The sequence below is a fragment of the Epinephelus lanceolatus genome, chromosome 12 (assembly GCF_041903045.1).
Source record: "Epinephelus lanceolatus isolate andai-2023 chromosome 12, ASM4190304v1, whole genome shotgun sequence".
NCBI lineage: Eukaryota > Metazoa > Chordata > Actinopteri > Perciformes > Serranidae > Epinephelus > Epinephelus lanceolatus.
This window is the reverse complement of record NC_135745.1, coordinates 41,650,968-41,937,827: the sequence shown is the minus strand read 5'-3', so window position 1 is coordinate 41,937,827 and position 286,860 is coordinate 41,650,968. Positions and strand designations below refer to the sequence as shown.

At 42.1% G+C, this 286,860-nt stretch overlaps 29 protein-coding genes and 2 pseudogenes across 33 annotated transcripts in view; all 31 read left to right on the top strand.

Annotated features, from left to right (window-relative positions):
- cavin4a (caveolae associated protein 4a) overlaps positions 1-577 on the top strand; it is a 23,611-nt gene extending 23,034 nt beyond the window's left edge. Inside the window, exon 2 of the mRNA XM_033650750.2 lies at positions 1-577. This exon is cut by the window's left edge and continues 2,483 nt beyond it. The gene's annotated coding sequence lies outside the window, so the exon portion shown is untranslated.
- Positions 578-20,691: 20,114 nt separating this feature from the next.
- On the top strand, positions 20,692-33,082 carry ift57 (intraflagellar transport 57 homolog (Chlamydomonas)). The gene is made up of 11 exons (XM_033649513.2): positions 20,692-21,240; positions 22,918-23,092; positions 24,109-24,227; positions 24,558-24,648; positions 26,663-26,731; positions 26,849-26,971; positions 29,664-29,735; positions 30,577-30,708; positions 30,880-30,942; positions 31,614-31,680; positions 31,774-33,082. The coding sequence occupies exons 1-11, from the start codon at positions 21,086-21,088 to the stop codon at positions 31,953-31,955; spliced, it is 1,248 nt and encodes a 415-aa protein (XP_033505404.1). The 5' UTR covers positions 20,692-21,085; the 3' UTR covers positions 31,956-33,082.
- Positions 33,083-38,978: 5,896 nt separating this feature from the next.
- LOC144465130 (tripartite motif-containing protein 16-like protein) lies at positions 38,979-64,571 on the top strand. Its single transcript, XM_078173449.1, has 2 exons — positions 38,979-39,184; positions 62,650-64,571. The coding sequence occupies exon 2, from the start codon at positions 62,655-62,657 to the stop codon at positions 64,098-64,100; it is 1,446 nt and encodes a 481-aa protein (XP_078029575.1). The 5' UTR covers positions 38,979-39,184; positions 62,650-62,654; the 3' UTR covers positions 64,101-64,571.
- On the top strand, positions 39,181-42,958 carry LOC117272099 (tripartite motif-containing protein 16-like). Its single transcript, XM_033650851.2, has one exon. It carries the CDS (start codon positions 39,190-39,192, stop codon positions 40,852-40,854), a length of 1,665 nt encoding a protein of 554 aa, XP_033506742.2. The 5' UTR covers positions 39,181-39,189; the 3' UTR covers positions 40,855-42,958.
- Positions 64,572-66,007: 1,436 nt separating the features above from the next.
- On the top strand, positions 66,008-68,257 carry LOC144465019 (tripartite motif-containing protein 16-like). The gene has a single exon (XM_078172841.1). The coding sequence runs from the start codon at positions 66,814-66,816 to the stop codon at positions 68,245-68,247; it is 1,434 nt and encodes a 477-aa protein (XP_078028967.1). The 5' UTR covers positions 66,008-66,813; the 3' UTR covers positions 68,248-68,257.
- A 6,153-nt stretch (positions 68,258-74,410) lies between these two features.
- On the top strand, positions 74,411-76,108 carry LOC144465018 (tripartite motif-containing protein 16-like). Its single transcript, XM_078172840.1, has one exon. The coding sequence runs from the start codon at positions 74,435-74,437 to the stop codon at positions 76,106-76,108; it is 1,674 nt and encodes a 557-aa protein (XP_078028966.1). The 5' UTR covers positions 74,411-74,434.
- Positions 76,109-82,230: 6,122 nt separating this feature from the next.
- LOC144465017 (tripartite motif-containing protein 16-like) lies at positions 82,231-85,674 on the top strand. 2 transcript variants are annotated; one of them, XM_078172838.1, is made up of 2 exons: positions 82,231-83,899; positions 85,513-85,674. In XM_078172838.1, exons 1-2 carry the CDS (start codon positions 82,255-82,257, stop codon positions 85,572-85,574), a joined length of 1,707 nt encoding a protein of 568 aa, XP_078028964.1. In that variant the 5' UTR covers positions 82,231-82,254; the 3' UTR covers positions 85,575-85,674. The 2 variants fall into 2 exon arrangements, with proteins under 2 accessions (XP_078028964.1, XP_078028965.1); XM_078172839.1 differs by lacking the exon at positions 85,513-85,674 and having other exon boundaries at positions 82,231-84,034.
- A 4,429-nt stretch (positions 85,675-90,103) lies between these two features.
- On the top strand, positions 90,104-91,903 carry LOC144465129 (tripartite motif-containing protein 16-like). Its single transcript, XM_078173448.1, has one exon. The coding sequence runs from the start codon at positions 90,128-90,130 to the stop codon at positions 91,793-91,795; it is 1,668 nt and encodes a 555-aa protein (XP_078029574.1). The 5' UTR covers positions 90,104-90,127; the 3' UTR covers positions 91,796-91,903.
- Positions 91,904-97,901: 5,998 nt separating this feature from the next.
- On the top strand, positions 97,902-102,346 carry LOC144465126 (tripartite motif-containing protein 16-like; annotated as a pseudogene). Its single transcript, XR_013492471.1, has 2 exons — positions 97,902-98,464; positions 100,747-102,346. The product of XR_013492471.1 is annotated as a tripartite motif-containing protein 16-like (transcript).
- Positions 102,347-104,174: 1,828 nt separating this feature from the next.
- Positions 104,175-106,508, top strand: LOC144465125 (tripartite motif-containing protein 16-like protein). The gene has a single exon (XM_078173445.1). It carries the CDS (start codon positions 104,592-104,594, stop codon positions 106,020-106,022), a length of 1,431 nt encoding a protein of 476 aa, XP_078029571.1. The 5' UTR covers positions 104,175-104,591; the 3' UTR covers positions 106,023-106,508.
- Positions 106,509-107,801: 1,293 nt separating this feature from the next.
- On the top strand, positions 107,802-110,673 carry LOC144465016 (tripartite motif-containing protein 16-like). Its single transcript, XM_078172837.1, has one exon. It carries the CDS (start codon positions 108,751-108,753, stop codon positions 110,188-110,190), a length of 1,440 nt encoding a protein of 479 aa, XP_078028963.1. The 5' UTR covers positions 107,802-108,750; the 3' UTR covers positions 110,191-110,673.
- Positions 110,674-115,891: 5,218 nt separating this feature from the next.
- LOC144465124 (tripartite motif-containing protein 16-like) lies at positions 115,892-118,426 on the top strand. Its single transcript, XM_078173444.1, has one exon. The coding sequence runs from the start codon at positions 116,282-116,284 to the stop codon at positions 117,944-117,946; it is 1,665 nt and encodes a 554-aa protein (XP_078029570.1). The 5' UTR covers positions 115,892-116,281; the 3' UTR covers positions 117,947-118,426.
- Positions 118,427-124,071: 5,645 nt separating this feature from the next.
- On the top strand, positions 124,072-126,025 carry LOC144465122 (tripartite motif-containing protein 16-like). Its single transcript, XM_078173442.1, has one exon. It carries the CDS (start codon positions 124,098-124,100, stop codon positions 125,757-125,759), a length of 1,662 nt encoding a protein of 553 aa, XP_078029568.1. The 5' UTR covers positions 124,072-124,097; the 3' UTR covers positions 125,760-126,025.
- Positions 126,026-128,202: 2,177 nt separating this feature from the next.
- On the top strand, positions 128,203-130,380 carry LOC144465123 (tripartite motif-containing protein 16-like protein). The gene has a single exon (XM_078173443.1). It carries the CDS (start codon positions 128,464-128,466, stop codon positions 129,907-129,909), a length of 1,446 nt encoding a protein of 481 aa, XP_078029569.1. The 5' UTR covers positions 128,203-128,463; the 3' UTR covers positions 129,910-130,380.
- A 1,901-nt stretch (positions 130,381-132,281) lies between these two features.
- LOC144465014 (tripartite motif-containing protein 16-like) lies at positions 132,282-134,548 on the top strand. The gene has a single exon (XM_078172836.1). The coding sequence runs from the start codon at positions 132,623-132,625 to the stop codon at positions 134,060-134,062; it is 1,440 nt and encodes a 479-aa protein (XP_078028962.1). The 5' UTR covers positions 132,282-132,622; the 3' UTR covers positions 134,063-134,548.
- A 5,595-nt stretch (positions 134,549-140,143) lies between these two features.
- On the top strand, positions 140,144-151,881 carry LOC144465135 (E3 ubiquitin/ISG15 ligase TRIM25-like). The gene is made up of 2 exons (XM_078173501.1): positions 140,144-141,054; positions 150,161-151,881. The coding sequence occupies exons 1-2, from the start codon at positions 140,227-140,229 to the stop codon at positions 151,616-151,618; spliced, it is 2,286 nt and encodes a 761-aa protein (XP_078029627.1). The 5' UTR covers positions 140,144-140,226; the 3' UTR covers positions 151,619-151,881.
- Positions 151,882-158,337: 6,456 nt separating this feature from the next.
- LOC144465119 (tripartite motif-containing protein 16-like) lies at positions 158,338-160,573 on the top strand. Its single transcript, XM_078173439.1, has one exon. The coding sequence runs from the start codon at positions 158,426-158,428 to the stop codon at positions 160,085-160,087; it is 1,662 nt and encodes a 553-aa protein (XP_078029565.1). The 5' UTR covers positions 158,338-158,425; the 3' UTR covers positions 160,088-160,573.
- Positions 160,574-166,213: 5,640 nt separating this feature from the next.
- LOC144465120 (tripartite motif-containing protein 16-like) lies at positions 166,214-169,657 on the top strand. Its single transcript, XM_078173440.1, has 2 exons — positions 166,214-167,882; positions 169,496-169,657. Exons 1-2 carry the CDS (start codon positions 166,238-166,240, stop codon positions 169,555-169,557), a joined length of 1,707 nt encoding a protein of 568 aa, XP_078029566.1. The 5' UTR covers positions 166,214-166,237; the 3' UTR covers positions 169,558-169,657.
- A 4,452-nt stretch (positions 169,658-174,109) lies between these two features.
- LOC144465121 (tripartite motif-containing protein 16-like) lies at positions 174,110-176,035 on the top strand. Its single transcript, XM_078173441.1, has one exon. The coding sequence runs from the start codon at positions 174,110-174,112 to the stop codon at positions 175,790-175,792; it is 1,683 nt and encodes a 560-aa protein (XP_078029567.1). The 3' UTR covers positions 175,793-176,035.
- Positions 176,036-181,470: 5,435 nt separating this feature from the next.
- Positions 181,471-184,020, top strand: LOC144465128 (tripartite motif-containing protein 16-like). Its single transcript, XM_078173447.1, has one exon. The coding sequence runs from the start codon at positions 181,871-181,873 to the stop codon at positions 183,533-183,535; it is 1,665 nt and encodes a 554-aa protein (XP_078029573.1). The 5' UTR covers positions 181,471-181,870; the 3' UTR covers positions 183,536-184,020.
- A 5,664-nt stretch (positions 184,021-189,684) lies between these two features.
- Positions 189,685-191,548, top strand: LOC144465127 (tripartite motif-containing protein 16-like). Its single transcript, XM_078173446.1, has one exon. The coding sequence runs from the start codon at positions 189,685-189,687 to the stop codon at positions 191,341-191,343; it is 1,659 nt and encodes a 552-aa protein (XP_078029572.1). The 3' UTR covers positions 191,344-191,548.
- Positions 191,549-197,455: 5,907 nt separating this feature from the next.
- LOC144465118 (tripartite motif-containing protein 16-like) lies at positions 197,456-199,414 on the top strand. Its single transcript, XM_078173438.1, has one exon. It carries the CDS (start codon positions 197,484-197,486, stop codon positions 199,164-199,166), a length of 1,683 nt encoding a protein of 560 aa, XP_078029564.1. The 5' UTR covers positions 197,456-197,483; the 3' UTR covers positions 199,167-199,414.
- A 5,867-nt stretch (positions 199,415-205,281) lies between these two features.
- Positions 205,282-207,235, top strand: LOC144465117 (tripartite motif-containing protein 16-like). Its single transcript, XM_078173437.1, has one exon. The coding sequence runs from the start codon at positions 205,310-205,312 to the stop codon at positions 206,990-206,992; it is 1,683 nt and encodes a 560-aa protein (XP_078029563.1). The 5' UTR covers positions 205,282-205,309; the 3' UTR covers positions 206,993-207,235.
- A 5,900-nt stretch (positions 207,236-213,135) lies between these two features.
- LOC144465115 (tripartite motif-containing protein 16-like) lies at positions 213,136-214,927 on the top strand. Its single transcript, XM_078173436.1, has one exon. The coding sequence runs from the start codon at positions 213,136-213,138 to the stop codon at positions 214,792-214,794; it is 1,659 nt and encodes a 552-aa protein (XP_078029562.1). The 3' UTR covers positions 214,795-214,927.
- A 1,636-nt stretch (positions 214,928-216,563) lies between these two features.
- LOC144465116 (tripartite motif-containing protein 16-like protein) lies at positions 216,564-219,433 on the top strand (annotated as a pseudogene). The gene has a single exon (XR_013492470.1). The product of XR_013492470.1 is annotated as a tripartite motif-containing protein 16-like protein (transcript).
- A 6,029-nt stretch (positions 219,434-225,462) lies between these two features.
- On the top strand, positions 225,463-227,900 carry LOC144465114 (tripartite motif-containing protein 16-like). The gene has a single exon (XM_078173435.1). The coding sequence runs from the start codon at positions 225,753-225,755 to the stop codon at positions 227,259-227,261; it is 1,509 nt and encodes a 502-aa protein (XP_078029561.1). The 5' UTR covers positions 225,463-225,752; the 3' UTR covers positions 227,262-227,900.
- A 6,039-nt stretch (positions 227,901-233,939) lies between these two features.
- Positions 233,940-236,366, top strand: LOC144465113 (tripartite motif-containing protein 16-like). Its single transcript, XM_078173434.1, has one exon. The coding sequence runs from the start codon at positions 234,219-234,221 to the stop codon at positions 235,875-235,877; it is 1,659 nt and encodes a 552-aa protein (XP_078029560.1). The 5' UTR covers positions 233,940-234,218; the 3' UTR covers positions 235,878-236,366.
- Positions 236,367-242,597: 6,231 nt separating this feature from the next.
- LOC144465112 (tripartite motif-containing protein 16-like) lies at positions 242,598-244,827 on the top strand. Its single transcript, XM_078173433.1, has one exon. The coding sequence runs from the start codon at positions 242,680-242,682 to the stop codon at positions 244,336-244,338; it is 1,659 nt and encodes a 552-aa protein (XP_078029559.1). The 5' UTR covers positions 242,598-242,679; the 3' UTR covers positions 244,339-244,827.
- A 6,023-nt stretch (positions 244,828-250,850) lies between these two features.
- On the top strand, positions 250,851-253,293 carry LOC144465111 (tripartite motif-containing protein 16-like). The gene has a single exon (XM_078173432.1). The coding sequence runs from the start codon at positions 251,146-251,148 to the stop codon at positions 252,805-252,807; it is 1,662 nt and encodes a 553-aa protein (XP_078029558.1). The 5' UTR covers positions 250,851-251,145; the 3' UTR covers positions 252,808-253,293.
- A 6,024-nt stretch (positions 253,294-259,317) lies between these two features.
- On the top strand, positions 259,318-261,759 carry LOC144465110 (tripartite motif-containing protein 16-like). Its single transcript, XM_078173431.1, has one exon. The coding sequence runs from the start codon at positions 259,615-259,617 to the stop codon at positions 261,271-261,273; it is 1,659 nt and encodes a 552-aa protein (XP_078029557.1). The 5' UTR covers positions 259,318-259,614; the 3' UTR covers positions 261,274-261,759.
- A 2,261-nt stretch (positions 261,760-264,020) lies between these two features.
- tmem71 (transmembrane protein 71) lies at positions 264,021-279,029 on the top strand. 2 transcript variants are annotated; one of them, XM_033649907.2, is made up of 11 exons: positions 264,021-264,217; positions 268,967-269,066; positions 269,826-269,887; positions 270,598-270,643; positions 270,765-270,974; positions 275,483-275,754; positions 275,944-276,135; positions 276,551-276,617; positions 276,980-277,041; positions 278,120-278,169; positions 278,259-279,029. In XM_033649907.2, the coding sequence occupies exons 3-11, from the start codon at positions 269,857-269,859 to the stop codon at positions 278,280-278,282; spliced, it is 954 nt and encodes a 317-aa protein (XP_033505798.1). In that variant the 5' UTR covers positions 264,021-264,217; positions 268,967-269,066; positions 269,826-269,856; the 3' UTR covers positions 278,283-279,029. The 2 variants fall into 2 exon arrangements, with proteins under 2 accessions (XP_033505798.1, XP_078029556.1); XM_078173430.1 differs by having other exon boundaries at positions 264,171-264,218; positions 268,974-269,066.
- Positions 279,030-286,860: the final 7,831 nt, after the last annotated feature.

The following is a 286,860-nucleotide window of genomic DNA, read 5'->3' as shown; positions in this document are numbered from 1 at the left end:
CTGAATTTTGGCATATGAACGTTTAAATTTTATTTGTCCAGTTTTGCTGCTTGATATCGATATTTTCTTTTGAGTGCAGTGAGCGCACTGGCTGTCTTCTCCTGGAGTGATTAATGAGGTCACATCTGTCATCAGGATGATTTCAGGATGTTCAGTCACTCCTCGTATTTTCTGTAGAAGCTTAGCTTATATAATGCTGCTATATATTAGTACAGTGTCTTATTCTGAAAAATACACTTCCTGTATAGCTTTAAACTTCTGCTTCATTTCACAACCTGCTGTATTTATGTTCCTGGTGAGTGAAACTGTGTTGATGTGATGTGATTGATTTGGTTTGAACATTTTGAATAAGGTTTCATCTCTTGCATATATTATCCTTTTTTCATTTTTTGATTACAGCTCAGTTTCCATATTGTGTTTTGTTGTCATTTTTACAGTCACCTCAGTCCAGTGTTAATGCTTTCCAATGAAGAACAGCTGATTGAGGACTTGTGTTGTTGTTTTGGCCTGTACTGTATAAGCAGCACCAGACATGAATCATTTTGTTTTTGTATAAATAAAGTTCTCATGAAACCTGTATGCTGGATTAACAAAAAACAGAAACAACATTACTGGAGTTGTTGGCGTCATTATTATGATTATTATATTTATTTTATTAGTCATTAGTATTAGTGTAATATTTAGTGGTGAGCATTACAGGTTTCAACCTGCTGAAACTTTACCAGGAGCCGAATTATCCAATGACATCTCCTCCTCTCCAAAACAAACAGACCAGGTGATTTAAACCGGTAAAAACACTAAATACAGCAGTTCCACGTTACAAATCAGTGTTTTTCCAACACTATCTGGCACGACGCAGACGCACCTTTTTTCTGATCCAGACGGTCAGGAGGTTTTTAGCAGGAGCCAAATTATCAGCAGAGGTCTCTTCCTCTCCAAAACAAAACAAAAACATTGTTGTAAAATGCGTACTTAATGTTTTATGTTCATATGAAATAGAATTAAGTGTTTAATTAGTGTGTTAAATTCCTGTCAGACGAGGGTCATGTGACACATTTATCTTGTGCCTGGTGAACTCAAAAATTTTATGTTACTGTGCGTGCTGTTTCCAAAACAAACATTAAGTTGAGTAAACAAATTGGGGTTTACAGTGTACCTTCCAAGGTCTCTTTTATTCTGTTTGCACTAGCACCCCCCATAGAATTGCACTGTAGCAGCACTTAACCTAATAACAAAGCGTATACCTACGTTTAGGCTGAATCCAAATGTTCAGACTTCACCACACTTGAAGACTCGTAAAACTTTGTGGGCACATACCCGGGAACTCTGGGAGTGCTGAGTGCTGTCCAAATCCACAATTCAACCAGTCCACAAGAGGCCTCAAGCGGACTTTCTGCAGACTTCCAGAGGGTCCACTTGGGTGCAGACTTTATTGATATAATAACCCACAATTCACTGCAATACGGACGTGACGTTGTAGGTTTTTTAACTGCCAAAAAAACCCCAAAAACTTCTGAATGTGTAAAATAGTTATTGATAGTTAAGCCTATTAAAATCCTACTTAAATTGTGAAGGCCAGAAATAATATTCAACCACATCATAATGCAGAGATATGTAGAAGCAGAGGGACTGAAAATGCATTTTATTATTGCAGCCTATCAGGCTGTGCAGTGAAATAGGCTGAAAAATTGGCCGTAAAGCAACAAAAGAAGGTTTCTAACGTCAGTAACACCCAGTTTATTGAGTTATAGTCCTTAGTTACAATTGTTTCTGCTTTTGAACGCGTCTTACATAGAGCTATATTAATACATTTTTGTTGAGTGACAAAAAAAGGCTCTACATGGGATTTATATCTTGATATCCACAGGAACAGATGCGTTCAGCACTGTTCATCAGCTTATATGACATGTATGAATATGACAGCAGTGATAGTTAAACATTTTCATGGCAACAAGCAAAACAGTCTCAAGGGCTGTATATCAGCTGCTTGCAGTCTCTGGCCTCACAGACTTTACGTGATGACAGTAACTAGTTTGAACAAACACCCAAAACTGACCCAACATTTTTGTTACGACTTGTTGTTTGTGTTTTATGTTATTTGTTCTTTACACAGCTAACAGGTCTTTCAAAATGGCGGTTGCCAGTGCTGCATTTGCTTCAACCAGCCAATGTCCACTCAAGACATCTGGACCGATCACTATGCATACGTCACCCATGATTCCTCTTGTGCTGAGAGAGCACCTGCTCTAAAATAAGAGCTTAAAAAGTCCCTCAAATGGCGTTGTTCCTCACTCTTGTAGTAAGGTTGTTGTCAGGTGTTTGCCTTCTCGCTTCCCTCAGGCCCAACACACATTTCTGAGGAACTTTCCACCTGTCGTTCACGACCTGTCCACTAGACGTCCTCTGACTTTCCCTCCAAGCCCAGTCACCTGACTTCTACATCCACCTGCTCACCTGTTCATATTCCCACATCATCCTCACCTGTTGACACACCTGCCTGTCATTCTGTCATCAGCCCCTCAGTGTATATAACCAGCTCACCTGCCCTTTCTTTCCTGTCTGCCTAAAATCTGCCTCACTCCTTTGGATGTGTTTGCTCTGTTGGACTTCCCTCTCGAACCTGACTGTAAGTTCTTTCATTTCTTTCTTTCATTGTCTCATACACACAGCTAACAGACCAAAAAATCACAGCAAAAAATACATGAATAATCAGTTTATAAAAAATCAGAATTGGACAACTAAATAAAATGAAAATTCACACTTAAAGTGAGTGTTGCTGAAAATATTCGTAGTCAGATTCCCACTCATTATGGGTATGAAATCAACAAAAACAGACAATGTATCCTGTTGAAATTGTACTTTATCTTTCTCTATTAGTTGACTATAGGACAATAGGACTCAGCGGGCACCGTCAGACCCTGCAGGAGTCATTTACATAACCGTAATTATAATTATCATTTCCATCCGGTCTGACCCTTTGATCATTGCTTATCTTTCCACAGATGTCTGGTTTTATCACCAACATCTCAAACTGGTGTCTCACAGCCGCGACAGAGGCTCAGATCATCTCTCCCCTCTGTCACTATCTCCCACTGATCTCATTCGTCTGTGGCTCAAATTAAATCACTAACTTGATGTCGGCTCGAGCAAAACACGATCACTCAACTGAGTCAGCAGGGTCCCGCAGATTCACTTCTCCGCCGGCGCCGGCATCTAAATGAAATGCCAATCATTCCGCTTCACTCCCCCTGGAGGGAATTTACAGTTGGAGTTGTCTTGTGTGTGGCCGGAGATCTCAGCAGCAGTTTGTCAAGTGTGAATTTATTGGCCCTAAAACAAACACCGGGGCCCTTATTTCCTCACAGAGTCCAATCAAACCGACCAGCTGCAACACGAACCCTGTAAAGACGATGTGGTCTGACTGGAGACGTACAATAATAATTATCTGTAATCTGAGCATCTGAGAGAGGTGTCGGTTTAACCAGAGCTTGATTCCGAAAGGACGTCTACAAAATTTAATTAATGAAATGAACACAGGAAATACATGGTCTGATTAAATGTGCTAGAACTGTTTATGTGTTTATCTCAAACATATGTCTCACCAACAGACTATGCCACCATGCAATCCTACTGTGAACAGAAAGTAAGAGAAAAATAAGAGAAATATGGACGCTCAGATGGCTGGAAGACGCCGGTCCATTCCCACTTCCAGCTCGTTAAATACCGCTGCTTTGTCAGTGATCTTGGCGTCAGACACTGACACACAGAGGCACCCTTTGCAGTGGTATGATAAATGAATAGCAAAGAGCAACAGAGGCTGTACAGGGACGGTGAGAGAGGAGGTGGACGGGTCAAACAAACTCCGGACTTTCACCCAGGAACCTACTTTTCATTTCTTGTGTGAAACCAAAAGTCAGTAGTTATTTTACAAAAAAACATAGTGTGCTAGGATGTGTAGCATGCTGCACTAGTGACGAATATGATGTGAGTGAGCAAGAATGAGAGCATGAAGTAGAAGTATGTAAATATGAAATAGAAAGGAAAATGTATGTTAAAATAAACATGTAATGGGCATTACGCTACAGTGTTTAACACGACTGCTGATGATATAAAAATATTAAAAACAGAATAAATATTGTCACTGTGCTGAGGCTGTAAGTGGGAAATTTAACTACAATTAGTGTTGCACGGTATACTGGTACTAAAATAGTACCGCGGTACTAGAGTATTCCAAACGGTACTATACTGCATTTGGAAAATACCGGTACTTTGAAATTGATTCAATTCATTAATTTAGTTAATTTATGTTACTCATTTATGCACACAAACGCCTTTCTTGTTCCTATTGGAGCACAGATTGCACAAGTGGTGTGTATGACAACACCTGTATCAACATTCGCAGCTGGCGCACGTGAAAAAAGGCAAGAGAAAGTCTGCCTCGCAAAGGGAGACAACACAAGACAACACCAACTTGGTGAAACATTTGAGCAACCAAACTGTGACGTCCGTACCGAGGTACTGACAGAACCATGATTTTTTTGGTACCGTTACACCCCTACTATTTATTGTTCTAAAGGTTTGAATCCAAAAGGACTTTTCCTTAGGAAAAAGTACCGAAGAGTATCAAAGTATCGAAATTCATATTGGTATTGGTACCGAAACAAAGATTTTGGTATTGTGACAACACTAACTACAATATATACATCAATACAATAAACAAAAATAAAATAAAAGTAAAATATACAGGTATGTGCGTGATAAAGTCGTATACTGAAAAATATTGCACAGCTGAATAATTGCACCCAGTATACACTCATGAATTATAAATTCAGAAGGTGAATAAAGTCCAAACGCCAGTCTACTGACTCAGTATAATAAAAAGTGCACCATGATAGTGTTGGTTATTGGCCGGAAACTAATTAGGCAAAATCAGCTTTATAAATTTTAGTCAAATTAATTTAAAAGTTCAGAAGTTTTTGTGTCAAGTCAATGTAAAGTTTTTATGTCATTTTGACAATCTGGAGCAGTTGCGTGGCTTTTCATTAAAATGTTGTGTCATGGATGGATTGGGGTTTTGATGCATTATTATTTTTTTACTCAGTCTGGTAGTCCCTAGAGGAAATATAAAAAAGGCTGGATCAGTCTGTGTCCCTATTGTTCAAAGTGACAGCTGTGACAGAACGAGTCATGGAAGACGAAAAAAAAATAAAATAAACATAGTCTTTCTGTCGGGACGTTGTGAGGCATCGGTTGTTATCCACTATGACACACTACACAGAATGAAACAATCAATTATCGCTCACAACACTTAGCCGACACCGTAGGACGCACAGGTGGAATCAGTCGGGCTGATGTCGTGTCATCTGAACCCAGCATGAGATAATTAAAACACGACGACTCTTAGCATTGGGTGATTATAAACTAATGAAGTCATAGGTATTTCTGCCGTTAGATGGCCTTAAATCTCTCACACTGGACCTTTAAATCATGCAATATGTGACCAACCTGATCAGTATTAAATCTTCATTATATAACTGGTGCTCTAACTGAATTGAGATTCAATATCTCTCCCTGCTGATCAGTAATAATCTACTGGGGATCCTCTGTTCAGTTTTTGTCATTACTTCTGCTTTCATTTAGTTTCCGTACTCTCTTCGTGCACCTTCTGTGAGACACATTGTGCTGAGCAGGGCTCTGGATTCAGACACATGATTACTGAGTGAACTGAGGCCAGTTTAACACCTAACATGGACTGTGCAGTGTCAGTGTGCACAGAGGGAGCAGCAGGGGTTCCTCACTGTGTTGAATGTGATTATGACTCTGGATGTTTCTGATCGGCCTCTCCACAGGTCGTCAGCTGCTGCGGCTAATTTCAGCGCTGCTGCTTTTTATAATCCTGACAAACTTAGAAAGATGACACCGCCACCGTCTGCACCTCCCGCCATAAATATCGGCCATTGCCCGTGGGCACCTGTGCTTCACTGTTACCGGGTTGTCACGGCAACCGTACCCATCAAAGCCTCAGAGAAGTGGAGCAAAATGACATTAATTAATTTCCCCTCGTTCAGGCAGATCTGTGATTCTGAGCCACACGATAACTGTGAGGCTCTGCAGCGTCTCTCCTCCTGCAGAGCAGCACTGATGGCAGAAACCATCATTTTGATTTACTTCAGAGAGAGAGGGGCAGAGAGAAAGAGATAGAGAGGCCACTCTGGAGTGATTGCATTCAGCTCCATCTGTTTGTTATGCATTAGCTGAGCACAATTGAGCTCTTCAAGCAATCTGTTGAAGAGAAACGGCCTCGGGTGATTCCAGTGCAGAGAAGGGAAAGAGAAGCGCCGTCTGCTGATCCACGGCTCCATTAAGACATTTTCATCCTCTCCCTCAGAGTGTGAACACTTCTTCTTTTTCTTCTGTGCCAGAAACACTTGAATAACCTGCATATGTTTCCCAAGGAGTCTCTGTTTTGCTGAGATTGACTTGTCAAATCTCTTCTTTCAGCGGTGTAACATGCATTAACACTCATAGGTTTACATTTGCATTTTGTTGCGCAGAGTAGGAGTGCGTTTGCTGCACTGGATTCAGAACTCTGGGTTCTTTTGTGTTTTACTTGATCTGTCACCTGCAAAGTCCCAGTTACAATCCAGGATGTGTCTTCTTTGAAATTACCTGTGTTAAGCCAAGACTGTGGCTTGTAGAGGTCTAGTGCTGTTTCTTATTTGTCCACTGTGACAGCTACAAGACCACAGAAGAAGAGTTTGAAAAACAAACTGCATGTCAGCAACATCAACATGGGAAAAATAAAACCTGTTCCATAAATTACATTTACAGTGGGCACCCCTGGTCAAAATTTCTTTTACTGTGAATAGTTGAAGCTAAAGATGAAAGATGCTTTTCAACATTTTTAAGCAAGATAAGTGTATTATTTTTGTTTTGTAAAATTTTAGAGTGAAATTGTTTTTAAGGAGCAATGTGCAAAAGTTTGGACACCCCAAGACATCTGAGCTCTCAGACAACTTTTACCAGGGTCTCAGACCTTAATGAGCTTGTCAGGGCTCTGGCTTGTCACAAAGCTTTATAAATATTCTGACTCCTGATACTTTGTCCCAACAATCAGCAGCCATGGGCTCCTCCAAACAGCTGCCTGGCACTCTGAAAACTACAACTGAACAAAAATATGAACGCAGCACTTTTGTTTTTGCTCCCATTTTTCATGAGCTGAACTCAAAGTTCTAGAACATTTTCTATACACACAAAAGACCATTTCCCTCAAATATCGTTCACAAATCTATCTAAATCTGTGTTAGTGAGCACTTCTCCTTTGCCGAGATAATCCATCCCACCTCACAGGTGTGGTATATCAAGATGCTCATGTTGCAGCATGAGCCAAATGCCAATGTACATTCAATTCACAGGCAACAGCTCTGGTGGACATTCCTGCAGTCAGCATGCCAATTGCACGCTCCCTCAAAACTTGCGACATCTGTGGCATTGTGCTGTGTGATAAAACTGAACATTTCAGAGTGGCCTTTTATTGTGGCCAGCCTAAGGCACACCTGTGCAATAATCATGCTGTCTAATCAGCATCTTGATATGCCACACCTGTGAGGTGGGATGGATTATCTCAGCAAAGGAGAAGTGCTCACTAACACAGATTTAGACAGATTTGTGAACAATATTTGAGAGAAATGGTCTTTTGTGTGTATAGAAAATGTTTTAGATCTTTGAGTTCGGCTCATGAAAAATGGGAGCAAGAACAAAAGTGTTGCGTTTATATTTTTGTTCAGTGTACAATAACTGATGCCCACAAAGCAGGAGAAGACTATTAGAATACAGCAAAGTGTTTTCAGGGAGCTGTTTCCTCAGTTCCTAAGTTATTGAGAAATGGCCGTTAACAGGAACTGTGGCGGTCAAGTTGAAAACTTTCTGAGAGAGATGTTCGGAGGATTGTGAGACAGGCAAATCAAAACCCTGGTTTTAGTGCAAAAGACCTGCAGGAGATGAAAACCTTTCCTGTGTCCTCACCCATCTGACTGTATATAATGAATTATTTTAGCAGAATAACACCACTCACAATGTGTTAAAACTGGATGAACAAGTTCTTTTTAGTCAAACAAACTCACTTGACAATCAACACAGGCAGCTGAAGTGAAGGAACTAGCATGTTAGCTAGTTAGCACACTGTCTTACGGCCTCTCCGAAATCCACCACAGTAATTAAATTTTTTAATGCATTCACGGCAAATTCCAGACTGAGACAGAGGGGAGGAGTTCAAAATTCAGGTACACTCAAGGACCGGGCTCATTTATACAAATAAGTAATAACAGAAATAAAAATAAATAAATGCCTCCATTCCACTCACATTCTACACAATTGTATATACACTTCATACAATGATTCCCGACATATGCAGTGCTCATGCATGTTATTGCACATGAAAACAGTTATTGCATTTAAGAAAAAAGAAGTTGTATGTGTTCTAGTGAGGTTGCTTCAGTTCAGAGCTCAGTACGGTGATGGCTTTGGGGTAGAGACTGTTGACTCTTGACTGAGACTATGAATCGTGTGTGTTTTGATTGACCTGTGGTGTTTTTTGGAGGGCAACAGTTCAAACAGGTGATGGACAGGATGGAATGAGTCATTTAGGGTGTTACATGTTTTCTGCAGGCACCAGGGGGTGAAGATGTCGTCCAGGGCAGGTAGCTGTTGGTGTATGATGTTCTGCAGAGACTTTTTATCTGCTGCAGTACCACACAAGGATGCTGTATGTGAGGACACTCCCAATGGAGCAGCAGCAGAACAACACCAGAAGCTGTTGTGACAGGTTTACCTTCCTGAGCGCCCTCAGGAACTATAGCCACTTTTGTGCCTTCTTGACTAGCGCCGTGGTGTTTGTTGTCCATGAGAGGTCGCCTGAAATGTGTGTGCCGAGGAATTTAAAGTTGGTCACCCTCTCCACCCAGCTTTTCAGGCTCTGAACCAAGTTATTTTTGGTCAAAATGCTCTGAACAGGTAAAAATTAGGTGCAGGAACTGAAACAGCACCCATTCCATGTTGGTGGAAAAGGGGCGGAGTTCAGTGTTGATGCTAACTCATACTGTAGCCAATCACTGGGTGTGCCTGTTTTTGTGTTTTGCTTGAAGCCAAATGTCTCATGCAGACAATAAAGAATCAACTGACCTAAACTCAGATTATCAAATGATGTCAGAATTCTGCTGACGTCACATCTGTCATCCTACATACTGTATCTGTAAATACTGATAAGGCATCACATGTTCAAGTTATTAATCTCTGTAACATACCATGCTCTTTCTGGATTTGTCCCAGCCTGATTGGAGGGCTTTAATGTCTTTGTTTCAGCTTCTCCAACAGGAGGAAGAAATAAATGAACAGATGAACCATTAAAACCACAGAGTGACGATAAACACAGCGTTTACTGCTGTTTGTTCACTGAGGGGTTTTTTTGGCCTCGACACAGAGGCAGCAGGTGGACATGTTTAATTTGTCTGCATCCTCCATATTTGAGAAATTATAAAGCTTTTATCATAGTTAATTTTGTCTTGTTATTGTCACAGTATGATGGCAGAGTGGAAGCTGTTTTTGTCTGTGAGATTTTTTTAGAATAAGGCAACAGTTTATCCAGATGATCTAAACCACTTTATTTTGAGATAAAACTGAAAGTGAACACATCTTAAATGTTGCTGACACTGCACTGACATGCTCCTCGGATGGTGGCATTTCCCGACTTGGGAAGCCGTTCTTTGACTTTGGTTTATTCCTGAACTTATAATGTTTTTTTTATTTTTTATTTAACTTTTAATTAACCAGGGAAGTCATTAAGAACAATTTCGTATTTACAATGGTGGCTTGGCAAAAGGCACAACCTCTTGAGGGAAGGGGGATGAAGGGCTTAAAAGGAATATCAGAAGTTAAGAAAAAAAACAAAAAAAAAAACAGTTAAAACAACAACAACACAAACATTTACAACATACTCACCACTGATATAAAATCACAACATATTAAAGATGGGCAACATATGACAACAAATATTAACAGCTGACAAACAGGGGTGAGGGCATCTAGTGTGTCAGGAAACAGTTCCATGTGTCAGTAAAAATGTCCATAATAGAGTTCTTAAAAGCTGACTTGGGGATAAATTTGTCCATTTTCAGTGTTTTTTGGAGATTGTTCCAGTCTCTGGCTGCGGCAGATTGGAAGGATGACGGACCAAGTCCAGTATTTGTTTTGGGTACTTTCAACAGAACATGGTGAGCAGAACGGGTGTTGTAAACAGCAGTTGTAGTTTGCAGCAACTAACACAGGTAGGGGGGGGGTGACAGACCAAGAAGAGTTTTGTAGATAAACATTAACCAGTGAATAGTATGGCGGGTGTGTAAGGATGGCCAGTTGACAGAGGAATATAGAGTGCAGTGGTGTGTTTTGAAAGGGGCGTTTGTAGCAAAACGGATCACAGAGTGATAGAGAACATCAAGTTTCTGAAGTGTACCCTTGCATGCCGACCGGCAGATAACATCACCGTAGTCGAACATGGGCAGGATTGTCGTTTGTATAAGAGTAAGTCTGGCAGAGAAAGTAAAGGTGGAGCACATTCTGTACAAGAAGCTGATTTTGGATTTAACCTTTGACTGTAGGACAGAGTGCTGTCAAACCAGATACCCAGGTATTTGTATTCAGTGACCTGCTCCAGGATAGCCCCATCGAGGGTTATGATATCTCGGCCTGAGAGGGGCACAGAACCTTTTATACCAAACCACATGACCTTGGTCTTAGTGGTGTTTAGTAGAAGGTTTAGGATGGAGAAAGCTTGTTGGACCCTGAAAAAACTGTCCTGAAGTGAAGTGAGTACTGCATCTGGAGAGGGACCAACAGCATAAAGGACTGTATCATCAGCATAAAGGTGAATAGAAGAGTTCTTAACAGAAAAAGCAATATCATTTATATATATAGAAAATGATGTGGGGGCTAAGATCGAGCCTTGGGGTACACCCTTAGTGACAGGGAGGGGTTGAGAAAGAAACTGTTCTGATTTAACACGTTGCTCCCTGTCAGTGAGGTAGTTTGAAAACCATGCCAGTGAGTGACCAGAGACCCCAATGCTTCCCAGCCTGCCAGCAAGAATAGAATGATCTACAGTGTCAAAAGCTTCAGCAAGATCAATGAATATTGCAACACAATATTGTTTGGAATCTAGGGCAAAATTGATATCATTGAGTACTTTAAGAGTAGTGGTAACACAGCCAAACCCGCATTGGAAACCAGACTGAACACCAGATAAAATATTGTTAGCATCCAAATAATTAGTGAGTTGCTTATTTACAAGTTTTTCCAACACTTTTGATAAGCAAGGCAGTATTGAGATGGGCCTACAGCAGTTGGGATCAGCCTGGTCTCCTCCCTTAAAAAGGGGGCGCACTACAGCTGCTTTCCATGCAAACAGTGTGGCAACAACATAGATGCTACAGAGAAGATGTGTTGCGTTTTGTTGGGAGATTTATATTGCGGGGTGATTTTGTCTCAGACTTGTTGCTGCACCAGTGCATCCTCTAAAACTGCTAAAATATTGGGGGGGGGGGGTTGGTCTCAACCCAATACCATGTTACAAATTACATGTGAACAAAGCACTGACATGAAATATTCAAATTCATTGAAAGTTTATTACCATCAACCGAACATTTACTTTTGTTCGCCGTGTTCCTGTAAATATGACGTAAACTCGGCTACTCGTGCACCAGAATTTTACATTGACTATCTAGGATACTGTTCCAACGTGATATTCCCAGTCAGGAAGTAATATTCTAGATTATTCTGACACCAATATCATCTTGATCAGGAATCTACTACAGAAGGAACAGAGGAACCTAAAGTTGAAACAGGAAGTGAGTCTGTAAACTGTGGTAGATGTTTATAACGCACAGTTTGGCTTGTGATCTCTACATACAAACGTTAGCGTGTTCATTTTGATCTTACAAGGCTGTTTTAAAACATATCAGTGTGGATGTGGCCTCAGATTTTGTACTTGCTTTTTATGCTGTGTTGTCGGCAGAATCAATTAGTGTTTAAAACAACCTTTCGTTAGTTCTCAAGACAGCAAGATATATCTTGCCAAGCTTGGCAGCTCTTGGCTTCCATACGAAGCATCATACTGGGTTGTGTCCTCAAAAGTGTGCAAATGGGGTTGTTGTTGGACCGACACACTGAACTGCTTCCCTGCTCACACACATCAGCTCCAGACCTGTGGAAATGTTGTCAATGCAGATTGTGTGTGAATGGAGCTCTCAGTGTGTGGGATCTAATCGCTTCGCCTGTCAGTCGGTTTTGGGGAACATAATGACTCATCAAGCTGTGAAAAAGAGAGTGTTTTCTTTCCAAAATGACAAATCCAGCATTTGAAAGAACTGACACCTTCTGTTAGGGAAATGAGCGCTGACACGACGGTGGAGGAAGTGGAATACTAATGAAGCTGAGAGCCAATCTCACATCTGTGCTCACACAACAGTAACGGTTAGCAACATCGACGCCTGCTTCTTTAAAGGAGCAGATCCTTGACCTTTACTGACCTCGAGCAGCCCGCAGTCGGAACTGCAAAAACTTTTTTTTTTTTGCTACAAGAGTGCAGAGAAACTTTACAACAAGCTGACAGACACATCAGCTGCGTTTCATTAGTTTCGGGGGCGTCCCTGCGCCATCATAAGCCTCGCTCCATCTGTCTGAAAAAGTGGACTTGGTGAGATCGACCGGAGGGCTGAGGGAGCAAGTGAACAATGATGGTCACTCCAGAGCCGTATATCACCCACAATGCATTGCAGTAATGCATTTGATGCAAGAAAATCAGTGGTCAGGTGGCAGTGATGTATGCAAAACTCAGGTTGCACCAGCGATAGAGAAGATGAAAAAACTGGAAAATAAATTAAATGAATAAAAATATGATGGAATAAATTCACTTTCCAACATGCTTTTTAGTTTCAGTTTTTCTAGGTCTGTATAGATAGCCTTATATGTATAGATTCATTCATCTATTAGTGGATAGTCTCTTAATAGAATCTCATTTATATCTTGATATTCTTATGAAAAATGTCATAGAACTAATTTCAGTTAATATTCACTTTAATAGCTGCTCTGTTCAGCTGGTCTGATGTTTTTATTCCCAACATAACTATCTGTAAACACATGGGAAAATGCTGGCCTGCAAGATACAATAAACCTGCAGCAATAATAATTATGACAATCATCATACAGATCACAAGCAGAAATATCTAAATGAGAAACTGATGCAGCTAATTAACAAGTGCCTGTCGATGTATTGCAGTTGTGTAATGTATATTTACAGAATGGTCTGGGTGAATATTCAATTCTGACTGGCTGTAGGGTGTCTATTAACTGAAACTGTCTGTTCACTGCTCTAAATGAATGTGCCAGCTACATGATAGTTTCAGTATCTGTAATCTGTTTACAATTAATTTACAATACTGAGAGTAACATCAGTCCGTCAGGGCCTCGTCCTCTGAACAACACAGGATGGAGACTGTAACACACTCAGCAGGGACTACACGACTACCAGGGCCGGCTTAGGCGATATAGGCGGTCGCCTAGGGCGCCACATTGTCTGGTGGGTGCTGGGAAAAAAACGAAAAAAATAAATAAAAAAAAATAAAAATTCGCCAGTGGGCACCCATCCTATTTTTTTCCGGAGGTAACAAACGAACAAATACAGAAAAAAAGATAGAAAGAGAGAAAGCAAGCAAGCAAGAAAGAAAGAAATACACTTTGCACCCCTGTTCCTCAAAATTTTTCATTTGCCCTGCCCCTGCACCTGTACTGTGCGCACTGAGAGTGGGGTCTGTGTCAAAATCTGGTCAAGATAGGCAGATATTTACATTTTACCTGCATTTCATAATAATGAAAAGGTCCAAACCTTCAGGTGTGGGAAGAGGAGGAAAAGAAAGTCCGATACAGAGGTATGTCATCTGTCTTATGTTGTCTTTAAAATGCCGCTCTGTGTGTAACGTCGTTAGATGTTTCATTTGTTGCAGCTAACTAGCTAAGTAGCAATAAAGCTAATGCTACATAATAATGCTACGATAGCTGTTGGACTCAGATAACGTTACAGATTGAAGGATATGAGACTGAATGGCAAGCCAATAGCTAGCTATCTGGATAACTGCTCCTTCTTGTGCTGAAATTTAATTTCACTGACAAATATCAGTGATAATGGCTAACACTAACCTATCCACAAAAACAGATTTCTGCACTGGCTTGCACCAGAGATGTTTGTAGTAATTTGTAGTATTGTAGTAAGCTCGATTGATATTGAAATATAAGTAAATTAGGTCTACACTGGATTACTGGGTTGCAAATTGGCTAATAGCCTATTAGCAATTAGACTAAATAAAAAATGCTGTTTTACCTCTATTAGTGAGTTCTGTGACATTTTATGATTTACACGTACCCCAGCAGCACTTTTTGTCTTGAAACCATTGTGGTCTCAATCTCAATCTCGCCTAGGGCACCAAAATGGCTAGGGCCGGCCCTGACGACTACGCCCCCCTGAATTTAGACAGTCATTTCACATCCTGGCGGCTGTGTCAGGCCGACAGTAAAAATACACATGGCATATCATGGTCAGACTTGGTCGGGCTCCACCTCAGTATTTTATGTGATGACCTTCAACTCACGCTCACAGGTCAGTTTGGTTCAGCAGAACACAGCTCATAGGCATATTCAGTTAACATTAATGGCTGTATTGTATGTTATATTTGTCAGATAGACCGCATGAGGTCTGAGTGAAGTGTCAATCATTTGTGTTGCGCTGCATGTGTATTTTATATAGACAGCAGTAGCTTCCATTTGTGGCATATTTGCACGCTGCAATCCTTAGTTATGATCCATTTATTCCTGGGGTGAGGGGGACGACTCCCTGCTAGATTTGGGACCCCTAATGTTGACTCCATGAATATGGCCAGTGTTGGGCTCATTACTCTAAAAATGTAATATATTACTTATATTAGTCTTATCAAAAGTAAATAAATCACTTTACTGATTACTCCCTGCCAACAGTAATTCATTACACTACTCGTTATATTACTTTTCTGTTACACACCATAAAACTGCTAACTGCGTATCCCCCCAAAATTCAGATGTGTGTCTCTGTGTGAATGTCAGGGTCATCACAGTTAAGTGTAGCTAAGGCTGGACAGCTTCTGTTTACCTGGAGGTCTTCTGTTGCCTTTCCCGAAAGATTTGCCCGAAAGCTGGAGAGTCACTGATGGAGCAACATTTCATCCACCACATATCCAACCACAAGCTTCATTACTTCTCTGTGTCTGCAGCTGTCCACGATTTTGGTTGTGTAGCCAGTGCAGCACCACAGCAGACCTCTGCAGCCGAGGAGGGCTCACCTTTGGTGGGGTGTATTTCCTGGAGCTCGACGCTGTTGTGTTGTCGGTCGTAGCAGCCGAGGTGTTTCAGAGCAAAGGTTTGAGGACGTGTTTTTCACAGGGGAAAGATTTTTAGTCCGACTACCTGCAGCAACAGAGTTCTTGTCATCTTTCTTCCAGACAGAATCAAAGTAATGGGAATATTTCCAGCTGCCAAGGTAAGAGTTTCCAACTAGCCTGCTGCTTTATGACGTGCGTGTGAAGCACGACGATTACTAAAATGAGTCAGCTGATGTGACTGTTGTATTTCAAGCCAGTAGTGATGTGATAATAAAAGTGACGTTGTAACGAGTTGTTTGTAATAAAATTATCACTGAAATTTCATTAGTAATTTGTTACACTACCCGTTATTGGAAAAAGTAATATTATTATTGTAACACGTTACTGCCCAACACTGGCCGTGCTTTACACTCTATAGTGCACCTTTTAATTTAGGTAGCTTATAGTGAACACAACATATACCTGAGAAATAAAAGAAATTTTTGTTATTTATTGTCAAACACATGTTGATAGGTTGAAATACCTCACAAGGCCACATACTGTATATCTCCTCATTACCCTGAAAACCATATCAACCCCCACGTGGTCATTTAATGCTGCAGAACAGTAAAAACGTCACCTACCACGTCTTTTAGAAAATATCCAGTGAAATAATGACTCTCAGATAGCAGTTATTTTTGAGCAAAAAGGCATAAATAGCCTTTCTGAATGACGCCCAGCGGGCTGATAAGCTTCCTGCCGGCCCTCAGGCGAGGCCTCCCGGCAGCCGGCACTCATTACCACCTTGCTCAGGTTAAGCCATGGATCCACCTCTGCCTCTCCTCCCAATTACCTCTCCATCCAACACTGGCAAGCCAAGGAAAGGAGGCCAGGCCACAGGCTGACACACTGTCTGGCTGCAGCAAGCCTGTAATCACACCGGAGCAGAGAAGAAGCCCAAGTTTCCTTTCTCCAAAGGTTGTGTAAAGACTCGCTCAGGTCTGGGTTTGATTTGTGGGCGTCTGGAGGAGGATTCATTAACAGCTGCTGCCTGCAGCGAACACTCACAGGCAGCAGGATGGTTGACAACTTGGTGATAGTTTTGTATTAACAATGAATCAAATGGCTCTGTGTGAAGTGAAAGGAGTGAGCCAATATGTAAATTTCACTGTACAATTATCTGGGCCAGATTCTCTTGATAACGGCAGGGAAAACATGGAAATCTTCCAACATTCATTTATCATTTTTAAACATTTGTCTTCATTTATGTATCTCTGTTTTGTTCATTTCTTTTTTCTTTAGCTGGAGCCGCTTTCTAACAAACCATCTGCACAGTACTTGTGTCGAGCCTACTGTTCGTGGAAATGAATGAACTGCCATCACTGCAGTCACGTCTCACTGTTAAATCCATGTAACAACATGTGATGCATGTAAAGGATTGAACTTGTTGAACGTGTTGAAATCATAGCGCAGTGATTAAAATGCATTTGAAATGAAGGTTATTATATAATAAAAGCACAATTTAGTCTGATTTTAGTTGACAACTAGACGTCTTTTCTCCTGCAAACCACATTTACTGGGCCGAGCTGTGATCAGCTGCTCCAACAATAAACTTCATGTCTATTAGATTCATTTAAAACCAAACTCTTAAAATGTTTTTGCATGTTTTTTGCTTTTTGACCATATTAATTATTTATTATTAATCCAAACAATAAAGCAAGACAAAAAAAGATTAGTCTGTAAATTTCTGTTTTTTTTTTTTTTTTTTGTGCAGATTACAGTGCCTTGCAAAAGTATTCATCCCCCCTGACGATTTTACCTATTTGTGTAATTTAAATGTTTTTTATTTAGATTTTTTTTTTGTAATGGATCTACACAAAATTAAAAAAAAAATTTGAAAAAAAAAGGAAATTAAAAAAACCTGAAAAGTGGTTTGTGCATATGTATTCACCCCATTTCCTATGAAGCCCCTCAATAAGTCCTGGTGCTACCAATTACCTTCAAAAGTCACATGATTAGTTAAATAAATGGCCACAGGCTCAAGAACGCTTTGAGGGAATTTCTTTAAATTTGGCACAAACCTTCACTTGGACTCAAGGATGAACAGATTTTATTATGATGGTCAAAGGTCAAAGGTCGAGGTCACTGTGTCCTCACAAAACATGTTTTTGTCCATAACTCAAGACTTAATGTGCTACTTATGACAGAATGTCACACAAATGTTTAATATGATAAAATGATGAAGTGATGACAGTTTATATCCAAAAGGTCAAAGGTCAGCATCACTGTGACATCATAATGTTCTTCAAATACCCTTCTCCATTCAACGTCATGACTCAGAGACATAAGGGTAGACATTTGGTCAGATACTGAAATGGTGACACTGATCTTGAAACTGTGCTGATTGTATAGATCTTCTGTGCGGGGTCATCCCTATGTTTCCCGGGTTCTATGTTCCCCACTTAACCCTGCAAAAAAGCTTCTTTGTTCCCCGCTTACACAAAAAGGGTTCTATGTTTCCCGCGTGGTTGAGCAGGGAACATAGAACCTTTTTTGCAGGGTTAAGTGGGGAACATAGAACCCTGGAAACATAGATACGCTCCCTTCTGTGCTGCTCTCATTAGCCCCTTTTACACTGCCAGATTTTCGGCGAATGTTGGGCCGTTTTACCGGCAAGCTGCGAGCGTTTAGACACACAGAGCCGGATTGGCGAGTTGATCTGAGGTGCCCAATTTTCCGCCTCGTAGGGTAGACATATTGGCGGAACCTTTTTAGTTTAAACAGACCGAGGCGCCCTTCCGCAACAGGAGGGGCTTTTGAAGACTTGAGGAATTGCGCGCCCTCCTTGTCCTCGCAAACTAAGAGGCCATTAACCATCAGATGACGGGGACGTTGAAGGACGGGCTGACTTATGAGAGAATCACCAAAGGACTGACCAGCCGCGGCTTCCCTCCCACGTCACTGTTTACGTCACACACTGAGCTACACGTTTTGTTACTTGCTCACGCCCCCCATTGCCCCGAAAAAGGAACATTCTGTATAAACAAAAGTAGGCAGGCGGCATTTTGCTGCACTCCCCGATTTTGTTTTTATACTGCCAATGCTGAAAAATGACTGATTGGGCGTTCCTGCTAATTTGCACAACTCCTGTTTAAAAAGGGCTACTGCAAATAACAGTTTCACTTTCATTTTTGTGCAAACAAGCAAAGAACTTCAACATAAGAGGTCCAAAGCTTACTGCTGTGTTGGATTTGTTGTTTGTTGTTGGAAGGTGTATTTTTTTTGCTCTTTTGAGTCCCAGTCTTTGTGCTAAACTAGGTTAAACATGTCCTGTACTTGTCTCTGTACTGGACACACAGCATCTGAAACATCTGACTCTGGTGAAGATGGTGAACAGACATATTCCCCCAAATGTTCTGTAATATGTTTGAATCACTCCCACACCTCCATGTTGTGTTTGTACGATTACATTTCTCAGCTGAGTCAGTGGTGAGTCGAAGCTGTCTGTGGATGCAGCTCGCTGAGCGTCATCAGCGATGCAGCAGGCAGTCAGCAGGTCTGTCAATCAAACACAGTCACCGGGGAGCTCCACCTGTGTGCTCACAGACAGGCAGGGAGCAGCATGCAGATTAAACAAACACCCCTCCCTCCACTGCCTGCTGCACCACGGGGGGAAGGGGGGTGGAGATATGAATTATTCACACATACACTGTGTGTGTGCGCGCAGGTGGAGGCTGTGTGTATCATGCTTCACTAGATAAAGTAACAAGGTTGTGTTGAGGTTGAATATATATTATGTATGGAAGAGATGAGAGAGTGACAAAGATATATGAGCATTTATCAGCAGTAAAACGGAGAACTTATCTCGGTGTGATCAGCTCTCACTTATCTGGAGCACCAAATGAAGCACAAAACACCACCCTTTATTCATTATCAGAGAGCACCCAGAGTCTTTATCCATGTCGTGGTAATGATGTCATTTAAAGAAGCTTTACTGCGGGTGATATCCTGCTTATTTCTGTAAAAGAACATAAATTAAACTCTAAAAGTAAAAGTAGTAATCATGCAGCACCATGGGCACCTTTCTTCTTGTCGTTTTTTTGTTTTGCATCATTTGGAAATTGAGACAGGCGCAGTAACTGGTTGACTCAGGTGATAAATCTTGACCACTTTGTACACAGTCAGTTTATAACAGTTATTATGTTTCTGTTTGTAAAATCTCAGATTATTAACCTTAACATACTGCAACCAACTGTTAGATACATACAGGCTGGTGAAATAAATATTTCACTTGTAAAGCCTGTAAAGAAGCACAAAAATGAAAATACTGAGGGACTGTTCATTATTAAAAGAGGGGAAGGGGGTGGTGCAAAACAGCACAGGGAGGGACGTATGTTTTTATTTTGGTTTAGAGGAGGGGCATACAACTTTAAATGGTTGTGTTTTATTTTATTTATTTATTTATTTTTATTTTATTTTGAATACCTCTAAAACCTGCCAGTGGGATTTAAGGTATGTTTTCTTTTTCTTTCTTTTCCAAAATGACACAGTTTATCATACCAAGAAGCTGTGAAAATAAGAAATTATCACTAGGTTTCCAAATCTGCGACAGTCCATGAAAATATCATATGCGATGAACACTTTCGTTGGAAACAAACAAAACATAACCGAGTCAAATCCGAAGCTCAAAAATCACTTAAAGATATGTCTTATTTAGAATTTTGCCAAAAAATAAACCTTGGAGGAAGGGTCATGCTGCAGCATTTTCCCCAGTCACTCAGGGCATGCAATGCTCTAATAAACAAAGAACAGTCCCTAAGATAACAATACTCAGGTGCCAAAATAATACTGTAGTCTTTCCTCATTGCATTTATGTCTATTGACAAATATATGATTAATTACTTTATTTTCCCACTTTGGTCTGCTTTTTGCCTCTGGCGTGTGACACATAATAAAAATGATGATAATAACTTTATTTATATAGCACAGTCCATACAGCAAGTGCAACTCAAAGTGCTTTACATAATAATATGAGAAAGTACAGATAAAGGACAGTATTAAAATATAACATAAAAAATACCGATTTGCCAGTGATTAATGAACATCTTCCTTGAATGAGTGATTTTTCAACAGCCATAAATTAATACAGAAATAAATTTCACCTTTGATCGCCTCCTTTTTGAAAATGGAATATCGTCGGTGTTCCTTTAATTTGAAAGCCTTGACAGCAAAGCTACAGCCGGAACGCTTTTATTCTGAAGGTCACAGCGGAAACCATTGACGCTGGTGTTGAAAAACAAAAGCTAACAGAGCTAACAGCTAGTGGCGTCAGACGATTTTAGTGCTGCAGACTTCTCCGTTGTCGCTTTTTAAGTTTCTGACCTGTAGATATCCTTTTAACCGGTACAAACTTTGACTTTGATATATGACGACTCTGAATTAATATCGTAAACATGATTTCGCTAGCAGCTAACGTTAGCTACTTAGCCAGCTAGCGTTAGCTGTCGGTTGCCTGACAACAGAGAGGAAGCCAAACAAACCCAGCTCACTGCTAGCAGGCTAGCACAGGCTAGCTGGCTGAAGTGAGTCAAAAGAATTTGATTATTTAAACGTTTAGTGATATGACTGGTGGCGGGTAAAAAGGACAGATAATGGCGGATGACGGTAGACGAGGAGATGAAGATGACCGCGGTCCCGGAGCAGTTCATCAGGTGTTTGTGGTGATGGAGTGTTTGCTGGAAAAGTTGAAGGTGTTGAATTATGAGGAGGAAGTTCTGGCCAAACACAACATGAAAAATCTGTCCAGGTGAGACATAACTTCACAGTAACACGTAGAAGTCACTGTCTAGCTAAAGCTTTATAGTCTCACAGGTGTCTAAGTGATGTTTGTTTAGTAACGTGTGCTCCAGATTCCTCCAGATGTTACTGTTTGATTACAGTTATTTATTTCACCAGAGTATCACCTGCACTTGTCACCTAATGAGTTACACACTGTCCCAGTTACAAGTGTGGTTTCGTCACTGATGAGATTTACCATGAGTAGTAGTGAAACAAAGCCCACTTTTTAAATTAATTAGGGTGCACGATATTGGATTTTTGGCCAATATCCGATGTGCCGATATATAGCAACTTATTTGGCTGATAATCACTACCGATATCGATTTATTAATTTGTTATTTTAGTGATCATCAAGTCTCTTCTGTAGTGGAATTAACAACATATTCTACATGCATACTCTTATGACAGCCCACCAGCAGATGGAGACATGATATAAAATGCTTTTTATGTAAAATTCATTCATTTTGCAAATTAAGAAAAAGCATGTTGGCCGATTCTGATTTCTATTGAAGCCGATATTGGCCGATACTGATGATGTGCTGATATTATCATGCATCCCTAAACATATCTATAATACTCTACACTGTTTATATTTTCTGTTACTGTGTATATTTGTATTTCCACTTTATTGGTCTTTTGTATATATATATATATATATATAATATTGCACTCTTCCTACTTTGCACTGCAACTGCAGCACAACAGCTTCCCTTGGGATAAAAAAGCTCTATACCCTTATCTTATCTAAGTTTGAACGCTCCTTAATAAAATGTCCCACAAGTTTTGTGCTGTAAAATGATCTTAAAATAATAGTTTTTAATTATTTTACTTACTAAAGTAATGAATGCTGAAGTTGAAATTTAAAAAATATAATAATTAAACACACAGGGAAAATAGTGTGCAAATATACAGAATGTACACGACATGTAAACAGACCCAAAATGATTTTCTGAATCTCACATTTCATTTTCATACTTTGTTATTAATCGGTATTGGTTATTGGCCATATAAGTTGTTATTTATTGGCATATCGCTGAAGCCATATAGCCAAAAAATCCATAGTGCATCCGTAATACGTATACAACAGATATGGACAGATTTGAAGACCCATAAAGTTCTATATGTTTTACTTTTTAAAAAAAAATTTTTTTTTTTGACAAATTATGAAAATGAAATGTGAGATTCAGAAAATCATTTTGGGTCTGTTTACATGTCGTGTACATACTGTGTATTTACACATCATGTTCCCTGTGTGTTTAATTATCATAATTTATTTTATTTCAACTTTATTATTTGTTACTTTAAATTTAAAGATCTAAATTTAAGATAATTTTACATCACAAACCTTGAGGGACATTTTAAGGAGCATTCAAACTTTAAAGATAAGGGTATAAAGCTTTGTTTATCCCAAGGGAAGCTGTTGTGCAGCATTTGCAGGGGGGTGAGGGGTGGATATATCGATATCGGTCAAATGAGTTGTTACATATCGGCATATCAAATATTGGCAAAAAAATCCAATATCATGCATCCCTATTGGAAATATATTTAGGAACCTTAGGGCCTTGTAAACAAGCAGAAATAAAAAAAGACCACTTACTGCAGAAATTCACTTCCCCATCTGTCTTCTCTGTTTTCCCCTCATCAGACATTACTTTGTCTCCAGTCCGTATCTGGCGTTCAACTCGGGCGAGCAGTTCTACATGTTCACCATCATCGCAGCGTGGCTCATCAACGAGGCAGGGAGGCCGTTCACCGAGCCTCAGGAGTACGACGAACCCAACGCCACTGTGTCCAACATCCTGGCAGAGCTCAGGGCTTTTGTAAGCAATGCTCAACCCTCAGATCTGTGTGTTGTGAATAGGGTTGCAACTGTATGAGATTTTCACAGTACGATAACTGTCTCAGAGAATATCGCAGTATCATGGTATTTAAGTATTTATCTTATCATCAGTCAGAATGATCCTTAAAACGGAAGGGTTATTGTTGGTTGAACAAACGTTACATTACTATATTTGAAACTTGAAACCGTTTTATTAATTGAAGTATGTGTATAAAGCCTCCCTTTTGAAAATAACTAAATTAAAGGGGAGATTCTCCGTCTAGTTGCTTTTTATTTTTTCAGTATTGTAGATAAGCAAATGTACACAGTATGATAACCATCAACTTATATATCATGGTATATCTTGCAACCGGTATATTGCTGCAACCCTAGTTGTGACGCAAAGTGGCTGTAGTTAAAGCGCCGTCGCTACACAGAGTCAAAGCTCTGAAGTGTGCAGTTAAAGTTTTTGAGGTGCTGGATTCAGATTTGGAGGCTGTTCAAATGTTGCATTTTCCTTTCAGTTACCAGTCAACCAAAATGTGTTGTGATAGGGTGAGCAGCTTTCATTTTGTACCAGATTTCATTCTGACTGGCGTGAAAGTGCCTTCAAAAGTCTTCATACGCAGACAACCAGTAAATTTAGTGATCATATATTCCAGAAATCAAATATCAACACAGACACTCTTTCTAACAGCTTCCACTCGCTTTTCACTTTTCCCTTGTGTAATTGAGTGTCTGCTTCTTGGAGCTCAGAATAAAAAGGTCTGAAAAAGTTCAGAAGTCTCACATTTATCCTTGATAAAACGTGCAGACGCTCGGTAACTTGACAGACGAGTAGTGAATAAAACAGATGAATGAAATATGTAACAATGAATAAAATATTTCAAAGTGCTTTTGATCCTGACCTCAAACTCAGTCGACTCAGACTCCTCATTGTTAGCTGCTGTTACACAGTAAGAACTCAGAAGTTTGAGAGTGCTGGGGACTTACTTGACTCGTGACTGTGTCTGTCAGGGTGTTAAGGTGGATTTCCCGCCCTCCAAACTGAAATCTGGTTCCGGCGAATACGTTTGCTTTGTGTTGGACCGACTGGCTGAGGAGGCTCTGAGGAGGAGGGGGTTCTCCTTCAAAAGGTACTCAAATATTTCTCCTCTGCTCACCTCTCTAAAACAACTCAAATCTCTTCTGTCTTACTCTTTAACTCTCATTTGTTTCCATTTCCTTGTACTTCCGTTGCTTGTTACTTTTCTTCACCTGCTGGATTCCTTCTCAAAGTCTTCACAATTCTGATTTGCACATTTTCAGGTCACATTGTGATATTTAGCTTTAAATATAAGGGCACAGGGTCATGCAGTGTATCTGTGTCAATTATACTGAACGTGAACACACTATTAGCTTTTTTAATCAAGGAGAAGCTGATCATGCTCAGGCTTTTGACTTCCTGTTCTTTTCCTTCCCTCCAGACCAAACTACCCAACAGAAACCACAGAAGAAGAGTCTGTGATAGAGGACGATGCAGAGCTTACACTCAGCAAAGTAGAAGAGGAGATGATCGTAGGTGCCCCAGCTTAATTTAACTGTAAACACAGAACTCCTCATCTTAAGTGTTTGTTACTTCCAAATGTTTACCTCTTCAAAGGTGATGTGTGTGAGATTTAGGGGAATTTAATGGCATTTACTGGCATCTAGTGGTGAGGATTGCAGACTGCAACCAGCTGAAACTTCTCCTGGTTAGAATTCCTTCGGTGTTCATTGTTCAGGAGGTTTGTCTGTTGTGGGCTACTGCAGCAACATGGCAGTGAACATGGTGGTATCCAAAAAGTAAGATCTGCTCCCCGTGTAGATATAAACTGCACATTCTAAGGCGACAAAAACACAGTGATTATTATTTTCAGGTGATTATACACTAAAGAAAATATACTGATGGTATTATATTATCATATGCCCCTGAATCATACAGACATTGGATTTTTAAATCCATACTGATTTACTTGCTCTATCATTTCTCTCAATAGGAACAACTGTAGGAAAAAAACATGCTTCACCCTGTCTGTGACTGTTAAAATACTTTCTAACAGGTACAAGCTCTAAAAGAAAGCAAATAGATCAATGAAAGAAGGGACCACTAATTATGTGTACAGCTATTGAATTATATGCCCGTCTCATGCGAGAGTATAGGTGAGTTAACAAACAGTGTCACAGAATCTGGCAGGTCACACATCTCGATGTAACGCCTGTTCAGATTAAGGTCACATTAGAAAAAACACAGTCTTTGATTAAGGGAATTGCTGCATCAAAGCAAACATCACAATAAAACATGTGCAAACACCAGCCTGAGATAAAACAACCAAGCCAATTAGTCACAAGTCACTCACTCTGTTAAATAATTCAAACAGTCAAAGGCATACGTCTCAACGCATACACACCTCAGCATGTACATTACAAGCAAACACACAATAGGTGACAGAATCTGCAGTTATCTGTGAGCTGCCCGACCCTTCCGTCTGTCCTCCAGGAGTTACTCATTAATCAGTTTAACTGTCAGAGGGCCAAATGAATGTTTATAATGACTGTGCTTACACAAGGGAACTCCGCACCTCCTTCAGAATTCATTAGCACATACTTAAAAGTTCAGCACATTAAAAGGGTCAGATAAAATTGGGGCTGACCCCTGAAAGTCAAACATTCAAAATCATCAGTCATTAATTTTTATTAAAGTTTCAGTGTGTAGGATTTAGGGGAATATATTAGCCAGAATTGAAAATAATATAATAAATATGTTTTCTGTTGTGTATAATGAACTTTAGATAACAGTTGTCGTGTTTTCGTTACCTTAGAATGAGCCATTTATATCTACATAGGGAGCGAGTCTCCGTTTATGGTTTATCTACAGTCGCCCAAAACAGACAAACCAAACCCTGGTGGCAAATAGGACCATTCACGTTTGAAGGTCGGCTACTGCTGCTAGAAACAATGAGCAGCACCGGAGTTACACTGGTTTGTAACGTGTAACTGCTTTATTCAATGTCTGTAGCAGTTTAAATCACCTGGAGTCTCATCTACAAACATTGCATATGCACACAACGAGGCTTGAATGTGGTGTACGTCACTTCACATGCAAAGGTTGTGATCTATAAAAACAGACATGATGAGAGAAACTTTGACCCATGCTTACAGACATTTTGGAGACAGGATATTGGCGACGCAGATGGAGAGGTGGAAGCCTGATTGTAGACATTGTCTAATATTTTTTGGTGCACGCCATTTTTGGTTTTTGCCAGCATGTACATTTCTAGTATGGATCTTACACACTCTTTTATAAATGAGACCATGCTCTTTTCACTGTTTTACAAAAAAAAAATTAAAAACAAAAAAAAATGTTTAAAATGAACCAAAAGATTCATTTAAATCCAGTACATATAAACCTGATTAAGTATTCACTTCCTGTTTTCAACACTTGACAATCAGACACTACCACAGTCTTTAAAGCTTGTTGGGGCCTTGCTATGAAAGCTGTTGAGTGAAGTTATTATGTGTTGTGTGTGTGTGTGTGTGTGTGTGATCTCAGGAGGAGCCTGATGATGAGGAGGAGAACGTGATGGACCTGGAGGCTCTGAAGTTACGAACCACTCACACAGTGAGTTAACCTGGAAATGTGTTACTCTGTGAGACTCTCAAGTGACTTTTTGGTGTGTGCATTTGAATTATGTCACATTTTGTGATGAAACACGTTGTGTTGTTTGTTCTCTGACAGGAAGCTGAACCGTCCTCCAAACCAGATGAGATTCTGGAGTCGACGGTTGATGTCGCAGAGTGGAACCTGGAGGTGGAGAGAGTCCTGCCACAACTCAAAGTCACCATCAGGACAGACAACAAGGTACACATTCACCTGAGCACCACCTTTTTCTCAAAGATGATTCTGTTCAGTGCATCACTCTGAGCCTGATGCAGGATCAGTGTAAGTCGGTTTTGTAGTTTTTGGCTAGATGCCGACGTGTGTACAGCTTTCCCTTGTTTTCCATGTCTTCCAAATATAGAGCTGGCTAAAAAGCAGAGGTTAAAAAGTGTTCAGAAACACCCACTGACGAGCAGCAGCTATGGTTCAGTTTGGTTTTATTCTAATGTATCTAATCAAGACGTTTCTCTTTTCCTCTCTCTGACTGTGCCAGTTGTGTGTGTCAGTGTGAGATGAGGGAGGAAGTAAAGAGATGAGATCCAGCCATTGTGTTGCCTGATGAGCAGTCAGTCATAAATACCGAGATCAATACTGCCAAACTTTGCTAAATGTGAGCTTCATCAGTGATTTTTGAAGGGCCTCTGCATTGCTGGAAAATCAGGATGTTGTGATTCAAATCACACCAACTATTTACAGTGTTGAGTCTGCATTACTTTGCTGACACACAGTTGTGTTAAGGCCCAGGTACACCAGACTGGCTTCAGAGAACTAGTGGCAACGAAGCCCCCTGTTGCATTACCTGACGTTGCCATGTCTCAGCCAAAAAGTTGCACATGAACACACCGCAAAGACTCCAGCCAGCAGCCAACCAGCATGTTGATTCTGCACCTGGGTGAGAGGAAATAACTCCACACCAGCAGATGGCAGTAGTCTTTATTCATCAGGCAAAAAGGGAAACTGGAAGACCGTCTTGACGTGACTAAGCCCGTTAGCACATTAAAAACACAATCCAAAAAGAAACAGAGTGTATGTACTGTGCATCAGTGAACTATAACGCAACCCATCATGAAACATTTCTGCCGAAGAGCCCAGTGGCCGAAAAAAAATAATCTGACCTTTTGAAACATGTTTGTTTTGATCTAATTTCCTCTTACATTTAGCTGTTTGTTTACTTTCCTCACTTCGTTTTTCGGAGTGATTTCATTCACCAACTTCATCATGCTGAATCAGCCAAAAAAAATGAGCCAACAGGGACTGAGAGGCAACAGTGCGGGACACACCGCACTGACAAGGGCAACAGATACTCACTGACACCCCAACATTGACAGACAGCCATTAGTACACTGTAAGAAGTTAGAGTGTGTGTGTTTTATTGTGCCTACGTGTTGATGATAGCTATGGTCAGAGGCGTTATGATTTTGGGTTGTCTCTACGTACGTACGCCCATCCCATTCTTGCAAATGTGAGGGAATTTCAAATTTGGCACAAATGTTCACTCAACAATGAACTGATTAGAGTTTAGTGGTCAAAGGTCACTGTGACTGTCACAAAACAAACAAATTCTTACACTGATTATGACAATATTTTACACAAATGTCTAATAACGATATAATATAACTATGGAGTGATAACACTTTATATCCAAAATGTCAAAGGTCATCTTCGCCGTGACATCATGATGTTCTGCAAGAACACTTTTCTGTCCATTACTTGACATCATATATTAGGAACAGAGGAGGAAGCATTTGGTCAGATACTGAGGCCTAGTCCACACGGACCCGTGTACTTCTGAAACCGTGTATTATTCTATGCGATTTGGCTGTTTGGCCACACGCATCTGCACTTTTGGGCCCCCGAAACCACGTTTCTTTGAAACCGGAGTCCAGGGTGAAGTTTCTGGAAGACTCCAGTGCCAGCGGTTGCGTGTAGATAGGATAACCGCAGTATTTTATTACCTGTCTCCATTGTTTGATGTCAGAGCGACGGTAAATAGATAGTGAAATGGCAGACCAAACAAACTTGCTGGTGCTAACTTTATTTGTGAGCGTGCTATCTGCTCTCTTTGGCATATCCAGCTGCTCGACCTAACGTCCAACGAAGGAGGCTGCCCCTGTTGCTAGCTACCCCAACTACACTACCACGAAAGCAGCGACGGGCCTGCCAACGGAGGTCCGACCCAGCTGGTTGCTATCATATTTTTTTTATCACACCACTCGTGTGGACAAACTTTTTTTGAAACCGGAGCTCGAAAACCTTCGGTTTCAGAAGTACACAGGTCTGTGTGGATTAGGCCTGAATGTTGAGACTGTGTTGATTGTACAGGTCGTCTATGCTGCTGTGGGGAGGATGTGTGTGAAGCATCCATGTTTCCACAGACATTAATATAAACTGGAAGTGCAATTGACTGTGAGGCAGTAATTCTAGGTCATTAATACTTTTTATTCACTGAGAAGGAAACTGAGACTGAGATAAAAAGCAGCAGGCAGGTATCTCTGTCCAGACTTTACTCTTTAACTTGAACTTTCTTCATTTGTTTTCCCCCCATGTTCCGTCTCTCCCTCCACGTGTGCCAGCTGGCCATTAACATTTATTATAGTTCCTTAAAAATTTGTGGGAAAGTTCTGAAGTTTTGTTCATGAAAATGTGTGGAAGCACTGTGTATTACTGCAGATGATGATTATTATTACAGTAATACTGATAGATATTATGTGGGTAGTAAAATGAAATAATGTGGTGGATATTAACATCACGAAGCTCAGTGTGAAATATGCAGTTTGAAGGATTGAAAGGAAAACCTTTGTAGGCAAACTGAGACAGCTGCTGGAGTTTCCCAGCATGCTCTCTGTTGTGTCGCTGCTGTCTGAGTTGTTTTTGTCTGTGTGCCCGTCTGCAGGACTGGAGGATCCACGTGGACCAGATGCATCAACACAGAGACGGGATCAAGTCCTCACTCAAAGAGACCAAGGTGCGTTCACTGACCTGGTTCAGTAATAACAGCAGTGATGACTGTTGAGCTGAGGTGTGTGTGTGTGTGTGTGTGTGTGTGAGTTTGGCTCCACCTGCTGTTTGCTGCACACTTTATAATATTTACCCTCTCACAATGCTGTGTGACACCCTTTTGCTACATACACAGGTGATACAGCGAGATACTGCAGTGCTACTTCTATTAAAACACCATCAATACACCGCAGCAGGTATTCATGTTTTCATCGCACACATGTTTAGAATGAACTCCTTACATTAACTTCCTGTGAGGAATGTTATTGAGCTGCATTGTTTTGGCTAGAAAGATCCAAATGATCCAGAATGACAGAGGCACTGTTGTGTCTCGAGTCTGTTTTTAAACGTACGACTCTGATGTAACAATATAAGCTGTGAGAGGTGATGGAAATAAATCACACAGGTGAGACAGTGAATGTGCTCAGTCGACTTGTTTGTCTTCACCCTGATCTTTTGGGGGAAAACAAACAGCTGATGTAACAACACCACACCTGTCAGCCTCCACCTGATACCATGAAGCTACCATCATTAGATGTTTAGCTTTCGCTTCATTTGCTCACTTTGAGAATATTTGAGATCCTCTGCGGCTGAAGTGTTTCTAATATCAGCTCTGCATCATGTTACACTGAGCCTCCTGTTAACCACCTGACACCCACAGAAGAAAAATATTTCTTCAGTCAGAAACTTAACTGATTAACACGTTTAACTCCTGAAAGTGAAAACGACAGCAGGATTGTCCTTAAAAGACACTGAAAACATCCTCCATAATATCCTCTCCTGTGCTGCGTCCTCTCATGTCCCCGCAGAGCTACCTGGACAAACTGCAGGAGGACATAGGTAAGACTCTTGAGAAGGTGAGCAGCAGAGAGAAATACATCAACAACCAGCTGGAGCATCTGATCCAGGAGTACCGCAGCGCTCAGGCCAAACTCAGCGAGGTAAACACCGGAACTGTTTGGCAACTTAATACTTAATAAAGTCTTTGGATTAAGAGGTTTTAAGACCGGCTGTGTGACCTCTTGCACATGCGGTCACACTGTGGAAATATAAAGAATTTGATGTTTGGGGAAGAAACAGAAACGTGGTGACGAAGCTGTGTTCTCCACCAGGCAAAGGAGCGCTACCAGCAGGCCAGTGGAGGAGTGACTGAGAGGACCAGAGTCCTGGCAGAGGTCAGTGAACACATCACACATTTTCACATCACTCCACAGTCCTCAAAGAGTTTGAACAGACGACACTGCAGCAGCCAATAAACCTCTCTGTCTTTGGGTTTCCTGTTATTTTCCACCTTCTCACCTGTTCCCAGCGGACAGGGAAACTTCCTGAAGTACAATTTAAAGTACAAGTACCTTGAATCAAATATACCACCGCTGAGCTTGTGTGCATTAAATTTAATGGTACAATCTGTGATGGATGCAAACAACAGGAAAACAAGATGACAAACACACAACATATTATTATTATTATTCAGTGATACATATGAATGTAGTTTATAGTAAGTTATATGTAGTCAGTAACAAAAAGACGTGTTGGGGCCTTAAATCTGCATTCAGAGTGAAATAAAGTGTCTTTGAGTAATAATGAACGATGATGAGAGAAATAAAGAAGCAGAAAGGTCCTGAGTAGAGAAATGAAGAAATAAAAACACCTATTAGAACATGTAAATGGATAAAAATAAATGCTGTTAAAGAATCAGAGTTATGAGCAGGAAAAAGGATTCATTTCAAACCATCACAACTGACTGGATTTCATCCTTTTCTCAGGTATTCCAGTAAAACTGAGCTCCAGTGAATTCTTACTGTCAGGTAGTTTGTGAGCTTTTCTGTGTGTGTCTGTGTTTCAGATCAGTGAGGAGCTGGAGAAGGTGAAGCAGGAGATGGAGGAGAAAGGCAGCAGCATGTCTGATGGAGGTGATACTGTGACTGAATCTCTGTCTCTGAGTCGAGTTCGTGAATGAAGTGTCTGTATTTGGTGCTGACCGTCTGTCTGTGTTCGTCCTTCAGCTCCGGTGGTGAAGATCAAGCAGAGTTTGACCAAGTTGAAGCAGGAGATCGTTCAGATGGACGTGAGGATCGGCGTCGTGGAGCACACGCTGCTGCAGGCCAAACTCAAAGAGAAGTCCAACATGACGCGCGACATGCACGCCACCAACATCCCCGAGCCTGCCGCCGGGCCCTTCTCTTAGGTTCACCTCCATGCTGGGCCCTTGTCTTACATTCACCTCCACGATGGGGCTCCTCTCTTAGGTTCACCTCCACGATGGGCCCTTCTCTTACATTCACCTCCAGGATGGGCCCCTCTCTTAGGTTCACCTCCACGATGGGCCCTTCTCTTAGGTTCACCTCCATGCTGGGCCCTTCTCTTACATTCACCTCCACGATGGGCCCCTCTCTTACATTCACCTCCACGATGGGCCCTTCTCTTACATTCACCTCCAGGATGGGCCCCTCTCTTCGGTTCATCTCCACGTTGGGCCCTTCTCTTAGGTTCACCTCCACGATGGGCCCTTCTCTTAGGTTCACATCCACGATGGGCCCTTCTCTTAGGTTCACCTCCATGCTGGGCCTTCTCTTAGGTTCACCTCCATGCTGGGCCCTTCTCTTACATTCACCTCCACAATGGGCCCTTCTCTTAGGTTCACCTCCACCATGGACCCTTTCTGAGGCTCACCTCCACATCTGACCCTTCACTGAGGTTCATTTACATGCTTAGGCCCTTCTCTTAGGTTCACCTCCATGCTGGGCCCTTCTCTTACATTCACCTCCACAATGGGCCCTTCTTTGGTTCACCTCTACGATGGCCCCTTCTGTTAGGTTCACCTCCACGCCGGGCCCTTGCTGAGGCTCACCTCCACATCTGGCCCTTCACTGAGGTTCATCTCCATGCTGGGCCCTTCTCTTAGGTTCACCTCCACCATGGGCCCTTTCTGAGGCTCACCTCCACATCTGGCCCTTCACTGAGGTTCATTTACATGTGGGGCCCCTCACTGAGGGTCACCTCCACACTGGGCACCTGAGCTAAGACAAAACACAACACCTGTATTTCTTGAACTTGAACTGTCTCGTGATGTCGGACCCTTAAAACTTACTAAAGTTTTATTTCAAAACAGAGAAGATGAACTTTCTTAATACTTCAAAAACATTTTTAGAATCAAGTCATAAACCATTTGGACTTGAATGAACAGGTAATTTATTTGGCTCCTTGTCCTGAATGTCACTTATTTATATTTGAGCTTCAGTTTCTGTAATAATAGTATTTGGTATCGTTTTCATGCGTACATGAACATAAAATAAATTTTGATGCAGACAATAATTTGTGTCTTCAGAAGTCATTAAAGTTAAATTTATTGTTTGAATATTTGTTGGTCTTGAGCAAAATGTCCACTAGGTGTCACCAGCAGACAAAGTACATCTCAATGTATGTATTCAGATTTACTCAGGTACGTCCTGTTATTACTTTATGTTGTAATTTTTCACTTATTTATGCACCACCCAGCCAGCACACTGTGTGACCCAAGTCAGGCACACCTAAGATGTCCCACACTAACAGGTGCCTGCTGGATCTGGCCCACCTCCTGACATGCTCATGGTGGATCCTCCAGCGAAGCCTTCTGCATCCTCAGAGGAACTTCTCCCTTCACTGAAGTGTGTGAGGACTTCCTGCAGTCTGTGACAATAATGCCTGATGTGACTGCAGAGTCTCATTCAGCTCTCCGTGTTGGAAACATTTGAGGAGCAGCAGAGATGAACCTGGAGCAGATCGTGGAGGACTTCATGGTGCACGAGACTCACAGGATGATGTTCAGACAGGTGTGGACAACACACACACTGATTTATGTAACTGTATAGAGAGGGACATCAACCACTGTACCGCATGAAACGTAGTAGTGTGTGTGTGTGTGTGTGTGTGGAGTTTTTATTGTTTATACATCTCTCCTATTGCCTTGTGATGTTTACTCCATCTGCTGATTCTATAAGTGTCACACTGTTAAATTTGAACTCAGAACTAGCCCAGCTAGTGACTGCTGTGAATAGGGCAGCTGACAACAAGGGAGAGACCATGTGACCGCTTGGAAAGACAGCTGACAGGAGGGAAAAGACCCCAAAGGTGCTGGCATGGGCTAGCAACCCATGGTAGCAGTGGTGAGGCCTAGCAGCCTTACTACAACCAAAATTAGCTACAGCCAACATAGGGAAAATACCCCAAGAGTCAGCGAGAGCAGGGGTGGAAGATGACTCACAGGTGGATTACACGGTAACAGACATCGAAACTGACACGACTTCGCATTGGATCTGTGACTCAGTGAAGGATAGGGGCACGGACCTATCCACCAGGGCTAGAATTAGCAGCACTCAGGGCAAGGCGAGCGCATCTGTAGAGGATAAAAGTAGCACTGTTGAGAACAAGATGCTTCAGGTTTGTCCTTGTGGCTGGCAGAAAGTAACATCAGTAAAAGGCCTCAGAACTCATCAGGGAAAGAAGAAGTGTGTGGCAAAGAAAGGGCAAAGTAGTCGCATTGATCAGTACTTCCTAAGAAGTCAGTCGAGTCAGTCGGATGAAGTCGAGCGGCAGGTAGAAAACTACAGTTCGCAGGATATCAGTAACGCTGCCACTGAGGAGGAGGAGGAGGAGGAGGAGGAGGGGGTAGTAAGAGAGGATGCAGGTGACAATGAGGCCAGTGTGCCAGTCAGAGAGAGAACCATGGAGCAAAAGGCTAGAGTTAGATGGCCTAGGGCAAATGACAGTAAAGAATGGGAGATAGTTAATAGAGATTTGTCAGTAATCTTAAGTAGGCTTAGAGGAAATGCAATAGAAAGGTTAGAAAAGATGGGAGATATAATTTACTCATATGGTGTAGAGAGGTTTGGGTTGCATGAGAGAAAGAGGAGTCAGAGGGTACAGTCAGGTAAATCTAGGCGGCAAAGACAAATAGAGAAGTTAGTCAAGGAAAGGAGACAGTTAAGAAAGCAGTGGAGAAAGGCTACAGAAGAAGAAAGGGAGGGAATTAAGGTGTTGCAAGAGGAGTTGAGAAGCAGGCTAGCAGTTCTTAGAAGGGCAGAGCATCTCAGGAAAAAGAGGAGGAAGAAGGAACATGTAAGGACAGGTTTTTTCAGGGACCCTTTTAAGTTTGTTAAAGTAAATACATGTTCAGATTTAGAGATGAATAGGATAGTAGGTTTCCCACCCGATATTCCTCCATTAGAAGGGATAGAGCATGAGATGGATGTCAGGCCACCTAAGTGGAAGGAAGTTCAGGAGGTGGTCAGGTGTGCAAAGGCTTCTTCGGCCCCAGGGCCTAATGGAGTCCCCTACCGGGTTTATAAAGGTGCGCCTGATACCCTTAAATTTTTATGGAAACAGCTAAGAAAAGTTTGGGCGAAGCAAATTATACCAAGAGCATGGCGTAGGGCAGGGGGTGTCCTCATTCCTAAGGAGAAGGAGTCTGTGGACCTTAGCCAGTTCCGGATGATTTCTCTCTTGAATGTAGAGGGGAAGATTTTCTTTAGTGTAGTTGCGCAGAGATTAGCTAGCTACTTAGAAAGGAATAGCTTAATAGATACCATGGTGCAGAAGGCAGGAATACCAGGTTTTTCAGGGTGTTTAGAGCATACTAGCATGATCTGGCACCAGATTCAGTCAGCAAAGATTAACAAAAGGGACCTGCATGTAATATTTTTAGATCTTGCAAATGCATTTGGTTCAGTACCCCACAGCCTCATTTGGAGTGCGTTTGACTACTTCAGAGTGCCACAGGTAGTTGTCACCTTAGTGAAAGCATATTTTCAGGATATTAGGTTGTGTCTAAGTACAGCAGGCTTCACAACAGGTTGGCAGAGGCTAGAAATAGGCATCATGGCAGGGTGTACAATTTCTCCATTAGCATTTACTATGGCGATGGAGGTAATCATCAGGGCTTCTAAGTGGGTGGTAGGTGGAGAGAGACGGCAGAATGGGTTGCATTTTCCACCAGTTAGGGCTTACATGGATGAAATGACACTGGTGACCACAACAATGCCATGTACAAAGAGGCTACTAGAGAAGGTAAATAAGAACCTCAAGTGGGCCAGCATGAAAATCAAGCCTAATAAATCTAGAAGCATCTCGATACGTAGAGGGAAGTTAAGTGATAGGAAGTTTGTCATAGATGATGAGGAAATCCCAACAATTAGGGAAAAGCCAGTAGAGAGCTTAGGTAGGTGGTACAATGTGGAGTTGAATGATGAGGAACAGGTGGTGAAATTTAGGAAAGATGTGGCAGAAGGATTGGATAGAATAGATAAATCCGAACTTCCAGGAAAGTTGAAGTTGTGGTGTTTGCAATTTGGGCTATATCCTAGGTTAATGTGGCCATTGTCAATTTATGAAATTCCAATATCCGTAGTGGTGAGACCTGAAAGGTCGGTTAGCTCCTATATTAGGAAGTGGGTGGGTGCTCCTAGGTGCCTAAGTAGTGTTGCATTGTATGGAAAAGGGATACTTCAGCTGCCAGTATCTAGTTTAACAGAGGAATTTAAATGTACCAAGGTCAGGACAGAGCTGTTGTTATCTGGGAGTAAGGACGTGGTAGTTAGGAGTGTAGTTCCAAATCCAACCAAGGGGAGGAAGTGGAACCCAAGATCGGCAGTTCAGGAGGCAGAGGCAGCTCTTAGGCATGCAGAGATTGTAGGTTATGTTCAGTTTGGCCGGGGAGGCCTGGGGCTTGGCTCAGGCAAACCGGTATGGAATAAAGCAGGTCTCAAAGATAAAAGAAAGCTGGTCGTGGAACAGATACGTAGACAGGAAGAGATGCTAAGGGGTGCAAAGGTAGTGGTCCAGGCTAAACAGGAACAGTGGTTGAATTGGGAAAGTGTAGAGAAGAGGAAGCTTAGTTGGAGGGACCTGTGGAGTATGGAGGAGAATCGTATTAGATTCCTGGTAGGGGCTACATACGATGTGTTACCAACCCCCCAGAACCTAAAACTGTGGGTAAATGAGGACCCATCATGCCCATTGTGTTCATGTACCGCAACCTTAAAGCATATTTTGTCAGGCTGTAAAGTTAGCTTGTCACAAGGCCGATATACATGGTGACATAACCAGGTGTTGAAATGTTTAGCTGCAGGATTCGAAGGGAAACGAAGACAGGTGAATTCAGAAGGATAGGAGTTTAGTAATTCAGTTTGTCCGTGAGGGAGAGAAACACAGAAGAGATAAGTTAGTGAGGAGGCAAGGGTGTGGCCGCCTAGAAGGTGCTTGTGATTGGGAAATGCAAGTAGATTTAGGGGGAAAGCTCGTTGTTCCCCAGGAAATAGTTTGTACCAGGCAGAGGCTTGACTTAGTGTTGTGGTCAGTGAGTCAACGGATAGTTTATTTCATTGAGCTGACAGTTCCTTGGGAAGACTCAGTGGAAGAAGCCTATGAAAGAAAAAAGCTTAGATATGCAGATTTAGGAGCAGAAGCTGAGCAGCGAGGATGGAAGACTAGGATTTGTCCAGTGGAAGTGGGGTGTAGGGGATTCATAGCAAGATCAGCTGTCTCGCTCCTGGGGGAACTCGGAGTGCGGGGACAGAATTTGAGGAAGACAGTGAGGGAAATGTCAGATGAAGCAGCAAGAACCAGCCACTTTATCTATTACAGAAGAAATAATGTCAGTTGGGGGCCAGCAGGGGGAACTACTAAACAGGGCACATAACTCCTTGAGATCAGGTGGAGAGATCCACTTCCTCTCAGGAGGAAATCCAGGAAGAGGAAGTTTTTAAGTGTGGGAGTGGCCTATTTGAATCCATTTTGTTTGAGACCATGCTGCAAGGTGAGTGTGCTTGCTGATCCTGTGAGTTTATTTATCTCCTTTAACTTTAGCTTATATTGTAGTTATGCTATGTAGCGTGTGAAATAGAGTATGGTGAATGTGCTAGGAAAGGTAGCATCAGCCCTGTTTCTACCTGGAGCTCGCATGTAAGGAGCCTGGGTTTGGTTGAAGGTGGCAGTGCTGTTTGGGCTGAGAAAGCCATGTGTAAGTAAGGTAAAGGAGGTTGCTGGGTTGGTGCAGGGAGCAGTGAGACCTGGCATTAGGGGAGTGTCTCTGGGACGCCAGAGATCACTGTCTAGCCTCCTGGAGGTGTCGTGGGACCAACTAGACGAAACACTGGTGAAAGGAGGTTCCCACCCGATGACCCCAAAGACATGCTAGTTATTACTGCTCATTGGTTTGTATAGTTAAGCCTTGCCATATTAGCTTATCATAGGGCTTAGGTTTTTCACTGAGTGTTGATCCTTTCTCTAGAGCACAAACTTCTTGTGTTTATTTGAACACATGTGGCCGAATAATTCTTGTTGCGCCTGCTCTGATGTCCACAAACCTTTTATTTATTGTCCATAATTTTTGATGAAGTGTCTGAGTTTTGTCTCTTTTCTGGTTCGTTATTGTGACGCTGCACTGAGGAAAATGGTGCCGTGTGTTTATGAGGAGCATCTGGTGTGTTGCTGATTAAAGAAGCTCCTGGTTTCACCTACATTTATTAAACACACTCTCCTCACACCACTGCTGCAGAGAACACCTCCTTTATTTCAACTAATAAACACCACACAGTGTTTTTATTTCAAGGTGATCATTTAATATGAACAACTGTCTCTACAAAGCTTTGATAGTTTTAAGCTAATCATGAAAATAAAAAGTTTGACTGTGATATCTTTAAATCAGCTGTGGAAAACTAAAAATATTGTCAAAGGCAAAAACCAAACAAATATGAATTCATATTAATCAACAACTGAAGTGCTGAATCAGCTGATCTGGTTCATTCGTCTCCTTCTGGATTCACACTTGCAACAAATAACTTGTTTGATATTTGTTCAAACCATCTGAAGCTTGAAATGTTGCTTTGGTTCAGGATGATATTCTGAAACTGAAATGTTTTGTCACAAATGCTTCAAAGTAGATCATTAAATATGTGACAAGATTATTAAACAGCTACTGAAGTGTTTTATGACAGTTTACTTTGGTAACTTCCTGTTGTCAGTCAACTGTGTTTAACCAGCAGAAGAAAATGTGACAGAATTTGAGGAGGAGTCAGAGAAATATGGAGCCATCACCAAAACCTGAGGAGCCAAGAAGTGTTTTACAACTAAAAACATTTCAAACAGGGAGCAGGTTTTAGACGAGCAGACAAAGTTCAAACTCAAACTGCTCCTCTTCCTGGAATGACTCAGAGCTTGTTGAGCCCTCCCTCCTCTTCCTGCTCTCACACACACAGCCAGCTGCACTGTCCACACATTTCCTTGTTCCCTCCCCTTCAGATCTACAGTGTGTATCCAACACTGTGGTGACGTGAGAGAGCTGACAGACTCCATTCACTGCAGGAACACATGATGTTTAGATCAGAGCTCAAACTAGTTTCACTTCTCAGAGAGTGAAACTCACACAGTCACTGCCACGAGGTGAAATGGCGCAGAAAGGAGTTGAGCTGGACCAAGAAACCTTCTCTTGTTCCATCTGTCTGGATCTACTGAAGGATCCGGGGACTCTTCACTGTGGACACAGCTACTGCATCAACTGTATTCAAAGCTTCTGGGATGGAGAGGATGAGAAGAGAATCTACAGCTGCCCTCAGTGTAGGCAGAGGTTCACACCGAGGCCTGTCCTGATGAAAAACACCATGTTAGCAGATTTGGTGGAGGAACTGAAGAAGACTGGACTCCAAGCTGCTCCTGCTGATCACTGCTATGCTGGAGCTGAAGATGTGGCCTGTGATGTCTGCACTGGGAGGAAACTGAAAGCCTTCAAGTCCTGTCTGCAGTGTGTGGCCTCTTACTGTGAGAAACACCTCCAGCCTCATCGTGACTCGGCTACATTCAAGAAACACAAGCTGGCGGAGCCCTCCAAGAAGCTGCAGGAGAACATCTGCTCTCGTCATGATGAGGTGATGAAGATGTTCTGCCGCACTGATCAGCAGTGTATCTGTTATCTCTGCTCTGTGGATGAACATAAAGGCCACGACACAGTGTCAGCTGCAGCAGAAAGGACTGAGAGGCAGAGAGAGCTGGAGGGGAGTCGACAAAACATCCAGCAGAGAATCCAGGACACAGAGAAAGACGTGAAGCTGCTCCAACAGGAGGTGGAGGCTATCAGTCGCTCTGCTGATAAAGCAGTGGAGCACAGTGAGAAGATCTTCACTGAGCTGATCCGTCTCATGGAGAAAAGACGCTCTGATGTGAAGCAGCAGCTCAGATGGCAGCAGGAAACTGAAGTGAGTCGAGTCAAAGAGCTTCAGGAGAAGCTGGAGCAGGAGATCACTGAGCTGAAGAGGAAAGACGCTGAGCTGAAGAAGCTCTCACACACAGAGGATCACAAGCAGTTTCTACACAACTACCCCTCACTGTCAGCACTCAGTGAAGCCACACACTCATCCAGCATCAACATCCGTCCGCGCCGCTACTTTGAGGACGTGACAGCGGCTGTGTCAGGAGTCAGAGATAAACTACAGGACGCTCTGAGGGACACATGGACAAACGCCTCACTGACAGGGACTGAAGTGGATGTTTTACTGCCACAACCAGAGCCCAAGACCAGAGCTGAGTTCTTCAGATATTCACGTCACATCACACTGGATCCAAACACAGCATTCATAGCGCTGTTATTATCTGAGGGGAACAGGAAAGTGACAGTAATGAGACAACAACAGTCTTATTCTGATCACCCAGACAGATTCACTGGATGTTGTCAGGTCCTGAGTAGAGAGAGTCTGACTGGACGTTGTTACTGGGAGGTGGAGTGGAGAGGGGGAGTTTATGTAGCAGTCGCATACAAGAATATCAGACGAGCAGGATGGGAAGAATGTTTATTTGGATGCAATGAGAAATCTTGGATGTTAAGATGTGACAATAACAGTTATAAGTTTTATCACAACAAAGTCCACACTCCTGTCTCAGGTCCTCGGTCCTCCAGAGTAGGAGTGTACCTGGATCACAGTGCAGGTATTCTGTCCTTCTACAGCGTCTCTGAAACCATGACTCTCCTCCACAGAGTCCAGACCACATTCACTCAGCCTCTCTATGTTGGACTTCGGCTTTGTCTTGATTCCACAGCTGAGTTGTGTCAAGTCAAATAGTCTGAAGTCATTTAAGGGTTAAACTCTGTGTTTGGTCTCCATGTTTGTTGCTGACAGCTGATTGTTGTGGCGTTTCTTCACTGCACACAGATCAGGGGGGTATTCCATCAACGTAGCTAAGAATATCCAGACTAAGGTGTAATCTTGAAGTTTGACTAAACGCCAACTCCCAATCTAGCTCCAACTCGTTCCATCAAGTGAAATCAGCTGGCTCCAATTGAGGCTAATTCAAGCCTCACCTGTTAAGCCGCAACTCATGCACACGCCCAGGGAAAATAAAAAGCCCAAATTAGTTGAGTGCCGCAAATGTTACAAAATGTCAAAAAGCAAAGGAAAGTAGAGAGCGGAGGCTTTTTCTATGGCGGAGCAAACGCTCCTTGTGGAAGTGTATGAGGACTATAAGGACATAACTAAAAAAAAGGCAACACTGCAGCGATTAATAAAGCAAGGGAGGTGGCGTGGCAGAATATTGCTGACAGGCTTAATGCGCAAGTGACAAAGAAAATTCAGCATTTCAGCATAATATCATGTTCTATAAATCTTGCATCAAAGGGACAAAATATATGTCGATAAGAACACCTATTAAATCTAACAATTCAAGTCTGCCTAATGAAATTCACCACATGTGTAGATTAATATTAGTGATATCACATTTATCTACTGATTCCTATGTACATTTCAGATGATGCATTTAGTCAAACAATTTTATGTGAATCATCACATTCATCACATAATTGATTGTAGATTATGACATTTCAGAAATGATCAGTTTATAGGAAATAATCACATGGCATTTATCTATTGATTGTAGAAAATTCCATTTAGCAAATCCATCAGTTCAGTGGAGATGAGGAAAACTATGAAGTGAATGCAGGTGATAGTGAATACATCATCTATTTCTCATCATGTGGGAGTCACCTGTGAGCTCTATCCCTTATTATATCAGAATAAGGAAAATCCCCTTAAATGTATGGCATGTGCTATAGGATGAGGAGCAGACAAACCACAATGGTGTGTGTCCCATTTTAATGTGGTTGCTTTGTGTCATGGTTAATTCATAAATATAAAAGATAACCATATGTTAATGTGAACAAATCAAGCCCTATACATGATGTATGGTGATGCTAGAAATAATCAAAATGAATAGAAAATACACCTTTTTACCTCTCTGCAAACAGTTGCCTTACTTAGCCTCTCAGCATCACCAACACTATACAGGAATGTACCGCTAGCAATGAACCTCAGTGCAGTACAGACTGACTGCACAGTGGTCAGAGACTGGCTGCAGTGTGTGACCTTTATAATGTGTGGTTCCAGCAAACTGCATAGATACACCATGCTCTGCCTGCTGAACTGGTACCTCTCCCACAGATTGGAGTCTGTCTGTATCAGTGGGCTGGTCCTGTCCTGGAAGACCCTTGGGGCTGGTGGTGGTTGGAAGGCCCTCTGCACAATGTGGGCCTCCTCATCAACAGGATCCTCGATGAAGGGGCATGCCATTATTTCCTAATTTACTCTCTCTTGCTCTGTCTCTGTGTCTCTCTGGGTGTGTCCCTCTCCTTCTCTGGCTGTTGTCAGTTGACCTTAATTGGCTGTGAATTTGCTAGCCAATTGGAAACAGAGTGTGGTGGGGATGGAGGGCAATCACATATTCATGTACAATCTTTTTTTTTAATGCCTCAGTTTCATTTTATTATAGTTTTGTTTTTATGAAATTGATTTTGGCTTCACTGTTGTGTTTTTTTAAATTATCTTATTACATTTTAATTTGTTTTTTAATATTTTTTTTATTAATTATGTTATATATTTTATAATCTTCATATTATTTTGTCATTACATGACAGTTGTGAGTGTGTAAAGCACTGGCAGAACTGTCTTTTAGGTGTCTGTTCTTGTCTACTGAACATTTTTTGATCATAGATGGAGCTAATCCTCACCTTAATCCTGCTACAGACCAGGATTGCCCGGCAGCATAAGTTACCATGGTTACTAGGCTGGGATTCAGGTTAACCACCTTGATGGAACGGAGTTGTGGCTCAGTTTGATGGAACGGAAACCGGAGTTTAGCTCGATGTATCAGGCTTAGCCAGAACCATGGTTTCCATGGTTACTGATGTGAGGCTAATCTTAGCCACTTTGATGGAACAGAACTCTGGCTCACATTAACCAGACTTGGCCATTTCAGCCTGGATTTGCCTTTAGCATGGTTGATGGAATATCCCCCAGCTGTCAGTCAAACATTGTGGGCGGGACTTTGACATCTTCTCCTGAATTGTTGTGTAAATGTTTGAGTGTGTGTAGGTGGCGTTTCTTCCTGTGTGTGTCACCTCCTTTATCCTCCACACTTTGTTGTCTTTGTGTTCATCTGTAAAGAAATCTATAATCACATTTATTTGTTTGGCAGACCAAATGTTGTTGTTGTTATGAGGTTTTATAGAAGTGTAATGATCCTGATCATAATCAATAAGGACATCATTCATTATTGTCTTGTACACAGCTGAGATTCTTGTGTGGATGAAGTGAATCTGAACATGAAATCACTGAACAAGAGTCATTTAATAGTGTTTGCTTTCTGTTTTTGTGTCCATGAACATCAAATAAATTTGGATGCAGATCATAATTTGTGTCGTCACAAGTCATTCAAGTGAAATTTGTTATTTAAATCTTTGTTTTGATCAGATGTGGCCAGCACAAACATGATTTGTTCCTGAGCTTGATGAGGTCTCATTTTAATTTTTAAAACTTTGATTTTAAACATGTATAAATGTTGATATGACAGAATCAATCTGTGAGAAATGTTCTCAGCAGACAGCACCTAACAGAGACACTAGGAAACCAAACACTACCACAGTGACAGTGAGTGACTCAGCTTTTATAACACGTGAAATATTTGAACTCCAACAACAAATGTAAAAATGAGCAGCTTATATCAGGTCCAGTCATAAAATCATGACATGAAAATATGATTCTTTACATTTGGTTCCAAGTGTTTCCATGTTCTTTAATCAGAATTCAACAAGTCAGAGACATTTGAACGTTTAGCCTCAAATCTCACATTCCCAAATACTATGTCTTATCTCTCCCGTCTTTCCCATGTGACCTGAATGCAGCATCAGTGTTTCAGGGTGTGACTCCTGTCAACAAACGCACACAGTGTGATATTACACATATTGAAATGTCTCTTAACTGATGTTGTGTGAAGCTGCCAAAGGCTGAGTGAACTCTGGACTTGTCTTCCTGCAGTGAACATCACAGCAGGTGAACAAGTGAAATGTGAAAAGTGATGCTTAACACAAGAGGGCGCCTTCATCCTGCTAAGCAGGGAGGTAGAGGAGGTTAAACTCCTCCACTCACTTTGTCTGCATGTTTTAGTTTTTAGACTCATGAAACCATTTGATAATAAACACACATGGTGTCACACATGGTGCTAAATTGTGTCAGACCACTAAACGTTCAGGTTTCCTTAAATATACACTCAGTCCTCTCTGTGTGAAGATCAGGCAGCCAGTGATGGTCAAAGGTTGAAATGTATCAGGAGCGTCTGGTGTGCTGCTGATTAAAGAAGCTCCTGGTTTCACCTACATTTATTAAACACACTCTCCTCACACCACTGCTGCAGAGAAACTACATGATTCAAATATGTGCCACCTTTTGCAGAGTCCCCCTCACACAGAAGGCCAACCAGTGCCACATCATCAGCAGTGTGTTTGAGTTTCAACTCATTGGTTTACAGAGAAAAGAACAGAGGTGATAAAATGGCACCTGGTGATGCACCTGTGTTCACACTCCTCTCTGACACCTCACCTTTACACACATGCTAGGATTTCAGCGTTTAAATTTAAAAATCTCTAAAAAAATACCTACAAAATCAACAGTACAGACTGTCCTCCACAAAACTTGTTTCTCGGATTTTTGATTTATCAAAAATCAAAACAGTGCATCAAAATGTTTGACTGTAAACAGTACTGTAAACATATACTATCAAATTCTTGCTAAATACATTTTCAACCTTCCTGAAAAAAAATGAGAATATTTTGGAGTCATGGTTGATGAAGTTTGGCAAATATCAGAATTTTATCTCAAAAACTGAATTTTTGAGAACATTTTGAATTCTGCTCTCATGGGAACAACTGGAGTCAATGTAAAAGTGGCATTTTTAAACATCAGATTTTCTCTTATGAAGCAAAACACTTAGAGTTAAAAACAAATCACCAACATTTCCATGCTGTGAAGATGCAATTTATGTATTATTCAGGTAACAGAATTTCTGACATTTTGACCATTTTTGAAATCTGCCTTGACAACAGCTGCCCGGACAGTGACTCCCTGAGTCGGCAAATGAAGCTACACAGCAGGTTTCACTTCCAGCCAATTAGCTCAGTGAGTTAGGAGCTGGTTCTTGGTGTCAGGGGTTGTGGGTTTGAGACCCAGCAGGGGTGGTGATGATGATGATGACAGATCAAAATGTCAGATGTCCTCAACATGAAACACAAGATAATTGTCCTGCATCACAGCAAGCCTCTAAATTAAATAAAAACAAATAGCTTGCACCAGACCATGGGCGAAAGCTAACCAAATTTTGCACAAAGGTCCAGTCTCATGCCAGATTACTTCAGCTGTAAACCCAAGCCAATAGTCCTGGGGCCTGTATCACGAAGCGAGATCAACCTTTCCTGGGTTACCCAGACCTATCCTGGGTTGACTAACCCTAACAATGGCAATCAGGATAATCGGTATCACGACGCTGGATATCAACTCGGTAACTCAACCCAGTGTTGCTTTATCAAGAGCTGTGAACGCGCACGCAGCGGACAAATCACAATCATGAGAGAAGCGCAGCGTCACTGAGCGTCACTGAGCGTCCTCACAGAGCGCCGTATGTGAGGGAGAAAAAAGTATTTCTCGTGAGGATCAGAGATTAATTCTACTAAAATATGAGGAGAAGAAAAGCAACATTACAGAAAAGGCCAACACCGTGGCAGCTGCAGGAGGAGGAAACGTGTGGCAACGCATAACGGGATGAATAATGTTTTTTTAGTTTAGATTATTTGCACATAATGTTAAAAACAGACAGTATAAAATTTACAAGATTAAAAAAAGAAAAGTACCGGAGAGGTTAGAAGCCACTAAAAGCTCATCAAAGAAATTCCCCTGTCAAAACATCAATGAAATCACATGATAGAGAAGAAAAAAAAACGAGTCAGGAAAGAAGAAATAGAGGAGGAGAGAGGGAAAAATCAAGATAAAACAAGGTAGCAAATAAAATGATGTGTAGGTTAAATTACTCATCACTGGTTCAAGTAGCTACAGTACCTGTACCTGTACATCTGACACTGATCACACCCTTGAATCCCATGAAATCAATGCTGCGCAGATGAATTGCGTGTATTACAATTATCGTCTAACATCATTGCGCCTGATAAATTGGTCTTCTTTGTCATAACGTTATATATGCTACAATAAAGCTTAAAGCTGACGCCACAATTAAATCATATCAACACCAAATTGATAGTCTGAATAAAATCATCCTGATATTGAGCTGTGTTAGAAATTAACAGCTGCGCAAAAATATACCTAGTGTCCCTCTTTAAAAAACAAAAAGGAAAATCCCTCAAACACCATGAAGTGTAGACATGATAGGCTACTTTCCACATTTCCAGCAGCAAAGCTGTCAATTAGGCCCATTATCTTTAACAGGGATCATTTCCTCCAACAAAACAAAATGTTGGCACTAATTAATGGTGCTATTAAGTGTTCACAAATGATCAGTTTCTTTCTTATGAAGGGGTGGGATGAAATTTTGACTTCTTTCCACTCCTTTTTGAACAATCTTTTCATTGTCTGTTGTTGTTGCTTTCTTTTCTTTTTTAATGTTCAAAATAAACTTTCAAATCAAAATCAATCAAATGAATTAAACTTCCCATCATGACTGGGCTGCATTTCTGTCAGCGGAGTCATTTTTTCCGAACAGCTGATTGGCCAGTGGGTGGTGCTTTTTATAGGATCAGATTCAACCCTGAACTTACCCTGCTCCGGAGCAGGATAGCCGTTCAGAGTAAGTTACCATGGTGATCTACCCCGATAAGAACTGAACTGGCTTCGTGAGACCAAAAACCCAGGGTTAACCCTGAAGTTACCTCGCTAAGACAAAATCCTGCTTCGTGATACAGGCCCCTGATGGTGGCGCTACAGCAAGCATCTAAAGTTCAAAACATTGAAAATTCATAACAAATCAGCCTGCTAGAACTTCACACTTTCATCAAACTGTAGCCCCAATACTAAAGAAACTTTTGTACATTTAAACCTATTAAAAATTATGAAGTCCATCACTCTGTTTTTTTTAAACTGTAAAACTTATAAAAACCTTTCTCCTCCCACAATTTTTGCCTACAGTGCATGCAAATGTTTGACTGTGAACACTACTGTAAACATATACCTGCAAATTGATAAATAAATCTTCAATGTTCATGAAAAAATGAATTTTTGAGAACATTTTGAATTCTGCTCTCATGTGAATAATTGCAGTCAATGCAAGAAGCATTTTTAAACATCAGTTATTCACTTATGGATCAAATCAATCATTGTTAAAAAAAAACAACATCTCCATGCTGTCTAGATGCAATATGTGTATTTTCAGATTTTTTTCCTAATAACTGAATTTTTTATTACTTTGTGTTTGTTTTGTGGTGATGTAATTCCAGTCCAAACATAGGTGGCGGTAATGTGCTTTAATGCTGATTGACACCCTCCATTTAAACTGAAGAAGGAGAATCACTTCAAGCTGATCCAGCTGAGAGTAGGAGACAGAGAAACCACAAAGAGAAAAATATTTTTATAAAATCACAGCAAAACAAAGATTAAATCAAGAGAGCAGTATTTCAAACTGGTAAGGATCAGATTTGTCTGTTGGCTGGTAACAATAACCTCATATTTAAAGGAGAATTGTTATTTATAATTCAACGTGTTTAAAGTCCAGGTAATGTTTTGAAATATTAAAAATAACTTAAAATGACCACAAATGCAAACACTTACTGAGACAGAGCAAATTCCTTTCAAGCCCCTTTGATTGATTCAGAACAGAGTGTGTTTTTCCACCTCAAACTAAAGCAGAGCAGAGAGTACCTAATTAGAGTGATAACACCTGTGCAACACACAGTGCCTGTATCATTTTCCCTCCTCTGAGGGTAAAATGAGTAGGCTACATGCAATATGTTTAGTTTTAAATGAAATATTAACAAATTAAATAGGTTTGCAAAACATGCAAACTGTCTCTTGAAATGGTTTATGTGCCTCGCTCTCTGTGTATTTAGCTTTCTAAACGGTAATTTTAAAGATGGTGTTCTATTATGTCATGTGCTCATCTGTACTTCTTTTTTTAAGTGTAGCTAGGGATAAATTTATACCTGCCGATCAGAGGAATTGAATCCAGTAACACTTCATAAATCAGCCCGTGTTGCTTTAAGTGACCGAGAGGAATTATGCTCTAACTCCTGGGAAAGTACATGTAAGTGGGGGATAGGTACACTCTAAAACGCAGGCTGACTTATAAAGTGTTACCTTTAATCCTTACAATATCAAAACAGTGCTCTTCTGACTTGATTTAAACATCTTTGTTAAGTTGTGATTGTGAGGAATTCTAATGAATCGGTTGATTTCCTTTCCAAAGAAAGTTGCCAGTAGGCTACTGGTTACCACAATTATTGTGTGGGACCCAAAGGGCCACACCACTACACCGTCAGGGCCAGACCACCACAGCCACCACCCACAGGGCCCCTTGTACACATGTCCTAGTGGCCCTGGACTGTTCACAAGCTACATTAAAGGTAAATGTTTTAGAAATTTTGTAATGATTGATTAAGTGTTCCCTTATTTTTTGGCAGTGTATTAAAGGACTCTACAAGATGTAGATTAATATTTTCTTTGCTGCTGTACATTATGTAATAGTTTGATCTTTATTGTTTGCTCTTTATTATGCTTATGTCTAAGTATCTCAGGAAGTTGTTAGTACTACTCTAATCTACTGTATCAAATATTGCAAGATATGTTATGTTGTCATTTAAAATTTTGTCTCCATTTCATATGGGATAATGGTATGCATAGCAGAACAAAGAGAAAAGTCTGCACACTGCAGGGCTCCCAGTGAACAACTGCCACAAGAGAGCATCCTCAGAGAGACGTAAACAGGAAAAAAAAAAACCCATTAGAATTGTTACAAGATTTTACATCAGTATTTAAAATAGTTAAGCTAATGTGAAGATATCAAAAGTTTGACTCTGAGGAAGACGCTTGTCGTCGAAACGTTAGTCCTTGCACCTATTAAATACGCAACTAAGTGACTCGTGTGCTCCAGACTTCTCTTTGGATTTTCCATTGTTTCTCCTTTGAAAACATCAAATGTTTAAGAACATTTGGTAAATATCTTATCCACATTCTGCAGACTTGAGTCTATGTGTGGACAGGCACAAACAACAGAGACAAGAAAAAATGTTACTACCAAAAGCATCCACAAGTTTCTAATATTTTTTTCCTTATTGGTCTTTCATTAAAAACTTGTGGATGCTTTTTGTAGTAACATTTTTTCTTGTCTCTGTTAAATGTTTAATATAGTTTCTTGAATGCAGATTTCTTGTGCCTGTTCACACTTAGACTTCAGTCTGCAGAATGTGGATTAGATATTTACAGAATATTTCTGCCTGGTTAAGGTTTTTAAACATTTGATATTTTCACATTTAACTATTTTAAATATTGATGTAAAAGCGTTGTGGTGTTTCTCTTGTTTAGTCAACAGGTGTTGTTGATTTTGACTGACTGCCATCTCTGTTAAAAGCACTATGCTTTCTCTGTTCACAAACTGCCTGAGAAAGATCTGTTGATCGAAATGTTCATTGGGAGCGCTGCAGTGTGCAGACTTTTCTCTTTGTTCTACAGTGAGTGTTTTTCAGTCTTGCACCTGCACACATTTTCCTGGATGTGCACACTTTTGGCTTCTTTATAATGGTATGCATAACCATCTGTCCATTTTGTAGCCGCCTGGGTCAGAGGTCAATGGCAAGAGAAGGAGCAGCCCAAGCGTCCTTTCCTCCTGCTGTTCCTGGGGGATCCATAAACACACAACTAAACTAACAAACTAAACTAACGAACTAAACTAACTAGTAAACTACTACATATAAATTAACTTTTGATTTCATCCCTCTAGAAAGAAGAATATCTATCAAGATACTAGTAAAAGGTATGTTGATTTGACTTGTATTGTTTCTTTGAAATGGGTTGCATTTACCATTAGTTAAAGCAGCAGCTGGAGTTAGCAGTCCTCGTCCTCATCCCTGAACAGCGACAGCGAGTCATCTCCTTCAGATGGGCAGAGGACCGACTCTTTATGGAGTTCTCTCTGCTCATTGGATAAAGCTTGAAGGATACCAGAAAACGCTCTCCTCTGCTTACTGCAGAGTGACTGACAGAACTATTTAAGACTTATACTAACAACAAAAAATCACTTACTTCTGCTTTAACAATGTTATTGGCAGGACCACAGGGGCCAGCCGTGAGCGAGTGACTTTAGTGAATAATAAGTTAGCTCAGTGCTACTATAAATAAATAAATTACCGTAAATATTTTTTGTCTGAAATGGTTTGACCCATGACTATGTCATCACATATTGAATCAACTGCTAGCATGCTAATTAACATTAACTGTTAATTAACACTAATTAACACTAATTCACATCATCACCTACTCTTGTTATGAATTATATGGCTTAAATACAATGTTGTTATTTATGTAATTAAAGATCAAGAAGTAGTAAAAGTATGTATTACTGCTGTCTGCTATGACAGAAGAAAATCCTAAAATTCCTCAAATTAATTCCTCAAGTGCATCATACAGTGATTTTTTTTGTGAATAAACTGACTTCTAATTTCTACTTTTGTGTTTTTTAGATGCCCCGTAAAGGTAAAAAGAGTGAGACAATGAAAAAGCGAAAAGCTACAGAAGGAGCTGAAAAAGCCTCAAGTAGCTGTCTGAGTGACACAGAATCTCCCAAACCTGCCATCCAAGATAAAACCAGTTATAAAAAAACGTACGCAGATGTTGTGAAATGTAACATTAGTTCATCCTCCACTGGAAATAATCATTGTCAAATCCCTGCCACATCATATGCTGCTGAAGGTAAGATGCCTGTACAAGACTCATACCATCAGGGTGATGGAAGGTTCAGTATAAATGCTGGCAGCCAATGTGTTGCCAAGAGTTTCAATGCAGTTGTGAAGAGCACCGTGAAAAGCATACTCACATGGAACACTGATGACATTCACACTGTCTTGGAGGATGGAAATAACCTCTACTCTAGTCTACGACAAAAAGGCAAGATAAAATCTAAAAATGGATACATGCTTGTGAATGAACTACCTAACATCTACAGGCTTGGTAATGACACATTTTCACTCAGTTTGGGTGATCCTGTTCTTGGAAAACTTGGTTTGTCTATCTATGACGATGCACAGGACTTTCTGCAGCCTTTGGATATGGCATTGCAAATGGTCTTCATTGATTTCAATGTATGCTTAATAACTATGAAGGGTACCACATTTATGGTAAGTAGAGATGGCAATTGGTTTGCTATATTTGATCCTCATGCACGCAACCAAAGAGGTCTGGTACATGGAAACGGAACAGCTGTTATTGTGTATCATAACAACATTGCTGACATTCTTCGACATTTGAGAGAGCTTGCATGGTCCCTTAACATGAATTCTGAAGAATTATTTGAGATAACTGGAAAGTAGAAAAGTTAAATCGCACTGAGGAATCAACTGCAGAGGAGTCTATTAACAGCCAAACTACTTCTCCAAAGACACAACTTTGGAATGCTGATCTCAGACAAGGTGATGAAGATGTCACTGCCAGAGCATTGACAGAGAAAGTGGATGATGTTGAAACCCTAAGAGATGTCATACCACTTGATGAAAATGATGACAATGAAAATAGACAAAATTGTGTTGACAATGAAGACACTGCCACAGAACTGTTTGTGGAGCAAATCTTGACAGAGGAAATGATGGAGGTTGAAACCCATAATGATATCAGACCACTTGAGGAATCTTGTGATGTGGTTATTGTTGGTCATAAAGAACCCAACTTGGTATTCCTTCCTATCACCAGACAGCAGCGACAAGAAAGCTGTTCAAAATTGAAGATGGAGGATCAAACAGTCTCTGAAGACAGAAACTCATTTAGTCCCATGGGTGAACCGTGTGATACCAAGTCCATAAACGCTGATGGAAACTGTTTTTTTAGAGCCATCTCTTTCTCTATTTGTGGAGAGGAAAATCAACATAATAAAATCAGAAAAGCAGTTGTGAGTCATCTGAAGCAAAATCACTTGACATTTACACCTTATTTACGAAATGAATACTTCTCAATTGATGATTATCTGGCATCTTCTCGCATGAAGTACGTTGGCTCATGGGCTACAGAACTAGAAATTTTGGCTACAGCTGACTTATTCAACATCAACATTTATACTTACAATGAGAACAGGTGGAACTTGTACACGTGTGAACAGCATGTTCAACACGTGCCTTCCAACTGTGGCGCAATATATTTGAAGCACTGTAATGAAAATCTTTATGAAGTTGTTACATGTGTATAGCATAAAAATTATTCAGCAATATGTGCAGGAATTTGTAAAGAAGAAAATGATTTTCAGCACAAAACACGGTTGCAGCAAGTCACTAGATCCCAGAGAATCAAAAGGAAACCTGAAATGGACCCAGATTACGAGGAGAAACTTGCAAAAATGAGAAGAAGGTACAGAGCTGATCCTGACTACCAGGAACAGAAACTTGAAAAAAGTAAAGAAAAAAGTAGAGAAAGTTATGCTGATCCTGACCATCAGGTACAAAAACATGCAAATAGTAAATCACAATATTTAAAACAAGGTGAAAAAAATAAGAATATACTTAACGCAATTCAAAACTTCAATAATACAGTTGCCAAGAACCTTGCCTACATTTGCTGTGTTTGTCACAGACTGTTGTTCCGAAACCAGGTTATTCAGTGCAAAGTGGAATCATATGGAAAGACAAGTAAAATTGCTGCATTAGCCTCCAAATGTATTACAACTACATACTTGCATACACCAAATGAGAAATGTGGTCTTGAGTGTCATGTTTGCATAATGGAGAGAGACAAACTGTGGATTTGTCATTCATGCCATGGAAAGCTACAGAGAGGTAAAATGCCTGAAGGAAGTACTTTCAACGGCCTTCATCTACAACCAATTCCATTGGAGTTAAAGTGCTTGAATTCTCTTGAGGAACATTTATTCATTCATTCATTCATCTTCTAACCACTTCATTCTCTTGAGCGTTGCGGGGGGGCTGGAGCCTACACCCTGGACAGGTCGCCAGACTATCGCAGGGCTGACACATAGAGACAAACAACCATTCACACTCACATTCACACCTATGGACAATTTAGAGTTATCAATTAACCTAGTCTCCACGCTGACACGGGGAGAACATGCAAACTCCGCACAGAAGGGCTCCCACACCCGGGATCGAACCAGCAACCCTCTTGCTGTGAGGTGACAGTGCTAACCACCACACCACCATGCCGCCCCAGGAACATTTGATGGCTTTGAATATCCCCTTTATGAAGCTTGTTCCTTTGCCTCGTGGAGGACAGAGTGGAGTTTGTGGCCCAGTTGTTTGTGTACCTTCTAACATCAATGATGTGACAAGTTTTCTACCAAGAGAAGAAAATAGTAATTTGATTGTTAAGGTAAAACTTAAAAGAAGATTATCATACAAAGGCCATTATCAATATCAGTTTGTTAGAACAGAACATGTTAAAATTGCTTTGGAGTATTTGATTAAAAACAACAAGTGGTATGCAGATATAGAAGTCAATGATCAATGGATTTAACCCTCTTGAGAAAATTGAAGAAGTGGAAGATGAATTTGAAGTTGAAGATGAGCCAATTGAAAATTATGGATTGGAAAATAATAGGATGGATGAAAGAGATGACTCCGGTGTGCATGAAAACAATGAAGTTGAGGAGGATCTGACTTACACTGAGCAACAACAAGGAATCTTTCTGGATACATGTTTGCAACCTGTTGACATTGGCCAAGAAATTTTGGATCATCACTTTGACGACATCTTTTGTCTTGCACCAGCTGAAGGAAATAATCCTGTCCAGTTATTGAAAGATCTATCAAATGAAGCTAAATGTTTCCAACTGGAGGTCCGACTTTCTGTGATGAAAGGCCAATAAGAATTACACTTGCAAATTATTTGAAACACCGAATCTTAAATGCTGATGGAAGGTTTGCGCAAAATATAGACTATGTATTCTATTCTCAATACATTTCTGAACTTCAACAAATTTTATCAAATGTTTCAATTGCTTTGAGGAAAGGGTTCTCTAACAGCTTTAGGGATGTCACTGCAAGCACATTGACAAATAAAGAATCTCTTCAAGAGATATTAAAATTTGATGAGGAATATAAATTTTTACAACCTGTCCGTGGAATGCCTCCTTTCTGGCAATCTGTACAAAAAGATTTATTTGCAATGCTGAGACAACTGGGCATACCAACTTGGTTCTGCTCTTTTTCTAGTGCTGAAATGAGATGGAAGGAAATCCTGCAGACAGTTATGACACAACAAGGCATCAATAAGAATACTGATGAAATGGACTGGCTGGAAAAGAATAATTTATTGAAAAGAAATCCAGTAACTGCAGCTAGAATGTTTGATCATCGTTTTCAAACATTTTTAAACAAAGTTATCTTTTCAGATGCAAACCCATTTGGTAAGATAAAGGACTATTTCTATTGCATCGAGTTTCAACACAGAGGATCTCCTCATGCTCATTGCCTGTTTTGGGTAGAAAATGCTCCACAGATTGACAAGGCTGAAGACAAGGACGTTGTTCGATACGTCACCTGCAAAAGGCCATCAAATGATTTAGATTTGGAGGAAAAAGTTACAAGTGTTCAAAAACACAGTAAAAGGCATTCAAAAACATGTAGGAAAAAACGTACAACATGTAGATTTAATTTCCCACGTGAGCCCTCTTGTCAAACATTTATCTGCAGACATAAGGAAAATGACCAAAAAAAGAACCAGAGTGCTTCAAATACAGATATAGTTGTCAGAATGTCAGATGTCAGAACACCCAGAATGTCAGAAGACCAAGCTATGACTATACTGACAAAACTCAAAGAGGCTTTGAGCAACAATGATGTTGAATCCCTCAAAACTGAAGATTTATTTGAAAAAATTGGAATATCTCAAAGCGATTTTGAAAATGCTCACGCCAGACTCAGTGGCAAAACCAGTGTTGTTCACAAAAGAAACCCAGATGCTTTGTGGATAAACCAATACAATGAAAATCTCCTACAGGCCTGGAATGCAAACATGGATATCCAGTATGTGGTTGATGCTTATTCTTGTGTTGTATATATCATATCATACATTTCAAAGGCTGAGAGAGAAATGGGATTACTCCTGGAACGAACACAAAAGGAGGCAAGAAATCAAAACCATGATGCAAAACAAGCCTTGAAAGAACTTGGTACAATCTATCTCCATAACAGAGAAGTATGTGCTCAAGAAGCTGTGTACAGATTGACTGGCATGCCGCTTAGAAAATGCTCACGAAAAGTACGGTTCATCCCAACAGGAGAAAATCCTGTGAAAATGAGTAAACCACTGCATGTATTGCAACAACAGACCCAAGAGGGAAGCATTAGTGACAAAGAATTGTGGATGGTCAGCTTGTCAGACAGATATTGAAATAGACCAAACATTGAAAACCTGGAAAACGTGTCTTGCAAGTTTTGCTTCAGAATACAGGGAGTTGTCAAAATCTGAAGTAAATCCATCCAAAGTGGAAAATGATGATAACATTGTGAAATTGAAGGAGGACTTTGGCTATATGAGAAGAAGAACTAGAACTCCACCAGCTGTTGTCAGATATGCCAGACTGTCTCCAACTAAAGATCCTGAAAAGTATCATCAAAGTATTTTACAGCTTTTCTTACCGCATAGAAATGATTCCGATCTGAAACCACCACCTTTTAAGTCATATGAAGACTACTATAAATTTGGAACAATAGATACTGATGGAAATTATCATTCAGTCCAGTCTATAGTTGATGGAAGTAGATGTCTGTTTGAAAAAGAATCTGAGAAAATTGACGAATTGAAAGAAATGATCGAAAAATGTGGGGAGTTGGAAGATGTCTGGGGACAGATATGCCCTGAATCTGAACTTGAGCGTTTGGAATGCCAAGAGATCCTACAAATCCAGAAACAAGACTTGAATGAAGAGGGCAATGTTGATATGGTTCCTGATCTGATGATAAATCATGATGTAGCAGTTCTTATTGAAAAGACCAGATGTGAGATGTCAAGAGATGATGCACTTAGTCTCTTACGGTCACTGAATGACTTCCAACAGAAAACTTTCTACCAAATAAGACGATGGTGCCCAGCCAAATACCATGGTGATAACCCAGATCCTTTTTATGTTTTCATAACAGGTTCTGCAGGAACTGGAAAAAGTCATTTGATAAAGGCAATACAATATGAATGCTCACGGATATTGCAACAGACAACAACGAATCCGGACGATGTCACTGTTCTTCTGACTGCCCCAACTGGTGTTGCAGCTTATAACATTGGAGCTACAACAATCCACAACACATTTCGTATCAATGCTCATAGTAAGCTACCATATCAACCGCTTGGTGAAGAAGAAATCAACACACTGAGAGCAAAACTAAGTAATGTACAAATACTGATCACTGATGAAATTTCAATGGTGGACCAGACACTTCTGTCTTACATTCATGGACGTCTCAGACAAATAAAACAAATGGGAGATTATTCACCATTTGGTAAAGTATGCATCATTGCTGTTGGTGACTTCTATCAACTTCCACCTTGCAGAAATCGGCCACTTTACGATGAATCGCATCTGGTTAATTTATGGGCAGATAATTTTGCCATTATCGAACTTCAAGAAATTGTCAGGCAAAAAGATGTATCATTTGCTGAATTAAACAGAATAAGGAAGCTGAAGAAGGCTGAACCATTGCTGGAAGCTGATATCCACATGTTGAAACAGTGTATAACGGGAGAAGAGAAAAATGTTATCCACATCTTTGCAACAAATAAGGAAGATGACATTTACAATGCAGAAATGCTGAGTAAAACCTGTAATGACATAATGGAGATTGAAGCTCAAGATTTTGAAAGAAATGCTAAAACTGGAAGATTGGAAGAGAAAATCGGCCACCACTCAAATGTATTCAATACCTGCTTGAAGAAATCTCTTTCTCTGGGCGTAGGTGCTCGTGTCATGCTGGTTAAAAATATCTGTGTGTCATATGGTTTGAACTGTTGCTTACATTGACAGTGATGATAGATGCTTTCCAAATGCAATTTACATTGTCTTTGATAATCCAAAAATTGGACAGAACCAAAGGTTTAAGGTGTTTCGCAGGCCATGTATACCACAAAATGCAACCCCTATAAAGCCAGAGGAAGATCAAGTCAATAACCGTGAAGGCAAAAGAAGACAATTTCCCCTTCGTTTGGCCTACAGTTGTACTGTGCATAAAATGCAAGGTTTAACAGTGGACAATGCAGATGTTTCTCTAAAGAAGATATTTGCACCCGGGCAAGCTTATGTTGCTTTAAGCAGATCATGTCTTATCAATGATTTGGAGAAGGAAGAAGGTGGTAAAATCATAATGGGAGACTTCAATGATAATATTCTAAGTTCATCATCAATTCTGAAGATGATGAGTAAATATGGTTACAGCCAACGTGTTTCAAATGTTACTACTGAGGATGGTACTCTCATTGATCATATTTATATGAAAGCTGTGTAAAATGTTCATTTAGCTGTACTTCGTCTGCTTTTATGAAACTACGATGGAGCCAACAGATGTCAACTTTCTACAGCGACAACAAGTAATTCAAGAGAGCACCCTGGCTCAGATGAAACTGCTTCCCTCTCACCATAAGGTAAATAGTGATTGCTTTAGAAAAAGTGGGAGTTCTGCATGGATCTGAGTACAAAAAACACTTAATCTCATGTGCTTATTTAAGGTGCATGATTAAAATGACTGGGCAGAAGAAAAGACAGTCAGTTTATACTCTAAAGTCCTTGATAAGTGGTCCAAATAGGGACACTGAGGCACTCTGAATTGTCAGTAAAAATCCTTTAGTAAAGCAGGGAAGCAGACAGTACATTTTGACTGTACAACAGTCTTCAGGTGATTACAGTCAAAATGCACTGTCTGCTTCCCTGCTCTACTAAATGATTTTTGCTGTCAATTCAGAGTGCCTCAATGTCCCTATTTGGACTACTTCATCGAATATAAGCTTTTTTTTCCTGCCCAGTCATTTAAATCACACACACACTTTATGAGCACCTGAATATAAGTGTTTTTTGTTGTTGTTTGTTTGTTTGTTTTTTTTAACTCAGATCCATGGAGCACTGCCACTTTTTCTGCTCAGTCACATAGTGTTGAATTTTTTTTTTTCCTTCCATTGTTTAATCCCTAATTATTTCTTAATATCTTATCTTTTATCAGATCGACTTGATCAAATGCCATATCACAAGAGTTGGCACCAATAAATCCAGCAACTCTATCCGTGACAGCAACCATGAAGTAACCACCATCGTGGGAACAGACTAAACAGGTGCCATTAAGATTCAGGTATGGGATGACCAGTCCCAAAAAATACAAGCACAAAAATCTTACACAATAACACATCTGTCAACTAGACATTTTGCAGGACAATCTTTACTCACGACGACTCCCCAATCAGCCTTCACTGAGATCCAAAACATTGCACTGCCGAACAACCATGAGGACATCGATTTAGATAAGAACATTACAAACTTGATGGGACAGCCTGTTGCTGCAGACATAAAATATAAACTACGTTGCAGCATTTGTAACAAACAGCAACTGGGGAACTCCAACCCAAAGGACAAATACAGGAGATGTGACAACTGTGACAGAAAACAAAAAACTTCAATGTTTAACAAAAACTTAAGTGGCACTCTGTCATTAAAGGAAACTGTGGGGAGAACAAAAGACTATAAAATAAATGGTGTCACCTTAATCAAACTACTACAACAAAACAAAAGGAGTTAAAGGAAAACCCGGACGAAATTGAGGAGCTAATCCTTTATGTCTCATGTAAAATGTGTGGTAGACAACGATGAAAACCGTATTATAAAAATCGAATCCTGGACGCCTGTTTCAGAGGCTTTACCTGAAGAAAACGATGACATATCTCTTATCTTCATCTGTCAGGAACCTTCACCATAGACAGTCCTGTGAAATGGAAAATGATTGTTTATGTTGTAAACATGGTTTAATAGACTCGATGGAAAATAATAACCTTAGGAATGTGACTTGTTAAAAGAAGAAAGGGGTTTTTGCCTTTTGCAAGTAATGAAGGAAGTGTTTAACTGCATTTTGGATGTTTGTTGTTTGAATGTGACTTGCAATTTTTATGTTTAAGGGGGAGGGAGGAGGTGGGTTTTTTACTTTTGATGGAAAGTAACAAATTTAATTACTGTGCTTAACTGCATTTTGGATGTTTTAGTTTAAACTTGTGACTGTGTTACAGTACGTTAATAGGGAGGAAGGTTTTTGACTTGGAAGTAACCAAGGAATACAGTCAGTCAGTAATTACTGTCCTTTATTGAATTTAGGATGTTCTAAGTTGCTTAAACTAAGAATTATGATTTCCAATTGAGTACTGTGCTGTACTAATTATCCAATAAATGTGATACATTGCATTTCTACTTGTGTTAAGTGTCACTGTATTTGTGCTGCTCAGTGAGACCAACAACAGGATGGTTTTATTTTGGTGAGAATTTAAGCTACATATTTCTAAATGATGGTACAAATGCATTTCTACACAACTTACTACTATTATTTGCAGTTTACTCATTTGAAGGTTCAAGCTTCAAATTAGGCTGTAATGGTGTATTTAAAATTTTAAATAGGCCTATAGCACGCTATCATTTTGTTTACCTTAATGTCTCCTCCACAATTTTCGAAAGTCACTTTAGTTCATAATTAGGACCTCACCTTTTCTTTCTCCTCAGCTTGCTCTGTTTTTCTTTTCTGCTGCTGTTTCCTGCACATAAAAATTCATGAAAGCACCTTCTTGAAACTTCTAGACTGAAATTGAATTTCAGTTATTTAGCTATCTGTGCTGTTTACTATAGTGGTAGCAACCGACAATATGTAACGATAACAGAAACCAAGTTTAGTTTGCTGACCAAAACTTGCAGTTCTTGACATTATTTTCCAGTAAAAAGTGATTTCAGGTTGCCAGCAAGGTTTTACTTCATGATTTTAGGTTAGGTTTACTCTGTGTACTTACTACCTTAAAATCAATCCGTTAAGAATAATTACAAAACTATGCAAGCATTAATTTAGGACTTTTGAATGCTTAGGCCTACCTTCCAACATTAACCTCCACTCCAGCAACTTCAGACAGGAAAGGATGGAAAGCGGCTCCTCCCAAGCCAACACCCGCGGCTGAATCACCAACAGCGAAACCAAGATGTTCCAACTGCCTCGAGCCTTTCGCGGGACCTCCCCGCGACAGTCTCCCACTCCCGTTTCTCATCGAGATTCCCCGTCGACCAACCGAGCCTCTTTGGGCCAAGTGGTTTTGAGGTGTTTAAAGATAGTGTGTTAATCTAATAAAGGCTCCTTACACTTACAACCAACACTAAATAGTTTTTCAATTCAGTGATATAATACATGAAATGATTATGCATTGCTACCTGACCATATTCTTCTACTTCCAGCTTGTCTGCAACCTGTGCACACACTTGAAGCATCCATACATATTTGAAGTGCGTGCCTGCAGCAGAAACCTTTTTTCTGACCCAGCAACAAGAAATATTATTTTCTGATTGGCTGATAGCTCGCTAATTCAAGACAGCTGTATGGATGGATTAAGCAGAAAAACCTGTCTTGCTTGCCCCGATATCGCTGCTTTAATTTTCTTCTTCTGAGGAACTCATACTTCCCATGGGTGAAAACTCACCAAACTTTGCACAAAGGTCCAGTCCCATGCCAGATTACCTCAACTGTAAACTGAAGCCAATAGTCTTCATGGTGGTGCTACAGCAAGCGTCTAAAGTTCAAAACTTTGAAAATTCATAACAACTCAACCATACTTGCTACAGCTTCAGAACTTTCATCAAATTGTAGCCCCAACACTGAAGAAACTTTTGTACATTTAAACCTATTAAAAATTATGAAGTACATCACTCAGATTTTTTTCAAAAACTGTAAAACTTCTTAAACCTATTTCCTCTGTCCTCCTTGATTTATCAAAAATTGAGCCTCAAAAACTGAATTTTTCACAGCATTTTAAATTTTTCTTTCATGTGAACAATTGGAGTCAATGCAATAATGACATAGCTAAACATCAGTTATTCACTTATGGAGCAAATCAATCACTTTTAAAAACAAATTACCAACATCTCCATGCTGCAGTATGTGTATTTTAAGATTTTTGTCTAGATAACTGAATTTTTTACAGTGGTTTCAAATCTGCCGGCACAACAGTGAATGGCTTACTCAATTTGTAAAGCCACTGTTGTATTGCCACTTGCCAATTAGCACAGAGCAATAGATGACAGTCTTTGGTTCCAGAACTTGTGGGTTCAAGCCTCAAGTGGTCCAAAATGAACATTGTTGTCAACTGTCTTGTCTTCCTATTCTCCTGTTTGTTGCTCAGAATTACTAAATTTGCCAAAAATAGCCCGGACCTGACCCATCGCTGCGCAGCAGCTATAATTCTTTTTACTTTTAGTGCTGCAGCTGCCTTTGAAAAGTACATACTGTTGCATGCAGTATGCACACAATCAAGACACACTACTGTCTCACAACATTACACCCTGAACTTTGACCCTCTTTCTCACATATTTGTTACCCTGGAGGTAAAACAAGAGGTCGTTCACTGAGCTCACCAGAGACTGAGGTCAGCCTGGAGAGATCTGCTGTTGTTGTTGCTTTGCAATTGTAACTTTGAAGTGATCACTGCATACAAGGTAGATTCCAACATATTATATTCACCACAGGAAAATGACATCAGCAGTATCTGTCATTGTTATTGTCATAGTAATGTCCTGTTGGTGGTGGTAATCTCTATGATTATTTTGTTCATATGAACAATTCATATTTTTATTATTACTATTAGACTGGTCATCAAGGACTTGAATCAGTTGTCAATAAAGCTGTCAACAACTGGTCATCTGTTTTTGTGGCCCAGCTGATGTGACCAATCTTCAGCTGTGCAGAGGATTGTGGGTCAGAATAGCCAGAAAAGAATGCTGGCTTGCATACTGCAAAATCAGACCAGACGTAGTAGAACATCCTGGTAATTTTGGCATACTGCATTTGACATACTGTGTGTTGGGACATACTAAATTTTGTTCTGCATACTTTATAGTACGGTAGTCTGGATATTGGAACGCACACACAGTATCTCTGTCAAACTGCTCCTCTTCCTGGAATGACTCAGAGCTTGATGAGCCCTCCCTCCTCTTCCTGCTCTCACACACACAGCCAGCTCCACTCTGTCCACACATTTCCTTGTTCCCTCCCCTTCAGATCTACAAATAGAAGATGGGTGTAACCAACACTGTGGTGACGTGAGAGAGCTGACAGACTCCATCCACTGCATGTTGGTTAGATCAGAGCTCAAACTAGTTGTTGACACTGGGAGGTGAAATGGCGCAGAAAGGAGTTGAGCTGGACCGAGAAACCTTCTCTTGTTCCATCTGTCTGGATCTACTGAAGGATCCGGTGGCTCTTCCCTGTGGACACAGCTACTGCATCAACTGTATTCAAAGCTTCTGGGATGGAGAGGATGAGAAGAGAATCTACAGCTGCCCTCAGTGTAGGCAGAGGTTCACACCGAGGCCTGTCCTGATGAAAAACATCATGTTAGCAGATTTAGTGGAGAAACTGAAGAAGACTGGACTCCAAGCTGCTCCTGCTGATCACCGCTATGCTGGAGCTGAAGATGTGAACCAACATAAAGGCCACGACACAGTGTCAGCTGCAGCAGAAAGGACTGAGAGGCAGAGAGAGCTGGAGGGGAGTCGACAAAACATCCAGCAGAGAATCCAGGACACAGAGAAAGACGTGAAGCTGCTCCAACAGGAGGTGGAGGCTATCAGTCGCTCTGCTGATAAAGCAGTGGAGCACAGTGAGAAGATCTTCACTGAGCTGATCCGTCTCATGGAGAAAAGACGCTCTGATGTGAAGCAGCAGCTCAGATGGCAGCAGGAAACTGAAGTGAGTCGAGTCAAAGAGCTTCAGGAGAAGCTGGAGCAGGAGATCACTGAGCTGAAGAGGAAAGACGCTGAGCTGAAGAAGCTCTCACACACAGAGGATCACAAGCAGTTTCTACACAACTACCCCTCACTGTCAGCACTCAGTGAACCCACACACTCATCCAGCATCAACATCCGTCCGCGCCGCTACTTTGAGGACGTGACAGCGGCTGTGTCAGGAGTCAGAGATAAAGTACAGGACGCTCTGAGGGACACATGGACAAACGTCTCACTGACAGGGACTGAAGTGGATGTTTTACTGCCACAACCAGAGCCCAAGACCAGAGCTGAGTTCTTCAGATATTCACGTCACATCACACTGGATCCAAACACAGCACACACACAGCTGTTATTATCTGAGGGGAACAGGAAAGTGACAGTAATGAGACAACAACAGTCTTATTCTAAACACCCAGACAGATTCACTGACTGGCAGCAGGTCCTGAGTAGAGAGAGTCTGACTGGACGTTGTTACTGGGAGGTGGAGTGGAGAGGAACAGTTTATGTAGCAGTCGCATACAAGAATATCAGACGAGCAGGGGGGGGTGAATGCTTATTTGGAAACAATGACAAATCTTGGATGTTAATTTGTGACAATAACAGTTATAACTTTTATCACAACAAAGTCCAAACTCCCGTCTCAGGTCCTCGGTCCTCCAGAGTAGGAGTGTACCTGGATCACAGTGCAGGTATTCTGTCCTTCTACAGCATCTCTGAAACCATGACTCTCCTCCACAGAGTCCAGACCACATTCACTCAGCCTCTCTATGCTGGACTTTGTCTTTGTTCTGATTCCACAGCTGAGTTGTGTCAAGTCAAACAGTCAGAAGTCATTTAAGGGTTAAACTCTGTGTTTGGTCTCCATGTTTGTTGCTGACAGCTGATTGTTGTGGCGTTTCTTCACTGCACACAGATCAGCTGTCAGTCAAACATTGTGGGCGGGACTTTGACATCTTCTCCTGAGTTGTTGTGTAAATGTTTGAGTGTGTGTAGGTGGCGCTCCTTCCTGTGTGTGTCACGTCCTTTATCCTCCACACTTTGTTCTCTTTGTGTTCATCTGTAAAGAAATGTATAATCACATTTATTTGTTTGGCAGACCAAATGTTGTTGTTGTTATGAGGTTTTATAGAAGTGTAATGATCCTGATCATAATCAATAAGGACATCATTCATTATTGTCTTGTACACAGCTGAGATTCTTGTGTGGATGAAGTGAATCTGAACATGAAATCACTGAACAAGAGTCATTTAATAGTGTTTGCTTTCTGTTTTTGTGTCCATGAACATCAAATAAATTTGGATGCAGATCATAATTTGTGTCGTCACAAGTCATTCAAGTGAAATTTGTTATTTAAATCTTTGTTTTGATCAGATGTGGCCAGCACAAACATGATTTGTTCCTGAGCTTGTAGATTACAGGCCAAAGACTGTTGTGGTTGGAGAACTGTGTCACAAAGTCCTCCTCAGTCCTGCTTCTCCCATTCTGCCTCTCTGTCCCTCCCTCCAGCCCCCTGCATCACCTCCATCCATCCACCAGATGTCCTCACACTTTCCCTCCTGTCGCAGTCACCTGACTCTCTCATTCACCTGCTCACCTGTTTCCACTTTCCCTCATCAGCCCTGCAGTATAGAAGCGCCACGTTTCCACTCATTCCCTGACAGATTGTCAGTGTTGCTTCCTGCCTGAAGCTGCTGTCTTCAGACCTGTTCCTGTGTCTGCACCTGTTTCCTGTTCCTGCTCTCTTCTTCTCTTCTTGGATTTGTTTGACTGTTGGGACTGCCGCCCTGTTTCCAACCTGTAAGCCTGTTCCTGACTGCTGTCTTCACAGTTTGAGTCGTCCTCTCTGTGTTGTCTGAATTCATGATTGTGACAAATGTCCTCAAAGACCATAAGGACTCCATTTAATCCATAGATTCTCCTATAAAACCACACTGGGCAAAAAAAATTTGATCTGTTCTTTCAGATTTGGATTGTGTTGTTGATGTGCTAAGTCGCGTCAAGACAATCTTCCGGTTTCACTTTTTGAATGACAAACACAGACTAGTGCTGTCTGCTTGTATGGAGGGGTGTTTCCTCTCAGGCAGGCGCAGAACATACGTGCTGGGTGGCCGTCGGCTGTCGTCTTTGCGGTGTGTTCACAGTGATAAAACTAAGCTTCTCCTTGTAGGTACTGAGTCTCCTTTGGCTAAACCACATAGTTTCTCTCTGACCATTAACAACTCCAACGTCTGTCCCTCCCCTCAGGTTAAGAGTCTGGGTGTCATCCTGGACAGCACATTGACCTTTGAGGCCCCCATCAATAATGTTTCTCAGTCTGCATACTTTAATGGACTTAACATTAACATCTTCGCCCGTCACTCACACCTCACAGCACTGCTATCCCCGCTCATTCTTTGGCTACATCTCGTACTGATTATTGCAGCTCTGTCCTCTTTGCTCTCCCTCTCAAGTGTCTTTATAAACTCCAGTTGGTCCAGAATTCAGCCGTCTCCAAACTTGAAGAACAGAAGAGTTTACCTCCTAAAAGATGAAGTGATCCATGTTTTTAAATGAGAAATGAGCTCTGTTGTAAACAAGTGTTAAACACACTGGCTGCGCCCCGAATCACATACTTTTTCTTTTTACTTTTAGTGCTGCAGCTGCCTTTGAAAAGTACATACTGTTGCATGCAGTATGCACACAATCAAGACACACTACTGTCTCACAACATTACACCCTGAACTTTGACCCTCTTTCTCACATATTTGTTACCCTGGAGGTAAAACAAGAGGTCGTTCACCGAGCTCACCAGAGACTGAGGTCAGCCTGGAGAGATCTGCTGTTGTTGTTGCTTTGCAATTGTAACTTTGAAGTGATCACTGCATACAAGGTAGATTCCAACATATTATATTCACCACAGGAAAATGACATCAGCAGTATCTGTCATTGTTATTGTCATAGTAATGTCCTGTTGGTGGTGGTAATCTCTATGATTATTTTGTTCATATAAACAATTCATATATTTATTATTACTATTAGACTGGTCATCAAGGACTTGAATCAGCTGTCAATAAAGCTGTCAACAACTGGTCATCTGTTTTTGTGGCCCAGCTGATGTGACCAATCTTCCGCTGTGCAGAGGATTGTGGGTCAGAATAGCCAGAAAAGCATGCTGGCTTGCATACTGCAAAATTAGACCAGATGTAGTAGAACATCCTGGTAATTTTGGCATACTGCATTTGACATACTGTGTGTTGGGACATACTAAATTTTGTTCTGCATACTTTATAGTACGGTAGTCTGGATATTGGAACGCACACACAGTATCTCTGTCAAACTGCTCCTCTTCCTGGAATGACTCAGAGCTTGATGAGCCCTCCCTCCTCTTCCTGCTCTCACACACACAGCCAGCTCCACTCTGTCCACACATTTCCTTGTTCCCTCCCCTTCAGATCGGCAAATAGAAGATGGGTGTAACCAACACTGTGGTGACGTGAGAGAGCTGACAGACTCCATTCACTGCATGTTGGTTAGATCAGAGCTCAAACTAGTTGTTGACACTGGGAGGTGAAATGGCGCAGAAAGGAGTTGAGCTGGACCGAGAAACCTTCTCTTGTTCCATCTGTCTGGATCTACTGAAGGATCCGGGGACTCTTCCCTGTGGACACAGCTACTGCATCAACTGTATTCAAAGCTTCTGGGATGGAGAGGATGAGAAGAGAATCTACAGCTGCCCTCAGTGTAGGCAGAGCTTCACACCGAGGCCTGTCCTGATGAAAAACATCATGTTAGCAGATTTAGTGGAGAAACTGAAGAAGACTGGACTCCTAGCTGCTCCTGCTGATCACTGCTATGCTGGAGCTGAAGATGTGGACCAACATAAAGGCCACGACACAGTGTCAGCTGCAGCAGAAAGGACTGAGAGGCAGAGAGAGCTGGAGGGGAGTCGACAAAACATCCAGCAGAGAATCCAGGACACAGAGAAAGATGTGAAGCTGCTCCAACAGGAGGTGGAGGCTATCAGTCGCTCTGCTGATAAAGCAGTGGAGCACAGTGAGAAGATCTTCACTGAGCTGATCCGTCTCATGGAGAAAAGACGCTCTGATGTGAAGCAGCAGCTCAGATGGCAGCAGGAAACTGAAGTGAGTCGAGTCAAAGAGCTTCAGGAGAAGCTGGAGCAGGAGATCACTGAGCTGAAGAGGAAAGACGCTGAGCTGAAGCAGCTCTCACACACAGAGGATCACAAGCAGTTTCTACACAACTACCCCTCACTGTCAGCACTCAGTGAAGCCACACACTCATCCAGCATCAACATCCGTCCTCACCGCTACTTTGAGGATGTGACAGCGGCTGTGTCAGGAGTCAGAGATAAACTACAGGACGCTCTGAGGGACACATGGACAAACGTCTCACTGACAGGGACTGAAGTGGATGTTTTACTGCCACAACCAGAGCCCAAGACCAGAGCTGAGTTCTTCACATATTCACGTCACATCACACTGGATCCAAACACAGTCAGCACATGGCTGTTATTATCTGAGGGGAACAGGAAAGTGACAGGAATGAGACAACAACAGTTTTATTCTCATCACCCAGACAGATTCACTGGATGGCGTCAGGTCCTGAGTAGAGAGAGTCTGACTGGACGTTGTTACTGGGAGGTGGAGTGGAGAGGAGGAGTTTATGTAGCAGTCGCATACAAGAATATCAGACGAGCAGGGGGGGGTGAATGCTTATTTGGAAACAATGACAAATCTTGGATGTTAACATGTGACAATAACAGTTATAACTTTTATCACAACAAAGTCCAAACTCGTGTCTCAGGTCCTCGGTCCTCCAGAGTAGGAGTGTACCTGGATCACAGTGCAGGTATTCTGTCCTTCTACAGCATCTCTGAAACCATGACTCTCCTCCACAGAGTCCAGACCACATTCACTCAGCCTCTCTATGCTGGACTTTGGCTTTCTTATTCTGATTCCACAGCTGAGTTGTGTCAAGTCAAATAGTCAGAAGTCATTTAAGGGTTAAACTCTGTGTTTGGTCTCCATGTTTGTTGCTGACAGCTGATTGTTGTGGCGTTTCTTCACTGCACACAGATCAGCTGTCAGTCAAACATTGTGGGCGGGACTTTGACATCTTCTCCTGAGTTGTTGTATAAATGTTTGAGTGTGTGTAGGTGGCGCTCCTTCCTGTGTGTGTCACCTCCTTTATCCTCCACACTTTGTTGTCTTTGTGTTCATCTGTAAAGAAATGTATAATCACATTTATTTGTTTGGCAGACCAAATGTTGTTGTTATGAGGTTTTATAGAAGTGAAATGATCCTGATCATAATCAATAAGGACATCATTCATTATTGTCTTGTACACAGCTGAGATTCTTGTGTGGATGAAGTGAATCTGAACATGAAATCACTGAACAAGAGTCATTTAATAGTGTTTGCTTTCTGTTTTTGTGTCCATGAACATCAAATAAATTTGGATGCAGATCATAATTTGTGTCGTCACAAGTCATTCAAGTGAAATTTGTTATTTAAATCTTTGTTTTGATCAGATGTGGCCAGCACAAACATGATTTGTTCCTGAGCTTGATGAGGTCTCATTTTAATTTTTAAAACTTTGATTTTAAACATGTATAAATGTTGATATGACAGAATCGATCTGGGAGAAATGTTCTCAGCAGACAGCACCTAACAGAGACACTAGGAAACCAAACACTACCACAGTGACAGTGAGTGACTCAGCTTTTATAACGTGTGAAATATCTGAACTCCAACAACAAATGTAAAAATGAGCAGCTTATATCAGGTCCAGTCATAAAATCATGACATGAAAATATGATTCTTTACATTTGGTTCCAAGTGTTTCCATGTTCTTTAATCAGAATTCAACAAATCAGAGACATTTGAACGTTTAGCCTCAAATCTCACATTCCCAAATACTATGTCTTATCTCTCCCATCTTTCCCATGTGACCTGAATGCAGCATCAGTGTTTCAGGGTGTGACTCCTGTCAACAAACGCACACCAGGGCCGGCTCTTGGCATCGGCCATATAGGCAGTCGCCTAGGGTGCCACATGCTGGCAGGGGCGCAGCTGCAAGCCCTCAAAAAAAAAATAAATAAATAGAATGAATAAAATGAAATAAATACTACTAATAATTTGCAGCCACGACTGGCGCCCTTTCCTCATACTCTGTCTTGAAAAAAAGAACAAATAAAGAAAAAGTAAACAACAACAACAATCCCCCTGTTGTTTGTCATTATTTGACCTGGCCCTGAACCTGTCCTGCACCGTGCTCAGTCATGTCACTGTGGGAAAGGGGGGTGGGACGAGTTATCTGTGCGCATCTCAGGTAGGTAGGTTGTGACTGACAGACAACAAGAGGTCATAAATTGTCAAATTATTGGGTTATCATCATGAAAAGAACTCCAAGCCCTCAGGTGCGCCCAGATAATGATGTGATCGCTGCCAAGGATTGAGTTAAGCTGCTGAGCTGGTTTATTGCTGTTTGTATCTGGTTAACTTCTGGCTGCTTAGTGCTCCTCCTCTTACTCAGCACATTAGATATTGTGCTGGAATTCCATAACAAATTGGGACAACTGTAAAACTAATGTGTGACAATATAACTGTAGTGCAACCTCTTTTATTTTAGTCATTCATAATCACAACTAGATAATAATTCATGTTATGTTGAACACATCACTGGTGCAAGTAGTAGTCTGTCTGCTGCAGCTACATGTTTTGCTTGTACTGTACAGTAAGAGGTAAATCTACTCCACATCTGTCCAGATGCACTGAGAAAAGTTTTGAACAAGAAGCCCCGAGAAGCTGCTGCAGAGGGGCCTTCTCTGACACCTCCTCCACTCGCTGAAGAATGTAAGTTTAGCCAATTATTTGTGGTCTCTGACACACTGCTATGTTGTCATTTTTATCATTATTAATATTATTATTATAATGTCATTATTATTACTGTTGAATGTTCCAGGTTAACCTTGTTATTAATTACAGTAAATGTAGGTCAAATAAAATAAAGTCTATTTGTACAGTGCTTCACTTTATATGAAGTAGAATGACACAACAGACTTAAAGCAGTAGTGTAACAGTATGGATGTACTGTCTGTTTGAATCCAGCTACAAGTCAGGCAACAAGCAGCAGCACGGCTGGATTCAGCACACCACCTCACTACCTCACGACTTCCAGTGAGACACAGCCTGAATCAGGTGAGTTCTGTAACTGTATGTTACTGCTGCAGTCATGTTTCTAATGTAAATATGGCCACATCCAGAGACATGTTTGTTGTTTCTATCAAATATTCACAAATACTCTTACCACAATATTCACATCACTTACACATGCAACTCATCCTGGCCTGTACATCTGGAATGTTTTCGTCCATTTGTCCACACATGGAGGCTATGAAAGTCTGTTTTTACAATGTCAGTAAGTTGGCCAAGCCTTTAAACATTTATAAAGCTCCATAGGGACGGAAAACAATGGGAACTGTAGCTTGCACACAGATCCCAATTTTCATTTGAATGCAATATTGCCACATATTTGACTTTATTAAAAGGAGTCCATTCAAGAATACCAACACTATCTATTACCAAAATCTGTCTCACATACTTCTATTATTATGGTAAAAGTAGCACAATAAAATAAATTTAATGACAAATACAGTTTACAGAGGAAATATGGCCTAACTCAAAATATAATCAAAGTATAGTGCAACTATCAATATTTATTCAACTTGTCTACAGGACATATTAACACTAGAATAGCTAATCCTCCTTCAAAAAAGTTAAACTAGGGGGTGGGGGCACCGAACCCTAATCCCGCCTAGGGCACCAAAGTGGCTAGAGCCGGCTTTGACGCACACAGTGTGATATTACACATATTGAAATGTCTCTTTACTGATGTTGTGTGAAGCTGCCAAAGGCTGAGTGAACTCTGGACTTGTCTTCCTGCAGTGAACATCACAGCAGGTGAACAAGTGAAATGTGAAAAGTGATGCTCAACACAAGAGGGCGCCTTCATCCTGCTAAGCAGGGAGGTAGAGGAGGTTAAAGCTCCTCCACTCACTTTGTCTGCATGTTTTAGTTTTTAGACTCATGAAACCATTTGATAATAAACACACATGGTGTCACACATGGTGCTAAATTGTGTCAGACCACTAAACGTTCAGGTTTCCTTAAATATACACTCAGTCCTCTCTGTGTGAAGATCAGGCAGCCAGTGATGGTCAAAGGTTGAAATGTATGAGGAGCGTCTGGTGTGCTGCTGATTAAAGAAGCTCCTGGTTTCACCTACATTTATTAAACACACTCTCCTCACACCACTGCTGCAGAGAAACTACATGATTCAAATATGTGCCACCTTTTGCAGAGTCCCCCTCACACAGAAGGCCAACCAGTGCCACATCATCAGCAGTGTGTTTGAGTTTCAACTCATTGGTTTACAGAGAAAAGAACAGAGGTGATAAAATGGCACCTGGTGATGCACCTGTGTTCACACTCCTCTCTGACACCTCACCTTTACACACATGCTAGGATTTCATGATTTAAATTACAAAAAGCTGAAATGATTGTCTTTATTAATGTTTGTTTGGCTCATGATCCTCACTGACTGAAGGTGACACTTTAGTTTGACCTCCTTTATTTCAACTAATAAACACCACACAGTGTTTTGATTTCAAGGTCATCATTTAATATCAACAGTTTTCCTCACAATCACAGTCATGATGAAAATAAAAAGTTTAAGTGACCTCAGTGTGATTTGCTGCGAGAAAACTATAAATATTAATCAAATGCAAAAAACAATATTCTACAGATCCATCCATCAGTCATCAATCAGTTCATGGTGAAAACATGAGATGTTTGGAAGATGTTGGATTTTGGGTACCTCACTGCACAAATTCAAACCGCCAAAAAATCAGTGTCATGTGTCGTCAGTGTTTGACAACAACTGACGCTGGCATCAGACATTGTCCTGACATTGAATTTTGGTAAACAGACATCACAACCAAAATTCAACCAAATATAAACATTGGAAAACGTTGGTGACCAGCTGGGATGTCAAGAACCCTAAAATCCTTCTACATTGAACAAAAATATAAACGCAAAACTTTTGTTTTTTCTTCCCATTTTTCGTGAGCTGGACTCAAAGATCTAAAACTTTTTCTACATACACAAAAGACCATTTCCCTCAAATATTGTTCACAAATCTGTCTAAATCTGTGTTAGTGAGCACTTCTCCTTTGCCGAGATAATCCATCCCACCTCACAGGTGTGGCATATCAAGATGCTGATTAGACAGCATGAATATTGCACAGGTGTGCCTTAGGCTGGCCACAATAAAAGGCCACTCTGAAATGTGCAGTTTTGCTTTATTCGGGGGGGGGGGGGGGGGGGTCAGAAAACCAGTCAGTATCTGGTGTGACCACCATTTGCCTCACGCAGTGCAACACATCTCCTTCGCATAGAGTTGATCAGGTTGTTGATTGTGGCCTGTGGAATGTTGGTCCACTCCTCTTCAGTGGCTGTGTGAAGCTGCTGGATATTGGCAGGAACTGGAACACGCTGTCGTATACGCCGATCCAGAGCATCCCAAACATGCTCAATGGGTGACATGTCCGGTGAGTATGCTGGCCATGCAAGAACTGGGATGTTTTCAGCTTCCAGGAATTGTGTACAGATCCTTGCAACATGGGGCCGTGCATTATCATGCTGCAACATGAGGTGATGGTCGTGGATGAATGGCACAACAATGGGCCTCAGGATCTCGTCACGGTATCTCTGTACATTCAAAATGCCATCAATAAAATGCACCTGTGTTCGTTGTCCATAACATACGCCTGCCCATACCATAACCCCACCGCCACCATAGGCCACTCGATCCACAACGTTGACATTAGCAAACCGCTCACCCACACAACGCCACACACACTGTCTGCCATCTGCCCTGAACAGTGAAAACCAGGATTCATCCATGAAGAGAACACCTCAACGTGCCAGACGCCATCGAATGTGAGCATTTACCCACTCAAGTCGGTTACGACGACGAACTGCAGTCAGGTCGAGACCCCGATGAGGACGACGAGCATGCAGATGATCTTCCCTGAGACGGTTTCTGACAGTTTGTGCAGAAATTCTTTGGTTATGCAAACCGATTGTTGCAGCAGCTGTCCGGGTGGCTGGTCTCAGACGATCTTGGAGGTGAACATGCTGGATGTGGACGTCCTGGGCTGGTGTGGTTACACGTGGTCTGCGGTTGTGAGGCCGGTTGGAGATGGCTTATGGTAGAGAAATGAACATTCAATTCACGGGCAACAGCTCTGGTGGACATGCCAATTGCACGCTCCCTCAAAACTTGCAACATCTGTGGCATTGTGCTGTGTGATAAAACTGAACATTTTAGAGTGGCCTTTTATTGTGGCCAGCCTAAGGCACACCTGTGCAATAATCATGCTGTCTAATCAGCATCTTGATATGCCACACCTGTGAGGTGGGATGGATTATCTCGGCAAAGGAGAAGTGCTCACTAACACAGATTTAGATAGATTTGTGAACGATATTTGAGGGAAATGGTCTTTTGTGTGTATAGAAAAAGTTTTAGATCTTTGAGTCCAGCTCACGAAAAATGGGAGCAAAAACAAAAATGTTGCGTTTATATTTTTGTTCAGTGTATCTTTACAGCTGATATGGTGACTGTGGTTATAGCTATTATCTAATTATTGCTCAGAGTTCTGCATTGATAGTTTGGTTTATTTCATGAGACTGGTTTAATCAACTAACTATCATTTTTCCTTTTTCCGGAATGCTGCTGAAAACTGAATATTTTACTGAAAATGGTCGATAAACATTTTTAATAATTATTATTTCCGATAGACTTTTGAATCCTTTGAACTACGAGTTTCCAACAACTGCATTAACTTTACTTGAAAAAGTGAAACATTTAACTAACATGAAATGTCTAACTGTGTGAGCTGAGTGTCGTAGTTTGAATCTGTTCTTACTGCCTGTTGTAAATGTCAGATAACACACCCTGCCTCTCACCACTCCTTGTGGAATGCAGCAAAGCCTGAAAAGACTTCCCTCTCCTCCCTCCTCCTGAAGCCAGCTCGTCTCTATCAACAGATTTGTTTTTCTGATCAGAGAGAATAAAACTATTTGACAGTCACCATCACTGAGAGGTGAAATGGCGCAGAAAGGAGTTGAGCTGGACCGAGAAACCTTCTCTTGTTCCATCTGTCTGGATCTACTGAAGGATCCGGTGGCTCTTCCCTGTGGACACAGCTACTGCATCAACTGTATTCAAAGCTTCTGGGATGGAGAGGATGAGAAGAGAATCTACAGCTGCCCTCAGTGTAGGCAGAGCTTCACACCGAGGCCTGTCCTGATGAAAAACACCATGTTAGCAGTTTTAGTGGAGCAACTGAAGAAGACTGGACTCCAAGCTGCTCCTGCTGATCACTGCTATGCTGGAGCTGAAGATGTGGCCTGTGATGTCTGCACTGGGAGGAAACTGAAAGCCTTCAAGTCCTGTCTACAGTGTGTGGCCTCTTACTGTGAGAAACACCTCCAGCCTCATTGTGACTCGGCTCCATTACAGAAACACAAGCTGGTGGAGCCCTCCAAGAAGCTGCAGCAGAACATCTGCTCTCGTCATGATGAGGTGATGAAGATGTTCTGCCGCACTGATCAGCAGTGTATCTGTTATCTCTGCTCTGTGGAAGAACATAAAGGCCATGACACAGTGTCAGCTGCAGCAGAAAGGACTGAGAGGCAGAGAGAGCTGGAGGGGAGTCGACAAAACATCCAGCAGAGAATCCAGGACACAGAGAAAGATGTGAAGCTGCTCCAACAGGAGGTGGAGGCTATCAGTCGCTCTGCTGATAAAGCAGTGGAGCACAGTGAGAAGATCTTCACTGAGCTGATCCGTCTCATGGAGAAAAGACGCTCTGATGTGAAGCAGCAGCTCAGATGGCAGCAGGAAACTGAAGTGAGTCGAGTCAAAGAGCTTCAGGAGAAGCTGGAGCAGGAGATCACTGAGCTGAAGAGGAAAGACGGTGAGCTGGAGCAGCTCTCACACACAGAGGATCACACCCAGTTTCTACACAACTACCCCTCACTGTCAGCACTCAGTGAAGCCACACACTCATCCAGCATCAACATCCGTCCTCTCCGCTACTTTGAGGATGTGACAGCAGCTGTGTCAGCAATCGAAGATAAACTACAGGACGCTCTGAGGGACACATGGACAAATGTCTCACTGACAGGGACTGAAGTGAATGTTTTACTGCCACAACCAGAGTCCACGACCAGAGCTGAGTTCTTCAGATATTCACTTCACATCACACTGGATCCAAACACAGCAAACACATGGCTGTTATTATCTGAGGGGAACAGGAAAGTGACATTCATGAGTCAACAACAGTCTTATTCCCATCACCCAGACAGATTCACTGGATGGGCTCAGGTCCTGAGTAGAGAGAGTCTGACTGGACGTTGTTACTGGGAGGTGGAGTGGAGAGGAGGAGTTTATGTAGCAGTTGCAGACAAGAATATCAGACGAGCAGGGAGGGGGGATGATGAATGTAGATTTGGATACAATGACAAATCTTGGGTGTTAAGATGTGACAATAACAGTTATGAGTTTTATCACAACACACTCAAAACTCGTGTCTCAGGTCCTCGGTCCTCCAGAGTAGGAGTGTACCTGGATCACAGTGCAGGTATTCTGTCCTTCTACAGCGTCTCTGAAACCATGACTCTCCTCCACAGAGTCCAGACCACATTCACTCAGCCTCTCTATGCTGGACTACGTCTTTATTCTATTAATTGCACAGCTGAGTTGTGTCAAGTCAAATAGTCAGAAGTCATTTAAGGGTTAAACTCTGTGTTTGGTCTCCATGTTTGTTGCTGACAGCTGATTGTTGTGGCGTTTCTTCACTGCACACAGATCAGCTGTCAGTCAAACATTGTGGGCGGGACTTTGACATCTTCTCCTGAGTTGTTGTGTAAATGTTTGAGTGTGTGTAGGTGGCGCTCCTTCCTGTGTGTGTCACCTCCTTTATCTTCCACACTTTGTTGTCTTTGTGTTCATCTGTAAAGAAATGTATAATCACATTTATTTGTTTGGCAGACCAAATGTTGTTGTTATGAGGTTTTATAGAAGTGAAATGATCCTGATCATAATCAATAAGGACATCATTCATTATTGTCTTGTACACAGCTGAGATTCTTGTGTGGATGAAGTGAATCTGAACATGAAATCACTGAACAAGAGTCATTTAATAGTGTTTGCTTTCTGTTTTTGTGTCCATGAACATCAAATAAATTTGGATGCAGATCATAATTTGTGTCGTCACAAGTCATTCAAGTGAAATTTGTTATTTAAATCTTTGTTTTGATCAGATGTGGCCAGCACAAACATGATTTGTTCCTGAGCTTGATGAGGTCTCATTTTAATTTTTAAAACTTTGATTTTAAACATGTATAAATGTTGATATGACAGAATCGATCTGGGAGAAATGTTCTCAGCAGACAGCACCTAACAGAGACACTAGGAAACCAAACACTACCACAGTGACAGTGAGTGACTCAGCTTTTATAACACGTGAAATATCTGAACTCCAACAACAAATGTAAAAATGAGCAGCTTATATCAGGTCCAGTCATAAAATCATGACATGAAAATATGATTCTTTACATTTGGTTCCAAGTGTTTCCATGTTCTTTAATCAGAATTCAACAAATCAGAGACATTTGAACGTTTAGCCTCAAATCTCACATTCCCAAATACTATGTCTTATCTCTCCCATCTTTCCCATGTGACCTGAATGCAGCATCAGTGTTTCAGGGTGTGACTCCTGTCAACAAACGCACACCAGGGCCGGCTCTTGGCATCGGCCATATAGGCAGTCGCCTAGGGTGCCACATGCTGGCAGGGGCACAGCTGCAAGCCCTCAAAAAATAAAATAAAATAGAATAAATAAAATAAAATAAATACTACTAATAATTTGCAGCCACGACTGGCGCCCTTTCCTCATACTCTGTCTTGAAAAAAAGAACAAATAAAGAAAAAGTAAACAACAACAACAACAACCCCCCTGTTGTTTGTCATTATTTGACCTGGCCCTGAACCTGTCCTGCACCGTGCTCAGTCATGTCACTGTGGGAAAGGGGGGTGGGACGAGTTATCTGTGCGCATCTCAGGTAGGTAGGTTGTGACTGACAGACAACAAGAGGTCATAAATTGTCAAATTATTGGGTTATCATCATGAAAAGACCTCCAAGCCCTCAGGTGCGCCCAGATAATGATGTGATCGCTGCCAAGGATTGAGTTAAGCTGCTGAGCTGGTTTATTGCTGTTTGTATCTGGTTAACTTCTGGCTGCTTAGTGCTCCTCCTCTTACTCAGCACATTAGATATTGTGCTGGAAGTGTGACAATATAACTGTAGTGCAACCTCTTTTATTTTAGTCATTCATAATCACAACTAGATTATAATTCATGTTATGTTGAACACATCACTGGTGCAAGTAGTAGTCTGTCTGCTGCAGCTACATGTTTTGCTTGTACTGTACAGTAAGAGATAAATCTACTCCACATCTGTCCAGATGCACTGAGAAAAGTTTTGAACAAGAAGCCCCGAGAAGCTGCTGCAGAGGGGCCTTCTCTGACACCTCCTCCACTCGCTGAAGAATGTAAGTTTAGCCAATTATTTGTGGTCTCTGACACACTGCTATGTTGTCATTTTTATCATTATTAATATTATTATTATAATGTCATTATTATTACTGTTGAATGTTCCAGGTTAACCTTGTTATTAATTACAGTAAATGTAGGTCAAATAAAATAAAGTCTATTTGTACAGTGCTTCACTTTATATGAAGTAGAATGACACAACAGACTTAAAGCAGTAGTGTAACAGTATGGATGTACTGTCTGTTTGAATCCAGCTACAAGTCAGGCAACAAGCAGCAGCACGGCTGGATTCAGCACACCACCTCACTACCTCACGACTTCCAGTGAGACACAGCCTGAATCAGGTGAGTTCTGTAACTGTATGTTACTGCTGCAGTCATGTTTCTAATGTAAATATGGCCACATCCAGAGACATGTTTGTTGTTTCTATCAAATATTCACAAATACTCTTACCACAATATTCACATCACTTACACATGCAACTCATCCTGGCCTGTACATCTGGAATGTTTTCGTCCATTTGTCCACACATGGAGGCTATGAAAGTCTGTTTTTACAATGTCAGTAAGTTGGCCAAGCCTTTAAACATTTATAAAGCTCCATAGGGACGGAAAACAATGGGAACTGTAGCTTGCACACAGATCCCAATTTTCATTTGAATGCAATATTGCCACATATTTGACTTTATTAAAAGGAGTCCATTCAAGAATACCAACACTATCTATTACCAAAATCTGTCTCACATACTTCTATTATTATGGTAAAAGTAGCACAATAAAATAAATTTAATGACAAATACAGTTTACAGAGGAAATATGGCCTAACTCAAAATATAATCAAAGTATAGTGCAACTATCAATATTTATTCAACTTGTCTACAGGACATATTAACACTAGAATAGCTAATCCTCCTTCAAAAAAGTTAAACTAGGGGGTGGGGGCACCGAACCCTAATCCCGCCTAGGGCACCAAAGTGGCTAGAGCCGGCTTTGACGCACACAGTGTGATATTACACATATTGAAATGTCTCTTTACTGATGTTGTGTGAAGCTGCCAAAGGCTGAGTGAACTCTGGACTTGTCTTCCTGCAGTGAACATCACAGCAGGTGAACAAGTGAAATGTGAAAAGTGATGCTCAACACAAGAGGGCGCCTTCATCCTGCTAAGCAGGGAGGTAGAGGAGGTTAAAGCTCCTCCACTCACTTTGTCTGCATGTTTTAGTTTTTAGACTCATGAAACCATTTGATAATAAACACACATGGTGTCACACATGGTGCTAAATTGTGTCAGACCACTAAAAGTTCAGGTTTCCTTAAATATACACTCAGTCCTCTCTGTGTGAAGATCAGGCAGCCAGTGATGGTCAAAGGTTGAAATGTATGAGGAGCGTCTGGTGTGCTGCTGATTAAAGAAGCTCCTGGTTTCACCTACATTTATTAAACACACTCTCCTCACACCACTGCTGCAGAGAAACTACATGATTCAAATATGTGCCACCTTTTGCAGAGTCCCCCTCACACAGAAGGCCAACCAGTGCCACATCATCAGCAGTGTGTTTGAGTTTCAACTCATTGGTTTACAGAGAAAAGAACAGAGGTGATAAAATGGCACCTGGTGATGCACCTGTGTTCACACTCCTCTCTGACACCTCACCTTTACCCACATGCTAGGATTTCATGATTTAAATTACAAAAAGCTGAAATGATTGTCTTTATTAATGTTTGTTTGGCTCATGATCCTCACTGACTGAAGGTGACACTTTAGTTTGACCTCCTTTATTTCAACTAATAAACACCACACAGTGTTTTGAATTCAAGGTCATCATTTAATATCAACAGTTTTCCTCACAATCACAGTCATGATGAAAATAAAAAGTTTAAGTGACCTCAGTGTGATTTGCTGCGAGAAAACTATAAATATTAATCATATACAAAAAACAATATTCTACAGATCCATCCATCAGTCATCAATCAGTTCATGATGAAAACATGAGATGTTTGGAAGATGTTGGATTTTGGGTACCTCACTGCACAAATTCAAACCGACAAAAAATCAGTGTCATGTGTCGTCAGTGTTTGACGCTGGCGTCAGACATTGTCCTGACATTGAATTTTGGTAAACAGACATCACAACCTAAATTCAACCAAATATAAACATTGGAAAACGTTGGTGACCAGCTGGGATGTCAAGAACCCTAAAATCCTTCTACATTGAACAAAAATATAAACGCAAAACTTTTGTTTTTGCTTCCATTTTTCGTGAGCTGGACTCAAAGATCTAAAACTTTTTCTACATACACAAAAGACCATTTCCCTCAAATATTGTTCACAAATCTGTCTAAATCTGTGTTAGTGAGCACTTCTCCTTTGCCGAGATAATCCATCCCACCTCACAGGTGTGGCATATCAAGATGCTGATTAGACAGCATGAATATTGCGCAGGTGTGCCTTAGGCTGGCCACAATAAAAGGCCACTCTGAAATGTGCAGTTTTGCTTTATTCGGGGGGTCTGGGGGGGGGGTCAGAAAACCAGTCAGTATCTGGTGTGACCACCATTTGCCTCACGCAGTGCAACACATCTCCTTCGCATAGAGTTGATCAGGTTGTTGATTGTGGCCTGTGGAATGTTGGTCCACTCCTCTTCAGTGGCTGTGCAAAGTTGCTGGATATTGGCAGGAACTGGAACACGCTGTCGTATACGCCAATCCAGAGCATCCCAAACATGCTCAATGGGTGACATGTCTGGTGAGTATGCTGGCCATGCAAGAACTGGGATGTTTTCAGCTTCCAGGAATTGTGTACAGATCCTTGCAACATGGGGCCGTGCATTATCATGCTGCAACATGAGGTGATGGTCGTGGATGAATGGCACAACAATGGGCCTCAGGATCTCGTCACGGTATCTCTGTACATTCAAAATGCCATCAATAAAATGCACCTGTGTTCGTTGTCCATAACATACGCCTGCCCATACCATAACCCCACCGCCACCATGGGCCACTCGATCCACAACGTTGACATCAGCTAACCACTCACCCACACGACGCCACACACACTGTCTGCCACCTGCCCTGAACAGTGAAAACCAGGATTCATCCATGAAGAGAACACCTCTCCAACGTGCCAGACGCCATCGAATGTGAGCATTTACCCACTCAAGTCGGTTACGACAACGAACTGCAGTCAGGTCGAGACCCCGATGAGGACGACGAGCATGCAGATGATCTTCCCTGAGACGGTTTCTGACAGTTTGTGCAGAAATTCTTTGGTTATGCAAACCGATTGTTGCAGCAGCTGTCCGGGTGGCTGGTCTCAGACGATCTTGGAGGTGAACATGCTGGATGTGGACGTCCTGGGCTGGTGTGGTTACACGTGGTCTGCGGTTGTGAGGCCGGTTGGAGACGGCTTATGGTAGAGAAATGAACATTCAATTCACGGGCAACAGCTCTGGTGGACATGCCAATTGCACGCTCCCTCAAAACTTGCAACATCTGTGGCATTGTGCTGTGTGATAAAACTGAACATTTTAGAGTGGCCTTTTATTGTGGCCAGCCTAAGGCACACCTGTGCAATAATCATGCTGTCTAATCAGCATCTTGATATGCCACACCTGTGAGGTGGGATGGATTATCTCGGCAAAGGAGAAGTGCTCACTAACACAGATTTAGATAGATTTGTGAACGATATTTGAGGGAAATGGTCTTTTGTGTGTATAGAAAAAGTTTTAGATCTTTGAGTCCAGCTCACGAAAAATGGGAGCAAAAACAAAAATGTTGCGTTTATATTTTTGTTCAGTGTATCTTTACAGCTGATATGGTGACTGTGGTTATAGCTATTATCTAATTATTGCTCAGAGTTCTGCATTGATAGTTTGGTTTATTTCATGAGACTGGTTTAATCAACTAACTATCATTTTTCCTTTTTCCGGAATGCTGCTGAAAACTGAATATTTTACTGAAAATGGTCGATAAACATTTTTAATAATTATTATTTCCGATAGACTTTTGAATCCTTTGAACTACGAGTTTCCAACAACTGCATTAACTTTACTTGAAAAAGTGAAACATTTAACTAACATGAAATGTCTAACTGTGTGAGCTGAGTGTCGTAGTTTGAATCTGTTCTTACTGCCTGTTGTAAATGTCAGATAACACACCCTGCCTCTCACCACTCCTTGTGGAATGCAGCAAAGCCTGAAAAGACTTCCCTCTCCTCCCTCCTCCTGAAGCCAGCTCGTCTCTATCAACAGATTTGTTTTTCTGATCAGAGAGAATAAAACTATTTGACAGTCACCATCACTGAGAGGTGAAATGGCGCAGAAAGGAGTTGAGCTGGACCGAGAAACCTTCTCTTGTTCCATCTGTCTGGATCTACTGAAGGATCCGGTGGCTCTTCCCTGTGGACACAGCTACTGCATCAACTGTATTCAAAGCTTCTGGGATGGAGAGGATGAGAAGAGAATCTACAGCTGCCCTCAGTGTAGGCAGAGCTTCACACCGAGGCCTGTCCTGATGAAAAACACCATGTTAGCAGTTTTAGTGGAGCAACTGAAGAAGACTGGACTCCAAGCTGCTCCTGCTGATCACTGCTATGCTGGAGCTGAAGATGTGGCCTGTGATGTCTGCACTGGGAGGAAACTGAAAGCCTTCAAGTCCTGTCTACAGTGTGTGGCCTCTTACTGTGAGAAACACCTCCAGCCTCATTGTGACTCGGCTCCATTACAGAAACACAAGCTGGTGGAGCCCTCCAAGAAGCTGCAGCAGAACATCTGCTCTCGTCATGATGAGGTGATGAAGATGTTCTGCCGCACTGATCAGCAGTGTATCTGTTATCTCTGCTCTGTGGAAGAACATAAAGGCCATGACACAGTGTCAGCTGCAGCAGAAAGGACTGAGAGGCAGAGAGAGCTGGAGGGGAGTCGACAAAACATCCAGCAGAGAATCCAGGACACAGAGAAAGATGTGAAGCTGCTCCAACAGGAGGTGGAGGCTATCAGTCGCTCTGCTGATAAAGCAGTGGAGCACAGTGAGAAGATCTTCACTGAGCTGATCCGTCTCATGGAGAAAAGACGCTCTGATGTGAAGCAGCAGCTCAGATGGCAGCAGGAAACTGAAGTGAGTCGAGTCAAAGAGCTTCAGGAGAAGCTGGAGCAGGAGATCACTGAGCTGAAGAGGAAAGACGGTGAGCTGGAGCAGCTCTCACACACAGAGGATCACACCCAGTTTCTACACAACTACCCCTCACTGTCAGCACTCAGTGAAGCCACACACTCATCCAGCATCAACATCCGTCCTCTCCGCTACTTTGAGGATGTGACAGCAGCTGTGTCAGCAATCGAAGATAAACTACAGGACGCTCTGAGGGACACATGGACAAATGTCTCACTGACAGGGACTGAAGTGAATGTTTTACTGCCACAACCAGAGCCCAAGACCAGAGCTGAGTTCTTCAGATATTCACTTCACATCACACTGGATCCAAACACAGCAAACACATGGCTGTTATTATCTGAGGGGAACAGGAAAGTGACATTCATGAGTCAACAACAGTCTTATTCCCATCACCCAGACAGATTCACTGGATGGGCTCAGGTCCTGAGTAGAGAGAGTCTGACTGGACGTTGTTACTGGGAGGTGGAGTGGAGAGGAGGAGTTTATGTAGCAGTTGCATACAAGAATATCAGACGAGCAGGGAGGGGGGATGATGAATGTAGATTTGGATACAATGACAAATCTTGGGTGTTAAGATGTGACAATAACAGTTATGAGTTTTATCACAACACACTCAAAACTCGTGTCTCAGGTCCTCGGTCCTCCAGAGTAGGAGTGTACCTGGATCACAGTGCAGGTATTCTGTCCTTCTACAGCGTCTCTGAAACCATGACTCTCCTCCACAGAGTCCAGACCACATTCACTCAGCCTCTCTATGCTGGACTACGTCTTTATTCTATTAATTGCACAGCTGAGTTGTGTCAAGTCAAATAGTCAGAAGTCATTTAAGGGTTAAACTCTGTGTTTGGTCTCCATGTTTGTTGCTGACAGCTGATTGTTGTGGCGTTTCTTCACTGCACACAGATCAGCTGTCAGTCAAACATTGTGGGCGGGACTTTGACATCTTCTCCTGAGTTGTTGTGTAAATGTTTGAGTGTGTGTAGGTGGCGCTCCTTCCTGTGTGTGTCACCTCCTTTATCTTCCACACTTTGTTGTCTTTGTGTTCATCTGTAAAGAAATGTATAATCACATTTATTTGTTTGGCAGACCAAATGTTGTTGTTATGAGGTTTTATAGAAGTGAAATGATCCTGATCATAATCAATAAGGACATCATTCATTATTGTCTTGTACACAGCTGAGATTCTTGTGTGGATGAAGTGAATCTGAACATGAAATCACTGAACAAGAGTCATTTAATAGTGTTTGCTTTCTGTTTTTGTGTCCATGAACATCAAATAAATTTGGATGCAGATCATAATTTGTGTCGTCACAAGTCATTCAAGTGAAATTTGTTATTTAAATCTTTGTTTTGATCAGATGTGGCCAGCACAAACATGATTTGTTCCTGAGCTTGATGAGGTCTCATTTTAATTTTTAAAACTTTGATTTTAAACATGTATAAATGTTGATATGACAGAATCGATCTGGGAGAAATGTTCTCAGCAGACAGCACCTAACAGAGACACTAGGAAACCAAACACTACCACAGTGACAGTGAGTGACTCAGCTTTTATAACACGTGAAATATCTGAACTCCAACAACAAATGTAAAAATGAGCAGCTTATATCAGGTCCAGTCATAAAATCATGACATGAAAATATGATTCTTTACATTTGGTTCCAAGTGTTTCCATGTTCTTTAATCAGAATTCAACAAATCAGAGACATTTGAACGTTTAGCCTCAAATCTCACATTCCCAAATACTATGTCTTATCTCTCCCATCTTTCCCATGTGACCTGAATGCAGCATCAGTGTTTCAGGGTGTGACTCCTGTCAACAAACGCACACCAGGGCCGGCTCTTGGCATCGGCCATATAGGCAGTCGCCTAGGGTGCCACATGCTGGCAGGGGCACAGCTGCAAGCCCTCAAAAAATAAAATAAAATAGAATAAATAAAATAAAATAAATACTACTAATAATTTGCAGCCACGACTGGCGCCCTTTCCTCATACTCTGTCTTGAAAAAAAGAACAAATAAAGAAAAAGTAAACAACAACAACAACAACCCCCCTGTTGTTTGTCATTATTTGACCTGGCCCTGAACCTGTCCTGCACCGTGCTCAGTCATGTCACTGTGGGAAAGGGGGGTGGGACGAGTTATCTGTGCGCATCTCAGGTAGGTAGGTTGTGACTGACAGACAACAAGAGGTCATAAATTGTCAAATTATTGGGTTATCATCATGAAAAGACCTCCAAGCCCTCAGGTGCGCCCAGATAATGATGTGATCGCTGCCAAGGATTGAGTTAAGCTGCTGAGCTGGTTTATTGCTGTTTGTATCTGGTTAACTTCTGGCTGCTTAGTGCTCCTCCTCTTACTCAGCACATTAGATATTGTGCTGGAATTCCATAACAAATTGGGACAACTGTAAAACTAATGTGTGACAATATAACTGTAGTGCAACCTCTTTTATTTTAGTCATTCATAATCACAACTAGATAATAATTCATGTTATGTTGAACACATCACTGGTGCAAGTAGTAGTCTGTCTGCTGCAGCTACATGTTTTGCTTGTACTGTACAGTAAGAGATAAATCTACTCCACATCTGTCCAGATGCACTGAGAAAAGTTTTGAACAAGAAGCCCCGAGAAGCTGCTGCAGAGGGGCCTTCTCTGACACCTCCTCCACTCGCTGAAGAATGTAAGTTTAGCCAATTATTTGTGGTCTCTGACACACTGCTATGTTGTCATTTTTATCATTATTAATATTATTATTATAATGTCATTATTATTACTGTTGAATGTTCCAGGTTAACCTTGTTATTAATTACAGTAAATGTAGGTCAAATAAAATAAAGTCTATTTGTACAGTGCTTCACTTTATATGAAGTAGAATGACACAACAGACTTAAAGCAGTGGTGTAACAGTATGGATGTACTGTCTGTTTGAATCCAGCTACAAGTCAGGCAACAAGCAGCAGCACGGCTGGATTCAGCACACCACCTCACTACCTCACGACTTCCAGTGAGACACAGCCTGAATCAGGTGAGTTCTGTAACTGTATGTTACTGCTGCAGTCATGTTTCTAATGTAAATATGGCCACATCCAGAGACATGTTTGTTGTTTCTATCAAATATTCACAAATACTCTTACCACAATATTCACATCACTTACACATGCAACTCATCCTGGCCTGTACATCTGGAATGTTTTCGTCCATTTGTCCACACATGGAGGCTATGAAAGTCTATTTTTACAATGTCAGTAAGTTGGCCAAGCCTTTAAACATTTATAAAGCTCCATAGGGACGGAAAACAATGGGAACTGTAGCTTGCACACAGATCCCAATTTTCATTTGAATGCAATATTGCCACATATTTGACTTTGTTAAAAGGAGTCCATTCAAGAATACCAACACTATCTATTACCAAAATCTGTCTCACATACTTCTATTATTATGGTAAAAGTAGCACAATAAAATATATTTGATGACAAATACAGTTTACAGAGGAAATATGGCCTAACTCAAAATATAATCAAAGTATAGTGCAACTATCAATATTTATTCAACTTGTCTACAGGACATATTAACGCTAGAATAGCTAATCCTCCTTCAAAAAAGTTAAACTAGGGGGTGGGGGCACCGAACCCTAATCCCGCCTAGGGCACCAAAGTGGCTAGAGCACACAGTGTGATATTACACACACAAACATTGTGATATTACACATATTGAAATGTCTCTTTACTGATGTTGTGTGAAGCTGCCAAAGGCTGAGTGAACTCTGGACTTGTCTTCCTGCAGTGAACATCACAGCAGGTGAACAAGTGAAATGTGAAAAGTGATGCTCAACACAAGAGGGCGCCTTCATCCTGCTAAGCAGGGAGGTAGAGGAGGTTAAAGCTCCTCCACTCACTTTGTCTGCATGTTTTAGTTTTTAGACTCATGAAACCATTTGATAATAAACACACATGGTGTCACACATGGTGCTAAATTGTGTCAGACCACTAAACGTTCAGGTTTCCTTAAATATACACTCAGTCCTCTCTGTGTGAAGATCAGGCAGCCAGTGATGGTCAAAGGTTGAAATGTATGAGGAGCGTCTGGTGTGCTGCTGATTAAAGAAGCTCCTGGTTTCACCTACATTTATTAAACACACTCTCCTCACACCACTGCTGCAGAGAAACTACATGATTCAAATATGTGCCACCTTTTGCAGAGTCCCCCTCACACAGAAGGCCAACCAGTGCCACATCATCAGCAGTGTGTTTGAGTTTCAACTCATTGGTTTACAGAGAAAAGAACAGAGGTGATAAAATGGCACCTGGTGATGCACCTGTGTTCACACTCCTCTCTGACACCTCACCTTTACACACATGCTAGGATTTCATGATTTAAATTACAAAAAGCTGAAATGATTGTCTTTATTAATGTTTGTTTGGCTCATGATCCTCACTGACTGAAGGTGACACTTTAGTTTGACCTCCTTTATTTCAACTAATAAACACCACACAGTGTTTTGATTTCAAGGTCATCATTTAATATCAACAGTTTTCCTCACAATCACAGTCATGATGAAAATAAAAAGTTTAAGTGACCTCAGTGTGATTTGCTGCGAGAAAACTATAAATATTAATCAAATGCAAAAAACAATATTCTACAGATCCATCCATCAGTCATCAATCAGTTCATGGTGAAAACATGAGATGTTTGGAAGATGTTGGATTTTGGGTACCTCACTGCACAAATTCAAACCGCCAAAAAATCAGTGTCATGTGTCGTCAGTGTTTGACAACAACTGACGCTGGCATCAGACATTGTCCTGACATTGAATTTTGGTAAACAGACATCACAACCAAAATTCAACCAAATATAAACATTGGAAAACGTTGGTGACCAGCTGGGATGTCAAGAACCCTAAAATCCTTCTACATTGAACAAAAATATAAACGCAAAACTTTTGTTTTTGCTCCCATTTTTCGTGAGCTGGACTCAAAGATCTAAAACTTTTTCTACATACACAAAAGACCATTTCCCTCAAATATTGTTCACAAATCTGTCTAAATCTGTGTTAGTGAGCACTTCTCCTTTTCCGAGATAATCCATCCCACCTCACAGGTGTGGCATATCAAGATGCTGATTAGACAGCATGAATATTGCGCAGGTGTGCCTTAGGCTGGCCACAATAAAAGGCCACTCTGAAATGTGCAGTTTTGCTTTATTCGGGGGGGGGGGGGGGGGGGGTCAGAAAACCAGTCAGTATCTGGTGTGACCACCATTTGCCTCACGCAGTGCAACACATCTCCTTCGCATAGAGTTGATCAGGTTGTTGATTGTGGCCTGTGGAATGTTGGTCCACTCCTCTTCAGTGGCTGTGTGAAGCTGCTGGATATTGGCAGGAACTGGAACACGCTGTCGTATACGCCGATCCAGAGCATCCCAAACATGCTCAATGGGTGACATGTCCGGTGAGTATGCTGGCCATGCAAGAACTGGGATGTTTTCAGCTTCCAGGAATTGTGTACAGATCCTTGCAACATGGGGCCGTGCATTATCATGCTGCAACATGAGGTGATGGTCGTGGATGAATGGCACAACAATGGGCCTCAGGATCTCGTCACGGTATCTCTGTACATTCAAAATGCCATCAATAAAATGCACCTGTGTTCGTTGTCCATAACATACGCCTGCCCATACCATAACCCCACCGCCACCATAGGCCACTCGATCCACAACGTTGACATTAGCAAACCGCTCACCCACACAACGCCACACACACTGTCTGCCATCTGCCCTGAACAGTGAAAACCAGGATTCATCCATGAAGAGAACACCTCAACGTGCCAGACGCCATCGAATGTGAGCATTTACCCACTCAAGTCGGTTACAACGACGAACTGCAGTCAGGTCGAGACCCCGATGAGGACGACGAGCATGCAGATGATCTTCCCTGAGACGGTTTCTGACAGTTTGTGCAGAAATTCTTTGGTTATGCAAACCGATTGTTGCAGCAGCTGTCCGGGTGGCTGGTCTCAGACGATCTTGGAGGTGAACATGCTGGATGTGGACGTCCTGGGCTGGTGTGGTTACACGTGGTCTGCGGTTGTGAGGCCGGTTGGAGATGGCTTATGGTAGAGAAATGAACATTCAATTCACGGGCAACAGCTCTGGTGGACATGCCAATTGCACGCTCCCTCAAAACTTGCAACATCTGTGGCATTGTGCTGTGTGATAAAACTGAACATTTTAGAGTGGCCTTTTATTGTGGCCAGCCTAAGGCACACCTGTGCAATAATCATGCTGTCTAATCAGCATCTTGATATGCCACACCTGTGAGGTGGGATGGATTATCTCGGCAAAGGAGAAGTGCTCACTAACACAGATTTAGATAGATTTGTGAACGATATTTGAGGGAAATGGTCTTTTGTGTGTATAGAAAAAGTTTTAGATCTTTGAGTCCAGCTCACGAAAAATGGGAGCAAAAACAAAAATGTTGCGTTTATATTTTTGTTCAGTGTATCTTTACAGCTGATATGGTGACTGTGGTTATAGCTATTATCTAATTATTGCTCAGAGTTCTGCATTGATAGTTTGGTTTATTTCATGAGACTGGTTTAATCAACTAACTATCATTTTTCCTTTTTCCGGAATGCTGCTGAAAACTGAATATTTTACTGAAAATGGTCGATAAACATTTTTAATAATTATTATTTCCGATAGACTTTTGAATCCTTTGAACTACGAGTTTCCAACAACTGCATTAACTTTACTTGAAAAAGTGAAACATTTAACTAACATGAAATGTCTAACTGTGTGAGCTGAGTGTCGTAGTTTGAATCTGTTCTTACTGCCTGTTGTAAATGTCAGATAACACACCCTGCCTCTCACCACTCCTTGTGGAATGCAGCAAAGCCTGAAAAGACTTCCCTCTCCTCCCTCCTCCTGAAGCCAGCTCGTCTCTATCAACAGATTTGTTTTTCTGATCAGAGAGAATAAAACTATTTGACAGTCACCATCACTGAGAGGTGAAATGGCGCAGAAAGGAGTTGAGCTGGACCGAGAAACCTTCTCTTGTTCCATCTGTCTGGATCTACTGAAGGATCCGGTGGCTCTTCCCTGTGGACACAGCTACTGCATCAACTGTATTCAAAGCTTCTGGGATGGAGAGGATGAGAAGAGAATCTACAGCTGCCCTCAGTGTAGGCAGAGCTTCACACCGAGGCCTGTCCTGATGAAAAACACCATGTTAGCAGTTTTAGTGGAGCAACTGAAGAAGACTGGACTCCAAGCTGCTCCTGCTGATCACTGCTATGCTGGAGCTGAAGATGTGGCCTGTGATGTCTGCACTGGGAGGAAACTGAAAGCCTTCAAGTCCTGTCTGCAGTGTGTGGCCTCTTACTGTGAGAAACACCTCCAGCCTCATCGTGACTCGGCTCCATTACAGAAACACAAGCTGGTGGAGCCCTCCAAGAAGCTGCAGCAGAACATCTGCTCTCGTCATGATGAGGTGATGAAGATGTTCTGCCGCACTGATCAGCAGTGTATCTGTTATCTCTGCTCTGTGGATGAACATAAAGGCCACGACACAGTGTCAGCTGCAGCAGAAAGGACTGAGAGGCAGAGAGAGCTGGAGGGGAGTCGACAAAACATCCAGCAGAGAATCCAGGACACAGAGAAAGATGTGAAGCTGCTCCAACAGGAGGTGGAGGCTATCAGTCGCTCTGCTGATAAAGCAGTGGAGCACAGTGAGAAGATCTTCACTGAGCTGATCCGTCTCATGGAGAAAAGACGCTCTGATGTGAAGCAGCAGCTCAGATGGCAGCAGGAAACTGAAGTGAGTCGAGTCAAAGAGCTTCAGGAGAAGCTGGAGCAGGAGATCACTGAGCTGAAGAGGAAAGACGCTGAGCTGAAGCAGCTCTCACACACAGAGGATCACACCCAGTTTCTACACAACTACCCCTCACTGTCAGCACTCAGTGAAGCCACACACTCATCCAGCATCAACATCCGTCCTCGCCACTACTTTGAGGACGTGACAGCGGCTGTGTCAGGAGTCAGAGGTAAACTACAGGACGCCCTGAGGGACACATGGACAAACGCCTCACTGACAGGGACTGAAGTGGATGTTTTACTGCCACAACCAGAGCCCAAGACCAGAGCTGAGTTCTTCAGATATTCACGTCACATCACACTGGATCCAAACACAGCAAACACATGGCTGTTATTATCTGAGGGGAACAGGAAAGTGACAGTAATGAGACAACAACAGTCTTATTCTAAACACCCAGACAGATTCACTGGATGTTGTCAGGTCCTGAGTAGAGAGAGTCTGACTGGACGTTGTTACTGGGAGGTGGAGTGGAGAGGAGGAGTTTATGTGGCAGTCGCATACAAGAATATCAGCAGAGCAGGGTGGGGGGATGAATGTTTATTTGGACACAATGACAAATCTTGGATGTTAAGATGTGACAATAACAGTTATAACTTTTATCACAACAAAGTCCAAACTCGTGTCTCAGGTCCTCGGTCCTCCAGAGTAGGAGTGTACCTGGATCACAGTGCAGGTATTCTGTCCTTCTACAGCGTCTCTGAAACCATGACTCTCCTCCACAGAGTCCAGACCACATTCACTCAGCCTCTCTATGCTGGACTTTGGCTTCATCCTGATTCCACAGCTGAGTTGTGTCAAGTCAAATAGTCAGAAGTCATTTAAGGGTTAAACTCTGTGTTTGGTCTCCATGTTTGTTGCTGACAGCTGATTGTTGTGGCGTTTCTTCACTGCACACAGATCAGCTGTCAGTCAAACATTGTGGGCGGGACTTTGACATCTTCTCCTGAGTTGTTGTATAAATGTTTGAGTGTGTGTAGGTGGCGCTCCTTCCTGTGTGTGTCACCTCCTTTATCCTCCACACTTTGTTGTCTTTGTGTTCATCTGTAAAGAAATGTATAATCACATTTATTTGTTTGGCAGACCAAATGTTGTTGTTATGAGGTTTTATAGAAGTGAAATGATCCTGATCATAATCAATAAGGACATCATTCATTATTGTCTTGTACACAGCTGAGATTCTTGTGTGGATGAAGTGAATCTGAACATGAAATCACTGAACAAGAGTCATTTAATAGTATTTGCTTTCTGTTTTTGTGTCCATGAACATCAAATAAATTTGGATGCAGATCATAATTTGTGTCGTCACAAGTCATTCAAGTGAAATTTGTTATTTAAATCTTTGTTTTGATCAGATGTGGCCAGCACAAACATGATTTGTTCCTGAGCTTGATGAGGTCTCATTTTAATTTTTAAAACTTTGATTTTAAACATGTATAAATGTTGATATGACAGAATCGATCTGGGAGAAATGTTCTCAGCAGACAGCACCTAACAGAGACACTAGGAAACCAAACACTACCACAGTGACAGTGAGTGACTCAGCTTTTATAACGTGTGAAATATCTGAACTCCAACAACAAATGTAAAAATGAGCAGCTTATATCAGGTCCAGTCATAAAATCATGACATGAAAATATGATTCTTTACATTTGGTTCCAAGTGTTTCCATGTTCTTTAATCAGAATTCAACAAATCAGAGACATTTGAACGTTTAGCCTCAAATCTCACATTCCCAAATACTATGTCTTATCTCTCCCATCTTTCCCATGTGACCTGAATGCAGCATCAGTGTTTCAGGGTGTGACTCCTGTCAACAAACGCACACCAGGGCCGGCTCTTGGCATCGGCCATAGAGGCAGTCGCCTAGGGTGCCACATGCTGGCAGGGAAGAATGCTGGCAGAATAAATAAAATAAAATAAATACTACTAATAATTTGCAGCCACGACTGGCGCCCTTTCCTCATACTCTGTCTTGAAAAAAAGAACAAATAAAGAAAAAGTAAACAACAACAACAACAACCCCCCTGTTGTTTGTCATTATTTGACCTGGCCCTGAACCTGTCCTGCACCGTGCTCAGTCATGTCACTGTGGGAAAGGGGGGTGGGACGAGTTATCTGTGCGCATCTCAGGTAGGTAGGTTGTGACTGACAGACAACAAGAGGTCATAAATTGTCAAATTATTGGGTTATCATCATGAAAAGACCTCCAAGCCCTCAGGTGCGCCCAGATAATGATGTGATCGCTGCCAAGGATTGAGTTAAGCTGCTGAGCTGGTTTATTGCTGTTTGTATCTGGTTAACTTCTGGCTGCTTAGTGCTCCTCCTCTTACTCAGCACATTAGATATTGTGCTGGAAGTGTGACAATATAACTGTAGTGCAACCTCTTTTATTTTAGTCATTCATAATCACAACTAGATAATAATTCATGTTATGTTGAACACATCACTGGTGCAAGTAGTAGTCTGTCTGCTGCAGCTACATGTTTTGCTTGTACTGTACAGTAAGAGATAAATCTACTCCACATCTGTCCAGATGCACTGAGAAAAATTTTGAACAAGAAGCCCCGAGAAGCTGCTGCAGAGGGGCCTTCTCTGACACCTCCTCCACTCGCTGAAGAATGTAAGTTTAGCCAATTATTTGTGGTCTCTGACACACTGCTATGTTGTCATTTTTATCATTATTAATATTATTATTATAATGTCATTATTATTACTGTTGAATGTTCCAGGTTAACCTTGTTATTAATTACAGTAAATGTAGGTCAAATAAAATAAAGTCTATTTGTACAGTGCTTCACTTTATATGAAGTAGAATGACACAACAGACTTAAAGCAGTGGTGTAACAGTATGGATGTACTGTCTGTTTGAATCCAGCTACAAGTCAGGCAACAAGCAGCAGCACGGCTGGATTCAGCACACCACCTCACTACCTCACGACTTCCAGTGAGACACAGCCTGAATCAGGTGAGTTCTGTAACTGTATGTTACTGCTGCAGTCATGTTTCTAATGTAAATATGGCCACATCCAGAGACATGTTTGTTGTTTCTATCAAATATTCACAAATACTCTTACCACAATATTCACATCACTTACACATGCAACTCATCCTGGCCTGTACATCTGGAATGTTTTCGTCCATTTGTCCACACATGGAGGCTATGAAAGTCTATTTTTACAATGTCAGTAAGTTGGCCAAGCCTTTAAACATTTATAAAGCTCCATAGGGACGGAAAACAATGGGAACTGTAGCTTGCACACAGATCCCAATTTTCATTTGAATGCAATATTGCCACATATTTGACTTTGTTAAAAGGAGTCCATTCAAGAATACCAACACTATCTATTACCAAAATCTGTCTTCCATACTTCTATTATTATGGTAAAAGTAGCACAATAAAATATATTTGATGACAAATACAGTTTACAGAGGAAATATGGCCTAACTCAAAATATAATCAAAGTATAGTGCAACTATCAATATTTATTCAACTTGTCTACAGGACATATTAACGCTAGAATAGCTAATCCTCCTTCAAAAAAGTTAAACTAGGGGGTGGGGGCACCGAACCCTAATCCCGCCTAGGGCACCAAAGTGGCTAGAGCCGGCTTTGACGCACACAGTGTGATATTACACATATTGAAATGTCTCTTTACTGATGTTGTGTGAAGCTGCCAAAGGCTGAGTGAACTCTGGACTTGTCTTCCTGCAGTGAACATCACAGCAGGTGAACAAGTGAAATGTGAAAAGTGATGCTCAACACAAGAGGGCGCCTTCATCCTGCTAAGCAGGGAGGTAGAGGAGGTTAAAGCTCCTCCACTCACTTTGTCTGCATGTTTTAGTTTTTAGACTCATGAAACCATTTGATAATAAACACACATGGTGTCACACATGGTGCTAAATTGTGTCAGACCACTAAACGTTCAGGTTTCCTTAAATATACACTCAGTCCTCTCTGTGTGAAGATCAGGCAGCCAGTGATGGTCAAAGGTTGAAATGTATGAGGAGCGTCTGGTGTGCTGCTGATTAAAGAAGCTCCTGGTTTCACCTACATTTATTAAACACACTCTCCTCACACCACTGCTGCAGAGAAACTACATGATTCAAATATGTGCCACCTTTTGCAGAGTCCCCCTCACACAGAAGGCCAACCAGTGCCACATCATCAGCAGTGTGTTTGAGTTTCAACTCATTGGTTTACAGAGAAAAGAACAGAGGTGATAAAATGGCACCTGGTGATGCACCTGTGTTCACACTCCTCTCTGACACCTCACCTTTACACACATGCTAGGATTTCATGATTTAAATTACAAAAAGCTGAAATGATTGTCTTTATTAATGTTTGTTTGGCTCATGATCCTCACTGACTGAAGGTGACACTTTAGTTTGACCTCCTTTATTTCAACTAATAAACACCACACAGTGTTTTGATTTCAAGGTCATCATTTAATATCAACAGTTTTCCTCACAATCACAGTCATGATGAAAATAAAAAGTTTAAGTGACCTCAGTGTGATTTGCTGCGAGAAAACTATAAATATTAATCAAATGCAAAAAACAATATTCTACAGATCCATCCATCAGTCATCAATCAGTTCATGGTGAAAACATGAGATGTTTGGAAGATGTTGGATTTTGGGTACCTCACTGCACAAATTCAAACCGACAAAAAATCAGCGTCATGTGTCGTCAGTGTTTGACAACAACTGACGCTGGCATCAGACATTGTCCTGACATTGAATTTTGGTAAACAGACATCACAACCAAAATTCAACCAAATATAAACATTGGAAAACGTTGGTGACCAGCTGGGATGTCAAGAACCCTAAAATCCTTCTACATTGAACAAAAATATAAACGCAAAACTTTTGTTTTTGCTTCCATTTTTCGTGAGCTGGACTCAAAGATCTAAAACTTTTTCTACATACACAAAAGACCATTTCCCTCAAATATTGTTCACAAATCTGTCTAAATCTGTGTTAGTGAGCACTTCTCCTTTGCCGAGATAATCCATCCCACCTCACAGGTGTGGCATATCAAGATGCTGATTAGACAGCATGAATATTGCGCAGGTGTGCCTTAGGCTGGCCACAATAAAAGGCCACTCTGAAATGTGCAGTTTTGCTTTATTCGGGGGGGGGTCAGAAAACAGTCAGTATCTGGTGTGACCACCATTTGCCTCACGCAGTGCAACACATCTCCTTCGCATAGAGTTGATCAGGTTGTTGATTGTGGCCTGTGGAATGTTGGTCCACTCCTCTTCAGTGGCTGTGTGAAGCTGCTGGATATTGGCAGGAACTGGAACACGCTGTCGTATACGTCGATCCAGAGCATCCCAAACATGCTCAATGGGTGACATGTCCGGTGAGTATGCTGGCCATGCAAGAACAGGGATGTTTTCAGCTTCCAGGAATTGTGTACAGATCCTTGCAACATGGGGCCGTGCATTACCATGCTGCAACATGAGGTGACGGTCGTGGATGAATGGCACAACAATGGGCCTCAGGATCTCGTCACGGTATCTCTGTACATTCAAAATGCCATCAATAAAATGCACCTGTGTTCGTTGTCCATAACATACGCCTGCCCATTCCATAACCCCACCGCCACCATGGGCCACTCGATCCACAACGTTGACATCAGCAAACCGCTCACCCACACAACGCCACACACGCTGTCTGCCATCTGCCCTGAATAGTGAAAACAGGGATTCATCCATGAAGAGAACACCTCTCCAACGTGCCAGACGCCATCGAATGTGAGCATTTACCCACTCAAGTCGGTTACGACGACGAACTGCAGTCAGGTCGAGACCCCGATGAGGACGACGAGCATGCAGATGATCTTCCCTGAGACGGTTTCTGACAGTTTGTGCAGAAATTCTTTGGTTATGCAAACCGATTGTTGCAGCAGCTGTCCGGGTGGCTGGTCTCAGACGATCTTGGAGGTGAACATGCTGGATGTGGACGTCCTGGGCTGGTGTGGTTACACGTGGTCTGCGGTTGTGAGGCCGGTTGGAGACGGCTTATGGTAGAGAAATGAACATTCAATTCACGGGCAACAGCTCTGGTGGACATGCCAATTGCACGCTCCCTCAAAACTTGCAACATCTGTGGCATTGTGCTGTGTGATAAAACTGAACATTTTAGAGTGGCCTTTTATTGTGGCCAGCCTAAGGCACACCTGTGCAATAATCATGCTGTCTAATCAGCATCTTGATATGCCACACCTGTGAGGTGGGGTGGATTATCTCGGCAAAGGAGAAGTGCTCACTAACACAGATTTAGACAGATTTGTGAACGATATTTGAGGGAAATGGTCTTTTGTGTGTATAGAAAAAGTTTTAGATCTTTGAGTCCAGCTCACGAAAAATGGGAGCAAAAACAAAAGTGTTGCGTTTATATTTTTGTTCAGTGTATATTTACAGCTGATATGGTGACTGTGGTTATAGCTATTATCTAATTATTGCTCAGAGTTCTGCATTGATAGTTTGGTTTATTTCATGAGACTGGTTTAATCAACTGACTATCATTTTTCCTTTTTCGGGAATGCTGCTGAAAACTGAATATTTTACTGAAAATGGTCGATAAACATTTTTAATAATTATTATTTCCGATAGACTTTTGAATCCTTTGAACTACGAGTTTCCAACAACTGCATTAACTTTACTTGAAAAAGTGAAACATTTAACTAACATGAAATGTCTAACTGTGTGAACTGAGTGTCGTAGTTTGAATCTGTTCTTACTGCCTGTTGTAAATGTCAGATAACACACCCTGCCTCTCACCACTCCTTGTGGAATGCAGCAAAGCCTGAAAAGACTTCCCTCTCCTCCCTCCTCCTGAAGCCAGCTCGTCTCTATCAACAGATTTGTTTTTCTGATCAGAGAGAGTGAAACTATTTGACAGTCACCATCACTGAGAGTTGAAATGGCGCAGAAAGGAGTTGAGCTGGACCGAGAAACCTTCTCTTGTTCCATCTGTCTGGATCTACTGAAGGATCCGGGGACTCTTCCCTGTGGACACAGCAACTGCATCAACTGTATTCAAAGCTTCTGGGATGGAGAGGATGAGAAGAGAATCTACAGCTGCCCTCAGTGTAGGCAGAGCTTCACACCGAGGCCTGTCCTGAGGAAAAACACCATGTTAGCAGTTTTAGTGGAGCAACTGAAGAAGACTGGACACCAAGCTGCTCCTGCTGATCACTGCTATGCTGGAGCTGAAGATGTGGCCTGTGATGTCTGCACTGGGAGGAAACTGAAAGCCTTCAAGTCCTGTCTGCAGTGTGTGGCCTCTTACTGTGAGAAACACCTCCAGCCTCATCGTGACTCGGCTCCATTACAGAAACACAAGCTGGTGGAGCCCTCCAAGAAGCTGCAGCAGAACATCTGCTCTCGTCATGATGAGGTGATGAAGATGTTCTGCCGCACTGATCAGCAGTGTATCTGTTATCTCTGCTCTGTGGAGGAACATAAAGGCCACGACTCACCTGTTTCCACTTTCCCTCATCAGCCCTGCAGTATAGAAGCACCACGTTTCCACTCATTCCCTGACAGATTGTCAGTGTTGCTTCCTGCCTGAAGCTGCTGTCTTCAGACCTGTTCCTGTGTCTGCACCTGTTTCCTGTTCCTGCTCTCTTCTTCTCTTCTTGGATTTGTTTGACTGTTGGGACTGCCGCCCTGTTTCCAACCTGTAAGCCTGTTCCTGACTGCTGTCTTCACAGTTTGAGTCGTCCTCTCTGTGTTGTCTGAATTCATGATTGTGACAAATGTCCTCAAAGACCATAAGGACTCCATTTAATCCATAGATTCTCCTATAAAACCACACTGGGCAAAAAAAATTTGATCTGTTCTTTCAGATTTGGATTGTGTTGTTGATGTGCTAAGTCGCGTCAAGACAATCTTCCGGTTTCACTTTTTGAATGACAAACACAGACTAGTGCTGTCTGCTTGTATGGAGGGGTGTTTCCTCTCAGGCAGGCGCAGAACATACGTGCTGGGTGGCCGTCGGCTGTCGTCTTTGCGGTGTGTTCACAGTGGTAAAACTGAGCTTCTCCTTGTAGGTACTGAGTCTCCTTTGGCTAAACCACATAGTTTCTCTCTGACCATTAACAACTCCAACGTCTGTCCCTCCCCTCAGGTTAAGAGTCTGGGTGTCATCCTGGACAGCACATTGACCTTTGAGGCCCCCATCAATAATGTTTCTCAGTCTGCATACTTTAATGGACTTAACATTAACATCTTCGCCCGTCACTCACACCTCACAGCACTGCTATCCCCGTTCATTCTTTGGCTACATCTCGTACTGATTATTGCAGCTCTGTCCTCTTTGCTCTCCCTCTCAAGTGTCTTTATAAACTCCAGTTGGTCCAGAATTCAGCCGTCTCCAAACTTGAAGATCAGAAGAGTTTACCTCCTAAAAGATGAAGTGATCCATGTTTTTAAATGAGAAATGAGCTCTGTTGTAAACAAGTGTTAAACACACTGGCTGCGCCCCGAATCACATACTTTTTCTTTTTACTTTTAGTGCTGCAGCTGCCTTTGAAAAGTACGTACTGTTGCATGCAGTATGCACACAATCAAGACACACTACTGTCTCACAACATTACACCCTGAACTTTGACCCTCTTTCTCACATATTTGTTACCCTGGAGGTAAAACAAGAGGTCGTTCACCGAGCTCACCAGAGACTGAGGTCAGCCTGGAGAGATCTGCTGTTGTTGTTGCTTTGCAATTGTAACTTTGAAGTGATCACTGCATACAAGGTAGATTCCAACATATTATATTCACCACAGGAAAATGACATCAGCAGTATCTGTCATTGTTATTGTCATAGTAATGTCCTGTTGGTGGTGGTAATCTCTATGATTATTTTGTTCATATAAACAATTCATATATTTATTATTACTATTAGACTGGTCATCAAGGACTTGAATCAGCTGTCAATAAAGCTGTCAACAACTGGTCATCTGTTTTTGTGGCCCAGCTGATGTGACCAATCTTCCGCTGTGCAGAGGATTGTGGGTCAGAATAGCCAGAAAAGAATGCTGGCTTGCATACTGCAAAATCAGACCAGACGTAGTAGAACATCCTGGTAATTTTGGCATACTGCATTTGACATACTGTGTGTTGGGACATACTAAATTTTGTTCTGCATACTTTATAGTACGGTAGTCTGGATATTGGAACGCACACACAGTATCTCTGTCAAACTGCTCCTCTTCCTGGAATGACTCAGAGCTTGATGAGCCCTCCCTCCTCTTCCTGCTCTCACACACACAGCCAGCTCCACTCTGTCCACACATTTCCTTGTTCCCTCCCCTTCAGATCTACAAATAGAAGATGGGTGTAACCAACACTGTGGTGACGTGAGAGAGCTGACAGACTCCATTCACTGCATGTTGGTTAGATCAGAGCTCAAACTAGTTGTTGACACTGGGAGGTGAAATGGCGCAGAAAGGAGTTGAGCTGGACCGAGAAACCTTCTCTTGTTCCATCTGTCTGGATCTACTGAAGGATCCGGGGACTCTTCCCTGTGGACACAGCTACTGCATCAACTGTATTCAAAGCTTCTGGGATGGAGAGGATGAGAAGAGAATCTACAGCTGCCCTCAGTGTAGGCAGAGGTTCACACCGAGGCCTGTCCTGATGAAAAACATCATGTTAGCAGATTTAGTGGAGAAACTGAAGAAGACTGGACTCCAAGCTGCTCCTGCTGATCACTGCTATGCTGGAGCTGAAGATGTGAACCAACATAAAGGCCACGACACAGTGTCAGCTGCAGCAGAAAGGACTGAGAGGCAGAGAGAGCTGGAGGGGAGTCGACAAAACATCCAGCAGAGAATCCAGGACACAGAGAAAGATGTGAAGCTGCTCCAACAGGAGGTGGAGGCTATCAGTCGCTCTGCTGATAAAGCAGTGGAGCACAGTGAGAAGATCTTCACTGAGCTGATCCGTCTCATGGAGAAAAGACGCTCTGATGTGAAGCAGCAGCTCAGATGGCAGCAGGAAACTGAAGTGAGTCGAGTCAAAGAGCTTCAGGAGAAGCTGGAGCAGGAGATCACTGAGCTGAAGAGGAAAGACGCTGAGCTGAAGAAGCTCTCACACACAGAGGATCACAAGCAGTTTCTACACAACTACCCCTCACTGTCAGCACTCAGTGAACCCACACACTCATCCAGCATCAACATCCGTCCGCGCCGCTACTTTGAGGACGTGACAGCGGCTGTGTCAGGAGTCAGAGATAAAGTACAGGACGCTCTGAGGGACACATGGACAAACGTCTCACTGACAGGGACTGAAGTGGATGTTTTACTGCCACAACCAGAGCCCAAGACCAGAGCTGAGTTCTTCAGATATTCACGTCACATCACACTGGATCCAAACACAGCACACACACAGCTGTTATTATCTGAGGGGAACAGGAAAGTGACAGTAATGAGACAACAACAGTCTTATTCTAAACACCCAGACAGATTCACTGACTGGCAGCAGGTCCTGAGTAGAGAGAGTCTGACTGGACGTTGTTACTGGGAGGTGGAGTGGAGAGGAACAGTTTATGTAGCAGTCGCATACAAGAATATCAGACGAGCGGGGGGGGTGAATGCTTATTTGGAAACAATGACAAATCTTGGATGTTAATTTGTGACAATAACAGTTATAACTTTTATCACAACAAAGTCCAAACTCCCGTCTCAGGTCCTCGGTCCTCCAGAGTAGGAGTGTACCTGGATCACAGTGCAGGTATTCTGTCCTTCTACAGCGTCTCTGAAACCATGACTCTCCTCCACAGAGTCCAGACCACATTCACTCAGCCTCTCTATGCTGGACTTTGTCTTTGTTCTGATTCCACAGCTGAGTTGTGTCAAGTCAAATAGTCAGAAGTCATTTAAGGGTTAAACTCTGTGTTTGGTCTCCATGTTTGTTGCTGACAGCTGATTGTTGTGGCGTTTCTTCACTGCACACAGATCAGCTGTCAGTCAAACATTGTGGGCGGGACTTTGACATCTTCTCCTGAGTTGTTGTGTAAATGTTTGAGTGTGTGTAGGTGGCGCTCCTTCCTGTGTGTGTCACGTCCTTTATCCTCCACACTTTGTTCTCTTTGTGTTCATCTGTAAAGAAATGTATAATCACATTTATTTGTTTGGCAGACCAAATGTTGTTGTTGTTATGAGGTTTTATAGAAGTGTAATGATCCTGATCATAATCAATAAGGACATCATTCATTATTGTCTTGTACACAGCTGAGATTCTTGTGTGGATGAAGTGAATCTGAACATGAAATCACTGAACAAGAGTCATTTAATAGTGTTTGCTTTCTGTTTTTGTGTCCATGAACATCAAATAAATTTGGATGCAGATCATAATTTGTGTCGTCAGAAGTCATTCAAGTGAAATTTGTTATTTAAATCTTTGTTTTGATCAGATGTGGCCAGCACAAACATGATTTGTTCCTGAGCTTGTAGATTACAGGCCAAAGACTGTTGTGGTTGGAGAACTGTGTCACAAAGTCCTCCTCAGTCCTGCTTCTCCCATTCTGCCTCTCTGTCCCTCCCTCCAGCCCCCTGCATCACCTCCATCCATCCACCAGATGTCCTCACACTTTCCCTCCTGTCGCAGTCACCTGACTCTCTCATTCACCTGCTCACCTGTTTCCACTTTCCCTCATCAGCCCTGCAGTATAGAAGCGCCACGTTTCCACTCATTCCCTGACAGATTGTCAGTGTTGCTTCCTGCCTGAAGCTGCTGTCTTCAGACCTGTTCCTGTGTCTGCACCTGTTTCCTGTTCCTGCTCTCTTCTTCTCTTCTTGGATTTGTTTGACTGTTGGGACTGCCGCCCTGTTTCCAACCTGTAAGCCTGTTCCTGACTGCTGTCTTCACAGTTTGAGTCGTCCTCTCTGTGTTGTCTGAATTCATGATTGTGACAAATGTCCTCAAAGACCATAAGGACTCCATTTAATCCATAGATTCTCCTATAAAACCACACTGGGCAAAAAAAATTTGATCTGTTCTTTCAGATTTGGATTGTGTTGTTGATGTGCTAAGTCGCGTCAAGACAATCTTCCGGTTTCACTTTTTGAATGACAAACACAGACTAGTGCTGTCTGCTTGTATGGAGGGGTGTTTCCTCTCAGGCAGGCGCAGAACATACGTGCTGGGTGGCCGTCGGCTGTCGTCTTTGCGGTGTGTTCACAGTGATAAAACTAAGCTTCTCCTTGTAGGTACTGAGTCTCCTTTGGCTAAACCACATAGTTTCTCTCTGACCATTAACAACTCCAACGTCTGTCCCTCCCCTCAGGTTAAGAGTCTGGGTGTCATCCTGGACAGCACATTGACCTTTGAGGCCCCCATCAATAATGTTTCTCAGTCTGCATACTTTAATGGACTTAACATTAACATCTTCGCCCGTCACTCACACCTCACAGCACTGCTATCCCCGCTCATTCTTTGGCTACATCTCGTACTGATTATTGCAGCTCTGTCCTCTTTGCTCTCCCTCTCAAGTGTCTTTATAAACTCCAGTTGGTCCAGAATTCAGCCGTCTCCAAACTTGAAGATCAGAAGAGTTTACCTCCTAAAAGATGAAGTGATCCATGTTTTTAAATGAGAAATGAGCTCTGTTGTAAACAAGTGTTAAACACACTGGCTGCGCCCCGAATCACATACTTTTTCTTTTTACTTTTAGTGCTGCAGCTGCCTTTGAAAAGTACGTACTGTTGCATGCAGTATGCACACAATCAAGACACACTACTGTCTCACAACATTACACCCTGAACTTTGACCCTCTTTCTCACATATTTGTTACCCTGGAGGTAAAACAAGAGGTCGTTCACCGAGCTCACCAGAGACTGAGGTCAGCCTGGAGAGATCTGCTGTTGTTGTTGCTTTGCAATTGTAACTTTGAAGTGATCACTGCATACAAGGTAGATTCCAACATATTATATTCACCACAGGAAAATGACATCAGCAGTATCTGTCATTGTTATTGTCATAGTAATGTCCTGTTGGTGGTGGTAATCTCTATGATTATTTTGTTCATATAAACAATTCATATATTTATTATTACTATTAGACTGGTCATCAAGGACTTGAATCAGCTGTCAATAAAGCTGTCAACAACTGGTCATCTGTTTTTGTGGCCCAGCTGATGTGACCAATCTTCCGCTGTGCAGAGGATTGTGGGTCAGAATAGCCAGAAAAGAATGCTGGCTTGCATACTGCAAAATCAGACCAGACGTAGTAGAACATCCTGGTAATTTTGGCATACTGCATTTGACATACTGTGTGTTGGGACATACTAAATTTTGTTCTGCATACTTTATAGTACGGTAGTCTGGATATTGGAACGCACACACAGTATCTCTGTCAAACTGCTCCTCTTCCTGGAATGACTCAGAGCTTGATGAGCCCTCCCTCCTCTTCCTGCTCTCACACACACAGCCAGCTCCACTCTGTCCACACATTTCCTTGTTCCCTCCCCTTCAGATCTACAAATAGAAGATGGGTGTAACCAACACTGTGGTGACGTGAGAGAGCTGACAGACTCCATTCACTGCATGTTGGTTAGATCAGAGCTCAAACTAGTTGTTGACACTGGGAGGTGAAATGGCGCAGAAAGGAGTTGAGCTGGACCGAGAAACCTTCTCTTGTTCCATCTGTCTGGATCTACTGAAGGATCCGGGGACTCTTCCCTGTGGACACAGCTACTGCATCAACTGTATTCAAAGCTTCTGGGATGGAGAGGATGAGAAGAGAATCTACAGCTGCCCTCAGTGTAGGCAGAGGTTCACACCGAGGCCTGTCCTGATGAAAAACATCATGTTAGCAGATTTAGTGGAGAAACTGAAGAAGACTGGACTCCAAGCTGCTCCTGCTGATCACTGCTATGCTGGAGCTGAAGATGTGAACCAACATAAAGGCCACGACACAGTGTCAGCTGCAGCAGAAAGGACTGAGAGGCAGAGAGAGCTGGAGGGGAGTCGACAAAACATCCAGCAGAGAATCCAGGACACAGAGAAAGATGTGAAGCTGCTCCAACAGGAGGTGGAGGCTATCAGTCGCTCTGCTGATAAAGCAGTGGAGCACAGTGAGAAGATCTTCACTGAGCTGATCCGTCTCATGGAGAAAAGACGCTCTGATGTGAAGCAGCAGCTCAGATGGCAGCAGGAAACTGAAGTGAGTCGAGTCAAAGAGCTTCAGGAGAAGCTGGAGCAGGAGATCACTGAGCTGAAGAGGAAAGACGCTGAGCTGAAGAAGCTCTCACACACAGAGGATCACAAGCAGTTTCTACACAACTACCCCTCACTGTCAGCACTCAGTGAACCCACACACTCATCCAGCATCAACATCCGTCCGCGCCGCTACTTTGAGGACGTGACAGCGGCTGTGTCAGGAGTCAGAGATAAAGTACAGGACGCTCTGAGGGACACATGGACAAACGTCTCACTGACAGGGACTGAAGTGGATGTTTTACTGCCACAACCAGAGCCCAAGACCAGAGCTGAGTTCTTCAGATATTCACGTCACATCACACTGGATCCAAACACAGCACACACACAGCTGTTATTATCTGAGGGGAACAGGAAAGTGACAGTAATGAGACAACAACAGTCTTATTCTAAACACCCAGACAGATTCACTGACTGGCAGCAGGTCCTGAGTAGAGAGAGTCTGACTGGACGTTGTTACTGGGAGGTGGAGTGGAGAGGAACAGTTTATGTAGCAGTCGCATACAAGAATATCAGACGAGCAGGGGGGGGTGAATGCTTATTTGGAAACAATGACAAATCTTGGATGTTAATTTGTGACAATAACAGTTATAACTTTTATCACAACAAAGTCCAAACTCCCGTCTCAGGTCCTCGGTCCTCCAGAGTAGGAGTGTACCTGGATCACAGTGCAGGTATTCTGTCCTTCTACAGCGTCTCTGAAACCATGACTCTCCTCCACAGAGTCCAGACCACATTCACTCAGCCTCTCTATGCTGGACTTTGTCTTTGTTCTGATTCCACAGCTGAGTTGTGTCAAGTCAAATAGTCAGAAGTCATTTAAGGGTTAAACTCTGTGTTTGGTCTCCATGTTTGTTGCTGACAGCTGATTGTTGTGGCGTTTCTTCACTGCACACAGATCAGCTGTCAGTCAAACATTGTGGGCGGGACTTTGACATCTTCTCCTGAGTTGTTGTGTAAATGTTTGAGTGTGTGTAGGTGGCGCTCCTTCCTGTGTGTGTCACGTCCTTTATCCTCCACACTTTGTTCTCTTTGTGTTCATCTGTAAAGAAATGTATAATCACATTTATTTGTTTGGCAGACCAAATGTTGTTGTTGTTATGAGGTTTTATAGAAGTGTAATGATCCTGATCATAATCAATAAGGACATCATTCATTATTGTCTTGTACACAGCTGAGATTCTTGTGTGGATGAAGTGAATCTGAACATGAAATCACTGAACAAGAGTCATTTAATAGTGTTTGCTTTCTGTTTTTGTGTCCATGAACATCAAATAAATTTGGATGCAGATCATAATTTGTGTCGTCAGAAGTCATTCAAGTGAAATTTGTTATTTAAATCTTTGTTTTGATCAGATGTGGCCAGCACAAACATGATTTGTTCCTGAGCTTGTAGATTACAGGCCAAAGACTGTTGTGGTTGGAGAACTGTGTCACAAAGTCCTCCTCAGTCCTGCTTCTCCCATTCTGCCTCTCTGTCCCTCCCTCCAGCCCCCTGCATCACCTCCATCCATCCACCAGATGTCCTCACACTTTCCCTCCTGTCGCAGTCACCTGACTCTCTCATTCACCTGCTCACCTGTTTCCACTTTCCCTCATCAGCCCTGCAGTATAGAAGCGCCACGTTTCCACTCATTCCCTGACAGATTGTCAGTGTTGCTTCCTGCCTGAAGCTGCTGTCTTCAGACCTGTTCCTGTGTCTGCACCTGTTTCCTGTTCCTGCTCTCTTCTTCTCTTCTTGGATTTGTTTGACTGTTGGGACTGCCGCCCTGTTTCCAACCTGTAAGCCTGTTCCTGACTGCTGTCTTCACAGTTTGAGTCGTCCTCTCTGTGTTGTCTGAATTCATGATTGTGACAAATGTCCTCAAAGACCATAAGGACTCCATTTAATCCATAGATTCTCCTATAAAACCACACTGGGCAAAAAAAATTTGATCTGTTCTTTCAGATTTGGATTGTGTTGTTGATGTGCTAAGTCGCGTCAAGACAATCTTCCGGTTTCACTTTTTGAATGACAAACACAGACTAGTGCTGTCTGCTTGTATGGAGGGGTGTTTCCTCTCAGGCAGGCGCAGAACATACGTGCTGGGTGGCCGTCGGCTGTCGTCTTTGCGGTGTGTTCACAGTGATAAAACTAAGCTTCTCCTTGTAGGTACTGAGTCTCCTTTGGCTAAACCACATAGTTTCTCTCTGACCATTAACAACTCCAACGTCTGTCCCTCCCCTCAGGTTAAGAGTCTGGGTGTCATCCTGGACAGCACATTGACCTTTGAGGCCCCCATCAATAATGTTTCTCAGTCTGCATACTTTAATGGACTTAACATTAACATCTTCGCCCGTCACTCACACCTCACAGCACTGCTATCCCCGCTCATTCTTTGGCTACATCTCGTACTGATTATTGCAGCTCTGTCCTCTTTGCTCTCCCTCTCAAGTGTCTTTATAAACTCCAGTTGGTCCAGAATTCAGCCGTCTCCAAACTTGAAGATCAGAAGAGTTTACCTCCTAAAAGATGAAGTGATCCATGTTTTTAAATGAGAAATGAGCTCTGTTGTAAACAAGTGTTAAACACACTGGCTGCGCCCCGAATCACATACTTTTTCTTTTTACTTTTAGTGCTGCAGCTGCCTTTGAAAAGTACGTACTGTTGCATGCAGTATGCACACAATCAAGACACACTACTGTCTCACAACATTACACCCTGAACTTTGACCCTCTTTCTCACATATTTGTTACCCTGGAGGTAAAACAAGAGGTCGTTCACCGAGCTCACCAGAGACTGAGGTCAGCCTGGAGAGATCTGCTGTTGTTGTTGCTTTGCAATTGTAACTTTGAAGTGATCACTGCATACAAGGTAGATTCCAACATATTATATTCACCACAGGAAAATGACATCAGCAGTATCTGTCATTGTTATTGTCATAGTAATGTCCTGTTGGTGGTGGTAATCTCTATGATTATTTTGTTCATATAAACAATTCATATATTTATTATTACTATTAGACTGGTCATCAAGGACTTGAATCAGCTGTCAATAAAGCTGTCAACAACTGGTCATCTGTTTTTGTGGCCCAGCTGATGTGACCAATCTTCCGCTGTGCAGAGGATTGTGGGTCAGAATAGCCAGAAAAGCATGCTGGCTTGCATACTGCAAAATTAGACCAGATGTAGTAGAACATCCTGGTAATTTTGGCATACTGCATTTGACATACTGTGTGTTGGGACATACTAAATTTTGTTCTGCATACTTTATAGTACGGTAGTCTGGATATTGGAACGCACACACAGTATCTCTGTCAAACTGCTCCTCTTCCTGGAATGACTCAGAGCTTGATGAGCCCTCCCTCCTCTTCCTGCTCTCACACACACAGCCAGCTCCACTCTGTCCACACATTTCCTTGTTCCCTCCCCTTCAGATCGGCAAATAGAAGATGGGTGTAACCAACACTGTGGTGACGTGAGAGAGCTGACAGACTCCATTCACTGCATGTTGGTTAGATCAGAGCTCAAACTAGTTGTTGACACTGGGAGGTGAAATGGCGCAGAAAGGAGTTGAGCTGGACCGAGAAACCTTCTCTTGTTCCATCTGTCTGGATCTACTGAAGGATCCGGGGACTCTTCCCTGTGGACACAGCTACTGCATCAACTGTATTCAAAGCTTCTGGGATGGAGAGGATGAGAAGAGAATCTACAGCTGCCCTCAGTGTAGGCAGAGCTTCACACCGAGGCCTGTCCTGATGAAAAACATCATGTTAGCAGATTTAGTGGAGAAACTGAAGAAGACTGGACTCCTAGCTGCTCCTGCTGATCACTGCTATGCTGGAGCTGAAGATGTGAACCAACATAAAGGCCACGACACAGTGTCAGCTGCAGCAGAAAGGACTGAGAGGCAGAGAGAGCTGGAGGGGAGTCGACAAAACATCCAGCAGAGAATCCAGGACACAGAGAAAGATGTGAAGCTGCTCCAACAGGAGGTGGAGGCTATCAGTCGCTCTGCTGATAAAGCAGTGGAGCACAGTGAGAAGATCTTCACTGAGCTGATCCGTCTCATGGAGAAAAGACGCTCTGATGTGAAGCAGCAGCTCAGATGGCAGCAGGAAACTGAAGTGAGTCGAGTCAAAGAGCTTCAGGAGAAGCTGGAGCAGGAGATCACTGAGCTGAAGAGGAAAGACGCTGAGCTGAAGCAGCTCTCACACACAGAGGATCACAAGCAGTTTCTACACAACTACCCCTCACTGTCAGCACTCAGTGAACCCACACACTCATCCAGCATCAACATCCGTCCTCACCGCTACTTTGAGGATGTGACAGCGGCTGTGTCAGGAGTCAGAGATAAAGTACAGGACGCTCTGAGGGACACATGGACAAACGCCTCACTGACAGGGACTGAAGTGGATGTTTTACTGCCACAACCAGAGCCCAAGACCAGAGCTGAGTTCTTCAGATATTCACGTCACATCACACTGGATCCAAACACAGTCAGCACATGGCTGTTATTATCTGAGGGGAACAGGAAAGTGACAGGAATGAGACAACAACAGTTTTATTCTCATCACCCAGACAGATTCACTGGATGGCGTCAGGTCCTGAGTAGAGAGAGTCTGACTGGACGTTGTTACTGGGAGGTGGAGTGGAGAGGAGGAGTTTATGTAGCAGTCGCATACAAGAATATCAGACGAGCACGTTGGTGGTGGGATGAATGTAAATTTGGACACAATGACAAGTCTTGGATGTTAACATGTGACAATAACAGTTATAACTTTTATCACAACAAAGTCCAAACTCGTGTCTCAGGTCCTCAGTCCTCCAGAGTAGGAGTGTACCTGGATCACAGTGCAGGTATTCTGTCCTTCTACAGCGTCTCTGAAACCATGACTCTCCTCCACAGAGTCCAGACCACATTCACTCAGCCTCTCTATGCTGGATTTTGGCTTTCTTATTCTGATTCCACAGCTGAGTTGTGTCAAGTCAAATAGTCAGAAGTCATTTAAGGGTTAAACTCTGTGTTTGGTCTCCATGTTTGTTGCTGACAGCTGATTGTTGTGGCGTTTCTTCACTGCACACAGATCAGCTGTCAGTCAAACATTGTGGGCGGGACTTTGACATCTTCTCCTGAGTTGTTGTGTAAATGTTTGAGTGTGTGTAGGTGGCGCTCCTTCCTGTGTGTGTCACCTCCTTTATCCTCCACACTTTGTTGTCTTTGTGTTCATCTGTAAAGAAATGTATAATCACATTTATTTGTTTGGCAGACCAAATGTTGTTGTTGTTATGAGGTTTTATAGAAGTGTAATGATCCTGATCATAATCAATAAGGACATCATTCATTATTGTCTTGTACACAGCTGAGATTCTTGTGTGGATGAAGTGAATCTGAACATGAAATCACTGAACAAGAGTCATTTAATAGTGTTTGCTTTCTGTTTTTGTGTCCATGAACATCAAATAAATTTGGATGCAGATCATAATTTGTGTCGTCAGAAGTCATTCAAGTGAAATTTGTTATTTAAATCTTTGTTTTGATCAGATGTGGCCAGCACAAACATGATTTGTTCCTGAGCTTGATGAGGTCTCATTTTAATTTTTAAAACTTTGATTTTAAACATGTATAAATGTTGATATGACAGAATCGATCTGGGAGAAATGTTCTCAGCAGACAGCACCTAACAGAGACACTAGGAAACCAAACACTACCACAGTGACAGTGAGTGACTCAGCTTTTATAACACGTGAAATATCTGAACTCCAACAACAAATGTAAAAATGAGCAGCTTATATCAGGTCCAGTCATAAAATCATGACATGAAAATATGATTCTTTACATTTGGTTCCAAGTGTTTCCATGTTCTTTAATCAGAATTCAACAAATCAGAGACATTTGAACGTTTAGCCTCAAATCTCACATTCCCAAATACTATGTCTTATCTCTCCCATGTTTCCCATGTGACCTGAATGCAGCATCAGTGTTTCAGGGTGTGACTCCTGTCAACAAACGCACACCAGGGCCGGCTCTTGGCATCGGCCATAGAGGCAGTCGCCTAGGGTGCCACATGCTGGCAGGGGCACAGCTGCAAGCCCTCAAAAAAAAAAAAATAAATAGAATGAATAAAATGAAATAAATACTACTAATAATTTGCAGCCACAACTGGCGCCCTTTCCTCATACTCTGTCTTGAAAAAAAGAACAAATAAAGAAAAAGTAAACAACAACAACAACCCCCCTGTTGTTTGTCATTATTTGACCTGGCCCTGAACCTGTCCTGCACCGTGCTCAGTCATGTCACTGTGGGAAAGGGGGGTGGGACGAGTTATCTGTGCGCATCTCAGGTAGGTAGGTTGTGACTGACAGACAACAAGAGGTCATAAATTGTCAAATTATTGGGTTATCATCATGAAAAGACCTCCAAGCCCTCAGGTGCGCCCAGATAATGATGTGATCGCTGCCAAGGATTGAGTTAAGCTGCTGAGCTGGTTTATTGCTGTTTGTATCTGGTTAACTTCTGGCTGCTTAGTGCTCCTCCTCTTACTCAGCACATTAGATATTGTGCTGGAAGTGTGACAATATAACTGTAGTGCAACCTCTTTTATTTTAGTCATTCATAATCACAACTAGATAATAATTCATGTTATGTTGAACACATCACTGGTGCAAGTAGTAGTCTGTCTGCTGCAGCTACATGTTTTGCTTGTACTGTACAGTAAGAGGTAAATCTACTCCACATCTGTCCAGATGCACTGAGAAAAGTTTTGAACAAGAAGCCCCGAGAAGCTGCTGCAGAGGGGCCTTCTCTGACACCTCCTCCACTCGCTGAAGAATGTAAGTTTAGCCAATTATTTGTGGTCTCTGACACACTGCTATGTTGTCATTTTTATCATTATTAATATTATTATTATTATAATGTCATTATTATTACTGTTGAATGTTCCAGGTTAACCTTGTTATTAATTACAGTAAATGTAGGTCAAATAAAATAAAGTCTATTTGTACAGTGCTTCACTTTATATGAAGTAGAATGACACAACAGACTTAAAGCAGTGGTGTAACAGTATGGATGTACTGTCTGTTTGAATCCAGCTACAAGTCAGGCAACAAGCAGCAGCACGGCTGGATTCAGCACACCACCTCACTACCTCACCACTTCCAGTGAGACACAGCCTGAATCAGGTGAGTTCTGTAACTGTATGTTACTGCTGCAGTCATGTTTCTAATGTAAATATGGCCACATCCAGAGACATGTTTGTTGTTTCTATCAAATATTCACAAATACTCCTACCACAATATTCACATCACTTACACATGCAACTCATCCTGGCCTGTACATCTGGAATGTTTTCGTCCATTTGTCCACACATGGAGGCTATGAAAGTCTATTTTTACAATGTCAGTAAGTTGGCCAAGCCTTTAAACATTTATAAAGCTCCATAGGGACGGAAAACAATGGGAACTGTAGCTTGCACACAGATCCCAATTTTCATTTGAATGCAATATTGCCACATATTTGACTTTGTTAAAAGGAGTCCATTCAAGAATACCAACACTATCTATTACCAAAATCTGTCTTCCATACTTCTATTATTATGGTAAAAGTAGCACAATAAAATATATTTGATGACAAATACAGTTTACAGAGGAAATATGGCCTAACTCAAAATATAATCAAAGTATAGTGCAACTATCAATATTTATTCAACTTGTCTACAGGACATATTAACGCTAGAATAGCTAATCCTCCTTCAAAAAAGTTAAACTAGGGGGTGGGGGCACCGAACCCTAATCCCGCCTAGGGCACCAAAGTGGCTAGAGCCGGCTTTGACGCACACAGTGTGATATTACACATATTGAAATGTCTCTTTACTGATGTTGTGTGAAGCTGCCAAAGGCTGAGTGAACTCTGGACTTGTCTTCCTGCAGTGAACATCACAGCAGGTGAACAAGTGAAATGTGAAAAGTGATGCTCAACACAAGAGGGCGCCTTCATCCTGCTAAGCAGGGAGGTAGAGGAGGTTAAAGCTCCTCCACTCACTTTGTCTGCATGTTTTAGTTTTTAGACTCATGAAACCATTTGATAATAAACACACATGGTGTCACACATGGTGCTAAATTGTGTCAGACCACTAAACGTTCAGGTTTCCTTAAATATACACTCAGTCCTCTCTGTGTGAAGATCAGGCAGCCAGTGATGGTCAAAGGTTGAAATGTATGAGGAGCGTCTGGTGTGCTGCTGATTAAAGAAGCTCCTGGTTTCACCTACATTTATTAAACACACTCTCCTCACACCACTGCTGCAGAGAAACTACATGATTCAAATATGTGCCACCTTTTGCAGAGTCCCCCTCACACAGAAGGCCAACCAGTGCCACATCATCAGCAGTGTGTTTGAGTTTCAACTCATTGGTTTACAGAGAAAAGAACAGAGGTGATAAAATGGCACCTGGTGATGCACCTGTGTTCACACTCCTCTCTGACACCTCACCTTTACACACATGCTAGGATTTCATGATTTAAATTACAAAAAGCTGAAATGATTGTCTTTATTAATGTTTGTTTGGCTCATGATCCTCACTGACTGAAGGTGACACTTTAGTTTGACCTCCTTTATTTCAACTAATAAACACCACACAGTGTTTTTATTTCAAGGTGATCATTTAATATGAACAACTGTCTCTACAAAGCTTTGATAGTTTTAAGCTAATTATGAAAATAAAAAGTTTGATATCTTTAAATCAGCTGTGGAAAACTAAAAATATTGTCAATGGCAAAAAACAAACAAACATGAATTCATATTAATCAACAAATGAAGTGCTGAATCAGCTGATCTGGTTCATTCGTCTCCTTCTGGATTCACACTTGCAACAAATAACTTGTTTGATATTTGTTCAAACCATCTGAAGCTTGAAATGCTGCTTTGGTTCAGGATGATACTCTGAAACTGAAATGTTTTGTCACAAATGCTTCAAAGTAGATCATTAAATATGTGACAAGATTATTAAACAGCTACAGAAGTGTTTTATGACAGTTTACTTTGGTAACGTCCTGTTGTCAGTCAACTGTGTTTAACCAGCAGAAGAAAATGTGACAGAATTTGAGGAGGAGTCAGAGAAATATGGAGCCATCACCAAAACCTGAGGAGCCAAGACGTACAGTGGTGTGAAAAAGTGTTTGCCCCCTTCCTGATTTCTTACTTTTTTGCATGTTTCAGATCATCAAACAAATTTAAACATTAGTCAAAGATAACACAAGTAAACACAAAATGCAGTTTTTAAATGAAGGGTCTTATTAATGAGGAAGAAAATAATCCAAAGCTACATGGCCCTGTGTGAAAAAGTGTTTGCCCCCAGCTCCTGTTAAAACATAACTCTGGTTGATCACACCTGAGTTCAATTTCTGTAGCCACACCCAGGCCTGATTACTGCACACCTGTTCTCAATCTAGAAATCACTTAAATAGGACCTACCTGACAAAGTGAAGTAGACCAAAAGATCCTCAAAAGCTACAGACATCATGCTGAGATCCAAAGAAATTCACGAACAAATGAGAAAAAAAGTAATTGAAACCTATCAGTCTGGAAAAGGTTATAAAGCCATTTCTAAAGCTTTGGGACTCCAGCGAACCACAGTGAGAGCCATTATCCACAAATGGCGAAAACACGGAACAGTGGTGAACTTTCCCAGGAGTGGCCGGCCGACCAAAATCACCCCAAGAGTGCAGCGACAACTCATCCAAGAGGTGACAAAAGACCCCACAACAACATCTAAAGAACTGCAGGCATCACTTGCCTCAGTTAAGGTCAGTGTTCATGACTCTGCCATAAGAAAGAGACTGGGCAATAATGGCCTGCATGGCAGAGTTCCAAGACGAAAACCACTGCTAAGCAAAAAGAACATTAAGGCTCATCTCATTTTTGCCAGAAAACATCTTGATGATCCCCAAGACTTTTGGGAAAATATTCTGTGGACTGACGAGACAAAAGTTGAACTTTTTGGAAGGTCTGTGTCCCATTACATCTGGCGTAAAAGTAACACCGCATTTCAGAAAAAGAACATCATACCAACAGTAAAATATGGTGGTGGCAGTGTGATGGTCTGGGGCTGTTTTGCTGCTTCAGGACCTGGAAGACTTGCTGTGATAAATGGAAGCATGAATTCTGCTGTCTACCAAAAAATCCTGAAGGAGAATGTCCGGCCATCTGTTCGTGACCTCAAGCTGAAGCGAACTTGGGTTCTACAGCAGGACAATGATCCAAAACACACCAGCAAGTCCACCTCTGAATGGCTGAAGAAAAACAAAATGAAGACTTTGGAGTGGCCTAGTCAAAGTCCTGACCTGAATCCTATTGAGATGCTGTGGCATGACCTTAAAAAGGCGGTTCATGCTCGAAAACCCTCCAATGTGGCTGAATTACAACATTTCTGCAAAGATGAGTGGGCCAAAATTCCTCCACAGCGTTGTAAAAGACTCATTGCAAGTTAACGCAAACGCTAGATTGCAGGAGTTGCTGCTAAGGGTGGCCCAACCAGTTATTAGGTTTAGGGGGCAAACACTTTTTCACACAGGGCCATGTAGCTTTGGATTTTTTTCTTTCTCATTAATAAGACCCTTCATTTAAAAACTGCATTTTGTGTTTACTTGTGTTATCTTTGACTAATGTTTAAATTTGTTTGATAATCTGAAACATTTAAGTGCGGAAAACATGCAAAAAAGTAAGAAATCAGGAAGGTGGCAAACACTTTTTCACACCACTGTATTTTACAACTAAAAACTTTTCAAACAGGAAGTAGGTTTTAGATGAGGAGACAAAGTTCAAACTCAAACTGCTCCTCTTCCTGGAATGACTCAGAGCTTGATGAGCCCTCCCTCCTCTTCCTGCTCTCACACACACAGCCAGCTCCACTGTCCACACATTTCCTTGTTCCCTCCCCTTCAGATCTACAGTGTGTATCCAACACTGTGGTGACGTGACAGAGCTGACAGGCTCCATTCACTGCAGGAACACATGATGTTTAGATCAGAGCTCAAACTAGTTTCACTTCTCAGAGAGTGAAACTCACACAGTCACTGCCACGAGGTGAAATGGCGCAGAAAGGAGTTGAGCTGGACCGAGAAACCTTCTCTTGTTCCATCTGTCTGGATCTACTGAAGGATCCGGGGACTCTTCCCTGTGGACACAGCTACTGCATCAACTGTATTCAAAGCTTCTGGGATGGAGAGGATGAGAAGAGAATCTACAGCTGCCCTCAGTGTAGGCAGAGCTTCACACCGAGGCCTGTCCTGAGGAAAAACACCATGTTAGCAGTTTTAGTGGAGCAACTGAAGAAGACTGGACTCCAAGCTGCTCCTGCTGATCACTGCTATGCTGGAGCTGAAGATGTGGCCTGTGATGTCTGCACTGGGAGGAAACTGAAAGCCTTCAAGTCCTGTCTGCAGTGTGTGGCCTCTTACTGTGAGAAACACCTCCAGCCTCATCGTGACTCAGCTCCATTCAAGAAACACAAGCTGGTGGAGCCCTCCAAGAAGCTGCAGGAGAACATCTGCTCTCGTCATGATGAGGTGATGAAGATGTTCTGCCGCACTGATCAGCAGTGTATCTGTTATCTCTGCTCTGTGGAGGAACATAAAGGCCACGACACAGTGTCAGCTGCAGCAGAAAGGACTGAGAGGCAGAGAGAGCTGGAGGGGAGTCGACAAAACATCCAGCAGAGAATCCAGGACACAGAGAAAGATGTGAAGCTGCTCCAACAGGAGGTGGAGGCTATCAGTCGCTCTGCTGATAAAGCAGTGGAGCACAGTGAGAAGATCTTCACTGAGCTGATCCGTCTCATGGAGAAAAGACGCTCTGATGTGAAGCAGCAGCTCAGATGGCAGCAGGAAACTGAAGTGAGTCGAGTCAAAGAGCTTCAGGAGAAGCTGGAGCAGGAGATCACTGAGCTGAAGAGGAAAGACGCTGAGCTGAAGAAGCTCTCACACACAGAGGATCACAAGCAGTTTCTACACAACTACCCCTCACTGTCAGCACTCAGTGAAGCCACACACTCATCCAGCATCAACATCCGTCCTCGCCGCTACTTTGAGGACGTGACAGCGGCTGTGTCAGGAGTCAGAGATAAACTACAGGACGCCCTGAGGGACACATGGACAAACGTCTCACTGACAGTGACTGAAGTGGATGTTTTACTGCCACAACCAGAGCCCAAGACCAGAGCTGAGTTCTTCAGATATTCACGTCACATCACACTGGATCCAAACACAGCATTCACAGAGCTGTTATTATCTGAGGGGAACAGGAAAGTGACAGTAATGAGACAACAACAGTTTTATTCTAAACACCCAGACAGATTCACTGGATGGTCTCAGGTCCTGAGTAGAGAGAGTCTGACTGGACGTTGTTACTGGGAGGTGGAGTGGAGAGGGAGAGGAGTTAATGTAGCGGTCGCATACAAGAATATCAGCAGAGCAGGGGATGAATGTTTATTTGGATTCAATGACAAATCTTGGATGTTATATTGTGCCAATAACAGTTATAACTTTTATCACAACAAAGTCCAAACTCCCGTCTCAGGTCCTCAGTCCTCCAGAGTAGGAGTGTACCTGGATCACAGTGCAGGTATTCTGTCCTTCTACAGCGTCTCTGAAACCATGACTCTCCTCCGCAGAGTCCAGACCACATTCACTCAGCCTCTCTATGCTGGACTTTGTCTTCATCCTGATTCCACAGCTGAGTTGTGTCAAGTCAAATAGTCAGAAGTCATTTAAGGGTTAAACTCTGTGTTTGGTCTCCATGTTTGTTGCTGACAGCTGATTGTTGTGGCGTTTCTTCACTGCACACAGATCAGCTGTCAGTCAAACATTGTGGGCGGGACTTTGACATCTTCTCCTGAGTTGTTGTGTAAATGTTTGAGTGTGTGTAGGTGGCGCTCCTTCCTGTGTGTGTCACCTCCTTTATCCTCCACACTTTGTTGTCTTTGTGTTCATCTGTAAAGAAATGTATAATCACATTTATTTGTTTGGCAGACCAAATGTTGTTGTTATGAGGTTTTATAGAAGTGTAATGATCCTGATCATAATCAATAAGGACATCATTCATTATTGTCTTGTACACAGCTGAGATTCTTGTGTGGATGAAGTGAATCTGAACATGAAATCACTGAACAAGAGTCATTTAATAGTGTTTGCTTTCTGTTTTTGTGTCCATGAACATCAAATAAATTTGGATGCAGATCATAATTTGTGTCGTCACAAGTCATTCAAGTGAAATTTGTTATTTAAATCTTTGTTTTGATCAGATGTGGCCAGCACAAACATGATTTGTTCCTGAGCTTGATGAGGTCTCATTTTAATTTTTAAAACTTTGATTTTAAACATGTATAAATGTTGATATGACAGAATCGATCTGGGAGAAATGTTCTCAGCAGACAGCACCTAACAGAGACACTAGGAAACCAAACATTACCACAGTGACAGTGAGTGACTCAGCTTTTATAACACGTGAAATATCTGAACTCCAACAACAAATGTAAAAATGAGCAGCTTATATCAGGTCCAGTCATAAAATCATGACATGAAAATATGATTCTTTACATTTGGTTCCAAGTGTTTCCATGTTCTTTAATCAGAATTCAACAAGTCAGAGACATTTGAACGTTTGGCCTCAAATCTCACATTCCCAAATACTATGTCTTATCTCTCCCATCTTTCCCATGTGACCTGAATGCAGCATCAGTGTTTCAGGGTGTGACTCCTGTCAACAAACGCGCACCAGGGCCGGCTCTTGGCATCGGCCATATAGGCAGTCGCCTAGGGTGCCACATGCTGGCAGGGGCGCAGCTGCAAGCCCTCAAAAAATAAAATAAAATAGAATAAATAAAATAAATACTACTAATAATTTGCAGCCACGACTGGCGCCCTTTCCTCATATTCTGTCTTGAAAAAAAGAACAAATAAAGAAAAAGTAAACAACAACAACAATCCCCCTGTTGTTTGTCATTATTTGACCTGGCCCTGAACCTGTCCTGCACCGTGCTCAGTCATGTCACTGTGGGAAAGGGGGGTGGGACGAGTTATCTGTGCGCATCTCAGGTAGGTAGGTTGTGACTGACAGACAACAAGAGGTCATAAATTGTCAAATTATTGGGTTATCATCATGAAAAGACCTCCAAGCCCTCAGGTGCGCCCAGATAATGATGTGATCGCTGCCAAGGATTGAGTTAAGCTGCTGAGCTGGTTTATTGCTGTTTGTATCTGGTTAACTTCTGGCTGCTTAGTGCTCCTCCTCTTACTCAGCACATTAGATATTGTGCTGGAAGTGTGACAATATAACTGTAGTGCAACCTCTTTTATTTTAGTCATTCATAATCACAACTAGATTATAATTCATGTTATGTTGAACACATCACTGGTGCAAGTAGTAGTCTGTCTGCTGCAGCTACATGTTTTGCTTGTACTGTACAGTAAGAGGTAAATCTACTCCACATCTGTCCAGATGCACTGAGAAAAGTTTTGAACAAGAAGCCCCGAGAAGCTGCTGCAGAGGGGCCTTCTCTGACACCTCCTCCACTCGCTGAAGAATGTAAGTTTAGCCAATTATTTGTGGTCTCTGACACACTGCTATGTTGTCATTTTTATCATTATTAATATTATTATTATTATAATGTCATTATTATTACTGTTGAATGTTCCAGGTTAACCTTGTTATTAATTACAGTAAATGTAGGTCAAATAAAATAAAGTCTATTTGTACAGTGCTTCACTTTATATGAAGTAGAATGACACAACAGACTTAAAGCAGTGGTGTAACAGTATGGATGTACTGTCTGTTTGAATCCAGCTACAAGTCAGGCAACAAGCAGCAGCACGGCTGGATTCAGCACACCACCTCACTACCTCACGACTTCCAGTGAGACACAGCCTGAATCAGGTGAGTTCTGTAACTGTATGTTACTGCTGCAGTCATGTTTCTAATGTAAATATGGCCACATCCAGAGACATGTTTGTTGTTTCTATCAAATATTCACAAATACTCTTACCACAATATTCACATCACTTACACATGCAACTCATCCTGGCCTGTACATCTGGAATGTTTTCGTCCATTTGTCCACACATGGAGGCTATGAAAGTCTGTTTTTACAATGTCAGTAAGTTGGCCAAGCCTTTAAACATTTATAAATCTCCATAGCGACGGAAAACAATGGGAACTGTAGCTTGCACACAGATCCCAATTTTCATTTGAATGCAATATTGCCACATATTTGACTTTGTTAAAAGGAGTCCATTCAAGAATACCAACACTATCTATTACCAAAATCTGTCTTCCATACTTCTATTATTATGGTAAAAGTAGCACAATAAAATATATTTGATGACAAATACAGTTTACAGAGGAAATATGGCCTAACTCAAAATATAATCAAAGTATAGTGCAACTATCAATATTTATTCAACTTGTCTACAGGACATATTAACGCTAGAATAGCTAATCCTCCTTCAAAAAAGTTAAACTAGGGGGTGGGGGCACCGAACCCTAATCCCGCCTAGGGCACCAAAGTGGCTAGAGCCGGCTTTGACGCACACAGTGTGATATTACACATATTGAAATGTCTCTTTACTGATGTTGTGTGAAGCTGCCAAAGGCTGAGTGAACTCTGGACTTGTCTTCCTGCAGTGAACATCACAGCAGGTGAACAAGTGAAATGTGAAAAGTGATGCTCAACACAAGAGGGCGCCTTCATCCTGCTAAGCAGGGAGGTAGAGGAGGTTAAAGCTCCTCCACTCACTTTGTCTGCATGTTTTAGTTTTTAGACTCATGAAACCATTTGATAATAAACACACATGGTGTCACACATGGTGCTAAATTGTGTCAGACCACTAAAAGTTCAGGTTTCCTTAAATATACACTCAGTCCTCTCTGTGTGAAGATCAGGCAGCCAGTGATGGTCAAAGGTTGAAATGTATGAGGAGCGTCTGGTGTGCTGCTGATTAAAGAAGCTCCTGGTTTCACCTACATTTGTTAAACACACTCTCCTCACACCACTGCTGCAGAGAAACTACATGATTCAAATATGTGCCACCTTTTGCAGAGTCCCCCTCACACAGAAGGCCAACCAGTGCCACATCATCAGCAGTGTGTTTGAGTTTCAACTCATTGGTTTACAGAGAAAAGAACAGAGGTGATAAAATGGCACCTGGTGATGCACCTGTGTTCACACTCCTCTCTGACACCTCACCTTTACACACATGCTAGGATTTCATGATTTAAATTACAAAAAGCTGAAATGATTGTCTTTATTAATGTTTGTTTGGCTCATGATCCTCACTGACTGAAGGTGACACTTTAGTTTGACCTCCTTTATTTCAACTAATAAACACCACACAGTGTTTTGAATTCAAGGTCATCATTTAATATCAACAGTTTTCCTCACAATCACAGTCATGATGAAAATAAAAAGTTTAAGTGACCTCAGTGTGATTTGCTGCGAGAAAACTATAAATATTAATCAAATGCAAAAAACAATATTCTACAGATCCATCCATCAGTCATCAATCAGTTCATGACGAAAACATGAGATGTTTGGAAGATGTTGGATTTTGGGTACCTCACTGCACAAATTCAAACCGACAAAAAATCAGCGTCATGTGTCGTCAGTGTTTGACGCTGGCATCAGACATTGTCCTGACATTGAATTTTGGTAAACAGACATCACAACCTAAATTCAACCAAATATAAACATTGGAAAACGTTGGTGACCAGCTGGGATGTCAAGAACCCTAAAATCCTTCTACATTGAACAAAAATATAAACGCAAAACTTTTGTTTTTGCTTCCATTTTTCGTGAGCTGGACTCAAAGATCTAAAACTTTTTCTATACACACAAAAGACCATTTCCCTCAAATATTGTTCACAAATCTGTCTAAATCTGTGTTAGTGAGCACTTCTCCTTTGCCGAGATAATCCATCCCACCTCACAGGTGTGGCATATCAAGATGCTGATTAGACAGCATGAATATTGCGCAGGTGTGCCTTAGGCTGGCCACAATAAAAGGCCACTCTGAAATGTGCAGTTTTGCTTTATTCGGGGGGTCTGGGGGGGGGGGGGGTGGTGGTCAGAAAACCAGTCAGTATCTGGTGTGACCACCATTTGCCTCACGCAGTGCAACACATCTCCTTCGCATAGAGTTGATCAGGTTGTTGATTGTGGCCTGTGGAATGTTGGTCCACTCCTCTTCAATGGCTGTGCGAAGTTGCTGGATATTGGCAGGAACTGGAACACGCTGTCGTATACGCCGATCCAGAGCATCCCAAACATGCTCAATGGGTGACATGTCCGGTGAGTATGCTGGCCATGCAAGAACTGGGATGTTTTCAGCTTCCAGGAATTGTGTACAGATCCTTGCAACATGGGGCCGTGCATTATCATGCTGCAACATGAGGTGATGGTCGTGGATGAATGGCACAACAATGGGCCTCAGGATCTCATCATGGTATCTCTGTACATTCAAAATGCCATCAATAAAATGCACCTGTGTTCGTTGTCCATAACATACGCCTGCCCATACCATAACCCCACCGCCACCATAGGCCACTCGATCCACAACGTTGACATCAGCAAACCGCTCACCCACACAACGCCACACACACTGTCTGCCATCTGCCCTGAACAGTGAAAACCAGGATTCATCCATGAAGAGAACACCTCTCCAACGTGCCAGACGCCATCGAATGTGAGCATTTACCCACTCAAGTCGGTTACAACGACGAACTGCAGTCAGGTCGAGACCCCGATGAGGACGACGAGCATGCAGATGATCTTCCCTGAGACGGTTTCTGACAGTTTGTGCAGAAATTCTTTGGTTATGCAAACCGATTGTTGCAGCAGCTGTCCGGGTGGCTGGTCTCAGACGATCTTGGAGGTGAACATGCTGGATGTGGACGTCCTGGGCTGGTGTGGTTACACGTGGTCTGCGGTTGTGAGGCCGGTTGGAGACGGCTTATGGTAGAGAAATGAACATTCAATTCACGGGCAACAGCTCTGGTGGACATGCCAATTGCACGCTCCCTCAAAACTTGCAACATCTGTGGCATTGTGCTGTGTGATAAAACTGAACATTTTAGAGTGGCCTTTTATTGTGGCCAGCCTAAGGCACACCTGTGCAATAATCATGCTGTCTAATCAGCATCTTGATATGCCACACCTGTGAGGTGGGATGGATTATCTCGGCAAAGGAGAAGTGCTCACTAACACAGATTTAGATAGATTTGTGAACGATATTTGAGGGAAATGGTCTTTTGTGTGTATAGAAAAAGTTTTAGATCTTTGAGTCCAGCTCACGAAAAATGGGAGCAAAAACAAAAGTGTTGCGTTTATATTTTTGTTCAGTGTATATTTACAGCTGATATGGTGACTGTGGTTATAGCTATTATCTAATTATTGCTCAGAGTTCTGCACTGATAGTTTGGTTTATTTCATGAGACTGGTTTAATCAACTGACTATCATTTTTCCTTTTTCAGGAATGCTGCTGAAAACTGAATATTTTACTGAAAATGGTCGATAAACATTTTTAATAATTATTATTTCCGATAGACTTTTGAATCCTTTGAACTACGAGTTTCCAACAACTGCATTAACTTCACTTGAAAACGTGAAACATTTAACTAACATGAAATGTCTAACTGTGTGAGCTGAGTGTCGTAGTTTGAATCTGTTTTTACTGCCTGTTGTAAATGTCAGATAACACACCCTGCCTCTCACCACTCCTTGTGGAATGCAGCAAAGCCTGAAAAGCCTTCCCTCTCCTCCCTCCTCCTGAAGCCAGCTCGTCTCTATCAACAGATTTGTTTTTCTGATCAGAGAGAGTGAAACTATTTGACAGTCACCATCACTGAGAGTTGAAATGGCGCAGAAAGGAGTTGAGCTGGACCGAGAAACCTTCTCTTGTTCCATCTGTCTGGATCTACTGAAGGATCCGGGGACTCTTCCCTGTGGACACAGCAACTGCATCAACTGTATTCAAAGCTTCTGGGATGGAGAGGATGAGAAGAGAATCTACAGCTGCCCTCAGTGTAGGCAGAGCTTCACACCGAGGCCTGTCCTGAGGAAAAACACCATGTTAGCAGTTTTAGTGGAGCAACTGAAGAAGACTGGACACCAAGCTGCTCCTGCTGATCACTGTTATGCTGGAGCTGAAGATGTGGCCTGTGATGTCTGCACTGGGAGGAAACTGAAAGCCTTCAAGTCCTGTCTGCAGTGTGTGGCCTCTTACTGTGAGAAACACCTCCAGCCTCATCGTGACTCGGCTACATTACAGAAACACAAGCTGGTGGAGCCCTCCAAGAAGCTGCAGCAGAACATCTGCTCTCGTCATGATGAGGTGATGAAGATGTTCTGCCGCACTGATCAGCAGTGTATCTGTTATCTCTGCTCTGTGGAGGAACATAAAGGCCACGACACAGTGTCAGCTGCAGCAGAAAGGACTGAGAGGCAGAGAGAGCTGGAGGGGAGTCGACAAAACATCCAGCAGAGAATCCAGGACACAGAGAAAGATGTGAAGCTGCTCCAACAGGAGGTGGAGGCTATCAGTCGCTCTGCTGATAAAGCAGTGGAGCACAGTGAGAAGATCTTCACTGAGCTGATCCGTCTCATGGAGAAAAGACGCTCTGATGTGAAGCAGCAGCTCAGATGGCAGCAGGAAACTGAAGTGAGTCGAGTCAAAGAGCTTCAGGAGAAGCTGGAGCAGGAGATCACTGAGCTGAAGAGGAAAGACGCTGAGCTGAAGAAGCTCTCACACACAGAGGATCACAACCAGTTTCTACACAACTACCCCTCACTGTCAGCACTCAGTGAAGCCACACACTCATCCAGCATCAACATCCGTCCTCACCGCTACTTTGAGGATGTGACAGCGGCTGTGTCAGGAGTCAGAGATAAACTACAGGACGCTCTGAGGGACACATGGACAAACGCCTCACTGACAGGGACTGAAGTGGATGTTTTACTGCCACAACCAGAGCCCAAGACCAGAGCTGAGTTCTTCACATATTCACGTCACATCACACTGGATCCAAACACAGCAAACACATGGCTGTTATTATCTGAGGGGAACAGGAAAGTGACAGTAATGAGTCAACAACAGTCTTGTTCTGATCACCCAGACAGATTCACTGGATGGTCTCAGGTCCTGAGTAGAGAGAGTCTGACTGGACGTTGTTACTGGGAGGTGGAGTGGAGAGGGAGAGGAGTTTATGTAGCAGTCGCATACAAGAATATCAGCAGAGCAGGGGGTGAATGTAGATTTGGACACAGTGACAAATCATGGGCATTAAGATGTGTCAACAGTTATGAGTTTTATCACAACAGTGTCAAAACTCCCATCTCAGGTCCTCAGTCCTCCAGAGTAGGAGTGTACCTGGATCACAGTGCAGGTATTCTGTCCTTCTACAGCGTCTCTGAAACCATGACTCTCCTCCACAGAGTCCAGACCACATTCACTCAGCCTCTCTATGTTGGACTTTGGGTTTATTCTGATTCCACAGCTGAGTTGTGTCAAGTCAAATAGTCAGAAGTCATTTAAGGGTTAAACTCTGTGTTTGGTCTCCATGTTTGTTGCTGACAGCTGATTGTTGTGGCGTTTCTTCACTGCACACAGATCAGCTGTCAGTCAAACATTGTGGGCGGGACTTTGACATCTTCTCCTGAGTTGCTGTGTAAATGTTTGAGTGTGTGTAGGTGGCGCTCCTTCCTGTGTGTGTCACCTCCTTTATCCTCCACACTTTGTTGTCTTTGTGTTCATCTGTAAAGAAATCTATAATCACATTTATTTGTTTGGCAGACCAAATGTTGTTTTATAGAAGTGTAATGATCCTGATCATAATCAATAAGGACATCATTCATTATTGTCTTGTACACAGCTGAGATTCTTGTGTGGATGAAGTGAATCTGAACATGAAATCACTGAACAAGAGTCATTTAATAGTGTTTGCTTTCTGTTTTTGTGTCCATGAACATCAAATAAATTTGGATGCAGATCATAATTTGTGTCGTCACAAGTCATTCAAGTGAAATTTGTTATTTAAATCTTTGTTTTGATCAGATGTGGCCAGCACAAACATGATTTGTTCCTGAGCTTGATGAGGTCTCATTTTAATTTTTAAAACTTTGATTTTAAACATGTTTTAAACTGCTTCTCCCATTCTGCCTCTCTGTCCCTCCCTCCAGCCCCCTGCATCACCTCCATCCATCCACCAGATGTCCTCACACTTTCCCTCCTGTCCCAGTCACCTGACTCTCTCATTCACCTGCTCACCTGTTTCCACTTTCCCTCATCAGCCCTGCAGTATAGAAGCGCCACGTTTCCACTCATTCCCTGACAGATTGTCAGTGTTGCTTCCTGCCTGAAGCTGCTGTCTTCAGACCTGTTCCTGTGTCTGCACCTGTTTCCTGTTCCTGCTCTCTTCTTCTCTTCTTGGATTTGTTTGACTGTTGGGACTGCCGCCCTGTTTCCAACCTGTAAGCCTGTTCCTGACTGCTGTCTTCACAGTTTGAGTCGTCCTCTCTGTGTTGTCTGAATTCATGATTGTGACAAATGTCCTCAAAGACCATAAGGACTCCATTTAATCCATAGATTCTCCTATAAAACCACACTGGGCAAAAAAAATTTGATCTGTTCTTTCAGATTTGGATTGTGTTGTTGATGTGCTAAGTCGCGTCAAGACAATCTTCCGGTTTCACTTTTTGAATGACAAACACAGACTAGTGCTGTCTGCTTGTATGGAGGGGTGTTTCCTCTCAGGCAGGTGCAGAACATACGTGCTGGGTGGCCGTCGGCTGTCGTCTTTGCGGTGTGTTCACAGTGGTAAAACTGAGCTTCTCCTTGTAGGTACTGAGTCTCCTTTGGCTAAACCACATAGTTTCTCTCTGACCATTAACAACTCCAACGTCTGTCCCTCCCCTCAGGTTAAGAGTCTGGGTGTCATCCTGGACAGCACATTGACCTTTGAGGCCCCCATCAATAATGTTTCTCAGTCTGCATACTTTAATGGACTTAACATTAACATCTTCGCCCGTCACTCACACCTCACAGCACTGCTATCCCCGTTCATTCTTTGGCTACATCTCGTACTGATTATTGCAGCTCTGTCCTCTTTGCTCTCCCTCTCAAGTGTCTTTATAAACTCCAGTTGGTCCAGAATTCAGCCGTCTCCAAACTTGAAGATCAGAAGAGTTTACCTCCTAAAAGATGAAGTGATCCATGTTTTTAAATGAGAAATGAGCTCTGTTGTAAACAAGTGTTAAACACACTGGCTGCGCCCCGAATCACATACTTTTTCTTTTTACTTTTAGTGCTGCAGCTGCCTTTGAAAAGTACGTACTGTTGCATGCAGTATGCACACAATCAAGACACACTACTGTCTCACAACATTACACCCTGAACTTTGACCCTCTTTCTCACATATTTGTTACCCTGGAGGTAAAACAAGAGGTCGTTCACCGAGCTCACCAGAGACTGAGGTCAGCCTGGAGAGATCTGCTGTTGTTGTTGCTTTGCAATTGTAACTTTGAAGTGATCACTGCATACAAGGTAGATTCCAACATATTATATTCACCACAGGAAAATGACATCAGCAGTATCTGTCATTGTTATTGTCATAGTAATGTCCTGTTGGTGGTGGTAATCTCTATGATTATTTTGTTCATATAAACAATTCATATATTTATTATTACTATTAGACTGGTCATCAAGGACTTGAATCAGCTGTCAATAAAGCTGTCAACAACTGGTCATCTGTTTTTGTGGCCCAGCTGATGTGACCAATCTTCCGCTGTGCAGAGGATTGTGGGTCAGAATAGCCAGAAAAGAATGCTGGCTTGCATACTGCAAAATTAGACCAGATGTAGTAGAACATCCTGGTAATTTTGGCATACTGCATTTGACATACTGTGTGTTGGGACATACTAAATTTTGTTCTGCATACTTTATAGTACGGTAGTCTGGATATTGGAACGCACACACAGTATCTCTGTCAAACTGCTCCTCTTCCTGGAATGACTCAGAGCTTGATGAGCCCTCCCTCCTCTTCCTGCTCTCACACACACAGCCAGCTCCACTCTGTCCACACATTTCCTTGTTCCCTCCCCTTCAGATCTACAAATAGAAGATGGGTGTAACCAACACTGTGGTGACGTGAGAGAGCTGACAGACTCCATTCACTGCATGTTGGTTAGATCAGAGCTCAAACTAGTTGTTGACACTGGGAGGTGAAATGGCGCAGAAAGGAGTTGAGCTGGACCGAGAAACCTTCTCTTGTTCCATCTGTCTGGATCTACTGAAGGATCCGGGGACTCTTCCCTGTGGACACAGCTACTGCATCAACTGTATTCAAAGCTTCTGGGATGGAGAGGATGAGAAGAGAATCTACAGCTGCCCTCAGTGTAGGCAGAGGTTCACACCGAGGCCTGTCCTGATGAAAAACATCATGTTAGCAGATTTAGTGGAGAAACTGAAGAAGACTGGACTCCAAGCTGCTCCTGCTGATCACTGCTATGCTGGAGCTGAAGATGTGGACCAACATAAAGGCCACGACACAGTGTCAGCTGCAGCAGAAAGGACTGAGAGGCAGAGAGAGCTGGAGGGGAGTCGACAAAACATCCAGCAGAGAATCCAGGACACAGAGAAAGACGTGAAGCTGCTCCAACAGGAGGTGGAGGCTATCAGTCGCTCTGCTGATAAAGCAGTGGAGCACAGTGAGAAGATCTTCACTGAGCTGATCCGTCTCATGGAGAAAAGACGCTCTGATGTGAAGCAGCAGCTCAGATGGCAGCAGGAAACTGAAGTGAGTCGAGTCAAAGAGCTTCAGGAGAAGCTGGAGCAGGAGATCACTGAGCTGAAGAGGAAAGACGCTGAGCTGAAGCAGCTCTCACACACAGAGGATCACAAGCAGTTTCTACACAACTACCCCTCACTGTCAGCACTCAGTGAAGCCACACACTCATCCAGCATCAACATCCGTCCGCGCCGCTACTTTGAGGACGTGACAGCGGCTGTGTCAGGAGTCAGAGATAAAGTACAGGACGCTCTGAGGGACACATGGACAAACGTCTCACTGACAGGGACTGAAGTGGATGTTTTACTGCCACAACCAGAGCCCAAGACCAGAGCTGAGTTCTTCAGATATTCACGTCACATCACACTGGATCCAAACACAGCACACACACAGCTGTTATTATCTGAGGGGAACAGGAAAGTGACAGTAATGAGACAACAACAGTCTTATTCTAAACACCCAGACAGATTCACTGACTGGCAGCAGGTCCTGAGTAGAGAGAGTCTGACTGGACGTTGTTACTGGGAGGTGGAGTGGAGAGGAACAGTTTATGTAGCAGTCGCATACAAGAATATCAGACGAGCAGGGGGGGGTGAATGCTTATTTGGAAACAATGACAAATCTTGGATGTTAATTTGTGACAATAACAGTTATAACTTTTATCACAACAAAGTCCAAACTCCCGTCTCAGGTCCTCGGTCCTCCAGAGTAGGAGTGTACCTGGATCACAGTGCAGGTATTCTGTCCTTCTACAGCATCTCTGAAACCATGACTCTCCTCCACAGAGTCCAGACCACATTCACTCAGCCTCTCTATGCTGGACTTTGTCTTTGTTCTGATTCCACAGCTGAGTTGTGTCAAGTCAAACAGTCAGAAGTCATTTAAGGGTTAAACTCTGTGTTTGGTCTCCATGTTTGTTGCTGACAGCTGATTGTTGTGGCGTTTCTTCACTGCACACAGATCAGCTGTCAGTCAAACATTGTGGGCGGGACTTTGACATCTTCTCCTGAGTTGTTGTGTAAATGTTTGAGTGTGTGTAGGTGGCGCTCCTTCCTGTGTGTGTCACGTCCTTTATCCTCCACACTTTGTTCTCTTTGTGTTCATCTGTAAAGAAATGTATAATCACATTTATTTGTTTGGCAGACCAAATGTTGTTGTTGTTATGAGGTTTTATAGAAGTGTAATGATCCTGATCATAATCAATAAGGACATCATTCATTATTGTCTTGTACACAGCTGAGATTCTTGTGTGGATGAAGTGAATCTGAACATGAAATCACTGAACAAGAGTCATTTAATAGTGTTTGCTTTCTGTTTTTGTGTCCATGAACATCAAATAAATTTGGATGCAGATCATAATTTGTGTCGTCACAAGTCATTCAAGTGAAATTTGTTATTTAAATCTTTGTTTTGATCAGATGTGGCCAGCACAAACATGATTTGTTCCTGAGCTTGTAGATTACAGGCCAAAGACTGTTGTGGTTGGAGAACTGTGTCACAAAGTCCTCCTCAGTCCTGCTTCTCCCATTCTGCCTCTCTGTCCCTCCCTCCAGCCCCCTGCATCACCTCCATCCATCCACCAGATGTCCTCACACTTTCCCTCCTGTCGCAGTCACCTGACTCTCTCATTCACCTGCTCACCTGTTTCCACTTTCCCTCATCAGCCCTGCAGTATAGAAGCGCCACGTTTCCACTCATTCCCTGACAGATTGTCAGTGTTGCTTCCTGCCTGAAGCTGCTGTCTTCAGACCTGTTCCTGTGTCTGCACCTGTTTCCTGTTCCTGCTCTCTTCTTCTCTTCTTGGATTTGTTTGACTGTTGGGACTGCCGCCCTGTTTCCAACCTGTAAGCCTGTTCCTGACTGCTGTCTTCACAGTTTGAGTCGTCCTCTCTGTGTTGTCTGAATTCATGATTGTGACAAATGTCCTCAAAGACCATAAGGACTCCATTTAATCCATAGATTCTCCTATAAAACCACACTGGGCAAAAAAAATTTGATCTGTTCTTTCAGATTTGGATTGTGTTGTTGATGTGCTAAGTCGCGTCAAGACAATCTTCCGGTTTCACTTTTTGAATGACAAACACAGACTAGTGCTGTCTGCTTGTATGGAGGGGTGTTTCCTCTCAGGCAGGCGCAGAACATACGTGCTGGGTGGCCGTCGGCTGTCGTCTTTGCGGTGTGTTCACAGTGATAAAACTAAGCTTCTCCTTGTAGGTACTGAGTCTCCTTTGGCTAAACCACATAGTTTCTCTCTGACCATTAACAACTCCAACGTCTGTCCCTCCCCTCAGGTTAAGAGTCTGGGTGTCATCCTGGACAGCACATTGACCTTTGAGGCCCCCATCAATAATGTTTCTCAGTCTGCATACTTTAATGGACTTAACATTAACATCTTCGCCCGTCACTCACACCTCACAGCACTGCTATCCCCGCTCATTCTTTGGCTACATCTCGTACTGATTATTGCAGCTCTGTCCTCTTTGCTCTCCCTCTCAAGTGTCTTTATAAACTCCAGTTGGTCCAGAATTCAGCCGTCTCCAAACTTGAAGAACAGAAGAGTTTACCTCCTAAAAGATGAAGTGATCCATGTTTTTAAATGAGAAATGAGCTCTGTTGTAAACAAGTGTTAAACACACTGGCTGCGCCCCGAATCACATACTTTTTCTTTTTACTTTTAGTGCTGCAGCTGCCTTTGAAAAGTACGTACTGTTGCATGCAGTATGCACACAATCAAGACACACTACTGTCTCACAACATTACACCCTGAACTTTGACCCTCTTTCTCACATATTTGTTACCCTGGAGGTAAAACAAGAGGTCGTTCACCGAGCTCACCAGAGACTGAGGTCAGCCTGGAGAGATCTGCTGTTGTTGTTGCTTTGCAATTGTAACTTTGAAGTGATCACTGCATACAAGGTAGATTCCAACATATTATATTCACCACAGGAAAATGACATCAGCAGTATCTGTCATTGTTATTGTCATAGTAATGTCCTGTTGGTGGTGGTAATCTCTATGATTATTTTGTTCATATGAACAATTCATATATTTATTATTACTATTAGACTGGTCATCAAGGACTTGAATCAGCTGTCAATAAAGCTGTCAACAACTGGTCATCTGTTTTTGTGGCCCAGCTGATGTGACCAATCTTCCGCTGTGCAGAGGATTGTGGGTCAGAATAGCCAGAAAAGCATGCTGGCTTGCATACTGCAAAATTAGACCAGATGTAGTAGAACATCCTGGTAATTTTGGCATACTGCATTTGACATACTGTGTGTTGGGACATACTAAATTTTGTTCTGCATACTTTATAGTACGGTAGTCTGGATATTGGAACGCACACACAGTATCTCTGTCAAACTGCTCCTCTTCCTGGAATGACTCAGAGCTTGATGAGCCCTCCCTCCTCTTCCTGCTCTCACACACACAGCCAGCTCCACTCTGTCCACACATTTCCTTGTTCCCTCCCCTTCAGATCGGCAAATAGAAGATGGGTGTAACCAACACTGTGGTGACGTGAGAGAGCTGACAGACTCCATTCACTGCATGTTGGTTAGATCAGAGCTCAAACTAGTTGTTGACACTGGGAGGTGAAATGGCGCAGAAAGGAGTTGAGCTGGACCGAGAAACCTTCTCTTGTTCCATCTGTCTGGATCTACTGAAGGATCCGGGGACTCTTCCCTGTAGACACAGCTACTGCATCAACTGTATTCAAAGCTTCTGGGATGGAGAGGATGAGAAGAGAATCTACAGCTGCCCTCAGTGTAGGCAGAGGTTCACACCGAGGCCTGTCCTGATGAAAAACATCATGTTAGCAGATTTAGTGGAGAAACTGAAGAAGACTGGACTCCTAGCTGCTCCTGCTGATCACTGCTATGCTGGAGCTGAAGATGTGGACCAACATAAAGGCCACGACACAGTGTCAGCTGCAGCAGAAAGGACTGAGAGGCAGAGAGAGCTGGAGGGGAGTCGACAAAACATCCAGCAGAGAATCCAGGACACAGAGAAAGATGTGAAGCTGCTCCAACAGGAGGTGGAGGCTATCAGTCGCTCTGCTGATAAAGCAGTGGAGCACAGTGAGAAGATCTTCACTGAGCTGATCCGTCTCATGGAGAAAAGACGCTCTGATGTGAAGCAGCAGCTCAGATGGCAGCAGGAAACTGAAGTGAGTCGAGTCAAAGAGCTTCAGGAGAAGCTGGAGCAGGAGATCACTGAGCTGAAGAGGAAAGACGCTGAGCTGAAGCAGCTCTCACACACAGAGGATCACAAGCAGTTTCTACACAACTACCCCTCACTGTCAGCACTCAGTGAACCCACACACTCATCCAGCATCAACATCCGTCCTCACCGCTACTTTGAGGATGTGACAGCGGCTGTGTCAGGAGTCAGAGATAAAGTACAGGACGCTCTGAGGGACACATGGACAAACGCCTCACTGACAGGGACTGAAGTGGATGTTTTACTGCCACAACCAGAGCCCAAGACCAGAGCTGAGTTCTTCAGATATTCACGTCACATCACACTGGATCCAAACACAGTCAGCACATGGCTGTTATTATCTGAGGGGAACAGGAAAGTGACAGGAATGAGACAACAACAGTTTTATTCTCATCACCCAGACAGATTCACTGGATGGCGTCAGGTCCTGAGTAGAGAGAGTCTGACTGGACGTTGTTACTGGGAGGTGGAGTGGAGAGGAGGAGTTTATGTAGCAGTCGCATACAAGAATATCAGACGAGCACGTTGGTGGTGGGATGAATGTAAATTTGGACACAATGACAAGTCTTGGATGTTAACATGTGACAATAACAGTTATAACTTTTATCACAACAAAGTCCAAACTCGTGTCTCAGGTCCTCAGTCCTCCAGAGTAGGAGTGTACCTGGATCACAGTGCAGGTATTCTGTCCTTCTACAGCATCTCTGAAACCATGACTCTCCTCCACAGAGTCCAGACCACATTCACTCAGCCTCTCTATGTTGGACTTTGGCTTTCTTATTCTGATTCCACAGCTGAGTTGTGTCAAGTCAAATAGTCAGAAGTCATTTAAGGGTTAAACTCTGTGTTTGGTCTCCATGTTTGTTGCTGACAGCTGATTGTTGTGGCGTTTCTTCACTGCACACAGATCAGCTGTCAGTCAAACATTGTGGGCGGGACTTTGACATCTTCTCCTGAGTTGTTGTGTAAATGTTTGAGTGTGTGTAGGTGGCGCTCCTTCCTGTGTGTGTCACCTCCTTTATCCTCCACACTTTGTTGTCTTTGTGTTCATCTGTAAAGAAATGTATAATCACATTTATTTGTTTGGCAGACCAAATGTTGTTGTTGTTATGAGGTTTTATAGAAGTGTAATGATCCTGATCATAATCAATAAGGACATCATTCATTATTGTCTTGTACACAGCTGAGATTCTTGTGTGGATGAAGTGAATCTGAACATGAAATCACTGAACAAGAGTCATTTAATAGTGTTTGCTTTCTGTTTTTGTGTCCATGAACATCAAATAAATTTGGATGCAGATCATAATTTGTGTCGTCACAAGTCATTCAAGTGAAATTTGTTATTTAAATCTTTGTTTTGATCAGATGTGGCCAGCACAAACATGATTTGTTCCTGAGCTTGATGAGGTCTCATTTTAATTTTTAAAACTTTGATTTTAAACATGTATAAATGTTGATATGACAGAATCGATCTGGGAGAAATGTTCTCAGCAGACAGCACCTAACAGAGACACTAGGAAACCAAACACTACCACAGTGACAGTGAGTGACTCAGCTTTTATAACACGTGAAATATCTGAACTCCAACAACAAATGTAAAAATGAGCAGCTTATATCAGGTCCAGTCATAAAATCATGACATGAAAATATGATTCTTTACATTTGGTTCCAAGTGTTTCCATGTTCTTTAATCAGAATTCAACAAATCAGAGACATTTGAACGTTTAGCCTCAAATCTCACATTCCCAAATACTATGTCTTATCTCTCCCATCTTTCCCATGTGACCTGAATGCAGCATCAGTGTTTCAGGGTGTGACTCCTGTCAACAAACGCACACCAGGGCCGGCTCTTGGCATCGGCCATATAGGCAGTCGCCTAGGGTGCCACATGCTGGCAGGGGCGCAGCTGCAAGCCCTCAAAAAAAAAAAAATAAATAGAATGAATAAAATGAAATAAATACTACTAATAATTTGCAGCCACGACTGGCGCCCTTTCCTCATACTCTGTCTTGAAAAAAAGAACAAATAAAGAAAAAGTAAACAACAACAACAACCCCCCTGTTGTTTGTCATTATTTGACCTGGCCCTGAACCTGTCCTGCACCGTGCTCAGTCATGTCACTGTGGGAAAGGGGGGTGGGACGAGTTATCTGTGCGCATCTCAGGTAGGTAGGTTGTGACTGACAGACAACAAGAGGTCATAAATTGTCAAATTATTGGGTTATCATCATGAAAAGACCTCCAAGCCCTCAGGTGCGCCCAGATAATGATGTGATCGCTGCCAAGGATTGAGTTAAGCTGCTGAGCTGGTTTATTGCTGTTTGTATCTGGTTAACTTCTGGCTGCTTAGTGCTCCTCCTCTTACTCAGCACATTAGATATTGTGCTGGAAGTGTGACAATATAACTGTAGTGCAACCTCTTTTATTTTAGTCATTCATAATCACAACTAGATAATAATTCATGTTATGTTGAACACATCACTGGTGCAAGTAGTAGTCTGTCTGCTGCAGCTACATGTTTTGCTTGTACTGTACAGTAAGAGGTAAATCTACTCCACATCTGTCCAGATGCACTGAGAAAAGTTTTGAACAAGAAGCCCCGAGAAGCTGCTGCAGAGGGGCCTTCTCTGACACCTCCTCCACTCGCTGAAGAATGTAAGTTTAGCCAATTATTTGTGGTCTCTGACACACTGCTATGTTGTCATTTTTATCATTATTAATATTATTATTATTATAATGTCATTATTATTACTGTTGAATGTTCCAGGTTAACCTTGTTATTAATTACAGTAAATGTAGGTCAAATAAAATAAAGTCTATTTGTACAGTGCTTCACTTTATATGAAGTAGAATGACACAACAGACTTAAAGCAGTGGTGTAACAGTATGGATGTACTGTCTGTTTGAATCCAGCTACAAGTCAGGCAACAAGCAGCAGCACGGCTGGATTCAGCACACCACCTCACTACCTCACGACTTCCAGTGAGACACAGCCTGAATCAGGTGAGTTCTGTAACTGTATGTTACTGCTGCAGTCATGTTTCTAATGTAAATATGGCCACATCCAGAGACATGTTTGTTGTTTCTATCAAATATTCACAAATACTCTTACCACAATATTCACATCACTTACACATGCAACTCATCCTGGCCTGTACATCTGGAATGTTTTCGTCCATTTGTCCACACATGGAGGCTATGAAAGTCTATTTTTACAATGTCAGTAAGTTGGCCAAGCCTTTAAACATTTATAAAGCTCCATAGCGACGGAAAACAATGGGAACTGTAGCTTGCACACAGATCCCAATTTTCATTTGAATGCAATATTGCCACATATTTGACTTTATTAAAAGGAGTCCATTCAAGAATACCAACACTATCTATTACCAAAATCTGTCTCACATACTTCTATTATTATGGTAAAAGTAGCACAATAAAATATATTTGATGACAAATACAGTTTACAGAGGAAATATGGCCTAACTCAAAATATAATCAAAGTATAGTGCAACTATCAATATTTATTCAACTTGTCTACAGGACATATTAACGCTAGAATAGCTAATCCTCCTTCAAAAAAGTTAAACTAGGGGGTGGGGGCACCGAACCCTAATCCCGCCTAGGGCACCAAAGTGGCTAGAGCCGGCTTTGATGCACACAGTGTGATATTACACATATTGAAATGTCTCTTTACTGATGTTGTGGGAAGCTGCCAAAGGCTGAGTGAACTCTGGACTTGTCTTCCTGCAGTGAACATCACAGCAGGTGAACAAGTGAAATGTGAAAAGTGATGCTCAACACAAGAGGGCGCCTTCATCCTGCTAAGCAGGGAGGTAGAGGAGGTTAAAGCTCCTCCACTCACTTTGTCTGCATGTTTTAGTTTTTAGACTCATGAAACCATTTGATAATAAACACACATGGTGTCACACATGGTGCTAAATTGTGTCAGACCACTAAACGTTCAGGTTTCCTTAAATATACACTCAGTCCTCTCTGTGTGAAGATCAGGCAGCCAGTGATGGTCAAAGGTTGAAATGTATGAGGAGCGTCTGGTGTGCTGCTGATTAAAGAAGCTCCTGGTTTCACCTACATTTATTAAACACACTCTCCTCACACCACTGCTGCAGAGAAACTACATGATTCAAATATGTGCCACCTTTTGCAGAGTCCCCCTCACACAGAAGGCCAACCAGTGCCACATCATCAGCAGTGTGTTTGAGTTTCAACTCATTGGTTTACAGAGAAAAGAACAGAGGTGATAAAATGGCACCTGGTGATGCACCTGTGTTCACACTCCTCTCTGACACCTCACCTTTACACACATGCTAGGATTTCATGATTTAAATTACAAAAAGCTGAAATGATTGTCTTTATTAATGTTTGTTTGGCTCATGATCCTCACTGACTGAAGGTGACACTTTAGTTTGACCTCCTTTATTTCAACTAATAAACACCACACAGTGTTTTGATTTCAAGGTCATCATTTAATATCAACAGTTTTCCTCACAATCACAGTCATGATGAAAATAAAAAGTTTAAGTGACCTCAGTGTGATTTGCTGCGAGAAAACTATAAATATTAATCAAATGCAAAAAACAATATTCTACAGATCCATCCATCAGTCATCAATCAGTTCATGGTGAAAACATGAGATGTTTGGAAGATGTTGGATTTTGGGTACCTCACTGCACAAATTCAAACCGCCAAAAAATCAGTGTCATGTGTCGTCAGTGTTTGACAACAACTGACGCTGGCATCAGACATTGTCCTGACATTGAATTTTGGTAAACAGACATCACAACCAAAATTCAACCAAATATAAACATTGGAAAACGTTGGTGACCAGCTGGGATGTCAAGAACCCTAAAATTCTTCTACATTGAACAAAAATATAAACGCAAAACTTTTGTTTTTGCTCCCATTTTTCGTGAGCTGGACTCAAAGATCTAAAACTTTTTCTACATACACAAAAGACCATTTCCCTCAAATATTGTTCACAAATCTGTCTAAATCTGTGTTAGTGAGCACTTCTCCTTTGCCGAGATAATCCATCCCACCTCACAGGTGTGGCATATCAAGATGCTGATTAGACAGCATGAATATTGCACAGGTGTGCCTTAGGCTGGCCACAATAAAAGGCCACTCTGAAATGTGCAGTTTTGCTTTATTCGGGGGGGGGGGGGGGGGGGGGGGTCAGAAAACCAGTCAGTATCTGGTGTGACCACCATTTGCCTCACGCAGTGCAACACATCTCCTTCGCATAGAGTTGATCAGGTTGTTGATTGTGGCCTGTGGAATGTTGGTCCACTCCTCTTCAGTGGCTGTGTGAAGCTGCTGGATATTGGCAGGAACTGGAACACGCTGTCGTATACGCCGATCCAGAGCATCCCAAACATGCTCAATGGGTGACATGTCCGGTGAGTATGCTGGCCATGCAAGAACTGGGATGTTTTCAGCTTCCAGGAATTGTGTACAGATCCTTGCAACATGGGGCCGTGCATTATCATGCTGCAACATGAGGTGATGGTCGTGGATGAATGGCACAACAATGGGCCTCAGGATCTCGTCACGGTATCTCTGTACATTCAAAATGCCATCAATAAAATGCACCTGTGTTCGTTGTCCATAACATACGCCTGCCCATACCATAACCCCACCGCCACCATAGGCCACTCGATCCACAACGTTGACATTAGCAAACCGCTCACCCACACAACGCCACACACACTGTCTGCCATCTGCCCTGAACAGTGAAAACCAGGATTCATCCATGAAGAGAACACCTCTCCAACGTGCCAGACGCCATCGAATGTGAGCATTTACCCACTCAAGTCGGTTACAACGACGAACTGCAGTCAGGTCGAGACCCCGATGAGGACGACGAGCATGCAGATGATCTTCCCTGAGACGGTTTCTGACAGTTTGTGCAGAAATTCTTTGGTTATGCAAACCGATTGTTGCAGCAGCTGTCCGGGTGGCTGGTCTCAGACGATCTTGGAGGTGAACATGCTGGATGTGGACGTCCTGGGCTGGTGTGGTTACACGTGGTCTGCGGTTGTGAGGCCGGTTGGAGATGGCTTATGGTAGAGAAATGAACATTCAATTCACGGGCAACAGCTCTGGTGGACATGCCAATTGCACGCTCCCTCAAAACTTGCAACATCTGTGGCATTGTGCTGTGTGATAAAACTGAACATTTTAGAGTGGCCTTTTATTGTGGCCAGCCTAAGGCACACCTGTGCAATAATCATGCTGTCTAATCAGCATCTTGATATGCCACACCTGTGAGGTGGGATGGATTATCTCGGCAAAGGAGAAGTGCTCACTAACACAGATTTAGATAGATTTGTGAACGATATTTGAGGGAAATGGTCTTTTGTGTGTATAGAAAAAGTTTTAGATCTTTGAGTCCAGCTCACGAAAAATGGGAGCAAAAACAAAAGTGTTGCGTTTATATTTTTGTTCAGTGTATCTTTACAGCTGATATGGTGACTGTGGTTATAGCTATTATCTAATTATTGCTCAGAGTTCTGCACTGATAGTTTGGTTTATTTCATGAGACTGGTTTAATCAACTGACTATCATTTTTCCTTTTTCGGGAATGCTGCTGAAAACTGAATATTTTACTGAAAATGGTCGATAAACATTTTTAATAATTATTATTTCCGATAGACTTTTGAATCCTTTGAACTACGAGTTTCCAACAACTGCATTAACTTCACTTGAAAACGTGAAACATTTAACTAACATGAAATGTCTAACTGTGTGAGCTGAGTGTCGTAGTTTGAATCTGTTTTTACTGCCTGTTGTAAATGTCAGATAACACACCCTGCCTCTCACCACTCCTTGTGGAATGCAGCAAAGCCTGAAAAGCCTTCCCTCTCCTCCCTCCTCCTGAAGCCAGCTCGTCTCTATCAACAGATTTGTTTTTCTGATCAGAGAGAGTGAAACTATTTGACAGTCACCATCACTGAGAGGTGAAATGGCGCAGAAAGGAGTTGAGCTGGACCGAGAAACCTTCTCTTGTTCCATCTGTCTGGATCTACTGAAGGATCCGGTGGCTCTTCCCTGTGGACACAGCTACTGCATCAACTGTATTCAAAGCTTCTGGGATGGAGAGGATGAGAAGAGAATCTACAGCTGCCCTCAGTGTAGGCAGAGCTTCACACCGAGGCCTGTCCTGAGGAAAAACACCATGTTAGCAGTTTTAGTGGAGCAACTGAAGAAGACTGGACTCCAAGCTGCTCCTGCTGATCACTGCTATGCTGGAGCTGAAGATGTGGCCTGTGATGTCTGCACTGGGAGGAAACTGAAAGCCTTCAAGTCCTGTCTGCAGTGTGTGGCCTCTTACTGTGAGAAACACCTCCAGCCTCATCGTGACTCAGCTCCATTACAGAAACACAAGCTGGTGGAGCCCTCCAAGAAGCTGCAGGAGAACATCTGCTCTCGTCATGATGAGGTGATGAAGATGTTCTGCCGCACTGATCAGCAGTGTATCTGTTATCTCTGCTCTGTGGAGGAACATAAAGGCCACGACACAGTGTCAGCTGCAGCAGAAAGGACTGAGAGGCAGAGAGAGCTGGAGGGGAGTCGACAAAACATCCAGCAGAGAATCCAGGACACAGAGAAAGATGTGAAGCTGCTCCAACAGGAGGTGGAGGCTATCAGTCGCTCTGCTGATAAAGCAGTGGAGCACAGTGAGAAGATCTTCACTGAGCTGATCCGTCTCATGGAGAAAAGACGCTCTGATGTGAAGCAGCAGCTCAGATGGCAGCAGGAAACTGAAGTGAGTCGAGTCAAAGAGTCAGAGGTAAACTACAGGACGCTCTGAGGGACACATGGACAAACGCCTCACTGACAGGAACTGAAGTGGATGTTTTACTGCCACAACCAGAGCCCAAGACCAGAGCTGAGTTCTTCAGATATTCACGTCACATCACACTGGATCCAAACACAGCAAACACATGGCTGTTATTATCTGAGGGGAACAGGAAAGTGACAGTAATGAGACAACAACAGTCTTATTCTAAACACCCAGACAGATTCACTGGATGTTGTCAGGTCCTGAGTAGAGAGAGTCTGACTGGACGTTGTTACTGGGAGGTGGAGTGGAGAGGAGGAGTTTATGTAGCAGTTGCAGACAAGAATATCAGCAGAGCAGGGTGGGGGGATGAATGTTTATTTGGACACAATGACAAATCTTGGATGTTAAGATGTGACAATAACAGTTATAACTTTTATCACAACAAAGTCAAAACTCGTGTCTCAGGTCCTTGGTCCTCCAGAGTAGGAGTGTACCTGGATCACAGTGCAGGTATTCTGTCCTTCTACAGCGTCTCTGAAACCATGACTCTCCTCCACAGAGTCCAGACCGCATTCACTCAGCCTCTGTATGCTGGATTTTGGCTTCATCCTGATTCCACAGCTGAGTTGTGTCAAGTCAAACAGTCAGAAGTCATTTAAGGGTTAAACTCTGTGTTTGGTCTCCATGTTTGTTGCTGACAGCTGATTGTTGTGGCGTTTCTTCACTGCACACAGATCAGCTGTCAGTCAAACATTGTGGGCGGGACTTTGACGTCTTCTCCTGAGTTGTTGTGTAAATGTTTGAGTGTGTGTAGGTGGCGCTCCTTCCTGTGTGTGTCACCTCCTTTATCCTCCACACTTTGTTGTCTTTGTGTTCATCTGTAAAGAAATGTATAATCACATTTATTTGTTTGGCAGACCAAATGTTGTTGTTGTTATGGGGTTTTATAGAAGTGTAATGATCCTGATCATAATCAATAAGGACATCATTCATTATTGTCTTGTACACAGCTGAGATTCTTGTGTGGATGAAGTGAATCTGAACATGAAATCACTGAACAAGAGTCATTTAATAGTGTTTGCTTTCTGTTTTTGTGTCCATGAACATCAAATAAATTTGGATGCAGATCATAATTTGTGTCGTCACAAGTCATTCAAGTGAAATTTGTTATTTAAATCTTTGTTTTGATCAGATGTGGCCAGCACAAACATGATTTATTCCTGAGCTTGATGAGGTCTCATTTTAATTTTTAAAACTTTGATTTTAAACATGTATAAATGTTGATATGACAGAATCGATCTGGGAGAAATGTTCTCAGCAGACAGCACCTAACAGAGACACTAGGAAACCAAACACTACCACAGTGACAGTGAGTGACTCAGCTTTTATAACACGTGAAATATCTGAACTCCAACAACAAATGTAAAAATGAGCAGCTTATATCAGGTCCAGTCATAAAATCATGACATGAAAATATGATTCTTTACATTTGGTTCCAAGTGTTTCCATGTTCTTTAATCAGAATTCAACAGTCAGAGACTTTTGAACGTTTAGCCTCAAATCTCACATTCCCAAATACTATGTCTTATCTCTCCCATCTCCCAAGAGAGGATGCAGGTGACACTGAGGCCAGTGTGCCAGTCAGAGAAAGAACCATTGAGCAAAATGTTAGAGTTAGATGGCCTAGAGCAAATGACAGTAAAGAATGAGAGATAGTTAATAGAGATTTGTCAGTAATCTTGAGTAGACTTAGAGGAAATGCAGTAGAAAGGTTAGAAAAGATGGGAGATATAATTTACTCATATGGTGTAGAGAGGTTTGGGTTGCATGAGAGAAAGAGGAGTGAGAGGGTACAGTCAGGTAAATCTAGGCGGCAAAGACAAATAGAGAAGTTAGTCAAGGAAAGGAGACAGTTAAGAAAGCAGTGGAGAAAGGCTACAGAAGAAGAAAGGGAGGGAATTAAGGTGTTGCAAGAGGAGTTGAGAAGCAGGCTAGCAGTTCTTAGAAGGGCAGAGCATCTCAGGAAAAAGAGGAGGAAGAAGGAACATGCTAGGACAGGTTTTTTCAGGGACCCTTTTAAGTTTGTTAAAGGATTGTTCAGCCAGGAAAAGGGAGGGCAGCTCAAAGTAGAAAGGTTAGAGGTTGAAGAATATTTGAGAAATACATATTCAGATTTAGAGAAGAATAGGATAGTAGGTTTCCCACCTGATATCCCTCCATTAGGAAGGATAGAGCATGAGATGGATGTCAGACCACCTAGGTGGAAGGAAGTTCAGGAGGTGGTCAGGCGTGCAAAGGCTTCTTCGGCCCCAGGGCCTAATGGAGTCCCCTACCGGGTTTATAAAGGTGCGTCTGATATCCTTAAATTTTTGTGGAAACAGCTAAGAATAGTTTGGGAAAAACAAATTATACCAAGAGCATGGCGTAGGGCAGGGGGTGTCCTCATTCCTAAGGAGAAGGAGTCTGTGGACCTTAGCCAGTTCCGGATGATTTCTCTCTTGAACGTGGAGGGGAAGATTTTCTTTAGTGTAATTGCGCAGAGATTAGCTAGCTACTTAGAAAGGAATAGCTTAATAGATACCATGGTGCAGAAGGCAGGAATACCAGGTTTTTCAGGGTGTTTAGAGCATACTAGCATGATCTGGCACCAGATTCAGGCAGCAAAGATTAACAAAAGGGACCTACATGTAATATTTTTAGATCTTGCAAATGCATTTGGTTCAGTACCCCACAGCCTCATTTGGAGTGCGTTTGACTATTTCAGAGTGCCACAGGTAGTTGTCACCTTAGTGAAAGCATACTTTCAGGATATTAGGTTGTGTCTAAGTACAGCAGGCTTCACAACAGGTTGGCAGAGGCTAGAAATAGGCATCATGGCAGGGTGTACAATTTCTCCATTAGCATTTACTATGGCGATGGAAGTAATCATCAGGGCTTCTAAGTGGGTGGTAGGTGGAGAGAGACGGCAGAATGGGTTGCATTTTCCACCAGTTAGGGCTTACATGGATGAAATGACACTGGTGACCACAACAACGCCATGTACAAAGAGGCTACTAGAGAAGTCTGTGGATATTCTCATTTATCCAGGTCAATTCCATTCTGGCAACAATTAAATCGTAGGCAACTGGACTTTGATTTTGTCTAGAAGACGTTTCGCCTCTTATCCAAGCGGCTTCATCAGTTCTCAACGCATCAGTCTGACTAGTCCTCACTAGTCTGACAAACAGTGGAGTAAGACTCAGGTTTTTAACCTCTGTGGAGGTGTACACCCACCACCCTCATAAGACAATACTTCGTTAGTGGAGTTTCACTGGACCATTGTTTGGGTCAGGTGAGTCACACTAGTGAACGACGGTCATTAGGAGTGGGTGGGGCCACTGGTGAGCAACAGTCGTTACTAGAGAAGGTAAATAAGAACCTGAAGTGGGCCAGCATGAAGATCAAGCCTAGTAAATCTAGAAGCATCTCGATATGTAGAGGGAAGTTAAGTGATAGGAAGTTTGTCATAGATGATGAGGACATCCCAACAATTAGGGAAAAGTCAGTAAAGAGCTTAGGTAGGTGGTACAATGTGGAGTTGAATGATGAGGAACAGGTGGTGACATTTAGGAAAGATGTGGCGGAAGGATTGGATAGAATAGATAAATCAGAACTTCCAGGAAAGTTGAAGTTGTGGTGTTTGCAATTTGGGCTATATCCTAGGTTAATGTGACCGTTGTCAGTTTATGAAATTCCAATATCCGTAGGGGAGAGAATTGAAAGGTCGGTTAGCTCCTATATTAGGAAGTGGTTGGGTGCTCCTAGGTGCCTAAGTAGTGTTGCATTGTATGGAAAAGGGATACTTCAGCTGCCAGTATCTAGTTTAACAGAGGAATCTAAATGTACAAAGGTCAGGACAGAGCTGTTGTTATCTGGGAGTAAGGACGTGGTAGTTAGGAGTGTGGTTCCAAATCCAACCAAGGGGAGGAAGTGGAACCCAAGATCGGCAGTTCAGGAGGCAGAAGCAGCTCTTAGGCATGTAGAGATTGTAGGTAATGTTCAGTTTGGCCGGAGAGGCCTGGGGCTTGCCTCAGGCAAACCGGTATGGAATAAAGCAGGTCTCAAAGATAAAAGAAAGCTGGTCGTGGAACAGATACGTAGACAGGAAGAGATATTAAGGGGTGCAAAGGTAGTGGCCCAGGCTAAACAGGGACAGTGGTTGAATTGGGAAAGTGTAGAGAAGAGGAAGCTTAGTTGGAGGGACCTGTGGAGTATTGAGGAGAATCGTATTAGATTCCTGGTAGGGGCTACATACGATGTGTTACAAACCCCCCAGAACCTAAAACTGTGGGTAAATGAGGACCCATCATTCCCACTGTGTTCAGGTACCGCAACCTTAAAGCATATTTTGTCAGGCTGTAAAGTTAGCTTGTCACAAGGCCGATATACATGGCGACATAACCAGGTGTTGAAATGTTTAGCTGCAGGAATCGAAGGGAAACGAAGACAGGTGAATTCAGAAGGGGTTAAGGATAGGAGTTCAGCAATTCAGTTTGTCCGTGAGGGAGAGAAATACAGAAGGGATAAGTTAGTAAGGAGGCAAGGGTGTGGGTGCCTAGAAGGTGCTTGTGATTGGGAAATGCAAGTAGATTTAGGGGGAAAGCTTGTTGTTCCCCAGGAAATAGTTTGTACCAAGCAGAGGCCTGACTTAGTGTTGTGGTCAGTGAGTCAATGGATAGTGTATGTCATTGAGCTGACAGTTCCTTGGGAAGACTCAGTGGAAGAAGCCTATGAAAGAAAAAAGCTTAGATATGCAGACTTAGGAGCAGAAGCTGAGCAGCGAGGATGGAAGACTAGGATTTGTCCAGTGGAAGTGGGGTGTAGGGGATTCATAGCAAGATCAGCTGTCTCGCTCCTGGGGGAACTCGGAGTGCGGGGACAGAATTTGAGGAAGACAGTGAGGGAAATGTCAGATGAAGCAGCAAGAACCAGCCACTTTATCTATTACAGAAGAAATAATGTCAGTTGGGGGCCAGCAGGAGGAACTACTAAACAGGGCACATAACTCCTTGAGATCAGGTGGAGAGATCCACTTCCTCTCAGGAGGAAATCCAGGAAGAGGAAGGTTATTTAAGTGTGGGAGTGGCCTATTTGAATCCATTTTGTTTGAGACCATGCTGCAAGGTGAGTGTGTTTGCTGATCCTGTGAGTTTATTATCTCCTTTAACTTTAGCTTATATTGTAGTTATGCTATGTAGCGTGTGAAATAGAGTATGGTGAATGTGCTAGGAAAGGTAGTATCAGCACTGTTTCTACCTGGAGCTTGCATGTACAGAGCCTGGGTTTGTTGAAGGTGGCAGTGCTGTTTGGGCTGAGAAAGCCATGTGTAAGTAAGGTAAAGGAGGTTGTTGGGTTGGTGTGGGGAGCAGTGAGACCTGGCATTAGGGGAGTGTCTCTGGGACGCCAGAGATCACTGTCTAGCCTCCTGGAGGTGTCGTGGGACCAACTAGACGAAACACCGGTGAAAGGAGGTTCCCACCCGATGACCCCAAAGACATGTTAGTTATCACTGCTCACTGGTCTGTATAGTTAAGCCTTGCCATGATAGCTTATCATAGGGCTTAGCAGGTTATTCACTGAGTGCTGATCCTTTTCTAGAGCACAAACTTCTTGTGTTTATTTGAATTAAAGTCGAATATCTACAAAATTTAAACACAAAACTATTTTATGAATGACAGCCACTTACTCAGCAATAAGATTTTTTGTTTTTAACCTGTCATCTTTCTCTCTTGTAGGACACTTGAGGAAAGTTACAACACCTAGGCCAATGTGATATTTACTCCACAGTAAAGAGGTTGTTTCACAAGAAATTAAGATTTTGCAAATTATGACACTGGGTCCTAATTCATAGGTTTTATAATTACTGTTATAAATCTTTTCATTTATTTCATGTGTACTTTTTGTAACCTTTTAATATGGATGATTTCATGAATGCAAGCTTTGACTTAATTTTGTTAAACTGTCTGTGTAATGGTTAGAATTTTTGTGATATAAAATGGATCAGACAAAATTTACTTTAGAGTAAAAGCAAATTCTTTGAAAGCTGTCATTCATCAGTTTCCTGTGATGATTGGAAATATAGGGGCGATTTAAACCATTAACAAAATATAATTGTTATTAATGGCATCTTAATGTTTTCATTTATGTCTTAACATTTACCCAAGTTTGCATTTATCTTAGCAGAATGTAAAAAAAAATGAAAAGCTGATGTTATGTGCTGGTTTTGTTTGAACAAGGAAATATCTGCACACTGAATAGTTTTAAGTCCCGTAGGAGGTATTATTTATTTGTGACATTGTGACATATGAGAAGGTTCTGTGGGTATTGCTCGGTATTGAGGCTTATATAGTGAGGCTAAAAAAACCAACAACACATAATTGGCTGATTATCTTTCTGTTTGCCTCACTATAAAAACGTCACGATATCTTTGCCTGAGGAAGACCCTCTCAGAGTTGGCAACATAGCGAACAAGTGATACCTCCTTGGGGGCTTCAAAACTATTGTGTCCAGCTAATTCTTTGTTTTTCACTTTGAACCCTTTTATCCAGTCACATTCTTCTGTGTTACAACTAGACTTCTAACAGAGCAGCAAACAAAGGTTACTCTCCAAAATCTTCTCAGGCTCTGCTGCTGGGTGTAAGGTGCTTAGTTATCTTCAAGTACAAAGTTAAAATAATCAGGCCCACACAGAAATGGACTGCTTAATTTTTTGTCAGTGACAATGTTAAACATTAATGCTTAATGTTTTATCTGTAGTGGATGCTTTGTTTGTCCTTTCAATTGACAGTCAGATTTGATTGTGAATACAACATTCAGTCAGTAACAAAGACAAAAGCAGTGCAAATATAAATAGAATTTATTGAAATCTTAAACAAGTTACAGATGAATATAAAAAACTCAACATTAGCCATGACAGCCTGGGCTATGTTCAGGCCTAACAAAATGTGTCCTAAAGGCCAAATTCAAAAGCAGTGACACTGCCAACTGTAAGCAGTTCACTGCATTTGGAGGTGGTCTTTAAGACAATTAACTAATTTACTTAAAAACATATAATTTCTCCTAGGTGTGAGATGAATGTGTCTGATGTGAGGGTGCTCAATTATGGCACCATTTAAACTATGAACAAATGTAGCCATAACACTGTACACACATTTCCTGGCCTTATCAATCTTTGCTGGATTGACACCAGCCTCCCACCTGCACCTTTGGGCCAATGAAGAAAATGTTATCTTAATGCCAGGATGCTGGAGGTGAAGCTGGTGCAGGTCCTCCTTCATCATGCTGACCAGCTTGACACTGCTGACCTTCCCCATGTCATTGCCACCACAGTGGATGATGAGGACACCTGGTGCTGCTCTTCCTCGCAGGGACTGGGGAAAGAAGGAGAGAAGGCCTCCCCACTGCAGTCCACCCCAGCCAAACCAGCAGACACGGACGCCCGGCATGCTGAGGGTGCTTCCCAAGGTCTCTGCAGCTCTCTGGACACCACACCGGACATAGCTGTCACCAGTGCTCCACACTGCATATGAAAGGAAAATGAGTGTGATAAATAATTAGCATTATATATTTAAAAAAAGTTGAAGTGGTTTTTTTAAGATAACAGCTGAATCATTGTTTCAAGGTTTGTTGTATAACGTTAGTTTAAGCTAAACTCAGCTTACCTCAAGTTTCGTGAGGGAGCTGCAGGGGAGCTGGCACCAAGACTATTCAAGAGAAGGCTGGGACACGGGGTCAAACATGGGGGGATTGCACATGCGCAGTGTAACTTGAGCTGCGATGCTGGAGGGTGACAGCAGGGGCGCTAGATAACAAGCGCAGGATCCGCTCAGGAGATCAAGGAGTGCGCTTGGTTCGGTCTGCTTGGACTTTTGGACGGTGGCTGCCTGAAGTTGTCGGAATCACATCTCTGTCATTCTCACTCTCAACACAGGCCACCAGTCACAGTCCAATAATAAGCTGTGAAAATGACATGCATGCACATATCCCAGAACCAACAAAATGGAGGCAGATCAAATAGCTCTTGTTTTGCTGTGTGATGTTTCCAGCACAAAGCTCTTCCTCAGACTTTTAGTTCATTTGTTATTTGTGTGGTGACTGTTTGTGTGTGAAAACGCAAAATAAATCATTTTTGTCCTGCAATTGTTCCTGTGTTTTGTGGTGTGTGACATCAAGACAATAATGAAACTGAGAATATTTGAATACTGGAATATGTCAAAATGTGTCAATAAGCTCTTTTTTCGGTATCATTTTAATTTGTTTTTCTTCCTTAATAAAGTAGCTAACCTTAACTAATGCCTCTGGTAAAGAACTAGGGCTGCTGTCATTGGTTTTGATTCTGAGAATCATCCTTCAGTGTTACACTAGATATTATCACAATATATTTTGCTGTTAAGCCAGAGCACAGATTATCAGTTTTGCTATAATAGTTAAATTATATTGCAAAAACAAACATTATCAAATCATTCATAAATTCCCAAATGTAACAAAAAATACAAATTGACCATGAAACAAACATCCCCATTATTCCGCGGTCTCACGCCATCTACTGACCCTTTGAGGAAGTGCAGACCAGATTTTACTGCGCATGTGCAATCCCCCCATGTTTGACCCCGTGTCCCAGCCTTCTGTTGAATAGTCTTGGCTGGCACCAAGCGGGAGCAGCAACACTACAGGGCTAGCCAAAGTAGCGTAGCTTCTTAGCCTCGTAGCTTGTTAGCCTAGCTTGTTAGCCTTAGCTAACTTAGCAGCGCCGAGCGAGGTGTGCGTGTTTAAGCAACCAGGCTTCCTTCGGCCCGCTTCTTTGCCCATTTTTGATTGTCCGGGAGTTGGGCGCAGTCAGGCACTGCCAAGATGGCGACGTCCAGAGCGGAGTATTTTGAGCTTCAAATCCACTCTTCAGAAACGGATGGGTGACGTCACGGTGACTACGTCCATTATTTTGTACAGTCTATGGTCCACACATTTCCTTGTTCCCTCCCCTTCAGCTCTACAGTGTGTAACCAACACTGTGGTGACGTGAGAGAGCTGACAGACTCCATTCACTGCATGTTGGTTAGATCAGAGCTCAAACTAGTTGTTGACACTGAGAGGTGAAATGGCGCAGAAAGGAGTTGAGCTGGACCGAGAAACCTTCTCTTGTTCCATCTGTCTGGATCTAATGAAGGATCCGGGGACTCTTCACTGTGGACACAGCTACTGCATCAACTGTATTCAAAGCTTCTGGGATGGAGAGGATGAGAAGAGAATCTACAGCTGCCCTCAGTGTAGGCAGAGCTTCACACCGAGGCCTGTCCTGATGAAAAACATCATGTTAGCAGATTTGGTGGAGAAACTGAAGAAGACTGGACTCCAAGCGGCTCTTGCTGATCACTGCTATGCTGGAGCTGAAGATGTGAACCAACATAAAGGCCACGACACAGTGTCAGCTGCAGCAGAAAGGACTGAGAGGCAGAGAGAGCTGGAGGGGAGTCGACAAAACATCCAGCAGAGAATCCAGGACACAGAGAAAGATGTGAAGCTGCTCCAACAGGAGGTGGAGGCTATCAGTCGCTCTGCTGATAAAGCAGTGGAGCACAGTGAGAAGATCTTCACTGAGCTGATCCGTCTCATGGAGAAAAGACGCTCTGATGTGAAGCAGCAGCTCAGATGGCAGCAGGAAACTGAAGTGAGTCGAGTCAAAGAGCTTCAGGAGAAGCTGGAGCAGGAGATCACTGAGCTGAAGAGGAAAGACGCTGAGCTGAAGAAGCTCTCACACACAGAGGATCACAAGCAGTTTCTACACAACTACCCCTCACTGTCAGCACTCAGTGAAGCCACACACTCATCCAGCATCAACATCCGTCCTCGCCGCTACTTTGAGGACGTGACAGCGGCTGTGTCAGGAGTCAGAGATAAAGTACAGGACGCTCTGAGGGACACATGGACAAACGTCTCACTGACAGGGACTGAAGTGGATGTTTTACTGCCACAACCAGAGCCCAAGACCAGAGCTGAGTTCTTCAGATATTCACGTCACATCACACTGGATCCAAACACAGCACACACAGAGCTGTTATTATCTGAGGGGAACAGGAAAGTGACATTCATGAGTCAACAACAGTCTTATTCTAAACACCCAGACAGATTCACTGGATGTTATCAGGTCCTGAGTAGAGAGAGTCTGACTGGACGTTGTTACTGGGAGGTGGAGTGGAGAGGAGGAGTTTATGTAGCAGTCGCATACAAGAATATCAGCAGAGCAGGGTGGGATGATGAATGTAGATTTGGACACAATGACAAATCTTGGGTGTCATTTTTTCACAATAACAGTTATAACTTTTATCACAACAAAGTCCAAACTCGTGTCTCAGGTCCTCGGTCCTCCAGAGTAGGAGTGTACCTGGATCACAGTGCAGGTATTCTGTCCTTCTACAGCGTCTCTGAAACCATGACTCTCCTCCACAGAGTCCAGACCACATTCACTCAGCCTCTCTATGCTGGACTTTGTCTTTGTTGGACTGATTCCACAGCTGAGTTGTGTCAAGTCAAATAGTCAGAAGTCATTTAAGGGTTAAACTCTGTGTTTGGTCTCCATGTTTGTTGCTGACAGCTGATTGTTGTGGCGTTTCTTCACTGCACACAGATCAGCTGTCAGTCAAACATTGTGGGCGGGACTTTGACATCTTCTCCTGAGTTGTTGTGTAAATGTTTGAGTGTGTGTAGGTGGCGCTCCTTCCTGTGTGTGTCACCTCCTTTATCCTCCACACTTTGTTGTCTTTGTGTTCATCTGTAAAGAAATCTATAATCACATTTATTTGTTTGGCAGACCAAATGTTGTTGTTGTTATGAGGTTTTATAGAAGTGTAATGATCCTGATCATAATCAATAAGGACATCATTCATTATTGTCTTGTACACAGCTGAGATTCTTGTGTGGATGAAGTGAATCTGAACATGAAATCACTGAACAAGAGTCATTTAATAGTGTTTGCTTTCTGTTTTTGTGTCCATGAACATCAAATAAATTTGGATGCAGATCATAATTTGTGTCGTCACAAGTCATTCAAGTGAAATTTGTTATTTAAATCTTTGTTTTGATCAGATGTGGCCAGCACAAACATGATTTGTTCCTGAGCTTGTAGATTACAGACCAAAGACTGTTGTGGTTGGAGAACTGTGTCACAAAGTCCTCCTCAGTCCTGCTTCTCCCATTCTGCCTCTCTGTCCCTCCCTCCAGCCCCCTGCATCACCTCCATCCATCCACCAGATGTCCTCACACTTTCCCTCCTGTCCCAGTCACCTGACTCTCTCATTCACCTGCTCACCTGTTTCCACTTTCCCTCATCAGCCCTGCAGTATAGAAGCGCCACGTTTCCACTCATTCCCTGACAGACTGTTTTTTTCATGTCTTCTCACCACTGAGCTTCAAAAAGTTAAATATGTGTAACTTTGGGCCTAACTGTTTTTCTAGCAGGCTGTAAACATGTTTACTAAACATACAAAATAAATAAGTGAATAAAATAAAAAAAAATATGAAAAACATATAATTAAATCTAAACATGTACAGTACAGGCCAAAAGTTTGGACACACCTTCTCATTCAATGCGTTTTCTTTATTTTCATGACTATTTACATTGTAGATTCTCACTGAAGGCATCAAAACTATGAATGAACACATGTGGAGTTATGTACTTAACAAAAAAAGGTGAAATAACTGAAAACATGTTTTATATTCTAGTTTCTTCAAAATAGCCACCCTTTGCTCTGATTACTGCTTTGCACACTCTTGGCATTCTCTCCATGAGCTTCAAGAGGTAGTCACCTGAAATGGTTTTCCAACAGTCTTGAAGGAGTTCCCAGAGGTGTTTAGCACTTGTTGGCCCCTTTGCCTTCACTCTGCGGTCCAGCTCACCCCAAACCATCTCGATTGGGTTCAGGTCCGGTGACTGTGGAGGCCAGGTCATCTGCCGCAGCACTCCATCACTCTCCTTCTTGGTCAAATAGCCCTTACACAGCCTGGAGGTGTGTTTGGGGTCATTGTCCTGTTGAAAAATAAATGATCGTCCAACTAAACGCAAACCGGATGGGATGGCATGTCGCTGCAGGATGCTGTGGTAGCCATGCTGGTTCAGTGTGCCTTCAATTTTGAATAAATCCCCAACAGTGTCACCAGCAAAACACCCCCACACCATCACACCTCCTCCTCCATGCTTCACAGTGGGAACCAGGCATGTGGAATCCATCCGTTCACCTTTTCTGCGTCTCACAAAGACACGGCGGTTGGAACCAAAGATCTCAAATTTGGACTCATCAGACCAAAGCACAGATTTCCACTGGTCTAATGTCCATTCCTTGTGTTTCTTGGCCCAAACAAATCTCTTCTGCTTGTTGCCTCTCCTTAGCAGTGGTTTCCTAGCAGCTATTTGACCATGAAGGCCTGATTGGCGCAGTCTCCTCTTAACAGTTGTTCTAGAGATGGGTCTGCTGCTAGAACTCTGTGTGGCATTCATCTGGTCTCTGATCTGAGCTGCTGTTAACTTGTGATTTCTGAGGCTGGTGACTCGGATGAACTTATCCTCAGAAGCAGAGGTGACTCTTGGTCTTCCTTTCCTGGGTCGGTCCTCATGTGTGCCAGTTTGGTTGTAGCGCTTGATGGTTTTTGCGACTCCACTTGGGGACACATTTAAAGTTTTTGCAATTTTCCGGACTGACTGACCTTCATTTCTTAAAGTAATGATGGCCACTCGTTTTTCTTTAGTTTGCTGATTGGTTCTTGCCATAATATGAATTTTAACAGTTGTCCAATAGGGCTGTCGGCTGTGTATTAACCTGACTTCTGCACAACACAACTGATGGTCCCAACCCCATTGATAAAGCAAGAAATTCCACTAATTAACCCTGATAAGGCACACCTGTGAAGTGGAAACCATTTCAGGTGACTACCTCTTGAAGCTCATGGAGAGAATGCCAAGAGTGTGCAAAGCAGTAATCAGAGCAAAGGGTGGCTATTTTGAAGAAACTAGAATATAAAACATGTTTTCAGTTATTTCACCTTTTTTTGTTAAGTACATAACTCCACATGTGTTCATTCATAGTTTTGATGCCTTCAGTGAGAATCTACAATGTAAATAGTCATGAAAATAAAGAAAACGCATTGAATGAGAAGGTGTGTCCAAACTTTTGGCCTGTACTGTATAAAAGCTAGACTCCAAAAGTAGAGTAGCTGATCATAATAGGTTAGACCCTGATTGGACCTTTATCCCGTGCAACTGCCTGTCCCTTTAAAGTTTCTGTATGTTTGTAGGTATCTGTCTGTGTGTGTACCTGTGCCTGTACATACATGTGCGTGTGTTTTGACTGTTTTTCTTTTGCAAAGCTGTATAGCAGTTTGTATGTTGTTAAAGAAACATTAAAAATATCTGAAAACAAAACCCAACAAACAAAGAATTACAAGGTTCTGTCTGTGGTCTGAGCGGTTTTGAGACATTGAGCTTCAAAGTTTAGCATTCCAAATAACATCAATGATATGAACCTTTTTGTTTTCAAACTAAAAAGTCCACATTTTGACAGAAAGGTCAGATAGAACCGTATAATTCCAAGGTGACGATCAGCATCTTTCGTCTGCACTGACAGCCCAGTGTTATGAAAAGACCACATTTCCATTGATGAAAGGTTTCTTTAAATGTGGAGACAGAATGAAACTGGAAGATGGCACCACAAGAAAGGAACTTGCTTTAATTCCCGGCTTGTGCCATGGAGCTAACTTCCTTTTTGTTGTCTATCTTCTTCAGAGAGTTGAGTGTCTTATGCAGTGAGCCTGCAGCACTATCAGCAAGATCATTTTGGGAGGAATTAAAGTTGGCATGGGGCTCTTCTGTTATATCCTCCTGAGACCCAAGCTTTTGTTTGCTGTGCATTTTCAACTTCTCCTGGCTTTTTGGGATCAGTTGCACCTGATAAGTATAAAAAACTAAACATTGTCAACTATAATAAGTCCCAGTGTCCTCAAACGAGTACTTCCTAATTAACAGCATCTTGTTACTGGTGTCAAATTTGTTGCCATATCAAACTACAAACATTATTAATCAGAAATAAACAAGTTTCAACCATAACATGTGATCAGGTTTTAGACCTTGTTGACCTTTGTGTCGGGATCAGCTGCAGACTGACTTGGCAGAGATGGCTGCCATCTTGTTTTTACATGATCAGTGTATTGTGCTCTTAAAGCCACTAGATGGCACAAACAGTGTCCACGTATAAGGACAACAGGTCTGAGTTAAGGAGAATGAAAAATAAGGTCAAGCAAAGCCAAAATGTGACGTCCTCATGTGAGGACACTGGGTCTCGGGAAGATATTGAGAACTGGTGTTGAATAAATAAAGTGACTGTGTGGATAAATGAAGTCCCAAATCGTTGAACAGACTTTACTGATGGGGTGTGTGAACAAACTGAAGGTTGACATATAAATACACACGTTTGAAAAAAGTCTTTTCTTCTCGTCTTCGTTCCAGGGGATCAGACAAACCTGATGGAGAAAACGTGACACTGATTTGAGATTATAACTGAGGCACTTTTCCTCCTGTAACTTTCCTCACTGAAACAGCGTCACCACAGTCCTGGATGCCACTCATTTATTTCTCAGCTTCATTTCCTATCTATAGTATTTAGTATCATTTTTTGTTTATGCTCATTTTGATGCAGATAATAATTTGTGCCCTCAGAATTCCCTCAAGTTTAATTTGTTATTGAAACATTTAGTAGTTTGGAGCCAAAAATGGCCACTAGATGTGGCCAGCAGACGCATGATTTATTCCTGAATTTGAGCTCTTATTTTAAAGTTCTAACTTTAATTGTAAACATTTATAATGTGTATACATGACAGTATTAATAAGAGGAGAATGTCCCCAGCAGACAGCACTTTGCAGAGACACTAGAAATCCAAAACATTAAACCACCACTGGGATATTTGAACTGTGTTACTGGGGATTTTGGGGGAAGTCTCATTTCAGCGGTTGCACAAAGTTCCATCAATCAGAGCAACCTCAAACCAGAAGTTGTGGCATTTCCCTTTCAAAGTAGAACAGGGTGATGAGTGGTAGAAAATGAATCAAGTCACTTGATAATCAGCTCTTTTTTTCATTTTACATCCACTTGAACCCCTCTATTTTTCACTTCTCACACATTTCATCACTCCCATTACTAATATTTTCATAACTTCCAGTTTGTTGAATCACGTTTTGCTCCTTCACACACTTTCCTTAAATGACACTTTTGTGTTGTGAGTGATGATTGATGAATGTAAGGTGGGGAAAATGATGAAATATGGTTTTGTTTTCATCAAGTTACGATTGCTTTAATCAAACCAGATTTACAATGAATCAAATAACTCCTCACTCCACTCCTCATAATGTGTTGCAGAGCAGTAAAAAGAAACTCAAGGTTAAAGGTCAAGAACAAAATAAAAGCAGGTGAAAGTATTTTTTAAATGTTATCCTTGACCTCCTCTGTTCAGGGATGTAGCACCACATATTGGAACCTTTGCATAAGCAGTCTGTGTGGGCCCCGCACTTTTCCCCTCTTGATCCATCTCTCTCTCACACACCTTTTGAATACTTTTCTTATTAAGTCAGTTTGCTTTCTTTCCCTTTCCTTTCTTCCTTTCTTCCTTTCTTCCTTACTTCCTTTCTCTTGCTTGGGGAAAGACCATAGACTGTCTATAATAATGGATGGAGCTACTGTGATGTCACCTTTGGGTTTTGTGGACTCAAGTTCGGCATTTCAGCCGTGGCCATCTTGGTTTTTGGAGCCAGAAGTGACCATATTTGGAGGAGAGGGTGGAGCTGTGGACTGTAGCGACTCCTCGCAGACAACCTGTCACTCAAAGCAGCCCCGCCCATAACCCTCTGAAACCTGAGCAAACTGGCTTTATTTCTTTAAACACACGTGAAAAAGGCAACTAAAGAAGAAATGACCCAAAAATTTATTAAAAATTAAAAACAAGAAAATGTGAAAAATGAAACAACCTGGAAAGAGCGCTTAAAAATTGGAATAATTCTGTAACATCATTTTAAAATGTAATAAGCATAACAATAAATAAATAGTTTTAAAAAAAAATCTAAATCTTTATTTACTTTTTTTTTTGGTCATTAAAAAATCTTCTCACCAATTTCTCATTGTCTTTTTTTCATGTTTCCTCACCACTGAGCTCAGGGTTCAAAGGGTTAAATATGTGTAACTTTGGGCCTTAAAAAAAAAATGTTACGTTAAAATTCACCCCGTGTACAGTTGTTACGAGTGTAGAAATTAGCTATAGAGACCAAAACTGTTTTTGTAGCAGGCTGTAAACATGTTTACTAAACATTATTACTTGGGGCAAATAAATAAATGAATTAAATAAAAAAATATAAAAAACTATATCATTACGTCTAAACATATACATGATGAAAATATCCATTATAAAAATAATGATAAATCTTGCAATTAGCCTGTAGATGTTTTCCCAGTTGTGCTTATTTAAATGTTGTTGCTCATCGTCCTCCTTTTATTTTGAAATCCCTGACCGCAACCTGTATTGTTTCCTGTTTTCAGTTTAACAGCTGATGGTGAATATAAGAAAGAAACCTTTTTATATTCACCTGTACAAACATGTCACAAACTAAAGTGCAGAACCAAATAATCTGGTGCATTCAGGTCCTGTGGGGATTCAGAGCTGCACCAAGTAACTCATTTGAATCAGCTGTTTAAATGCATTTATCATCAAAATACATCTTTTACTCAAAATGACTTTCTGAATTGAATCTGTTTTCTCTCAAACATAACTTAAAGACTTTCATCTGCTAATAGTTTAATTGTTGGAGTTTCATTACCTTTACAGCAGTGATTAAATTCTGTGTCTCATATTTACTGTTTTAGAATTATTGTAAACAATCATGAGTTTGATGAAACTTAATTACGGGACAGTTTAGAAAACTGTGGAGCCGTCTCCAAACCCTCTGATTCTTAGAAGAGTTTACCTCCTAAAGGATGAAGTGATCAGTGTTTTTAAATGAGAAATGAGCTCTGTTGTAAACAAGTGTTAAACACACAGTATCTCTGTCAAACTGCTCCTCTTCCTGGAATGACTCAGAGCTTGATGAGCCCTCCCTCCTCTTCCTGCTCTCACACACACAGCCAGCTCCACTCTGTCCACACATTTCCTTGTTCCCTCCCCTTCAGATCTACAGTGTGTAACCAACACTGTGGTGACGTCACAGAGCTGACAGACTCCATTCACTGCAGGAACACATGATGTTTAGATCAGAGCTCAAACTAGTTTCACTTCTCAGAGAGTGAAACTCACACAGTCACTGCCACGAGGTGAAATGGCGCAGAAAGGAGTTGAGCTGGACCGAGAAACCTTCTCTTGTTCCATCTGTCTGGATCTACTGAAGGATCCGGGGACTCTTCCCTGTGGACACAGCTACTGCATCAACTGTATTCAAAGCTTCTGGGATGGAGAGGATGAGAAGAGAATCTACAGCTGCCCTCAGTGTAGGCAGAGCTTCACACCGAGGCCTGTCCTGAGGAAAAACACCATGTTAACAGATTTAGTGGAGAAACTGAAGAAGACTGGACTCCAAGCTGCTCCTGCTGATCACTGCTATGCTGGAGCTGAAGATGTGTCCTGTGATGTCTGCACTGGGAGGAAACTGAAAGCCTTCAAGTCCTGTCTGCAGTGTGTGGCCTCTTACTGTGAGAAACACCTCCAGCCTCATCGTGACTCGGCTACATTCAAGAAACACAAGCTGGCGGAGCCCTCCAAGAAGCTGCAGGAGAACATCTGCTCTCGTCATGATGAGGTGATGAAGATGTTCTGCCGCACTGATCAGCAGTGTATCTGTTATCTCTGCTCTGTGGATGAACATAAAGGCCACGACACAGTGTCAGCTGCAGCAGAAAGGACTGAGAGGCAGAGAGAGCTGGAGGGGAGTCGACAAAACATCCAGCAGAGAATCCAGGACACAGAGAAAGATGTGAAGCTGCTCCAACAGGAGGTGGAGGCTATCAGTCGCTCTGCTGATAAAGCAGTGGAGCACAGTGAGAAGATCTTCACTGAGCTGATCCGTCTCATGGAGAAAAGACGCTCTGATGTGAAGCAGCAGCTCAGATGGCAGCAGGAAACTGAAGTGAGTCGAGTCAAAGAGCTTCAGGAGAAGCTGGAGCAGGAGATCACTGAGCTGAAGAGGAAAGACGCTGAGCTGAAGCAGCTCTCACACACAGAGGATCACAAGCAGTTTCTACACAACTACCCCTCACTGTCAGCACTCAGTGAAGCCACACACTCATCCAGCATCAACATCCGTCCTCACCGCTACTTTGAGGACGTGACAGCGGCTGTGTCAGGAGTCAGAGATAAACTACAGGACGCCCTGAGGGACACATGGACAAACGTCTCACTGACAGTGACTGAAGTGGATGTTTTACTGCCACAACCAGAGCCCAAGACCAGAGCTGAGTTCTTCAGATATTCACGTCACATCACACTGGATCCAAACACAGCATTCACAGAGCTGTTATTATCTGAGGGGAACAGGAAAGTGACAGTAATGAGACAACAACAGTTTTATTCTAAACACCCAGACAGATTCACTGGATGGTCTCAGGTCCTGAGTAGAGAGAGTCTGACTGGACGTTGTTACTGGGAGGTGGAGTGGAGAGGAGGAGTTTATGTGGCAGTCGCATACAAGAATATCAGCAGAGCAGGGGATGAATGTTTATTTGGATTCAATGACAAATCTTGGATGTTATATTGTGCCAATAACAGTTATAACTTTTATCACAACAAAGTCCAAACTCCCGTCTCAGGTCCTCGGTCCTCCAGAGTAGGAGTGTACCTGGATCACAGTGCAGGTATTCTGTCCTTCTACAGCGTCTCTGAAACCATGACTCTCCTCCGCAGAGTCCAGACCACATTCACTCAGCCTCTCTATGCTGGACTTTGTCTTCATCCTGATTCCACAGCTGAGTTGTGTCAAGTCAAATAGTCAGAAGTCATTTAAGGGTTAAACTCTGTGTTTGGTCTCCATGTTTGTTGCTGACAGCTGATTGTTGTGGCGTTTCTTCACTGCACACAGATCAGCTGTCAGTCAAACATTGTGGGCGGGACTTTGACATCTTCTCCTGAGTTGTTGTGTAAATGTTTGAGTGTGTGTAGGTGGCGCTCCTTCCTGTGTGTGTCACCTCCTTTATCCTCCACACTTTGTTGTCTTTGTGTTCATCTGTAAAGAAATGTATAATCACATTTATTTGTTTGGCAGACCAAATGTTGTTGTTATGAGGTTTTATAGAAGTGTAATGATCCTGATCATAATCAATAAGGACATCATTCATTATTGTCTTGTACACAGCTGAGATTCTTGTGTGGATGAAGTGAATCTGAACATGAAATCACTGAACAAGAGTCATTTAATAGTGTTTGCTTTCTGTTTTTGTGTCCATGAACATCAAATAAATTTGGATGCAGATCATAATTTGTGTCGTCACAAGTCATTCAAGTGAAATTTGTTATTTAAATCTTTGTTTTGATCAGATGTGGCCAGCACAAACATGATTTGTTCCTGAGCTTGATGAGGTCTCATTTTAATTTTTAAAACTTTGATTTTAAACATGTATAAATGTTGATATGACAGAATTGATCTGGGAGAAATGTTCTCAGCAGACAGCACCTAACAGAGACACTAGGAAACCAAACACTACCACAGTGACAGTGAGTGACTCAGCTTTTATAACACGTGAAATATCTGAACTCCAACAACAAATGTAAAAATGAGCAGCTTATATCAGGTCCAGTCATAAAATCATGACATGAAAATATGATTCTTTACTTTGGTTCCAAGTGTTTCCATGTTCTTTAATCAGAATTCAACAAGTCAGAGACATTTGAACGTTTAGCCTCAAATCTCACATTCCCAAATACTATGTCTTATCTCTCCCATCTTTCCCATGTGACCTGAATGCAGCATCAGTGTTTCAGGGTGTGACTCCTGTCAACAAACGCGCACCAGGGCCGGCTCTTGGCATCGGCCATATAGGCAGTCGCCTAGGGTGCCACATGCTGGCAGGGGCGCAGCTGCAAGCCCTCAAAAAAAAGAAAAAATAAATAGAATGAATAAAATGAAATAAATACTACTAATAATTTGCAGCCACGACTGGCGCCCTTTCCTCATACTCTGTCTTGAAAAAAAGAACAAATAAAGAAAAAGTAAACAACAACAACAACTCCCCTGTTGTTTGTCATTATTTGACCTGGCCCTGAACCTGTCCTGCACCGTGCTCAGTCATGTCACTGTGGGAAAGGGGGGTGGGACGAGTTATCTGTGCGCATCTCAGGTAGGTAGGTTGTGACTGACAGACAACAAGAGGTCATAAATTGTCAAATTATTGGGTTATCATCATGAAAAGAACTCCAAGCCCTCAGGTGCGCCCAGATAATGATGTGATCGCTGCCAAGGATTGAGTTAAGCTGCTGAGCTGGTTTATTGCTGTTTGTATCTGGTTAACTTCTGGCTGCTTAGTGCTCCTCCTCTTACTCAGCACATTAGATATTGTGCTGGAAGTGTGACAATATAACTGTAGTGCAACCTCTTTTATTTTAGTCATTCATAATCACAACTAGATTATAATTCATGTTATGTTGAACACATCACTGGTGCAAGTAGTAGTCTGTCTGCTGCAGCTACATGTTTTGCTTGTACTGTACAGTAAGAGGTAAATCTACTCCACATCTGTCCAGATGCACTGAGAAAAGTTTTGAACAAGAAGCCCCGAGAAGCTGCTGCAGAGGGGCCTTCTCTGACACCTCCTCCACTCACTGAAGAATGTAAGTTTAGCCAATTATTTGTGGTCTCTGACACACTGCTATGTTGTCATTTTTATCATTATTAATATTATTATTATAATGTCATTATTATTACTGTTGAATGTTCCAGGTTAACCTTGTTATTAATTACAGTAAATGTAGGTCAAATAAAATAAAGTCTATTTGTACAGTGCTTCACTTTATATGAAGTAGAATGACACAACAGACTTAAAGCAGTAGTGTAACAGTATGGATGTACTGTCTGTTTGAATCCAGCTACAAGTCAGGCAACAAGCAGCAGCACGGCTGGATTCAGCACACCACCTCACTACCTCACGACTTCCAGTGAGACACAGCCTGAATCAGGTGAGTTCTGTAACTGTATGTTACTGCTGCAGTCATGTTTCTAATGTAAATATGGCCACATCCAGAGACATGTTTGTTGTTTCTATCAAATATTCACAAATACTCTTACCACAATATTCACATCACTTACACATGCAACTCATCCTGGCCTGTACATCTGGAATGTTTTCGTCCATTTGTCCACACATGGAGGCTATGAAAGTCTATTTTTACAATGTCAGTAAGTTGGCCAAGCCTTTAAACATTTATAAAGCTCCATAGGGACGGAAAACAATGGGAACTGTAGCTTGCACACAGATCCCAATTTTCATTTGAATGCAATATTGCCACATATTTGACTTTGTTAAAAGGAGTCCATTCAAGAATACCAACACTATCTATTACCAAAATCTGTCTCACATACTTCTATTATTATGGTAAAAGTAGCACAATAAAATAAATTTAATGACAAATACAGTTTACAGAGGAAATATGGCCTAACTCAAAATATAATCAAAGTATAGTGCAACTATCAATATTTATTCAACTTGTCTACAGGACATATTAACACTAGAATAGCTAATCCTCCTTCAAAAAAGTTAAACTAGGGGGTGGGGGCACCGAACCCTAATCCCGCCTAGGGCACCAAAGTGGCTAGAGCCGGCTTTGACGCACACAGTGTGATATTACACATATTGAAATGTCTCTTTACTGATGTTGTGTGAAGCTGCCAAAGGCTGAGTGAACTCTGGACTTGTCTTCCTGCAGTGAACATCACAGCAGGTGAACAAGTGAAATGTGAAAAGTGATGCTCAACACAAGAGGGCGCCTTCATCCTGCTAAGCAGGGAGGTAGAGGAGGTTAAAGCTCCTCCACTCACTTTGTCTGCATGTTTTAGTTTTTAGACTCATGAAACCATTTGATAATAAACACACATGGTGTCACACATGGTGCTAAATTGTGTCAGACCACTAAACGTTCAGGTTTCCTTAAATATACACTCAGTCCTCTCTGTGTGAAGATCAGGCAGCCAGTGATGGTCAAAGGTTGAAATGTATGAGGAGCGTCTGGTGTGCTGCTGATTAAAGAAGCTCCTGGTTTCACCTACATTTATTAAACACACTCTCCTCACACCACTGCTGCAGAGAAACTACATGATTCAAATATGTGCCACCTTTTGCAGAGTCCCCCTCACACAGAAGGCCAACCAGTGCCACATCATCAGCAGTGTGTTTGAGTTTCAACTCATTGGTTTACAGAGAAAAGAACAGAGGTGATAAAATGGCACCTGGTGATGCACCTGTGTTCACACTCCTCTCTGACACCTCACCTTTACACACATGCTAGGATTTCATGATTTAAATTACAAAAAGCTGAAATGATTGTCTTTATTAATGTTTGTTTGGCTCATGATCCTCACTGACTGAAGGTGACACTTTAGTTTGACCTCCTTTATTTCAACTAATAAACACCACACAGTGTTTTGAATTCAAGGTCATCATTTAATATCAACAGTTTTCCTCACAATCACAGTCATGATGAAAATAAAAAGTTTAAGTGACCTCAGTGTGATTTGCTGCGAGAAAACTATAAATATTAATCAAATGCAAAAAACAATATTCTACAGATCCATCCATCAGTCATCAATCAGTTCATGGTGAAAACATGAGATGTTTGGAAGATGTTGGATTTTGGGTACCTCACTGCACAAATTCAAACCGCCAAAAAATCAGTGTCATGTGTCGTCAGTGTTTGACAACAACTGACGCTGGCATCAGACATTGTCCTGACATTGAATTTTGGTAAACAGACATCACAACCAAAATTCAACCAAATATAAACATTGGAAAACGTTGGTGACCAGCTGGGATGTCAAGAACCCTAAAATCCTTCTACATTGAACAAAAATATAAACGCAAAACTTTTGTTTTTGCTCCCATTTTTCGTGAGCTGGACTCAAAGATCTAAAACTTTTTCTACATACACAAAAGACCATTTCCCTCAAATATTGTTCACAAATCTGTCTAAATCTGTGTTAGTGAGCACTTCTCCTTTGCCGAGATAATCCATCCCACCTCACAGGTGTGGCATATCAAGATGCTGATTAGACAGCATGAATATTGCACAGGTGTGCCTTAGGCTGGCCACAATAAAAGGCCACTCTGAAATGTGCAGTTTTGCTTTATTCGGGGGGGGGGGGGGGGGTCAGAAAACCAGTCAGTATCTGGTGTGACCACCATTTGCCTCACGCAGTGCAACACATCTCCTTCGCATAGAGTTGATCAGGTTGTTGATTGTGGCCTGTGGAATGTTGGTCCACTCCTCTTCAGTGGCTGTGTGAAGCTGCTGGATATTGGCAGGAACTGGAACACGCTGTCGTATACGCCGATCCAGAGCATCCCAAACATGCTCAATGGGTGACATGTCCGGTGAGTATGCTGGCCATGCAAGAACTGGGATGTTTTCAGCTTCCAGGAATTGTGTACAGATCCTTGCAACATGGGGCCGTGCATTATCATGCTGCAACATGAGGTGATGGTCGTGGATGAATGGCACAACAATGGGCCTCAGGATCTCGTCACGGTATCTCTGTACATTCAAAATGCCATCAATAAAATGCACCTGTGTTCGTTGTCCATAACATACGCCTGCCCATACCATAACCCCACCGCCACCATAGGCCACTCGATCCACAACGTTGACATTAGCAAACCGCTCACCCACACAACGCCACACACACTGTCTGCCATCTGCCCTGAACAGTGAAAACCAGGATTCATCCATGAAGAGAACACCTCAACGTGCCAGACGCCATCGAATGTGAGCATTTACCCACTCAAGTCGGTTACGACGACGAACTGCAGTCAGGTCGAGACCCCGATGAGGACGACGAGCATGCAGATGATCTTCCCTGAGACGGTTTCTGACAGTTTGTGCAGAAATTCTTTGGTTATGCAAACCGATTGTTGCAGCAGCTGTCCGGGTGGCTGGTCTCAGACGATCTTGGAGGTGAACATGCTGGATGTGGACGTCCTGGGCTGGTGTGGTTACACGTGGTCTGCGGTTGTGAGGCCGGTTGGAGATGGCTTATGGTAGAGAAATGAACATTCAATTCACGGGCAACAGCTCTGGTGGACATGCCAATTGCACGCTCCCTCAAAACTTGCAACATCTGTGGCATTGTGCTGTGTGATAAAACTGAACATTTTAGAGTGGCCTTTTATTGTGGCCAGCCTAAGGCACACCTGTGCAATAATCATGCTGTCTAATCAGCATCTTGATATGCCACACCTGTGAGGTGGGATGGATTATCTCGGCAAAGGAGAAGTGCTCACTAACACAGATTTAGATAGATTTGTGAACGATATTTGAGGGAAATGGTCTTTTGTGTGTATAGAAAAAGTTTTAGATCTTTGAGTCCAGCTCACGAAAAATGGGAGCAAAAACAAAAATGTTGCGTTTATATTTTTGTTCAGTGTATCTTTACAGCTGATATGGTGACTGTGGTTATAGCTATTATCTAATTATTGCTCAGAGTTCTGCATTGATAGTTTGGTTTATTTCATGAGACTGGTTTAATCAACTAACTATCATTTTTCCTTTTTCCGGAATGCTGCTGAAAACTGAATATTTTACTGAAAATGGTCGATAAACATTTTTAATAATTATTATTTCCGATAGACTTTTGAATCCTTTGAACTACGAGTTTCCAACAACTGCATTAACTTTACTTGAAAAAGTGAAACATTTAACTAACATGAAATGTCTAACTGTGTGAGCTGAGTGTCGTAGTTTGAATCTGTTCTTACTGCCTGTTGTAAATGTCAGATAACACACCCTGCCTCTCACCACTCCTTGTGGAATGCAGCAAAGCCTGAAAAGACTTCCCTCTCCTCCCTCCTCCTGAAGCCAGCTCGTCTCTATCAACAGATTTGTTTTTCTGATCAGAGAGAATAAAACTATTTGACAGTCACCATCACTGAGAGGTGAAATGGCGCAGAAAGGAGTTGAGCTGGACCGAGAAACCTTCTCTTGTTCCATCTGTCTGGATCTACTGAAGGATCCGGTGGCTCTTCCCTGTGGACACAGCTACTGCATCAACTGTATTCAAAGCTTCTGGGATGGAGAGGATGAGAAGAGAATCTACAGCTGCCCTCAGTGTAGGCAGAGCTTCACACCGAGGCCTGTCCTGATGAAAAACACCATGTTAGCAGTTTTAGTGGAGCAACTGAAGAAGACTGGACTCCAAGCTGCTCCTGCTGATCACTGCTATGCTGGAGCTGAAGATGTGGCCTGTGATGTCTGCACTGGGAGGAAACTGAAAGCCTTCAAGTCCTGTCTACAGTGTGTGGCCTCTTACTGTGAGAAACACCTCCAGCCTCATTGTGACTCGGCTCCATTACAGAAACACAAGCTGGTGGAGCCCTCCAAGAAGCTGCAGCAGAACATCTGCTCTCGTCATGATGAGGTGATGAAGATGTTCTGCCGCACTGATCAGCAGTGTATCTGTTATCTCTGCTCTGTGGAAGAACATAAAGGCCATGACACAGTGTCAGCTGCAGCAGAAAGGACTGAGAGGCAGAGAGAGCTGGAGGGGAGTCGACAAAACATCCAGCAGAGAATCCAGGACACAGAGAAAGATGTGAAGCTGCTCCAACAGGAGGTGGAGGCTATCAGTCGCTCTGCTGATAAAGCAGTGGAGCACAGTGAGAAGATCTTCACTGAGCTGATCCGTCTCATGGAGAAAAGACGCTCTGATGTGAAGCAGCAGCTCAGATGGCAGCAGGAAACTGAAGTGAGTCGAGTCAAAGAGCTTCAGGAGAAGCTGGAGCAGGAGATCACTGAGCTGAAGAGGAAAGACGGTGAGCTGGAGCAGCTCTCACACACAGAGGATCACACCCAGTTTCTACACAACTACCCCTCACTGTCAGCACTCAGTGAAGCCACACACTCATCCAGCATCAACATCCGTCCTCTCCGCTACTTTGAGGATGTGACAGCAGCTGTGTCAGCAATCGAAGATAAACTACAGGACGCTCTGAGGGACACATGGACAAATGTCTCACTGACAGGGACTGAAGTGAATGTTTTACTGCCACAACCAGAGTCCACGACCAGAGCTGAGTTCTTCAGATATTCACTTCACATCACACTGGATCCAAACACAGCAAACACATGGCTGTTATTATCTGAGGGGAACAGGAAAGTGACATTCATGAGTCAACAACAGTCTTATTCCCATCACCCAGACAGATTCACTGGATGGGCTCAGGTCCTGAGTAGAGAGAGTCTGACTGGACGTTGTTACTGGGAGGTGGAGTGGAGAGGAGGAGTTTATGTAGCAGTTGCATACAAGAATATCAGACGAGCAGGGAGGGGGGATGATGAATGTAGATTTGGATACAATGACAAATCTTGGGTGTTAAGATGTGACAATAACAGTTATGAGTTTTATCACAACACACTCAAAACTCGTGTCTCAGGTCCTCGGTCCTCCAGAGTAGGAGTGTACCTGGATCACAGTGCAGGTATTCTGTCCTTCTACAGCGTCTCTGAAACCATGACTCTCCTCCACAGAGTCCAGACCACATTCACTCAGCCTCTCTATGCTGGACTACGTCTTTATTCTATTAATTGCACAGCTGAGTTGTGTCAAGTCAAATAGTCAGAAGTCATTTAAGGGTTAAACTCTGTGTTTGGTCTCCATGTTTGTTGCTGACAGCTGATTGTTGTGGCGTTTCTTCACTGCACACAGATCAGCTGTCAGTCAAACATTGTGGGCGGGACTTTGACATCTTCTCCTGAGTTGTTGTGTAAATGTTTGAGTGTGTGTAGGTGGCGCTCCTTCCTGTGTGTGTCACCTCCTTTATCTTCCACACTTTGTTGTCTTTGTGTTCATCTGTAAAGAAATGTATAATCACATTTATTTGTTTGGCAGACCAAATGTTGTTGTTATGAGGTTTTATAGAAGTGAAATGATCCTGATCATAATCAATAAGGACATCATTCATTATTGTCTTGTACACAGCTGAGATTCTTGTGTGGATGAAGTGAATCTGAACATGAAATCACTGAACAAGAGTCATTTAATAGTGTTTGCTTTCTGTTTTTGTGTCCATGAACATCAAATAAATTTGGATGCAGATCATAATTTGTGTCGTCACAAGTCATTCAAGTGAAATTTGTTATTTAAATCTTTGTTTTGATCAGATGTGGCCAGCACAAACATGATTTGTTCCTGAGCTTGATGAGGTCTCATTTTAATTTTTAAAACTTTGATTTTAAACATGTATAAATGTTGATATGACAGAATCGATCTGGGAGAAATGTTCTCAGCAGACAGCACCTAACAGAGACACTAGGAAACCAAACACTACCACAGTGACAGTGAGTGACTCAGCTTTTATAACACGTGAAATATCTGAACTCCAACAACAAATGTAAAAATGAGCAGCTTATATCAGGTCCAGTCATAAAATCATGACATGAAAATATGATTCTTTACATTTGGTTCCAAGTGTTTCCATGTTCTTTAATCAGAATTCAACAAATCAGAGACATTTGAACGTTTAGCCTCAAATCTCACATTCCCAAATACTATATCTTATCTCTCCCATCTTTCCCATGTGACCTGAATGCAGCATCAGTGTTTCAGGGTGTGACTCCTGTCAACAAACGCACACCAGGGCCGGCTCTTGGCATCGGCCATATAGGCAGTCGCCTAGGGTGCCACATGCTGGCAGGGGCGCAGCTGCAAGCCCTCAAAAAATAAAATAAAATAGAATAAATAAAATAAAATAAATACTACTAATAATTTGCAGCCACGACTGGCGCCCTTTCCTCATACTCTGTCTTGAAAAAAAGAACAAATAAAGAAAAAGTAAACAACAACAACAACAACCCCCCTGTTGTTTGTCATTATTTGACCTGGCCCTGAACCTGTCCTGCACCGTGCTCAGTCATGTCACTGTGGGAAAGGGGGGTGGGACGAGTTATCTGTGCGCATCTCAGGTAGGTAGGTTGTGACTGACAGACAACAAGAGGTCATAAATTGTCAAATTATTGGGTTATCATCATGAAAAGACCTCCAAGCCCTCAGGTGCGCCCAGATAATGATGTGATCGCTGCCAAGGATTGAGTTAAGCTGCTGAGCTGGTTTATTGCTGTTTGTATCTGGTTAACTTCTGGCTGCTTAGTGCTCCTCCTCTTACTCAGCACATTAGATATTGTGCTGGAATTCCATAACAAATTGGGACAACTGTAAAACTAATGTGTGACAATATAACTGTAGTGCAACCTCTTTTATTTTAGTCATTCATAATCACAACTAGATAATAATTCATGTTATGTTGAACACATCACTGGTGCAAGTAGTAGTCTGTCTGCTGCAGCTACATGTTTTGCTTGTACTGTACAGTAAGAGATAAATCTACTCCACATCTGTCCAGATGCACTGAGAAAAGTTTTGAACAAGAAGCCCCGAGAAGCTGCTGCAGAGGGGCCTTCTCTGACACCTCCTCCACTCGCTGAAGAATGTAAGTTTAGCCAATTATTTGTGGTCTCTGACACACTGCTATGTTGTCATTTTTATCATTATTAATATTATTATTATAATGTCATTATTATTACTGTTGAATGTTCCAGGTTAACCTTGTTATTAATTACAGTAAATGTAGGTCAAATAAAATAAAGTCTATTTGTACAGTGCTTCACTTTATATGAAGTAGAATGACACAACAGACTTAAAGCAGTGGTGTAACAGTATGGATGTACTGTCTGTTTGAATCCAGCTACAAGTCAGGCAACAAGCAGCAGCATGGCTGGATTCAGCACACCACCTCACTACCTCACGACTTCCAGTGAGACACAGCCTGAATCAGGTGAGTTCTGTAACTGTATGTTACTGCTGCAGTCATGTTTCTAATGTAAATATGGCCACATCCAGAGACATGTTTGTTGTTTCTATCAAATATTCACAAATACTCTTACCACAATATTCACATCACTTACACATGCAACTCATCCTGGCCTGTACATCTGGAATGTTTTCGTCCATTTGTCCACACATGGAGGCTATGAAAGTCTATTTTTACAATGTCAGTAAGTTGGCCAAGCCTTTAAACATTTATAAAGCTCCATAGGGACGGAAAACAATGGGAACTGTAGCTTGCACACAGATCCCAATTTTCATTTGAATGCAATATTGCCACATATTTGACTTTGTTAAAAGGAGTCCATTCAAGAATACCAACACTATCTATTACCAAAATCTGTCTTCCATACTTCTATTATTATGGTAAAAGTAGCACAATAAAATATATTTGATGACAAATACAGTTTACAGAGGAAATATGGCCTAACTCAAAATATAATCAAAGTATAGTGCAACTATCAATATTTATTCAACTTGTCTACAGGACATATTAACGCTAGAATAGCTAATCCTCCTTCAAAAAAGTTAAACTAGGGGGTGGGGGCACCGAACCCTAATCCCGCCTAGGGCACCAAAGTGGCTAGAGCACACAGTGTGATATTACACACACAAACATTGTGATATTACACATATTGAAATGTCTCTTTACTGATGTTGTGTGAAGCTGCCAAAGGCTGAGTGAACTCTGGACTTGTCTTCCTGCAGTGAACATCACAGCAGGTGAACAAGTGAAATGTGAAAAGTGATGCTCAACACAAGAGGGCGCCTTCATCCTGCTAAGCAGGGAGGTAGAGGAGGTTAAAGCTCCTCCACTCACTTTGTCTGCATGTTTTAGTTTTTAGACTCATGAAACCATTTGATAATAAACACACATGGTGTCACACATGGTGCTAAATTGTGTCAGACCACTAAACGTTCAGGTTTCCTTAAATATACACTCAGTCCTCTCTGTGTGAAGATCAGGCAGCCAGTGATGGTCAAAGGTTGAAATGTATGAGGAGCGTCTGGTGTGCTGCTGATTAAAGAAGCTCCTGGTTTCACCTACATTTATTAAACACACTCTCCTCACACCACTGCTGCAGAGAAACTACATGATTCAAATATGTGCCACCTTTTGCAGAGTCCCCCTCACACAGAAGGCCAACCAGTGCCACATCATCAGCAGTGTGTTTGAGTTTCAACTCATTGGTTTACAGAGAAAAGAACAGAGGTGATAAAATGGCACCTGGTGATGCACCTGTGTTCACACTCCTCTCTGACACCTCACCTTTACACACATGCTAGGATTTCATGATTTAAATTACAAAAAGCTGAAATGATTGTCTTTATTAATGTTTGTTTGGCTCATGATCCTCACTGACTGAAGGTGACACTTTAGTTTGACCTCCTTTATTTCAACTAATAAACACCACACAGTGTTTTGATTTCAAGGTCATCATTTAATATCAACAGTTTTCCTCACAATCACAGTCATGATGAAAATAAAAAGTTTAAGTGACCTCAGTGTGATTTGCTGCGAGAAAACTATAAATATTAATCAAATGCAAAAAACAATATTCTACAGATCCATCCATCAGTCATCAATCAGTTCATGGTGAAAACATGAGATGTTTGGAAGATGTTGGATTTTGGGTACCTCACTGCACAAATTCAAACCGCCAAAAAATCAGTGTCATGTGTCGTCAGTGTTTGACAACAACTGACGCTGGCATCAGACATTGTCCTGACATTGAATTTTGGTAAACAGACATCACAACCAAAATTCAACCAAATATAAACATTGGAAAACGTTGGTGACCAGCTGGGATGTCAAGAACCCTAAAATCCTTCTACATTGAACAAAAATATAAACGCAAAACTTTTGTTTTTGCTCCCATTTTTCGTGAGCTGGACTCAAAGATCTAAAACTTTTTCTACATACACAAAAGACCATTTCCCTCAAATATTGTTCACAAATCTGTCTAAATCTGTGTTAGTGAGCACTTCTCCTTTGCCGAGATAATCCATCCCACCTCACAGGTGTGGCATATCAAGATGCTGATTAGACAGCATGAATATTGCGCAGGTGTGCCTTAGGCTGGCCACAATAAAAGGCCACTCTGAAATGTGCAGTTTTGCTTTATTCGGGGGGGGGGGGGGGGGGGTCAGAAAACCAGTCAGTATCTGGTGTGACCACCATTTGCCTCACGCAGTGCAACACATCTCCTTCGCATAGAGTTGATCAGGTTGTTGATTGTGGCCTGTGGAATGTTGGTCCACTCCTCTTCAGTGGCTGTGTGAAGCTGCTGGATATTGGCAGGAACTGGAACACGCTGTCGTATACGCCGATCCAGAGCATCCCAAACATGCTCAATGGGTGACATGTCCGGTGAGTATGCTGGCCATGCAAGAACTGGGATGTTTTCAGCTTCCAGGAATTGTGTACAGATCCTTGCAACATGGGGCCGTGCATTATCATGCTGCAACATGAGGTGATGGTCGTGGATGAATGGCACAACAATGGGCCTCAGGATCTCGTCACGGTATCTCTGTACATTCAAAATGCCATCAATAAAATGCACCTGTGTTCGTTGTCCATAACATACGCCTGCCCATACCATAACCCCACCGCCACCATAGGCCACTCGATCCACAACGTTGACATTAGCAAACCGCTCACCCACACAACGCCACACACACTGTCTGCCATCTGCCCTGAACAGTGAAAACCAGGATTCATCCATGAAGAGAACACCTCAACGTGCCAGACGCCATCGAATGTGAGCATTTACCCACTCAAGTCGGTTACAACGACGAACTGCAGTCAGGTCGAGACCCCGATGAGGACGACGAGCATGCAGATGATCTTCCCTGAGACGGTTTCTGACAGTTTGTGCAGAAATTCTTTGGTTATGCAAACCGATTGTTGCAGCAGCTGTCCGGGTGGCTGGTCTCAGACGATCTTGGAGGTGAACATGCTGGATGTGGACGTCCTGGGCTGGTGTGGTTACACGTGGTCTGCGGTTGTGAGGCCGGTTGGAGATGGCTTATGGTAGAGAAATGAACATTCAATTCACGGGCAACAGCTCTGGTGGACATGCCAATTGCACGCTCCCTCAAAACTTGCAACATCTGTGGCATTGTGCTGTGTGATAAAACTGAACATTTTAGAGTGGCCTTTTATTGTGGCCAGCCTAAGGCACACCTGTGCAATAATCATGCTGTCTAATCAGCATCTTGATATGCCACACCTGTGAGGTGGGATGGATTATCTCGGCAAAGGAGAAGTGCTCACTAACACAGATTTAGATAGATTTGTGAACGATATTTGAGGGAAATGGTCTGTTGTGTGTATAGAAAAAGTTTTAGATCTTTGAGTCCAGCTCACGAAAAATGGGAGCAAAAACAAAAATGTTGCGTTTATATTTTTGTTCAGTGTATCTTTACAGCTGATATGGTGACTGTGGTTATAGCTATTATCTAATTATTGCTCAGAGTTCTGCATTGATAGTTTGGTTTATTTCATGAGACTGGTTTAATCAACTAACTATCATTTTTCCTTTTTCCGGAATGCTGCTGAAAACTGAATATTTTACTGAAAATGGTCGATAAACATTTTTAATAATTATTATTTCCGATAGACTTTTGAATCCTTTGAACTACGAGTTTCCAACAACTGCATTAACTTTACTTGAAAAAGTGAAACATTTAACTAACATGAAATGTCTAACTGTGTGAGCTGAGTGTCGTAGTTTGAATCTGTTCTTACTGCCTGTTGTAAATGTCAGATAACACACCCTGCCTCTCACCACTCCTTGTGGAATGCAGCAAAGCCTGAAAAGACTTCCCTCTCCTCCCTCCTCCTGAAGCCAGCTCGTCTCTATCAACAGATTTGTTTTTCTGATCAGAGAGAATAAAACTATTTGACAGTCACCATCACTGAGAGGTGAAATGGCGCAGAAAGGAGTTGAGCTGGACCGAGAAACCTTCTCTTGTTCCATCTGTCTGGATCTACTGAAGGATCCGGGGGCTCTTCCCTGTGGACACAGCTACTGCATCAACTGTATTCAAAGCTTCTGGGATGGAGAGGATGAGAAGAGAATCTACAGCTGCCCTCAGTGTAGGCAGAGCTTCACACCGAGGCCTGTCCTGAGGAAAAACACCATGTTAGCAGTTTTAGTGGAGCAACTGAAGAAGACTGGACTCCAAGCTGCTCCTGCTGATCACTGCTATGCTGGAGCTGAAGATGTGGCCTGTGATGTCTGCACTGGGAGGAAACTGAAAGCCTTCAAGTCCTGTCTGCAGTGTGTGGCCTCTTACTGTGAGAAACACCTCCAGCCTCATCGTGACTCGGCTCCATTACAGAAACACAAGCTGGTGGAGCCCTCCAAGAAGCTGCAGGAGAACATCTGCTCTCGTCATGATGAGGTGATGAAGATGTTCTGCCGCACTGATCAGCAGTGTATCTGTTATCTCTGCTCTGTGGATGAACATAAAGGCCACGACACAGTGTCAGCTGCAGCAGAAAGGACTGAGAGGCAGAGAGAGCTGGAGGGGAGTCGACAAAACATCCAGCAGAGAATCCAGGACACAGAGAAAGATGTGAAGCTGCTCCAACAGGAGGTGGAGGCTATCAGTCGCTCTGCTGATAAAGCAGTGGAGCACAGTGAGAAGATCTTCACTGAGCTGATCCGTCTCATGGAGAAAAGACGCTCTGATGTGAAGCAGCAGCTCAGATGGCAGCAGGAAACTGAAGTGAGTCGAGTCAAAGAGCTTCAGGAGAAGCTGGAGCAGGAGATCACTGAGCTGAAGAGGAAAGACGCTGAGCTGAAGAAGCTCTCACACACAGAGGATCACACCCAGTTTCTACACAACTACCCCTCACTGTCAGCACTCAGTGAAGCCACACACTCATCCAGCATCAACATCCGTCCTCGCCACTACTTTGAGGACGTGACAGCGGCTGTGTCAGGAGTCAGAGGTAAACTACAGGACGCTCTGAGGGACACATGGACAAACGCCTCACTGACAGGGACTGAAGTGGATGTTTTACTGCCACAACCAGAGCCCAAGACCAGAGCTGAGTTCTTCAGATATTCACGTCACATCACACTGGATCCAAACACAGCAAACACATGGCTGTTATTATCTGAGGGGAACAGGAAAGTGACAGTAATGAGACAACAACAGTCTTATTCTAAACACCCAGACAGATTCACTGGATGTTGTCAGGTCCTGAGTAGAGAGAGTCTGACTGGACGTTGTTACTGGGAGGTGGAGTGGAGAGGAGGAGTTTATGTAGCAGTCGCATACAAGAATATCAGCAGAGCAGGGTGGGGGGATGAATGTTTATTTGGACACAATGACAAATCTTGGATGTTAAGATGTGACAATAACAGTTATAACTTTTATCACAACAAAGTCAAAACTCGTGTCTCAGGTCCTCGGTCCTCCAGAGTAGGAGTGTACCTGGATCACAGTGCAGGTATTCTGTCCTTCTACAGCGTCTCTGAAACCATGACTCTCCTCCACAGAGTCCAGACCACATTCACTCAGCCTCTGTATGCTGGACTTTGGCTTCATCCTGATTCCACAGCTGAGTTGTGTCAAGTCAAACAGTCAGAAGTCATTTAAGGGTTAAACTCTGTGTTTGGTCTCCATGTTTGTTGCTGACAGCTGATTGTTGTGGTGTTTCTTCACTGCACACAGATCAGCTGTCAGTCAAACATTGTGGGCGGGACTTTGACATCTTCTCCTGAGTTGTTGTGTAAATGTTTGAGTGTGTGTAGGTGGCGCTCCTTCCTGTGTGTGTCACCTCCTTTATCCTCCACACTTTGTTGTCTTTGTGTTCATCTGTAAAGAAATCTATAATCACATTTATTTGTTTGGCAGACCAAATGTTGTTGTTGTTATGGGGTTTTATAGAAGTGTAATGATCCTGATCATAATCAATAAGGACATCATTCATTATTGTCTTGTACACAGCTGAGATTCTTGTGTGGATGAAGTGAATCTGAACATGAAATCACTGAACAAGAGTCATTTAATAGTGTTTGCTTTCTGTTTTTGTGTCCATGAACATCAAATAAATTTGGATGCAGATCATAATTTGTGTCGTCACAAGTCATTCAAGTGAAATTTGTTATTTAAATCTTTGTTTTGATCAGATGTGGCCAGCACAAACATGATTTGTTCCTGAGCTTGATGAGGTCTCATTTTAATTTTTAAAACTTTGATTTTAAACATGTATAAATGTTGATATGACAGAATCGATCTGGGAGAAATGTTCTCAGCAGACAGCACCTAACAGAGACACTAGGAAACCAAACACTACCACAGTGACAGTGAGTGACTCAGCTTTTATAACGTGTGAAATATCTGAACTCCAACAACAAATGTAAAAATGAGCAGCTTATATCAGGTCCAGTCATAAAATCATGACATGAAAATATGATTCTTTACATTTGGTTCCAAGTGTTTCCATGTTCTTTAATCAGAATTCAACAAATCAGAGACATTTGAACGTTTAGCCTCAAATCTCACATTCCCAAATACTATGTCTTATCTCTCCCATCTTTCCCATGTGACCTGAATGCAGCATCAGTGTTTCAGGGTGTGACTCCTGTCAACAAACACACACCAGGGCCGGCTCTTGGCATCGGCCATATAGGCAGTCGCCTAGGGTGCCACATGCTGGCAGGGGCGCAGCTGCAAGCCCTCAAAAAAAAAAAAAATAAATAGAATGAATAAAATGAAATAAATACTACTAATAATTTGCAGCCACGACTGGCGCCCTTTCCTCATACTCTGTCTTGAAAAAAAGAACAAATAAAGAAAAAGTAAACAACAACAACAATCCCCCTGTTGTTTGTCATTATTTGACCTGGCCCTGAACCTGTCCTGCACCGTGCTCAGTCATGTCACTGTGGGAAAGGGGGGTGGGACGAGTTATCTGTGCGCATCTCAGGTAGGTAGGTTGTGACTGACAGACAACAAGAGGTCATAAATTGTCAAATTATTGGGTTATCATCATGAAAAGACCTCCAAGCCCTCAGGTGCGCCCAGATAATGATGTGATCGCTGCCAAGGATTGAGTTAAGCTGCTGAGCTGGTTTATTGCTGTTTGTATCTGGTTAACTTCTGGCTGCTTAGTGCTCCTCCTCTTACTCAGCACATTAGATATTGTGCTGGAAGTGTGACAATATAACTGTAGTGCAACCTCTTTTATTTTAGTCATTCATAATCACAACTAGATAATAATTCATGTTATGTTGAACACATCACTGGTGCAAGTAGTAGTCTGTCTGCTGCAGCTACATGTTTTGCTTGTACTGTACAGTAAGAGGTAAATCTACTCCACATCTGTCCAGATGCACTGAGAAAAGTTTTGAACAAGAAGCCCCGAGAAGCTGCTGCAGAGGGGCCTTCTCTGACACCTCCTCCACTCGCTGAAGAATGTAAGTTTAGCCAATTATTTGTGGTCTCTGACACACTGCTATGTTGTCATTTTTATCATTATTAATATTATTATTATTATAATGTCATTATTATTACTGTTGAATGTTCCAGGTTAACCTTGTTATTAATTACAGTAAATGTAGGTCAAATAAAATAAAGTCTATTTGTACAGTGCTTCACTTTATATGAAGTAGAATGACACAACAGACTTAAAGCAGTGGTGTAACAGTATGGATGTACTGTCTGTTTGAATCCAGCTACAAGTCAGGCAACAAGCAGCAGCACGGCTGGATTCAGCACACCACCTCACTACCTCACGACTTCCAGTGAGACACAGCCTGAATCAGGTGAGTTCTGTAACTGTATGTTACTGCTGCAGTCATGTTTCTAATGTAAATATGGCCACATCCAGAGACATGTTTGTTGTTTCTATCAAATATTCACAAATACTCTTACCACAATATTCACATCACTTACACATGCAACTCATCCTGGCCTGTACATCTGGAATGTTTTCGTCCATTTGTCCACACATGGAGGCTATGAAAGTCTGTTTTTACAATGTCAGTAAGTTGGCCAAGCCTTTAAACATTTATAAAGCTCCATAGGGACGGAAAACAATGGGAACTGTAGCTTGCACACAGATCCCAATTTTCATTTGAATGCAATATTGCCACATATTTGACTTTGTTAAAAGGAGTCCATTCAAGAATACCAACACTATCTATTACCAAAATCTGTCTTCCATACTTCTATTATTATGGTAAAAGTAGCACAATAAAATATATTTGATGACAAATACAGTTTACAGAGGAAATATGGCCTAACTCAAAATATAATCAAAGTATAGTGCAACTATCAATATTTATTCAACTTGTCTACAGGACATATTAACACTAGAATAGCTAATCCTCCTTCAAAAAAGTTAAACTAGGGGGTGGGGGCACCGAACCCTAATCCCGCCTAGGGCACCAAAGTGGCTAGAGCCGGCTTTGACGCACACAGTGTGATATTACACATATTGAAATGTCTCTTTACTGATGTTGTGTGAAGCTGCCAAAGGCTGAGTGAACTCTGGACTTGTCTTCCTGCAGTGAACATCACAGCAGGTGAACAAGTGAAATGTGAAAAGTGATGCTCAACACAAGAGGGCGCCTTCATCCTGCTAAGCAGGGAGGTAGAGGAGGTTAAAGCTCCTCCACTCACTTTGTCTGCATGTTTTAGTTTTTAGACTCATGAAACCATTTGATAATAAACACACATGGTGTCACACATGGTGCTAAATTGTGTCAGACCACTAAACGTTCAGGTTTCCTTAAATATACACTCAGTCCTCTCTGTGTGAAGATCAGGCAGCCAGTGATGGTCAAAGGTTGAAATGTATGAGGAGCGTCTGGTGTGCTGCTGATTAAAGAAGCTCCTGGTTTCACCTACATTTATTAAACACACTCTCCTCACACCACTGCTGCAGAGAAACTACATGATTCAAATATGTGCCACCTTTTGCAGAGTCCCCCTCACACAGAAGGCCAACCAGTGCCACATCATCAGCAGTGTGTTTGAGTTTCAACTCATTGGTTTACAGAGAAAAGAACAGAGGTGATAAAATGGCACCTGGTGATGCACCTGTGTTCACACTCCTCTCTGACACCTCACCTTTACACACATGCTAGGATTTCATGATTTAAATTACAAAAAGCTGAAATGATTGTCTTTATTAATGTTTGTTTGGCTCATGATCCTCACTGACTGAAGGTGACACTTTAGTTTGACCTCCTTTATTTCAACTAATAAACACCACACAGTGTTTTTATTTCAAGGTGATCATTTAATATGAACAACTGTCTCTACAAAGCTTTGATAGTTTTAAGCTAATTATGAAAATAAAAAGTTTGATATCTTTAAATCAGCTGTGGAAAACTAAAAATATTGTCAATGGCAAAAAACAAACAAACATGAATTCATATTAATCAACAAATGAAGTGCTGAATCAGCTGATCTGGTTCATTCGTCTCCTTCTGGATTCACACTTGCAACAAATAACTTGTTTGATATTTGTTCAAACCATCTGAAGCTTGAAATGCTGCTTTGGTTCAGGATGATACTCTGAAACTGAAATGTTTTGTCACAAATGCTTCAAAGTAGATCATTAAATATGTGACAAGATTATTAAACAGCTACAGAAGTGTTTTATGACAGTTTACTTTGGTAACGTCCTGTTGTCAGTCAACTGTGTTTAACCAGCAGAAGAAAATGTGACAGAATTTGAGGAGGAGTCAGAGAAATATGGAGCCATCACCAAAACCTGAGGAGCCAAGACGTACAGTGGTGTGAAAAAGTGTTTGCCCCCTTCCTGATTTCTTACTTTTTTGCATGTTTCAGATCATCAAACAAATTTAAACATTAGTCAAAGATAACACAAGTAAACACAAAATGCAGTTTTTAAATGAAGGGTCTTATTAATGAGGAAGAAAATAATCCAAAGCTACATGGCCCTGTGTGAAAAAGTGTTTGACCCCCAGCTCCTGTTAAAACATAACTCTGGTTGATCACACCTGAGTTCAATTTCTGTAGCCACACCCAGGCCTGATTACTGCACACCTGTTCTCAATCTAGAAATCACTTAAATAGGACCTACCTGACAAAGTGAAGTAGACCAAAAGATCCTCAAAAGCTACAGACATCATGCTGAGATCCAAAGAAATTCACGAACAAATGAGAAAAAAAGTAATTGAAACCTATCAGTCTGGAAAAGGTTATAAAGCCATTTCTAAAGCTTTGGGACTCCAGCGAACCACAGTGAGAGCCATTATCCACAAATGGCGAAAACACGGAACAGTGGTGAACTTTCCCAGGAGTGGCTGGCCGACCAAAATCACCCCAAGAGTGCAGCGACAACTCATCCAAGAGGTGACAAAAGACCCCACAACAACATCTAAAGAACTGCAGGCATCACTTGCCTCAGTTAAGGTCAGTGTTCATGACTCTGCCATAAGAAAGAGACTGGGCAATAATGGCCTGCATGGCAGAGTTCCAAGACGAAAACCACTGCTAAGCAAAAAGAACATTAAGGCTCATCTCATTTTTGCCAGAAAACATCTTGATGATCCCCAAGACTTTTGGGAAAATATTCTGTGGACTGACGAGACAAAAGTTGAACTTTTTGGAAGGTCTGTGTCCCATTACATCTGGCGTAAAAGTAACACCGCATTTCAGAAAAAGAACATCATACCAACAGTAAAATATGGTGGTGGCAGTGTGATGGTCTGGGGCTGTTTTGCTGCTTCAGGACCTGGAAGACTTGCTGTGATAAATGGAAGCATGAATTCTGCTGTCTACCAAAAAATCCTGAAGGAGAATGTCCGGCCATCTGTTCGTGACCTCAAGCTGAAGCGAACTTGGGTTCTACAGCAGGACAATGATCCAAAACACACCAGCAAGTCCACCTCTGAATGGCTGAAGAAAAACAAAATGAAGACTTTGGAGTGGCCTAGTCAAAGTCCTGACCTGAATCCTATTGAGATGCTGTGGCATGACCTTAAAAAGGCGGTTCATGCTCGAAAACCCTCCAATGTGGCTGAATTACAACATTTCTGCAAAGATGAGTGGGCCAAAATTCCTCCACAGCGTTGTAAAAGACTCATTGCAAGTTATCGCAAACGCTAGATTGCAGGAGTTGCTGCTAAGGGTGGCCCAACCAGTTATTAGGTTTAGGGGGCAAACACTTTTTCACACAGGGCCATGTAGCTTTGGATTTTTTTCTTTCTCATTAATAAGACCCTTCATTTAAAAACTGCATTTTGTGTTTACTTGTGTTATCTTTGACTAATGTTTAAATTTGTTTGATAATCTGAAACATTTAAGTGCGGAAAACATGCAAAAAAGTAAGAAATCAGGAAGGTGGCAAACACTTTTTCACACCACTGTATTTTACAACTAAAAACTTTTCAAACAGGAAGTAGGTTTTAGATGAGGAGACAAAGTTCAAACTCAAACTGCTCCTCTTCCTGGAATGACTCAGAGCTTGATGAGCCCTCCCTCCTCTTCCTGCTCTCACACACACAGCCAGCTCCACTGTCCACACATTTCCTTGTTCCCTCCCCTTCAGATCTACAGTGTGTATCCAACACTGTGGTGACGTGACAGAGCTGACAGGCTCCATTCACTGCAGGAACACATGATGTTTAGATCAGAGCTCAAACTAGTTTCACTTCTCAGAGAGTGAAACTCACACAGTCACTGCCACGAGGTGAAATGGCGCAGAAAGGAGTTGAGCTGGACCGAGAAACCTTCTCTTGTTCCATCTGTCTGGATCTACTGAAGGATCCGGGGACTCTTCCCTGTGGACACAGCTACTGCATCAACTGTATTCAAAGCTTCTGGGATGGAGAGGATGAGAAGAGAATCTACAGCTGCCCTCAGTGTAGGCAGAGCTTCACACCGAGGCCTGTCCTGAGGAAAAACACCATGTTAGCAGTTTTAGTGGAGCAACTGAAGAAGACTGGACTCCAAGCTGCTCCTGCTGATCACTGCTATGCTGGAGCTGAAGATGTGGCCTGTGATGTCTGCACTGGGAGGAAACTGAAAGCCTTCAAGTCCTGTCTGCAGTGTGTGGCCTCTTACTGTGAGAAACACCTCCAGCCTCATCGTGACTCAGCTCCATTCAAGAAACACAAGCTGGTGGAGCCCTCCAAGAAGCTGCAGGAGAACATCTGCTCTCGTCATGATGAGGTGATGAAGATGTTCTGCCGCACTGATCAGCAGTGTATCTGTTATCTCTGCTCTGTGGAGGAACATAAAGGCCACGACACAGTGTCAGCTGCAGCAGAAAGGACTGAGAGGCAGAGAGAGCTGGAGGGGAGTCGACAAAACATCCAGCAGAGAATCCAGGACACAGAGAAAGATGTGAAGCTGCTCCAACAGGAGGTGGAGGCTATCAGTCGCTCTGCTGATAAAGCAGTGGAGCACAGTGAGAAGATCTTCACTGAGCTGATCCGTCTCATGGAGAAAAGACGCTCTGATGTGAAGCAGCAGCTCAGATGGCAGCAGGAAACTGAAGTGAGTCGAGTCAAAGAGCTTCAGGAGAAGCTGGAGCGGGAGATCACTGAGCTGAAGAGGAAAGACGCTGAGCTGAAGAAGCTCTCACACACAGAGGATCACAACCAGTTTCTACACAACTACCCCTCACTGTCAGCACTCAGTGAAGCCACACACTCATCCAGCATCAACATCCGTCCTCACCGCTACTTTGAGGACGTGACAGCGGCTGTGTCAGGAGTCAGAGATAAACTACAGGACGCCCTGAGGGACACATGGACAAACGTCTCACTGACAGTGACTGAAGTGGATGTTTTACTGCCACAACCAGAGCCCAAGACCAGAGCTGAGTTCTTCAGATATTCACGTCACATCACACTGGATCCAAACACAGCATTCACAGAGCTGTTATTATCTGAGGGGAACAGGAAAGTGACAGTAATGAGACAACAACAGTTTTATTCTAAACACCCAGACAGATTCACTGGATGGTCTCAGGTCCTGAGTAGAGAGAGTCTGACTGGACGTTGTTACTGGGAGGTGGAGTGGAGAGGAAGAGGAGTTAATGTAGCGGTCGCATACAAGAATATCAGCAGAGCAGGGGATGAATGTTTATTTGGATTCAATGACAAATCTTGGATGTTATATTGTGCCAATAACAGTTATAACTTTTATCACAACAAAGTCCAAACTCCCGTCTCAGGTCCTCAGTCCTCCAGAGTAGGAGTGTACCTGGATCACAGTGCAGGTATTCTGTCCTTCTACAGCGTCTCTGAAACCATGACTCTCCTCCGCAGAGTCCAGACCACATTCACTCAGCCTCTCTATGCTGGACTTTGTCTTCATCCTGATTCCACAGCTGAGTTGTGTCAAGTCAAATAGTCAGAAGTCATTTAAGGGTTAAACTCTGTGTTTGGTCTCCATGTTTGTTGCTGACAGCTGATTGTTGTGGCGTTTCTTCACTGCACACAGATCAGCTGTCAGTCAAACATTGTGGGCGGGACTTTGACATCTTCTCCTGAGTTGTTGTGTAAATGTTTGAGTGTGTGTAGGTGGCGCTCCTTCCTGTGTGTGTCACCTCCTTTATCCTCCACACTTTGTTGTCTTTGTGTTCATCTGTAAAGAAATGTATAATCACATTTATTTGTTTGGCAGACCAAATGTTGTTGTTGTTATGAGGTTTTATAGAAGTGTAATGATCCTGATCATAATCAATAAGGACATCATTCATTATTGTCTTGTACACAGCTGAGATTCTTGTGTGGATGAAGTGAATCTGAACATGAAATCACTGAACAAGAGTCATTTAATAGTGTTTGCTTTCTGTTTTTGTGTCCATGAACATCAAATAAATTTGGATGCAGATCATAATTTGTGTCGTCACAAGTCATTCAAGTGAAATTTGTTATTTAAATCTTTGTTTTGATCAGATGTGGCCAGCACAAACATGATTTGTTCCTGAGCTTGATGAGGTCTCATTTTAATTTTTAAAACTTTGATTTTAAACATGTATAAATGTTGATATGACAGAATCGATCTGGGAGAAATGTTCTCAGCAGACAGCACCTAACAGAGACACTAGGAAACCAAACATTACCACAGTGACAGTGAGTGACTCAGCTTTTATAACACGTGAAATATCTGAACTCCAACAACAAATGTAAAAATGAGCAGCTTATATCAGGTCCAGTCATAAAATCATGACATGAAAATATGATTCTTTACATTTGGTTCCAAGTGTTTCCATGTTCTTTAATCAGAATTCAACAAGTCAGAGACATTTGAACGTTTAGCCTCAAATCTCACATTCCCAAATACTATGTCTTATCTCTCCCATCTTTCCCATGTGACCTGAATGCAGCATCAGTGTTTCAGGGTGTGACTCCTGTCAACAAACGCACACCAGGGCCGGCTCTTGGCATCGGCCATATAGGCAGTTGCCTAGGGTGCCACATGCTGGCAGGGGCGCAGCTGCAAGCCCTCAAAAAATAAAATAAAATAGAATAAATAAAATAAATACTACTAATAATTTGCAGCCACGACTGGCGCCCTTTCCTCATATTCTGTCTTGAAAAAAAGAACAAATAAAGAAAAAGTAAACAACAACAACAATCCCCCTGTTGTTTGTCATTATTTGACCTGGCCCTGAACCTGTCCTGCACCGTGCTCAGTCATGTCACTGTGGGAAAGGGGGGTGGGACGAGTTATCTGTGCGCATCTCAGGTAGGTAGGTTGTGACTGACAGACAACAAGAGGTCATAAATTGTCAAATTATTGGGTTATCATCATGAAAAGACCTCCAAGCCCTCAGGTGCGCCCAGATAATGATGTGATCGCTGCCAAGGATTGAGTTAAGCTGCTGAGCTGGTTTATTGCTGTTTGTATCTGGTTAACTTCTGGCTGCTTAGTGCTCCTCCTCTTACTCAGCACATTAGATATTGTGCTGGAAGTGTGACAATATAACTGTAGTGCAACCTCTTTTATTTTAGTCATTCATAATCACAACTAGATTATAATTCATGTTATGTTGAACACATCACTGGTGCAAGTAGTAGTCTGTCTGCTGCAGCTACATGTTTTGCTTGTACTGTACAGTAAGAGGTAAATCTACTCCACATCTGTCCAGATGCACTGAGAAAAGTTTTGAACAAGAAGCCCCGAGAAGCTGCTGCAGAGGGGCCTTCTCTGACACCTCCTCCACTCGCTGAAGAATGTAAGTTTAGCCAATTATTTGTGGTCTCTGACACACTGCTATGTTGTCATTTTTATCATTATTAATATTATTATTATAATGTCATTATTATTACTGTTGAATGTTCCAGGTTAACCTTGTTATTAATTACAGTAAATGTAGGTCAAATAAAATAAAGTCTATTTGTACAGTGCTTCACTTTATATGAAGTAGAATGACACAACAGACTTAAAGCAGTGGTGTAACAGTATGGATGTACTGTCTGTTTGAATCCAGCTACAAGTCAGGCAACAAGCAGCAGCACGGCTGGATTCAGCACACCACCTCACTACCTCACGACTTCCAGTGAGACACAGCCTGAATCAGGTGAGTTCTGTAACTGTATGTTACTGCTGCAGTCATGTTTCTAATGTAAATATGGCCACATCCAGAGACATGTTTGTTGTTTCTATCAAATATTCACAAATACTCTTACCACAATATTCACATCACTTACACATGCAACTCATCCTGGCCTGTACATCTGGAATGTTTTCGTCCATTTGTCCACACATGGAGGCTATGAAAGTCTGTTTTTACAATGTCAGTAAGTTGGCCAAGCCTTTAAACATTTATAAAGCTCCATAGCGACGGAAAACAATGGGAACTGTAGCTTGCACACAGATCCCAATTTTCATTTGAATGCAATATTGCCACATATTTGACTTTGTTAAAAGGAGTCCATTCAAGAATACCAACACTATCTATTACCAAAATCTGTCTTCCATACTTCTATTATTATGGTAAAAGTAGCACAATAAAATATATTTGATGACAAATACAGTTTACAGAGGAAATATGGCCTAACTCAAAATATAATCAAAGTATAGTGCAACTATCAATATTTATTCAACTTGTCTACAGGACATATTAACGCTAGAATAGCTAATCCTCCTTCAAAAAAGTTAAACTAGGGGGTGGGGGCACCGAACCCTAATCCCGCCTAGGGCACCAAAGTGGCTAGAGCCGGCTTTGACGCACACAGTGTGATATTACACATATTGAAATGTCTCTTTACTGATGTTGTGTGAAGCTGCCAAAGGCTGAGTGAACTCTGGACTTGTCTTCCTGCAGTGAACATCACAGCAGGTGAACAAGTGAAATGTGAAAAGTGATGCTCAACACAAGAGGGCGCCTTCATCCTGCTAAGCAGGGAGGTAGAGGAGGTTAAAGCTCCTCCACTCACTTTGTCTGCATGTTTTAGTTTTTAGACTCATGAAACCATTTGATAATAAACACACATGGTGTCACACATGGTGCTAAATTGTGTCAGACCACTAAACGTTCAGGTTTCCTTAAATATACACTCAGTCCTCTCTGTGTGAAGATCAGGCAGCCAGTGATGGTCAAAGGTTGAAATGTATGAGGAGCGTCTGGTGTGCTGCTGATTAAAGAAGCTCCTGGTTTCACCTACATTTATTAAACACACTCTCCTCACACCACTGCTGCAGAGAAACTACATGATTCAAATATGTGCCACCTTTTGCAGAGTCCCCCTCACACAGAAGGCCAACCAGTGCCACATCATCAGCAGTGTGTTTGAGTTTCAACTCATTGGTTTACAGAGAAAAGAACAGAGGTGATAAAATGGCACCTGGTGATGCACCTGTGTTCACACTCCTCTCTGACACCTCACCTTTACCCACATGCTAGGATTTCATGATTTAAATTACAAAAAGCTGAAATGATTGTCTTTATTAATGTTTGTTTGGCTCATGATCCTCACTGACTGAAGGTGACACTTTAGTTTGACCTCCTTTATTTCAACTAATAAACACCACACAGTGTTTTGAATTCAAGGTCATCATTTAATATCAACAGTTTTCCTCACAATCACAGTCATGATGAAAATAAAAAGTTTAAGTGACCTCAGTGTGATTTGCTGCGAGAAAACTATAAATATTAATCAAATGCAAAAAACAATATTCTACAGATCCATCCATCAGTCATCAATCAGTTCACGATGAAAACATGAGATGTTTGGAAGATGTTGGATTTTGGGTACCTCACTGCACAAATTCAAACCGACAAAAAATCAGCGTCATGTGTCGTCAGTGTTTGACGCTGGCGTCAGACATTGTCCTGACATTGAATTTTGGTAAACAGACATCACAACCTAAATTCAACCAAATATAAACATTGGAAAACGTTGGTGGCCAGCTGGGATGTCAAGAACCCTAAAATCCTTCTACATTGAACAAAAATATAAACGCAAAACTTTTGTTTTTGCTCCCATTTTTCGTGAGCTGGACTCAAAGATCTAAAACTTTTTCTACATACACAAAAGACCATTTCCCTCAAATATTGTTCACAAATCTGTCTAAATCTGTGTTAGTGAGCACTTCTCCTTTGCCGAGATAATCCATCCCACCTCACAGGTGTGGCATATCAAGATGCTGATTAGACAGCATGAATATTGCGCAGGTGTGCCTTAGGCTGGCCACAATAAAAGGCCACTCTGAAACGTGCAGTTTTGCTTTATTCGGGGGGTCTGGGGGGGGGGGGGGGTGGTCAGAAAACCAGTCAGTATCTGGTGTGACCACCATTTGCCTCACGCAGTGCAACACATCTCCTTCGCATAGAGTTGATCAGGTTGTTGATTGTGGCCTGTGGAATGTTGGTCCACTCCTCTTCAGTGGCTGTGTGAAGCTGCTGGATATTGGCAGGAACTGGAACACGCTGTCGTATACGTCGATCCAGAGCATCCCAAACATGCTCAATGGGTGACATGTCCGGTGAGTATGCTGGCCATGCAAGAACAGGGATGTTTTCAGCTTCCAGGAATTGTGTACAGATCCTTGCAACATGGGGCCGTGCATTACCATGCTGCAACATGAGGTGACGGTCGTGGATGAATGGCACAACAATGGGCCTCAGGATCTCGTCACGGTATCTCTGTACATTCAAAATGCCATCAATAAAATGCACCTGTGTTCGTTGTCCATAACATACGCCTGCCCATTCCATAACCCCACCGCCACCATGGGCCACTCGATCCACAACGTTGACATCAGCAAACCGCTCACCCACACAACGCCACACACGCTGTCTGCCATCTGCCCTGAATAGTGAAAACAGGGATTCATCCGTGAAGAGAACACCTCTCCAACGTGCCAGACGCCATCGAATGTGAGCATTTACCCACTCAAGTCGGTTACGACGACGAACTGCAGTCAGGTCGAGACCCCGATGAGGACGACGAGCATGCAGATGATCTTCCCTGAGACGGTTTCTGACAGTTTGTGCAGAAATTCTTTGGTTATGCAAACCGATTGTTGCAGCAGCTGTCCGGGTGGCTGGTCTCAGACGATCTTGGAGGTGAACATGCTGGATGTGGACGTCCTGGGCTGGTGTGGTTACACGTGGTCTGCGGTTGTGAGGCCGGTTGGAGACGGCTTATGGTAGAGAAATGAACATTCAATTCACGGGCAACAGCTCTGGTGGACATGCCAATTGCACGCTCCCTCAAAACTTGCAACATCTGTGGCATTGTGCTGTGTGATAAAACTGAACATTTTAGAGTGGCCTTTTATTGTGGCCAGCCTAAGGCACACCTGTGCAATAATCATGCTGTCTAATCAGCATCTTGATATGCCACACCTGTGAGGTGGGGTGGATTATCTCGGCAAAGGAGAAGTGCTCACTAACACAGATTTAGACAGATTTGTGAACGATATTTGAGGGAAATGGTCTTTTGTGTGTATAGAAAAAGTTTTAGATCTTTGAGTCCAGCTCACGAAAAATGGGAGCAAAAACAAAAGTGTTGCGTTTATATTTTTGTTCAGTGTATATTTACAGCTGATATGGTGACTGTGGTTATAGCTATTATCTAATTATTGCTCAGAGTTCTGCATTGATAGTTTGGTTTATTTCATGAGACTGGTTTAATCAACTGACTATCATTTTTCCTTTTTCGGGAATGCTGCTGAAAACTGAATATTTTACTGAAAATGGTCGATAAACATTTTTAATAATTATTATTTCCGATAGACTTTTGAATCCTTTGAACTACGAGTTTCCAACAACTGCATTAACTTTACTTGAAAAAGTGAAACATTTAACTAACATGAAATGTCTAACTGTGTGAACTGAGTGTCGTAGTTTGAATCTGTTTTTACTGCCTGTTGTAAATGTCAGATAACACACCCTGCCTCTCACCACTCCTTGTGGAATGCAGCAAAGCCTGAAAAGACTTCCCTCTCCTCCCTCCTCCTGAAGCCAGCTCGTCTCTATCAACAGATTTGTTTTTCTGATCAGAGAGAGTGAAACTATTTGACAGTCACCATCACTGAGAGGTGAAATGGCGCAGAAAGGAGTTGAGCTGGACCGAGAAACCTTCTCTTGTTCCATCTGTCTGGATCTACTGAAGGATCCGGGGACTCTTCCCTGTGGACACAGCAACTGCATCAACTGTATTCAAAGCTTCTGGGATGGAGAGGATGAGAAGAGAATCTACAGCTGCCCTCAGTGTAGGCAGAGCTTCACACCGAGGCCTGTCCTGAGGAAAAACACCATGTTAGCAGTTTTAGTGGAGCAACTGAAGAAGACTGGACACCAAGCTGCTCCTGCTGATCACTGCTATGCTGGAGCTGAAGATGTGGCCTGTGATGTCTGCACTGGGAGGAAACTGAAAGCCTTCAAGTCCTGTCTACAGTGTGTGGCCTCTTACTGTGAGAAACACCTCCAGCCTCATCGTGACTCGGCTCCATTACAGAAACACAAGCTGGTGGAGCCCTCCAAGAAGCTGCAGCAGAACATCTGCTCTCGTCATGATGAGGTGATGAAGATGTTCTGCCGCACTGATCAGCAGTGTATCTGTTATCTCTGCTCTGTGGAGGAACATAAAGGCCACGACACAGTGTCAGCTGCAGCAGAAAGGACTGAGAGGCAGAGAGAGCTGGAGGGGAGTCGACAAAACATCCAGCAGAGAATCCAGGACACAGAGAAAGATGTGAAGCTGCTCCAACAGGAGGTGGAGGCTATCAGTCGCTCTGCTGATAAAGCAGTGGAGCACAGTGAGAAGATCTTCACTGAGCTGATCTGTCTCATGGAGAAAAGACGCTCTGATGTGAAGCAGCAGCTCAGATGGCAGCAGAAAACTGAAGTGAGTCGAGTCAAAGAGCTTCAGGAGAAACTGGAGCAGGAGATCACTGAGCTGAAGAGGAAAGACGCTGAGCTGAAGCAGCTCTCACACACAGAGGATCACAAGCAGTTTCTACACAACTACCCCTCACTGTCAGCACTCAGTGAAGCCACACACTCATCCAGCATCAACATCCGTCCTCGCCGCTACTTTGAGGATGTGACAGCGGCTGTGTCAGGAGTCAGAGATAAACTACAGGACGCTCTGAGGGACACATGGACAAACGTCTCACTGACAGGGACTGAAGTGGATGTTTTACTGCCACAACCAGAGCCCAAGACCAGAGCTGAGTTCTTCACATATTCACGTCACATCACACTGGATCCAAACACAGCAAACACATGGCTGTTATTATCTGAGGGGAACAGGAAAGTGACATTCATGAGTCAACAACAGTCTTATTCTGATCACCCAGAAAGATTCACTGGATGGTCTCAGGTCCTGAGTAGAGAGAGTCTGACTGGACGTTGTTACTGGGAGGTGGAGTGGAGAGGAGGAGTTTATGTAGCAGTCGCATACAAGAATATCAGCAGAGCAGGGGGTGAATGTAGATTTGGACACAGTGACAAATCATGGGCATTAAGATGTGTCAACAGTTATGAGTTTTATCACAACAGTGTCAAAACTCCCATCTCAGGTCCTCAGTCCTCCAGAGTAGGAGTGTACCTGGATCACAGTGCAGGTATTCTGTCCTTCTACAGCGTCTCTGAAACCATGACTCTCCTCCACAGAGTCCAGACCACATTCACTCAGCCTCTCTATGCTGGACTTTGGGTTTATTCTGATTCCACAGCTGAGTTGTGTCAAGTCAAATAGTCAGAAGTCATTTAAGGGTTAAACTCTGTGTTTGGTCTCCATGTTTGTTGCTGACAGCTGATTGTTGTGGTGTTTCTTCACTGCACACAGATCAGCTGTCAGTCAAACATTGTGGGCGGGACTTTGACATCTTCTCCTGAGTTGTTGTGTAAATGTTTGAGTGTGTGTAGGTGGCGCTCCTTCCTGTGTGTGTCACCTCCTTTATCCTCCACACTTTGTTGTCTTTGTGTTCATCTGTAAAGAAATCTATAATCACATTTATTTGTTTGGCAGACCAAATGTTGTTGTTATGAGGTTTTATAGAAGTGTAATGATCCTGATCATAATCAATAAGGACATCATTCATTATTGTCTTGTACACAGCTGAGATTCTTGTGTGGATGAAGTGAATCTGAACATGAAATCACTGAACAAGAGTCATTTAATAGTGTTTGCTTTCTGTTTTTGTGTCCATGAACATCAAATAAATTTGGATGCAGATCATAATTTGTGTCGTCACAAGTCATTCAAGTGAAATTTGTTATTTAAATCTTTGTTTTGATCAGATGTGGCCAGCACAAACATGATTTGTTCCTGAGCTTGATGAGGTCTCATTTTAATTTTTAAAACTTTGATTTTAAACATGTATAAATGTTGATATGACAGAATCGATCTGGGAGAAATGTTCTCAGCAGACAGCACCTAACAGAGACACTAGGAAACCAAACACTACCACAGTGACAGTGAGTGACTCAGCTTTTATAACACGTGAAATATTTGAACTCCAACAACAAATGTAAAAATGAGCAGCTTATATCAGGTCCAGTCATAAAATCATGACATGAAAATATGATTCTTTACATTTGGTTCCAAGTGTTTCCATGTTCTTTAATCAGAATTCAACAAGTCAGAGACATTTGAACGTTTAGCCTCAAATCTCACATTCCCAAATACTATGTCTTATCTCTCCCATCTTTCCCATGTGACCTGAATGCAGCATCAGTGTTTCAGGGTGTGACTCCTGTCAACAAACGCACACCAGGGCCGGCTCTTGGCATCGGCCATATAGGCAGTCGCCTAGGGTGCCACATGCTGGCAGGGGCGCAGCTGCAAGCCCTCAAAAAATAAAATAAAATAGAATAAATAAAATAAATACTACTAATAATTTGCAGCCACGACTGGCGCCCTTTCCTCATACTCTGTCTTGAAAAAAAGAACAAATAAAGAAAAAGTAAACAACAACAACAACAATCCCCCTGTTGTTTGTCATTATTTGACCTGGCCCTGAACCTGTCCTGCACCGTGCTCAGTCATGTCACTGTGGGAAAGGGGGGTGGGACGAGTTATCTGTGCGCATCTCAGGTAGGTAGGTTGTGACTGACAGACAACAAGAGGTCATAAATTGTCAAATTATTGGGTTATCATCATGAAAAGACCTCCAAGCCCTCAGGTGCGCCCAGATAATGATGTGATCGCTGCCAAGGATTGAGTTAAGCTGCTGAGCTGGTTTATTGCTGTTTGTATCTGGTTAACTTCTGGCTGCTTAGTGCTCCTCCTCTTACTCAGCACATTAGATATTGTGCTGGAAGTGTGACAATATAACTGTAGTGCAACCTCTTTTATTTTAGTCATTCATAATCACAACTAGATTATAATTCATGTTATGTTGAACACATCACTGGTGCAAGTAGTAGTCTGTCTGCTGCAGCTACATGTTTTGCTTGTACTGTACAGTAAGAGGTAAATCTACTCCACATCTGTCCAGATGCACTGAGAAAAGTTTTGAACAAGAAGCCCCGAGAAGCTGCTGCAGAGGGGCCTTCTCTGACACCTCCTCCACTCGCTGAAGAATGTAAGTTTAGCCAATTATTTGTGGTCTCTGACACACTGCTATGTTGTCATTTTTATCATTATTAATATTATTATTATTATAATGTCATTATTATTACTGTTGAATGTTCCAGGTTAACCTTGTTATTAATTACAGTAAATGTAGGTCAAATAAAATAAAGTCTATTTGTACAGTGCTTCACTTTATATGAAGTAGAATGACACAACAGACTTAAAGCAGTGGTGTAACAGTATGGATGTACTGTCTGTTTGAATCCAGCTACAAGTCAGGCAACAAGCAGCAGCACGGCTGGATTCAGCACACCACCTCACTACCTCACGACTTCCAGTGAGACACAGCCTGAATCAGGTGAGTTCTGTAACTGTATGTTACTGCTGCAGTCATGTTTCTAATGTAAATATGGCCACATCCAGAGACATGTTTGTTGTTTCTATCAAATATTCACAAATACTCTTACCACAATATTCACATCACTTACACATGCAACTCATCCTGGCCTGTACATCTGGAATGTTTTCGTCCATTTGTCCACACATGGAGGCTATGAAAGTCTATTTTTACAATGTCAGTAAGTTGGCCAAGCCTTTAAACATTTATAAAGCTCCATAGCGACGGAAAACAATGGGAACTGTAGCTTGCACACAGATCCCAATTTTCATTTGAATGCAATATTGCCACATATTTGACTTTGTTAAAAGGAGTCCATTCAAGAATACCAACACTATTACCAAAATCTGTCTTCCATACTTCTATTATTATGGTGAAAGTAGCACAATAAAATATATTTGATGACAAATACAGTTTACAGAGGAAATATGGCCTAACTCAAAATATAATCAAAGTATAGTGCAACTATCAATATTTATTCAACTTGTCTACAGGACATATTAACGCTAGAATAGCTAATCCTCCTTCAAAAAAGTTAAACTAGGGGGTGGGGGCACCGAACCCTAATCCCGCCTAGGGCACCAAAGTGGCTAGAGCCGGCTTTGACGCACACAGTGTGATATTACACATATTGAAATGTCTCTTTACTGATGTTGTGTGAAGCTGCCAAAGGCTGAGTGAACTCTGGACTTGTCTTCCTGCAGTGAACATCACAGCAGGTGAACAAGTGAAATGTGAAAAGTGATGCTCAACACAAGAGGGCGCCTTCATCCTGCTAAGCAGGGAGGTAGAGGAGGTTAAAGCTCCTCCACTCACTTTGTCTGCATGTTTTAGTTTTTAGACTCATGAAACCATTTGATAATAAACACACATGGTGTCACACATGGTGCTAAATTGTGTCAGACCACTAAAAGTTCAGGTTTCCTTAAATATACACTCAGTCCTCTCTGTGTGAAGATCAGGCAGCCAGTGATGGTCAAAGGTTGAAATGTATGAGGAGCGTCTGGTGTGCTGCTGATTAAAGAAGCTCCTGGTTTCGCCTACATTTATTAAACACACTCTCCTCACACCACTGCTGCAGAGAAACTACATGATTCAAATATGTGCCACCTTTTGCAGAGTCCCCCTCACACAGAAGGCCAACCAGTGCCACATCATCAGCAGTGTGTTTGAGTTTCAACTCATTGGTTTACAGAGAAAAGAACAGCGGTGATAAAATGGCACCTGGTGATGCACCTGTGTTCACACTCCTCTCTGACACCTCACCTTTACACACATGCTAGGATTTCATGATTTAAATTACAAAAAGCTGAAATGATTGTCTTTATTAATGTTTGTTTGGCTCATGATCCTCACTGACTGAAGGTGACACTTTAGTTTGACCTCCTTTATTTCAACTAATAAACACCACACAGTGTTTTGAATTCAAGGTGATCATTTAATATCAACAGTTTTCCTCACAATCACAGTCATGATGAAAATAAAAAGTTTAAGTGACCTCAGTGTGATTTGCTGCGAGAAAACTATAAATATTAATCAAATGCAAAAAACAATATTCTACAGATCCATCCATCAGTCATCAATCAGTTCATGATGAAAACATGAGATGTTTGGAAGATGTTGGATTTTGGGTACCTCACTGCACAAATTCAAACCGACAAAAAATCAGCGTCATGTGTCGTCAGTGTTTGACAACAACTGACGCTGGCATCAGACATTGTCCTGACATTGAATTTTGGTAAACAGACATCACAACCAAAATTCAACCAAATATAAACATTGGAAAACGTTGGTGACCAGCTGGGATGTCAAGAACCCTAAAATCCTTCTACATTGAGCAAAAATATAAACGCAAAACTTTTGTTTTTGCTTCCATTTTTCGTGAGCTGGACTCAAAGATCTAAAACTTTTTCTACATACACAAAAGACCATTTCCCTCAAATATTGTTCACAAATCTGTCTAAATCTGTGTTAGTGAGCACTTCTCCTTTGCCGAGATAATCCATCCCACCTCACAGGTGTGGCATATCAAGATGCTGATTAGACAGCATGAATATTGCGCAGGTGTGCCTTAGGCTGGCCACAATAAAAGGCCACTCTGAAATGTGCAGTTTTGCTTTATTCGGGGGGGGGGTCAGAAAACAGTCAGTATCTGGTGTGACCACCATTTGCCTCACGCAGTGCAACACATCTCCTTCGCATAGAGTTGATTAGGTTGTTGATTGTGGCCTGTGGAATGTTGGTCCACTCCTCTTCAGTGGCTGTGTGAAGCTGCTGGATATTGGCAGGAACTGGAACACGCTGTCGTATACGCCGATCCAGAGCATCCCAAACATGCTCAATGGGTGACATGTCCGGTGAATATGCTGGCCATGCAAGAACTGGGATGTTTTCAGCTTCCAGGAATTGTGTACAGATCCTTGCAACATGGGGCCGTGCATTACCATGCTGCAACATGAGGTGACGGTCGTGGATGAATGGCACAACAATGGGCCTCAGGATCTCGTCACGGTATCTCTGTACATTCAAAATGCCATCAATAAAATGCACCTGTGTTCGTTGTCCATAACATACGCCTGCCCATTCCATAACCCCACCGCCACCATGGGCCACTCGATCCACAACGTTGACATCAGCTAACCGCTCACCCACACAACGCCACACACACTGTCTGCCACCTGCCCTGAATAGTGAAAACAGGGATTCATCCGTGAAGAGAACACCTCTCCAACGTGCCAGACGCCATCGAATGTGAGCATTTACCCACTCAAGTCGGTTACGACGACGAACTGCAGTCAGGTCGAGACCCCGATGAGGACGACGAGCATGCAGATGATCTTCCCTGAGACGGTTTCTGACAGTTTGTGCAGAAATTCTTTGGTTATGCAAACCGATTGTTGCAGCAGCTGTCCGGGTGGCTGGTCTCAGACGATCTTGGAGGTGAACATGCTGGATGTGGACGTCCTGGGCTGGTGTGGTTACACGTGGTCTGCGGTTGTGAGGCCGGTTGGAGACGGCTTATGGTAGAGAAATGAACATTCAATTCACGGGCAACAGCTCTGGTGGACATGCCAATTGCACGCTCCCTCAAAACTTGCAACATCTGTGGCATTGTGCTGTGTGATAAAACTGAACATTTTAGAGTGGCCTTTTATTGTGGCCAGCCTAAGGCACACCTGTGCAATAATCATGCTGTCTAATCAGCATCTTGATATGCCACACCTGTGAGGTGGGATGGATTATCTCGGCAAAGGAGAAGTGCTCACTAACACAGATTTAGATAGATTTGTGAACGATATTTGAGGGAAATGGTCTTTTGTGTGTATAGAAAAAGTTTTAGATCTTTGAGTCCAGCTCACGAAAAATGGGAGCAAAAACAAAAATGTTGCGTTTATATTTTTGTTCAGTGTATCTTTACAGCTGATATGGTGACTGTGGTTATAGCTATTATCTAATTATTGCTCAGAGTTCTGCATTGATAGTTTGGTTTATTTCATGAGACTGGTTTAATCAACTAACTATCATTTTTCCTTTTTCCGGAATGCTGCTGAAAACTGAATATTTTACTGAAAATGGTCGATAAACATTTTTAATAATTATTATTTCCGATAGACTTTTGAATCCTTTGAACTACGAGTTTCCAACAACTGCATTAACTTTACTTGAAAAAGTGAAACATTTAACTAACATGAAATGTCTAACTGTGTGAGCTGAGTGTCGTAGTTTGAATCTGTTCTTACTGCCTGTTGTAAATGTCAGATAACACACCCTGCCTCTCACCACTCCTTGTGGAATGCAGCAAAGCCTGAAAAGACTTCCCTCTCCTCCCTCCTCCTGAAGCCAGCTCGTCTCTATCAACAGATTTGTTTTTCTGATCAGAGAGAATAAAACTATTTGACAGTCACCATCACTGAGAGGTGAAATGGCGCAGAAAGGAGTTGAGCTGGACCGAGAAACCTTCTCTTGTTCCATCTGTCTGGATCTACTGAAGGATCCGGTGGCTCTTCCCTGTGGACACAGCTACTGCATCAACTGTATTCAAAGCTTCTGGGATGGAGAGGATGAGAAGAGAATCTACAGCTGCCCTCAGTGTAGGCAGAGCTTCACACCGAGGCCTGTCCTGAGGAAAAACACCATGTTAGCAGTTTTAGTGGAGCAACTGAAGAAGACTGGACTCCAAGCTGCTCCTGCTGATCACTGCTATGCTGGAGCTGAAGATGTGGCCTGTGATGTCTGCACTGGGAGGAAACTGAAAGCCTTCAAGTCCTGTCTGCAGTGTGTGGCCTCTTACTGTGAGAAACACCTCCAGCCTCATCGTGACTCGGCTCCATTACAGAAACACAAGCTGGTGGAGCCCTCCAAGAAGCTGCAGCAGAACATCTGCTCTCGTCATGATGAGGTGATGAAGATGTTCTGCCGCACTGATCAGCAGTGTATCTGTTATCTCTGCTCTGTGGAGGAACATAAAGGCCACGACACAGTGTCAGCTGCAGCAGAAAGGACTGAGAGGCAGAGAGAGCTGGAGGGGAGTCGACAAAACATCCAGCAGAGAATCCAGGACACAGAGAAAGATGTGAAGCTGCTCCAACAGGAGGTGGAGGCTATCAGTCGCTCTGCTGATAAAGCAGTGGAGCACAGTGAGAAGATCTTCACTGAGCTGATCCGTCTCATGGAGAAAAGACGCTCTGATGTGAAGCAGCAGCTCAGATGGCAGCAGGAAACTGAAGTGAGTCGAGTCAAAGAGCTTCAGGAGAAGCTGGAGCAGGAGATCACTGAGCTGAAGAGGAAAGACGCTGAGCTGAAGCAGCTCTCACACACAGAGGATCACACCCAGTTTCTACACAACTACCCCTCACTGTCAGCACTCAGTGAAGCCACACACTCATCCAGCATCAACATCCGTCCTCGCCACTACTTTGAGGACGTGACAGCGGCTGTGTCAGGAGTCAGAGATAAACTACAGGACGCCCTGAGGGACACATGGACAAACGCCTCACTGACAGGGACTGAAGTGGATGTTTTACTGCCACAACCAGAGCCCAAGACCAGAGCTGAGTTCTTCAGATATTCACGTCACATCACACTGGATCCAAACACAGCAAACACATGGCTGTTATTATCTGAGGGGAACAGGAAAGTGACAGTAATGAGACAACAACAGTCTTATTCTAAACACCCAGACAGATTCACTGGATGTTGTCAGGTCCTGAGTAGAGAGAGTCTGACTGGACGTTGTTACTGGGAGGTGGAGTGGAGAGGAGGAGTTTATGTGGCAGTCGCATACAAGAATATCAGCAGAGCAGGGTGGGGGGATGAATGTTTATTTGGACACAATGACAAATCTTGGATGTTAAGATGTGACAATAACAGTTATAACTTTTATCACAACAAAGTCAAAACTCGTGTCTCAGGTCCTTGGTCCTCCAGAGTAGGAGTGTACCTGGATCACAGTGCAGGTATTCTGTCCTTCTACAGCGTCTCTGAAACCATGACTCTCCTCCACAGAGTCCAGACCACATTCACTCAGCCTCTGTATGCTGGACTTTGGCTTCATCCTGATTCCACAGCTGAGTTGTGTCAAGTCAAACAGTCAGAAGTCATTTAAGGGTTAAACTCTGTGTTTGGTCTCCATGTTTGTTGCTGACAGCTGATTGTTGTGGTGTTTCTTCACTGCACACAGATCAGCTGTCAGTCAAACATTGTGGGCGGGACTTTGACATCTTCTCCTGAGTTGTTGTGTAAATGTTTGAGTGTGTGTAGGTGGCGCTCCTTCCTGTGTGTGTCACCTCCTTTATCCTCCACACTTTGTTGTCTTTGTGTTCATCTGTAAAGAAATCTATAATCACATTTATTTGTTTGGCAGACCAAATGTTGTTGTTGTTATGAGGTTTTATAGAAGTGTAATGATCCTGATCATAATCAATAAGGACATCATTCATTATTGTCTTGTACACAGCTGAGATTCTTGTGTGGATGAAGTGAATCTGAACATGAAATCACTGAACAAGAGTCATTTAATAGTGTTTGCTTTCTGTTTTTGTGTCCATGAACATCAAATAAATTTGGATGCAGATCATAATTTGTGTCGTCACAAGTCATTCAAGTGAAATTTGTTATTTAAATCTTTGTTTTGATCAGATGTGGCCAGCACAAACATGATTTGTTCCTGAGCTTGATGAGGTCTCATTTTAATTTTTAAAACTTTGATTTTAAACATGTATAAATGTTGATATGACAGAATCGATCTGGGAGAAATGTTCTCAGCAGACAGCACCTAACAGAGACACTAGGAAACCAAACACTACCACAGTGACAGTGAGTGACTCAGCTTTTATAACACGTGAAATATCTGAACTCCAACAACAAATGTAAAAATGAGCAGCTTATATCAGGTCCAGTCATAAAATCATGACATGAAAATATGATTCTTTACTTTGGTTCCAAGTGTTTCCATGTTCTTTAATCAGAATTCAACAAGTCAGAGACATTTGAACGTTTAGCCTCAAATCTCACATTCCCAAATACTATGTCTTATCTCTCCCATCTTTCCCATGTGACCTGAATGCAGCATCAGTGTTTCAGGGTGTGACTCCTGTCAACAAACGCGCACCAGGGCCGGCTCTTGGCATCGGCCATATAGGCAGTCGCCTAGGGTGCCACATGCTGGCAGGGGCGCAGCTGCAAGCCCTCAAAAAATAAAATAAAATAGAATAAATAAAATAAAATAAATACTAATAATAATTTGCAGCCACGACTGGCGCCCTTTCCTCATACTCTGTCTTGAAAAAAAGAACAAATAAAGAAAAAGTAAACAACAACAACAACAACCCCCCTGTTGTTTGTCATTATTTGACCTGGCCCTGAACCTGTCCTGCACCGTGCTCAGTCATGTCACTGTGGGAAAGGGGGGTGGGACGAGTTATCTGTGCGCATCTCAGGTAGGTAGGTTGTGACTGACAGACAACAAGAGGTCATAAATTGTCAAATTATTGGGTTATCATCATGAAAAGACCTCCAAGCCCTCAGGTGCGCCCAGATAATGATGTGATCGCTGCCAAGGATTGAGTTAAGCTGCTGAGCTGGTTTATTGCTGTTTGTATCTGGTTAACTTCTGGCTGCTTAGTGCTCCTCCTCTTACTCAGCACATTAGATATTGTGCTGGAAGTGTGACAATATAACTGTAGTGCAACCTCTTTTATTTTAGTCATTCATAATCACAACTAGATAATAATTCATGTTATGTTGAACACATCACTGGTGCAAGTAGTAGTCTGTCTGCTGCAGCTACATGTTTTGCTTGTACTGTACAGTAAGAGATAAATCTACTCCACATCTGTCCAGATGCACTGAGAAAAATTTTGAACAAGAAGCCCCGAGAAGCTGCTGCAGAGGGGCCTTCTCTGACACCTCCTCCACTCGCTGAAGAATGTAAGTTTAGCCAATTATTTGTGGTCTCTGACACACTGCTATGTTGTCATTTTTATCATTATTAATATTATTATTATAATGTCATTATTATTACTGTTGAATGTTCCAGGTTAACCTTGTTATTAATTACAGTAAATGTAGGTCAAATAAAATAAAGTCTATTTGTACAGTGCTTCACTTTATATGAAGTAGAATGACACAACAGACTTAAAGCAGTGGTGTAACAGTATGGATGTACTGTCTGTTTGAATCCAGCTACAAGTCAGGCAACAAGCAGCAGCACGGCTGGATTCAGCACACCACCTCACTACCTCACGACTTCCAGTGAGACACAGCCTGAATCAGGTGAGTTCTGTAACTGTATGTTACTGCTGCAGTCATGTTTCTAATGTAAATATGGCCACATCCAGAGACATGTTTGTTGTTTCTATCAAATATTCACAAATACTCTTACCACAATATTCACATCACTTACACATGCAACTCATCCTGGCCTGTACATCTGGAATGTTTTCGTCCATTTGTCCACACATGGAGGCTATGAAAGTCTATTTTTACAATGTCAGTAAGTTGGCCAAGCCTTTAAACATTTATAAAGCTCCATAGGGACGGAAAACAATGGGAACTGTAGCTTGCACACAGATCCCAATTTTCATTTGAATGCAATATTGCCACATATTTGACTTTGTTAAAAGGAGTCCATTCAAGAATACCAACACTATCTATTACCAAAATCTGTCTTCCATACTTCTATTATTATGGTAAAAGTAGCACAATAAAATATATTTGATGACAAATACAGTTTACAGAGGAAATATGGCCTAACTCAAAATATAATCAAAGTATAGTGCAACTATCAATATTTATTCAACTTGTCTACAGGACATATTAACGCTAGAATAGCTAATCCTCCTTCAAAAAAGTTAAACTAGGGGGTGGGGGCACCGAACCCTAATCCCGCCTAGGGCACCAAAGTGGCTAGAGCACACAGTGTGATATTACACACACAAACATTGTGATATTACACATATTGAAATGTCTCTTTACTGATGTTGTGTGAAGCTGCCAAAGGCTGAGTGAACTCTGGACTTGTCTTCCTGCAGTGAACATCACAGCAGGTGAACAAGTGAAATGTGAAAAGTGATGCTCAACACAAGAGGGCGCCTTCATCCTGCTAAGCAGGGAGGTAGAGGAGGTTAAAGCTCCTCCACTCACTTTGTCTGCATGTTTTAGTTTTTAGACTCATGAAACCATTTGATAATAAACACACATGGTGTCACACATGGTGCTAAATTGTGTCAGACCACTAAACGTTCAGGTTTCCTTAAATATACACTCAGTCCTCTCTGTGTGAAGATCAGGCAGCCAGTGATGGTCAAAGGTTGAAATGTATGAGGAGCGTCTGGTGTGCTGCTGATTAAAGAAGCTCCTGGTTTCACCTACATTTATTAAACACACTCTCCTCACACCACTGCTGCAGAGAAACTACATGATTCAAATATGTGCCACCTTTTGCAGAGTCCCCCTCACACAGAAGGCCAACCAGTGCCACATCATCAGCAGTGTGTTTGAGTTTCAACTCATTGGTTTACAGAGAAAAGAACAGAGGTGATAAAATGGCACCTGGTGATGCACCTGTGTTCACACTCCTCTCTGACACCTCACCTTTACACACATGCTAGGATTTCATGATTTAAATTACAAAAAGCTGAAATGATTGTCTTTATTAATGTTTGTTTGGCTCATGATCCTCACTGACTGAAGGTGACACTTTAGTTTGACCTCCTTTATTTCAACTAATAAACACCACACAGTGTTTTGATTTCAAGGTCATCATTTAATATCAACAGTTTTCCTCACAATCACAGTCATGATGAAAATAAAAAGTTTAAGTGACCTCAGTGTGATTTGCTGCGAGAAAACTATAAATATTAATCAAATGCAAAAAACAATATTCTACAGATCCATCCATCAGTCATCAATCAGTTCATGGTGAAAACATGAGATGTTTGGAAGATGTTGGATTTTGGGTACCTCACTGCACAAATTCAAACCGACAAAAAATCAGCGTCATGTGTCGTCAGTGTTTGACAACAACTGACGCTGGCATCAGACATTGTCCTGACATTGAATTTTGGTAAACAGACATCACAACCAAAATTCAACCAAATATAAACATTGGAAAACGTTGGTGACCAGCTGGGATGTCAAGAACCCTAAAATCCTTCTACATTGAACAAAAATATAAACGCAAAACTTTTGTTTTTGCTTCCATTTTTCGTGAGCTGGACTCAAAGATCTAAAACTTTTTCTACATACACAAAAGACCATTTCCCTCAAATATTGTTCACAAATCTGTCTAAATCTGTGTTAGTGAGCACTTCTCCTTTGCCGAGATAATCCATCCCACCTCACAGGTGTGGCATATCAAGATGCTGATTAGACAGCATGAATATTGCGCAGGTGTGCCTTAGGCTGGCCACAATAAAAGGCCACTCTGAAATGTGCAGTTTTGCTTTATTCGGGGGGGGGTCAGAAAACAGTCAGTATCTGGTGTGACCACCATTTGCCTCACGCAGTGCAACACATCTCCTTCGCATAGAGTTGATCAGGTTGTTGATTGTGGCCTGTGGAATGTTGGTCCACTCCTCTTCAGTGGCTGTGTGAAGCTGCTGGATATTGGCAGGAACTGGAACACGCTGTCGTATACGTCGATCCAGAGCATCCCAAACATGCTCAATGGGTGACATGTCCGGTGAGTATGCTGGCCATGCAAGAACAGGGATGTTTTCAGCTTCCAGGAATTGTGTACAGATCCTTGCAACATGGGGCCGTGCATTACCATGCTGCAACATGAGGTGACGGTCGTGGATGAATGGCACAACAATGGGCCTCAGGATCTCGTCACGGTATCTCTGTACATTCAAAATGCCATCAATAAAATGCACCTGTGTTCGTTGTCCATAACATACGCCTGCCCATTCCATAACCCCACCGCCACCATGGGCCACTCGATCCACAACGTTGACATCAGCAAACCGCTCACCCACACAACGCCACACACGCTGTCTGCCATCTGCCCTGAATAGTGAAAACAGGGATTCATCCGTGAAGAGAACACCTCTCCAACGTGCCAGACGCCATCGAATGTGAGCATTTACCCACTCAAGTCGGTTACGACGACGAACTGCAGTCAGGTCGAGACCCCGATGAGGACGACGAGCATGCAGATGATCTTCCCTGAGACGGTTTCTGACAGTTTGTGCAGAAATTCTTTGGTTATGCAAACCGATTGTTGCAGCAGCTGTCCGGGTGGCTGGTCTCAGACGATCTTGGAGGTGAACATGCTGGATGTGGACGTCCTGGGCTGGTGTGGTTACACGTGGTCTGCGGTTGTGAGGCCGGTTGGAGACGGCTTATGGTAGAGAAATGAACATTCAATTCACGGGCAACAGCTCTGGTGGACATGCCAATTGCACGCTCCCTCAAAACTTGCAACATCTGTGGCATTGTGCTGTGTGATAAAACTGAACATTTTAGAGTGGCCTTTTATTGTGGCCAGCCTAAGGCACACCTGTGCAATAATCATGCTGTCTAATCAGCATCTTGATATGCCACACCTGTGAGGTGGGGTGGATTATCTCGGCAAAGGAGAAGTGCTCACTAACACAGATTTAGACAGATTTGTGAACGATATTTGAGGGAAATGGTCTTTTGTGTGTATAGAAAAAGTTTTAGATCTTTGAGTCCAGCTCACGAAAAATGGGAGCAAAAACAAAAGTGTTGCGTTTATATTTTTGTTCAGTGTATATTTACAGCTGATATGGTGACTGTGGTTATAGCTATTATCTAATTATTGCTCAGAGTTCTGCATTGATAGTTTGGTTTATTTCATGAGACTGGTTTAATCAACTGACTATCATTTTTCCTTTTTCGGGAATGCTGCTGAAAACTGAATATTTTACTGAAAATGGTCGATAAACATTTTTAATAATTATTATTTCCGATAGACTTTTGAATCCTTTGAACTACGAGTTTCCAACAACTGCATTAACTTTACTTGAAAAAGTGAAACATTTAACTAACATGAAATGTCTAACTGTGTGAACTGAGTGTCGTAGTTTGAATCTGTTCTTACTGCCTGTTGTAAATGTCAGATAACACACCCTGCCTCTCACCACTCCTTGTGGAATGCAGCAAAGCCTGAAAAGACTTCCCTCTCCTCCCTCCTCCTGAAGCCAGCTCGTCTCTATCAACAGATTTGTTTTTCTGATCAGAGAGAATAAAACTATTTGACAGTCACCATCACTGAGAGGTGAAATGGCGCAGAAAGGAGTTGAGCTGGACCGAGAAACCTTCTCTTGTTCCATCTGTCTGGATCTACTGAAGGATCCGGTGGCTCTTCCCTGTGGACACAGCTACTGCATCAACTGTATTCAAAGCTTCTGGGATGGAGAGGATGAGAAGAGAATCTACAGCTGCCCTCAGTGTAGGCAGAGCTTCACACCGAGGCCTGTCCTGAGGAAAAACACCATGTTAGCAGTTTTAGTGGAGCAACTGAAGAAGACTGGACTCCAAGCTGCTCCTGCTGATCACTGCTATGCTGGAGCTGAAGATGTGGCCTGTGATGTCTGCACTGGGAGGAAACTGAAAGCCTTCAAGTCCTGTCTGCAGTGTGTGGCCTCTTACTGTGAGAAACACCTCCAGCCTCATCGTGACTCGGCTCCATTACAGAAACACAAGCTGGTGGAGCCCTCCAAGAAGCTGCAGCAGAACATCTGCTCTCGTCATGATGAGGTGATGAAGATGTTCTGCCGCACTGATCAGCAGTGTATCTGTTATCTCTGCTCTGTGGAGGAACATAAAGGCCACGACACAGTGTCAGCTGCAGCAGAAAGGACTGAGAGGCAGAGAGAGCTGGAGGGGAGTCGACAAAACATCCAGCAGAGAATCCAGGACACAGAGAAAGATGTGAAGCTGCTCCAACAGGAGGTGGAGGCTATCAGTCGCTCTGCTGATAAAGCAGTGGAGCACAGTGAGAAGATCTTCACTGAGCTGATCCGTCTCATGGAGAAAAGACGCTCTGATGTGAAGCAGCAGCTCAGATGGCAGCAGGAAACTGAAGTGAGTCGAGTCAAAGAGCTTCAGGAGAAGCTGGAGCAGGAGATCACTGAGCTGAAGAGGAAAGACGCTGAGCTGAAGCAGCTCTCACACACAGAGGATCACACCCAGTTTCTACACAACTACCCCTCACTGTCAGCACTCAGTGAAGCCACACACTCATCCAGCATCAACATCCGTCCTCGCCACTACTTTGAGGACGTGACAGCGGCTGTGTCAGGAGTCAGAGATAAACTACAGGACGCCCTGAGGGACACATGGACAAACGCCTCACTGACAGGGACTGAAGTGGATGTTTTACTGCCACAACCAGAGCCCAAGACCAGAGCTGAGTTCTTCAGATATTCACGTCACATCACACTGGATCCAAACACAGCAAACACATGGCTGTTATTATCTGAGGGGAACAGGAAAGTGACAGTAATGAGACAACAACAGTCTTATTCTAAACACCCAGACAGATTCACTGGATGTTGTCAGGTCCTGAGTAGAGAGAGTCTGACTGGACGTTGTTACTGGGAGGTGGAGTGGAGAGGAGGAGTTTATGTGGCAGTCGCATACAAGAATATCAGCAGAGCAGGGTGGGGGGATGAATGTTTATTTGGACACAATGACAAATCTTGGATGTTAAGATGTGACAATAACAGTTATAACTTTTATCACAACAAAGTCAAAACTCGTGTCTCAGGTCCTTGGTCCTCCAGAGTAGGAGTGTACCTGGATCACAGTGCAGGTATTCTGTCCTTCTACAGCGTCTCTGAAACCATGACTCTCCTCCACAGAGTCCAGACCACATTCACTCAGCCTCTGTATGCTGGACTTTGGCTTCATCCTGATTCCACAGCTGAGTTGTGTCAAGTCAAACAGTCAGAAGTCATTTAAGGGTTAAACTCTGTGTTTGGTCTCCATGTTTGTTGCTGACAGCTGATTGTTGTGGTGTTTCTTCACTGCACACAGATCAGCTGTCAGTCAAACATTGTGGGCGGGACTTTGACATCTTCTCCTGAGTTGTTGTGTAAATGTTTGAGTGTGTGTAGGTGGCGCTCCTTCCTGTGTGTGTCACCTCCTTTATCCTCCACACTTTGTTGTCTTTGTGTTCATCTGTAAAGAAATCTATAATCACATTTATTTGTTTGGCAGACCAAATGTTGTTGTTGTTATGAGGTTTTATAGAAGTGTAATGATCCTGATCATAATCAATAAGGACATCATTCATTATTGTCTTGTACACAGCTGAGATTCTTGTGTGGATGAAGTGAATCTGAACATGAAATCACTGAACAAGAGTCATTTAATAGTGTTTGCTTTCTGTTTTTGTGTCCATGAACATCAAATAAATTTGGATGCAGATCATAATTTGTGTCGTCACAAGTCATTCAAGTGAAATTTGTTATTTAAATCTTTGTTTTGATCAGATGTGGCCAGCACAAACATGATTTGTTCCTGAGCTTGATGAGGTCTCATTTTAATTTTTAAAACTTTGATTTTAAACATGTATAAATGTTGATATGACAGAATCGATCTGGGAGAAATGTTCTCAGCAGACAGCACCTAACAGAGACACTAGGAAACCAAACACTACCACAGTGACAGTGAGTGACTCAGCTTTTATAACACGTGAAATATCTGAACTCCAACAACAAATGTAAAAATGAGCAGCTTATATCAGGTCCAGTCATAAAATCATGACATGAAAATATGATTCTTTACTTTGGTTCCAAGTGTTTCCATGTTCTTTAATCAGAATTCAACAAGTCAGAGACATTTGAACGTTTAGCCTCAAATCTCACATTCCCAAATACTATGTCTTATCTCTCCCATCTTTCCCATGTGACCTGAATGCAGCATCAGTGTTTCAGGGTGTGACTCCTGTCAACAAACGCGCACCAGGGCCGGCTCTTGGCATCGGCCATATAGGCAGTCGCCTAGGGTGCCACATGCTGGCAGGGGCGCAGCTGCAAGCCCTCAAAAAATAAAATAAAATAGAATAAATAAAATAAAATAAATACTAATAATAATTTGCAGCCACGACTGGCGCCCTTTCCTCATACTCTGTCTTGAAAAAAAGAACAAATAAAGAAAAAGTAAACAACAACAACAACAACCCCCCTGTTGTTTGTCATTATTTGACCTGGCCCTGAACCTGTCCTGCACCGTGCTCAGTCATGTCACTGTGGGAAAGGGGGGTGGGACGAGTTATCTGTGCGCATCTCAGGTAGGTAGGTTGTGACTGACAGACAACAAGAGGTCATAAATTGTCAAATTATTGGGTTATCATCATGAAAAGACCTCCAAGCCCTCAGGTGCGCCCAGATAATGATGTGATCGCTGCCAAGGATTGAGTTAAGCTGCTGAGCTGGTTTATTGCTGTTTGTATCTGGTTAACTTCTGGCTGCTTAGTGCTCCTCCTCTTACTCAGCACATTAGATATTGTGCTGGAAGTGTGACAATATAACTGTAGTGCAACCTCTTTTATTTTAGTCATTCATAATCACAACTAGATAATAATTCATGTTATGTTGAACACATCACTGGTGCAAGTAGTAGTCTGTCTGCTGCAGCTACATGTTTTGCTTGTACTGTACAGTAAGAGATAAATCTACTCCACATCTGTCCAGATGCACTGAGAAAAATTTTGAACAAGAAGCCCCGAGAAGCTGCTGCAGAGGGGCCTTCTCTGACACCTCCTCCACTCGCTGAAGAATGTAAGTTTAGCCAATTATTTGTGGTCTCTGACACACTGCTATGTTGTCATTTTTATCATTATTAATATTATTATTATAATGTCATTATTATTACTGTTGAATGTTCCAGGTTAACCTTGTTATTAATTACAGTAAATGTAGGTCAAATAAAATAAAGTCTATTTGTACAGTGCTTCACTTTATATGAAGTAGAATGACACAACAGACTTAAAGCAGTAGTGTAACAGTATGGATGTACTGTCTGTTTGAATCCAGCTACAAGTCAGGCAACAAGCAGCAGCACGGCTGGATTCAGCACACCACCTCACTACCTCACGACTTCCAGTGAGACACAGCCTGAATCAGGTGAGTTCTGTAACTGTATGTTACTGCTGCAGTCATGTTTCTAATGTAAATATGGCCACATCCAGAGACATGTTTGTTGTTTCTATCAAATATTCACAAATACTCTTACCACAATATTCACATCACTTACACATGCAACTCATCCTGGCCTGTACATCTGGAATGTTTTCGTCCATTTGTCCACACATGGAGGCTATGAAAGTCTATTTTTACAATGTCAGTAAGTTGGCCAAGCCTTTAAACATTTATAAAGCTCCATAGGGACGGAAAACAATGGGAACTGTAGCTTGCACACAGATCCCAATTTTCATTTGAATGCAATATTGCCACATATTTGACTTTGTTAAAAGGAGTCCATTCAAGAATACCAACACTATCTATTACCAAAATCTGTCTTCCATACTTCTATTATTATGGTAAAAGTAGCACAATAAAATATATTTGATGACAAATACAGTTTACAGAGGAAATATGGCCTAACTCAAAATATAATCAAAGTATAGTGCAACTATCAATATTTATTCAACTTGTCTACAGGACATATTAACGCTAGAATAGCTAATCCTCCTTCAAAAAAGTTAAACTAGGGGGTGGGGGCACCGAACCCTAATCCCGCCTAGGGCACCAAAGTGGCTAGAGCACACAGTGTGATATTACACACACAAACATTGTGATATTACACATATTGAAATGTCTCTTTACTGATGTTGTGTGAAGCTGCCAAAGGCTGAGTGAACTCTGGACTTGTCTTCCTGCAGTGAACATCACAGCAGGTGAACAAGTGAAATGTGAAAAGTGATGCTCAACACAAGAGGGCGCCTTCATCCTGCTAAGCAGGGAGGTAGAGGAGGTTAAAGCTCCTCCACTCACTTTGTCTGCATGTTTTAGTTTTTAGACTCATGAAACCATTTGATAATAAACACACATGGTGTCACACATGGTGCTAAATTGTGTCAGACCACTAAACGTTCAGGTTTCCTTAAATATACACTCAGTCCTCTCTGTGTGAAGATCAGGCAGCCAGTGATGGTCAAAGGTTGAAATGTATGAGGAGCGTCTGGTGTGCTGCTGATTAAAGAAGCTCCTGGTTTCACCTACATTTATTAAACACACTCTCCTCACACCACTGCTGCAGAGAAACTACATGATTCAAATATGTGCCACCTTTTGCAGAGTCCCCCTCACACAGAAGGCCAACCAGTGCCACATCATCAGCAGTGTGTTTGAGTTTCAACTCATTGGTTTACAGAGAAAAGAACAGAGGTGATAAAATGGCACCTGGTGATGCACCTGTGTTCACACTCCTCTCTGACACCTCACCTTTACACACATGCTAGGATTTCATGATTTAAATTACAAAAAGCTGAAATGATTGTCTTTATTAATGTTTGTTTGGCTCATGATCCTCACTGACTGAAGGTGACACTTTAGTTTGACCTCCTTTATTTCAACTAATAAACACCACACAGTGTTTTGATTTCAAGGTCATCATTTAATATCAACAGTTTTCCTCACAATCACAGTCATGATGAAAATAAAAAGTTTAAGTGACCTCAGTGTGATTTGCTGCGAGAAAACTATAAATATTAATCAAATGCAAAAAACAATATTCTACAGATCCATCCATCAGTCATCAATCAGTTCATGGTGAAAACATGAGATGTTTGGAAGATGTTGGATTTTGGGTACCTCACTGCACAAATTCAAACCGACAAAAAATCAGCGTCATGTGTCGTCAGTGTTTGACAACAACTGACGCTGGCATCAGACATTGTCCTGACATTGAATTTTGGTAAACAGACATCACAACCAAAATTCAACCAAATATAAACATTGGAAAACGTTGGTGACCAGCTGGGATGTCAAGAACCCTAAAATCCTTCTACATTGAACAAAAATATAAACGCAAAACTTTTGTTTTTGCTTCCATTTTTCGTGAGCTGGACTCAAAGATCTAAAACTTTTTCTACATACACAAAAGACCATTTCCCTCAAATATTGTTCACAAATCTGTCTAAATCTGTGTTAGTGAGCACTTCTCCTTTGCCGAGATAATCCATCCCACCTCACAGGTGTGGCATATCAAGATGCTGATTAGACAGCATGAATATTGCGCAGGTGTGCCTTAGGCTGGCCACAATAAAAGGCCACTCTGAAATGTGCAGTTTTGCTTTATTCGGGGGGGGGTCAGAAAACAGTCAGTATCTGGTGTGACCACCATTTGCCTCACGCAGTGCAACACATCTCCTTCGCATAGAGTTGATCAGGTTGTTGATTGTGGCCTGTGGAATGTTGGTCCACTCCTCTTCAGTGGCTGTGTGAAGCTGCTGGATATTGGCAGGAACTGGAACACGCTGTCGTATACGTCGATCCAGAGCATCCCAAACATGCTCAATGGGTGACATGTCCGGTGAGTATGCTGGCCATGCAAGAACAGGGATGTTTTCAGCTTCCAGGAATTGTGTACAGATCCTTGCAACATGGGGCCGTGCATTACCATGCTGCAACATGAGGTGACGGTCGTGGATGAATGGCACAACAATGGGCCTCAGGATCTCGTCACGGTATCTCTGTACATTCAAAATGCCATCAATAAAATGCACCTGTGTTCGTTGTCCATAACATACGCCTGCCCATTCCATAACCCCACCGCCACCATGGGCCACTCGATCCACAACGTTGACATCAGCAAACCGCTCACCCACACAACGCCACACACGCTGTCTGCCATCTGCCCTGAATAGTGAAAACAGGGATTCATCCGTGAAGAGAACACCTCTCCAACGTGCCAGACGCCATCGAATGTGAGCATTTACCCACTCAAGTCGGTTACGACGACGAACTGCAGTCAGGTCGAGACCCCGATGAGGACGACGAGCATGCAGATGATCTTCCCTGAGACGGTTTCTGACAGTTTGTGCAGAAATTCTTTGGTTATGCAAACCGATTGTTGCAGCAGCTGTCCGGGTGGCTGGTCTCAGACGATCTTGGAGGTGAACATGCTGGATGTGGACGTCCTGGGCTGGTGTGGTTACACGTGGTCTGCGGTTGTGAGGCCGGTTGGAGACGGCTTATGGTAGAGAAATGAACATTCAATTCACGGGCAACAGCTCTGGTGGACATGCCAATTGCACGCTCCCTCAAAACTTGCAACATCTGTGGCATTGTGCTGTGTGATAAAACTGAACATTTTAGAGTGGCCTTTTATTGTGGCCAGCCTAAGGCACACCTGTGCAATAATCATGCTGTCTAATCAGCATCTTGATATGCCACACCTGTGAGGTGGGGTGGATTATCTCGGCAAAGGAGAAGTGCTCACTAACACAGATTTAGACAGATTTGTGAACGATATTTGAGGGAAATGGTCTTTTGTGTGTATAGAAAAAGTTTTAGATCTTTGAGTCCAGCTCACGAAAAATGGGAGCAAAAACAAAAGTGTTGCGTTTATATTTTTGTTCAGTGTATATTTACAGCTGATATGGTGACTGTGGTTATAGCTATTATCTAATTATTGCTCAGAGTTCTGCATTGATAGTTTGGTTTATTTCATGAGACTGGTTTAATCAACTGACTATCATTTTTCCTTTTTCGGGAATGCTGCTGAAAACTGAATATTTTACTGAAAATGGTCGATAAACATTTTTAATAATTATTATTTCCGATAGACTTTTGAATCCTTTGAACTACGAGTTTCCAACAACTGCATTAACTTTACTCGAAAAAGTGAAACATTTAACTAACATGAAATGTCTAACTGTGTGAACTGAGTGTCGTAGTTTGAATCTGTTCTTACTGCCTGTTGTAAATGTCAGATAACACACCCTGCCTCTCACCACTCCTTGTGGAATGCAGCAAAGCCTGAAAAGACTTCCCTCTCCTCCCTCCTCCTGAAGCCAGCTCGTCTCTATCAACAGATTTGTTTTTCTGATCAGAGAGAGTGAAACTATTTGACAGTCACCATCACTGAGAGTTGAAATGGCGCAGAAAGGAGTTGAGCTGGACCGAGAAACCTTCTCTTGTTCCATCTGTCTGGATCTACTGAAGGATCCGGGGACTCTTCCCTGTGGACACAGCAACTGCATCAACTGTATTCAAAGCTTCTGGGATGGAGAGGATGAGAAGAGAATCTACAGCTGCCCTCAGTGTAGGCAGAGGTTCACACCGAGGCCTGTCCTGAGGAAAAACACCATGTTAGCAGTTTTAGTGGAGCAACTGAAGAAGACTGGACACCAAGCTGCTCCTGCTGATCACTGCTATGCTGGAGCTGAAGATGTGGCCTGTGATGTCTGCACTGGGAGGAAACTGAAAGCCTTCAAGTCCTGTCTGCAGTGTGTGGCCTCTTACTGTGAGAAACACCTCCAGCCTCATCGTGACTCGGCTCCATTACAGAAACACAAGCTGGTGGAGCCCTCCAAGAAGCTGCAGCAGAACATCTGCTCTCGTCATGATGAGGTGATGAAGATGTTCTGCCGCACTGATCAGCAGTGTATCTGTTATCTCTGCTCTGTGGAGGAACATAAAGGCCACGACACAGTGTCAGCTGCAGCAGAAAGGACTGAGAGGCAGAGAGAGCTGGAGGGGAGTCGACAAAACATCCAGCAGAGAATCCAGGACACAGAGAAAGATGTGAAGCTGCTCCAACAGGAGGTGGAGGCTATCAGTCGCTCTGCTGATAAAGCAGTGGAGCACAGTGAGAAGATCTTCACTGAGCTGATCCGTCTCATGGAGAAAAGACGCTCTGATGTGAAGCAGCAGCTCAGATGGCAGCAGGAAACTGAAGTGAGTCGAGTCAAAGAGCTTCAGGAGAAGCTGGAGCAGGAGATCACTGAGCTGAAGAGGAAAGACGCTGAGCTGAAGAAGCTCTCACACACAGAGGATCACAAGCAGTTTCTACACAACTACCCCTCACTGTCAGCACTCAGTGAAGCCACACACTCATCCAGCATCAACATCCGTCCTCACCGCTACTTTGAGGATGTGACAGCGGCTGTGTCAGGAGTCAGAGATAAACTACAGGACGCTCTGAGGGACACATGGACAAATGTCTCACTGACAGGGACTGAAGTGGATGTTTTACTGCCACAACCAGAGCCCAAGACCAGAGCTGAGTTCTTCACATATTCACGTCACATCACACTGGATCCAAACACAGCAAACACATGGCTGTTATTATCTGAGGGGAACAGGAAAGTGACATTCATGAGTCAACAACAGTCTTGTTCTGATCACCCAGAAAGATTCACTGGATGGTCTCAGGTCCTGAGTAGAGAGAGTCTGACTGGACGTTGTTACTGGGAGGTGGAGTGGAGAGGGGGAGTTTATGTAGCAGTCGCATACAAGAATATCAGCAGAGCAGGGGGTGAATGTAGATTTGGACACAGTGACAAATCATGGGCATTAAGATGTGTCAACAGTTATGAGTTTTATCACAACAGTGTCAAAACTCCCATCTCAGGTCCTCAGTCCTCCAGAGTAGGAGTGTACCTGGATCACAGTGCAGGTATTCTGTCCTTCTACAGCGTCTCTGAAACCATGACTCTCCTCCACAGAGTCCAGACCACATTCACTCAGCCTCTCTATGTTGGACTTTGGGTTTATTCTGATTCCACAGCTGAGTTGTGTCAAGTCAAATAGTCAGAAGTCATTTAAGGGTTAAACTCTGTGTTTGGTCTCCATGTTTGTTGCTGACAGCTGATTGTTGTGGCGTTTCTTCACTGCACACAGATCAGCTGTCAGTCAAACATTGTGGGCGGGACTTTGACATCTTCTCCTGAGTTGCTGTGTAAATGTTTGAGTGTGTGTAGGTGGCGCTCCTTCCTGTGTGTGTCACCTCCTTTATCCTCCACACTTTGTTGTCTTTGTGTTCATCTGTAAAGAAATGTATAATCACATTTATTTGTTTGGCAGACCAAATGTTGTTGTTGTTATGAGGTTTTATAGAAGTGTAATGATCCTGATCATAATCAATAAGGACATCATTCATTATTGTCTTGTACACAGCTGAGATTCTTGTGTGGATGAAGTGAATCTGAACATGAAATCACTGAACAAGAGTCATTTAATAGTGTTTGCTTTCTGTTTTTGTGTCCATGAACATCAAATAAATTTGGATGCAGATCATAATTTGTGTCGTCACAAGTCATTCAAGTGAAATTTGTTATTTAAATCTTTGTTTTGATCAGATGTGGCCAGCACAAACATGATTTGTTCCTGAGCTTGATGAGGTCTCATTTTAATTTTTAAAACTTTGATTTTAAACATGTTTTAAACTGCTTCTCCCATTCTGCCTCTCTGTCCCTCCCTCCAGCCCCCTGCATCACCTCCATCCATCCACCAGATGTCCTCACACTTTCCCTCCTGTCCCAGTCACCTGACTCTCTCATTCACCTGCTCACCTGTTTCCACTTTCCCTCATCAGCCCTGCAGTATAGAAGCGCCACGTTTCCACTCATTCCCTGACAGATTGTCAGTGTTGCTTCCTGCCTGAAGCTGCTGTCTTCAGACCTGTTCCTGTGTCTGCACCTGTTTCCTGTTCCTGCTCTCTTCTTCTCTTCTTGGATTTGTTTGACTGTTGGGACTGCCGCCCTGTTTCCAACCTGTAAGCCTGTTCCTGACTGCTGTCTTCACAGTTTGAGTCGTCCTCTCTGTGTTGTCTGAATTCATGATTGTGACAAATGTCCTCAAAGACCATAAGGACTCCATTTAATCCATAGATTCTCCTATAAAACCACACTGGGCAAAAAAAATTTGATCTGTTCTTTCAGATTTGGATTGTGTTGTTGATGTGCTAAGTCGCGTCAAGACAATCTTCCGGTTTCACTTTTTGAATGACAAACACAGACTAGTGCTGTCTGCTTGTATGGAGGGGTGTTTCCTCTCAGGCAGGTGCAGAACATACGTGCTGGGTGGCCGTCGGCTGTCGTCTTTGCGGTGTGTTCACAGTGGTAAAACTGAGCTTCTCCTTGTAGGTACTGAGTCTCCTTTGGCTAAACCACATAGTTTCTCTCTGACCATTAACAACTCCAACGTCTGTCCCTCCCCTCAGGTTAAGAGTCTGGGTGTCATCCTGGACAGCACATTGACCTTTGAGGCCCCCATCAATAATGTTTCTCAGTCTGCATACTTTAATGGACTTAACATTAACATCTTCGCCCGTCACTCACACCTCACAGCACTGCTATCCCCGCTCATTCTTTGGCTACATCTCGTACTGATTATTGCAGCTCTGTCCTCTTTGCTCTCCCTCTCAAGTGTCTTTATAAACTCCAGTTGGTCCAGAATTCAGCCGTCTCCAAACTTGAAGATCAGAAGAGTTTACCTCCTAAAAGATGAAGTGATCCATGTTTTTAAATGAGAAATGAGCTCTGTTGTAAACAAGTGTTAAACACACTGGCTGCGCCCCGAATCACATACTTTTTCTTTTTACTTTTAGTGCTGCAGCTGCCTTTGAAAAGTACGTACTGTTGCATGCAGTATGCACACAATCAAGACACACTACTGTCTCACAACATTACACCCTGAACTTTGACCCTCTTTCTCACATATTTGTTACCCTGGAGGTAAAACAAGAGGTCGTTCACCGAGCTCACCAGAGACTGAGGTCAGCCTGGAGAGATCTGCTGTTGTTGTTGCTTTGCAATTGTAACTTTGAAGTGATCACTGCATACAAGGTAGATTCCAACATATTATATTCACCACAGGAAAATGACATCAGCAGTATCTGTCATTGTTATTGTCATAGTAATGTCCTGTTGGTGGTGGTAATCTCTATGATTATTTTGTTCATATAAACAATTCATATATTTATTATTACTATTAGACTGGTCATCAAGGACTTGAATCAGCTGTCAATAAAGCTGTCAACAACTGGTCATCTGTTTTTGTGGCCCAGCTGATGTGACCAATCTTCCGCTGTGCAGAGGATTGTGGGTCAGAATAGCCAGAAAAGCATGCTGGCTTGCATACTGCAAAATCAGACCAGACGTAGTAGAACATCCTGGTAATTTTGGCATACTGCATTTGACATACTGTGTGTTGGGACATACTAAATTTTGTTCTGCATACTTTATAGTACGGTAGTCTGGATATTGGAACGCACACACAGTATCTCTGTCAAACTGCTCCTCTTCCTGGAATGACTCAGAGCTTGATGAGCCCTCCCTCCTCTTCCTGCTCTCACACACACAGCCAGCTCCACTCTGTCCACACATTTCCTTGTTCCCTCCCCTTCAGATCTACAAATAGAAGATGGGTGTAACCAACACTGTGGTGACGTGAGAGAGCTGACAGACTCCATCCACTGCATGTTGGTTAGATCAGAGCTCAAACTAGTTGTTGACACTGGGAGGTGAAATGGCGCAGAAAGGAGTTGAGCTGGACCGAGAAACCTTCTCTTGTTCCATCTGTCTGGATCTACTGAAGGATCCGGGGACTCTTCCCTGTGGACACAGCTACTGCATCAACTGTATTCAAAGCTTCTGGGATGGAGAGGATGAGAAGAGAATCTACAGCTGCCCTCAGTGTAGGCAGAGGTTCACACCGAGGCCTGTCCTGATGAAAAACATCATGTTAGCAGATTTAGTGGAGAAACTGAAGAAGACTGGACTCCAAGCTGCTCCTGCTGATCACCGCTATGCTGGAGCTGAAGATGTGAACCAACATAAAGGCCACGACACAGTGTCAGCTGCAGCAGAAAGGACTGAGAGGCAGAGAGAGCTGGAGGGGAGTCGACAAAACATCCAGCAGAGAATCCAGGACACAGAGAAAGACGTGAAGCTGCTCCAACAGGAGGTGGAGGCTATCAGTCGCTCTGCTGATAAAGCAGTGGAGCACAGTGAGAAGATCTTCACTGAGCTGATCCGTCTCATGGAGAAAAGACGCTCTGATGTGAAGCAGCAGCTCAGATGGCAGCAGGAAACTGAAGTGAGTCGAGTCAAAGAGCTTCAGGAGAAGCTGGAGCAGGAGATCACTGAGCTGAAGAGGAAAGACGCTGAGCTGAAGAAGCTCTCACACACAGAGGATCACAAGCAGTTTCTACACAACTACCCCTCACTGTCAGCACTCAGTGAACCCACACACTCATCCAGCATCAACATCCGTCCGCGCCGCTACTTTGAGGACGTGACAGCGGCTGTGTCAGGAGTCAGAGATAAAGTACAGGACGCTCTGAGGGACACATGGACAAACGTCTCACTGACAGGGACTGAAGTGGATGTTTTACTGCCACAACCAGAGCCCAAGACCAGAGCTGAGTTCTTCAGATATTCACGTCACATCACACTGGATCCAAACACAGCACACACACAGAGCTGTTATTATCTGAGGGGAACAGGAAAGTGACAGTAATGAGACAACAACAGTCTTATTCTAAACACCCAGACAGATTCACTGACTGGCAGCAGGTCCTGAGTAGAGAGAGTCTGACTGGACGTTGTTACTGGGAGGTGGAGTGGAGAGGAACAGTTTATGTAGCAGTCGCATACAAGAATATCAGACGAGCAGGGGGGGGTGAATGCTTATTTGGAAACAATGACAAATCTTGGATGTTAATTTGTGACAATAACAGTTATAACTTTTATCACAACAAAGTCCAAACTCCCGTCTCAGGTCCTTGGTCCTCCAGAGTAGGAGTGTACCTGGATCACAGTGCAGGTATTCTGTCCTTCTACAGCATCTCTGAAACCATGACTCTCCTCCACAGAGTCCAGACCACATTCACTCAGCCTCTCTATGCTGGACTTTGTCTTTGTTCTGATTCCACAGCTGAGTTGTGTCAAGTCAAATAGTCAGAAGTCATTTAAGGGTTAAACTCTGTGTTTGGTCTCCATGTTTGTTGCTGACAGCTGATTGTTGTGGCGTTTCTTCACTGCACACAGATCAGCTGTCAGTCAAACATTGTGGGCGGGACTTTGACATCTTCTCCTGAGTTGTTGTGTAAATGTTTGAGTGTGTGTAGGTGGCGCTCCTTCCTGTGTGTGTCACGTCCTTTATCCTCCACACTTTGTTCTCTTTGTGTTCATCTGTAAAGAAATCTATAATCACATTTATTTGTTTGGCAGACCAAATGTTGTTGTTGTTATGAGGTTTTATAGAAGTGTAATGATTCTGATCATAATCAATAAGGACATCATTCATTATTGTCTTGTACACAGCTGAGATTCTTGTGTGGATGAAGTGAATCTGAACATGAAATCACTGAACAAGAGTCATTTAATAGTGTTTGCTTTCTGTTTTTGTGTCCATGAACATCAAATAAATTTGGATGCAGATCATAATTTGTGTCGTCACAAGTCATTCAAGTGAAATTTGTTATTTAAATCTTTGTTTTGATCAGATGTGGCCAGCACAAACATGATTTGTTCCTGAGCTTGTAGATTACAGACCAAAGACTGTTGTGGTTGGAGAACTGTGTCACAAAGTCCTCCTCAGTCCTGCTTCTCCCATTCTGCCTCTCTGTCCCTCCCTCCAGCCCCCTGCATCACCTCCATCCATCCACCAGATGTCCTCACACTTTCCCTCCTGTCCCAGTCACCTGACTCTCTCATTCACCTGCTCACCTGTTTCCACTTTCCCTCATCAGCCCTGCAGTATAGAAGCGCCACGTTTCCACTCATTCCCTGACAGACTGTTTTTTTCATGTCTTCTCACCACTGAGCTTCAAAAAGTTAAATATGTGTAACTTTGGGCCTAACTGTTTTTCTAGCAGGCTGTAAACATGTTTACTAAACATACAAAATAAATAAGTGAATAAAATAAAAAAAAATATGAAAAACATATAATTAAATCTAAACATGTACAGTACAGGCCAAAAGTTTGGACACACCTTCTCATTCAATGCGTTTTCTTTATTTTCATGACTATTTACATTGTAGATTCTCACTGAAGGCATCAAAACTATGAATGAACACATGTGGAGTTATGTACTTAACAAAAAAAGGTGAAATAACTGAAAACATGTTTTATATTCTAGTTTCTTCAAAATAGCCACCCTTTGCTCTGATTACTGCTTTGCACACTCTTGGCATTCTCTCCATGAGCTTCAAGAGGTAGTCACCTGAAATGGTTTTCCAACAGTCTTGAAGGAGTTCCCAGAGGTGTTTAGCACTTGTTGGCCCCTTTGCCTTCACTCTGCGGTCCAGCTCACCCCAAACCATCTCGATTGGGTTCAGGTCCGGTGACTGTGGAGGCCAGGTCATCTGCCGCAGCACTCCATCACTCTCCTTCTTGGTCAAATAGCCCTTACACAGCCTGGAGGTGTGTTTGGGGTCATTGTCCTGTTGAAAAATAAATGATCGTCCAACTAAACGCAAACCGGATGGGATGGCATGTCGCTGCAGGATGCTGTGGTAGCCATGCTGGTTCAGTGTGCCTTCAATTTTGAATAAATCCCCAACAGTGTCACCAGCAAAACACCCCCACACCATCACACCTCCTCCTCCATGCTTCACAGTGGGAACCAGGCATGTGGAATCCATCCGTTCACCTTTTCTGCGTCTCACAAAGACACGGCGGTTGGAACCAAAGATCTCAAATTTGGACTCATCAGACCAAAGCACAGATTTCCACTGGTCTAATGTCCATTCCTTGTGTTTCTTGGCCCAAACAAATCTCTTCTGCTTGTTGCCTCTCCTTAGCAGTGGTTTCCTAGCAGCTATTTGACCATGAAGGCCTGATTGGCGCAGTCTCCTCTTAACAGTTGTTCTAGAGATGGGTCTGCTGCTAGAACTCTGTGTGGCATTCATCTGGTCTCTGATCTGAGCTGCTGTTAACTTGTGATTTCTGAGGCTGGTGACTCGGATGAACTTATCCTCAGAAGCAGAGGTGACTCTTGGTCTTCCTTTCCTGGGTCGGTCCTCATGTGTGCCAGTTTCGTTGTAGCGCTTGATGGTTTTTGCGACTCCACTTGGGGACACATTTAAAGTTTTTGCAATTTTCCGGACTGACTGACCTTCATTCCTTAAAGTAATGATGGCCACTGGTTTTTCTTTAGTTAGCTGATTGGTTCTTGCCATAATATGAATTTTAACAGTTGTCCAATAGGGCTGTCGGCTGTGTATTAACCTGACTTCTGCACAACACAACTGATGGTCCCAACCCCATTGATAAAGCAAGAAATTCCACTAATTAACCCTGATAAGGCACACCTGTGAAGTGGAAACCATTTCAGGTGACTACCTCTTGAAGCTCATGGAGAGAATGCCAAGAGTGTGCAAAGCAGTAATCAGAGCAAAGGGTGGCTATTTTGAAGAAACTAGAATATAAAACATGTTTTCAGTTATTTCACCTTTTTTTGTTAAGTACATAACTCCACATGTGTTCATTCATAGTTTTGATGCCTTCAGTGAGAATCTACAATGTAAATAGTCATGAAAATAAAGAAAACGCATTGAATGAGAAGGTGTGTCCAAACTTTTGGCCTGTACTGTATAAAAGCTAGACTCCAAAAGTAGAGTAGCTGATCATAATAGGTTAGACCCTGATTGGACCTTTATCCCGTGCAACTGCCTGTCCCTTTAAAGTTTCTGTATGTTTGTAGGTATCTGTCTGTGTGTGTACCTGTGCCTGTACATACATGTGCGTGTGTTTTGACTGTTTTTCTTTTGCAAAGCTGTATAGCAGTTTGTATGTTGTTAAAGAAACATTAAAAATATCTGAAAACAAAACCCAACAAACAAAGAATTACAAGGTTCTGTCTGTGGTCTGAGCGGTTTTGAGACATTGAGCTTCAAAGTTTAGCATTCCAAATAACATCAATGATATGAACCTTTTTGTTTTCAAACTAAAAAGTCCACATTTTGACAGAAAGGTCAGATAGAACCGTATAATTCCAAGGTGACGATCAGCATCTTTCGTCTGCACTGACAGCCCAGTGTTATGAAAAGACCACATTTCCATTGATGAAAGGTTTCTTTAAATGTGGAGACAGAATGAAACTGGAAGATGGCACCACAAGAAAGGAACTTGCTTTAATTCCCGGCTTGTGCCATGGAGCTAACTTCCTTTTTGTTGTCTATCTTCTTCAGAGAGTTGAGTGTCTTATGCAGTGAGCCTGCAGCACTATCAGCAAGATCATTTTGGGAGGAATTAAAGTTGGCATGGGGCTCTTCTGTTATATCCTCCTGAGACCCAAGCTTTTGTTTGCTGTGCATTTTCAACTTCTCCTGGCTTTTTGGGATCAGTTGCACCTGATAAGTATAAAAAACTAAACATTGTCAACTATAATAAGTCCCAGTGTCCTCAAACGAGTACTTCCTAATTAACAGCATCTTGTTACTGGTGTCAAATTTGTTGCCATATCAAACTACAAACATTATTAATCAGAAATAAACAAGTTTCAACCATAACATGTGATCAGGTTTTAGACCTTGTTGACCTTTGTGTCGGGATCAGCTGCAGACTGACTTGGCAGAGATGGCTGCCATCTTGTTTTTACATGATCAGTGTATTGTGCTCTTAAAGCCACTAGATGGCACAAACAGTGTCCACGTATAAGGACAACAGGTCTGAGTTAAGGAGAATGAAAAATAAGGTCAAGCAAAGCCAAAATGTGACGTCCTCATGTGAGGACACTGGGTCTCGGGAAGATATTGAGAACTGGTGTTGAATAAATAAAGTGACTGTGTGGATAAATGAAGTCCCAAATCGTTGAACAGACTTTACTGATGGGGTGTGTGAACAAACTGAAGGTTGACATATAAATACACACGTTTGAAAAAAGTCTTTTCTTCTCGTCTTCGTTCCAGGGGATCAGACAAACCTGATGGAGAAAACGTGACACTGATTTGAGATTATAACTGAGGCACTTTTCCTCCTGTAACTTTCCTCACTGAAACAGCGTCACCACAGTCCTGGATGCCACTCATTTATTTCTCAGCTTCATTTCCTATCTATAGTATTTAGTATCATTTTTTGTTTATGCTCATTTTGATGCAGATAATAATTTGTGCCCTCAGAATTCCCTCAAGTTTAATTTGTTATTGAAACATTTAGTAGTTTGGAGCCAAAAATGGCCACTAGATGTGGCCAGCAGACGCATGATTTATTCCTGAATTTGAGCTCTTATTTTAAAGTTCTAACTTTAATTGTAAACATTTATAATGTGTATACATGACAGTATTAATAAGAGGAGAATGTCCCCAGCAGACAGCACTTTGCAGAGACACTAGAAATCCAAAACATTAAACCACCACTGGGATATTTGAACTGTGTTACTGGGGATTTTGGGGGAAGTCTCATTTCAGCGGTTGCACAAAGTTCCATCAATCAGAGCAACCTCAAACCAGAAGTTGTGGCATTTCCCTTTCAAAGTAGAACAGGGTGATGAGTGGTAGAAAATGAATCAAGTCACTTGATAATCAGCTCTTTTTTTCATTTTACATCCACTTGAACCCCTCTATTTTTCACTTCTCACACATTTCATCACTCCCATTACTAATATTTTCATAACTTCCAGTTTGTTGAATCACGTTTTGCTCCTTCACACACTTTCCTTAAATGACACTTTTGTGTTGTGAGTGATGATTGATGAATGTAAGGTGGGGAAAATGATGAAATATGGTTTTGTTTTCATCAAGTTACGATTGCTTTAATCAAACCAGATTTACAATGAATCAAATAACTCCTCACTCCACTCCTCATAATGTGTTGCAGAGCAGTAAAAAGAAACTCAAGGTTAAAGGTCAAGAACAAAATAAAAGCAGGTGAAAGTATTTTTTAAATGTTATCCTTGACCTCCTCTGTTCAGGGATGTAGCACCACATATTGGAACCTTTGCATAAGCAGTCTGTGTGGGCCCCGCACTTTTCCCCTCTTGATCCATCTCTCTCTCACACACCTTTTGAATACTTTTCTTATTAAGTCAGTTTGCTTTCTTTCCCTTTCCTTTCTTCCTTTCTTCCTTTCTTCCTTACTTCCTTTCTCTTGCTTGGGGAAAGACCATAGACTGTCTATAATAATGGATGGAGCTACTGTGATGTCACCTTTGGGTTTTGTGGACTCAAGTTCGGCATTTCAGCCGTGGCCATCTTGGTTTTTGGAGCCAGAAGTGACCATATTTGGAGGAGAGGGTGGAGCTGTGGACTGTAGCGACTCCTCGCAGACAACCTGTCACTCAAAGCAGCCCCGCCCATAACCCTCTGAAACCTGAGCAAACTGGCTTTATTTCTTTAAACACACGTGAAAAAGGCAACTAAAGAAGAAATGACCCAAAAATTTATTAAAAATTAAAAACAAGAAAATGTGAAAAATGAAACAACCTGGAAAGAGCGCTTAAAAATTGGAATAATTCTGTAACATCATTTTAAAATGTAATAAGCATAACAATAAATAAATAGTTTTAAAAAAAAATCTAAATCTTTATTTACTTTTTTTTTTGGTCATTAAAAAATCTTCTCACCAATTTCTCATTGTCTTTTTTTCATGTTTCCTCACCACTGAGCTCAGGGTTCAAAGGGTTAAATATGTGTAACTTTGGGCCTTAAAAAAAAAATGTTACGTTAAAATTCACCCCGTGTACAGTTGTTACGAGTGTAGAAATTAGCTATAGAGACCAAAACTGTTTTTGTAGCAGGCTGTAAACATGTTTACTAAACATTATTACTTGGGGCAAATAAATAAATGAATTAAATAAAAAAATATAAAAAACTATATCATTACGTCTAAACATATACATGATGAAAATATCCATTATAAAAATAATGATAAATCTTGCAATTAGCCTGTAGATGTTTTCCCAGTTGTGCTTATTTAAATGTTGTTGCTCATCGTCCTCCTTTTATTTTGAAATCCCTGACCGCAACCTGTATTGTTTCCTGTTTTCAGTTTAACAGCTGATGGTGAATATAAGAAAGAAACCTTTTTATATTCACCTGTACAAACATGTCACAAACTAAAGTGCAGAACCAAATAATCTGGTGCATTCAGGTCCTGTGGGGATTCAGAGCTGCACCAAGTAACTCATTTGAATCAGCTGTTTAAATGCATTTATCATCAAAATACATCTTTTACTCAAAATGACTTTCTGAATTGAATCTGTTTTCTCTCAAACATAACTTAAAGACTTTCATCTGCTAATAGTTTAATTGTTGGAGTTTCATTACCTTTACAGCAGTGATTAAATTCTGTGTCTCATATTTACTGTTTTAGAATTATTGTAAACAATCATGAGTTTGATGAAACTTAATTACGGGACAGTTTAGAAAACTGTGGAGCCGTCTCCAAACCCTCTGATTCTTAGAAGAGTTTACCTCCTAAAGGATGAAGTGATCAGTGTTTTTAAATGAGAAATGAGCTCTGTTGTAAACAAGTGTTAAACACACAGTATCTCTGTCAAACTGCTCCTCTTCCTGGAATGACTCAGAGCTTGATGAGCCCTCCCTCCTCTTCCTGCTCTCACACACACAGCCAGCTCCACTCTGTCCACACATTTCCTTGTTCCCTCCCCTTCAGATCTACAGTGTGTAACCAACACTGTGGTGACGTGACAGAGCTGACAGACTCCATTCACTGCAGGAACACATGATGTTTAGATCAGAGCTCAAACTAGTTTCACTTCTCAGAGAGTGAAACTCACACAGTCACTGCCACGAGGTGAAATGGCGCAGAAAGGAGTTGAGCTGGACCGAGAAACCTTCTCTTGTTCCATCTGTCTGGATCTACTGAAGGATCCGGGGACTCTTCCCTGTGGACACAGCTACTGCATCAACTGTATTCAAAGCTTCTGGGATGGAGAGGATGAGAAGAGAATCTACAGCTGCCCTCAGTGTAGGCAGAGCTTCACACCGAGGCCTGTCCTGAGGAAAAACACCATGTTAACAGATTTAGTGGAGAAACTGAAGAAGACTGGACTCCAAGCGGCTCCTGCTGATCACTGCTATGCTGGAGCTGAAGATGTGTCCTGTGATGTCTGCACTGGGAGGAAACTGAAAGCCTTCAAGTCCTGTCTGCAGTGTGTGGCCTCTTACTGTGAGAAACACCTCCAGCCTCATCGTGACTCGGCTCCATTCAAGAAACACAAGCTGGTGGAGCCCTCCAAGAAGCTGCAGGAGAACATCTGCTCTCGTCATGATGAGGTGATGAAGATGTTCTGCCGCACTGATCAGCAGTGTATCTGTTATCTCTGCTCTGTGGATGAACATAAAGGCCACGACACAGTGTCAGCTGCAGCAGAAAGGACTGAGAGGCAGAGAGAGCTGGAGGGGAGTCGACAAAACATCCAGCAGAGAATCCAGGACACAGAGAAAGATGTGAAGCTGCTCCAACAGGAGGTGGAGGCTATCAGTCGCTCTGCTGATAAAGCAGTGGAGCACAGTGAGAAGATCTTCACTGAGCTGATCCGTCTCATGGAGAAAAGACGCTCTGATGTGAAGCAGCAGCTCAGATGGCAGCAGGAAACTGAAGTGAGTCGAGTCAAAGAGCTTCAGGAGAAGCTGGAGCAGGAGATCACTGAGCTGAAGAGGAAAGACGCTGAGCTGAAGAAGCTCTCACACACAGAGGATCACAAGCAGTTTCTACACAACTACCCCTCACTGTCAGCACTCAGTGAAGCCACACACTCATCCAGCATCAACATCCGTCCTCACCGCTACTTTGAGGACGTGACAGCGGCTGTGTCAGGAGTCAGAGATAAACTACAGGACGCTCTGAGGGACACATGGACAAATGCCTCACTGACAGGGACTGAAGTGGATGTTTTACTGCCACAACCAGAGCCCAAGACCAGAGCTGAGTTCTTCAGATATTCACGTCACATCACACTGGATCCAAACACAGCACACACATGGCTGTTATTATCTGAGGGGAACAGGAAAGTGACATTCATGAGACAACAACAGTCTTATTCTAAACACCCAGACAGATTCACTGGATGTTGTCAGGTCCTGAGTAGAGAGAGTCTGACTGGACGTTGTTACTGGGAGGTGGAGTGGAGAGGAGGAGTTTATGTAGCAGTCGCATACAAGAATATCAGCAGAGCAGGGGGTGAATGTAGATTTGGACACAGTGACAAATCATGGGCATTAAGATGTGTCAACAGTTATGAGTTTTATCACAACAGTGTCAAAACTCCCGTCTCAGGTCCTCGGTCCTCCAGAGTAGGAGTGTAACTGGATCACAGTGCAGGTATTCTGTCCTTCTACAGCGTCTCTGAAACCATGACTCTCCTCCACAGAGTCCAGACCACATTCACTCAGCCTCTCTATGCTGGACTTTGTCTTTGTTCTGATTCCACAGCTGAGTTGTGTCAAGTCAAATAGTCAGAAGTCATTTAAGGGTTAAACTCTGTGTTTGGTCTCCATGTTTGTTGCTGACAGCTGATTGTTGTGGCGTTTCTTCACTGCACACAGATCAGCTGTCAGTCAAACATTGTGGGCGGGACTTTGACATCTTCTCCTGAGTTGCTGTGTAAATGTTTGAGTGTGTGTAGGTGGCGCTCCTTCCTGTGTGTGTCACCTCCTTTATCCTCCACACTTTGTTGTCTTTGTGTTCATCTGTAAAGAAATGTATAATCACATTTATTTGTTTGGCAGACCAAATGTTGTTGTTGTTATGAGGTTTTATAGAAGTGTAATGATCCTGATCATAATCAATAAGGACATCATTCATTATTGTCTTGTACACAGCTGAGATTCTTGTGTGGATGAAGTGAATCTGAACATGAAATCACTGAACAAGAGTCATTTAATAGTGTTTGCTTTCTGTTTTTGTGTCCATGAACATCAAATAAATTTGGATGCAGATCATAATTTGTGTCGTCACAAGTCATTCAAGTGAAATTTGTTATTTAAATCTTTGTTTTGATCAGATGTGGCCAGCACAAACATGATTTGTTCCTGAGCTTGTAGATTACAGGCCAAAGACTGTTGTGGTTGGAGAACTGTGTCACAAAGTCCTCCTCAGTCCTGCTTCTCCCATTCTGCCTCTCTGTCCCTCCCTCCAGCCCCCTGCATCACCTCCATCCATCCACCAGATGTCCTCACACTTTCCCTCCTGTCCCAGTCACCTGACTCTCTCATTCACCTGCTCACCTGTTTCCACTTTCCCTCATCAGCCCTGCAGTATAGAAGCGCCACGTTTCCACTCATTCCCTGACAGACTGTTTTTTTCATGTCTTCTCACCACTGAGCTTCAAAAAGTTAAATATGTGTAACTTTGGGCCTAACTGTTTTTCTAGCAGGCTGTAAACATGTTTACTAAACATACAAAATAAATAAGTGAATAAAATAAAAAAAAATATGAAAAACATATAATTAAATCTAAACATGTACAGTACAGGCCAAAAGTTTGGACACACCTTCTCATTCAATGCGTTTTCTTTATTTTCATGACTATTTACATTGTAGATTCTCACTGAAGGCATCAAAACTATGAATGAACACATGTGGAGTTATGTACTTAACAAAAAAAGGTGAAATAACTGAAAACATGTTTTATATTCTAGTTTCTTCAAAATAGCCACCCTTTGCTCTGATTACTGCTTTGCACACTCTTGGCATTCTCTCCATGAGCTTCAAGAGGTAGTCACCTGAAATGGTTTTCCAACAGTCTTGAAGGAGTTCCCAGAGGTGTTTAGCACTTGTTGGCCCCTTTGCCTTCACTCTGCGGTCCAGCTCACCCCAAACCATCTCGATTGGGTTCAGGTCCGGTGACTGTGGAGGCCAGGTCATCTGCCGCAGCACTCCATCACTCTCCTTCTTGGTCAAATAGCCCTTACACAGCCTGGAGGTGTGTTTGGGGTCATTGTCCTGTTGAAAAATAAATGATCGTCCAACTAAACGCAAACCGGATGGGATGGCATGTCGCTGCAGGATGCTGTGGTAGCCATGCTGGTTCAGTGTGCCTTCAATTTTGAATAAATCCCCAACAGTGTCACCAGCAAAACACCCCCACACCATCACACCTCCTCCTCCATGCTTCACAGTGGGAACCAGGCATGTGGAATCCATCCGTTCACCTTTTCTGCGTCTCACAAAGACACGGCGGTTGGAACCAAAGATCTCAAATTTGGACTCATCAGACCAAAGCACAGATTTCCACTGGTCTAATGTCCATTCCTTGTGTTTCTTGGCCCAAACAAATCTCTTCTGCTTGTTGCCTCTCCTTAGCAGTGGTTTCCTAGCAGCTATTTGACCATGAAGGCCTGATTGGCGCAGTCTCCTCTTAACAGTTGTTCTAGAGATGGGTCTGCTGCTAGAACTCTGTGTGGCATTCATCTGGTCTCTGATCTGAGCTGCTGTTAACTTGCGATTTCTGAGGCTGGTGACTCGGATGAACTTATCCTCAGAAGCAGAGGTGACTCTTGGTCTTCCTTTCCTGGGTCGGTCCTCATGTGTGCCAGTTTCGTTGTAGCGCTTGATGGTTTTTGCGACTCCACTTGGGGACACATTTAAAGTTTTTGCAATTTTCCGGACTGACTGACCTTCATTTCTTAAAGTAATGATGGCCACTGGTTTTTCTTTAGTTAGCTGATTGGTTCTTGCCATAATATGAATTTTAACAGTTGTCCAATAGGGCTGTTGGCTGTGTATTAACCTGACTTCTGCACAACACAACTGATGGTCCCAACCCCATTGATAAAGCAAGAAATTCCACTAATTAACCCTGATAAGGCACACCTGTGAAGTGGAAACCATTTCAGGTGACTACCTCTTGAAGCTCATGGAGAGAATGCCAAGAGTGTGCAAAGCAGTAATCAGAGCAAAGGGTGGCTATTTTGAAGAAACTAGAATATAAAACATGTTTTCAGTTATTTCACCTTTTTTTGTTAAGTACATAACTCCACATGTGTTCATTCATAGTTTTGATGCCTTCAGTGAGAATCTACAATGTAAATAGTCATGAAAATAAAGAAAACGCATTGAATGAGAAGGTGTGTCCAAACTTTTGGCCTGTACTGTATAAAAGCTAGACTCCAAAAGTAGAGTAGCTGATCATAATAGGTTAGACCCTGATTGGACCTTTATCCCGTGCAACTGCCTGTCCCTTTAAAGTTTCTGTATGTTTGTAGGTATCTGTCTGTGTGTGTACCTGTGCCTGTACATACATGTGCGTGTGTTTTGACTGTTTTTCTTTTGCAAAGCTGTATAGCAGTTTGTATGTTGTTAAAGAAACATTAAAAATATCTGAAAACAAAACCCAACAAACAAAGAATTACAAGGTTCTGTCTGTGGTCTGAGCGGTTTTGAGACATTGAGCTTCAAAGTTTAGCATTCCAAATAACATCAATGATATGAACCTTTTTGTTTTCAAACTAAAAAGTCCACATTTTGACAGAAAGGTCAGATAGAACCGTATAATTCCAAGGTGACGATCAGCATCTTTCGTCTGCACTGACAGCCCAGTGTTATGAAAAGACCACATTTCCATTGATGAAAGGTTTCTTTAAATGTGGAGACAGAATGAAACTGGAAGATGGCACCACAAGAAAGGAACTTGCTTTAATTCCCGGCTTGTGCCATGGAGCTAACTTCCTTTTTGTTGTCTATCTTCTTCAGAGAGTTGAGTGTCTTATGCAGTGAGCCTGCAGCACTATCAGCAAGATCATTTTGGGAGGAATTAAAGTTGGCATGGGGCTCTTCTGTTATATCCTCCTGAGACCCAAGCTTTTGTTTGCTGTGCATTTTCAACTTCTCCTGGCTTTTTGGGATCAGTTGCACCTGATAAGTATAAAAAACTAAACATTGTCAACTATAATAAGTCCCAGTGTCCTCAAACGAGTACTTCCTAATTAACAGCATCTTGTTACTGGTGTCAAATTTGTTGCCATATCAAACTACAAACATTATTAATCAGAAATAAACAAGTTTCAACCATAACATGTGATCAGGTTTTAGACCTTGTTGACCTTTGTGTCGGGATCAGCTGCAGACTGACTTGGCAGAGATGGCTGCCATCTTGTTTTTACATGATCAGTGTATTGTGCTCTTAAAGCCACTAGATGGCACAAACAGTGTCCACGTATAAGGACAACAGGTCTGAGTTAAGGAGAATGAAAAATAAGGTCAAGCAAAGCCAAAATGTGACGTCCTCATGTGAGGACACTGGGTCTCGGGAAGATATTGAGAACTGGTGTTGAATAAATAAAGTGACTGTGTGGATAAATGAAGTCCCAAATCGTTGAACAGACTTTACTGATGGGGTGTGTGAACAAACTGAAGGTTGACATATAAATACACACGTTTGAAAAAAGTCTTTTCTTCTCGTCTTCGTTCCAGGGGATCAGACAAACCTGATGGAGAAAACGTGACACTGATTTGAGATTATAACTGAGGCACTTTTCCTCCTGTAACTTTCCTCACTGAAACAGCGTCACCACAGTCCTGGATGCCACTCATTTATTTCTCAGCTTCATTTCCTATCTATAGTATTTAGTATCATTTTTTGTTTATGCTCATTTTGATGCAGATAATAATTTGTGCCCTCAGAATTCCCTCAAGTTTAATTTGTTATTGAAACATTTAGTAGTTTGGAGCCAAAAATGGCCACTAGATGTGGCCAGCAGACGCATGATTTATTCCTGAATTTGAGCTCTTATTTTAAAGTTCTAACTTTAATTGTAAACATTTATAATGTGTATACATGACAGTATTAATAAGAGGAGAATGTCCCCAGCAGACAGCACTTTGCAGAGACACTAGAAATCCAAAACATTAAACCACCACTGGGATATTTGAACTGTGTTACTGGGGATTTTGGGGGAAGTCTCATTTCAGCGGTTGCACAAAGTTCCATCAATCAGAGCAACCTCAAACCAGAAGTTGTGGCATTTCCCTTTCAAAGTAGAACAGGGTGATGAGTGGTAGAAAATGAATCAAGTCACTTGATAATCAGCTCTTTTTTTCATTTTACATCCACTTGAACCCCTCTATTTTTCACTTCTCACACATTTCATCACTCCCATTACTAATATTTTCATAACTTCCAGTTTGTTGAATCACGTTTTGCTCCTTCACACACTTTCCTTAAATGACACTTTTGTGTTGTGAGTGATGATTGATGAATGTAAGGTGGGGAAAATGATGAAATATGGTTTTGTTTTCATCAAGTTACGATTGCTTTAATCAAACCAGATTTACAATGAATCAAATAACTCCTCACTCCACTCCTCATAATGTGTTGCAGAGCAGTAAAAAGAAACTCAAGGTTAAAGGTCAAGAACAAAATAAAAGCAGGTGAAAGTATTTTTTAAATGTTATCCTTGACCTCCTCTGTTCAGGGATGTAGCACCACATATTGGAACCTTTGCATAAGCAGTCTGTGTGGGCCCCGCACTTTTCCCCTCTTGATCCATCTCTCTCTCACACACCTTTTGAATACTTTTCTTATTAAGTCAGTTTGCTTTCTTTCCCTTTCCTTTCTTCCTTTCTTCCTTTCTTCCTTACTTCCTTTCTCTTGCTTGGGGAAAGACCATAGACTGTCTATAATAATGGATGGAGCTACTGTGATGTCACCTTTGGGTTTTGTGGACTCAAGTTCGGCATTTCAGCCGTGGCCATCTTGGTTTTTGGAGCCAGAAGTGACCATATTTGGAGGAGAGGGTGGAGCTGTGGACTGTAGCGACTCCTCGCAGACAACCTGTCACTCAAAGCAGCCCCGCCCATAACCCTCTGAAACCTGAGCAAACTGGCTTTATTTCTTTAAACACACGTGAAAAAGGCAACTAAAGAAGAAATGACCCAAAAATTTATTAAAAATTAAAAACAAGAAAATGTGAAAAATGAAACAACCTGGAAAGAGCGCTTAAAAATTGGAATAATTCTGTAACATCATTTTAAAATGTAATAAGCATAACAATAAATAAATAGTTTTAAAAAAAAATCTAAATCTTTATTTACTTTTTTTTTTGGTCATTAAAAAATCTTCTCACCAATTTCTCATTGTCTTTTTTTCATGTTTCCTCACCACTGAGCTCAGGGTTCAAAGGGTTAAATATGTGTAACTTTGGGCCTTAAAAAAAAAATGTTACGTTAAAATTCACCCCGTGTACAGTTGTTACGAGTGTAGAAATTAGCTATAGAGACCAAAACTGTTTTTGTAGCAGGCTGTAAACATGTTTACTAAACATTATTACTTGGGGCAAATAAATAAATGAATTAAATAAAAAAATATAAAAAACTATATCATTACGTCTAAACATATACATGATGAAAATATCCATTATAAAAATAATGATAAATCTTGCAATTAGCCTGTAGATGTTTTCCCAGTTGTGCTTATTTAAATGTTGTTGCTCATCGTCCTCCTTTTATTTTGAAATCCCTGACCGCAACCTGTATTGTTTCCTGTTTTCAGTTTAACAGCTGATGGTGAATATAAGAAAGAAACCTTTTTATATTCACCTGTACAAACATGTCACAAACTAAAGTGCAGAACCAAATAATCTGGTGCATTCAGGTCCTGTGGGGATTCAGAGCTGCACCAAGTAACTCATTTGAATCAGCTGTTTAAATGCATTTATCATCAAAATACATCTTTTACTCAAAATGACTTTCTGAATTGAATCTGTTTTCTCTCAAACATAACTTAAAGACTTTCATCTGCTAATAGTTTAATTGTTGGAGTTTCATTACCTTTACAGCAGTGATTAAATTCTGTGTCTCATATTTACTGTTTTAGAATTATTGTAAACAATCATGAGTTTGATGAAACTTAATTACGGGACAGTTTAGAAAACTGTGGAGCCGTCTCCAAACCCTCTGATTCTTAGAAGAGTTTACCTCCTAAAGGATGAAGTGATCAGTGTTTTTAAATGAGAAATGAGCTCTGTTGTAAACAAGTGTTAAACACACAGTATCTCTGTCAAACTGCTCCTCTTCCTGGAATGACTCAGAGCTTGATGAGCCCTCCCTCCTCTTCCTGCTCTCACACACACAGCCAGCTCCACTCTGTCCACACATTTCCTTGTTCCCTCCCCTTCAGATCTACAGTGTGTAACCAACACTGTGGTGACGTGACAGAGCTGACAGACTCCATTCACTGCAGGAACACATGATGTTTAGATCAGAGCTCAAACTAGTTTCACTTCTCAGAGAGTGAAACTCACACAGTCACTGCCACGAGGTGAAATGGCGCAGAAAGGAGTTGAGCTGGACCGAGAAACCTTCTCTTGTTCCATCTGTCTGGATCTACTGAAGGATCCGGGGACTCTTCCCTGTGGACACAGCTACTGCATCAACTGTATTCAAAGCTTCTGGGATGGAGAGGATGAGAAGAGAATCTACAGCTGCCCTCAGTGTAGGCAGAGCTTCACACCGAGGCCTGTCCTGAGGAAAAACACCATGTTAACAGATTTAGTGGAGAAACTGAAGAAGACTGGACTCCAAGCGGCTCCTGCTGATCACTGCTATGCTGGAGCTGAAGATGTGTCCTGTGATGTCTGCACTGGGAGGAAACTGAAAGCCTTCAAGTCCTGTCTGCAGTGTGTGGCCTCTTACTGTGAGAAACACCTCCAGCCTCATCGTGACTCGGCTACATTCAAGAAACACAAGCTGGTGGAGCCCTCCAAGAAGCTGCAGGAGAACATCTGCTCTCGTCATGATGAGGTGATGAAGATGTTCTGCCGCACTGATCAGCAGTGTATCTGTTATCTCTGCTCTGTGGATGAACATAAAGGCCACGACACAGTGTCAGCTGCAGCAGAAAGGACTGAGAGGCAGAGAGAGCTGGAGGGGAGTCGACAAAACATCCAGCAGAGAATCCAGGACACAGAGAAAGACGTGAAGCTGCTCCAACAGGAGGTGGAGGCTATCAGTCGCTCTGCTGATAAAGCAGTGGAGCACAGTGAGAAGATCTTCACTGAGCTGATCCGTCTCATGGAGAAAAGACGCTCTGATGTGAAGCAGCAGCTCAGATGGCAGCAGGAAACTGAAGTGAGTCGAGTCAAAGAGCTTCAGGAGAAGCTGGAGCAGGAGATCACTGAGCTGAAGAGGAAAGACGCTGAGCTGAAGAAGCTCTCACACACAGAGGATCACAAGCAGTTTCTACACAACTACCCCTCACTGTCAGCACTCAGTGAAGCCACACACTCATCCAGCATCAACATCCGTCCTCGCCGCTACTTTGAGGACGTGACAGCGGCTGTGTCAGGAGTCAGAGATAAAGTACAGGACGCTCTGAGGGACACATGGACAAACGTCTCACTGACAGGGACTGAAGTGGATGTTTTACTGCCACAACCAGAGCCCAAGACCAGAGCTGAGTTCTTCAGATATTCACGTCACATCACACTGGATCCAAACACAGCACACACATGGCTGTTATTATCTGAGGGGAACAGGAAAGTGACATTCATGAGACAACAACAGTCTTATTCTAAACACCCAGACAGATTCACTGGATGTTGTCAGGTCCTGAGTAGAGAGAGTCTGACTGGACGTTGTTACTGGGAGGTGGAGTGGAGAGGAGGAGTTTATGTAGCAGTCGCATACAAGAATATCAGCAGAGCAGGGGGTGAATGTAGATTTGGACACAATGACAAATCATGGGCATTAAGATGTGTCAACAGTTATGAGTTTTATCACAACAGTGTCAAAACTCCCGTCTCAGGTCCTCGGTCCTCCAGAGTAGGAGTGTACCTGGATCACAGTGCAGGTATTCTGTCCTTCTACAGCGTCTCTGAAACCATGACTCTCCTCCACAGAGTCCAGACCACATTCACTCAGCCTCTCTATGCTGGACTTTGTCTTTGTTCTGATTCCACAGCTGAGTTGTGTCAAGTCAAATAGTCAGAAGTCATTTAAGGGTTAAACTCTGTGTTTGGTCTCCATGTTTGTTGCTGACAGCTGATTGTTGTGGCGTTTCTTCACTGCACACAGATCAGCTGTCAGTCAAACATTGTGGGCGGGACTTTGACATCTTCTCCTGAGTTGTTGTGTAAATGTTTGAGTGTGTGTAGGTGGCGCTCCTTCCTGTGTGTGTCACCTCCTTTATCCTCCACACTTTGTTGTCTTTGTGTTCATCTGTAAAGAAATCTATAATCACATTTATTTGTTTGGCAGACCAAATGTTGTTGTTGTTATGAGGTTTTATAGAAGTGTAATGATTCTGATCATAATCAATAAGGACATCATTCATTATTGTCTTGTACACAGCTGAGATTCTTGTGTGGATGAAGTGAATCTGAACATGAAATCACTGAACAAGAGTCATTTAATAGTGTTTGCTTTCTGTTTTTGTGTCCATGAACATCAAATAAATTTGGATGCAGATCATAATTTGTGTCGTCACAAGTCATTCAAGTGAAATTTGTTATTTAAATCTTTGTTTTGATCAGATGTGGCCAGCACAAACATGATTTGTTCCTGAGCTTGTAGATTACAGGCCAAAGACTGTTGTGGTTGGAGAACTGTGTCACAAAGTCCTCCTCAGTCCTGCTTCTCCCATTCTGCCTCTCTGTCCCTCCCTCCAGCCCCCTGCATCACCTCCATCCATCCACCAGATGTCCTCACACTTTCCCTCCTGTCCCAGTCACCTGACTCTCTCATTCACCTGCTCACCTGTTTCCACTTTCCCTCATCAGCCCTGCAGTATAGAAGCGCCACGTTTCCACTCATTCCCTGACAGACTGTTTTTTTCATGTCTTCTCACCACTGAGCTTCAAAAAGTTAAATATGTGTAACTTTGGGCCTAACTGTTTTTCTAGCAGGCTGTAAACATGTTTACTAAACATACAAAATAAATAAGTGAATAAAATAAAAAAAAATATGAAAAACATATAATTAAATCTAAACATGTACAGTACAGGCCAAAAGTTTGGACACACCTTCTCATTCAATGCGTTTTCTTTATTTTCATGACTATTTACATTGTAGATTCTCACTGAAGGCATCAAAACTATGAATGAACACATGTGGAGTTATGTACTTAACAAAAAAAGGTGAAATAACTGAAAACATGTTTTATATTCTAGTTTCTTCAAAATAGCCACCCTTTGCTCTGATTACTGCTTTGCACACTCTTGGCATTCTCTCCATGAGCTTCAAGAGGTAGTCACCTGAAATGGTTTTCCAACAGTCTTGAAGGAGTTCCCAGAGGTGTTTAGCACTTGTTGGCCCCTTTGCCTTCACTCTGCGGTCCAGCTCACCCCAAACCATCTCGATTGGGTTCAGGTCCGGTGACTGTGGAGGCCAGGTCATCTGCCGCAGCACTCCATCACTCTCCTTCTTGGTCAAATAGCCCTTACACAGCCTGGAGGTGTGTTTGGGGTCATTGTCCTGTTGAAAAATAAATGATCGTCCAACTAAACGCAAACCGGATGGGATGGCATGTCGCTGCAGGATGCTGTGGTAGCCATGCTGGTTCAGTGTGCCTTCAATTTTGAATAAATCCCCAACAGTGTCACCAGCAAAACACCCCCACACCATCACACCTCCTCCTCCATGCTTCACAGTGGGAACCAGGCATGTGGAATCCATCCGTTCACCTTTTCTGCGTCTCACAAAGACACGGCGGTTGGAACCAAAGATCTCAAATTTGGACTCATCAGACCAAAGCACAGATTTCCACTGGTCTAATGTCCATTCCTTGTGTTTCTTGGCCCAAACAAATCTCTTCTGCTTGTTGCCTCTCCTTAGCAGTGGTTTCCTAGCAGCTATTTGACCATGAAGGCCTGATTGGCGCAGTCTCCTCTTAACAGTTGTTCTAGAGATGGGTCTGCTGCTAGAACTCTGTGTGGCATTCATCTGGTCTCTGATCTGAGCTGCTGTTAACTTGTGATTTCTGAGGCTGGTGACTCGGATGAACTTATCCTCAGAAGCAGAGGTGACTCTTGGTCTTCCTTTCCTGGGTCGGTCCTCATGTGTGCCAGTTTGGTTGTAGCGCTTGATGGTTTTTGCGACTCCACTTGGGGACACATTTAAAGTTTTTGCAATTTTCCGGACTGACTGACCTTCATTTCTTAAAGTAATGATGGCCACTGGTTTTTCTTTAGTTAGCTGATTGGTTCTTGCCATAATATGAATTTTAACAGTTGTCCAATAGGGCTGTTGGCTGTGTATTAACCTGACTTCTGCACAACACAACTGATGGTCCCAACCCCATTGATAAAGCAAGAAATTCCACTGATTAACCCTGATAAGGCACACCTGTGAAGTGGAAACCATTTCAGGTGACTACCTCTTGAAGCTCATGGAGAGAATGCCAAGAGTGTGCAAAGCAGTAATCAGAGCAAAGGGTGGCTATTTTGAAGAAACTAGAATATAAAACATGTTTTCAGTTATTTCACCTTTTTTTGTTAAGTACATAACTCCACATGTGTTCATTCATAGTTTTGATGCCTTCAGTGAGAATCTACAATGTAAATAGTCATGAAAATAAAGAAAACGCATTGAATGAGAAGGTGTGTCCAAACTTTTGGCCTGTACTGTATAAAAGCTAGACTCCAAAAGTAGAGTAGCTGATCATAATAGGTTAGACCCTGATTGGACCTTTATCCCGTGCAACTGCCTGTCCCTTTAAAGTTTCTGTATGTTTGTAGGTATCTGTCTGTGTGTGTACCTGTGCCTGTACATACATGTGCGTGTGTTTTGACTGTTTTTCTTTTGCAAAGCTGTATAGCAGTTTGTATGTTGTTAAAGAAACATTAAAAATATCTGAAAACAAAACCCAACAAACAAAGAATTACAAGGTTCTGTCTGTGGTCTGAGCGGTTTTGAGACATTGAGCTTCAAAGTTTAGCATTCCAAATAACATCAATGATATGAACCTTTTTGTTTTCAAACTAAAAAGTCCACATTTTGACAGAAAGGTCAGATAGAACCGTATAATTCCAAGGTGACGATCAGCATCTTTCGTCTGCACTGACAGCCCAGTGTTATGAAAAGACCACATTTCCATTGATGAAAGGTTTCTTTAAATGTGGAGACAGAATGAAACTGGAAGATGGCACCACAAGAAAGGAACTTGCTTTAATTCCCGGCTTGTGCCATGGAGCTAACTTCCTTTTTGTTGTCTATCTTCTTCAGAGAGTTGAGTGTCTCATGCAGTGAGCCTGCAGCACTATCAGCAAGATCATTTTGGGAGGAATTAAAGTTGGCATGGGGCTCTTCTGTTATATCCTCCTGAGACCCAAGCTTTTGTTTGCTGTGCATTTTCAACTTCTCCTGGCTTTTTGGGATCAGTTGCACCTGATAAGTATAAAAAACTAAACATTGTCAACTATAATAAGTCCCAGTGTCCTCAAACGAGTACTTCCTAATTAACAGCATCTTGTTACTGGTGTCAAATTTGTTGCCATATCAAACTACAAACATTATTAATCAGAAATAAACAAGTTTCAACCATAACATGTGATCAGGTTTTAGACCTTGTTGACCTTTGTGTCGGGATCAGCTGCAGACTGACTTGGCAGAGATGGCTGCCATCTTGTTTTTACATGATCAGTGTATTGTGCTCTTAAAGCCACTAGATGGCACAAACAGTGTCCACGTATAAGGACAACAGGTCTGAGTTAAGGAGAATGAAAAATAAGGTCAAGCAAAGCCAAAATGTGACGTCCTCATGTGAGGACACTGGGTCTCGGGAAGATATTGAGAACTGGTGTTGAATAAATAAAGTGACTGTGTGGATAAATGAAGTCCCAAATCGTTGAACAGACTTTACTGATGGGGTGTGTGAACAAACTGAAGGTTGACATATAAATACACACGTTTGAAAAAAGTCTTTTCTTCTCGTCTTCGTTCCAGGGGATCAGACAAACCTGATGGAGAAAACGTGACACTGATTTGAGATTATAACTGAGGCACTTTTCCTCCTGTAACTTTCCTCACTGAAACAGCGTCACCACAGTCCTGGATGCCACTCATTTATTTCTCAGCTTCATTTCCTATCTATAGTATTTAGTATCATTTTTTGTTTATGCTCATTTTGATGCAGATAATAATTTGTGCCCTCAGAATTCCCTCAAGTTTAATTTGTTATTGAAACATTTAGTAGTTTGGAGCCAAAAATGGCCACTAGATGTGGCCAGCAGACGCATGATTTATTCCTGAATTTGAGCTCTTATTTTAAAGTTCTAACTTTAATTGTAAACATTTATAATGTGTATACATGACAGTATTAATAAGAGGAGAATGTCCCCAGCAGACAGCACTTTGCAGAGACACTAGAAATCCAAAACATTAAACCACCACTGGGATATTTGAACTGTGTTACTGGGGATTTTGGGGGAAGTCTCATTTCAGCGGTTGCACAAAGTTCCATCAATCAGAGCAACCTCAAACCAGAAGTTGTGGCATTTCCCTTTCAAAGTAGAACAGGGTGATGAGTGGTAGAAAATGAATCAAGTCACTTGATAATCAGCTCTTTTTTTCATTTTACATCCACTTGAACCCCTCTATTTTTCACTTCTCACACATTTCATCACTCCCATTACTAATATTTTCATAACTTCCAGTTTGTTGAATCACGTTTTGCTCCTTCACACACTTTCCTTAAATGACACTTTTGTGTTGTGAGTGATGATTGATGAATGTAAGGTGGGGAAAATGATGAAATATGGTTTTGTTTTCATCAAGTTACGATTGCTTTAATCAAACCAGATTTACAATGAATCAAATAACTCCTCACTCCACTCCTCATAATGTGTTGCAGAGCAGTAAAAAGAAACTCAAGGTTAAAGGTCAAGAACAAAATAAAAGCAGGTGAAAGTATTTTTTAAATGTTATCCTTGACCTCCTCTGTTCAGGGATGTAGCACCACATATTGGAACCTTTGCATAAGCAGTCTGTGTGGGCCCCGCACTTTTCCCCTCTTGATCCATCTCTCTCTCACACACCTTTTGAATACTTTTCTTATTAAGTCAGTTTGCTTTCTTTCCCTTTCCTTTCTTCCTTTCTTCCTTTCTTCCTTACTTCCTTTCTCTTGCTTGGGGAAAGACCATAGACTGTCTATAATAATGGATGGAGCTACTGTGATGTCACCTTTGGGTTTTGTGGACTCAAGTTCGGCATTTCAGCCGTGGCCATCTTGGTTTTTGGAGCCAGAAGTGACCATATTTGGAGGAGAGGGTGGAGCTGTGGACTGTAGCGACTCCTCGCAGACAACCTGTCACTCAAAGCAGCCCCGCCCATAACCCTCTGAAACCTGAGCAAACTGGCTTTATTTCTTTAAACACACGTGAAAAAGGCAACTAAAGAAGAAATGACCCAAAAATTTATTAAAAATTAAAAACAAGAAAATGTGAAAAATGAAACAACCTGGAAAGAGCGCTTAAAAATTGGAATAATTCTGTAACATCATTTTAAAATGTAATAAGCATAACAATAAATAAATAGTTTTAAAAAAAAATCTAAATCTTTATTTACTTTTTTTTTTGGTCATTAAAAAATCTTCTCACCAATTTCTCATTGTCTTTTTTTCATGTTTCCTCACCACTGAGCTCAGGGTCAAAGGGTTAAATATGTGTAACTTTGGGCCTTAAAAAAAAAATGTTACGTTAAAATTCACCCCGTGTACAGTTGTTACGAGTGTAGAAATTAGCTATATAGAGACCAAAACTGTTTTTGTAGCAGCTGTAAACATGTTTACTAACATTATTACTTGGGGCAAATAAATAAATGAATTAAATAAAAAAATATAAAAAACTATATCATTACGTCTAAACATATACATGATGAAAATATCCATTATAAAAATAATGATAAATCTTGCAATTAGCCTGTAGATGTTTTCCCAGTTGTGCTTATTTAAATGTTGTTGCTCATCGTCCTCCTTTTTATTTTGAAATCCCTGACCGCAACCTGTATTGTTTCCTGTTTTCAGTTTAACAGCTGATGGTGAATATAAGAAGAACCTTTTTATATTCACCTGTACAAACATGTCACAAACTAAAGTGCAGAACCAAATAATCTGGTGCATTCAGGTCCTGTGGGATTCAGAGCTGCACCAAGTAACTCATTTGAATCAGCTGTTTAAATGCATTTATCATCAAAATACATCTTTTACTCAAAATGACTTCTGAATTGAATCTGTTTTCTCTCAAACATAACTTAAAGACTTTCATCTGCTAATAGTTTAATTGTTGGAGTTTCATTACCTTTACAGCAGTGATTAAATTCTGTGTCTCATATTTTACTGTTTTAGAATATTGTAAACAATCATGAGTTTGATGAAACTTAATTACGGGACAGTTTAGAAAACTGTGGAGCCGTCTCCAAACCCTCTGATTCTTAGAAGAGTTTACCTCCTAAAGGATGAAGTGATCAGTGTTTTTAAATGAGAAATGAGCTCTGTTGTAAACAAGTGTTAAACACACAGTATCTCTGTCAAACTGCTCCTCTTCCTGAATGACTCAGAGCTTGATGAGCCCTCCCTCCTCTTCCTGCTCTCACACACACAGCCAGCTCCACTCTGTCCACACATTTCCTTGTTCCTCCCCTTCAGATCTACAGTGTGTAACCAACACTGTGGTGACGTGACAGAGCTGACAGGACTCCATCCACTGCAGGAACACATGATGTTTAGATCAGAGCTCAAACTAGTTTCACTTCTCAGAGAGTGAAACTCACACAGTCACTGCCACGAGGTGAAATGGCGCAGAAAGGAGTTGAGCTGGACCGAGAAACCTTCTCTTGTTCCATCTGTCTGGATCTACTGAAGGATCCGGGGACTCTTCCCTGTGGACACAGCTACTGCATCAACTGTATTCAAAGCTTCTGGGATGGAGAGGATGAGAAGAGAATCTACAGCTGCCCTCAGTGTAGGCAGAGCTTCACACCGAGGCCTGTCCTGAGGAAAAACACCATGTTAACAGATTTAGTGGAGAAACTGAAGAAGACTGGACTCCAAGCTGCTCCTGCTGATCACTGCTATGCTGGAGCTGAAGATGTGACCTGTGATGTCTGCACTGGGAGGAAACTGAAAGCCTTCAAGTCCTGTCTGCTGTGTGTGGCCTCTTACTGTGAGAAACACCTCCAGCCTCATCGTGACTCGGCTCCATTACAGAAACACAAGCTGGTGGAGCCCTCCAAGAAGCTGCAGGAGAACATCTGCTCTCGTCATGATGAGGTGATGAAGATGTTCTGCCGCACTGATCAGCAGTGTATCTGTTATCTCTGCTCTGTGGATGAACATAAAGGCCACGACACAGTGTCAGCTGCAGCAGAAAGGACTGAGAGGCAGAGAGAGCTGGAGGGGAGTCGACAAAACATCCAGCAGAGAATCCAGGACACAGAGAAAGATGTGAAGCTGCTCCAACAGGAGGTGGAGGCTATCAGTCGCTCTGCTGATAAAGCAGTGGAGCACAGTGAGAAGATCTTCACTGAGCTGATCCGTCTCATGGAGAAAAGACGCTCTGATGTGAAGCAGCAGCTCAGATGGCAGCAGGAAACTGAAGTGAGTCGAGTCAAAGAGCTTCAGGAGAAGCTGGAGCAGGAGATCACTGAGCTGAAGAGGAAAGACGCTGAGCTGAAGAAGCTCTCACACACAGAGGATCACAAGCAGTTTCTACACAACTACCCCTCACTGTCAGCACTCAGTGAAGCCACACACTCATCCAGCATCAACATCCGTCCTCACCGCTACTTTGAGGACGTGACAGCGGCTGTGTCAGGAGTCAGAGATAAACTACAGGACGCTCTGAGGGACACATGGACAAACGCCTCACTGACAGGGACTGAAGTGGATGTTTTACTGCCACAACCAGAGCCCAAGACCAGAGCTGAGTTCTTCAGATATTCACGTCACATCACACTGGATCCAAACACAGCACACACATGGCTGTTATTATCTGAGGGGAACAGGAAAGTGACATTCATGAGACAACAACAGTCTTATTCTAAACACCCAGACAGATTCACTGGATGTTGTCAGGTCCTGAGTAGAGAGAGTCTGACTGGACGTTGTTACTGGGAGGTGGAGTGGAGAGGAGGAGTTTATGTAGCAGTCGCATACAAGAATATCAGCAGAGCAGGGGGTGAATGTAGATTTGGACACAATGACAAATCATGGGCATTAAGATGTGTCAACAGTTATGAGTTTTATCACAACAGTGTCAAAACTCCCGTCTCAGGTCCTCGGTCCTCCAGAGTAGGAGTGTACCTGGATCACAGTGCAGGTATTCTGTCCTTCTACAGCATCTCTGAAACCATGACTCTCCTCCACAGAGTCCAGACCACATTCACTCAGCCTCTCTATGCTGGACTTTGTCTTTGTTCTGATTCCACAGCTGAGTTGTGTCAAGTCAAATAGTCAGAAGTCATTTAAGGGTTAAACTCTGTGTTTGGTCTCCATGTTTGTTGCTGACAGCTGATTGTTGTGGCGTTTCTTCACTGCACACAGATCAGCTGTCAGTCAAACATTGTGGGCGGGACTTTGACGTCTTCTCCTGAGTTGTTGTGTAAATGTTTGAGTGTGTGTAGGTGGCGCTCCTTCCTGTGTGTGTCACCTCCTTTATCCTCCACACTTTGTTGTCTTTGTGTTCATCTGTAAAGAAATCTATAATCACATTTATTTGTTTGGCAGACCAAATGTTGTTGTTGTTATGAGGTTTTATAGAAGTGTAATGATCCTGATCATAATCAATAAGGACATCATTCATTATTGTCTTGTACACAGCTGAGATTCTTGTGTGGATGAAGTGAATCTGAACATGAAATCACTGAACAAGAGTCATTTAATAGTGTTTGCTTTCTGTTTTTGTGTCCATGAACATCAAATAAATTTGGATGCAGATCATAATTTGTGTCGTCACAAGTCATTCAAGTGAAATTTGTTATTTAAATCTTTGTTTTGATCAGATGTGGCCAGCACAAACATGATTTGTTCCTGAGCTTGTAGATTACAGGCCAAAGACTGTTGTGGTTGGAGAACTGTGTCACAAAGTCCTCCTCAGTCCTGCTTCTCCCATTCTGCCTCTCTGTCCCTCCCTCCAGCCCCCTGCATCACCTCCATCCATCCACCAGATGTCCTCACACTTTCCCTCCTGTCGCAGTCACCTGACTCTCTCATTCACCTGCTCACCTGTTTCCACTTTCCCTCATCAGCCCTGCAGTATAGAAGCGCCACGTTTCCACTCATTCCCTGACAGACTGTTTTTTTCATGTCTTCTCACCACTGAGCTTCAAAAAGTTAAATATGTGTAACTTTGGGCCTAACTGTTTTTCTAGCAGGCTGTAAACATGTTTACTAAACATACAAAATAAATAAGTGAATAAAATAAAAAAAAATATGAAAAACATATAATTAAATCTAAACATGTACAGTACAGGCCAAAAGTTTGGACACACCTTCTCATTCAATGCGTTTTCTTTATTTTCATGACTATTTACATTGTAGATTCTCACTGAAGGCATCAAAACTATGAATGAACACATGTGGAGTTATGTACTTAACAAAAAAAGCTGAAATAACTGAAAACATGTTTTATATTCTAGTTTCTTCAAAATAGCCACCCTTTGCTCTGATTACTGCTTTGCACACTCTTGGCATTCTCTCCATGAGCTTCAAGAGGTAGTCACCTGAAATGGTTTTCCAACAGTCTTGAAGGAGTTCCCAGAGGTGTTTAGCACTTGTTGGCCCCTTTGCCTTCACTCTGCGGTCCAGCTCACCCCAAACCATCTCGATTGGGTTCAGGTCCGGTGACTGTGGAGGCCAGGTCATCTGCCGCAGCACTCCATCACTCTCCTTCTTGGTCAAATAGCCCTTACACAGCCTGGAGGTGTGTTTGGGGTCATTGTCCTGTTGAAAAATAAATGATCGTCCAACTAAACGCAAACCGGATGGGATGGCATGTCGCTGCAGGATGCTGTGGTAGCCATGCTGGTTCAGTGTGCCTTCAATTTTGAATAAATCCCCAACAGTGTCACCAGCAAAACACCCCCACACCATCACACCTCCTCCTCCATGCTTCACAGTGGGAACCAGGCATGTGGAATCCATCCGTTCACCTTTTCTGCGTCTCACAAAGACACGGCGGTTGGAACCAAAGATCTCAAATTTGGACTCATCAGACCAAAGCACAGATTTCCACTGGTCTAATGTCCATTCCTTGTGTTTCTTGGCCCAAACAAATCTCTTCTGCTTGTTGCCTCTCCTTAGCAGTGGTTTCCTAGCAGCTATTTGACCATGAAGGCCTGATTGGCGCAGTCTCCTCTTAACAGTTGTTCTAGAGATGGGTCTGCTGCTAGAACTCTGTGTGACATTCATCTGGTCTCTGATCTGAGCTGCTGTTAACTTGCCATTTCTGAGGCTGGTGACTCGGATGAACTTATCCTCAGAAGCAGAGGTGACTCTTGGTCTTCCTTTCCTGGGTCGGTCCTCATGTGTGCCAGTTTGGTTGTAGCGCTTGATGGTTTTTGCGACTCCACTTGGGGACACATTTAAAGTTTTTGCAATTTTCCGGACTGACTGACCTTCATTCCTTAAAGTAATGATGGCCACTGGTTTTTCTTTAGTTAGCTGATTGGTTCTTGCCATAATATGAATTTTAACAGTTGTCCAATAGGGCTGTCGGCTGTGTATTAACCTGACTTCTGCACAACACAACTGATGGTCCCAACCCCATTGATAAAGCAAGAAATTCCACTAATTAACCCTGATAAGGCACACCTGTGAATTGGAAACCATTTCAGGTGACTACCTCTTGAAGCTCATGGAGAGAATGCCAAGAGTGTGCAAAGCAGTAATCAGAGCAAAGGGTGGCTATTTTGAAGAAACTAGAATATAAAACATGTTTTCAGTTATTTCACCTTTTTTTGTTAAGTACATAACTCCACATGTGTTCATTCATAGTTTTGATGCCTTCAGTGAGAATCTACAATGTAAATAGTCATGAAAATAAAGAAAACGCATTGAATGAGAAGGTGTGTCCAAACTTTTGGCCTGTACTGTATAAAAGCTAGACTCCAAAAGTAGAGTAGCTGATCATAATAGGTTAGACCCTGATTGGACCTTTATCCCGTGCAACTGCCTGTCCCTTTAAAGTTTCTGTATGTTTGTAGGTATCTGTCTGTGTGTGTACCTGTGCCTGTACATACATGTGTGTGTGTTTTGACTGTTTTTCTTTTGCAAAGCTGTATAGCAGTTTGTATGTTGTTAAAGAAACATTAAAAATATCTGAAAACAAAACCCAACAAACAAAGAATTACAAGGTTCTGTCTGTGGTCTGAGCGGTTTTGAGACATTGAGCTTCAAAGTTTAGCATTCCAAATAACATCAATGATATGAACCTTTTTGTTTTCAAACTAAAAAGTCCACATTTTGACAGAAAGGTCAGATAGAACCGTATAATTCCAAGGTGACGATCAGCATCTTTCGTCTGCACTGACAGCCCAGTGTTATGAAAAGACCACATTTCCATTGATGAAAGGTTTCTTTAAATGTGGAGACAGAATGAAACTGGAAGATGGCACCACAAGAAAGGAACTTGCTTTAATTCCCGGCTTGTGCCATGGAGCTAACTTCCTTTTTGTTGTCTATCTTCTTCAGAGAGTTGAGTGTCTCATGCAGTGAGCCTGCAGCACTATCAGCAAGATCATTTTGGGAGGAATTAAAGTTGGCATGGGGCTCTTCTGTTATATCCTCCTGAGACCCAAGCTTTTGTTTGCTGTGCATTTTCAACTTCTCCTGGCTTTTTGGGATCAGTTGCACCTGATAAGTATAAAAAACTAAACATTGTCAACTATAATAAGTCCCAGTGTCCTCAAACGAGTACTTCCTAATTAACAGCATCTTGTTACTGGTGTCAAATTTGTTGCCATATCAAACTACAAACATTATTAATCAGAAATAAACAAGTTTCAACCATAACATGTGATCAGGTTTTAGACCTTGTTGACCTTTGTGTCGGGATCAGCTGCAGACTGACTTGGCAGAGATGGCTGCCATCTTGTTTTTACATGATCAGTGTATTGTGCTCTTAAAGCCACTAGATGGCACAAACAGTGTCCACGTATAAGGACAACAGGTCTGAGTTAAGGAGAATGAAAAATAAGGTCAAGCAAAGCCAAAATGTGACGTCCTCATGTGAGGACACTGGGTCTCGGGAAGATATTGAGAACTGGTGTTGAATAAATAAAGTGACTGTGTGGATAAATGAAGTCCCAAATCGTTGAACAGACTTTACTGATGGGGTGTGTGAACAAACTGAAGGTTGACATATAAATACACACGTTTGAAAAAAGTCTTTTCTTCTCGTCTTCGTTCCAGGGGATCAGACAAACCTGATGGAGAAAACGTGACACTGATTTGAGATTATAACTGAGGCACTTTTCCTCCTGTAACTTTCCTCACTGAAACAGCGTCACCACAGTCCTGGATGCCACTCATTTATTTCTCAGCTTCATTTCCTATCTATAGTATTTAGTATCATTTTTTGTTTATGCTCATTTTGATGCAGATAATAATTTGTGCCCTCAGAATTCCCTCAAGTTTAATTTGTTATTGAAACATTTAGTAGTTTGGAGCCAAAAATGGCCACTAGATGTGGCCAGCAGACGCATGATTTATTCCTGAATTTGAGCTCTTATTTTAAAGTTCTAACTTTAATTGTAAACATTTATAATGTGTATACATGACAGTATTAATAAGAGGAGAATGTCCCCAGCAGACAGCACTTTGCAGAGACACTAGAAATCCAAAACATTAAACCACCACTGGGATATTTGAACTGTGTTACTGGGGATTTTGGGGGAAGTCTCATTTCAGCGGTTGCACAAAGTTCCATCAATCAGAGCAACCTCAAACCAGAAGTTGTGGCATTTCCCTTTCAAAGTAGAACAGGGTGATGAGTGGTAGAAAATGAATCAAGTCACTTGATAATCAGCTCTTTTTTTCATTTTACATCCACTTGAACCCCTCTATTTTTCACTTCTCACACATTTCATCACTCCCATTACTAATATTTTCATAACTTCCAGTTTGTTGAATCACGTTTTGCTCCTTCACACACTTTCCTTAAATGACACTTTTGTGTTGTGAGTGATGATTGATGAATGTAAGGTGGGGAAAATGATGAAATATGGTTTTGTTTTCATCAAGTTACGATTGCTTTAATCAAACCAGATTTACAATGAATCAAATAACTCCTCACTCCACTCCTCATAATGTGTTGCAGAGCAGTAAAAAGAAACTCAAGGTTAAAGGTCAAGAACAAAATAAAAGCAGGTGAAAGTATTTTTTAAATGTTATCCTTGACCTCCTCTGTTCAGGGATGTAGCACCACATATTGGAACCTTTGCATAAGCAGTCTGTGTGGGCCCCGCACTTTTCCCCTCTTGATCCATCTCTCTCTCACACACCTTTTGAATACTTTTCTTATTAAGTCAGTTTGCTTTCTTTCCCTTTCCTTTCTTCCTTTCTTCCTTTCTTCCTTACTTCCTTTCTCTTGCTTGGGGAAAGACCATAGACTGTCTATAATAATGGATGGAGCTACTGTGATGTCACCTTTGGGTTTTGTGGACTCAAGTTCGGCATTTCAGCCGTGGCCATCTTGGTTTTTGGAGCCAGAAGTGACCATATTTGGAGGAGAGGGTGGAGCTGTGGACTGTAGCGACTCCTCGCAGACAACCTGTCACTCAAAGCAGCCCCGCCCATAACCCTCTGAAACCTGAGCAAACTGGCTTTATTTCTTTAAACACACGTGAAAAAGGCAACTAAAGAAGAAATGACCCAAAAATTTATTAAAAATTAAAAACAAGAAAATGTGAAAAATGAAACAACCTGGAAAGAGCGCTTAAAAATTGGAATAATTCTGTAACATCATTTTAAAATGTAATAAGCATAACAATAAATAAATAGTTTTAAAAAAAAATCTAAATCTTTATTTACTTTTTTTTTTGGTCATTAAAAAATCTTCTCACCAATTTCTCATTGTCTTTTTTTCATGTTTCCTCACCACTGAGCTCAGGGTTCAAAGGGTTAAATATGTGTAACTTTGGGCCTTAAAAAAAAAATGTTACGTTAAAATTCACCCCGTGTACAGTTGTTACGAGTGTAGAAATTAGCTATAGAGACCAAAACTGTTTTTGTAGCAGGCTGTAAACATGTTTACTAAACATTATTACTTGGGGCAAATAAATAAATGAATTAAATAAAAAAATATAAAAAACTATATCATTACGTCTAAACATATACATGATGAAAATATCCATTATAAAAATAATGATAAATCTTGCAATTAGCCTGTAGATGTTTTCCCAGTTGTGCTTATTTAAATGTTGTTGCTCATCGTCCTCCTTTTATTTTGAAATCCCTGACCGCAACCTGTATTGTTTCCTGTTTTCAGTTTAACAGCTGATGGTGAATATAAGAAAGAAACCTTTTTATATTCACCTGTACAAACATGTCACAAACTAAAGTGCAGAACCAAATAATCTGGTGCATTCAGGTCCTGTGGGGATTCAGAGCTGCACCAAGTAACTCATTTGAATCAGCTGTTTAAATGCATTTATCATCAAAATACATCTTTTACTCAAAATGACTTTCTGAATTGAATCTGTTTTCTCTCAAACATAACTTAAAGACTTTCATCTGCTAATAGTTTAATTGTTGGAGTTTCATTACCTTTACAGCAGTGATTAAATTCTGTGTCTCATATTTACTGTTTTAGAATTATTGTAAACAATCATGAGTTTGATGAAACTTAATTACGGGACAGTTTAGAAAACTGTGGAGCCGTCTCCAAACCCTCTGATTCTTAGAAGAGTTTACCTCCTAAAGGATGAAGTGATCAGTGTTTTTAAATGAGAAATGAGCTCTGTTGTAAACAAGTGTTAAACACACAGTATCTCTGTCAAACTGCTCCTCTTCCTGGAATGACTCAGAGCTTGATGAGCCCTCCCTCCTCTTCCTGCTCTCACACACACAGCCAGCTCCACTCTGTCCACACATTTCCTTGTTCCCTCCCCTTCAGATCTACAGTGTGTAACCAACACTGTGGTGACGTGACAGAGCTGACAGACTCCATTCACTGCAGGAACACATGATGTTTAGATCAGAGCTCAAACTAGTTTCACTTCTCAGAGAGTGAAACTCACACAGTCACTGCCACGAGGTGAAATGGCGCAGAAAGGAGTTGAGCTGGACCGAGAAACCTTCTCTTGTTCCATCTGTCTGGATCTACTGAAGGATCCGGGGACTCTTCCCTGTGGACACAGCTACTGCATCAACTGTATTCAAAGCTTCTGGGATGGAGAGGATGAGAAGAGAATCTACAGCTGCCCTCAGTGTAGGCAGAGCTTCACACCGAGGCCTGTCCTGAGGAAAAACACCATGTTAACAGATTTAGTGGAGAAACTGAAGAAGACTGGACTCCAAGCGGCTCCTGCTGATCACTGCTATGCTGGAGCTGAAGATGTGGCCTGTGATGTCTGCACTGGGAGGAAACTGAAAGCCTTCAAGTCCTGTCTGCAGTGTGTGGCCTCTTACTGTGAGAAACACCTCCAGCCTCATCGTGACTCGGCTCCATTCAAGAAACACAAGCTGGCGGAGCCCTCCAAGAAGCTGCAGGAGAACATCTGCTCTCGTCATGATGAGGTGATGAAGATGTTCTGCCGCACTGATCAGCAGTGTATCTGTTATCTCTGCTCTGTGGATGAACATAAAGGCCACGACACAGTGTCAGCTGCAGCAGAAAGGACTGAGAGGCAGAGAGAGCTGGAGGGGAGTCGACAAAACATCCAGCAGAGAATCCAGGACACAGAGAAAGATGTGAAGCTGCTCCAACAGGAGGTGGAGGCTATCAGTCGCTCTGCTGATAAAGCAGTGGAGCACAGTGAGAAGATCTTCACTGAGCTGATCCGTCTCATGGAGAAAAGACGCTCTGATGTGAAGCAGCAGCTCAGATGGCAGCAGGAAACTGAAGTGAGTCGAGTCAAAGAGCTTCAGGAGAAGCTGGAGCAGGAGATCACTGAGCTGAAGAGGAAAGACGCTGAGCTGAAGCAGCTCTCACACACAGAGGATCACAAGCAGTTTCTACACAACTACCCCTCACTGTCAGCACTCAGTGAAGCCACACACTCATCCAGCATCAACATCCGTCCTCACCGCTACTTTGAGGACGTGACAGCGGCTGTGTCAGGAGTCAGAGATAAACTACAGGACGCTCTGAGGGACACATGGACAAACGTCTCACTGACAGGGACTGAAGTGGATGTTTTACTGCCACAACCAGAGCCCAAGACCAGAGCTGAGTTCTTCAGATATTCACGTCACATCACACTGGATCCAAACACAGCACACACATGGCTGTTATTATCTGAGGGGAACAGGAAAGTGACATTCATGAGACAACAACAGTCTTATTCTAAACACCCAGACAGATTCACTGGATGTTGTCAGGTCCTGAGTAGAGAGAGTCTGACTGGACGTTGTTACTGGGAGGTGGAGTGGAGAGGAGGAGTTTATGTAGCAGTCGCATACAAGAATATCAGCAGAGCAGGGGGTGAATGTAGATTTGGACACAATGACAAATCATGGGCATTAAGATGTGTCAACAGTTATGAGTTTTATCACAACAGTGTCAAAACTCGTGTCTCAGGTCCTCGGTCCTCCAGAGTAGGAGTGTACCTGGATCACAGTGCAGGTATTCTGTCCTTCTACAGCGTCTCTGAAACCATGACTCTCCTCCACAGAGTCCAGACCACATTCACTCAGCCTCTCTATGCTGGACTTTGTCTTTGTTGGACTGATTCCACAGCTGAGTTGTGTCAAGTCAAATAGTCAGAAGTCATTTAAGGGTTAAACTCTGTGTTTGGTCTCCATGTTTGTTGCTGACAGCTGATTGTTGTGGCGTTTCTTCACTGCACACAGATCAGCTGTCAGTCAAACATTGTGGGCGGGACTTTGACATCTTCTCCTGAGTTGTTGTGTAAATGTTTGAGTGTGTGTAGGTGGCGCTCCTTCCTGTGTGTGTCACCTCCTTTATCCTCCACACTTTGTTGTCTTTGTGTTCATCTGTAAAGAAATCTATAATCACATTTATTTGTTTGGCAGACCAAATGTTGTTGTTGTTATGAGGTTTTATAGAAGTGTAATGATCCTGATCATAATCAATAAGGACATCATTCATTATTGTCTTGTACACAGCTGAGATTCTTGTGTGGATGAAGTGAATCTGAACATGAAATCACTGAACAAGAGTCATTTAATAGTGTTTGCTTTCTGTTTTTGTGTCCATGAACATCAAATAAATTTGGATGCAGATCATAATTTGTGTCGTCACAAGTCATTCAAGTGAAATTTGTTATTTAAATCTTTGTTTTGATCAGATGTGGCCAGCACAAACATGATTTGTTCCTGAGCTTGTAGATTACAGGCCAAAGACTGTTGTGGTTGGAGAACTGTGTCACAAAGTCCTCCTCAGTCCTGCTTCTCCCATTCTGCCTCTCTGTCCCTCCCTCCAGCCCCCTGCATCACCTCCATCCATCCACCAGATGTCCTCACACTTTCCCTCCTGTCGCAGTCACCTGACTCTCTCATTCACCTGCTCACCTGTTTCCACTTTCCCTCATCAGCCCTGCAGTATAGAAGCGCCACGTTTCCACTCATTCCCTGACAGACTGTTTTTTTCATGTCTTCTCACCACTGAGCTTCAAAAAGTTAAATATGTGTAACTTTGGGCCTAACTGTTTTTCTAGCAGGCTGTAAACATGTTTACTAAACATACAAAATAAATAAGTGAATAAAATAAAAAAAAATATGAAAAACATATAATTAAATCTAAACATATACAGTACAGGCCAAAAGTTTGGACACACCTTCTCATTCAATGCGTTTTCTTTATTTTCATGACTATTTACATTGTAGATTCTCACTGAAGGCATCAAAACTATGAATGAACACATGTGGAGTTATGTACTTAACAAAAAAAGGTGAAATAACTGAAAACATGTTTTATATTCTAGTTTCTTCAAAATAGCCACCCTTTGCTCTGATTACTGCTTTGCACACTCTTGGCATTCTCTCCATGAGCTTCAAGAGGTAGTCACCTGAAATGGTTTTCCAACAGTCTTGAAGGAGTTCCCAGAGGTGTTTAGCACTTGTTGGCCCCTTTGCCTTCACTCTGCGGTCCAGCTCACCCCAAACCATCTCGATTGGGTTCAGGTCCGGTGACTGTGGAGGCCAGGTCATCTGCCGCAGCACTCCATCACTCTCCTTCTTGGTCAAATAGCCCTTACACAGCCTGGAGGTGTGTTTGGGGTCATTGTCCTGTTGAAAAATAAATGATCGTCCAACTAAACGCAAACCGGATGGGATGGCATGTCGCTGCAGGATGCTGTGGTAGCCATGCTGGTTCAGTGTGCCTTCAATTTTGAATAAATCCCCAACAGTGTCACCAGCAAAACACCCCCACACCATCACACCTCCTCCTCCATGCTTCACAGTGGGAACCAGGCATGTGGAATCCATCCGTTCACCTTTTCTGCGTCTCACAAAGACACGGCGGTTGGAACCAAAGATCTCAAATTTGGACTCATCAGACCAAAGCACAGATTTCCACTGGTCTAATGTCCATTCCTTGTGTTTCTTGGCCCAAACAAATCTCTTCTGCTTGTTGCCTCTCCTTAGCAGTGGTTTCCTAGCAGCTATTTGACCATGAAGGCCTGATTGGCGCAGTCTCCTCTTAACAGTTGTTCTAGAGATGGGTCTGCTGCTAGAACTCTGTGTGGCAATCATCTGGTCTCTGATCTGAGCTGCTGTTAACTTGTGATTTCTGAGGCTGGTGACTCGGATGAACTTATCCTCAGAAGCAGAGGTGACTCTTGGTCTTCCTTTCCTGGGTCGGTCCTCATGTGTGCCAGTTTGGTTGTAGCGCTTGATGGTTTTTGCGACTCCACTTGGGGACACATTTAAAGTTTTTGCAATTTTCCGGACTGACTGACCTTCATTCCTTAAAGTAATGATGGCCACTGGTTTTTCTTTAGTTAGCTGATTGGTTCTTGCCATAATATGAATTTTAACAGTTGTCCAATAGGGCTGTCGGCTGTGTATTAACCTGACTTCTGCACAACACAACTGATGGTCCCAACCCCATTGATAAAGCAAGAAATTCCACTAATTAACCCTGATAAGGCACACCTGTGAAGTGGAAACCATTTCAGGTGACTACCTCTTGAAGCTCATGGAGAGAATGCCAAGAGTGTGCAAAGCAGTAATCAGAGCAAAGGGTGGCTATTTTGAAGAAACTAGAATATAAAACATGTTTTCAGTTATTTCACCTTTTTTTGTTAAGTACATAACTCCACATGTGTTCATTCATAGTTTTGATGCCTTCAGTGAGAATCTACAATGTAAATAGTCATGAAAATAAAGAAAACGCATTGAATGAGAAGGTGTGTCCAAACTTTTGGCCTGTACTGTATAAAAGCTAGACTCCAAAAGTAGAGTAGCTGATCATAATAGGTTAGACCCTGATTGGACCTTTATCCCGTGCAACTGCCTGTCCCTTTAAAGTTTCTGTATGTTTGTAGGTATCTGTCTGTGTGTGTACCTGTGCCTGTACATACATGTGCGTGTGTTTTGACTGTTTTTCTTTTGCAAAGCTGTATAGCAGTTTGTATGTTGTTAAAGAAACATTAAAAATATCTGAAAACAAAACCCAACAAACAAAGAATTACAAGGTTCTGTCTGTGGTCTGAGCGGTTTTGAGACATTGAGCTTCAAAGTTTAGCATTCCAAATAACATCAATGATATGAACCTTTTTGTTTTCAAACTAAAAAGTCCACATTTTGACAGAAAGGTCAGATAGAACCGTATAATTCCAAGGTGACGATCAGCATCTTTCGTCTGCACTGACAGCCCAGTGTTATGAAAAGACCACATTTCCATTGATGAAAGGTTTCTTTAAATGTGGAGACAGAATGAAACTGGAAGATGGCACCACAAGAAAGGAACTTGCTTTAATTCCCGGCTTGTGCCATGGAGCTAACTTCCTTTTTGTTGTCTATCTTCTTCAGAGAGTTGAGTGTCTCATGCAGTGAGCCTGCAGCACTATCAGCAAGATCATTTTGGGAGGAATTAAAGTTGGCATGGGGCTCTTCTGTTATATCCTCCTGAGACCCAAGCTTTTGTTTGCTGTGCATTTTCAACTTCTCCTGGCTTTTTGGGATCAGTTGCACCTGATAAGTATAAAAAACTAAACATTGTCAACTATAATAAGTCCCAGTGTCCTCAAACGAGTACTTCCTAATTAACAGCATCTTGTTACTGGTGTCAAATTTGTTGCCATATCAAACTACAAACATTATTAATCAGAAATAAACAAGTTTCAACCATAACATGTGATCAGGTTTTAGACCTTGTTGACCTTTGTGTCGGGATCAGCTGCAGACTGACTTGGCAGAGATGGCTGCCATCTTGTTTTTACATGATCAGTGTATTGTGCTCTTAAAGCCACTAGATGGCACAAACAGTGTCCACGTATAAGGACAACAGGTCTGAGTTAAGGAGAATGAAAAATAAGGTCAAGCAAAGCCAAAATGTGACGTCCTCATGTGAGGACACTGGGTCTCGGGAAGATATTGAGAACTGGTGTTGAATAAATAAAGTGACTGTGTGGATAAATGAAGTCCCAAATCGTTGAACAGACTTTACTGATGGGGTGTGTGAACAAACTGAAGGTTGACATATAAATACACACGTTTGAAAAAAGTCTTTTCTTCTCGTCTTCGTTCCAGGGGATCAGACAAACCTGATGGAGAAAACGTGACACTGATTTGAGATTATAACTGAGGCACTTTTCCTCCTGTAACTTTCCTCACTGAAACAGCGTCACCACAGTCCTGGATGCCACTCATTTATTTCTCAGCTTCATTTCCTATCTATAGTATTTAGTATCATTTTTTGTTTATGCTCATTTTGATGCAGATAATAATTTGTGCCCTCAGAATTCCCTCAAGTTTAATTTGTTATTGAAACATTTAGTAGTTTGGAGCCAAAAATGGCCACTAGATGTGGCCAGCAGACGCATGATTTATTCCTGAATTTGAGCTCTTATTTTAAAGTTCTAACTTTAATTGTAAACATTTATAATGTGTATACATGACAGTATTAATAAGAGGAGAATGTCCCCAGCAGACAGCACTTTGCAGAGACACTAGAAATCCAAAACATTAAACCACCACTGGGATATTTGAACTGTGTTACTGGGGATTTTGGGGGAAGTCTCATTTCAGCGGTTGCACAAAGTTCCATCAATCAGAGCAACCTCAAACCAGAAGTTGTGGCATTTCCCTTTCAAAGTAGAACAGGGTGATGAGTGGTAGAAAATGAATCAAGTCACTTGATAATCAGCTCTTTTTTTCATTTTACATCCACTTGAACCCCTCTATTTTTCACTTCTCACACATTTCATCACTCCCATTACTAATATTTTCATAACTTCCAGTTTGTTGAATCACGTTTTGCTCCTTCACACACTTTCCTTAAATGACACTTTTGTGTTGTGAGTGATGATTGATGAATGTAAGGTGGGGAAAATGATGAAATATGGTTTTGTTTTCATCAAGTTACGATTGCTTTAATCAAACCAGATTTACAATGAATCAAATAACTCCTCACTCCACTCCTCATAATGTGTTGCAGAGCAGTAAAAAGAAACTCAAGGTTAAAGGTCAAGAACAAAATAAAAGCAGGTGAAAGTATTTTTTAAATGTTATCCTTGACCTCCTCTGTTCAGGGATGTAGCACCACATATTGGAACCTTTGCATAAGCAGTCTGTGTGGGCCCCGCACTTTTCCCCTCTTGATCCATCTCTCTCTCACACACCTTTTGAATACTTTTCTTATTAAGTCAGTTTGCTTTCTTTCCCTTTCCTTTCTTCCTTTCTTCCTTTCTTCCTTACTTCCTTTCTCTTGCTTGGGGAAAGACCATAGACTGTCTATAATAATGGATGGAGCTACTGTGATGTCACCTTTGGGTTTTGTGGACTCAAGTTCGGCATTTCAGCCGTGGCCATCTTGGTTTTTGGAGCCAGAAGTGACCATATTTGGAGGAGAGGGTGGAGCTGTGGACTGTAGCGACTCCTCGCAGACAACCTGTCACTCAAAGCAGCCCCGCCCATAACCCTCTGAAACCTGAGCAAACTGGCTTTATTTCTTTAAACACACGTGAAAAAGGCAACTAAAGAAGAAATGACCCAAAAATTTATTAAAAATTAAAAACAAGAAAATGTGAAAAATGAAACAACCTGGAAAGAGCGCTTAAAAATTGGAATAATTCTGTAACATCATTTTAAAATGTAATAAGCATAACAATAAATAAATAGTTTTAAAAAAAAATCTAAATCTTTATTTACTTTTTTTTTTGGTCATTAAAAAATCTTCTCACCAATTTCTCATTGTCTTTTTTTCATGTTTCCTCACCACTGAGCTCAGGGTTCAAAGGGTTAAATATGTGTAACTTTGGGCCTTAAAAAAAAAATGTTACGTTAAAATTCACCCCGTGTACAGTTGTTACGAGTGTAGAAATTAGCTATAGAGACCAAAACTGTTTTTGTAGCAGGCTGTAAACATGTTTACTAAACATTATTACTTGGGGCAAATAAATAAATGAATTAAATAAAAAAATATAAAAAACTATATCATTACGTCTAAACATATACATGATGAAAATATCCATTATAAAAATAATGATAAATCTTGCAATTAGCCTGTAGATGTTTTCCCAGTTGTGCTTATTTAAATGTTGTTGCTCATCGTCCTCCTTTTATTTTGAAATCCCTGACCGCAACCTGTATTGTTTCCTGTTTTCAGTTTAACAGCTGATGGTGAATATAAGAAAGAAACCTTTTTATATTCACCTGTACAAACATGTCACAAACTAAAGTGCAGAACCAAATAATCTGGTGCATTCAGGTCCTGTGGGGATTCAGAGCTGCACCAAGTAACTCATTTGAATCAGCTGTTTAAATGCATTTATCATCAAAATACATCTTTTACTCAAAATGACTTTCTGAATTGAATCTGTTTTCTCTCAAACATAACTTAAAGACTTTCATCTGCTAATAGTTTAATTGTTGGAGTTTCATTACCTTTACAGCAGTGATTAAATTCTGTGTCTCATATTTACTGTTTTAGAATTATTGTAAACAATCATGAGTTTGATGAAACTTAATTACGGGACAGTTTAGAAAACTGTGGAGCCGTCTCCAAACCCTCTGATTCTTAGAAGAGTTTACCTCCTAAAGGATGAAGTGATCAGTGTTTTTAAATGAGAAATGAGCTCTGTTGTAAACAAGTGTTAAACACACAGTATCTCTGTCAAACTGCTCCTCTTCCTGGAATGACTCAGAGCTTGATGAGCCCTCCCTCCTCTTCCTGCTCTCACACACACAGCCAGCTCCACTCTGTCCACACATTTCCTTGTTCCCTCCCCTTCAGATCTACAGTGTGTAACCAACACTGTGGTGACGTGACAGAGCTGACAGACTCCATTCACTGCAGGAACACATGATGTTTAGATCAGAGCTCAAACTAGTTTCACTTCTCAGAGAGTGAAACTCACACAGTCACTGCCACGAGGTGAAATGGCGCAGAAAGGAGTTGAGCTGGACCGAGAAACCTTCTCTTGTTCCATCTGTCTGGATCTACTGAAGGATCCGGGGACTCTTCCCTGTGGACACAGCTACTGCATCAACTGTATTCAAAGCTTCTGGGATGGAGAGGATGAGAAGAGAATCTACAGCTGCCCTCAGTGTAGGCAGAGCTTCACACCGAGGCCTGTCCTGAGGAAAAACACCATGTTAACAGATTTAGTGGAGAAACTGAAGAAGACTGGACTCCAAGCTGCTCCTGCTGATCACTGCTATGCTGGAGCTGAAGATGTGGCCTGTGATGTCTGCACTGGGAGGAAACTGAAAGCCTTCAAGTCCTGTCTGCAGTGTGTGGCCTCTTACTGTGAGAAACACCTCCAGCCTCATCGTGACTCGGCTCCATTCAAGAAACACAAGCTGGCGGAGCCCTCCAAGAAGCTGCAGGAGAACATCTGCTCTCGTCATGATGAGGTGATGAAGATGTTCTGCCGCACTGATCAGCAGTGTATCTGTTATCTCTGCTCTGTGGATGAACATAAAGGCCACGACACAGTGTCAGCTGCAGCAGAAAGGACTGAGAGGCAGAGAGAGCTGGAGGGGAGTCGACAAAACATCCAGCAGAGAATCCAGGACACAGAGAAAGATGTGAAGCTGCTCCAACAGGAGGTGGAGGCTATCAGTCGCTCTGCTGATAAAGCAGTGGAGCACAGTGAGAAGATCTTCACTGAGCTGATCCGTCTCATGGAGAAAAGACGCTCTGATGTGAAGCAGCAGCTCAGATGGCAGCAGGAAACTGAAGTGAGTCGAGTCAAAGAGCTTCAGGAGAAGCTGGAGCAGGAGATCACTGAGCTGAAGAGGAAAGACGCTGAGCTGAAGCAGCTCTCACACACAGAGGATCACAAGCAGTTTCTACACAACTACCCCTCACTGTCAGCACTCAGTGAAGCCACACACTCATCCAGCATCAACATCCGTCCGCGCCGCTACTTTGAGGACGTGACAGCGGCTGTGTCAGGAGTCAGAGATAAACTACAGGACGCTCTGAGGGACACATGGACAAACGCCTCACTGACAGGGACTGAAGTGGATGTTTTACTGCCACAACCAGAGCCCAAGACCAGAGCTGAGTTCTTCAGATATTCACGTCACATCACACTGGATCCAAACACAGTCAGCACATGGCTGTTATTATCTGAGGGGAACAGGAAAGTGACAGTAATGAGACAACAACAGTTTTATTCTAAACACCCAGACAGATTCACTGGATGGTCTCAGGTCCTGAGTAGAGAGAGTCTGACTGGACGTTGTTACTGGGAGGTGGAGTGGAGAGGAGGAGTTTATGTAGCAGTCGCATACAAGAATATCAGCAGAGCAGGGGGTGAATGTAGATTTGGACACAATGACAAATCATGGGCATTAAGATGTGTCAACAGTTATGAGTTTTATCACAACAGTGTCAAAACTCCCGTCTCAGGTCCTCGGCCCTCCAGAGTAGGAGTGTACCTGGATCACAGTGCAGGTATTCTGTCCTTCTACAGCGTCTCTGAAACCATGACTCTCCTCCACAGAGTCCAGACCACATTCACTCAGCCTCTCTATGCTGGACTTTGTCTTTGTTCTGATTCCACAGCTGAGTTGTGTCAAGTCAAATAGTCAGAAGTCATTTAAGGGTTAAACTCTGTGTTTGGTCTCCATGTTTGTTGCTGACAGCTGATTGTTGTGGCGTTTCTTCACTGCACACAGATCAGCTGTCAGTCAAACATTGTGGGCGGGACTTTGACATCTTCTCCTGAGTTGTTGTGTAAATGTTTGAGTGTGTGTAGGTGGCGCTCCTTCCTGTGTGTGTCACCTCCTTTATCCTCCACACTTTGTTGTCTTTGTGTTCATCTGTAAAGAAATCTATAATCACATTTATTTGTTTGGCAGACCAAATGTTGTTGTTGTTATGAGGTTTTATAGAAGTGTAATGATCCTGATCATAATCAATAAGGACATCATTCATTATTGTCTTGTACACAGCTGAGATTCTTGTGTGGATGAAGTGAATCTGAACATGAAATCACTGAACAAGAGTCATTTAATAGTGTTTGCTTTCTGTTTTTGTGTCCATGAACATCAAATAAATTTGGATGCAGATCATAATTTGTGTCGTCACAAGTCATTCAAGTGAAATTTGTTATTTAAATCTTTGTTTTGATCAGATATGGCCAGCACAAACATGATTTGTTCCTGAGCTTGTAGATTACAGGCCAAAGACTGTTGTGGTTGGAGAACTGTGTCACAAAGTCCTCCTCAGTCCTGCTTCTCCAATTCTGCCTCTCTGTCCCTCCCTCCAGCCCCCTGCATCACCTCCATCCATCCACCAGATGTCCTCACACTTTCCCTCCTGTCCCAGTCACCTGACTCTCTCATTCACCTGCTCACCTGTTTCCACTTTCCCTCATCAGCCCTGCAGTATAGAAGCGCCACGTTTCCACTCATTCCCTGACAGACTGTTTTTTTCATGTCTTCTCACCACTGAGCTTCAAAAAGTTAAATATGTGTAACTTTGGGCCTAACTGTTTTTCTAGCAGGCTGTAAACATGTTTACTAAACATACAAAATAAATAAGTGAATAAAATAAAAAAAAATATGAAAAACATATAATTAAATCTAAACATGTACAGTACAGGCCAAAAGTTTGGACACACCTTCTCATTCAATGCGTTTTCTTTATTTTCATGACTATTTACATTGTAGATTCTCACTGAAGGCATCAAAACTATGAATGAACACATGTGGAGTTATGTACTTAACAAAAAAGCTGAAATAACTGAAAACATGTTTTATATTCTAGTTTCTTCAAAATAGCCACCCTTTGCTCTGATTACTGCTTTGCACACTCTTGGCATTCTCTCCATGAGCTTCAAGAGGTAGTCACCTGAAATGGTTTCCACTTCACAGGTGTGCCTTATCAGGGTTAATTAGTGGAATTTCTTGCTTTATCAATGGGGTTGGGACCATCAGTTGTGTTGTGCAGAAGTCAGGTTAATACACAGCTGACAGCCCTATTGGACAACTGTTAAAATTCATATTATGGCAAGAACCAATCAGCTAACTAAAGAAAAACGAGTGGCCATCATTACTTTAAGAAATGAAGGTCAGTCAGTCTGGAAAATTGCAAAAACTTTAAATGTGTCCCCAAGTGGAGTCGCAAAAACCATCAAGCGCTACAACGAAACTGGCACACATGAGGACCGACCCAGGAAAGGAAGACCAAGAGTCACCTCTGCTTCTGAGGATAAGTTCATCCGAGTCACCAGCCTCAGAAATCACAAGTTAACAGCAGCTCAGATCAGAGACCAGATGAATGCCACACAGAGTTCTAGCAGCAGACCCATCTCTAGAACAACTGTTAAGAGGAGACTGCGCCAATCAGGCCTTCATGGTCAAATAGCTGCTAGGAAACCACTGCTAAGGAGAGGCAACAAGCAGAAGAGATTTGTTTGGGCCAAGAAACACAAGGAATGGACATTAGACCAGTGGAAATCTGTGCTTTGGTCTGATGAGTCCAAATTTGAGATCTTTGGTTCCAACCGCCGTGTCTTTGTGAGACGCAGAAAAGGTGAACGGATGGATTCCACATGCCTGGTTCCCACTGTGAAGCATGGAGGAGGAGGTGTGATGGTGTGGGGGTGTTTTGCTGGTGACACTGTTGGGGATTTATTCAAAATTGAAGGCACACTGAACCAGCATGGCTACCACAGCATCCTGCAGCGACATGCCATCCCATCCGGTTTGCGTTTAGTTGGACGATCATTTATTTTTCAACAGGACAATGACCCCAAACACACCTCCAGGCTGTGTAAGGGCTATTTGACCAAGAAGGAGAGTGATGGAGTGCTGCGGCAGATGACCTGGCCTCCACAGTCACCGGACCTGAACCCAATCCAGATGGTTTGGGGTGAGCTGGACCGCAGAGTGAAGGCAAAGGGGCCAACAAGTGCTAAACACCTCTGGGAACTCCTTCAAGACTGTTGGAAAACCATTTCAGGTGACTACCTCTTGAAGCTCATGGAGAGAATGCCAAGAGTGTGCAAAGCAGTAATCAGAGCAAAGGGTGGCTATTTTGAAGAAACTAGAATATAAAACATGTTTTCAGTTATTTCACCTTTTTTTGTTAAGTACATAACTCCACATGTGTTCATTCATAGTTTTGATGCCTTCAGTGAGAATCTACAATGTAAATAGTCATGAAAATAAAGAAAACGCATTGAATAAGAAGGTGTGTCCAAACTTTTGGCCTGTATTGTACATGAATGAAAATATACTTGCTGCTCATCGTCCTCCTTTTATTTTGAAATCCTTGACCGGAACCTGTATTGTTTCGTGTTTTCAGTTTAACAGCTGATGGTGTTTCCGGTGTGGGAGAGGCTCAGTGACAGCTGCGGAGCTCCGATCCTCAGATCTTCCGTCTCAGAAAGAAATTCAACATTTTACAACCAAAAGTGCTGAAAAATAAACAGAAGAAGGAGATTTTTCAAAAGTTTAATCTGTCAGCGAGGAGAAAAGTTTGTTTCTTCACTTCCGGCAGAGAAACGTGGAGCAAAACAAACCGGTGAGTTCAGTCCGTTATTTCTTTGTCTGGTTTTGTGCAGCAGATTCTGCTGAGATCGACTAAAACTATATTAAAACAAATGGGCATTTTTAACATTACATTATTTTATACGGAGATTTGGTTGGAAATTATTATTTTTATTTTTATTTTTATTATTATATTTTTTGAAATTGTGAAACTCCCTTCTTAATTTGTATTTTGACAAATGCAAGCCTATTTTTTCCTTAGGTGCAAAACATAATTACAGGCGTTAATAAGAGGTTTATGACGGAAATATTACAGGAATGTTGCAGCTAAAAATAGCGTGAGGCCACTATAGGCGCTATATGATTAACATGGAGAAAGTGTAGTGACTGTTTAAATAGGAAGGACAATAAACACACTATGTCACATTAATATTGTTGCAAGTGATGATTAAAAAAATAAAATTGACAAAATTAAATAATAAAATCATTCACCTCAAAGCAACCTAAGTAGAAAGTATAAAGGACTGTTACTCTGCAGTGTTGCAGTAATATCAGAGCAGTAACAAATAAGCATCACACACACATGAAGTGGCCCTGAAGCAACGTTACAGAGGAGAATGATGAATTTTAAAAAGTCTCAAATTACAATAATTGTTATAAAGATTAAATCCTGTGAGGTTTGAAGTTCTATAAAAGTCTCTATTTCCTCTAGAAATATAATTAAAGTACAGTAGACTGTGGCTGCATGCAGGTACAGCAGTGTGTGTGTGTGTGTGTGTGTGTGTGTGTGTGTGTGTGTGTGTGTGTGTGTGTGTGTGTGTGTGTGTGTGTGCTGGTGATGCTGAAATGGTTTGGTCCATCTTTGTGTTTCCTGCTACGCATTTTCCTCCAACATCAGCAGCTCCAACAGAGACAGGCTGCTGCTGCTGCAAGGAATGCTGGGAAACACAGGATGGGAAGAGTCCAATGTGACACAAATGGGGGGGGGGGAATAAATAAATAAATTAAATAAATTAATAACTGTAATCTTGTTTGAAAATATTACACTACATAAAGATACCATAGGAAACGAAACCATATGCCATGTTTTGGCTCAGGAAAATTATAGAAATATTTTGTGTTTTTAAAATCTCTATAAAATTGATTAGTATTATTTAAAGAGATCAGAGATTTAGATTTTTTCTTTATATTATTAAGTGTGAGGAGTTTTTTGTCCATATAATCGCTGACATTCTTTACATTTTTATCTTTTTTAAATCTCAACTAATGTCTTCAGACTAAGGTTTCAGACAATGTAAAAACCTCACATACTGTTTCAGTGAGCTAAATAGCATGCTGGTGTGGAATTTCAGAAGCAGCCAGTGTCTCTGTCTGCAGATTCTCTCTGGTATGATGAATTATGTTGTATTGTGTTATTAACGAACACGATGCTCTGGTTTCGTTGCTAGTTATTTTTAGTTATTTTTATACAAACCCACCCAGAGCAGTGTTGAGGATTTCTGTTTCCAGACAGTTTGTCAGGATATGTTTGTTTTATCTTCCAAACACTGACAGGAAGGAAGGTTCACACAAAGCAGCCTCAGTGTGTGAAAATGATCATTTTTGTCATAAGAGGAGACTCATACTAAAGGTCCAGTGTGCAGGACTCAGGGGAACATATTGGCAGATATGGAATATAATATAATAAGTATGTTTTCTTTAGTGTGTAATCACCTGAATATAAGAACCGTTGTGTTTTTGTTACCTTAGAACGAGACGTTTATATCCACACAGGGAGCAGGTCCTTATCTGTGGAGATCACCATGTTGTACCGCCATGTTTCTACAGTAGCCCAGAACAGACAAACAAACACTGGCTCTAGACGGGGGACATTTGCATCTTCTTGTGTTGGAGCACGATCTCACTGAAGTCATCGAAATCCAACACTTGGGCAGTGACTTGCAGCGTCAGAAACCAATGAAAAACGGCGTCCTTTAACGGCAGCATGATACACAGCCGGTTGCCGTTATAGTTTAACGGTGCCTGGCCGGGAAATGCGGCAGGACAAGGACAAAAGTCAAGGCAGTGAAAGTTCAAGTGGGGCAGGTGGGAGGGGTGATGTGTGGGTCCAATCAGAGTGTTATACATATTATTCATATATCACTGTAGTGATGCATTAACATGTAAGAGGTATTTCAATATATTTCAATATTCAATAAATTTGACCAGTTCTGTGTTTCATATGTAAATATCTAACTCGCTGTAAAATAAAAGTCGTGCAACAGAATGCACAAGTTGTAAAAGTATAAAGTAACGTAAAAACTATATAGTTAAGTCAGCAGTGGTGGAAAGTAACTAAGTGCACTTACTCAAGTATAAGTACTCGGGGTGCAATGGTACAGGTAGCCCACGGTACGGTCCATACCTCGGTTTCGGTTCGGTTTCGGTGCGTGTTTTGTGCCTAAAGAGAACAGTTTTTTTTTCCCAAAAAATTCTCTCTTTATTTTGCTTGTCAGCAAAAACCGCATTTCGCAGTATCACTTGACATGCTGCTGTGTTGCCTATTCAAGTGCTGGAATTTGTTATTTACGTGACAACGCCTGAATGCAACACAGGCTCCGCTCCATAGACTGTGTGTTCAGTGCCGTGCTGCGGGTCCTGGCCGGGCTCGCTTACAATTATCGGTCAGGAAATTGCACCCGGGGCCGCGCTCTTGTGTGCTCACCTGTGTGTGTGTGTGTGTGTGTGTGTGTGTGTGTGTGTGTGTGTGTGTGTGTGTGTGTGTGTGTGTGTGTGTGTGTGTGTGTCGGGGCTGAACTCCGCCTTGCGCGACACAGAGAGCAGAGGAGGATTGTAAATGCGCGACCGAAACTGAAATGATCTCACACAGGAGAATTTGTATGAAGCCGGTGCTTCTTCAAACTTCTGTCTCTCAACTCTTCCACTTGGCTCTATATGTTGTTTTTTCCACTTCTTTTCTGAGTGAGGCGAGCGTCACTTTCCCTGGCTCCAGTTATAACAGTGTGAGGGGGTGAGTGGGCGGAGCCACAACAGTGATTGGACATTAACTCGCGGGGGGGGGGGGGGGGGGGGGGGGGGGCTTTTGTGCAGCAGGCTGACTCGGCCGTCCATGGACTCGGCCTGTGGCACACACACACACACAGTGGTCTGTAAAGCATCAATGCAAAATTAATTGCAAAACTGAAAAACCGCGGTCCATAAGGGCGAATTGATCCGTGCAGGGCGGACCGAACGGCTCAATATTTTACCGAGAACCATTGCGTCCCTAATAAGTACAAATTTGAGGTATTTAACCTGAATATTTCTGTTTAATTCAACTGTACACTTCTACTGTTCAACATAATGAGTACTTTTACTTCCGGGTTCTGAAAGTATATTTTGATGCCACTACTTTTATACTTTTATTTAAGTAAAATTTTTATTTGGTTTTGTTGTTTTTACACTGTAGTATTGCTCCTTTAACTTAAGTAAAAGATGTGAATACTTCTCCCACCACTAGAAGTACAGTACAAGTAAAAGTACTTCAGTTACCACTGGACTCTTTGACTTTTCCCAGTTGGTGTCAAGTCCTGGAAAAAATAAAACTACCCAAAATGTACTGGGTGTTTCTGGGAAACTTTTTAACGGGCCACAAAACTAGATTTTTGTATGAATATTCATCTTCTCCACGGAGATCATTCTGACTCTCCTGAGGATGAACCCTTCAGATTTGAATGACCTCATGACCTTTCCTCTAACGCCACCCTCAGGACAAAGTGGCGCACTAAAGCTAAATCACCAGGATGTTGTTTGTTAGACCGTTAGTGCTTTTTAAACTCTGAGGAGCATTTTTCAGTTGAGACAGACTCCTCCCCCCCCCGTTTCACTGTAACACAGAGCGTCTCTGTTTGCAGCCCACTGACAGCCGCTGACCCAGTTCATCTGCTCATTAATGTTTTATTCAGCAGCACAACAGAATGGAGTCAGACCTCTGAGTGACCTGCAGGAGGCGAAACAAGCTTGGAGACAGAGTTTAGGCCTTTGAGCAGAGTTACTTTGCACCTTTAAAGAAATATTCAAGAAAAAATACACTTATTTGTTTTTGCAGTCGTCGATGAAAACACACCGTTGGTACCACTCTCGTGTGTGTGATGTGGTTAGCATGACTACCAGTCAGCTGCCAGCCTTTACGCTAAGCTAGGCTAACCACATCCTGACTCTGTGTCCATATGCTGCGTTTAAAGGTACAATCTGTGAATCCGAATATAAGCAGGCATTAAAAACAGACTCTATCTAGTCTATCCTGTATGGTTCAGACTAAATTAATTATCTTTGAATATTAGAAAATATAACTTTATTATTTTCACTGGCAGAAAAACATACTTTAAAGATTTATCCAGAATTATACTTGGGTCTGTTGAGATGCCTCAAGTGTCCAGTACATAATTCATGGGCATTTTCTTGATGAAAGTTTGAGAGAGAACAAACTGGCACTGAGAGAGCTTAATGGTACCAGAAAAACCAGAGTAAAGCCCAAACACATCCTGACACCATCTAATCTCAGCTGGTGTCACCGGGCCCCTGATATCTCACTGTCATCTGATGTCTTGTGCACACACAGTCACAGGAAGCAACATGTGACTCCACCTCGGCAACAATAAGTCAAACTGAGCCTTCAGGCTTTTCAGTGGGACCGTCAGAGACAAAGTTCCTCCCAGCAGTCACAGAGTTAACAGGAAACATGAGCTCAGAGTCACAGCCCCTCTGTTTTTCTCCTCTTTTCTTCTTCTGCTCTTTTTCTCAGGCTGCTGCTGCTGCTGCAGGATGTGAGAGAACCACAACACAAAACACTGAGGACTGAACGCCACAGCAGATCTGAGACAAGAGCAGGGACAAGTCTGAAGGTACGGCTTTAAAAGACTTCTCTCGTGTGTCTGTCTTTATAAATAAAAACCCTGAACTTATTTTGCAGTCTGATCAGTGAGTGGATTAGATTTATATTAGCTGGGAGAGTTAATCCCTGAGTGCTCAGACTGGAGAGCAGCTCTGCAGGGATTAACTCAACTGACGGAGCTTTGATAAGTTACTGGAAAGCAGATCAGATCGGAGAGGCGGGCAGATTACTGAAGAGCTGGAAGAGGGTTTATTTAGATTTTTGTGCCTGCTGGATGTTATTCTGTATATTTCGTCTCCTCTTAACCCAGCAGTGAATGTATCTCCTAACATGTACAGTGTGTGTGTGTGTGTATCTACAGCCTTCTTCTTCCCTTGCTGGTAAAACTCATCACTGAGCCACACTGTGTCACCGGGTGACTTCATCCTTCATCACCATGAACACACACACTGCAGTTTATTTTGACTCAATCCCACACACACCGTCCTGCTGCCACAAATACTCACTGGAGCACCAAATGCGGATTAATCCGCCACTGGAAATAGTCCCCAACAGAGTCACTGTGTGATAAACACTACAGTAAGCAGCTGTTTGAGGAAACTGCTGCTACGATATCGTTGTGTTTTTAAAGAGGCTGCAGACAGCGTAGCGAGGTCAGACAGTGCTGAGGGACGCCCCAACACATTGTTAGTTTTGGTCTCTTTTGACAGTCCGAAAAACGTCTGCATGTTTCTCACAGCTGGTGTCGGGTTTCTGATGTCTTTCACAGATCGGCAGGAGACGCTCGGCTGCAGACAAACATGGCTCTGTTCTTCTCCGGAGCTGTTACAAGTACGTTTATCAGCAGCAGCAGATACACACAACACACAGCTGTGTCCACACTGTGATGTAAAACAGACTGTTATTTTTTGTTTGGTAAAAATGCTCTTTGAAAACATAGGATCCCTGATTCTTATGACTTCTTTGATCATCTGAGCACGGCCGTCCAGAGGGAGGCTTTGGTGGTTCAAAATATCAAAAAAGCTGTCAGAAATAATAATTATTGTAAGATTTTACTGGGTGGAAGTGCTTCCAGTATCAAGACTGAACTTTCACACTCATTTCCTGTCTGGATGTTTATATTCCCTGAACTGTGCGATTAAGAAAAGTATTGTTTTTGATGTCTCCACTGAAATATTTGACTGCAACTCATCAAACAACCTGAAATAATGTATTTAAATGTCAGCGGCCGACACTCCTCCATTCACGACTTTGCTGCTGTCACATTATATGAATGACCCTGACAACCTGACAACAATAAGCTCCCTGTCCGTCACATTCCTGCAGAGGATTTATCAGCATCACGTCAGCTCTGTTCAGAAGAGTACGTTTACTCAAGTGGTTTCCCAGGCCGACCTCAGGAATGTCCTCCGCTCTTCAAACTGATAAAGTCAACTCGTCTTTATTTAGAAACAAAGTCAGCTTCAGAGAACAAACGTGTGTGTGAGTTGTTTTTTTACCTTCCTGTTAGTCTGACTTATATCATCTTTTCTGTTGTTCAGGTTCCCCAATAAAACGCAGGTTGCGAGCCAATCACTCCTGTCAGAGGTAAAAATGCTTCTGTTACCTTCACCACATATTTCCTGCTGCCACAGACGTGTTGAATATATCTGTACACGCAACAACGAATTAGACTGGTTTTATAACCTCCCGTCTGTGTCTCCCTCAGCCTCGACCAGTCTCTCCTCTCTCCTGACTCCTCGTATGTCTGTTACTCATCTGTGGATGGAGGCGAGCCGTGCTCCTGCCGCCGCTCGCCGCGCCTCCTCACCAACGGATACTACAGCGTCACTGAGGACAGCTTCTCCTGGGACGACGACGGCAACGTGTCGCTGACTCCTTGCAAGACCAACGTGTCCTACAAGGAGAACCTCGTCAGGTGAGAGCAGTTTGTAAAACTAACTTTATTTAAACAGGAGCACAGAGTTGATTTGTTCTTTAAAGGGACAGCGTTTAAAAGTTTTTCTAACATACACTGATGATGAGTTCAGAAATCTGCTGCCACACAGTTCCCAAATGTGGGAGTTTCTTTTGAGCATGCATTCCCACACCAGGCGAGTTAGTTTGTGTAGAAGGCATCCAAGGGGCAACAGTGGCTCAGGAAGCAGAGCGGGTTGTCCACTAATCAGAAGCTCAGCGGCTCCTCTGGCCCACTTGTTGAGGTATCTTTGGGTAAGATACTGAACCCCAGATTGGCATGGTACCCTTGGCCACTAGTGTGTGAATGTGTGTGTGATTGGGTGAGTGTTACTCGTAGCGTAAAAGTGCTTTGAGAGGTCGGAAGACTAAAAAAGGGGCTCGACAAGTGCAAGTCCATTTACCATTTGACCATAGACAGGTAAGAGGCTGCAAACTGCTGTAAAACCCAACTGAGACACATATTCTGAGTGGACTGTGTGCATGTCCAAAGACTGGTCCCAAAACCTGAATAATACCAGCATATCCCACGTCTTAATCGTTAAACGCTAATATCTAAACAGTTTACACGACCCACATCAAATTCAGAATATTGTCATGCTCTGAATGATAGTGGAATATAAGCGTGCATGTGAACGTAGCCAGCTGTAACAGAAACTGGAAGTTTGTCATCAAAATCTGTGCAGATATAAATCTGAACCGCCTCATGTTTCACTGTCAAATGCACAACAGTAACAAACTGGAATCCATGTTAGCAGAGCTCCTCTGCAAACTTCACAGCAGAAACAGAAGGATCAGACACGAGCTAATAGTAGCACATGATGTGCTAAACCAGGTGTAATTCAGTTGAAGGTCTTACATCATACGCAGCTCTCCAAGTCCAAGCGAGCCAGAATCTTTTCCACTGTAGGTGAGACCTGTGGCAGGTGTCTCGGTGCTCCAGCAGCTCTATCACATTATTGATCGGGAATTTTGGATATCCTCTTAAAGGCACCAGCCCTCAATTTGCAACCTAGGTTACACTGAGCTATCTCCAGTACAGGCCAACAGATTATTAGTAAATATAAAGATTTTCTGCTTTCAGAAGGAAGATTCTGAAACACTGAAAACACCTCTCTTTGGATGAGTTATCTTGTGTTTCACTTAAAGCTCCAGTTGGTGACTTTAATAAAAATAACTTTGTCATATTAGCTGAAACTGTCACTGTAGTCAGAAAGAAGTACATTAGACTGATAGCCTGCAAAATCAATCATGTCCCTCCCCTTTTCCTACTGCAAAAGTTAGTCCGGCTGGTGGGCGGTGCTTGGTACTCCTGTTTAACTGTTTCCAACATGGCGGCCGGGTCCCAGACTTTCTCATTTTACAGCTAAACAGTCACTAAAAATGTTTCTGAAAACATCTGAGGTGACAAATAAGCAATGCAGTAACGGCGTCTTGATTCACATTTAATCAGCGCCGCCTAGTTCAACAGTTAAAGCACAGTTCACGAGCAGTGACTGACATGATTGACAGCGTTAGAGACTCTGCGGCTCTGATTGGTTGGTTTGCTACAAAGCAATACAGTAGGCAGAGGAATGTGGTCTCATGTAGCGCTGTGTGAATATTGTGACAGTGTCAGCAACAGTGAAATAAGTTATTTCTTATAAACGTCACCAACTGTAGCTGGAGTTCCACAGGGATCTGTGTTGGGGCCTTTATATAAATGATTTACCAGATATGTTACAATCTGATGTGTGTCTTTTGGCGGACGATACTAAAATGTTTAGAATAATTACTAAGGACACAGACACAACCCATCTTCAAAAAGATCTCCATAGCATGTGTAACTGGTGTGATGAAAAGTGTAAACATTTACACACTGGGAAATCTAACGACAATGAAATTAATTATACTATTGGAGAACTGGTGGTCCAGCATGTTGATGAGGAAAAGGACATAGGTGTAGTGGTCGATAGTTCACTTGAATTCCACACACATTTCAGAAAAAGTTAAAAAGGCAAACTCCATGCTGGTGATTATAAGAAGAACCTCTCAAAATTTATGTAGGGAAATATTTTTGCCATTATACAAATCCCTGGTGCAAGCTCGGTCTGGTGTCCTTATAAATTAAAATATATAGAAAAGATTGAGAAGGTTCAGAGGAGAGCTACTAAATTAGTCCCAGCCAAGTCTCAAGAGATGTCATCTGAAGAGAGGTTAAGAAAATTGCAACTACCAACTTTAGTGTACAGGAGACATAGAGGAGACATGATCGAGGTTTATAAGCTTGTTCATGGAATATATGATACCACAGTTGAGCCTGTTGTAAACTTTTGGTATCGTTGGTATGAGCTAAGAGGGAACTCCCTAGAATTATTCCCACTAAGGTGTTTTTCTGAAAAGAGAAAAAACTTTTTCACACTTGGTGCTGTAAAGGCATGGAACGAGCTCCCAGAGGATGTGGTGCGGGCTCCTTCAGTTAACTCTTTTAAACACAGGCTGGATAGATTCTGATCAGCGAAGGCTGTTCTGTCTGATTATAGAGCTGATTTGTGATTATGAATTAATGTGATTTAACTAAGTGTATTTTGGTACTGTATTGTATGATTTTGTTTTGTGCGTGGAGTCTGGTGGAGAGGATTTATGTCCTGTACCAGAAATTTTAATTAAATTTCATAAAGATTTAATCTCAAAAAGCTCGGATAAACATTGAGGAGATCCAAGGACCACTTTTACTCCACCCTGTTATGTCTTATCTCATCAAACTAAAACCCCTCCCTGATGACACGTGAGCATGAAACATGTGTTTATTTACTTTTAATGAATTAGCCACAAGGCTAATTTATGCAATGTAAAATGTCATAGGCTTGTGCTAATAACATTAGCATGTTGTATGCGTTGTGTAGCCTGTAAGACAGTTGTTTTATTGGTGAACCTTGTGAGTCACAATGGAACTGAATCTGAAACATAACCATTGTTAAATCCTGCTGTTGTCGATGGCTTCATATGTACACATGTAAAATGTCACAGGGCTGTGCTAATATCTTTGGCATGCCGTAGGATAATATGGATGTATTAACCATCAGAGGGAAAATGTGTCGAGCACAGAAACCCCACCGCCTATTAGCATTTTGGAGGTGTAACTGCAGAGCGACACAGACACACCACCAGCATGGAGGGCACTGACGTAAGCTACAACTATACTACGACTATAAATCCACCGTAATCTCAGAGATAGTATGTGAGTGCAGAGAAACTTCCTCAGCAGATAAAAGTGAAAACAACCAGACGTCGTTCTGCGTCAGTGGAGATCAACAACATACAGTCAAACAGCAAAAACACACAGCTGTTTAAATGAAGTGAGAATTTAAGTCACATTGTCGTGACTGTTAATACAGAGTGGTGCCAAAACTGTGACAGCTGAAACACACACACACACACACACACACACACACACACACACACACACACCCTTAAGCTGTAAATTCTTCACGTGTGATGTCTGCGGTGTTCTAGAGCCAGACTGTGATATCATCCATCAGGGTTGCTAGGAGACACTCGTGTTATTGAAACCTTTATTGTCAACATCAGAAGAGTTTCTTTGTTTTGTTTCAGAGCTGATGAACCACAGAGTTTTTTTACCTGCAACTTCACTGTCTGAAATCTGAGTATTTATTTTATTACATACTGCAGAGCATCTCACCTCATACTGTGTGTGAGTTAAACTGAAAACAACTTTGTTTTGGGGTTTGTTCATTCACACAAGCCAAACAGATCCAGGATGTGTTATAAATTAGACTGTATGTATTAGTAGGTTTTTTATATATAAAATCATATCTTAAACTCATTTCTGGCTTTTCAGATATGCATATTTTCAATGAGCAATTGAGCTGAAACAATTTGTCAATCGATTAATTAGTCGAGGAATAGAATTTGTTCATTTCTTTTAAATTTAAAGTAATTATTTTTCAAGCAAAGATGTGTCTGGTTTCAGCTTGTCGAGATCTCTTGCTGCTCCTTGTCTCACTTATGTGATAAAATAAACCAAATATCTTTGGGTTTTCAATTTTAAGGTGTCACCTGTGGCTTTGTTGACTCGTAATGAATATTGTTCCACAGCAGATTAATCAGCAATAAAAATAATCTGTGGTTGCAGGTTTGATTCTGTTCTTGATTTATAAAACAAAACCTTGATGAAAATTTTAGATAATTTGGTCTTATTTTGCATTAATTTAATGGACGCATCTATGAAGAATAAATCATTACTCACAATTATGATTTGGCGAAGGGAAAATTACTTTATGGGAAACTGGAGAGAAAGAAAAAACAGATAAAAAAAGATAAAACTTAATCTCGTGGGACATTGTTGTGCAAATAAACAAAATGTAACCGATAAAGATCAAATGTTGGAACTCACAGAAATATAAACAGTGAAAACATGTCACGAGCGTTCGACAGATGAACGTAAGCATCATTCTCTTCTTCTCTCAGAGTTTTCCGGCGCAGGCGGCGGCCCCGCGGCTCTCTGGCTCGCCTGCTGAGCGACGTGACGGAGAGCTGCCAGTCGTGGCTGGATGAGAAAGTCTTCAGAGGCGTGTTCGGGACAGGACTGAACCAAAACCAGACCTGGGACCAAGAGCTGGACCAAGACAGAGACCAGGACTGGACCAGGACCAGCAAGGAGGGCCCGACATTGTTGGACGAGTCAGCCTGGTCTGGGTTTAACAGCACCGAGCTGGACGACACCTGCAGCTTCACTTACGGTGGGTGACGGAGGGAGGTCTCAGTTCTCATCAAAGATCTGAACTATCCCTTTATCCTCTTCAATTCTTCTTCTACCTCACAAAAAAAGCCCTCCAGTGGTTCCAGGTAGACGTGTAAAATTATCATAAAGTGTTTTTAAACAGTAATTCGTGTTACTAAATATATTTTTGTCTGGTTTTCTCTTTCAGACCCAACTGAGATCCCGCCCCCTCCCGACAAAGTGGCCCCGCCCCAGAAGCTGCTCGTCCAGGAGGAGATATGTTCAGAGATCTGTCAATCGAAGGAGCGGTTCACCCAGTCGCTGGGCGGCCTCTCTGAAGTCCCGCCTCCCTCGGCCTTCTACACCAACAGCTGCTGTCAGGCCTCACCTGAGCACACAGGTGAGCTGCTGCATGTTTTATTTATTCATTTATTAGTGTTTTATATTCTGAGTTTTATTTCAGAGGCTTCTCTTCTCTGACGGGATAGAGTTTCTCATCATTAAATATTCTTAACAAAATACAAATCACACAACTTTAATCAAAGCACATTTTAAAATGCACCTTAGCACCAACATTAGTGCATAAAAAATACAGAAGTTGTAGAATGTGGACAAAGTATTTTTTGTTGTCAGTGTCTGGCTGAAATAAAAAAGGTGGTAAATTTACATATTTTCAGCCACAGATTTCACAGAGGACGTCTGAGATGTTGATTTGCTTGTTGCCGAAAGTTTTTATTTTCACAACTTAAGTAATATTTTATTTAATGTTTCTTTCCCACTGTTGGATGATGGAGTTGTTTGCATTTGTGTTTCAGGGTTAACCATGAAGGCTCTGCTCCTTTTCATCTTCACCATCTTCATCTTCACTGCTCTCTACTCAGGGTAAAACTTTTATTTCCAAACATCAGTTATTAATTAGTGAAACAGATCATCTGTGTAAATATTATATATATTAACTAAACAAACATGATAAGTTTGGTGGACGTGTCCTTCAGCAAAGGCCCTGGCTGAGTGTGATGAGACACCTGTCAGTCAGCTCAGACTCATGAAGTTCATTGATTTGGTGTTTCTAGAAAGAAGTTTTCCTTTTCACTTTAATACAGTTCCAGTTTGCTTGGAGCCTCTAGTGGCCATCAGAGGAACTGCACACACGCTGTTAATTGTTGTTGTTTACCCCACATGTTCACAGGTAGGACGTGACAATGAACTGTGCTTTGTGTTTCTGACTCTGTTCTTCTCTGCAGGTGTCTTATGTGGAGCGCGACCTTGGCGTCGACCGTGTTCATGATGGTCACAACATTTATGCGTAAGTATCACAAACATTGGCAGACATTTTGGATCTGTTTTCTTCCTGAGACATGAAAACCTGCAGTGAAACATTTGTTTTATATCATACATTATTTTAATAATTTTTATGCCTCCAGCCTCTGGAGGTGTTATGTTTCGGGTTGTCCGTCCCTCTGTCCGTCCATTCCATTCTTGTGAATGAGACAAACCTAGAGCGTCTTGAGGGAATCCCTTTAGATTCAGCACAAACCTCCACTTGGACACAAGGATGAACTGATGAGACTTTAATGGTCAGAGGTCAAGGTCACTGTGACCTTGTGTTTGTTGTATTCTCTTGAACGTGATAGCTCAAAAACACCTTGTGGGAATTTCCTCAAGTTTGGCACAAACATCCACTTGGACTCAAAGATGGACTGATTTGATTTTGGAGGTCAAAGTTCAAGGTCACTGTGACCTCGTGTTCGTCTCACTCTCATGAACGTAACAGCTCAAACACACCTTGAGGGAATTTCCTCAAATTAGGCACAAACGTCCATTTGAACTGAAGGATGAACTAAGTGGTCAAAGGTCAAGGTCACTGTGACCTCGTGTTTGTCTCATTCTTGTGAACGTGAAATCTCAAGAACACCTTGAGGAAATTTCCTCAGATTTGGCACAAATGTCCACTTGGACTCAACGATGAACTGAATAGATTTTGGTAGCCAAAGGTCAAGGTCACTGTGACCTCACAAACGTGTTTTTGGTCAAAACTCAAGAATTCATACACTAATTATATGTTTTAGAATCTGTAGCTTCTTCACAGCAACATGTGTTGCCTATATTAAGCACTGTCAACTGTCATGACTACGTATGAGTTTGAAGAGATGTGGTTGTAAACTATAACTGCAACTTGAAATTAAATTAATTAAATTTGCTTGTTTTACAGACTTTTTGCGCCTTAACAAGACTTAATTTGGGAGAAACAAAATACTTGTGATGTTTTGAAAATACCTAAATCAAAGACTTAGAATACGTAGACGATATATCCACAGCTTAAAGACAAAAAAAAAAATCATATATTGGTTTTAAAACATTTCTGATGATGCGGTCTCTTTCAGTCCTGATGAAGTCGGGGCCGATGGGCGAATGGAGGCGGGCGAAGACAGAGGTGAGTCCCAAATCAAACATGCTTCTCTTATTTCTGTCAACCTGCAGTGAAGAGACAACAATAACTAATCTGATGATTCTGTTTTTCAGGATATCACATCAAGAAATGAGTAAAAGAAGCGTCAGGAGACAGTTTCCAAAGTCTGCGATGTGAAACTTGAAGAGTGGCAGAAAAGGTCTGAAGGGACTCGGCAGAAATCTTTTATATTTCACTAACTGTTTGCATGTAAGTTGCACTTAAAGTTATCCTGAGCTCCGGAAAACATTTTACAGCAACACCTGCTTGATGCTTCGACTGAAAATGAAATCTTTTTGAATGTAAATCTTTATTTAAATATGTTTTCTGCGCTGAAATGCATCGACCAAAAGGGCTGAAGTTTTTGAACTGTTTGAAATTAAATCAAAGCCGACACATCTTAAACATTTAACCTTGAAGTCCAATGCAAAACGCCGGGAAAATCAACATGGTGGTGCGTCCAGGTAGTCCTCTGTGTTGGATGCTGTGACCATGAAACTTTTTACCAACATCATGTTTGGATTTTCCCGGAGTGTAAAAGCTGAATCAGACAGTATGTTTGCTGTTAAAAAGCTGAAGGAGCTCATTAACGTGGTGACACCAGTTACTGTAGCTTAGCTATAAAACATTAAAAAAAGTATCCATATAAAATATAAAACATCCAAATGTACATGATGTATTTTTGAAACACTGTAAGTGTATCTTTTATTGTCAATAGTTGAACTTGGCTTTTTTGGAATGTCCAAAGTGACCAAATGTCAGACTGAACTCGTCTGAAGAGAACAAATTCAGGTCCATCAGCAGTGATTCAAAATAAGAGCTGTGACTTTTTCTAAAAAAAATTTTTTTTAAAAATGCACAACACACCTGAAGTTCTAGTTCATCTACCTGGGAGTATTAACCACAGGAAGTGCCGTTTTTTTTCCTGAAGAAACTGAATGAAGAGTTTTACTTCAAAATGTAATTAAGAAAAGATCCATACATAGAATAATGATGAAATAAATCATGCTGGTCCTGGTGCATTAAAGCAAAAAAACAAAACAAAACAGAAAAAACAAACAAAAGTGAAACTCTATCAGGAGCTGCACCATGTCAAAATAAATCCAAACCTATATGACTGCATGTGGGATTTTGATGTGAAAGGACAGAGACAGGAAGTGTCCACGCTCAGTAGGTTAATTTCCAGGGCTGGTACCTGCGGTTATTCCACAGGCTAGTTAATAACATGTCGGGCAGAAAATCCAAAGTGTGGGATCATTTTCAGAAGGTGAAGGACGAACCCAAGGTGATATGTAAACTCATCTTCATTGGTCAACTACAAACATGACGTATCATCTGATCATGTTCAGACAGAGTTGTTCTCTGCAGCATTTTGGAGTGAAACTCTTCAGCTGTTAAAGTGCCTTTTATATCAGCCAGCAGTGCAGAAATACAGAATAATACAGGGAAGTGTTTGATTCAAACCTAAAATGCTGCTCAAACATTAAACAGACCTGCTGCAGTGTTACAGGGAGATCGTTCTGATGGAGGAACTCACTAAAGGATTGCGCGGCTGCTAAACCTGCACAAGCAAGACAAAAGGAAACCGTGTCATCTTCAAAGCACTTGCACAGAGTAACGTGCACCTCTAACTGTGCTGCCGAGCAAATAGCATCTCAGTGCTTTCAGTGACATAATATGCATACATCCCCTTTCCAATTCACAAAGATCTGCGCTAAATATCAGCACAGTTACAGTGAGGTGTTCTCAGAGAGTTGGTGGTAACTGAAGCGTATTTTAAGGGGTGTGACGCTCAGACTTTCCAGACTGCCTTAAGTTTTGAGGAATGCTTCTGCACCTTGTTGGTCAGAACATTGAGCTCACTTCTCTTTTTCTCTCGCCGTTCATTTGCCTGCTGTGTTCTTGGTGCAAAAGCAACACGTGAAGTTTACCTCATGGATAATTACAATCAGATGCATAAGAGGGCAGATTTCACTCAGCTGCAAAACTTTATGGGCGTGTTTGTTTTTGCTGTAATATCATCAGTGCAGTGTCTGTTGTGAATTGGACCTTGAGGCAGAGCAGATAGTGGTGGCAAGAGATGCGCTATCCATGGTGCGATCAGCAGCCGCAGTCCATTCTTTGTGAATTCACCCCTCTGTGTTTGATTTAACCTGCAGGGTGAAGCAGGTGGGTGGAGGTTTACTGTGTTAGGAACGTTTCAGACCTAAAAGAAAGAAAACGTTTTCTAATATATTTGGCTGATCACACATGGAGTTGTTTTCTGAGGACAATCTCATGCCGAAAAAAATTACTGTGAGAAAAAATACTAATAATAAAACACTTTTTCAGCAACAACAAACTTCTTATTTCAGTTTAACCTGCGGCCGCTGTGTTGAACAGACACTGCTGGAATATTTAACAAGAATAAAGCTGCAAAGTGAGTGAAGCCACAGGTCCTGGAAATATCTTATAATATCAATCAACATTGACACGTCATACTTTTAACCTCCTGAAACCCCAACTTTTGTTCAGTAGGCATTTTATTAGTGGTTTCATGCAAGATTAAACTATGAACATTATTTTGTATAAACTACTTTCAACGATAAAATCTGATCAAGTTTTGTCCATGCTTGTGTCACGATCGGCTGCAGACGGACTTGGCAGAGATGGCTGCCATCTTGTCTTTATATAGAGTAGTGTATTGTGGTCTTACCAGCACTAGATGGTGCTTAAAGGTGTCCACAAACGGGACAGCAGGTCCAACTTCAGCAGAATTAAGTATAAAGTGCAGCAAACCCAAAATGTGACGTCCTCACATGAGGACGCAGGGTCGCAGGAGGTTAAAGGAATATTTCACCATTTTTGGAAACGCACTAAATTCTCCTTTTGCTGAAGGTTAAAGGGAAATTTTGGTTTATTTCAACCTGTCTCCTATCGTCCTAAATTTGTTTAAAGTGACTAGTGACATAAAAATAATAGTTAGCATGTTAGCCGTTAGCCTAGATACAGCCGGGGCGCATAGTAGCGTCAGACCTGTTAAAACGTAAGTGAACGGGCAACCTTCAAGTGCAAAGTTAGTCCACTAAACAAGCTTTTTTTCCACAAAGACCGCCTCATATCGTTAGGATAAATGTCAGAGAACATATAGAAAATGACATGTAAACGTGTTGTCTTACCTTACCGGTGTGCTGCCGTGTTTGTTTACCATCTAGCTCTGCTTTCCAAAGCGCGGCCGAAATATATCTGGCGAGCTCTAGATAAAGCCCAGCTGGATACTACTCCAGGTGGAGGTGTCTCGTCCTCGGTCACATCCAGACCTTGAAAATAAGGCTGCAACCGGTCCCATTCCTTGCAACAGAGGCATTCCTCTTCTGTGGGCACTGGGGCACAGCATTCACAGGTACACCACCAATCTCCAGAGCTACGCAGCCTTGCAGCAGCCATTCCTCCTCTCTCGTCCTCTACCTGTTGCGCCTCTCTCTCTCTCTCCTCCTCCGTTCTTCAATTTCACGAAGCTCTTCGTCAGTGTATTCTGGCTCAAATAAATAAGGGCGGCCATCAAACTCTGCAAAATCAAATTCCTCCTCCACAAAGTCAAAGTCTGGCAAAAAGTCAGCCATTATTCTATAAATCTTTCATAAAATAAATGAATGAACTTTTCAGGCTACTGTCCGGTTCTGCCTTCCAGCTGTTGCTGCTTGTTCTCGCAATATTTCGGCCGCGCTTTGGAAAGCAGAGCTAGATGGTAAACAAACATGGCAGCACACCGGTAAGGTAAGACAACACGTTTATGTTTATGTCACTAGTCACTTTAAACAAATTTAGGACGATAGGAGACAGGTTGAAATAAACCGAAATTTCCCTTTAAATGTTCAGATGAATATTCCTCCAAAGCCTGTCGAGCTGAAGTCAGGGCATGGTTAGCTTAGCTTAGCTTAGTGTAGCTAGCTGGAAACCAGAGAGTTTGTTAGTTAAACTGATGCTCATCATAAAATAGTCCCACCACATGACTCCCTCGGAAACCACAAAGTATTGTTTTAAACGTTCCTATTTTAACAACTAAGACACGACATGTTAATATCTGAGTTTCGAGGTGCTGATATGTGTCAGTTTGTAAATTTGAGCCAAATCGGAATCAGTCAGGAACAAAACTGCTGAAATGATCTAAACTACTTAAGGTTTGTCAAACAAGTTCTACAAACCTCAACATGAAACCATCTCACCACATTGACTGGTGCTTTTCTGAGAAGTTCTGCAGCTTTAAAAATCAGTCCACTCTGCCAGATATCCTGACGGGCTCAGAGGGGATTTTATGAGCGCCTTGTTGTCACTATACATGCGTCAGCGGCAGTTTTAAAGTCCATGTGTGAACTCAGCCTTGCCAAATTTTCTGACAACAGGGAGAAACTCCACCCAGCTGGCATCACAGGCAGGAAAAATATCAGCTCCTGTCAGGTCTGCGTCTATGTGAAGCTTTTCTTCACACGTATTTCACTCTTATGTTAAAACAGGGACTTTCTGAGCAATAATTCCAGAAAATGGGAGAAACTCAACTTTGAGCTGTGTTGAGTTTGAACAGTGAGCAGGGAGAAACACTTTGGGATCAGGAAGAGATCTTTAACGTCACATTCAAAAGTATATGGATATATTTAACAGCTTTAAAATCAATAAGAAAAAAAAACATGTCTGATCTCTGAAAATGCCATATCAATACAAACAGTTTGTATTGATCAGTTATCGCTCTGTGATTGCTGTCAGAGGAAAAAGATTTAAATGTTTTCATCAGGAAAAGATGAAATGTGGCAGGAAGGAAGCTGGGACTAAGAAATGTAAAGAAAAACTGTGAAGTACTGTACGGCTTTATAAGGTTTGACTTTATAAAGTTTTTCAAATTCAATCATGTTTGGACCTCAAATAACGCCAAGACTTTTAGCAAACCTGAAGCAGGAAGAGATGAGCTGTGCAGCACAAATCAACTCTTTCTGAGTGAAATGTAAATGTTTTAAATGTGTGTTTTTGCAATGTATCCTCATAGAACGGTTCGTATGATAGTCTACACAGTAGCGCCCCATGAATGACCCTACGTCCTTAACCTAAAGTCACGCAATTATTGTAACGTTACTGAGGTTGGGTTTAGGAAAAGAACCATGGTGAGGACCTACATTAAAGTGACCCAAAGTTCACACAGTTGGAAACATGCATCTCCTGGGGAAAGTCCAAGGTTTTGTAACCCGTCCACCACCAAAATCTGCCTCCTTACAAATGCTCGGGACTGCTTCCTTGTTTACTGCCATCAGCGCATTGGTCACGTGATTGCAGTCTTTCAAAATACGTAGGTTACACACGAATACTGGCTCGCAACTACTTGGGAAATGTACAAGTCTGGGTGCATTACTTTTCGTAGGAAAACATACGAACAGTTTATATGAACAGCCTGGCTTTTGTGAGATGAACCTTTGTGACCAGAGACGTCTGATCTTTAGTTCTTCATGTTCCAGATCATCTGAATGAATTAGCCTCAATAAACATAATAATGATAAGGATGCCATGTTTATGTCATGTAGGAATTACCACTTCAAGACTGAAGTAAATTTTGTTCACGCCAACATCGGAGTTGAAATCACGATTGTCCTGGAAGCTCCGATATTTATGTCTTGGCGCTAAATTATACCGAAGTGCCTGAATGCCTCACACCAACCAAAGTCTGCTGTAAAGGTAATTAAACCAAGAATTATTGGATGTAGTGACAATTTTCTGTTGATGTGAATGATTGCAAGTCGGAAACACAGGAATCTTTTCCACAGCTGTCGTCCATCTTATCGGACGTGCGCGTGGCATCAGATCTGTAACATGAAGGGTTAATGTCCGGTCACACCAGACAGTATATCATGGGTCTGTGTTCACCAAAGTTAAACTCAATGAGTGAAAAAAAATTATGTATTTACTTCTCTTAAGATAATCTGCTAACTGTAGCTATGCCACTGAAAAGAACTGTAAAACCTACCCTTTAAATGCTGGTGTGACCGCGCCTTTAAAGGTCAGACGTCTCTTATTGTGTGAATCACAAGTTTCTGAATCGTCTGATGTGTTTTTATTCACTCAAAGTGCCAAAATTGTAGAAATCTGACGATTCAGGGAATGGAATACAAAAATGTTTCTATATTACTGATATAATTAATACAGCTCTGCATGACTTATTACTTTGCATTTAAAGCTGCATTTATTCATATTTCTTAAATGCACAATGGATCAAATTACGCTGTAAATGAACTCTGCAGCTCTGAGAAGCTTTTAAGCCTCTTTTAGCTCCTAGTTTTGTTTTTATGGCTGAAAATATGAGCCAAACATTTCCCTCTGAAGGCGGTGGAGACCAAAGCAGAGCTATAAAGAGAGTAAATAGTGGATTTGGACACAAACACAGCGATGGGATGCTCTTGTTGCTGGGTGTTCAAAAACATGCTCGTTCTCCTGCCCCCTGGTGGCCAAAAACATTTTGATGCAGCTTGAAATGATCAAAGTTAAACGTGGATCAAGTTTGTCTTTTTTTCCTTTATATGATAGACTTTTATGAGGTGTTGTAAAATATTGAATTTCCTGCAACAGACGTAAAGTTTCTGTGACGAAAACTCATTTAATATGAATTTTCTTGGATGAATCAAACCTTTAGATGAGCTCCAGTTTGTGACGTAATGCAGCTACTATTCCTGGTGTTGTACATACTGTGTACTGTAGATATATTCCATTGACTGCACATGTTTCCAAAAGTGGAAATGTGATACTCTGCTTATGACGCACTTACTATACCTGTTAATTTTTATTATTCCACTGTACTGTATTAATGTTGTTAAAGTCTGAAAACTGTAAAATTAAACCTCGAATGACGCACAAGCTAGATTTTAATTTGAAACAGAGACAAGAAGAATATTGTTGGCCAAAATGAAAAAATGATGTATAAATCAATGTGACCAGTTTGCTTCCAAAATGCTTCCCACACAGTGTTGATCACTGTGATTTAATCCCTGAATCGTCTAAATTCACAAACAGCAGTTCAGTGATTTGGATGATGAGTAGTTGCCCTTTTCATCCTGTCGATGGCGCTGCGTTTGGAGGTTTCATTTTTACAGTATTTTGCATTTGTCATTTATTTTCCAGTTTCAGTGAAAGTGTTTTATGGAAAGTTAAAATGTTTAAAATCCATTAAATCCTGTTTGAAAGACAAAAGGTGTATTTCTGTGCAGTGGAGCTGTGACCTGCAAGTTTCTCTGTGTTTCAGTGTGATGCGTTTTTCTCAGAACAAATAAAAATCACTTTACAGGTGCAGCTGACTGATAAAGAAATTCATCCTGTTTCAGCTGGTTGAAGTGAAATAAAAAACAGGATGTTTCTCATGGTTGTTTTGTTATTAACACTGAAGCTCAGAGCTTTCAAACTCAAATGTTTCTCATCAAATAAATGTTAACCAGTTACACCCCTGATGCTTGAGACTGTAGTTAGGTAGGTAGTTACCACGGGCCCCAGTGCACGCTATTGTGACGGACCCTAGTGCAAGCCAGCTACTAGTTATAAAGTGCACACACACACACACACACACACACACACACACACACACACACACACACACACAGGCACCACTGCTCACTGGACTTGTCAATGTGCTCAACTTGTCAGTCTTGAATTAGCTCCTGTGTCGTATCGTATCGTCACATGATCAAATAGAGACTTGACATTAGGCAACATCAACATACATTTTACCCAACAATCCTCATTTTATACCAGTATATGACAAAAATGTAAAAGAAAATAAGAAGTTATTAATTGTAATGAAAAGTGAATGCTGGCTCAGTCCGAAAGAGGACAAAGACAGGAAAACGTCATTTAAACTAAAATAATTAATCTCACAAACTACAATATGAGATCTCCACAGTGTAACGGCAGTAAAACAAACTCTTTAGGAAACTAACACAACACCCAGAAGTGTGCAAACCTCCATCCAAGACTCTACATTTGTTATTTAATAAATTTTACATCCACATGTACGCTTGGTGACAGTCTACATACAGCCTACATGTGCAATAGTTTGGAGGAAAATGGTGGATGAGAATGTTCAGTGCTCACAATGAGACCTCTTAAAGAATAATTTCACTGCTGGAAAGTTGGTCTTTTCATAAAACTAGGATGTCTATGCAGCAGAAAGACTCAAATACTTTTGAAATTGGGGCTGTATGAAAAGAGAACACAGGAGAAAGGGCTATGGCATTTGCGTTGACTCGAGGTGGAACAACTACAACTACCAGAATCCATAATAATGATATTTAATAACATTCAGAAGGGCTGATTTTAGCCAGCTCCATAATGTTTCCAATATAAACAGGAGGTGATGCATATCGCCAAATTATCATGAATTTGGACCTTCATCACTTACTGGTACTTGTTCGTTTATTTGTCAGTGAACGTAGTTAACAACTGCACAGTGTTTTGGTAACGTTAGCCAGCAGACACCCTACAATGATTTAGAGAAAAGAACCGTAAATGGTAGTAAGAAATAATCCTTGTGAAGGTAAAAGAAACAGGAAGCTGCGATTTTAGTGAATGACATCAAATGTTAGAGCTTAATCGCTGTTCTGACTTACTTGTCCATACCCATTGAGTGCACAGTTGCCCACGTGATCTGAGATCCTGGAGCCTGCCTTCACT

Bases quoted from the DNA above. Each gene is read 5' to 3' on its own strand.
- LOC144465017 (XM_078172838.1), top strand. From the start codon at position 82,255: ATGGCGCAGAAAGGAGTTGAGCTGGACCGAGAAACCTTCTCTTGTTCC. The intron at 83,900-85,512 runs GCACAGCTGAGT...TTCCATAACAAA, and splicing joins ACGTCTTTATTCTATTAATT to TTGGGACAACTGTAAAACTA.
- LOC144465122 (XM_078173442.1), top strand. From the start codon at position 124,098: ATGGCGCAGAAAGGAGTTGAGCTGGACCGAGAAACCTTCTCTTGTTCC.
- LOC144465111 (XM_078173432.1), top strand. From the start codon at position 251,146: ATGGCGCAGAAAGGAGTTGAGCTGGACCGAGAAACCTTCTCTTGTTCC.
- LOC144465117 (XM_078173437.1), top strand. From the start codon at position 205,310: ATGGCGCAGAAAGGAGTTGAGCTGGACCGAGAAACCTTCTCTTGTTCC.
- ift57 (XM_033649513.2), top strand. From the start codon at position 21,086: ATGGCGGATGACGGTAGACGAGGAGATGAAGATGACCGCGGTCCCGGA. The intron at 21,241-22,917 runs GTGAGACATAAC...TCCCCTCATCAG, and splicing joins AACATGAAAAATCTGTCCAG to ACATTACTTTGTCTCCAGTC. The intron at 30,943-31,613 runs GTCAGTGAACAC...TCTGTGTTTCAG, and splicing joins GGACCAGAGTCCTGGCAGAG to ATCAGTGAGGAGCTGGAGAA.
- tmem71 (XM_033649907.2), top strand. From the start codon at position 269,857: ATGGCTCTGTTCTTCTCCGGAGCTGTTACAA. The intron at 269,888-270,597 runs GTACGTTTATCA...TCTGTTGTTCAG, and splicing joins CTTCTCCGGAGCTGTTACAA to GTTCCCCAATAAAACGCAGG. The intron at 275,755-275,943 runs GTGGGTGACGGA...TTTCTCTTTCAG, and splicing joins CACCTGCAGCTTCACTTACG to ACCCAACTGAGATCCCGCCC.
- LOC144465113 (XM_078173434.1), top strand. From the start codon at position 234,219: ATGGCGCAGAAAGGAGTTGAGCTGGACCGAGAAACCTTCTCTTGTTCC.
- LOC144465135 (XM_078173501.1), top strand. From the start codon at position 140,227: ATGGCGCAGAAAGGAGTTGAGCTGGACCGAGAAACCTTCTCTTGTTCC. The intron at 141,055-150,160 runs GTAAACTACAGG...AGCTCAAACTAG, and splicing joins GTCGAGTCAAAGAGTCAGAG to TTGTTGACACTGAGAGGTGA.
- LOC144465114 (XM_078173435.1), top strand. From the start codon at position 225,753: ATGGCGCAGAAAGGAGTTGAGCTGGACCGAGAAACCTTCTCTTGTTCC.
- LOC144465120 (XM_078173440.1), top strand. From the start codon at position 166,238: ATGGCGCAGAAAGGAGTTGAGCTGGACCGAGAAACCTTCTCTTGTTCC. The intron at 167,883-169,495 runs GCACAGCTGAGT...TTCCATAACAAA, and splicing joins ACGTCTTTATTCTATTAATT to TTGGGACAACTGTAAAACTA.
- LOC144465130 (XM_078173449.1), top strand. From the start codon at position 62,655: ATGGCGCAGAAAGGAGTTGAGCTGGACCGAGAAACCTTCTCTTGTTCC.
- LOC144465016 (XM_078172837.1), top strand. From the start codon at position 108,751: ATGGCGCAGAAAGGAGTTGAGCTGGACCGAGAAACCTTCTCTTGTTCC.
- LOC144465124 (XM_078173444.1), top strand. From the start codon at position 116,282: ATGGCGCAGAAAGGAGTTGAGCTGGACCGAGAAACCTTCTCTTGTTCC.
- LOC144465129 (XM_078173448.1), top strand. From the start codon at position 90,128: ATGGCGCAGAAAGGAGTTGAGCTGGACCGAGAAACCTTCTCTTGTTCC.
- LOC144465115 (XM_078173436.1), top strand. From the start codon at position 213,136: ATGGCGCAGAAAGGAGTTGAGCTGGACCGAGAAACCTTCTCTTGTTCC.
- LOC144465018 (XM_078172840.1), top strand. From the start codon at position 74,435: ATGGCGCAGAAAGGAGTTGAGCTGGACCGAGAAACCTTCTCTTGTTCC.
- LOC144465110 (XM_078173431.1), top strand. From the start codon at position 259,615: ATGGCGCAGAAAGGAGTTGAGCTGGACCGAGAAACCTTCTCTTGTTCC.
- LOC144465019 (XM_078172841.1), top strand. From the start codon at position 66,814: ATGGCGCAGAAAGGAGTTGAGCTGGACCGAGAAACCTTCTCTTGTTCC.
- LOC144465128 (XM_078173447.1), top strand. From the start codon at position 181,871: ATGGCGCAGAAAGGAGTTGAGCTGGACCGAGAAACCTTCTCTTGTTCC.
- LOC144465014 (XM_078172836.1), top strand. From the start codon at position 132,623: ATGGCGCAGAAAGGAGTTGAGCTGGACCGAGAAACCTTCTCTTGTTCC.
- LOC144465125 (XM_078173445.1), top strand. From the start codon at position 104,592: ATGGCGCAGAAAGGAGTTGAGCTGGACCGAGAAACCTTCTCTTGTTCC.
- LOC144465121 (XM_078173441.1), top strand. From the start codon at position 174,110: ATGGCGCAGAAAGGAGTTGAGCTGGACCGAGAAACCTTCTCTTGTTCC.
- LOC144465123 (XM_078173443.1), top strand. From the start codon at position 128,464: ATGGCGCAGAAAGGAGTTGAGCTGGACCGAGAAACCTTCTCTTGTTCC.
- LOC144465127 (XM_078173446.1), top strand. From the start codon at position 189,685: ATGGCGCAGAAAGGAGTTGAGCTGGACCGAGAAACCTTCTCTTGTTCC.
- LOC117272099 (XM_033650851.2), top strand. From the start codon at position 39,190: ATGGCGCAGAAAGGAGTTGAGCTGGACCAAGAAACCTTCTCTTGTTCC.
- LOC144465119 (XM_078173439.1), top strand. From the start codon at position 158,426: ATGGCGCAGAAAGGAGTTGAGCTGGACCGAGAAACCTTCTCTTGTTCC.
- LOC144465118 (XM_078173438.1), top strand. From the start codon at position 197,484: ATGGCGCAGAAAGGAGTTGAGCTGGACCGAGAAACCTTCTCTTGTTCC.
- LOC144465112 (XM_078173433.1), top strand. From the start codon at position 242,680: ATGGCGCAGAAAGGAGTTGAGCTGGACCGAGAAACCTTCTCTTGTTCC.